Here is a 288358-nt window from a genome sequence, read left to right as displayed (position 1 = left end):
AAGACTTCTCCCATGTCCTCAGGAACAAACGTAACTACTCACAAAGCATATTCATGTTCATAATCAGAGGAGTATTAATATGCATAAAGGATCTGAACATATGATCTTCCACCAAATAAACCAACTAGCATCAACTACAAGGAGTAATCAACACTACTAGCAATCTACAAGTACCAATCCCGGACTTGGAGACAAGAATTGGATACAAGAGATGAACTAGGGTTTGAGAGGAGATGGTGCTGGTGAAGATGTTGATGGAGATTGCCCTCTCCCGATGAGAGGAGCATTGGTGATGACGATGGCGATGATTTCCCCCTCCCGGAGGGAAGTGTCCCCGGCAGAACAGCTCTCCCAGAGCCCTAGATTGGTTCCACCAAGGTTCCGCCTCGTGGCGGCGGAGTCTCATCCCGAAAGCTTGCTTCTGATTTTTCTTCGGATGAAAGACTTCATATAGTAGAAGATGGCCACCGAAGAGCCAACAGGGGGCCCACGAGGCAGGGGGGCACGCCCAGGGGGGTAGGACGCGCCCCCCACCCTCGTGGATAGGTGGTGGCCCCCTTGACGTAGATTCTTCTTCTAGTATTTTTTATTATTTCCAAAAATAACTTTCGTGGAGTTTCAGGACTTTTGGAGTTGTGCAGAATAGGTCTCTAATATTTGCTCCTTTTCCAGCCCAGAATTCCAGCTGCCGGCATTCTCCCTCCTTATGTAAACCTTGTAAAATAAGAGAGAATAGGCATAAGTATTGTGACATAATGTGTAATATCAGCCCATAATGCAATAAATATTGATATAAAAGCATGACGCAAAATGGACGTATCAACTCCCCCAAGCTTAGACCTCGCTTGTCCTCAAGCGGAAGCTGATAACGATAAATGTGTCCACATGTTTAGAGGTAGAGGTGTCGATAAAATAAAATACGGACATGAGGGCATCATGATTTTCTCATAACAGCAACATATATGGATAATGTCATATGATTTCTTATGCTCAAGTAATAATCTATTCACAATGCAAAGTATGAATCAGAAACTTTATTGAGAACTAACAAACTATAATCTCAGTCATTGAAGCAATTGCAATTTATCAGAACATCAGAAAGAGTCTATGTCAGAGCTTTCTAGCAAGTCCACATACTCAACTATCATTTAGTCTTTCATAATTGCTAACACTCACGCAATACTTGTGGTTACGGAGTTTTAGTCGGACACAAAGAAAGATATGGGCTTGTAGTTTCGCCTCCCAACCTTTTACCTCAAGGGTAATGTCAACAGTAATAACTCATGGTACCCTACATCCAATTAGATATATCTATCAGGATCTTTCCAACATCATGTGCTTGCCAAAGGATAAAATGTAAAAACGAAAGGTGAAGATCACCATGACTCTTGCATAAGGTAGAAGATAATAATAAAAGATAGGCCCTTCGCAGAGGGAAGCAGAGGTTGCCATGCACTTTCAGGGTTGGATGCACAAAATCTTAATGCGAAAGAACGTCACTTTATATTGCCACTTGTGATATGAACGTTTATTATGCAGTCCGTCACTTTTATTTCTTCCACATCACAAGATTGTATAAAGCTTATTTCCTCCACACCAATCAATCATACATATTTAGAGAGCAATTTTTATTGCTTGCACCGATGACAACTTACTTGAAGGATCTTACTCAATCCATAGGTAGATATGGTGGACTCTCATGGCAAAACTGGTTTAAGGGTTTTTGGAAGCACAAGTAGTATCTCTACTTGGTACAAAGAATTCGGCTAGAATGAGGGGGAAAGGCAAGCTCCACATGTTGGATGATCCATGACAATATACTTTATCTCAGATATAACAAAACATAACCCATTACGTTGTCTTCCTTGTCCAACATCAACTCTTTAGCATGTCATATTTTAATGAGTGCTCCCAATCATAAAAGATGTCCAAGATAGTATATTTATATGTGAAACCCCTCTTTATTTATTACTTCCTATTAATTGCGACAATGACCAAAGCTATGTTTGCCAAGTCTCAACAATTTATAATCATCATACTCTTTCTATGTGAAGTCATTACTCTCAATAAGATCAATATGATCTCTTTGTTCCTTTTATTCTTTTCTCTTTTCTTTTATTCACTCAAGATCATGGCAAAATAATCAAGCCCTTGACTCAACACTAATCTTTATTATATAGCTCTCGGACTCGATTTTCATAGAGAGATCATAAAGCAAATCTCAAAACTAGATCATGCCAAAACGTTATTCTACTAGATCAAGATACTACTAGCAGGATCGAACTAAGAAAAACGGTAAAGATAGAGATGTGATGGTGATACGATACCGGGGCATCTCCCCCAAGCTTGGCAGTTGCCAAGGGGAGTGCCCATACCTATGTGATTATGTCTCCTTCTTCGGGGATGGTGATGTGATATTCTTGGCGATAATGCCCCTCAGGATACGATTCTCTTCCTCGAGATTGTTGAGTTGCCGCTTGAGATCCATTATCTCCTTACGAAGCTTTCCTGTAATGGCTAAAGCTCCTTGCACCCAAGGGTGTTGCATAGCTGCGGGAGAACAAGTGACACTCTTCTTCATATTTTCATAAGAAAGAAATCTAACATTGGAAGGGATAACCGAGTTTGGAATGGCTGAGCTCTGTAGTTCTCCCATCGTGAACCCAGCTCGAAATGAGATGTGACTTCTTGATCCTCCATGGCATCTATCCTCATCAAATCAGCCTCCATCTCTTCCTCTGTTGCTGGCCCAAAGTGGTCAGCATCGCTGTTTGTCCTTGGTTCCGATGCCGGATGAGACACCTGGCTCTCCCCGACTGACTCTTGAGAAGACATCTTGCTCTAATCTGCAGCAGCAACAGCTCGAAACAAGAACATAGAATATTTGCGTGATACAGGAGTCAAAACCTTCGGGAGATTATATAATGAATTTTTACCGACCAAAATACGTAACGTGCAAGAAAACGGAGTCCAGAGAGCACACGAGGTGCCCACGAGGTAGGGGGCGCGCCCAGGGGGTAGGGCGTGCCCTCCACCCTCGTGGAGCCCTCGTGTCCTTCCCGGACTTCTTCTTATTTTTCTATTTTTCTAAATTCCAAAACGGAGAAATATTGCTATTAGAACTATTTTGGAGTCGGTTTACTTACCGTACCACGTACCTATTCCTTTTCGGAGTCTGAAACATTCCGGAAAGTGTCCCTTATGTATTCCTCCGGGGTTACGGTTTCAATAACATTGTTTTCAACATTTATAGGATTACCTGAGATATAATGTTTGATTCTTTGACCGTTCACCACCTTCGGATTTGTGCCTTCGAAGTTGTTGATTTTTATGGCACCGGAACGATAGACCTCCTCGATAACGTAAGGGCCTTCCCATTTAGAGAGAAGTTTTCCTGCAAAAAGTCTTAAACAAGAGTTGTATAGCAATACATAATCACCTACATTAAACTCATGCTTTTGTATCCTTTTGTCATGCCATCTTTTAACTTTTTCTTTAAACAACTTGGCATTTTCGTAGGCTTGGGTTCTCCCTTCATCAAGTGAGCTAATGTCAAATAACCTCTTCTCACCGGCAAGTTTCAAATCATAGTTGACCTCTTTAATAGCCCAATATGCCTTATGTTCTAGTTCGAGAGGTAAGTGACATGCTTTTCCATAAACCATTTTATACGGAGACATACCCATAGGATTTTTATATGCAGTTCTATAGGCCCATAATGCATCATCAAGTTTCTTGGACCAATTCTTTCTAGATCTATTAACAGTCTTTTGCAAAATTAATTTGAGCTCTCTATTACTCAATTCTACTTGACCACTAGACTACGGGTGATAAGGAGATGCAATTCTATGATTAACATCATATTTAGCAAGCATTTTACGAAAAGCACCATGAATAAAATGTGAACCACCATCAGTCATTAAATATCTAGGGACTCCAAACCTCGGAAAAATAACTTCTTTAAGCATTTTAATAGAAGTGTTATGATCAGCACTACGTTGGAATAGCTTCTACCCACTTAGTAACGTAATCAACAGCAACTAAAATATGTGTGTATCCATTAGAGGCAGGAAAAGGTCCCATATAATCAAAGCCCCAAACCTCAAATGGTTCAATAACAAGTGAATAGTTCATAGGCATTTCTTGACGTCTACTAATATTACCAATTCTTTGACATTCATCACAAGATAAGACAAACTTACGGGCATCCTTGAAGAGAGTAGGCCAATAAAAACCGGATTGCAATACCTTATGTGCAGTTCTATCTCCAGCGTGGTGTCCTCCATAAGCTTCAGAGTGACACTTGCGTAGGATTTGTTCCTGTTCATGCTCAGGTACACAAAGTCTAATAACACCATCTACTCCTTCTTTATAAAGATGTGGGTCATCCCAAAAGTAATGTGTCAAATCATAGAAAAACTTTTTCTTTTGCTGGTATGTGAAACTATGTGGTATAAATTTAGCAACGATATAATTAGCATAATCAGCATACCAAGGAGTAGTACGAGAAGCATGTATGACATTTAATTTTTCATCTGGAAAGCTATCATCAATAGGTAGTGGGTCATCAAGAACATTTTCTAACCTAGACAAGTTGTCTGCAACGGAGTTCTTAGCTCCCTTTTTATCAACAATATGCAAATCAAATTCTTGTAGCAAGAGAACCCATCTAATAAGTCTAGGTTTAGCATCTTTATTTTCCATAAGATATTTAATAGCAGCATGATCCGTGTGAATAGTTACTTTAGAATCAACAATATAAGGTCTGAACTTATCACAAGCAAATACGACTGCTAAGAATTCCTTTTCAGTAGTAGCATAATTTCTCTGAGCATTATCTAGAGTCTTACTAGCATATTGAATAACATTTAATTTCTTATCAACTCTTTGCCCTAGAACAGCACGTACAGCATAATCACTAGCATCACACATAATTTCAAAGGGTAAATTCCAATAAGGTGGCTGAACAATAGGTGCAGAGATCAATGCTTTCTTAAGTATTTCAAATGCTTCTACACAATCATCATCAAAGACAAATGGTATATCTTTTTGTAATAAATTAGTCAGAGGCCGAGAAATTTTTGAGAAGTCCTTAATGAACCTCCTATAAAAACCGGCGTGACCAAGGAAACTTCTTATACCTTTGATGTCCTTGGGACATGGCATCTTTTCAATGGCATGAACTTTCGCTTTATCAACCTCAATACCTCTTTCAGAAACTTTATGCCCCAAGAGAATACCTTTATTAACCATAAAGTGGCACTTTTCCCAATTCAAGACAAGATTAATTTCTTCACATCTCTGCAAAACTCGATCAAGGTTGCTCAAGCAATCATCAAAAGAGGATCCATAGACGGAAAAGTCGTCCATGAAAACCTCTCAAATCTTTTCACAAAAGTCAGAGAATATAGCCATCATGCATCTTTGAAAGGTAGCAGGTGCGTTACATAAACCAAAAGGCATACGTCTATAAGCAAAAGTACCAAAAGGGCAAGTAATAGTAGTCTTTGATTGATCATTGGCTGACACAGGTATTTGAGAGAAACCAGAATAACCATCTAGAAAGCAAAAATGTGTATGTTTAGATAATCTTTCTAGCATTTGATCGATAAAAGGTAAGTGGTAATGATCTTTTTTAGTAGCTTTATTTAATTTGCGGAAATCAATTACCATCCTATAACCTGTAATAATTCTTTGCGGAATCAATTCATCTTTATCATTAGGAACGATGGTAATACCTCCCTTCTTAGGGACACAATGGACAGGACTTACCCACTGACTATCAGCAACGGGATAAATTATACCTGCCTCAAGGAGCTTTAATATTTCCTTTCTTACCACTTCCTTCATCTTAGGATTCAGCCGTCGTGGATGATCACGAACTGGTTTGGCATCTTCTTCCAAATTTATTTTATGTTGACATAGAGTGGGACTAATGCCCTTAAGATCATCAAGAGTATATCCAATAGCAGCGCGGTGCTTCTTCAGAGTTTTCAATAATCTCTCTTCTTCAAGCTCTGAAAGGTTAGCACTAATAATAATAGGATATATCTTTTTCTCATCAAGATAAGCATATTTAAGAGTATTAGGTAATGGTTTGAGCTCAAACACGGGATCACCCTTGGGTGGAGGAGGATCCCCTAGGATTTCAACAGGCAAATTGTGTTTCAGGATAGGTTCCTGTTTAAAGAACACTTCATCTATTTCCCTTCTTTCATTCATAAACATATCATTTCCATGGTCTAGGAAATATTGTTCTAAAGGATCACTAGGAGGCACGGAAATAGAAGCAATACCAATAATTTCATCCTTACTAGGTAATTCCTCTTCACGGTGTTGTCTACGAAATTTAGAGAAATTAAACTCATGAGACCTATCACCCAAACCAATAGTAACAACATCCTTTTCGCAATCTATCTTAGCATTAACGGTGTTCAAGAAGGGTCTACCAAATATGACGGGACAAAAGCTATCTTGTGGGGAACCAAGAACAAGAAAATCAGCAGGATATTTAGTTTTCCCACACAAGACTTCAACATCTCTAACAATTCCCATTGGTGAAATAGTATCTCTATTGGCAAGTTTAATTGTGACATCAATACCTTCTATCTCAGCAGGTGCAATTTCATGCATAATTTCTTTATATAAGTCATGAGGTATAGCACTAGCACTAGCACCCATATCACATAAGCCATGATAACAATGATCTCCTATTTTAACAGAAATAACAGGCATGCCTACCACAGGTCTATGTTTATCTTTAGCACAAGGTTTGGCAATTCTAGCAGTTTCCTCACAGAAATAAATAACATGCCCATCAATATTATCATACAAGAGATCTTTAACAATAGCAATATTAGGTTCAACTTTAATTTGCTCAGGAGGTGTATAAGTTCTAATATTGCTTTTACGAACCACAGTTGAAGCTTTAGCATGATCCTTTGTCCTAACAGGGAAAGGTGGTTTCTCAACATAAGAAGTAGGAACAATAGGATCATTATAAGTGATAGTCTGTTCTTCAACTTTAATAGGTGCAGCTACTTTTACTTCTATGGGAGGATGATATTTAAACCACTTCTCCTTGGGGAGATCAACATAAGTAGCAAAAGATTCACAGAAAGAAGCTACTATCTTAGAGTCAAGTCCATATTTAGTGCTAAATTTACGGAAAACATCGGTATCCATGAAAGATTTAACACAATCATACTTTGGTGTCATACCTGACTCCTTACATTCGTCGAGATCCCAATCTCCAGAGTTGTGTTTAATTCTATCCAATAAATCTCATTTGAATTCAATAGTCTTCATCATAAAAGAGCCAACAAGAAGTATCGAGCATGGTGCGATTGTTATCAGAAAGCCGAGCATAAAAACTTTGACTAATTATTTCTCTTGGGAGCTCATGATTGGGGCATGAATATAACATTGATTTAAGCCTCCCCAAAGTTTGAGCGATGCTTTCTCCTTCGCGAGGCCAAAAATTATATATATAATTGCGATCACAATGAACAAGATGCATAGGATAAAATTTCTGATGAAATTCCAATTTCAATCGTTTGTAGTTCCATGATCCCGTATATTCACATAGCCTATACCATGTCGATGCATCTCCCTTCAAAGATAAAGGGAAAACCTTCTTCTTAATAAAATCACCGGGTATACCTGCAAGCTTAAATAATCCACAAACTTCATCCACATATATTAGGTGCTCATCTGGATGTTTTGTTCCATCTCCTGCAAAGGGATTAGCTAGCAGTTTTTCTAACATACCCGAATGAATCTCAAAGTGAATATTTTCATTTTCAGTAGGTTCAGTAGGTTGAGGAGCAACTCTTTGCTCTACTGGTTGGGGTGAAGATACCCCGAACAAGCCCCTCAGAGGATTACTTTCCATAGTAACAAGTGACAGTAAATTTCAGCACACTATATAAATTTTTCCTTACCAAATTCCACCTACCAAAGGCGCTTCACTCCCCGGCAACGGCACCAGAAAAGAGTCTTGATGACCCACAAGTATAGGGGATCTATCGTAGTCCTTTCGATAAGTAAGAGTGTCGAACCCAACGAGGAGCAGAAGGAAATGATAAGTGGTCTTCAGCAAGGTATTCTCTGCAAGCACTGAAATAATAGGTAACAGATAGTTTTGTGATAGGATAATTTGTAACGAGCAACAAGTAACAAACGTAAATAAAGTGCAGCAAGGTGGCCCAATCCTTTTTGTAGCAAAGGACAAGCCTGGACAAGCTCTTATATAGAGAAAAGCGCTCTCGAGGACATATGGGAATTATCGTCAAGCTAGTTTTCATCACGTTCATATGATTCGCGTTCGGTACTTTGATAATTTGATATGTGGGTGGACCGGTGCTTGGGTGCTGTTCTTACTTGAACAAGCATCCCACTTATGATTAACCTCTATTGCAAGCATCCGCAACTACAACAAAAGTATTAAGGTAAACCTAACCATAGCATGAAACATGTGGATCCAAATCAGCCCCTTACGAAGCAACGCATAAACTAGGGTTTAAGCTTCTGTCACTCTAGCAACCCATCATCTACTTATTACTTCCCAATGCCTTCCTCTAGGCCCAAATAATGGTGAAGTGTCATGTAGTCGACGTTCACATAACACCACTAGAGGATAGACAACATACATCTCATCAAAATATCGAACGAATACCAAATTCACATGACTACTAATAGCAAGACTTCTCCCATGTCATCAGGAACAAACGTAACTACTCACAAAGCATATTCATGTTCATAATCAGAGGAGTATTAATATGCATAAAGGATCTGAACATATGATTTTCCACCAAATAAACCAACTAGCATCAACTACAAGAAGTAATCAACACTACTAGCAACCTACAGGTACCAATCCCGGACTTGGAGACAAGAATTGGATACAAGAGATGAACTAGGGTTTGAGAGCACATGGTGCTGGTGAAGATGTTGATGGAGATCGCCCTCTCCCGATGAGAGGAGCGTTGGTGATGATGATGGCGATGATTTCCCCCTCCCGGAGGGAAGTGTCCCTAGCAGAACAGCTCTGCCGGAGCCCTAGATTGGTTCCGCCAAGGTTCTGCCTCGTGGCGGCGGAGTCTCGTCCCGAAAGCTTGCTTCTGATTTTTCTTCGGACAAAAGACTTAATATAGAAGAATATGGCCACCGGAGAGCCAACAGGGGGCCCACGAGGCAGGGGCGCGACCAGGGGGTAGGGCGCGCCCCCCACCCTCGTGGAAAGGTGGTGGCCCCCCTGACGTAGATTCTTCTTCCAATATTTTTTATTATTTCCAAAAATAAATTTCGTGGAGTTTCAGGACTTTTGGAGTTGTGTAGAATAGGTCTCTAATATTTGCTCCTTTTCCAGCCCAGAATTCCAGCTGCCGGCATTCTCCCTCCTTATGTAAACCTTGTAAAATAAGAGAGTATAGGCATAAGTATTGTGACATAATGTGTAATATCATCCCATAATGCAATAAATATTGATATAAAAGCATGATGCAAAATGGACGTATCACACTCCATCCATGCAAGCTTCTGTGAAGTAAATGAAATCTGCAAAATGGGAAACAAGAAAGTTAGAAGAAGAAGAAGACTAGAAGAAGAAGAAGAAGAAGAAAATGAAGAAGAAGAAGAAGACTAGAAGAAGAAGTAAGCATACTTAGGTAAAATGGAGCTAACCTAGCTAATTATGCCATTTTTGATATAAAGCCGCTAAGTATAGGTCTTTATTGAGCTAACCTAGGTAACTAAAGCATATTAGAGCTAACTTAGGTCATTTTGGAGAAGAAGAAGACTAGAAGAAGAAGAAGGTTTTTACCCTTTTCCTTCTCATTCTTCTTGTTTTATTCTTTCTTTTTCTTCTCTTTCTTCTTCTATTCTTTCTTTTTATCCTCTTCCTTGTTTTTCTTCTTCTTATTCCTTATTTGTGTCATTTTAGAGCTTACATAGGTAATTATGCCATTTTTAGCTAACTAAGCCTATTATGTCAATTTGGAGGAAAATAAGGTAAGTATAGGTCATTTTTGTACTAACATGAGTGATTATGCCATTTTTGAGCTACGTAGGTAAAATGGATAATTTTGGAGCTAACCTAGCTAAAATGGATCATATTGGAGCTAACCTAGCTAAACTTGGTCATTTTGGAGCTAACCTAGGTAAAATGGATCATATTGGAGCTAACCTAGGTTAAATGGGTCATTTTGGAGCTAACTTAACTAATTATGCCATTTTTGAGTTAACTAAGCATAATTATGCCATTTTTTACACAAGTAAGCCAAGTCTATGTCATTATTGAGCAAACCTAGGTAACTAAGCATATTAGAGATAACTTAGCATATTAGAGCTAACTTAGGTCATTTCGGAGGAAACAAAGCTAAGTATAAATCATTTTGGAGATCTGACATACCTGACATAGTTCACTCCTCCTTCTTCTCCTTCTCCTTCATCATCCTGATGCGCTTAGAGCGGCGAGGCAGTGGGGATGTAGTATTCTACCACAATTGGCATGGTTATGTCGCCCGGCTGTGGGATCGCCGGCGCCACCACCATTGCGAGGTCATTGTCAGGCACCACCACCATCGCGAGGCCATCTTCAGGAAGCACCATCGCTAGGTCATCCTCAGCCACCACCATCTCTTGCCCATCATCAGCCACCACCATCCCTTGCCCATCGTCAGCCACCACCATCTCTTGCCCATCCTGTTGAACACCTTCACGATGAGCATGGCGTCGCCGTCGTACCTGAAGACAAGGAAGTACACGTGCCTCAGGTCGTAGGCATGGACGAACTGCTCCCAGCCACGACACAATTACATGTGGTCCTTCCTGATCACCACCTCCACATCCCAATGCTTGCGAAGCCCACTGCCGGCATGTCGCAGCGTCACATTCTTTGGCCGATGACCGTCCAACATCTCCATAAAAGTGTTAGGCAGCCTCTGCAACGTGATTCAAGGAGTTATGTAGCAAACAACAGAGTTATGATAAAGAGATGGGCGAAGGGGAGAGACGCCTTGTTCAAATCCGTGTAATCCACACACATCCGCCAGGTGCCGTTCTTCTTAAGTACAAGCACCGGGTTAGCCAACCACTCTGGGTGAAAAACCTCAGCAATGAACCCGGCCGCCAAGAGCCGGGCCACTTCTTCACCAATGGCTTTTCGCCTCTCTTCATTAAACCGCCGAAGGAACTGTCTGACCGGCTTAAATTTTGGATCAACATTGAGAGTGTGCTCAGCGAGTTCTCTAGGTACACCTGGCATGTCAGAAGGTTTCCATGCGAAGATGTCTCTATTCTCACGGATGAACTCGATGAGCGCGCTTTCCTATTTCGGGTCCAGATGTGCACTGATGCTAAACTGCTGAGACGAGTCACCCGGAACAAAATCAACAAGCTTAGTCTCGTCAGGTGACTTAAATTTCATTGCTGGTTCATTTTCCGTGGTTGGCTTTTTCAGAGAGGTCATATCTGTTGGGTCAACATTGTCTTTATAAAACTTCAACTCCTCTGTGGCCCAAACAGACTCTGCATAAGCCGCGTCACCTTCCTCACACTCCAGAGCCACTTTCCGGCTGCCATGAACCGTAATGGTCCCATTGTGACCCGGCATCTTGAGCTGTAAGTACACATAACACGGCCGTGCCATGAACTTGGCGTAAGCCGGCCGTCCGAATATAGCATGGTATGGACTTCTTATCTTGACCACCTCAAAGGTCAACTTCTCCACCCTGTAGTTGTTTTCATCACCAAAAGCCACTTCCAATTCGATCTTGCTGACTGGATAAGCCGACTTACCGGGTACCACCCCGTGGAAGATAGTGTTTGACTGGCTGAGGTTCTTATCAACCAACCCCATACGGCGAAAAGTCTCATAATAGAGGATGTTGATGCTGCTGCCTCCATCCATGAGTACCTTTGTGAATTTATAGCCTCCCACCTGAGGAGCCACCACCAAGGCCAAGTGGCCCGGGTTATCCACCCGGGGAGGGTGATCCTCCCTACTCCACACTATGGGCTGCTCAGACCACCGTAAGTAGCGTGGAACCGCCGGCTCAACAGCATTAACAGCCCTCTTGTGAAGCTTCTCGTCTCGTTTGCACAAACTAGTGGTGAACACATGATACTGTCCACCGCTAAGCTGCTTTGGGTTGGTCTGATAGCCCCCCTGTTGCTGTTGATGACCCTGACCAGACTGTTGATTGAAGCCCCCTTGACCGTTCTGAGGACCGGAATTTGAGCCGCCTCCCGGGCCATGAAAGCCGCCAGCGCCGGAGCCGCCGGCGCCTGAGCCGCCTCCCGGGCCATGAAAGCCGCCAGCGCCGGAGCCGCCGGCGCCTGAGCCGCCGCCCGGGCCATTGTAGTTTTTAAAGGCCTTCATGATAGCACAATCCTTCCACAGATGAGTCGCTGGCTTCTCTCTAGAGCCGTGTCTCAGACAAGGTTCATTCAACAGCTGCTCCAGAGAAGGTCCTGACCCGCCGCCTCGGGGAGGGGGCCTCCCCTTGCGTCGCTGGTTGTTACCTTGGGTGTTGGCTACGAACTCCAGGCTGCCATCGGCCTTGCGCTTGCCTCCTCCTTGATTCCCCGGGTTAAACTGAGGACCCTTGCCATTGCCGTTCTTCTTTCCCTTCCCTGTCCTTTCATCATCTGAAGGGGGATCCTTGGTACCATCAGAATCAGCGTACTTGACAAGAGCCGCCATTAGTGTACCCATATCCGTGCAGTCACGTTTAAGCCGCCCAAGTTTCATCTTTAGGGGCACAAAGCGACAGTTCTGTTCCAACATCAAGACTGCAGAGCCGGCATCCATCTTATCTGATGAATGTATGATCTCCTTGACCCGGCGAACCCAATGGGTCGTGGATTCACCCTCCTGCTGCTTACAGTTAGTCAAGTCCACAATTGACATAGACTGCCTACAGGTATCCTTGAAGTTTTGAATGAACCGGGCTTTCAGCTCAGTCCAAGACCCAATGGAGTTCGGTGGTAGCCCTTTTAACCACGTGCGGGCAGTTCCATCTAACATCATGGTGAAATACTTGGCCATGGCCGCCTCGCTGACCTCTAGCAGTTCCATAGCCATCTCATAACTCTCAATCCAGGAAGCAGGCTGTAAGTCAGCTGTATAGTTAGGCACCTTCCTAGGGCCCTTGAAATCCTTAGGTGACGTTCGTTACGGATGGCCGGCACCAAACAAGGGACACCCCCGGTCCTGGTAGAAATACCCACATCAACGGACGCCGTCGGATAAGCCGGGGGGGGGTCTGATAAGCCGTCAATTGCGGCACCTGCTCCGCCTCTTGCCGTGCTTGGTCTGCTGCGTAGAAGGCTCCAACATGAGCCGGACCATGGCCAGGGGGTGGGTCATGGCGCCGGACATTACTTGAGCCGGTTGCTGAGACCATGTGCCGGCTGTAACTCGGGCTCTGGCCTGGGCGAGGAGTTGAGTGGATCCTGTCCCGGCTGTAGGAGTACGCCTCTTGCTGTGCTAGAGCTGTCTGCAGGAGTTCCCTGACCCGGCGGGTTTCGACGGCTGCCAGAGAATTGCTGTCAACGGGAAGAGCCGCCAGTCGTGCTGCCGCAGCTACCATGTTCTCCAGCGGGTTATCGTAATGACCCGGGGGTATTGGCACATACTGAGGCAGGGCAGGGTGCGCCTGGGGAGGCCCCATTACTCGTGGCTGAATAAGGGGTCCCGACCCGGGCGCAATGACCCCTGGTGGGTTACTGGATCCCGCACCCGGCGTGTTGAAGAGATTGCGCGGATCGTAAACCGGCGGGAGTCGAGACTGGGCCTTCTGATGCCTTCTTCTCATGACCTCGTTGGCCGCGTTCTGATCCATCGTGAGTTGGAAGGACTGCGCCTGAATCAACTGAGTCCGAGCGTCGAGAGCCGCCCGCTCCGCCGCCAGCCTGATCCCTTCTGCTGCAAGATCCTCTTTAGCTTTCATCAGATCCAATTTTAACTGTGCCACCTCCGCATCATGCTGGGATTGATCTGCCGGGTCAACCGTGGCAGTTAATAGGGCCGTCATCTTATCTGTGAGATCCATCAGCACCTGAGCCGGAGAAGGCTCCGGGTTTTCCGATCCGGTAGCGGGGTTCTGAACAGGCTGCGCACCAGCCATAAAAACTCCGACCTGACTTGGCGGCTCAAAAAGGTACGGAATACTGTTACCATCGGAATAACTCATGAGCCTGCCATCTTGAAGTTGGTACAACGAGTTTGACTCATCAGCGGCCGACTCGCCGTCAGAGCCGGCGGCCGCCTCATCCCCAGACCCAGATGGATCAGAGGGCCTTCCATGGATGCATCCCACAAATGCGCGCTTTAAGGCAGGCCGGGCCCGGGCGGGTCGTGCGCGCTGAGCCATTTCGATGAGATCGGCGCAGAGATCCGGCTCGGGGCCCGGCTCACCAACCTTGCCTATGAAGACATGAATTCCGCCAAAGGGGACCCGGTACCCGTACTCTACTGAGCCGGCGTCGGGGCCCCAGTCCGCATCGTCGATGTAGAGCTTGCCGCGACGACTCTTGGTCATCCGGCCCACAGCGTATCCCTTGAGCCCTTCGAAGCTGCCCTTCAAGAACTCAAATCCACCGTGCGCGAGCCCCACGGTGGGCGCCAACTGTCGTGGAATTGTCACGGCAGATGTCCTTGAGCTAGGACTTAGTCGTGGAGCCATCGCAACTAGGAAGCTTGAAGGGGTTATGCGGGTCAAGGAACACGAGGGTTTATACTGGTTCGGCCCCTTACGGTGAAGGTAAAAGCCTACGTCCAGTTCGAGGTGTTATTGATTAGGGTTACGATCGCCAGGGAGCTAAACAGCTATGCCCGGCTCTCGATGAGATTGCTGTCGCCCCTCAACCGCTGCCGGGTCGTCCCTTTATATATGGAGGCTGACGCCCAGCAGCCCTTAGAGTCCCGGCCGGCTCATAAGAGTGTCCGGCTCGGACTCTAAACAATACTTGCCTTACACTACAAGTCTACTATAACAAAGATGATAACTATGAGTAATAAGCCCTCGCCGGGTCTCAGCCCATCTCTGGCCCATTATCTTGAAACTTAACTCCGGGCTTCTGGCAATGACCCTTAGAGTAACCCGGCCCTCCTGGCGGGTGACTCCCAGGTCTATATCCTCAACAGAAACCTTTGCGCCCAGTAAAATAATTTTCATTTTTTACAAAAGCGCGATAAAATACTGATTCTTTTATCACAAGAATGATGACAAATTGCCTCTGTTGTCCTAAGTTTTCAGAAGTTTTGGAGTTCTAGAAGTATTCAAAGTTTACAGATTGCTACGGACTGTTCTGTTTTTGCCAGATTCTGTTTTCTATGTGTTGTTAGCTTATATTAATGAATCTATGGGTGGGTAGTATCGGGGGGGGGTATGAACCATGGAGAAGTTGGAATTTTACAGTAGATATTAGACCAATATAAATAAAGAATGAGTTCACAACAGTACCAAAAGTGGTGATTTATTTTCTTATACTAACGGATCTCATGAGTTTTCTATTGAGTTTTGTGTTGTGAAGTTTTCAAGTTTTGGGTAAAGATTTGACGAGCTATGGAATATGGAGTGGCAAGAGCCTAAGCTTGGGGATGCCCAAGGCACCCCAAGGTAATATTCAAGGACAACCAAGCATGTAAGCCTGGGGATGCCCCGGATGGCATCCCCTCTTTCGTCTTTGTCTATCGGTAAATTTACTTGAGGCTATATTTTTATTCACCACATGATATGTATTTTGCTTGGAGCGTCTTGTATGATATGAGTCTTTTCTTTTTAGTTTGCCACAATCATCCTTGTTGTACACAACTTTTGAGAGGGACACGCATAAATCATGATTTATTAGAATACTCTATGTGCTTCACTTATATCTTTTGAGCCAGGCAATTTTGCTGTGGTACTTCACTTATATCTTTTTAGAGCACAACAGTAGTTTTATTTTATAGAAATTGTTGAACTCTCATGATTCACTTATATTATTTTGAGAGTATCTCTAAATAGCATGGTAATTTGCTTTGGTTATGAATTTACTCCTAATATGATGGGCATCCAAGAGGGATATAATAAAACTTTCATATAAAGTGCATTGAATACTATGAGAAGTTTGATTCCTTATGATTGTTTTGAGATATAAATATGGTGATATTAGATTCATGCTAGTGAGTAATTGTGGATTGGTAGAGATACTTGTGTTAAAGTTTGTGATTCCCGTAACATGCACGTATGGTGAACCGTTATGTGATGAAGTCGGAGCATGATTTATTTATTGACTGTCTTCCTTATGAGTGGCGGTCGGGGATGAGCGATGGTCTTTTCCTACCAATCTATCCCCCTAGGAGCATGTGTCTAGTACTTTTTCGATAACTAATAAATTTTTGCAATAAGTATGTGAGTTATTTATGACTAACATTGAGTTCACGGATTATACGCACTCTCACCCTTCCACCATTGCTAGCCTCTCTAGTACTGCGCAACTTTCGCCGGTACATTAAACCCACCATTTACCCTTCCTCAAAACAGCAACCATACCTACCTATTATGTCATTTCCATAGCCATTCCGAGATATATTGCCATGCAACTTCCACCGTTCTGTTTATTATGACACGCACCATCATTGTCATATTGCTTTGCATGATCGTAAGACAGCTAGCATGATGTTTTCATGGCTTGTCTGTTTTTTGATGTCATTTTCTATGCTAGATCATTGCACATCACGGTACACCACCGGAGGCATTCATATAGAGTGATATTTTGTTCTAAGTATCGAGTTGTAATTCTTGAGTTGTAAGTAAATAAAAGTGTGATGATCATCATTATTAGAGCATTGTCCCATGTGAGGAAAGGATGAAAGAAGCTATGATTCCCTCACAAGTTGGGATGAGTCCTCGGACTTTACAAAAAAACAAAAGATGCCAAAGAAGCCCACCAAAAAAATGAGAGAAAAGAGAGAAGGGGCAATGCTACTATCCTTTTTCCACACTTGTGCTTCAAAGTAGCACCATGATCTTCATGATAGAGAGTCTCCTATGTTGTCGCTTTCATATACTAGTGGGAATTTTTCATTATAGAACTTGGCTTGTATATTCCAATGATGGGTTCCTCAAATTGCCCTAGGTCTTTGTGAGCAAGCGAGTTGGATGCACACCCGCTTAGTTTCCATTTGAGATTTCATAAACTTATAGCTCTAGTGCATCCGTTGCATCGCAATCCCTACTCACTCACATTGATTTCTATTGATGGGCATCTCCATAGCTCATTGATATGCCTAGTTGATGTGAGACTATCTCCTTCTTCATTGTCTTCTCCACAACCACCATATTCTATTCCACCCATAGTGCTATATCCATGGCTCATGCTCATGTATTGCGTGAAAGTTGAAAAGGTTTGAGAACATCAAAAGTATGAAACAATGGCTTGGCTTGTCATCGGGGTTGTGCATGATTTAATACTTTGTGTGATGAAGATGGAGCATAGCCAGACTATATGATTTTGCGGGGATAACTTTCTTTGGCCATGTTATTTTGAGAAGACATGAATGCTTTATTAGTATCCTTAAAGTATTATTGTTTTTATGTCCATATTAAACTTTTGTTTTGAATCTGAATATTCATGCCACAATAAAGAAATTACATTGATAAATATGTTAGGTAGCATTCCACATCGAAATTCCGTTTTTATCATTTACCTACTCGAGGACGAGCAGGAATTAAGCTTAGGGATGCTTGATACGTCTCCAACGTATGTTAATTTTTGATTATTCCATGCTATTATATTATCTGCTTTGGATGTTTTATTTGCATTAATATGCTATTTTATATTATTTTTTGGGACTAACTTACTAACCCAGAGCCTAGTGCCAGTTTCTGTTTTTTTCCTTGTTTTTGAGTTTTACAGAAAAGAAATATCAAATGGAGTCCAAATGGAATAAAACATTCGCGATGATTTTTCTTGGACCATAAGACACCCACGGAACTTGGAGATGAAGTCAGAAGAGTCCCGAGGGCACCACAAGCCCTCAGGGCGCACCCTAGGGGGTCGCGCCCCCTGGCTTGTGGGCCCCTTGGGAGTTGATGTCGCTTGAAGCTACGTCCGTTTTTCCACAAAGAGGAAGGGATGATGCAGCACAGCGGCGGTAGGTATTTCATTCAGATATGAAACCAAGGTTATCGAATCAGTAGGAGAACCAAGCAACACAACGTAAACATGCCCTGCACACAGATAACAAATCCTCGCAACCCGACGTGTTAAAGGGGTTGTCAATCCCTTCCGGGGTACGGCGCCTCAAGTAGGCAAACGTACATGAGATAAATTTGTAGTAAATTGATAGATCGAACGCCAAATAAAAAAATAAGGAAAAATTGCAGCAAGGTATTTTTGGTTTAATAGATCTGCAAATAAATGCAAGGAAAAAGTTGATAGCAAAGGCAAATATATGAGAAAGAGACCCGGGGGCCGTAGGTTTCACTAGTGGCTTCTCTCGAGAAAAATAGCAAACGGTGGGTGAAAAAATTACTGTTGGGCAATTGACAAAAATTCAAATACTCATGACGATATCCACACAATGATCATTATATAGGCATCACATCGAAGATTAGTAGACCGACTACTGCCTGCATCTACTTCTATTACTCCACACATCGACCGCTATCCAACATGCTTCTAGTGTATTAAGTTCATGGAGAAACGGAGTAATGCAATAAGAACGATGACATGATGTAGACAAGATCTATCTATGTAGAGATAGACCCCATCGTTTTATCCTTAGTAGCAACGATACATCGTGTTGGTTCTGTTTCTGTCACTGGGATCAAGCACCGTAAGATCGAACCCACTATAAAGCACCTCTTCCCATTGCAAGATCAATAGATCAATTTAGCCAAACAAAACCCAAATATCGGAGAAGAAAAACGAGGCTATAAGAGATCATGCATAAAAGAGATCAAAGAAACTCAAATACTTTCATGGATATAAAAAGATAGATCTGATCATAAACTCAAAGTTCATCGATCCAAGAGACCATTGTATTAAGAATTCAGGGAGAGAGAGAGAGAGAGATGAATCCATCTAGCTACTAACTACGGACCTAAAGGTCTACAAATAACTACTCACGCATCATCTGAGAGGCACCAATGGAGGTGGTGAACCCCATCCAAGATGGTGTCTAGATTGGATCTTGGCGTGGAATTGTCACAACAGATGTCCTTAGTGTGAGGACTTAGTCGTGAGGCCAACGCATCTAGGTGGTAGCTTGAGAGGGGTAGATCGGAATCGAGAGACGCAACACAAGACAAGGGTTTAGACAGCTTCGGGCCTCGGGAAACATCATCCGGTAACGACCCTACATGCTGTTTGTGGCTAGGTCTCATTATCATCACGAGGGAGTCGTCGTATCAATCGGCTCTCCTAGTTGTGTCTAGCCTTAAAGATTATTCAGCCTCTCCCTCTTGGGGCGCCCTGCCCCTCCTTATATAAGTTGAAGGGGCGGGTTACATATAGAGTCCAACTCGTATTGGGACTTAACCTATTCTGACGTCTCACCGTGGGCTTCTTTAACGTCTCAGGCTTATTAACCCCAGGCGACTCGGTCTGCCTGGTCATAACTGTCTGCCGGGTTATAACTGTCTGTCGGGTGATAACTGTCTGCCGGCTTACCATCTGCCGGCTTATAACTGTCTGCCGGCTTACCATCTGCCGGCTTACTAACCCCAGGCTTACCACCTGCCGGCTTACCATCTGCCAGCTTATAATCTGTCGGGTCACCATCTGCCGGCTTTGCCGGGTCACCAATGAAACACCAAGTCCCAGCCGGGTCATATCTCCGGCCTGGTCATACCGCGGGGTATATCCCTGACAATAGCCCCCAGTTTAATTTGGATTTATCCATGTTAAACTGATCCTGCGAAATAAACACAAGAACAAATTTGACAGATTGTGCTCCAGGTTAAAAATTCTCGTAAGCCGGCACCTGATCATCCTTAGTTCCAATTGTCATTTCCTTCTTCTAGAAAAATTCGGGTCAATAGGCCAGCTTCATACTCAATTTGCCGACGTTGGTTTCTCAGAGAGAGATATTGGGAAGAATAATTCATTTGACTCAGGTCCCAATGCTTAACAAAAATATTAATCTTTGAAATATTCATCTGATATTCAGCTGGCTTGAAGATGCAGAACTTGTCGCTTTATCATTGCCAAAATTATCGGTTTGTGAATATTGATGGCACCGGGTCATAATTGTTGCTAACATCAAGATTGAAAGCGTACCTCCCTTATATGCATATCACTTGTAGCCCCCAAGTCTTAAGAAGAGAGCGTAGTAACAACTTAAGACTTGCTTCAATATAAATGTTGTAACCTTGAAGAAATCCAGGTTGTTCATCTCAACCACTAATCAAAACTGAATATTCCACATATGTAGCCCCCAAGTGTCGGGTTGTCATGCTTGCAGCAACCTGGGACTTGTAATTGCCTTATGCTCATAAAAACTTCAACCAGTGTAGCCCCCAAGGCCTGGGTCATTATGCAATAATGAGAAGGGACTTTGTAAATATGATCATGTAGACTTGAGCAGCGATGTGTACCCCCAAGGGCCGGGTCATTAAGATAATACTGAGGTGGGACTTTATATATACTTCATTGAAAATAACATCATATGATGTAACCCCCACCATGAGGCTCGAACCCATGTCCATAAGGTTTAAGAGATTTGTACTCTACCAACTGGGCAGTGGACCCTTCAATATAATGGATTAAGGCTTCTGTACCTAGAATTTTTGATAGGAGCAATTGGTAGCCCCCAAGGGCCGGCTCATTACAATGTGATGAGTCAGATTTTCGATAAGGCAAGTAAAAAGTAACCTTGCATTAGCCCCCAAGTGCCATGGTGCATGCTGGCAGTGACATGGGACTTGCATATTTGATGTAATCTCAACTTGAATAATGTAGCCCCCAAGTGCCGGGTCGTAAGCCCGCAGTGACTCAGGACTATTCCTTCCATTGTAGAATAAATCATCTCCATTGATAAAATAATAGTCATTGTGGTGAAGCGACTTTGAAAACCTCAATCATTCAATATCATCATGGCAATCCAGCCAAGTTTGGCTATCAAAGATTTGAATACCTTATCGGTTGAAAAGTAAATCCGGAGTTTAAATACTCAGTGGCTCTTGGCCGATGGCGACTTAATGTGCATACATTGTAATCTGGGATTTTTGTAACCCGACGGCTTATAGCCTTTTGTGAAAATCAATAATTGATAACCCTTTTGAAACACCAATTTCAATTTTTTATGATGGGCTTGAACTTAATCATTTATGTAAGTCATAGCTCTGCAAATCCTGCACAGAGTTTAAACAACATATGTCCTGGCAACTTAACGTCAAAAGCCAGGGCTGGTAACAACATAATATAGTCTTATGCAATTATGGAAAAGACTAGCCTTAAGGCCATTCAAGCCTAAACATACTGGTGACTTAAAGTCAAAAGCCAGGGCGGTTTGCGAAGCCCAAAATATACATACCATTATTGAAAGACATACCTATAGATTAATACCATGGTGATGCCTTGATAATTATAATCCGGAACCAGTATCAACCCGGAGTCATGAAATATCATCATTTTGATTGCTCAAGACAAAATATCCTAGCGACTTAAAGTTTGCTATCAGGGCGGGTTATCAAACCCAAAGATGCCCAATGATGAGTCATATAATCAAGGCTACATGGCCTATGAAATTGGTTCACGCTGCCGGCTTATCATGCCAGACGCAGCAAAGGGTAACAACCCCAAAAAGGCCTCAGAGCCTAAACTCCAAGTGCACAATCATATCATACTGCCGACTTATTGTCCAAAGCCAGGCCGGGTTATCAAAACCCCCCAGATATGCTCAAATATGAGCCATGAGGATTAAGGCTACATGGCCTGAATCGTTTCAAACCATATGTCAATATGGTACAAAGATATGAATCCAAAAAATGTTCAAAGAAAATAACAAATCAGAAAAAACAAGGCTTTCACAGGCCGCCAAGCCTAAATCTCAAGTGCTTTCATGGGCCGCCAAGCCACTGAGTTAACCTTTTACACCTTGTAAGCCGGGCCTCACATGACCAATCATCGTTTTAACTTTGACAAGTTCAAGGTCTGTAAGATTGACTTGTCAAAAGTTCGGCGGGTCCTTCCAGGATTACCTGGGCGGAGTGGCAGACTCTACAAAGCAGGATAACCCGGAAATTTTGGTGAATACACCTGGCATTCCAAGCCAATTAAAAGGTTATGTCCTCTTTGGTGAATACACCTATGTTTGAAAAGGATAACCCAGAAACTTTGGTGAATACACCTGGTGTTCCAAGCCAGTCAAGAGGGTAGTAACACTATGTTCTCTTTGGTGAATACACCTGATGTTCCAAGCCAGTCAAGAGGGTAGTAACGCTATGTTCTCTTTGGTGAATACACCTATGTTTGAACAGGAAGCCCCCAAGTGATTTTTATAGCCCAGCCTATAAGCCGGATCAAAGGGTAGTCATAGCTATGCTCAGTGAGGAGGAAGCCCCCAAGTATTTTGTAATCATGGCGTATAAGACGGATCAATAGGGTAGTCATAGCTATGCTCGATGAGTAGGAAGCCCCCAAGTGTCCATATAAGATAAGCCATAAGGCAGGATTCCCATGTTTGAACCGCTCATCATGGAAGCAAGTTCTCTTTGGCAACCTTTAATTTTTCTGAGAACTCGAACTTGCGAGAGATGAATTCTTTTTGAACCGGAATTTCAAACCGGATATTGAGAGCTTTAAAGCTTGTGAGAAACAGTTTTCCCTTGAGCCGGATTTTAAACCGAAATCCTCAATCTTAAGCCGGAAATTTTCTGACGGCCTTTAAATTGTCACCAATATGGTAGTAGCCTCCGGGGCCGGGTTATTTTTCCCTCCAATGATCCGAAGTTCTTGAATCTGCTTTAAACTGGCAATCATTCACTGAGTCATGTCATTGTAGCCCCCGAGTCTTAAGATGACTCGAGGAAGTTTCTTGAGATTCTCCATACTTGATCGTGATATAAACCGGCATATAGTTGAACAGCGGAACACTGTAATTTGTTGAAGCTGGAGGCAAGGTAGTGAGTTGATGATCTTCGCAGCACTCATTGTATATCCTTGGCGTTGATAATGCGATGTGAATCCACAGAAGGTTGAGGTCGACCATGGCGGGTTATAAATGATCCCGTAAGGTTTGTGTCAGTAATCCTACCAATGGTTCATCCCAGCTGGTTGTTGAAATTACCCAAACCGCAATAGCGGTGACTTATGCGCCTGTCCATTGATCCATCCGGTGTAGGCAAGGGCCATAGCTTGATGGTCTCTTTTGTAATGATGAACTGTTCTGCATAAGAAATTGCACAAAGGAGAGTAATTGTTCTTGAAAAAATGTATCAATAGAAACTTGACAGGATGAATTTCACCTGATATGTTTTACCAAAATTTATCAGCCGTGGGGTTGCAGCAACGACATCAGAGGTGGCGGCTTATAGCACGACCGTAGCAAAAACAGGCACCGGGCGGCTCAAAAAGGGATTCTCTGGGTCATTTTTTTTGACTTTTCCTCCAACTAGTCTCCTCTTATCTTTTCCTTCAACCAGCAGGCGAGCGTGCAGGAGCAGAGACAAGGCCAGCCAACCATGGGGAAGCTCAAAGCAGGCGGCTTAGCGCAGCACGATAGCTCGGCAGAGAGCGAGGCGCGGTGAAGCGGCGCTCGGCGGGCGACAACTTGGCGCAGAAAGCCGGGGCGCTCGGCAATGGAGGCGAGGGCCGTGACCATGGCGGGTCGAAACCGCGGTCTAGGGGCGAGGTGGACCGGCGGGTCGACGGAGGCAGCGCAGAGGAGTGCTAAAGCGGGGCGACTCATGGAGCGGCGAGGCGGGTTACACCGCAGTGGCGGTTTGAAGACGAACTCGGCGGCTCGGGTTGCGGCCATTGACCCGACAGCGGAGGCGGGCATGCAACACAACACAATGGCGTGATGACAGAGGGGCGCAAGAGCTGGCGGAGACAACGCCAGCGCGAGGCAAACCGGCAACGGCCTCGGTGTGGAGGAACAGAGCAGCCAGACCTCGAAGGCGGCTTAGTGCGAGGTGGAGGCGGGTCGAGGCCAGTGATGCGGCCATGGCAGCAGCTGACGGCGGGTTGTTCAAGGCCAGGCCCGGGCCACTTTGGCGAGGACACGGAAGTAGAACACCGACGGCGGCGGCTTAAGGCCGCGTGGCCGAGGCGACAAACCACGGCGACGGCTTAGCGACAGCAGGCGTGGAAGCGGCCGGCAAAAGCGGCGATGTGAGTCAGCGGTGGCGAGGCACACGCGGAGGCGGCGGCTCAATGTTGCAGAGGCCGGCGACTCACATCGTGCTCGCAAGTGGCGGAGCTCAGGCGCGGCGACGTGTTGCAGAGACGGGCGCTCACAGCCCCTTGGCGAGGTGAAGCGAGGCAAGGCCGACTTGGAGGTGGTGGCCCCGGTCTACGGCAACGCGCAGCAGCAGTGGACGCCATCGAGCAGAACCGCAGAGAGGCTTGTGGCGGGTCAACGAACGCCTCAATGAGGAACCAAACCGGAGATGAGTCAGCAGTGAGTTTGGCAGGCCATGGTAGCTGGTTCAATGAGGCGGCCAGCTTTGGAGAGTCACAACGGCCGACTTGAGGTAGAGGACGCCGGTGACGGCCACACGTGCCACCGGGCAATTTTAGAGGCGGCCGGCGATTCACCGTGATGGCGGCTCACAGGCGAGCGGAGGTGGCTGATCGGGTTGACGAGGCGGTGACTCGCTGGTGATGGCGACTGATACGTCTCCAACGTATCTATAATTTTTTATTGTTCCATGCTATATTATATTCTGTTTTGGATGATTAATGGGCTTTATTATACACTTCTATATTATTTTGGGACTAACCTATTGACCGGAGGCCCAGCCCAAATTGTTGTTTTTTGCCTATTTCAGTGTTTCGAAGGAAAAGGATATCAAACGGAGTCGAAACGGAATGAAACCTTCGGGAACGTGATTTTCGTAACAAACGTGATCCAGAGGACTTGGAGTGGACGTCAAGCAACAGACGAGGAAGCCACGAGGTAGGGGGGCGCGCCTACCCCCCTGGGCGCGCCCTCCACCCTCGTGGGCCCCTCGTGGCTCCACCGACCTACTTCTTCCTCCTATATATACCTACGTACCCCCAAACCATCAGAACAACCCATGAAAACCTAATTCCACCACCGCAACCTTCTGTACCCGTGAGATCCCATCTTGGGGCCTTTTCCGGCGTCCTGCCGGAGGAGGCATTGATCACGGAGGGCTTCTACATCAAAACCATAACCTCTCTGATGATGTGTGAGTAGTTTACCTCAGACCTTCGGGTCCATAGTTATTAGCTAGATGGCTTCTTCTCTCTCTTTGGATCTCAATACAAAGTTCTCCACGATTCTCTCGGAGGTCTATTTGATGTAACTCTTCTTTTGCGGTGTGTTTGTCAAGATCCGATGAATTGTTGGTTTATGATCAAGTTTATCTATGAACAATATTTGAATTTCCTCTGAATTCTTTTATGTATGATTGGTTATCTTTGCAAGTCTCTTCGAATTATCAGCTTGGTTTGGCCTACTAGATTGATCTTTCTTGCAATGGGAGAAGTGCTTAGCTTTGGGTTCAATCTTGCGGTGTCCTTTCCCAGTGACAGCAGGGGCAGCAAGGCACGTATTGTATTGTTGCCATCGAGGATAAAAAGATGGGGTTTATATCATATTGCATGAGTTTATCCCTCTACATCATGTCATCTTGTTTAAAGCATTACTCTGTTCTTATGAACTTAATACTCTAGATGCATGCTGGATAGCGGTCGATGTGTGGAGTAATAGTAGTCGATGCAGAATCGTTTCGGTCAACTTGTCGCAGACGTGATGCCTATATACATGATCATACCTAGATATTCTCATAACTATGCTCAATTCTATCAATTGCTCGACAGTAATTCGTTTACCCACCGTAATACTTATGCTATCTTGAGAGAAGCCACTAGTGAAACCTATGGCCCCCGGGTCTATTTTCCATCACATTAATCTTCCAACACTTAGCTATTTCTATTGCCGTTTATTTTACTTTGCATCTTTATTTCTCTTTATCATAAAAATACCAAAAATATTATATTATCATATCTATCGGATCTCACTCTCGTAAGTGACCGTGAAGGGATTGACAACCCCTTTATCGTGTTGGTTGTGAGGTTCTTATTTGTTTGTGTAGGTGCGTGGGACTCGAGCGTGGTCTCCTAGAGGATTGATACCTTGGTTATCAAAAACTGAGGGAAATACTTACGCTACTTTACTGCATCACCATTTCCTCTTCAAGGGAAAACCAACGCAATGCTCAAGAGGTAGCAAGAAGGATTTCGGGCGCCGTTGCCGGGGAGTCTATGCACAAGTCAAGACATACCAAGTACCCATCACAAACTCTTATCCCTCACATTACATTATTTGCCATTTGCCTCTAGTTTTCCTCTCCACCACTTCACCCTTGCCGTTTTATTCGCCCTCTCTTTTCCGTTCGCCTCTTTTTCGCTTGCTTCTTGTTTGCTTGTGTGCTGGATTGCTTGCTTGTCACGATGGCTCAAGATAATACTAAATTGTGTGACTTTACCAATGCACTCTGATTGCTCCTCTTACTGATGCCGAGTCTTGTGAAATTAATGCTGCTTTATTGAATCTTGTCATGAAAGATCAATTCACCGGCCTTCCTAGTGAAGATGCCGCTACCCATCTAAATAGCTTCGTTGATTTGTGTGATATGCAAAAGAAGAAAGATGTGGACAATGATACTGTTAAATTCAAGCTATTTCCTTTTTCGCTTAGAGATTGTGCTAAAGCTTGGTTTTTGTCTTTGCCTAAAAATAGTATTGATTCATGGAATAAGTGCAAAGATGCTTTTATCTCTAAGTATTTTCCTCCCGCTAAAATCATCTCTCTTAGAAACGATTTCATGAATTTTAAGCAACTTGATCATGAACATGTTGCACAAGCTTGGGAGAGAATGAAATTAATGATACGTAATTGCCCTACACATGGTTTGAATCTTTAGATGATTATACAAAAAATTTATCCCGGATTGAATTTTGCTTCTAGAAATCTTTTAGATTCGGCCGCGGGAGGCACTTTTATGGAAATCACTTTAGGAGAAGCTACTAAACTCCTAGATAATATTATGGTTAATTATTCTCAATGGCACCCCGAAAGATCTACTAATAAAAAAGTGCATGCGATAGAAGAAATTAATGTTTTGAGTGGAAAGATGGATGAACTTATGAAATTATTTGCTACTAAAAGTGTTTCTTCTGATCCTAATGATATGCCTTTGTCTACCTTGATTGAGAAGAATAATCAATCTATGGATGTGAATTTTGTTGGTAGGAATAATTTTGGTAACAACGCGTATAGAGGAAACTTTAATCCTAGGCCGTACCCTAGTAATTCCTCTAATAATTATGGTAATTCCTACAACAACTCTTATGGAAATTTTAATAAGATTCCCTTTGAATTTGAGACTAGTGTTAAAGAATTTATGATTTCTCAAAAGAATTTCAATGCTTTGCTTGAAGAAAAATTGCTTAAAGTTGACGAATTGGCTAGGAACGTTGATAGAATTTCTCTTGATGTTGATTCTTTGAAACTTAGATCTATTCCACCCAAGCATCATATCAATGAGTCTCTCAAAGCCATGAGAATTTCCATTGATGAGTGCAAAGAAAGAACCGCTAGGATGCGTGCTAAGAAAGATTGCTTTGTGAAAGCGCGTTCTTCTAATTTTTATGAGAATAAAGATGAATATCTAAAAGTTATTGATGTGTCCCATATTAAATCTTTGTTTTGCAATATGAATGTTGATAATGATGGGACTGGAGATGGGTCAAATTTAGTTAGAAGGCGTCCCAAAAATTCGGAGTTTTTAGATCTTGATGCAAAAATTGGTAAAAGTGGGATTGAAGAGGTCAAAACTTTAGATATCAATGAACCCGCTATTTTGGATTTCAAGGAATTTAAATATGATAATTGCTCTTTGATAGATTGTATTTCCTTGTTGCAATCCGTGCTAAATTCTCCTCATGCTTATAGTCAAAATAAAGCTTTTACTAAACATATCGTTGATGCTTTAATGCAATCTTATGAAGAAAAACTTGAGTTGGAAGTTTCTATCCCTAGAAAACTTTATGATGAGTGGGAACCTACTATTAAAATTAAAATTAAAGATCATGAATGCTATGCTTTGTGTGATTTGGGTGCTAGTGTTTCCATGATTCCAAAAACTTTGTGTGATTTGTTAGGTTTCCGCGAATTTGATGATTGCTCTTTAAACTTACACCATGCGGATTCCACTATTAAGAAACATATGGGAAGAATTAATGATGTTCTTATTGTTGCAAATAGGAACTATGCGCCCGTAGATTTTATTGTTCCTGATATAGATTGCAATCCTTCATGTCCTATTATTCTTGGTAGACCTTTCCTTAGAATGATTGGTGCAATTATTGATATGAAGGAAGGGAATATTATTTTCCAATTTCCGTTAAGGAAAGGCATGGAAAACTTCCCTAGAAAGTAAATTAAATTACCTTATGAATCTGTTACGAGAGCCACTTATGGATTGCCTACCAAAGATGGCAATACCTAGATCTATCCTTGCTATTATGCCTAGCTAGGGCCGTTAAACGATAGCGCTTGTTGGGAGGCAACCCAATTTTATTTTAGTTTTTTTACCTTTTGCTTCTGTTTAGGAATAAATATTTGATCCAGCCTCTGGTTAGATTTGTTTTTATGTTTTAATTAGTGTTTGTGCCAAGTTAAACCTATATGATCTTCTTGGATGATAGTTATTTGATCTTGCTGAAAGTTCCAGAAACTTTATGTTCACGAAAACAATTGTTGAAAATCACCAGAACGTTGTAAAATATTGATTCCAATTGCAGAAGATCAATAAATTTTTTATCTAGGTCGTTCTATTCTGGTAGAATTGTTTGAGTTCCAGAAGTTTGCGTTAGTTACAGATTACTACAGACTGTTCTGTTTTTGACAGAATCTGTTTTTCATGTGTTCTTTGCTTATTTTGATGAACCTATGGCTAGTAAAATAGTTTATAAACCATAGAGAAGTTGGAATACAGTAGGTTTAACACCAATATAAATAAAGAATGAGTTCAATACAGTACCTTGAAGTGGTGTTTTGTTTTCCTTCGCTAACGGAGCTCACGAGATTTTCTGTTGAGTTTTGTGTTGTGAAGTTTTCAAGTTTTGGGTAAAGATTTGATGGATTATGGAACAAGGAGTGGCAAGAGCCTAATCTTGGGGATGCCCATGGCACCCCAAGGTAATCTAAGGACACCAAATAGCCAAAGCTTGGGGATGCCCCGGAAGGCATCCCCTCTTTCGTCTTCATCCATCGGTAACTTTACTTGGAGCTATATTTTTATTCACCACATGATATGTGTTTTGCTTGGAGCATCTTGTATGATTTGAGTCTTTGATTTTTAGTTTACCACAATCATCCTTGTTGTACACACCTTTTGAGAGAGACACACATGATTCGGAATTTATTAGAATACTCTATGTGCTTCACTTATATCTTTTGAGCTATATAGTTTTTGCTCTAGTGCTTCACTTATATCTTTTAGAGCACGGTGGTGGTTTTGTTTTATACAAACTATTGTTCTCTCATGCTTCACTTATATCATTTTGAGAGTCCTACAAAACAGCATGGTAATTTGCTTAAATTGAGAAGGTAGTCCTAATATGCTAAGTATTCAAGATTAGTAAAAACTGTCTTATGAGTGTGTTGAATACTAAGAGAAGTTTGATGCTTGATGATTGTTTTGAGATATGGAGGTAGTGATTAAAGTTATGCTAGTTGAGTAGTTGTGAATTTGAGAAATACTTGCATTGAAGGTTGCAAGTCCCGTAGCATGCACGTATGATAAACGTTGTGTTACAAATTTGAAACATGAGGTGTTCTTTGATTGTCCTCCTTATGAGTGGCGGTCGGGGATGAGTGATGGTCTTTTCCTACCAATCAATCCCCTAGGAGCATGCGCGTAGTGCTTGGTTTTTGATGACTTGTAGATTTTTGCAATAAGTATGTGAGTTCTTTATGACTAATGTTGAGTCCATGGATTATACGCACTCTTACCCTTCCATCATTGCTAGCCTCTTCGGTACCGTGCATTGCCCTTTCTCACCTTGAGAGTTGGTGCAAACTTCGCCGGTGCATCCAAAACCCGTGATACGATACGCTCTATCACACATAAACCTCCTTATATCTTCCTCAAAACAGCCACCATACCTACCTATTATGGCATTTCCATAGCCATTCCGAGATATATTGCCATGCAACTTTCCACCGTTCCGATTATCATGACATGTTTCATCATTGTCATATTGCCTTGCATGATCATGTAGTTGACATCGTATTTGTGGCAAAGCCACCATGCATATTATTTCATACATGTCACTCTTGATTCATTGCCCTTCCCGGTACACCGCCGGAGGCATTCATATAGAGTCATAATTTGTTCTAGTATCGAGTTGTAATCATTGAGTTGTAAATAAATATAAGTGTGATGATCATCATTCATAGAGCATTGTCCCAATAAAAAAAGGCCAAAAGAAAAAAGAAAGGCCCAAAAAAATAAAATAAAAAGGGGCAATGCTACTATCTTTTTTTCCATACTTGTGCTTCAAAGTAGCACCATGATCATTTTCTTAGATAGTCTCCTGTTTTTTCACTTTCATATACTAGTGGGAATTTTTCGTTATAGAACTTTGCTTGTATATTCCAACAATGGGCTTCCTCAAATGCCCTAGGTCTTCGTGAGCAAGCAAGTTGGATGCACACCCACTTAGTTTCTTTTGTTGAGCTTTCATACATTTATAGCTCTAGTGCATCCGTTGCATGGCAATCCCTACTCCTCACATTAACATCAATTGATGTGCATCTCCATAGCCCGTTGATTAGCCGTGTTGATGTGAGACTTTCTCCTTTTTTGTCTTCTCCACATAACCCCCATCATTATATTCTATTCCACCCATAGTGCTATATCCATGGCTCACGCTCATGTATTGCGTTAAAGTTGAAAAAAGTTTGAGATTACTAAAGTATGAAACAATTGCTTGGCTTGTCATCGGGGTTGTGCATGATGAGAGCTTTCTTGTGTGACGAAAATGGAGCATGACCAAACTATATGATTTTGTAGGGATGAACTTTCTTTGGCCATGTTATTTTGAGAAGACATAATTGCATAGTTAGTATGCTTGAAGTATTATTACTTTTATGTCAATATTAAACTTTTATCTTGAATCTTTCGGATCTGAATATTCATACCACAATTAAGAGGGTTACATTGAAAATTATGCTAAGTAGCATTCCACATCAAAAATTCTGTTTTTATCATTTACCTACTCGAGGATGAGCAGGAATTAAGCTTGGGGATGCTTGATACGTCTCCAACGTATCTATAATTTTTTATTGTTCCATGCTATATTATATTCTGTTTTGGAGATTAATGGGCTTTATTATACACTTTTATATTATTTTTGGGACTAACCTATTGACCGGAGGCCCAACCCAAATTGCTGTTTTTGGCCTATTTTAGTGTTTCGAAGGAAAAGGATATCAAACGGAGTCCAAATGGAATGAAACCTTCGGGAACGTGATTTTCGGAACAAACGTGATCCAGAGGACTTGGAGTGGACGTCAAGCAATAGATGAGGAAGCCACGTGGTAGGGGGGCGCGCCTTCCCCCCTGGACGCGCCCTCCACCCTCGTGGGCCCCTCGTGGCTCCACCGACCTACTTCTTCCTCCTATATATACATACGTACCCCCAAACCATCAGAAGAATCCACGAAAACCTAATTCCACCGCCGCAACCTTCTGTACCCCGTGAGATCCCAACTTGGGGCCTTTTCCGGCGTCCTGCCGGAGGGGGCATTGATCACGGAGGGCTTCTACATCAACACCATAGCCTCTCCGATGATGTGTGAGTAGTTTACCTCAGACCTTCGGGTCCATAGTTATTAGCTAGATGGCTTCTTCTCTCTCTTTGGATCTCAATACAAAGTTCTCCTCGATTCTCTTGGAGATCTATTTGATGTAACTCTTCTTTTGTGGTGTGTTTGTCGAGATCCGATGAATTGTGGGTTTATGATCAAGTTTATCTATGAACAATATTTGAATCTCCTCTGAATTCTTTTATGTATGATTGGTTATCTTTGCAAGTCTCTTCGAATTATTAGTTTGGTTTGGTCTACTAGATTGATCTTTCTTGCAATGGGAGAAGTGCTTAGCTTTGGGTTCAATCTTGCGGTGTCCTTTCCTAGTGACAGCAGGGGCAGCAAGGCACGTATTGTATTGTTGCCATCGAGGATAAAAAGATGGGGTTTATATCATATTGCATGAGTTTATCCCTCTACATCATGTCATCTTGTTTAAAGCATTACTCTGTTCTTATGAACTTAATGCTCTAGATGCATGCTGGATAGCGGTCGATGTGTGGAGTAATAGTAGTAGTTGCAAAATCGTTTCGGTCTACTTGTCACGGACGTGATGCCTATATACATGATCATAGCTAGATATTCTCATAACTATGCTCAATTCTATCAATTGCTCGACAGTAATTCGTTTACCCACCGTAATACTTATGCTATCTTGAGAGAAGCCACTAGTGAAACCTATGGCCCCGGGGTCTATTTTCCATCATATTAATCCTCCAACATTTAGCTATTTCTATTGCCGTTTATTTTACTTTGCATCTTTATTTCTCTTTATCATAAAAATACCAAAAATATTATATTATCATATCTATCGGATCTCACTCTCGTAAGTGACCGTGAAGGGATTGACAACCCCTTTATCGTGTTGGTTGTGAGGTTCTTATTTGTTTGTGTAGGTGCGTGGGACTCGAGCGTGGTCTCCTAGAGGATTGATACCTTGGTTATCAAAAAATGAGGGAAATACTTACGCTACTTTACTGCATCACCATTTCCTCTTCAAGGGAAAACCAACGCAATGCTCAAGAGGTAGCAAGAAGGATTTCTGGCGCCGTTGCCGGGGAGTCTATGCACAAGTCAAGACATACCAAGTACCCATCACAAACTCTTATCCCTCACATTACATTATTTGCCATTTGCCTCTAGTTTTTCTCTCCACCACTTCACCCTTGCCGTTTTATTCGCCCTCTCTTTTCCGTTCGCCTCTTTTTCGCTTGCTTCTTGTTTGCTTGTGTGCTGGATTGCTTGCTTGTCATGATGGCTCAAGATAATACTAAATTGTGTGACTTTACCAATGCACTCTGATTGCTCCTCTTACTGATGCCGAGTCTTGTGAAATTAATGCTGCTTTATTGAATCTTGTCATGAAAGATCAATTCACCGGCCTTCCTAGTGAAGATGCCACTACCCATCTAAATAGCTTCGTTGATTTGTGTGATATGCAAAAGAAGAAAGATGTGGACAATGATACTGTTAAATTCAAGCTATTTCCTTTTTCGCTTAGAGATCGTGCTAAAGCTTGGTTTTCGTCTTTGCCTAAAAATAGTATTGATTCATGGAATAAGTGCAAAGATGCTTTTATCTCTAAGTATTTTCCTCCCGCTAAAATCATCTCTCTTAGAAACGATTTCATGAATTTTAAGCAACTTGATCATGAACATGTTGCACAAGCTTGGGAGAGAATGAAATTAATGATACGTAATTGCCCTACACATGGTTTGAAACTTTAGATGATTATACAAATTTTTTATCCCGGATTGAATTTTGCTTCTAGAAATCTTTTAGATTCGGCCGCGGGAGGCACTTTTATGGAAATCACTTTAGGATAAGCTACTAAACTCCTAGATAATATTATGGTTAATTATTCTCAATGGCACCCCGAAAGATCTACTAATAAAAAAGTGCATGCGATAGAAGAAATTAATGTTTTGAGTGGAAAGATGGATGAACTTATGAAATTATTTGCTACTAAAAGTGTTTCTTCTGATCCTAATGATATGCCTTTGTCTACCTTTATTGAGAAGAATAATCAATCTATGGATGTGAATTTTGTTGGTAGGAATAATTTTGGTAACAACGCGTATAGAGGAAACTTTAATCCTAGGCCGTACCCTAGTAATTCCTCTAATAATTATGGTAATTCCTACAACAACTCTTATGGAAATTTTAATAAGATGCCCTTTGAATTTGAGACTAGTGTTAAAGAATTTATGATTTCTCAAAAGAATTTCAATGCTTTGCTTGAAGAAAAATTGCTTAAAGTTGACGAATTGGCTAGGAACGTTGATATAATTTCTCTTGATGTTGATTCTTTGAAACTTAGATCTATTCCACCTAAGCATCATATCAATGAGTCTCTCAAAGCCATGAGAATTTCCATTGATGAGTGCAAAGAAAGAACCGCTAGGATGCGTGCTAAGAAAGATTGCTTTGTGAAAGCGCGTTCTTCTATGAGAATAAAGATGAAGATCTAAAAGTTATTGATGTGTCCCCTATTAAATCTTTTTTTTGCAATATGAATCTTGATAATGATGGGACTGGAGATGAGTCAACTTTAGTTAGAAGGCGTACCAAAAATTCGGAGTTTTTAGATCTTGATGCAAAAATTGGTAAAAGTGGGATTGAAGAGGTCAAAACTTTAGATATCAATGAACCCGCTATTTTGTATTTCAAGGAATTTAATTATGATAATTGCTCTTTGATAGATTGTATTTCCTTGTTGCAATCCGTGCTAAATTCTCCTCATGCTTATAGTCAAAATAAAGCTTTTACTAAACATATCGTTGATGCTTTAATGCAATCTTATGAAGAAAAACTTGAGTTGGAAGTTTATCCTTAGAAAACTTTATGATGAGTGGGAACCTACTATTAAAATTAAAATTAAAGATCATGAATGCTATGCTTTGTGTGATTTGGGTGTTAGTGTTTCCACGATTCCAAAAACTTTGTGTGATTTGTTAGGTTTCTGCGAATTTGATGATTGCTCTTTAAACTTACACCTTGTGGATTCCACTATTCAGAAACCTATGGGAAGAATTAATGATGTTCTTATTGTTGCAAATAGGAACTATGTGCCCGTAGATTTTATTGTTCTTGATATAGATTGCAATCCTTCATGTCCTATTATTCTTGGTAGACCTTTCCTTAGAACGATTGGTGCAATTATTGATATGAAGGAAGGGAATATTAGATTCCAATTTCCGTTAAGAAAAGGCATGGAACACTTCCCTAGAAAGAAAATTAAATTACCTTATGAATCTGTTATGAGAGCCACTTATGGATTGCCTACCAAAGATGGCAATACCTAGATCTATCATTGCTTTTATGCCTAGCTAGGGGCGTTAAACGATAGCGCTTGTTGGGAGGCAACCCAATTTTATTTTAGTTTTTTGATTTTTGTTTATGTTTAGGATTAAATATTTGATCTAGCCTCTGGTTATATTTGTTTTTATGTTTTAATTAGTGTTTGTGCCAAGTTAAACCTATAGGATCTTCTTGGATCATAGTTATTTGATCTTGCTGAAAATTCCAGAAACTTTATGTTCACGAAAACAATTGTTAAAAATCACCAGAAAGTGATAAAATATTGATTCCAATTGCAGAAGATCAATAAAGTTTTTATCTAGGTCGTTCTATTCTGGTAGAATTGTTTGAGTTCCAGAAGTTTGCGTTAGTTACAGATTACTACACACTGTTCTGTTTTTGACAGATTCTGTTTTTCATGTGTTCTTTGCTTATTTTGATGAATCTATGGCTAGTAAAATAGTTTATAAACCATAGAGAAGTTGGAATACAGTAGGTTTAACACCAATATAAACAATGAATGAGTTCAATACAGTACTTTGAAGTGGTGTTTTGTTTTCCTTCGCTAACGGAGCTCACGAGATTTTCTGTTGAGTTTTGTGTTGTGAAGTTTTCAAGTTTTGGGTAAAGATTTGATGGATTATGGAACAAGGAGTGGAAAGAGCCTAATCTTGGGGATGCCCATGGAACCCCAAGGTAATATAAGGACACCAAAAATCCAAAGCTTGGGGATGCCCCGGAAGGCATCCCCTCTTTCGTCTTCGTCCATCGGTAACTTTACTTGGAGCTATATTTTTATTCACCACATGATATGTGTTTTGCTTGGAGCGTCTTGTATGATTTGAGTCTTTGATTTTTAGTTTACCACAATCATCCTTTCTGTACACACCTTTTGAGAGAGACACACATGATTCGGAATTTATTAGAATACTCTATGTGCTTCACTTATATCTTTTGAGCTATATAGTTTTTGCTCTAGTGCTTCACTTATATCTTTTAGAGCACGGCGGGGGTTTTGTTTTATACAAACTATTGTTCTCTCATGCTTCACTTATATCATTTTGAGAGTCCTAAAAAACAGCATGGTAATTTTCTTAAATTGAGAAGCTAGTCCTAATATGCTAAGTATTCAAGATTAGTAAAAACTTTCTTATGAGTGTGTTGAATACTAAGAGAAGTTTGATGCTTGATGATTGTTTTGAGATATGGAGGTAGTGATATTAAAGTTATGCTAGTTGAGTAGTTGTGAATTTGAGAAATACTTGCGTTGAAGGTTGCAAGTCCCGTAGCATGCACGTATGATAAATGTTGTGTAACAAATTTGAAACATGAGGTGTTCTTTGATTGTCCTCCTTATGAGTGGCGGTCGGGGACGAGTGATGGTCTTTTCCTACCAATCTATCCCCCAAGGAGCATGCGCGTAGTGCTTGGTTTTTGATGACTTGTATATTTTTGTAATAAGTATGTGAGTTAGTTATGACTAATGTTGTGTCCATGGATTATACGCACTCTTACCCTTCCATCATTGCTAGCCTCTTCGGTACCGTGCATTGCCCTTTCTCACCTTGAGAGTTGGTGCAAACTTCGCCGGTGCATCCAAACCCCGTGATATGATACGCTCTATCACACATAAACCTCCTTATATGTTCCTCAAAACAGCCACCATACCTACCTATTATGGCATTTCCATAGCCATTCCGAGATATATTGCCATGCAACTTTCCACCGTTCCGATTATCATGACACGTTTCATCATTCTCATATTGCCTTGCATGATCATGTAGTTGACATCGTATTTGTGGCAAAGCCACCATGCATATTATTTCATACATGTCACTCTTGATTCATTGCCCTTCCCGGTACACCGCCGGAGGCATTCATATAGAGTCATAATTTGTTCTAGTATCGAGTTGTAATCATTGAGTTGTAAATAAATATAAGTGTGATGATCATCATTCATAGAGCATTGTCCCAATAAAAAAAGGCCAAAAGAAAAAAGAAAGGCCCAAAAAATAAAATAAAAAGGGGCAATGCTACTATCTTTTTTTCCATACTTGTGCTTCAAAGTAGCACCATGATCATTTTCATAGATAGTCTCTTGTTTTGTCACTTTCATATACTTGTGGGAATTTTTCGTTATAGAACTTGGATTGTATATTCCAACAATGGGCTTCCTCAAATGCCCTAGGTCTTCGTGAGCAAGCAAGTTGGATGCACACCCACTTAGTTTCTTTTGTTGAGCTTTCATACATTTATAGCTCTAGTGCATCCGTTGCATGGCAATCCCTACTCCTCACATTAACATCAATTGATGTGCATCTCCATAGCCCGTTGATTAGCCGCGTTGATGTGAGACTTTCTCCTTTTTTGTCTTCTCCACATAACCCCCATCATTATATTCTATTCCACCCATAGTGCTATATCCATGGCTCACGCTCATGTATTGCGTGAAAGTTGAAAAAAGTTTGAGATTACTAAAGTATGAAACAATTGCTTGGCTTGTCATCGGGGTTGTGCATGATGAGAGCATTCTTGTGTGACGAAAATGGAGCATGACCAAACTATATGATTTTGTAGGGATGAACTTTCTTTGGCCATGTTATTTTGAGAAGACATAATTGCTTAGTTAGTATGCTTGAAGTATTATTACTTTTATGTCAATATTAAACTTTGAGAATATTCATACCACAATTAAGAGGGTTACATTGAAAATTATGGTAAGTAGCATTCCACATCAAAAATTCTGTTTTTATCATTTACCTACTCGAGGACGAGCAGGAATTAAGCTTGGGGATGCTTGATACGTCTCCAACGTATCTATAATTTTTGATTGTTCCATGCTATATTATATTCTATTTTCGATGATTAATATGCTTTATTATACACTTTTATATTATTTTTGGGACTAACCTATTGACCGGAGGCCCAGCCCAAATTGCTGTATTTTTGCCTATTTCAGTGTTTCGAAGGAAAAGGATATCAAACGGAGTCCAAACGGAATGAAACCTTCGGGAACGTGATTTTCGGAACAAACATGATCCAGAGGACTTGGAGTGGACGTCAAGCAACAGACGAGGAAGCCACGAGGTAGGGGCGCGCCTACCCCCTTGGGCGCGCCCTCCACCCTCGTGGGCCCCTCGTGGCTCCACCGACCTACTTCTTCCTCCTATATATACCTACGTACCCCCAAACCATCAGAAGCATCCACGAAAACCTAATTCCACCGCCGCAACCTTCTGTACCCGTGAGATCCCATCTTGGGGCCTTTTCCGGCGTCCTGCCGGAGGGGGCATTGATCTCGGAGGGCTTCTACATCAACACCATAGCCTCTCCGAGGATGTGTGGGTTGTTTACCTCAGACCTTCGGCTCCATAGTTGTTAGCTAGATGGCTTCTTCTCTCTCTTTGGATCTCAATACAAAGTTCTCCTCGATTCTCTTGGAGATCTATTTGATGTAACTCTTCTTTTGCGGTGTGTTTGTCGAGATCCGATGAATTGTGGGTTTATGATCAAGTTTATCTATGAACAATATTTGAATCTCCTCTGAATTCTTTTATGTATGATTGGTTATCTTTGCAAGTCTCTTCAAATTATCAGTTTGGTTTGGCCTACTAGATTGATCTTTCTTGCAATGCGAGAAGTGCTTAGCTTTGGGTTCAATCTTGCGGTGTCCTTTTCCAGTGACAGTAGGGGCAGCAAGGCACGTATTGTATTGTTGCCATCGAGGATAAAAAGATGGGGTTTATACCATATTGCATGAGTTTATCCCTCTACATCATGTCATCTTGGTTAAAGCATTACTCTGTTCTTATGAACTTAATACTCTAGATGCATGCTGGATAGCGGTCGATGTGTGGAGTAATAGTAGTAGATGCAGAGTTGTTTCGGTCTACTTGTCGAGGGTTGGGTGCGACATATGCCAATGGATGGCTTATCATGGTGGGAGCGAGTAGAACGTCGCCGATGCCTAGAAGCGGGATAAGGCGTAGACACGAACGACGGCGCACTTTACCCAGGTTCGGGGCTCTCCTAGGAGATAACACCCCTAGTCCTGCTCTGCTGGGTCTCCGCATGATCACTAAGGCACAAGTGGTACAATGGTGCTCCTTGAGCTGTTTGCTAGAGGTGGAAGAGAGCAAGGCTAGCTCTCTCCTTTCTCTATGGGTCGGTCTAGTTCTAACAGGTTGGGAACCCTTTGCATGGGTGCCCTGGGGGGCTTATATAGGCCTACCCCCAGGGGTACAATGGTAATCCAGCCGGGTGTAGGACCCGGCTGTCAGTCTCTCTGGTCGCCGGCTTCTTCGCCGACTGCTGGGGCCCACCGCCTGGTGGGCCCCGCCGACTGGTCGGGATGGAGCCGACAGGCCGCGTCCGCCGCTCACGGGTCTTGTCGGCTGCTGATCACTGTAGCCGTGATGCTAATGACGCTGGCTCGGTCAGGGGAGCGTGGCTACAGCTCCACCGCATGGCGGGCGATTACTGTAGCCACTCTGCGTCTCGTCTGGTTAATGGCGAGTGGGCCCCGAGGAAGGGGCGGGCCGACTGCTGGGGGCCGACCTCCCTCGGTTCCGACTGGTGGGACTCTAGCCGCCTTCTGGGCTCTCGCTGATCGGTGGGGCCCGTCGTCCTTGGGCCGTACCGACAGGCCGTCGTGGGAGCAGGGCTCCGCCTGCTTGTGGTGATGTCTGGGGTGGTGTGGCAACAGTGCTGCGCCGGGCGGAGATCTCCGCGGGTACGGTGCACTGTGGCCACGCCCATCCCTGGATCGGGGGGGGGGGGGGGATGGGCTACGTTGTAGCCATTCCTTGTCTTGTCTTTCTTGATGAGGGCGCAGGCTTCATGGCGCCTCGGGCCGACTGCTGGAAGCCGACTTCCCTGGAAGCCGCCCACTAGGAGTCGGCTTGACTAGAACTCGGCCGTCTACGGGCAGCCGGCCACCAGAAGGCGGCGCTTCGTCTTGGTGTCTTGAGGGGCGCAGCTAGCCCCGATGTCTTGAAAGGCTCTGGGTCTCGGGTTAGCCTACCCGTGGCCCATTACCCTGAAAGTAGTCCCCAAAGCTGGTGAGGTGCCGCGGCTGAGCAGCCGAGGAGCCTCAGCAGTTTCTTTCTCCGAGTGCTTAAGGTGGAGCTTCATCCGACTTCTGTCGGGCCGACTGGTGGGAGTCGGCCTCGCCAAGTCTGACTCTTCCAAACTTCGAATGCGTCGGCGGGAACCAAGTGGCGTGCTAGCTAAGCCTCCAGGCTGCCGCCCGTTGTGGGCATGTCATGTGGCGCCGAGCGGCCGGGCCAGTCTGCCAACCCACGCCGCGATAGGACACGCCTGCCGGCGGGGCCCGCCACTACCACGCCTCGGCACGCGAGCGGATCCGCTGCGGCCGAGGTGGGCGGTTGAGTTTCCCGCGGAGTTACTACGCGCAGTAACTCGCGCGATAAACGTCGGGGCGTGGGGTCATGGGCGCAGTAAATCCCACGATCGCCCCCTCGGGTTCGTAGCCCGTAGGCCTATAAGTAGGGGGAGGAGTGTAAGTGCATCTAGTGCCCCTTAGTGATTTTGGTGTATTGAAGACATATAGGTTAAGGGACTAATGTGTTTATGAGTGTACACAGGTCTATAAGTCTATGAGGAGTTTGATATTTACAGAGAAAGTCGACCCCTAAAAATGAAGTTCTTCGACTAAAGACTTTGGATTTCTGAAGACTTTCTGAAGACTTTGAAAGTGAAGAAATTGGTGTGACCTTGAAGACTTGCTATTCATTTGAGGAACATGAAGCGTGAAGACTTTTGTTTTCGTAGTTTCATTTTCTCTTTCTTGAGTCATAGGAAACACCGTACTGTTAAAGGGGGTCGAGGAAATACTAAGGAAAAATTTCCAAGTGATGCTCAACTCAAAATCCTACACCTACCAATCCCTTCGAGTGAAGCCATTGGAAATCTCATATAGTTTAGTCATATTCTTCAGTGACAGAGACGAAGTTCTTCTGGTCTCTGAGGAATTTGTTCTGACTGAGGAGTTAGGAATTCGCCAGTGCGGATTGCCTACACAGTGAGGAACATGATAGCCCTGAGGAATTTGATACTCAAATTTCCGACTGTTGTTGTGCTATGCGCCAGCTGTCCCAAAATATCTACCCACCTAACGGTCGTATCATTGAAGGGCATTTATGTCTTATCATGTCGGGCTGCTCCCTAGGATATAAATAGCCGCCCCCTACAACCACTAGCTGGTTGGCTGCTCCGAGAGAAACTGACACTTGTCATTTGAGAGCATCCCATATTCCGAGGACTTTGAGCAAAAATCATCAAGTGAGGAAAACCCAAACCCAAACACCTACAAACCCAAAGTGATTGAGCATCACTGAAGAGATTGATCCTGCGTGGATCCGATGCTTGTTACCTTTGAAGACTGTGCTTCTTCCAGACGGTTAGGCGTCAAGGTCTAGAGCATCCAAGAGCAAATTGTTGATCGCCGAGTGACCGAGTTTGTGAAGGTTTGGAAGTCACCTGAAGACTTACCACGAGTGATTGGGCGAGGTCTGTGTGACCTTAGCTCAAGGGGATTACAGTGAGGACTAAGTGTCCTGGACCGCGTGTTCAGGACTGGGTGTCCGAGACTGTGTGTCCTCAGGTTTGAATACCTAGCCGCCCTAACCAGACATACAACTGTCACAGCAGTTGGAACTGGTCTACCAAATCATTGTCTTCACCAAGCCAACTGGTTCTATTTCCTCAACCCTTTCATTTCCTCATAACTGTGTTATGCACTTGTTCATATCTATGTTTGAAGACTTTGGCTGAAGACTTTCTCAATTTCCTCAGTTCAATTTCTTCAGTTTGTTTGTGTTCATCCTGTGTTATCCTGTGATTACGCTTTCTGTACTCTGTGCGTGTCTTCATTTCATCATGATGACCATGCTTGTATCCTGTTATGTTTACTTCTGAGTACTTATTCCGCTGCAAGTAGTTCTTCGCTAAGGAATTTCCTCACCCGGAAATTCCTCTGTGAAGAATTCATAAAAATCGCCTATTCACCCCCCTCTAGTCGATATAACGCACTTTCAATTGGTATCAGAGCAAGGTACTCCCTTGTTCTGTGTGATTTTGGTTTAACCGCCTGGAGTTTTAGTTATGTCGACAGCAGGTATGAAGAAAGTGACATGCCCGATCTTTGACGGTCATGATTATCCCAAGTGGAAAGCCATGATGAGGAAGCGCCTCATGGCAATGAACAGCGAGCTGTGGACCGTCAGTGAGATTGGTCTTACCGATCTATGCAAGATGGCGGACACTGATGATATTCGCAAGTACACTCGACTTGACATCGTGGCGAAGGATATCATCTGTTCCTGCCTATCCAGAGATGAATTCAGGCGCATTATGCATCTTTGCAATGCGAAGCTTATCTGGGACCGAATCTCTGACGTCTATGAAGGTCATCGAACTTGTCATGGTCCCTGGTTTGAGGATTTCAAGGAATCACCCAAAACGACGACTTTCGAACCTGAACCATTATCTTCTGCACCATGCCTCATGGCAAAAGGTGCCAAGGTAACCGAATGTTCCTCATCCGAGTCTAGTGATGATGAATCTGATGATGATTTTGGACCTAGCTATACCAAGCTTGTTTGTATTGCCACTAAACAACAAAAGGCCTTGGAAAAGGTTCAATACATGCTAGACAAGAGCGATGATATGTTGGGAGAAGAAATGGATCGCACTAAAACCTTTCAGAGACTTCAGTCTAACTTTGCCAACCTTCAAAGTCATCATAACACTCTTTTATCTGACCACAAGAAGCTTTCTTATGAATTTCTTCAAAGAAAGCAAGATCTTGAGAAGCTAAGGGTGAGTTATGAAGATCTTCAGAAGGAGTGCGATTCATTACTTGCTCAACAAATCAGCGCTGCACAGGAAGAATTTGTTCCTCCATGTTTGAAATGCATTGAACGTGAATCTGCTAATTCTTCACCTGAATGTACAAATGCTTCTAACGCTACAAATTCTTCAACTATCTCTGCTATCACTAATTCCTCATCTGAGGACATTGCTAGTATCACTGACGATGCAGGGCTGAAGGAATTGTACATGACAGGTGTCACGACCGGTTTTTCAATAAAATATTTATTGAGAGACCAATCCCTTTTACGGACCAGTAAAGAAGAATTCCTTCTCACTGGTAGACAATATCTTGGTCACAGAAGAAAAATACCAGGAGTACTGAATATAATACAAGGTTGAGCGGGGACTGCTCAACAATTTATTACATGCACGCCGATAAAACATGACGGAGGATAGGGTGGCATGACTACTAACTCACGATAACAACGGTGGTGGAAAAAATCACAGTGGAGCGGGTGATATGACTCCTGCAAACTACAGCTCTTCGAGCGTCGGGGTGAAGCTCGAGGAGGTTTATTGCGGGTGGCGGAAGCGTATATAATACAAGTGACCAATATCCAGGATCGCACGGGACTGACTGGGATTCCTCTAGGCATCGGACTCACTATCAAACTCTTCATCCATGAGATCGCCTTCGTCAACATCTGGCCAAATCAACAAGCCAGGTGAGTACTATGAAAGTACTCGCAAGACAGTTCGGACATAAGATATAACAAATGAAAACATCAAGCATATGAACAGATTAACAAGTGCGTTCAGACATAGAGACAAAAATGCATGGGAAAATAACAGAGAAGTCGGGCGGTAGTCCTCCCGAAATCCCAAAATAAATACTGGGTGCCAAGCGAGGGTCTGAATGACTCCTCGAGAGGAAACTGCAAGAATAATAATGCCGCAGTCGGGCGTCGGGGCGACACCACATAAAGGGCTTATAACAGAAAATAAAAGACAGTGCGTGCCACAGTCGGACGTCTGAGCGACATCACATAAAGGGCTTATATTGAAAGAATAAACAACAGTGCATGCCACAGTCGGACGTCTGAGCGACATCACATAAAGGGCTTATATCAAAAGTAAATAACAAGAGTGCCACAGTCGGACGTCTGAAGCGACATCACATAAAGGGCTTATATCTTAACTCAATAATTCAGTAGCTCAAGAATATAAATCATTACAAGTACGAGGTAAATAAAAGGTTAGTCCATCCACAGGAATAACGTTTAGCCAAGTTTACTACTCAAGCTCACTTACCGGAAAGAAGAATATACCACGAGGTTATGACATAGACATGGATACGCTGATCACGTTACTTGACCATGTGTACGATGACTCGGAAGGATTTGACTCTCCAGAGTTTGTACTTTAACCACAGCCAACGGATTTCAGTAGTCACGGGGACTAGTTCCATTTACGGTGTTTTGGAAGAAACACATCTAACCAGTACACACGCATTCAACATTCCGAAGCCAGGGATCACCCTCGGCAACGTTCAAGAAAAACCTTGAGACGGGGAGGCTACAACCTCGCGTAGCATGGGATCAAATTTCTATACGCGCGCTCTAAGGGGTGCCCCCCTCTCGGTCCCAACCGGAAACACCCATGCCCCCTGACCGGATGACTGGCTTTAATCCAGGGCCATGGAACCATCATCCTGGCCCCTCTGTTTGGTGTGTACACGGAAAGAGGTTACCAACTTACTAAACCGCATTCTGGCAGAAAACAAGTGGTAGCACGGAAGGGGGAAGAACGATAACGTGACTCCGTCCATGTTAACGTCGGAATTTATCGGATGACGCAAGGCTGGCATGCTACAACAGTACCACCTTACTACCCTTCATGTCACCACATGACTAGGCTATCTCTCATCAGAGATCACAGTAACTTTGGAACACACGGGTAGTTGCCTCACAAGCAACGGGATACTCACCGATACTCATATGCCACGCACAACCTTTCACGCAAACATGCAAAACACCTATCATATCAAAGGTTCAAACATGCTTGCCTGGTTCGGAGAAGTCGGAGTCTAGCTCGGCGAAGTTCGCGGCTCCTTCACCTCTTCCGGAACCTACGGTATAGCGAAAAGGCATACTAACGTGAAAACCAACGCGTGCATAAAACTTGTTCCAAATTTTTTCCAAATAAATCCCATAAAAAACTAGACAAAATTATAAGACTGTCAGAAAAAGAATCACTCAAAAATCACTTTTTATTAAAAAGTTATAAGGGTTTCTCTCCAGGGACTCATCTGTAATGAAACAGAAAAGTTCCAGGGGCTAAACTGAGAAAACAGAAAACGGTTCAAATAGAAACGCGCCAGCCCACAGAGAAAACGTACTCTGCCCGAAGGTGCCAACAGAAAACGCTTCGGGGGTGAAAGAAGAGAGGCTGACGTGGGGGTCCACATGTCAGGTTTGAAAAAGTTCGCCGGCGCCCGAAGACTGCGGTGGTCGCCGGCGTCGAACCACGGCGAGTCAGGGAGATCGGAGTGTACCAAGAGTATCAGCGTGTCCTTCCGCGTCGGTGGGTGGTGGACTCGAGCGTCGGGGAGCACCACGTCGACGGCGACACTTTCTTCGGCGGACGGCGGCTCGGGCGATGGTGGGGAACTCCGGTGGTGTGCTGCAAACTTCGAATTGAAGCGCGGGTCAGAAGGAGGGATGTACTAGAGAGCTACTGGCAAGAGATGGGAGGCAGAGGTGCACGCACGGGAGCGAATCGAGCTGGATCTCGTGGCAGGTCGCGGCGGCCGGAGTTGAGGAAGAAGACTCCCTCGGGGCTCTTCCAGTGGCTAGGTGGGGTCTTGGTGGAGTGCAGTGGTGGTGTGGGTACTAGCTGGAGCTCGGGGCCTCTATTTATAGGCGGCTCGAGGGGGTGGCCGTGAACGGGGTTGCTCCGGCGAGCAATTACGGCGAGGCAGTGGCTTGGCAAGGAGTTTAGGTGGCCAGGCAGCATCAGTGAGGTGTACTGGTGTCGTTCCCCCGCTAATCCTGGTCGGTCTTGGCGTAATGGCGCCGGTCCACGGTGGGGTGGCCGTACGGGCACGACGGCGGCAGAGAGCGCGCTCCGCGCCCAGCGGTTCACGACGAGGGTGGCAGCGCGCACTGGGGAGTGGAAGACCACGCGGCGAGCTCCGGTGGCTTGGGCGGCGCTGGGTGGCGCTGTCTGCGCTGCGCCTCTCTCTGGCGGCCGCAAAGCCGCCGCTGGCGTCGGTCACGGGGCGGCGCACCTCCTCCAGCTCGTCGCCGACGCTCGCAAGCATCCAGGCGCTCGTGCGGTGCAGAGGACAAGGGGGAGGGGACAGGAAACACGGCGACGCCGGGCACTGGCGAGATCGACTACGGACACTGAAGAAACGACAGCAACACTGAACTGTTCTCTGAATTTGACTGAACCTGATTTTGACAATGCTCTGCAGGTGTACGACAGAATGATTTGGCAAGGAGAAAAATTTTCCTGGGGCTGGGACTTGGTGAGGTGACCTCTCAATGCACCCAGGGGCTGCCTGATTTTTCTCAGAATTTTTGGAGAGGGATTTGAATGAATTTCATCAAATTTGGCAAATCTGGTCCAAACTTGCAGCAAGTATAGTTTGAAAAATTTGAACTGAAGACCAATGGATCTTCATGGATCTTGGCTGAGGGTTCAAAGGACTAGGAAGGGAAATTGGTTTGGAGGCAAAATTCAAAGCAGAAAGGGTAGCTCCTTTGAAAACCTCCAAGGATCAAGATAGAAGGCAGAAATTGTTTTTGATAAGAAAATAAATGGGAAAATTTTTATGGAGAGGTCCAACTTGCTGTATTTGAGGTTGATCATGATCCAAAGGTGGGTAAAGGTTTATGGGAGTGGATTTCCACTTGGGTCATGGCATGAGGGATTTTTGAAAAGGGGGAAAGATCACTCAAAAATACCATAGTGCCATTTAAAAGATTTCAAAAGAAATTTTCCTAAGTGAAAAGCATTTGGTTTTGAGTCCAAATAAAAAGGGCAAACCTCCAAGACCAAAAATCAAGTCTTGGGTGAATCCAAATAAAACACTTGCCATAAAAGAAAGTTTTTTGAGAGGGTGGGTCCTTTAAAAGAAAAAATTTCAAGTACCCTCCTCAAATAGAAATAAAAGTTTGAAAATTCCAAATTAAAATTTTGGGTGTCACAACAGGCATGTACAAAAGCCTCAAAGGGCATCAGACTCTTTGTGATGTGCTTAAAAAGCAGATCCTCAACAGGAACCCTAGGAAAGAGGGTGTTGCCTTTGAGAGGAAACTCAATGCTGATGGTACATATTGGAAGCCTGAGCAGTACCCCAAAACCTCATGGGTTGCTGCAAAGGGACCTCCAATTGATCCATCTAATTTATCTGGCTTTACATGTGAATCTTCTCATTCTTCTGATGAGTCATTTGACTCCAACTATAAACTGTTTAAAAATCAGAATGGTGAAGTATTTGCTAGATATGTTGGCACTAACTGCAGGAACGGTTCTCCTATGAAGAAAATCTGGGTTCCCAAAAGGTGCCTTGAAAGTCTTCAGGTGAATGTCCTCATGACACCACCTGTGAAGAATAGGAACCCCAGATCAAATTCTTCATATGGATCCAAGTCCTCATACGGATCGAATTCCTCACGTGGATCATATTCCTCAAAAGGATCAAAGTCCTCATATGAACATCATCGTGCTAACAACTCTGTTTCGCAGGGAAGAGCTAAGGGCTATGAATATGAGCATTAATCTTCAAATCATTATGTTCATAAGTCCTCGAAGAATTTCTCTGCTTATTCATATGCTTACCCTAACTCTCTTATGTGAAACGAAATGGATTGGCTTCTATGCCACCTTTCTCGTATGGAGCTCACAGAGTGATGAACTCTTTGCCACCCCTTCAGTTGTGGGTGGTGAAGAAAAAGGACTAATCTCTTATGCAGGGTCAAGTCTCTAGACGTGCTCAAACGTCTGAAGAATTTGCTGGAGACCTGAAAAGTGCCTGAAAGGATGCAGGCTAATCATGAAGAAATGAACTTTCATTTCTCACGTCCTCATACTGTTTTAACTGTTGCATTGCTTGATGAAATTGGTCTGATGAATTGTGATGTCATATTCTTCACTGATGAAGTATATGAAGTTCGTAAGCTGCACTAATTCATCTGCAGGATGATCAAACCAAAGCCACTGAGTGGGTCCTCGATAGTGGATGTACAAATCATATGACTGGTGACAAGAACCTATTGATGGAGGCTCCCTTATCACCATCGCATCTGAAGCATATCATGTTCGCTGACAAAGGCAAAAGTCAGGTATTGGGTCTAGGTAAGGTTGCGATCACAAAGGATCGACACATGGACAAAGTCATGCTTGTCGAGTCCTTAGGATACAACCTCATGTCTGTCTTAATGCTTTGTGATCTTGATATGGTTGTTGTCTTTGGCAAGTATCGTTGTGTTGTGGTTATGGAAGCTGACAATTCCAAAGTCTTCGAAGGCTTTAGGAGAGGAGACTTGTATATTGTTGATTTCTCTACAGGACCGCAACCAGCCGTGTGCCTACTTGCAAAAGCTTCAGAAGGCTGGCTATGGCATAGACGACTTGGTCATGCAGGCATGAGGAATTTGCACACGCTTGTGAAGAAGAAGCATGTCATTGGCATTGAGAATGTCAAATTCCTCAAGGATCACTTGTGTGGAGCTTGCGAAGCTGGAAAGATGACCAAGGCTAAGCATCCAGCGAAGACTATCATGACCACTACTCGACCATTCGAATTGCTTCACATGGACCTCTTTGGTCCTAATCATTACTCAGCTGTCACAAATGATGCATCTCTCTATGGCTTTGTTATTGTTGATGATTACTCTCGATACACATGGGTACACATTGTTACTTACAAACATGAAGTGCAGGAAGTCTTCAAACGATTTTCCTCGAGGGCTTCAACCAACTTTGGTGTGAAGATCAAGCACATCAGAAGTGACAATGGAACTAAGTTCAAGAATTCTGGTCTTGATGACTATCTTGATGAACTTGGTATTACTCATGAGTTATCTGCTCCTTACACTCCTCAGCAGAATGGCGTCGTGGAGCGCAAGAACAGAACTCTTGTTGAGATGGCTCGCACTATGCTTGATGAGTACAAGACGCCTCGTCACTTCTGGATTGAGGCAATTTATACTGCGTGCCACATCATCAACAGGGTATATCTTCACAAATTCTTCAAGAGGACTGCCTATGGACTCCTCACTGACAAGAAACCCAATGTGAGTTATTTCAAAGTCTTCAGTGCTAAATGTTGGATTAGAGATCCTCATCACAATGCTAAATTTGCACCGAAAGCACATGAAGGTTTTATGCTTGGTTACGGAAAGGACTCGCACACCTACAGAGTCTTCAACAACGTTCTTCACAAGGTTGTTGAAACTGTAGATGTGCGGTTCGATAAAACTAATGGCTCGCAAAGAGAGCACCTACCCTCTGTGATAGATGAACCAGCACCTGAGGAAACTATCAAGTTCAAGGCTACTAAGGATGTCATTCCTACCGAAGAATCTGCTGAAGAATTCATTCCAGAACGTGAAAAACGTCGAGCTGATGCACCTGAAGAAAATGCTGAAGAACATGGTGCTGAAGAAAATGCTGATCAAATTCCTCGACGACAACCAACTCATCCTCGCGTTGCAAAAGAAGTGCAAGTTGAAAAGATCATCGATGACATTGAAGCACCAGGTCCTCTCACACGCTCAAAAGCTTCACGTTTATCTAACTTTTGTGGGCACTATGCTTTTGTCTCTATCACATAGCCCACTAAGGTAGATGAAACATTTCTGGAGCCTGAGTGGATTCAGGCCATGCAAGAAGAATTACATCAATTCGAACTCAACAACGTCTGGGAACTGGTTAAACGTCCAGATCCTCGCAAGCACAATATCATTGGCACAAAGTGGATCTACCGCAACAAGCAAGATGAAAATGGCCTTGTGGTGAGGAATAAGGCACGACTAGTAGCTCAAGGCTACACACAGGTTGAAGGAATTGATTTCGATGAAACTTTTGCACCTGTAGCTAGACTTGAGGCTATTCGCATATTACTTGCTTATGCTAACCATCATGATATCACTTTATATCAAATGGATGTGAAAAGTGCATTCCTCAATGGTAAGCTTAAGGAAGAAGTATATGTTGCTCAACCCCCAGGTTTTGAAGATCCAAAGCATCCTGACAAAGTCTTCAGACTCAATAAGGCCCTCTATGGCCTCAAGTAGGCCCCTCGGGCATGGTATGATACTTTGAAGGAATTCCTCATGAAGAAAGGCTTCAAACCCGGTTCACTCGACCCTACTCTTTTCACTAAATCTTATGAAGGTGAATTGTTTGTGTGCCAAATATATGTTGATGATATTATCTTTGGCTGTACTGACCAACGTTATAGTAATGAATTTGCCTATATGATGAGTGAAGAATATCAAATGTCTATGATGGGAGAGTTGAAATTCTTCTTAGGTCTTCAGATTCATCAACAGCGCAATGGCATATTCATATCTCAGGAGAAATACCTCAAGGATGTACTGAGGAAATTCGGCATGCAAGATTGCAAAGGCGTCAAAATTCCGATGCCCACAAATGGCCATCTGTGCACTGATGAAAATGGTATTGACTTCGATCAAAAGGTATACTGCTCCATGATTGGTTCTTTATTGTATTTAGGTGCATCTAGGCCAGATATTATGCTTAGTGTTTGCATGTGTGCCCGATTTCAAGCTACACCGAAGGAATCACACCATAAGGCTGTGAAACATATTCTTCGATATCTAGCTCACACACCAACACTTGGATTATGGTACCCCAAGGGCTCGGCTTTTGATCTCATTGGATATTCTGACTCTGACTATGCTGGTGATCGTGTGGACCGCAAGTCAACATCTGGTACATGTCATTTCCTTGGATGATCTTTGGTCTATTGGTCCACGAAGAAACAGAACTGCGTATCACTGTCTACTGCTGAAGCTGAGTACATTGCTGCTGGTTCTTGCTGTGCTCAATTGTTGTGGATGAAGCAAACTCTCAAGGAGAACGGCGTCAACGTGAAGAATGTGCCTCTCTTCTGTGACAATGAGAGTGCCATCAAGATTGCTCACAACCCAGTTCAGCACTCGAAGACAAAGCACATTCAGATTCGTCATCATTTTCTTCGCGATCATGTGTTGAAGGGCGACATTTCTATTGAGCATGTGAAGACTGAAGAACATTTAGCCGATATCTTCACAAAGCCCTTGGATGAGAAGAGATTTAGCAAGTTGCGGTGTGAGCTAAATATCCTAGAATCTTCGAATGTTCTTTGAAAAGGACACTCATCCTAACACTTATGCAAAATTGATGACTTAGATGTGCAACACATGAAGAAAGTTTTTCTTCAATCAATGAAGAATAACACTCTAAGTGTGAAGAAATTAATGAATAATTTGATTCTCAGAGCCCTACGAAAATTGTACGCGGTGTCTGAAATCATCATTCTTATACGGTGGGTCACGCCACCACAAAAGTTGAAAATCTTCAATTTGAGTTTTCCCTCAGTTTTTGAAATTCCTCAGTTGTTCATTTTATTCAACTTTGCATTGTCTTCACCTTCTCCGCCGTTTTTCTTCATTGGCTATATATATATATATATATATATATATATATATATATATATATATATATATATATATATATATATATATATATATATATATATATATATATATATATATATATATATATATATATATATATATATATGAGTTTATGTCCTCTACAGCATTCACTTATGGCTAATTCTTCAAGTTGGTTTTTCTGCTAAGTGAATGTGATCGGACCCTTCCCCCTCTATGCTATACTCAACCCAATCTATTCACAAATTCTTCATGTGCGTTCTATTTGAAACTCGTTCAAAATCTTCACTGTGTCCTTGTCAGCTGAAGAATTTGCGAACGGACCTTTTAACTTATCTTATCCAAATTTTCGGCTTTGCCGCTCAAACCATTCCGCATCCCATGAAATACTTATCTATTCACCCACGATCTAACACGATCTCCACTTCTCAGTACGTGAGTGACACATGTCAAGCGAATGAGAAGGGTCAGGGGCACGTTCGTCTAATTTCTTCGGGCGAACAGTTTTTCACCGTGGCCATAAATACCTCCTCTCCCCTTCCTCACTTCCTTTACTCCGCTCGACCTCTCTCCAGCTCGAGCTTCTCAAACCCTAGCGCCGCCGCTACTTCATCATCGCCGGTGAGGAAGAGCTTCACTGCCTCGATCTCGTCGCCGCCGTACTCGCGCCGGCCGCAGATTTCTTCCCTCCGCCGCCGCCTTAGCCGTCTTCCTTCGCCGAGTTAGGGCATGGAAGATCTGCACAGACGAACTTCTCATCTCTACCTCACAGTTCGTCGTGTTCTTCGTTCAGGGTAATTAAAAGTTACTTTTACTGCCCTCTTTGATTCAAATGATTTCTACAAAATCTTCAAAGGTGTTTATTCTTCAAATTCTTCACACACTAAGCACCTCACATCTCATCTGTTCTTGATTCATTTCTCTAAGCAATGATTTCTCTTCAAGATTCCTCAATTGTGTGGATCTTCGATCTATACAACTCTGGAACCTAAGACAAGGAACGCTTAGTGAAATTCTTCAAGACTCATCTGGTCAAATTTGTCAAACTTGTTCTTTTTACAAAACCTTCTGAGAACGCATATGACCTCTCCAAATTCCTCGCAACTATACTCTGTTCACAGGTACTCATGTCCGCTGCTGAATCACTAGGTTCTCATCAACTTAACTCACTTGCAGCGTTCCTCGAAGAAAAGTTGCATACTTCTTCAGAGAATTCAATTGTTCAAATTCCTCATCTGAAGAATATGGCAGATGGAAAGAAGCCAAAGAAAGGAGGAAAGAGGCCTGAGATCAACACTGCATTTGAAATCCCTGAGGACATCTATGCTGGGTACTGCACTCCCCCTGAGGAAGATAAAAATCAGCGCAAGGTGCGCATTCAGAAGATAGAGAGGAGATGGGCAGGAGAATGGAGGGAGTACAGGTATGTGACTCCCAAGTACATGAAGAAATTCGCACTCAATCCTCCATGCTCAAGACCTCCGTTGGCACCTGGCCAAGAAGCTGATCTCACCAGCCTCAAGCATGGTGAAGATTATCCTGAAGAATGGGCCAAGCGCCTGGCCAAAGTGGCCAAACAAGCAAAAGATGCAGTGAGGAAATTCAACGAGGACTCTGCTGCTGCTGCTGCCTCTGCTGAGGCCTCTACTGTCAAGCCGAAGAAATCCATGGCAAAGAAGCCTGCACGTAAGCCAAGTGCTTCACCGTCAATGTCCTCACGGCCAATTCCTCACGCTGCTCCTTCCCCTCCAAAGTCCTCAGCTGCTCCGACCAAGTCCTCCGCACCTGTGCATCTTGCCACATGCCAAAGGACTACAGACATCTCTATTGCCTCAGGAGCTTCAGCTAGTTCCTCAACTGCACCAAATTCTTCAACAGGACCCTCTCTGCTGAAGACAAAGACCACTGCTGGACGAGGCTCTCGCCCAAGTCCTCACAAGAAGCAGGTCGCCTTCCAAGTGCCGTCTGAAGAAGACGAAGCTGATGATGAAGAACTTGCTGAAATCATCAGAGATAGGCAAGTCAGGGCCGCTAGAGCCAAGGGCACAAATGTGCCTCTGCTTTTGGTTCCAAAGTTGATCCTCGATTACATTGATCTCTGGCACAAGGACCCAAACACTCCTATGCCTGACTTCAAGCTGACTCCTGGCCAAAGTCATATGCTGACTGCCTTCATCCAAGAAGAGAAATGGAAATTTGAGAAGGCCAGGCAGCTCAAGAAAGCGCAGTACAGGAAGGAGAAATTCCTGAAGAACAACGTTGTCTCTATGACAACTGATGAACTTGTGAAGATCCAGTCTGAAATCAAAGTCCTCAGCGATGATTTCAATTCTTACTATGCTGATTGGAAAGGAGCCAAGGTCGAGGTCAGGGCAACTGCATCAGTTGTTCCTGAAGAAAATCAACCACATTCCTCTGCTCCTCCTGCACCTACCCCAACTCAAATTCTTCCATCTGCATCAGATGTGAAGAAGACCAAGGCTGCAGACCGTGCAGCAGTGAAGAAAAGGAAAGCATCAGCTCCTTCAGATTATTCAGGACCGAAGAAGATGAAGAAATTGACAAGCTCATTTGCTAATCCAATTGATGTTGTTCCTGTTTCCTCCATGCCATTAAAGGAAATCATCCCTTTTGATGAAGAATATGTGATCCCTAGCGGATCTGATGAAGAAAATCCTTCTGCTGCTTCGTCAGAGCAGCTGGATGAAGAAATTGAAGTGGATAAAATCCCTTCAACCCCTACAGTTTCCTCGCCTATGCCTCAGTTTACTGCTGAAGAGGTCGGCGTTGAAGAAATGGCAGATGAAGATGTGGACATTGGCTGTACCACACCAGTGATGAATGATGACTTTTGGGAAAGTCAGCACCCCAACTCTCCACTCTTCACACCATTGCAACAAATCCCTCAGTCCCCAGTAACTACAGTTCAAATGGGATCTGATGAAGCTCATGAAGAAATTCCAGCCACTAGTGCTGAAGAAAATGAAAATGAAGAATTGAAGACCCAGGCTGCCACTGAAGAGGAACCAGAAATTCCTCAGCCCGAAGAACCTGAGATTGCGATTCCTGAAGTTGTAATGCAACTGACTGACACTCCTCTGCCCAAGCCAAAGGATCCATTCTCAAGGAAGCGAAAATTCAAGGCTAATGATTTGTTCGGCGAGCACGTATTCTTCACAGATTACAACCCTTATGACTCTACTCGCATTAGGAAGAGGCGGTTTTGGACTGCCAGCCAGGCAAATTTTTATTCCTCAATGCTGTTCAACAAAGATAAAGTCTTCGATCATGAGCACATTCCTCACGTGGATATGGAATCTCTGCCATGCTTCGTGCCAGTCCTCAGTGTTCTTTACGACGCTGGACTGTTAAATTTCTGCACTGATATATGTGATTGGAATGAAGAGCTCATTCTTCAATTTTATGCAACTCTGCACATCACCGGAGACTCTGAAGATGTGAATTCATGGGTGCTGGACTGGATGTCTGAAAATACTCACTACAAGTCACCAGCTACTAAATTGCTTCGTGCTTTGCCTCTCAGTCCTCCCCTTGAAGCTGCTCGTTGCGTCTACAGTGAACCTGAGCTTACAGATCACTATATGCAAGTGCTGATGAAGCCATTGAAGCCAGGTCAGGCCCCAAGAACAAAATTCCTTGTGAAGGAATTGTTATATGTGCCTCAGACTGTCTATCGCATTCTGACGAAGACATTGAGTCCTATCAAGGGCCATGACTCGAATGAAGAAGAAGTCGTTGGCATCATGAAGAATCTGCTTTTCAATATCATTCATGGCGTTCCCGTCAACTTCCATGATTTCTTCATGAGGACTCTGGCAAATGTCGAAATGTCACCGTTTGAGTTGAAGCCTTATGCTCCGTGGATTATGAGATTCATCAGAACAAGGTCTTCACTCAACTACAAAGCTGATACACTAAACCATTGCAGCTACTTGCCCCCGATTGAAGTCCTCAAACGGACATTTTCCTCAGCTGATGAAAAGGACAAGGCTACTGCTATTATTGATGAAGGCATTCGTCCATTGGATGGTCAATTCCGCAAGGCTGCATCCTACTCCACCAATGATGACTCTGCCACCCATGACTCTGCCGCCAATCCAACCAAGCCAAATCCTCAAGGCATAGCTCCCAGGGTGATGACTGACCGTGAGCTTCTCCTCAGTCTTCACCAGAAGGATGATCGCAATCACAAATGGGTCAAGCGTCAGTTTGGTTCAATTCTTCACAACATGACTGCTACCCACAATGCAGTGAAGAAAAACCATTACTACCTTCATGAAACCCTCAACCGCACCTGGGTTGTTCTGTCGCACATTTATTGCGCAGAAGATCTGAAGAAAATGGCTCTCAAGGAGGACTTTGACTGGTCTGCTCCTCCACCGAAGAAATACAAGAAGGTCAAGGTTCCTTCCTTGGTGGCCAGCTCCTATTCTTCATCGCATGGCACCGATGAGCATGAAGACTTGGACGACACTGCGGCAGGCCCTACATCAACAAACGGCCCCAACAACGCTGGCGCTCCTTCATCAACTTGATATTCTTCAGGGGCGTTAGTCCTCATTTTCGAACCTTTTGGTCATTCGATGACAAAAGGGGAGAAATTTGAGTTAGTCTTCAAGCGGGTCTATCTTATATGGGCGTTTTTTTCCTAAGTTACAACTCTCATTCTTCTGATGACTTTGTTGGATCGAGTTGTAAACTTAAAACTCTATGGTGGCCTGATACTTTTGTTGTTTCTTCTGCACGCTTATTCCTCGTTAATGTTATTGCACGCATGCTGAATTACATCAGTCACCATAGAGTTTGAAATGCATGAATAATTTGAAATGCATGATGAAATATGGTGACTGATGTAATTCAGCATGCGTGCAATAACATTAACGAGGAATAAGCATGCAGAAGAAACAACAAAAGTATGAGGCCACCATAGAGTTTTAAGTTTATAACTCGATCCAACAAAGTCATCAGAAGAATGAGAGTTGTAACTTAGAAAAAAACACACATATAAGATGGCACTCGATCCATGATTTTAATCTTGAAGTGTGCATTGCTTCAAAAGCAAATTCCTCACTATGCACATCTTCAGGGGGAGTTCTTCTATATCTTGCAATCAAATTCCTCAATATCAGTATTTACACTTCATATGTTTATCCCCGTTGAAAACTTAACCTATATTGTCATCAATCACCAAAAAGGGGGAGATTGTAAGGGCATCTAGTGCCCCTTAGTGATTTTGGTGTATTGAAGACTTATAGGTTAAGGGACTAATGTGTTTATGAGTGTACACAGGTCTATAAGTGTATGAGGAGTTTTATATTTACAGAGAAAGTCGACCCCTAAAAATGAAGTTCTTCGACTGAAGGCTTTGGATTTCTGAAGACTTTCTGAAGACTTTGAAAGTGAAGAAATTGGTGTGACCTTGAAGACTTGGTATTCATTTGAGGAACATGAAGCGTGAAGACTTCCATTTTCGTAGTTTCATTTTCTCTTTCTTGAGTCATAGGAAACACCGTACTGTTAAAGGGGGTCGAGGAAATACTAAGGAAAAATTTCCATGTGATGCTCAACTCAAAATCCTACACCTACCAATCCCTTCGAGTGAAGCCATTGGAAATCTCATATAGTTCAGTCATATTCTTCAGTGACAGAGAGGAAGTTCTTTTGGTGTCTGAGGAATTTGTTCTGACTGAGGAGTTAGGAATTCGCCAGTGCGGATTGCCTACACAGTGAGGAACATGATAGCCCTGAGGAATTTGATACTCAAATTTCCGACCGTTGCTGTGCTATGCGCCTGCTGTCCCAAAATATCTACCCACCTAACGGTCATATCATTGAAGGGAATTTATGTCTTATCATGTCGGGCTGCTCCCTAGGCTATAATTAGCCGCCCCCTACAACCACTAGCTGGTTGGCTGCTCCGAGAGAAACTGACACTTGTCATTTGAGAGCATCCCATCCTCCGAGGACTTTGAGCGAAAATCATCAAGTGAGGAAAACCCAAACCCAAACACCTACAAACCCAAAGTGATTGAGCATCACTGAAGAGATTGATCCTGCGTGGATCCGACGCTTGTTACCTTTGAAGACTGTGCTTCTACCAGACGGTTAGGCGTCATGGTCTAGAGCATCCAAGAGGAAATTGTGGATCGCCGAGTGACCGAGTTTGTGAAGGTTTGGAAGTCACCTGAAGACTTACCACGAGTGATTGGGCGAGGTCTGTGTGACCTTAGCTCAAGGGGAATACGGTGAGGACTAAGTGTCCTGGACTGCGTGTTCAGGACTGGGTGTCCGGGACTGTGTGTCCTCAGGTTTGAATACCTAGCCGCCCTAACCAGACGTACAACTGTCACAACAGTTGGAACTGGTCTACCAAATCATTGTCTTCACCAAGCCAACTGGTTCTATTTCCTCAACCCTTCCATTTCCTCATAACTGTGTTGTGCACTTGTTCATATCTGTGTTTGAAGACTTTGGCTGAAGACTTTCTCAATTTCCTCAGTTCAATTTCTTCAGTCTGTTTGTCTTCATCCTGTGTTATCCTGTGATTACGCTTTCTGTACTCTGTGCCTGTCTTCATTTCATCGTGCTGACCATGCTTGTATCCTGTTATGTTTACTTCTGAGTACTTATTCCGCTGCAAGTAGTTCTTCGCTAAGGAATTTCCTCACCCGCAAATTCCTCAGTGAAGAACTCATAAAAATCGCCTATTCACCCCCCTCTAGTCGATATAACGCACTTTCAAGGAGGGGGAGTGGCGGATCACGCGCGTCCCTTCTCCCCACTCTTTCTTCCTTCTTCTTCCTCTTGCCGCAGCAGCTCCAAGCCACACTGAGCACTGCGGTGGTTCGTCTCCGATGAGCTCATTGTCCAATCCCATGCCCCCCATGGTGCGCTCCGGAGCATGGGACGGCTCCGAAGTTCACGACGACCATATCGACTTCCTCCGCCAGACGCGGCGATTGCCCGGCAAAGATTACATGAAGGTCCGCCTCGCGCCGAAGAGGGAGATCTCGCCGGCGCCGGAGGAGGGCGAGTGGGTCGTCTTCCGCTCGCACTGCCTGCGCGGCCTCGGCCTGCCGGCGAGCAGCTTCTTCCGATCCTTCCTCGAGTTTTACGGTCTCCAGCCGCACCACCTCACCCCGAACACGGTAGTGCTGCTGTCCGCCTTCGTTACTTTGTGCGAGGGCTTCCTCGGCGTCCTCCCCACCATCGAGCTTTGGGGGGAGTTCTTCTACATCAAGCTCGGCACCCTCGTCGTGGGTGTGCCGGCCCAATGCGGCCCGTTTATCGCGGTGCGGAGGCCGGCGGCCGAAAATCCGTTTCCTCCCATCCCGCTGATCAAGTCGGTGAAGATGTGGCTGCGGTCGTACTTCCACGTGAAGAGCGTCTTCGCGGAGGGCGACTGGGTCAACTTGCCGGCTTATGAAGCCGGCCCGCCGGCTGGGAGGTGGCCCAACTGGTCGTACCGGGCCAAGACGCTGTCGCCCTCTAGGGCCGCCGCCATTGCGCGGCTCCGAGTGCTAACACAATCGGAGGGCCTGACCGGGCCCGACTTGCTATCCGCCTTCGTGGTGCGCCGAGTGCTCCCGGTCCAGAGCCGCCCTCACATGATCTGCCAGATGAGCGTGCATCGGGACCCAAGCGGGCTTTGCACCAAGGAGATGCGTCACGCAGAGGTAGCTCACATGGTGAACTACCTTGCGAACTGCGAGCTCACGGAGAGTGGCGGTTTGGCAAGGAGCCGTATTCACGCGCCGACCCCCCGCCTATGGTATGTCGTTTTTCTTTTTCTCTATCCTCTTTGTTTCCGAGTTCGGCCTGTCCGACCTGACCAATCGGCCTTTGAACAGAGCCCCCTCCTCCAGCCGGCAGCCGGCGCCGCGGGGCCAGAGCGCCAGTTCCTCCCCAACCGAGCGGAGAGCGACGTCGACGTCCCCGACTTGGGGGCGGCGGCTTTGGAGGACGACGCCGAGGGAGGAGGCGGCGAAGCAGGCGGCTCGAGGCTCGGAGCCAGCCTCGAGGATTGGCCTGACGACGACGCGGGGGAGGTCGCCCCGTCCCACCAGCCAGGAGCCGGCCAACCGGGCGCGAGCTCGTCTGCCGCGCCGGATGCCCAAGGCGGCGCGAAGAAACGTAGGGCCGCGCTGAGCTTGTTCGGCAGCCGGCCGAAGAAGCCTAAGGGCTCGTCCGCGGCAACCCAGCGGGATGAAGCGGCCGCGAAGGCCATTCGCTTCCGCAAGACGGTGAAGGAGCCGTAGCTAGTTTCTGCGTAAGTGATGCCTCCCTCTTGCGCCTTTATTTTTCCTTGTTGATTTTGTCTGAGTTTCTTTACTTTGTTTCCCTTGGTCCAGGGCTCCGCTCTCTCTTGAGAAATCGGCCGCCGCCTCCATTGTGGGGTCGGTGGAGACCTCCACGACCACTCGGCGGATTGATCCGGCCGCCGACCTCCGGGAGGTGAGGCAGCGGAATGCGCAAGAAGCTCGCGAGGAGCAGGAAGCTGCCCGCGTGGAGAAGGCGGAGGCAGAGAAGGCGGAGGCCACCGCCCTGAAGAAACTGGTGAAGGCCGAGGCAGCCGACGCGGCGAAGAAGCAGGCTGAAGAAGCCGCGCACCGCCAGTCGGCGATTTTTATCACTCCTCTGAACTCCGCGCCACCACCTCCGAAGTTCGTGGCGCAGACTGGGGAGGCCGGTGATGAGCACCCGGTCTAGGAGAGGGATGGCGGCGATGTCGCCATGCCGGACGTGATTGTGCCTCCGTCGCCGCCATCCGGGAGCATGCAAGACGAGCAGCCGGTGGACCCGCCGGTGCCGCCAACTGAAAACGAGGTGGCGATGGGCCTGACTCTTGAGGTCAGCACACCGATGCGCCGCCGTCTTGCAAAGGCGGCTTCGGCACCACGCCCGCTGGAGACCGGCGCCGCAAGCTCATCGATCCCGGACACCGAGGCAACCAGCGCCGCGCCCATTGGGTGGGTGCGGGTTGGCGGAACGGGCCCTCTGAACAAGGGGGTCTTGGATGTTCAAGCCAAACTCCGCGCCGAAGCCGACGCCATCAAGCACTACAACAAGGCGTATCTGGAGTCGCGAGAGGCCATCCGGGTACGCTTCTTGTTTCTTCGTTTTGAGTTCTTGTATTGCTTCATGGGGGCGCGTCAGCGCACCCACTGGGTGTAGTCCCCGAGTTCCGGGCCGGCTGCTGAGCAGGCAGCTCGAAACCTTAATTAGCAGGCTCTGAGTGTTGATATCCTTGCTGTAGGATTATCATAACCTTCGTGCTGCCGCCTTCAACTCCAAGGTCCAGGAGCTGGATCAACGCGCTGCCGACTTGTCGAAGAGCCGAAGTAAATCTTCTTCTTTCTCCGCGGGGGCACGCTGGCGCACCCGCGGGCTATAGTCCTCGAGATTTGGGCCGACTGCTTAGCAGTCGGGCCGGATCTCTCCAGCAACTGTTCTTCTTTCTGTTGATTTTGATGACTCCTTTCTCCGCGGGGGCGCGCTGGCGCACCCGCGGGCTGTAGTCCCCGAGATTCGGGCTGACTGCTGAGCAGTTGGGCCGGATCTCCCCGGCGACTCTGGCTCTTCTCTATTGGCAACTGATGCCTTTCCCTTCTTCTTTTCTTCTGCAGAGGCCAACGCCACCTTGCAGCAGTAGCTGGGCGAAGCCAACACTGCGCTGCGCGCTAAGGAGGAGGAGCGCAGCAAGCTGGCTGAAGAGCGCGACCGGCTTGTCGCGCAACTGGCGGAACAGGCGGAGCTTCTCAAGAAGGCCCAGAAGGAGGCGGAGGACAAGGACCTCCTTGCTGAGTTCGCGACCGAACGCTCCGCCTGGACCGACAAGGAGGCGATGCTGACTTCTGGCTTTCATGAGATCGAGGACATAGTCGATGGTGAGCTTCCCTCTTTTTCCTTCTTTGAGCTGCCGACTGTTGGTCGAGCCGGCTTCTCGTCTCTAACTTTGGCTTTTTGCTTTCTGTCTTGGCAGACTTCTTCCCTGGTCACTCGGACGCTGCCAATCAGGCCATTGAAACTGATCGTGAAGGACGGAGGGCGGACGGCACACAGATCGCTGCCGACGCGCCCCGAACCTTAGCGGGCAGATCCTGAGCATCGAGGCTCGTCTTCGGCCGGCTCACCGGATGCTGCGCCGTCTTCAGCGTGCCGGCGCCCAGACAATCGCCGCCCTGTGGCCGGACATGCCGGCACCGCGCACTCCCAGTCGGACTGCCAACTGGCTGGAGGTGGCGACCGGCCGTCTTGAGGCCTGGAAGGGCTCCTCGGCTCGGGCTAGAGCGCGACGGGCCTTGGAATTCGTCAAGGCATGGTACCCTGGGCTAAGTCTAGCCCAGCTGGCCACGTTCCGGCTGGAAGCTCAGGCGGAGTTTGCGGTCGTGGAAGATGACCTCGTCAAGCGCGCGCCGGCAATCGCCGAGTACACTGACACCAGTGTCTTCGTCCCGGAGCGGGTTGAGAACGGCGCTGAGGCGCCACCAGAATGGTTCGGGCTGAACCCGGAGGACGGCAAGGACTCGACCGAGGTGATCGACTCCAGCGGCAAGGAAGAAGGCGAGGCGGAGGAGGGAGGCGAAGAGGAGGCGCCAGAGGTCGGAGCGGACGGCCAGCCTCAGCTCGACCGCGCCTCCAGCAACGAGCCAAGCCTAAGCGAGCCGGCTACCACTGGATGCGACCAAGGGGAGACTGACCAGCCGGCCGCTCCACCAACCGGCGCCACCGACTCCTCCGATCCACAGAACCCATCTGCCGCCCCCTAGGCCGCTAGTTTATCTTTGCTTTACCTGCCTATCAGTCTCGACGAACTTGTTAATTTTGCACAATTCCACCCGCGGGGTGTATCTTATACTTTTGTTGAATGTCGGCCAAGGGCCTTTTGCTATGTAAAGTATTTTTCTGAGTTGTATCTTTCCTTGCTTGCTGCTCTTTGGCTTTTTTCCTTTGCCGCCTTCCCTTGGTTGCCGTCTTGCCAGCCGAATAGCCGCTCTGCGGTCTGTGGCTGGGTCAAGTACTTAGCTACTTCCGGGGAGACAAGTACTTAGCCATTTTAGAGTTCTTTAGCAAGTTAAGTAGAAACCGGCCGGCCGACTGCTCAATAGCCAGTCGTAGAAGGCAGGAAGCCGACTTAAACTATGCACATGCTTTGGGTCCTTAGCCATTTTTCATGTGGGCACCCTTTCTACCTTACTCCTGCCCACCAGACAGTCGCTCTGCGAGCTGCGGCTTCTGGCAGGAGACGGCTTAAGTGCCAACACATTACTTGTCCGGCTGCAGGAAGCATTTCATAGTACAAGGCGGCAAGTCCCCGGGCCGACTAGTCGGACCCGGTGCCAAGCGGCATAAATAAAATGACACATTCATAGGCATAGTTCTTATCATATAGATAAAAGAGGGCAGTCCCCGAGCTCTTCTCGGGGGACCCGGAGTCTTCGTACTTTAATACAAAAGGTAGCGTGGTACATACTGCATCAACTGTAAAATCTTCGGAGGAGATTTGCATTCCATGGTCGCTCTGTCTCCTTGCCGGAATCGTCCCTCTTGCGCGCTCGAGGTTCTGGGCATCGATCAAGTAGTAGGAATCGTTGCCCAACACTTTGCTGATGATGAAGGGGCCTTCCCAAGGCGCTGAGAGCTTGTGCTGGCCGGCTGTTTGCTGGATCAGCCGGAGCACAAGGTCTCCCTCTTGGAAAGATCTCGGCTTGACCTTCCGGTTGTAGTATCGGCGCAGGCTCTACTGGTAGATGCTGGACCAGCTGAGTGCCAACAGTCGGTCCTCTTCCAGCAGATCGATGCCGTCTTGGCGCACTTCTTCTGCCTCCTCTTCGGTGTACATGGTGAATCGAGGTGAGTCAAATTCTATGTCCGTTGGGATGACGGCTTCGGCACCGTAGACGAGGAAGAAAGGCATGAAGCCGGTTGATTTGTTTGGGGTTGTGTGCAGGCTCCAGAGGACGGTTGGCAGCTCATCGAGCCAACAGTCGGCCGAGCGCTCCAGGGGCTCGACCAGTCGGGGCTTGATGCCGGACAATATGAGGCCAGTTGCTCGCTCTACTTGGCCGTTTGATTGCGGATGGGCAACGGACGCTAAGTCCAGTCGGATGCCCAGTGTTGCGCAGAAACGGGCCAAGGCACCCTTGGCAAAGTTCGTGCTTTTGGTAGTGATGATGTTGTGTGGTATGCCATACCGGATGGTGATGTCGGAGATGAAAGTCACAGCAGTCGGACCATTCAATTTCTTGATTGGTTTTGCTTCTATCCACTTGGTGAACTTGTCCACTGCGACAAGCAGATGAGTCATGCCACCTCGTGCTGTTTTGAATGGTCCCACCATGTCCAGGCCCCAGACAGCAAAGGGCCAGGCAATGGGGATAGTCTTGAGTGCAGAAGCCGGCTGATGTGGCTTGGAGCGAAACTTCTGGCACCCTTTGCATTTATGGACCAAGTCTTTGGCGTCTTCTAGAGCAGTCGGCCAGAAAAAACCATGGCGGAAAGCTTTGGCGACAAGTGCTCTTGAAGCCGCGTGGTGACCACACTCGCCTTGATGGATGTCTTTGAGGGTTGCTTGGCCTTGCTCCGGCTCCACGCAGCGCTAGTAGACACCAGTGACACTGCGCCTTACAAGCTCTCTGTTGACTATGGTGTATGCTGCTGCCCGGCATTGCACTTGCCGGGCCGAGATCTCATCAGTCGGCAGCTCTTTGTTTACCATGAAGTTGAGGATGGGCTGCGCCCATGAAGGTGCTGCAATTTCTTTGACTCCTAGGACTGTAACTTGCACAAGGGCAGTTGGGCCGGGAGGCGGCGGGTTGGAGTCGGCTGCCGCTTGCTGGGTCAATGAAGTCCCCGGGCCGGGCTCTGAAGTTCCCGGGCTGGCCGCTGCAGTCCCCGGGCCGGGTTCTGAAGTTCCCGGGCCGGGTGCGACTGCTGCGGCCCCCGGGCCGCCTGCCGGAGTTCCCGTGCCGGGGGCTAGAGCTCTCAAGTCGGATCCGACTGCTTCAGGAGGGGCCGGCACGAACATGGAATCCGACTCTGGCGATGGCTTGACAGAGGGCTTGAGGAGGCGTTGTAGGGCGATGCCGGTTGGTATTGCTTGACGGGTGGAGCCGATTCGTGCCAAGGCATCTGCTTGCTCATTGTCATTCCTTGGCACATGGAGAAATTCGCACCCTTCAAAATATCCACTGAGTTGCTGTACGAGGAAGCGGTAGCTCGCCATGTTTGCATCTTTGGCGTCCCAGTCACCCGACGACTGCTGGACCACCAAGTCAGTGTCACCATAGCACAGGATCCGGCGAATGCCGAGTTCCTTGGCAAGCCAGAGCCCGTGAATGAGTGCCTCGTATTCGGCGACGTTGTTGGAGGCGGCAAAGCGAATTTGCAGCACATATCTGAGCTTATCGCCTTTGGGAGAGGTGAGGACGATGCCGGCTCCTAAACCGGTGCGCATCTTGGAACCATCGAAGTGCATCCGCCAATGGGTGGAGTCTGGCGCTGGAGGCAGGTACTGGGTCTCGGCCCAGTCGACGAGGAAGTCGGCCAGTGCTTGCGACTTGATGGCGGTGCGAGGCTGGTAGTAGACGGTGTAGGGGGCCAAATCTATGGCCAATTTGGCCACTCGGCCCGAAGCATCTCGGCTTCCAATGATCTCAGCCAGTGGAGCTGTGCAGACCACAGTGATTGGGTGCTCTTGAAAGTATGGCTTCAATTTCTTAGCGGCAAAGTGCACGCCGTAGCACATCTTCTGGTAGTGGGGGTAGTTTTGCTTGGAGGCTGACATCACTTCACTCAGGTAATACACCGGTCTCTGTACTGGTAGTGCCTTGCCTTCCTCCTTGCGCTCTACCACTATGACTATGCTGACCACTCGGCTGGTGGCGGCGATGTAGAGGAGCATGGGCTCCTTAGGAGTCGGAGCCGCCAGAACAGGTGGAGTAGTCAACATCTTCTTGAGCCGGAGAAAAGCTTCATCTGCCTTGTCGTTCCACTCGAAAAAGTGGTCTTCTTCATGAGCTGGTATAGGGGAAGAGCCTTCTCGCCCAGCCGACTGATGAAGCGGCTGATGGACGCCAAGCAGCCGGTGAACTTTTGCACGTCGAGCAGTCGGGTGGGCACTTCTATCCTCTCGATGGCCTTAATCTTCACAGGGTTGCACTCTATGCCGCGTTCTGAGACCAGGAAGCCAAGAAGCTGGCCGACTGGTACTCCAAAGACGCATTTCTCTGGGTTGAGCTTGATTTGAAATCGGCGCAAGTTCTCAAAGGTCTCTTTGAGGTCTTCTAGCAGTGTTCCACGCTTCTCCGTCTTTACCACAACATCGTCCATATAAACGTGGGCATTCCTGCCGAGTTGCTTGAGGAGGCACTTCTGCATGCAACGTTGAAACGTGGCGCCAGCATTCGTCAAGCCGAACGTCATGGTCAAGTAGCAGAAGGCTCCAAATGGTGTGATGAAGGCGGTCTTCAGCCTGTCGGCCGGGTTCAGCTTGATCTGGTGATACCCTGAGTATGCGTCCAAAAAACTCAATAGCTCGCATCCGGCTGTGGAGTCTATCACTTGATCAATTCTTGGCAAAGCAAATGGGTCTTTGGGGCAGGCTTTGTTGAGGCTGGAGTAATCAATACACATGCGCCACTGCTTGTTTTTCTTCAGCACAAGGACTGGATTGGCCAGCCACTCTGGAAAGAACACCGATGAAGCCGGCTGCCAGCAGCCGGCTATCTCTTCTCCAACAACTCTTCTCTTCTCTTCAGACAGGCGGCGCAAGGGCTGCCTGACTGGCTTGGCATCGGACCGGACATGTAACTTGTGCTCGGCGAATTCCGTCGGAACACCCGGCATGTCTTTAGGTGACCATGCAAAGATGTCCCGATTCTCATGGAGGAAATCGACGAGCTCGCCTTCCTATTTGCTGTCGAGGTTTGCACCTATGACAGCGTACCTCTCCGGGTGCTCTGGGTCCAAGGGTATCTTCTTTGTCTCTTTGGCCGGCTTGAACGAGCCCTCGGCTTCCGACTCCTTGGGGTTGGGAGACATTTCCGGCTGCTTGCCTGCCAGCGCCACAACTCGGTCAAGGAGCCGCTTTTCGGCCGCGATCACAAGGGACTCGGCCAGCCGGCTGCTATCTGTTGCGCAAGCGGACGACTTCTTGTAATCCCCTACTATGGTCAGAATTCCCTTGGAACTCGGCATCTTCATCTTGAGGTAAGCATAGTGGGGGACCGCCATGAACTTGGCCAGAGAAGGCCGGCCAAGCAGTGCATGGTAGGGGCTCTCAAGGTCCACCACCTCAAACCAGACTGGCTCTCGGCGGAAGTGATCTTTATCTCCAAAGAGGACATCTATTTGGATCTTGACGATTGGTGAGCAGGAAAGGCCAGGAACTATGCCGTGGAATACGGTCCGACTGGGCTGAAGCTTCCTTTGTTTGATTCCTAACTTCTCCATGGTACCCTTGTACAGGATGTTGATGCTGCTGCCGCCATCTATCAAAACTCGGGAAAAGCGAGCAGCTCGCCTGTCTGTGGTGAATGTGGCATCCAGAACTAGGGCGTAAGAGCCGGGATTGGGCATTACTTCCGGGTGGTCGGCTCTGCTCCAGCTGATGGGCTTCTCAGACCAGTGCAAGAACTCAGGGGTCTCTGATGCCACCGCATTCACTTCTTGCTGTCGCTGCCATCTGCTGTGCTTGTCGTCGGCCATGCTGGTGAACATGACATAAGCTCCGTGCTCTTCAGGATACTCCTCTTGTATGGCTCCGACTGGTCGAACCGCCGGCTGCTGGGGGGGGGGGAGGAGGAGGCGGCTGCCCAGCAGGCGGAGGAGGCAGAAGGTCGTCTCCCTTGGCAATCCTGGTGAGTCCAATGGCACTTCCGAGTGGTATGGTTGGACGGCTTCGCGCTACTGTGGAACTTGCAGGGCGCGTCAAGAGTCTGCTCATACGAGAAAGCAGGCTGCCCCTCCGGCTACTGGTCTTCGACTGTCGCCACCTGCCGGCTTGTGGAAGCCGGCTGCATGGCTTTGTGCTTGTTGTCGCTTGGTTGCTGGCACCGACTGGTGTCACCAGCCGGGGTCCGAGGGGCCTGAGGGGCCACTTTGCCAGATGCATCAACTTGGATCTCTGCCTTCATGGAGGAGTCGGCCGTGGCATATTTATCTGCTATGATCACCAGCTCATCGAGGGTCGTCGGCTCGTCGCAGAGAAGTCGGTGCTTGAGGAGGGTGCCCTCTCGGCACCCAGCGGTGAAGTACTCGATGGGCTGCACCTCGTGCACGCCTTCGCAAGAGTTGCGGAGCTCGGCCCAGCGCGTGAGGTAGTCGCGAGTCGACCCGTTGGGGCCTTGCACGCACAAGGAGAGCTGGCGAGGTTTGGGCGGCCGCTTGTACGTGTTGGTGAAGTTGCGGATGAAGGCTTCGGTGAAGTCAACCCAGCTGTTGATGCTGCGGGGCTGCGGGCTGTTCAGCCATGTCCGGGCCGTGCCCTGGAGCATGAGCAGAACGTACTTCACAGCAACGCGCTTGTTGCCGTTTGCGATGCTGACGGCTGTGGAGTAGTCGACCAGCCAGTCCTCCGGCTTCACGGAGCCGGTGTACTTGGGCGTATCTCTTGGGAGCGTGAACCCTTTGGGGAAGGGCTCGTCTCAAATGCGGGGGCCAAAACACGGCGGACCCAGCTCATCTTCTTCTTCTAGCGCTAGGGATTGGTGGAGAAGGTCAATCCGGTGGCGGGCATCGTTCTCTCCGACCCCTTCTCGGCGGCCAAGGCGGTCGCCGAGTGTTGGGTGTTCAACAGGCGGCGGGGAGACGCGCCTTTCCCTGCGAGGGGGAGGAGGCGGACAGTCATCCCGTCGTTCCACTGCTCTCGGGCGGCCGTCTTGGTCGCGCTCAATGGTGATGCGAGTCCGGCTGTGGCTGGCAGCCGACTCCTTTTCTCTTCTTCCGCGGACGCCACCAGTCGGCATCCGAGATGTCGCGCCTTGATCTCGACAGGGAGGCAGATCGTCATTTTGCCGGTGAGGTGCCTCAGTGCGGCAGCCGGCCTCGTGCTGCTTAGTAGCCGCGTCGAGGAGTCGCTGGACACGCTCCGCCATCTGGCGACGCTCTTTGCCCTCGAACTTGTCCAGCTCTTCTGCTGCCGCCTGGGCAGCTCGGATATTTTCTGTAGGCATGGCATAGACGGGGCGATCTGCCCCGAACGGGTTGGCGATGGCCACACCGCGCTGCCGTACCGTGCCAAGGCGGCTAGGCCCACCGGGAACCGGCGTGCCGCCCACAGCGCGGTCCATCTCGCGCTGGTAGGCCTCCGATAGGCGTCTCATGCTTGCCATCTTCTTGGCGCCTCGACGAGCTAGGCGCGGCGTACTTCCAGCGTCTCGGCATCGGCGTCTTCTGGAATGGGCGCCGTCAGGTCTTGCAGTCCCGCATCGAGCGGGTCATGAGCGCCTCCGCTGGAGTGCTCGCTGTGTCCGATGACTAGCACCTCCGTGACAGCGCTTTCGTAGCTCTCCGCGAGGAAGCGGCTCGTCATAGACCACCACGTTGGTGGGGAACGCGTCAAGCGACGCAGTGTCGGAATCGACAAGCATCGGATCGGTGGAGCCAACAGACTCCAAGTCTATAGCAGGCTCGTTGGCGACGTGGAGCTGATCGAGGAGGCTAACGAGGCGGCTCTCAGGGCCATCATTGCCCACATCGGACGCTGGCTCGTCGGAGAGGCGAACCTCGCCAACAAGGTCGGCAAGGCAGCTCACCACGCAGGCAACCTCCGCGCCATGCAGCGCATCGGCGTAGACTCCGTCTGGCGTGCCGGGCTGGCTGCGCTCGCCAGGAAGGAACAAGGTTCCCGTCCAGAACAGGTCTCCGGGAGACGTTGATGTCTACTACGCAACCTTCTTCTTGTAGACGTTGTTGGGCCTCCAAGTGCAGAGGTTTGTAGGACAGTAGCAAATTTCCCTCAAGTGGATGACCTAAGGTTTATCAATCCGTGGGAGGCGTAGGATGAAGATGGTCTCTCTCAAGCAACCCTGCAACCAAATAACAAAGAGTCTCTTGTGTCCCCAACACACCCAATACAATGGTAAATGGTATAGGTGCACTAGTTCGGCGAAGAGATGGTGATACAAGTGCAATATGGATGGTAGATATAGGTTTTTGTAATCTGAAAATATAAAATCAGCAAGGTAACTAATGATAAAAGTGAGCACAAACGGTATTGCAATGCTAGGAAACAAGGCCTAAGGTTCATACTTTCACTAGTGCAAGTTCTCTCAACAATAATAACATAATTGGATCATATAACTATCCCTCAACATGCAACAAAGAGTCACTCCAAAGTCACTAATAGCGGAGAACGAACGAAGAGATTATGGTAGGGTACGAAACCACCTCAAAGTTATTCTTTCCAATCAATCCGTTGGGCTATTCCTATAAGTTTCACAAACAGCCCTAGAGTTCGTACTAGAATAACACCTTAAGAAACACATCAACCAAAACCCTAATGTCACCTAGATACTCCAATGTCACCTCAAGTATCCGTGGGTATGATTATACGATATGCATCACACAATCTCAGATTCATCTATTCAACCAACACATAGAACCTCAAAGAGTGCCCCAAAGTTTCTACCGGAGAATCAAGACGAAAACGTGTGCCAACCCCTATGCATAGGTTCATGGGCGGAACCCGCAAGTTGATCACCAAAACATACATCAAGTGAATCACGTGATATCCCATTGTCACCACGGATACGCACGACAAGACATACATCAAGTGTTCTCAAGTCATTAAAGACTCAGTCCGATAAGATTACTTCAAGGGAAAAACTCAATCCATTACAAGAGAGTAGAGGGGGAGAAGAAACATAAGATCCAAATATAATAGCAAAGCTCGCGATACATCAAGATCGTGCCAAATCAAGAACATGAGAGAGAGAGAGAGATCAAACACATAGCTACTGGTACATACCCTCAGCCCCGAGGGTGAACTACTCCCTCCTCGTCATGGAGAGCGCCGGGATGATGAAGATGGCCACCGGTGAGGGTTCCTCCCTCCGGCAGGGTGCCGGAACAGGGTCCCGATTGGTTTTTGGTGGCTACAGAGGCTTGCAGCGGCGGAACTCCTGATCTATTGTGTTCCCCGAAGGTTTTAGGGTATATGGATATATATAGGCGGAAGAAATACGTCAGGGGAGCCACGAGGGGCCCATGAGGGTGGAGGGCGCGCCCCCTGCCTCGTGCCTTCCTTGTTGCTTCCTTGACGTGGACTCCAAGTCCCCCGGATTGCTTTCTTTCCAAAAGTAACTTCTCCAAAAGGTTTCATTCTGTTTCGACTCCGTTTGATATTCCTTTTCTTCAAAACACTGAAACAAGGGAAAAAACAGGAACTGGCACTGGGCTCTGGGTCAATAGGTTAGTCCCAAAAATAATATAAAAGTGTTTAATAAGGACCATAAACATCCAAAACAGATAATATAATAGCATGGAACAATCAAAAATTATAGATACGTTGGAGACGTATCAACGGTGCACCTCGCCCCATGGTGGGCGCCAAATGTCGGGGGTGGGTGCGACATATGCCAATGGATAGCTTATCATGGTGGGAGCGAGTAGAACGTCGCCGGTGCCTGGAAGCGGGATAAGGCATAGACACGAACGCCAACGCACTTTACCTAGGTTCGGGGCTCTCCTAGGAGATAACACCCCTAGTCCTACTCTGCGGGGTCTCCGCATGATCACTAAAGCACAAGTGGTACAATGGTGCTCCTTGAGCTATTTGCTAGAGGTGGAAGAGAGAAAGGCTAGCTCTCTCCTTTCTCAATGGGTCGGTCTAGTTCTAACAGGTTGGGAACCCTTTGCATGGGTGCCCTGGGGGGCTTATATAGGCCTACCCCCAGGGGTACAATGGTAATCCAGCCGGGTGTAGGACCCGGCTGTCAGTCTCTCTGGTCGCCGGCTTCTTCACCGACTGCTGGGCCCGCCGCCTAGTGGGCCCCGCCGACTGGTCGGGTACGGAGCCGACAGGCCGCCTCCGCTGCTCAGGGGTCTTGTCGGCTGCTGATCACTGTAGCCGTGATGCTAATGAAGCAGGCTCGGTCAGGGGAGCGTGGCTACAGCTCCGCCGCATGGCGGGCGATTACTGTAGCCACTCTGCGTCTCGTCTGGTTAATGGCGAGTGGGCCCCGAGGAATGAGCGGGCCGACTGCTGGGGGCCGACCTCCCTCGGGTCCGACTGGTGGGACTCTAGCCGCCTTCCGGGCTCTCGCTGATTGGTGGGGCCCGTCGTCCTTGGTCCGTACCGACAGGCCGTCGTGGGAGCAGGGCTCCGCCTGCTTGTGGGGACGTCAGGGGTGGTGTGGCAACAGTGCCGCACCGGGCGGAGATCTCCGCGGGTACGGTGCACTGTGGCCACGCCCATCCCTAGATCGTGGGGGGGGGGGGATGGGCTACGCTGTAGCCATTTCCTGTCTTGTCTTTCTCTATGAGGGGGCAGGCTTCATGGCGCCTCGGGCCAACTGCTGGGAGCCGGCTTCCCTGGAAGCCGCCCACTAGGAGTCGACTTGTCTGGAACTCGGCCGTCTACGGGCAGCCGGCTATTCCTCCAGCCGGCCACCACAAGGTGGCGCTTCGTCTTGGTGTCTTGAGGGGCGCAGCTAGCCCCGAGGTCTTGAAAGGCTCTGGCTCTCGGGTTAGCCTACCCGTGGCCCATTACTCCGACACTACTTGTCGCGGATGTGATGCCTATATACATGATCATACCTAGATATTCTCATAACTATGCTCAATTCTATCAATTGCCCGACAGTAATTCGTTTACCCACCGTAATACTTAAGCTATCTGGAGAGAAGCCACTAGTGAAATCTATGGCCCCCGGGTCTATTTTCCATCATATTAATCTTCCAACACTTAGCTATTTCTATTTCCGTTTATTTTACTTTGCATCTTTATTTCTCTTTATCATAAAAATACCAAAAATATTATCTTATCATATCTATCAGATCTCACTCTCGTAAGTGACCGTGAAGGGATTGACAACCCCTTTATCGCGTTGGTTGCGAGGTTCTTATTTGTTGGTGTAGGTGCATGGGACTCGAGCGTGTTTTCCTACTGGATTGATACCTTGGTTCTCAAAAACTGAGGGAAATACTTACGCTACTTTACTGCATCACCCTTTCCTCTTCAAGGGAAAACCAACGCAGTGCTCAAGAGGTAGCAGTGACTCTGTAGTAGAGGCAGGCGGGTCGTGGCGCTCGGCGGTGAATTGCTCGTGGCACGGTCGGAGAGCCGCCGTCGAGTTGAATGACGAGGGCGCGGCGGCGATGGCCGGCCCAGAGGCGATGGGAGGCCGTAGCGCTCCACAGAGGCGGGCGCCTCGAGGCAAAGACGCGGGCGCAGACAATGGACAAGTCCGGGTCATGGCCGGCTCTGTTTCCGGGTCGTACAGGTTTTAAGGGCACAAGCATCAAGGGACAGAGCGCATGCAGCCCAAGTTTCTTGTATAGCTCATCTGACCTCAGATGAAGTTACTATGCGGTCTTGGTCAGTAGTAGCATTGGGGAATCGACCAAAGTAGCATGCTGATATGATTTGCCTGGTTCATGAATACAGACATAGCTATCCTCCCAGATGTCTTATTTTTTCTTCAATCTTTGTATGCGAGGAGTACTAGTTGAGATACTAATTGGAGTACTTGTTTGACTCGGTCTTGAGTTTTTAGCAGGTCAGCTCGGGACGTGAGGCAGCCGCGGGGATCAAAGACTACTTGGCCGCGGGGATCGAGAATTCAAGGTGGAGACCCGTAGAGGCGGAGGCGGTAACAGCGACTTGACGACGCAGGGCCACGGGGGCGAGCTCCGGCCGTGGCGGCTCAGAGGCGATGCTGGTCAACAGGGGCAGTCCGACGAGGCCGAGCCAGCGTTGCACCGCCTCCAGGTCGTGGTAAACCGGACAAGAACCAGAGGTAGCTAGCCAACTCAGATTTGATGCGTTTTCTTCAGAAGTCTGTCCATCTTGGTGACCCAAGAAACAATCGTTGTTGGTCTTGGCGATTTGAAAACAATCACGGCGGCTCACAAAAAACTGCAACCCTAAACCTTCCTGATCTCACTGATTTTTAATCTGGATAGATGAAATTTGAAGTTGACGTAAATCCTTTCAAACCGGCTTATCCGGAAAATTGCGAACTTCTCAACACCCTGGGAAGATCCCTCCAAGAACTCAACACCACCGTGCGCGATCCCCACGGTGGGCGCCAACTGTCATGGAATTGTGACGGCAGATGTCCTTAGTGTGAGGACTTAGTCGTGAGGCCAACGCATCCATGTGGTAGCTTGAGAGGAGTTGATCGGAATAGAGAGACGCAACACAAGACAAGGGTTTAGACAGCTTCGAGCCCCGGGAATCATCATTCGTTAACAACCCTACATGCTGTTTGTGGCTAGGTCTCATTATCATCATGAGGGAGTCAGTGTATCAACCGGCTCTCCTAGTTGTGTCTAGCCTTAAAGATTATTCAGCCTCTCCCTCTTGGGACGCCCTGCCCCTCCTAATATAAGTTGAATGGGCGGGTTACATATAGAGTCCAACTCGGATTGGGACTTAACCTATTCTGACGTCTCACCATGGGCTTCTTAACGTCTTGGGCTTCTTTAACGTCTCAGGCTTATTTACCCCGGGCAACTCTGTCTGCCGGGTCATAACTGTCTGGCGGGTTATAACTGTCTGCTGGGTGATAACTATGTGTCGGCTTACCATCTGCCGGCTTATAACTGCCTGCCGGCTTACCATCTGCCGGCTTATATATAACTGTCTACCGGCTTACCATCTGCCAGCTTATTAACCCCAGGCTTACCACCTGCCGGCTTACCATCTGCCACCTTATAATCTGCCGCGTCACCATGTGCCGGCTTATAATCTGCCGGGTCACCAATGAAACACCAAGTCCCAGTCGGGTCATATCTCCGGCGAGTCATACCGCAGGGTATATCCCTGACAGATCGGGTGGTTCTGGACTCTGCGGCGGCTGGATGAATATTTCGTCGACTCCCCTAGGGTTTCTGGAATATTGGTGTATTTATAGAGCAAAGAAGCGGTCCGAGGGCACTCGAGGTGGGCACAACCCACCAGGGCGCGCCTGGGCCTCCTGGCGTGCCCTGGTGGGTTGTGTCTCCCTAGGGGCACCCCCCAGGCGCAGCCGGGGCCCATTACGTTTCTTTTGGTCCAAAAAAATCTCCGTAAAGTTTCGTTGCGTTTGGACTCCGTCTGATATTGATTTCCTGCGATGTAAAAAACATGCAGAAAACAACAACTGGCACTTGGCACTATGTCAATAGGTTAGTACCAAAAAATGATATAATATGATTATAAAACATCCAAGATTGAAAATATAACAGCATGGAACAAGCAAAAATTATAGATACGTTGGAGACGTATCAGCATCCCCAAGCTTAACTCCTACTCATCCTTAAGTAGGGAAGTGATAAAAACAGATTTTTTGATGTGGAATGCTGCCTATCATGTCATATCATATTTTTTTATTGCATGGACATTTGGATTTTTATATTGTTCAAAGCAATAGTCTAGTTTTGACATGATAATTTAAATACTGAAGCATATCAACAAGCAACCATGTCTTTCAAAATATCAACGCTAAAATAAGTTATCCCTAGCCCATCATGGTCAACCATTGATCCATTCATGAAACACACTCGCATATTAGTTACACCCAATACTTAAGTATGATCATATTGCCTACTAGTTGGTGCTTTTGTAAGAGAAGATGGAGATTCAAATTCAAAATAAAAATTGCATAAAGTAAAAGAAAGGCCCTTCGCGGAGGGAAGTAGGGATTTGTAGAGGTGCCAGAGCTCAAAGCGAAAAACTTAGATATTAAAACATTTTGGGAGGTGTATCCATCCCACCAACGAAAACGACTTAGAGTTCACAACACTTTCCATGCTAGATATATCATAGGTGGTTTCCCAAACAGAAAATAAAGTTTATTCCTTTTTCAACCATACTTTCACTTTCCATGGCTAGCCGTATCCACGGTTGCCCTCCATACCAACACTTTCCAAGGAATTTATTATTTGACAACAGAAAGTAAATTCATTTTTCATTTCGGGACTGGGCATCCCTAATACCTTTGCCTTACTCTCGTGCAATGACAAGTGAATAAACACTCATCTTGAGAATAACACATCTAGCATGGAAAATATTAGCCACCCCTCACCGCTCCGCGAGCGAAACAAACACACAAAAGTGAAGTTTATTTTGAAAATTAGAGATGGCACATGCAAATTTGCTTAGAACGGCAAAAGAATACCACATATAGGTAGATGTAGTATGTGGCAAAACTAGTTTAAAGGTTTTTGGATGCACAAGTAGAGATCATACTTAGACAAAATGAAGGCTAGCAAAAGATTGAGAAGCGACCAACCAAGAAACAGATAATCTCATAAGCAAGCATTAAGCATAAATAACACTAAATAATGCACCACAAGTAGGATATAAATTCATTGCATAATTATTGACTTTCGTACTCGCATAGGGAATCACAAACCTTAACACCAATATTCTTACTAAAGCATAATTACTCATCAAGACGACTCACGTCTCACATCATCATATCTCAAAACTATTCCTAAGAATCAAGTTTATTTTGTCCAATGATCTTCATGAAAGTTTTTATTATATCCTTCTTGGATATCTATCACTTTGGGACTAATTTTCTTGTGTTGCTTTTCATAAGCTCAAATAAATATAAGTGAAGATCATGAGCGTAATTTTTCTTTCTTTCTCTCAAATTAATTTAAGTGAAGCAAGAGAGAATTTCTTGAAAATTTTACTAACTCTCAAATAAATCTAAGTGAACCAAGAGAGTATTTCTTCAAAAATACTAAAGCACACCATGCTCAAAAAGATATAAGTGAAGCACTAGAGCAAGTCCATTGCTCATAAAAATTTAAGTGAAGCATAGAGAGCAATTATAACAAGTCGTGACATAATTTTGGCTCTCTCAAATAGGTGTGTCCAGCAAGGGATCAAGACTTAAAACACAAAATAAAACAAGCAAAGACTCATATCATACAAGACGCTCCAAGCACATATCATGTGACGAATAAAAATATAGCTTCGAGTAAAATACCGATGGTTGTTAGAAGAAAGAGGGGATGCCACTCGGGGGCATCCCCAAGCTTAGTTGGTTGCTCATTTTTGGATAATAGGTTGGGATGCCGGGGCATCCCCAAGCTTAGGCTCTTCTATCCTTTATTCCTTCATCCATCGTAAGATGACCCAAAACTTGAAAACTTCAATCACACAAAACTCAACAAAACCTTTGTGAGATCTATTAGTAAAAGAAAGCAAATCACTACTATAAGTACTGTACCAAACAAATTCATATTTTGTTTTTGCATTATATCTACTGTATTCCAACTTTTGAATGGCAAAAACTCATCAAAGAAAACCATAGAGCCATCAAAATGAGCACACAACGCAAATAAAAGAGAATCTGTCAAAACAGAACAGTCTGTAGCAATCTGACTATTTTGAAAACTTCTGGACTCCAAAAATTCTGAAAAAATAGGACGACCTGAGTAATTTGTATATTAGTCTTCTGCAAAAATAATTGGCATTTTATCATGCTCTGGTAAAAAATAGGAATTGTTTTCGTGAGCGTAAATGTTTATGTTTTCAGCAAGATCAAACAACTATCACCCAAGAAGATCGTATCGGTTCTACTTGGCACAAACACTAACTAAAACACAAAAACACAATAATATTAGTAGCATAATTGTGTTAACACTCAAGAACATAAAGCAAAAAGCAAAAATACATTGTATTCATTGGGTTGCCTCCCAACAAGCGCTATAGTTTTACGCCCTAGCTAGGCATAAAGCAAGGATCTAAGTTTTGACATCCTTGTTTCGAGATCCATAAGATGCCCTTAGAATTGATTCATATGGTGGTCTAATTCTTGTTCTAGGAAAGTGTTCCATACCCATCCAAAAAGGAAATTGGAACTTAAAATTGCCTTCTTTCATATCAATCACGGCACCGATAGTGCGTAAAAACGGTCTAGCAAGAATAATTGGACAAGACGGATTGCAATCAATATCAAGAACAATAAAATCTACGGGCACATAATTCCTATTTTCAAGAATAAGAACATCATTAATTCTTCCCATAGGCTTTTTAATAGTAAAATCCACAAAGTGCAAATTTAAAGAACATTCTTCAAGATCCGTAAGACCAAGCACATCACATAAAGATTTCGGAATTGTCGAAACACTAGCACCCAAGTCACACAAAGCAAAACATTCATAATTTTTAATCTTGACTTTGATAGTAGGTTCCCACTCATCATGCAATTTTCTAGGAATTGAAACTTCTAATTCCAATTTTTCTTCAAAATCTTTCATCATAGCATCAACAATATGTTTAGTAAAAGCTTTATTTTGTTCATAAGCATGGGGTGAATTTATCATGGATTGCAACAAAGAAATACAATCAATCAAAGAGCAACTATCATAATTAAAGTCTTTCTAATCCAAAAGAGTGGGCACATCACTAGGTAAAGTTTTGACCTCTTCAAACCCACTTTCATCAATTTTCTCAACAAGATTTTCACCCTCCAAAATATTGGGACGCCTTCTACCTAAAGTTGACTCTTCTCCAGTCCCTTTTTCATCAATCTTAACTTTACTAAACAAGGAATAAATAGAAGAAACATCAATCATTTTAAGATCTTCATCACTTTTGCGAAAGAAATCACAAGAAAACGCTTTTTCTAAAAATTCTCTTTTACTTCTAAGCATAGCGGTTCTTTTATTACTTTCATTCATAGAAACATAAAGAGCTTTAGTTGATTCATCTACTTTAGGCAAAAAAAATTTCATCCGAGATTTTCCACATCATGAGCAATTCTGTCAACACTTCTAGACAAAGCATCAATCTTACTCAACTTTTCTTCTATGGAAGTGTTAAAAAAGTTTTTGCATGTTAATAAATTCTTTAATATTGTTCTCAAGATCAGAGGTGTTCCTATTATTATTATTATTATTATTATAAGATTGATTTCCATAGGAATTACCATAATTATTAGAGGAATTACTAGGAAAAGGCCTTGGATTAAAATTACCTCTATAAGCATTGTTGTTCAAATTATTTTGAGAGATAAAATTCACATCTATGGCATCACTATTTTGCTCAATCAAAGTAGACAAAGGCATATCATTAAAATTAATAGGAGCACTTTTACTAGCAACCAATTTCATAAGAGCATCAACTTTTTCACTCAAGGAAGAAATTTCTACAACCGAATTAATTTTTTTACTATTAGGAGCCCTTTCGGTATGCCACTGCGAATAATTTGCTATGATATTATCAAGCAATTTGGTGGCTTCACCCAAAGTAATTTCCATAAAAGTACCACCCGCGGCGGATTCTAAAAGATTACGAGAAACAAAATTCAATCCCGCATAAAAAATTTGTATGATCATCCAAAGATTTAACCCATGAGTTGGGCAATTGCTTAGCATCATTTTCATCCTTTCCCAAGATTGTCCAACATGCTCATGTTCAAGTTGCTTGAAATTCATGATCCGGGTTCTAAGGGAAATAATTTTTGCGGCAGAAAATACTTAGTGATAAAAGCATCTTTGCACTTATTCCAAGAATCAATACTATTGCGAGGCAAAGAAGAGAACCAAATTTTTGCAGAGTCACGCAAGGAAAACGTAAAATAATTTCATCTTCACAACATCATTGTCCACATCTTTTTTCTTCTACATATCGCAAAATTCCACGAAGGTATTAAGATGGGATGCGGCATCCTCATTAGGACTACCAGAAAATTGTTCTTTCATAACAAGATTCAGCAAAGCAGGATTAATGTCACAAGACTACGCACTAGTGGCGGGAGGAGCATTCGGAGTGCCGATAAAATCATTGTTGTTGGTATTTGAGAAATCACATAACTTGGTGTTCTCTTGAGTCATGATGACCACACAACAAGATTGCACTCAAAAACAGATCCGGCAAGAAAACGGCGAACGAAAAAGAGGCGAATAAAATGGCAAATTTTTGTGAAGTGGGGGAGAGGAAAACGAGAGGCAAATGGCAAATAATTTAAATTGCGAGGAGATGAGATTTGTGATTAGGAACCTAGTATATGTTGAAGATCCTCCCCGACAACGGCGCCAGAAATTCCTTTTGATGTCGCTTGAAGCTACGTCGGGTTTTCCCCAAAGAGGAAGGGATGATGCAGCACAGCGGCGGTAGGTATTTCCCTCAGATATGAAACCAAGGTTATCGAACCAGTAGGAGAACCAAGCAACACAACGTAAACAGCCCCTGCACACAGATAACAAATCCTCGCAACCCGATGTGTTAAAGGGGTTGTCAATCCCTTCCGGGGTACGGCGCCTCAAGTAGGCAAACGGACGTGAGATAAATTTGTAGTAAATTGATAGATCAAACGCCAAATAAAATAAATAAGGAAAAAATTCAGCAAGGTATTTTTGTATTTTTGGTTTAATAGATCTGAAAATAAATGCAATGAAAAAGTAGATTGCAAAGGCAAATATATGAGAAAGAGACCCGGGGGTCGTAGGTTTCACTAGTGGCTTCTCTCGAGAAAAATAACAAACGGTGGGTGAACAAATTACCGTTGGGCAATTGAGAAAACTTCAAATACTCGTGACAATATCCAGACAATGATCATTATATAGGCATCACGTCCAAGATTAGTAGACCGACTACTGCCTGCATCTACTACTATTACACCACACATCGACCACTATCCAACATGCATCTAGTGTATTAAGTTCATGGAGAAACGGAGTAATGCAATAAGAACGATGACATGATGTAGACAAGATATATCTATGTCAAGATAGACCCCATCGTTTTTTATCCTTAGTAGCAACAATACATACGTGTCGGTTCCCTTTCTGTCACTAGGATCAAGCACCGTAAGATCAAACCCACTAAAAAGAACCTCTTCCCACTGCAAGATAAATAGATCAAGTTGGCCAAACAAAACCCAAATATCGGAGAAGAAATACGAGGCTATAAGCGATCATGCATAAAAGAGATCAAAGAAACTCAAATACTTTCATGGATATAAAAAGATAGATTTGATCATAAACTCAAAGTTCATCGATCCCAACAAACACATGTAAAAGAGTTACATCATATGGATCTCCAAGAGACCATTGTATTGAGAATTCAGAGAGAAAGATGAAGCCATCTAGCTACTAACTACAAACCCGATGGTCTACAAAGAACTACTCACGCATCTTCTGAGAGGCACCAATGGAGGTGGTGAACCCCATCCGAGATGGTGTCTAGATTGGATCTGGTGGTTGTGGACTCTGCGCAACTGGATGAATATTTCGCCGACTCCCCTAGGGTTTCTCGAATATTGGGGTATTTATAGAGCAAAGAGGCAGTCCGGGGGGCACCCGAGGTAGGCACAACCCACCAGGGCGTGCCTGGGCCTCCTGGTGCACCCTGGTGGGTTGTGCCTCCCTCGGGGCAGCCCCCAGGTGCAGCCAGGGCCCATTATGTTCCTCCTGGTCCAAAAAAATCTCCGTAAAGTTTCGTTGCGTTTGGACTCCGTCTGATATTGATTTCCTGCGATGTAAAAAACATGCAGAAAACAGCAACTGGCACTTGGCACTATGTCAATAGGTTAGTACCAAAAAATGATATGAAATGACTATAAAATGATTATAAAACATCCTACATTGATAATATAACAGCATGGAACAAGAAAAAATTATAGATACGTTGGAGACGTATCAGGAGTCCACTGACCTCCCTCTCTGCTCTATAAATTCACAAATATTTCAATATCAACAAAAGCGTCCACCAAAATAAATTTCCGCCGCCGTAACCTTCTGTACCCGTGAGATCCCATCTTGGGACTTTTTTTGGCACCCTGCCGGAGGGGGGTTCGATCACGGAGGGCCTCTACATCAACTCTATTGCCCTTCCAATGAAGTGTGAGTAGTTTACCACAGACCTACGGGTCCGTAGCAAGTAGCTAGATGCCTTCTTCTCTCTCTTTGATCCTCAATAACATGTTCTCCTCGATGTTCTTGGAGATCTATCCGATGTAATCTTCTTTTGCGGTGTGTTTGTCAAGATCCGATGAATTTTGGATTTATGATCTGATTATCTATGAATATTATTTGAATCTTCTCTGAATTCTTATATTGATGGTGTGATATCTTTGTATTTCTCTTCGAATTATCGGTTTGGTTTGGCCAAAGATTGGTTTTTCTTGCAATGGGAGAGGTGCTTAATTTTGGGTTCAATCTTGCGGTGTCCTTCACCCAGTGACAAAGTAGGGGTAGCGAGGCACATATTTGTATTGTTGCCATCAAGGGTAAAAAGATGGGGTTTTCATCATATTGCTAGAGTTTATCCCTCTACATCATGTCATCTTACTTAAGGCGTTACTCCGTTCTTATCAACTTAATACTCTAGATGCATGCTGGATAGCGGTCGATGTGTGGAGTAATAGTAGTAGATGCAGAATCGTTTCGGTCTACTTGACACGGACGTGATGCCTATATGCATAATAATTGCCTTGGACATCGTCATAACTTTGCGCTTTTCTACCAATTGCTCGACAGTAATTTGTTCACCCATCGTATTATTTGCCTTCAAGAGAGAAGCCTCTAGTGGAACCTATAGCCCCCGGGTCTATTTTCCATCTTATATTTTTAGATGTATAAACCCAAAAAACCAAAAATATCTTTCTGTAATTTATTTAGTTTTATTTTGTTTTACGTTTTAGTAATCTTTTATATCTATATCTATCAGATCTCACCTTTGCAAGTGACCATGAAGGGACTGACAACCCCTTTATCGCGTTGGGTGCAAGTGTTTGATTGTTTGTGTACGTGCATATATTGGGGACTTGCTTGTATCTCCTACTGGATTGATACCTTGGTTCTTAACTGAGGGATATACTTATCTCTACTTTGCTGCATCACCCTTTCCTCTTTAAGGTAAAAACCAATGCAAGCTCAAGAAGTAGCAGGAAGAATTTCTGGTGCAGTTGTCTCGCTTTCTTCGTCCTCCACGCCTCCAAGCTTCCCCATTAGCCATGGCCAACACCCTCAAATGGCACTGGGTGGCTCCATCGTGACCGAGGCCACTATCGCGGAGCTGCGCAGTGCGGGATACATCTCTGCCAATGTCGCCGCTCATGCTCCCAACGCCAACCAGCAAGTGCGCGCTCATAACAAAGGGGAGCGGCTAGTCTTCGTTCCTCACCTTGTTAGAGGTTTAGGGTTCCCGCTGCACCCATTCGTGCGCAGGGTAATGTTCTACTATGGGCTCGACTTCCACCACATGGCCCCCAAATCCATCTTACACCTCGCCTCCTTCATCACAGTCTGTGAGGCCTTCCTCTCAGTCGAACTGCACTTCAGCCTGTGGCTGAAGATCTTCGGCGTCAAGCCGAAGTCTAATAGCTCCGATCTAGCGGAGTGCGGAGGGTCCATGGTTAGCAAGAACTAGAAGGTTGACTGGTTCGAGGGCACCTTCATAGAAATAGTCAAAGAATGGCAGCATGAGTGGTTTTACATCACCGAGCCGCTCGCCACCGGCCGGGCCGAAGTTCCAGCCTATTCGGCCGAGCCCCCGAAGACGCTCAGGTCCTAGAAGGAGAAGGGCATCGCGTGGGGGAACCCAGAAGAGGTGGAGACACTGATCAAGAAGATCAAGTGGTGGTCTACCAAGAAGAACCTCTAGCTAGCCGATGTAGTCAACATCATGCTCCATCGCCGCATCCTCCTGCTCCAACTTCCGGCCACCCTGATGTGGGAGCCCAAATGCAAGGAAGCGGGGCCCGTCCTCACCTTCTTCCGCTCTACCTTGGCAAGCTTGTGGATGCGGCTCTTTAAGCTCTCCAAGGAGAAGATCCCTAAGGAAGGGGGGGACCTTGGCTTCGAGGTCGGCTACGATGCCCCACAGGTAAGTGTCTAACACACACGTTCATATTCGTCTTCTCTTGTTAAGTGAGACAGATTTTGACGAATCGTCTCGTTTCATGTTCGCAGAACTGGGCATCCAAGATGCAACAGATGTTGTGCCTGGCCCCACAGCTAAGGGAGGAGAGAACCCCTCTACTCATGGTGCTCCTAGTCTAGGAGCCGCGCGTGGTGGCCCCCAAGGGGCCAAAGTCCCAAAAGGGCAGGGCGGGTCTTCGGAATTGGGAGACCTCGGTCACCTTGTCTGAGGACACCCACGGCTCCTCCTCCCACAAGGACGATGTGGGGGAGGATGAGGAAGAGGAGAACCCTCCCCTCAAAGGGAAGAGGGCAACGTCGGAGTACGCCGAAGCCGGAACGAGCTCCAAAGGCCAAAAGAGGTTGAAGAGAACCTCGGTCAGGGCCGCCAGCAAGCCCATGGCGTCTGAGAAGATCACACTCTCCGACGAGTCAGAAGACGATCCCCTCGCGATGTGGAGGAAGAAACTGGCACCCCGGGTACGTCCCTATTTTTTATGTTTGTGTTGCACCAAGTCCTTTCAGCAAGGTTAAACTTACACAAGTATCTTTCTATAGTCCTCCCAAGGTGCGCCCAAGCGACTCCTCAAGCGGGTTGCCATCCACCAGCGGGACGCCAGATCCCGCAACTTCTCCCCTATCTCGAGATGTGCTGGGGGAAGCAATGATGTGGAGCATCCTATGGCCATCTCCATGTACACCTTCATAGAACCTCAAGTCCCAAGTGGACCAATCGGACTTATGGTGAACCCACACCTCTTCGAGATTGACATGAATATCCATTGGACTTGGTTGCTACCTCACCATGGAACATTGTGCATCATTAGGGACGAGGACGACCACCACCAAGTAGCTAGGGAGCATCCCGGAGGCCAAGGATAAGGGCCCCAAGTTCACAAGGAAGAAGGAGGAGTTCACCAAGATCAATTCAGCACCTCCCAGGTGACCCCGCGCCCATGGGCCTCCAAGACCTCATGCACACGGGCCTCCCAGAAAGCTACTGGAAGTGAAGACGCGCACCCCCACTACAAAAAATACACTTCCGTGATGATACGTGTTTGTCACAGTAGGTCGCGTTTTCTGTCATGCATGTACATCCATGACGATTTTATGACAGAATCAAGATAGTCATACCTATGCTGTCGTAGAAGTGTTCCATGACATTACCAAAATTATCATCACGGAAGTGTCCACTTCCATGACGATAAATCACGCGTCACGGAAGTGCTTTCGTCAAGGGCAACCAACACGTGGCATCCACCGTAACTGAACTCCGTTAAGCTATCGGGTCTGGTTTTGGATCCGATAACCCGTTAACAGCCCGGACCAATGGGGATTTTCCATGTGTAAAATCATCATTGGCTGGAGGAAACACGTGTCAGCTCCGCGTTGGCACAGGTGTCACTCATCCAATGGGCGAGATGCGCCTATGATATGTTGACACGTGGACCGGCCCAAAAGTGGCCCATAAAGTTTAAATGCGCCGGCCCAACTAAAGGCCCATAAGATTTTGCGGACCATAATGGGCCGGCCCAGCTAAAGGCCCACGAGATTTTGTGGACCATAATGGGCTGGCCCAGCTAAAGGCCCACAAGATTTTGAGGGCCATAATGGGCCGGCCCGGGTAAAGGCCCACAAGATTTTTGCGGGCCATAATGGGCCGGCCCAGGTGAAGGCCCACAAGATTTTTGTGGACCATAATGGGCCAGCCCAGCTAAAGGCCCATGATATTTCATTGACATTAATGGGCCGGCCCAGCTGTAGGCCCACAAGATTTTGAGGATCCTAGTAGGCCGGCCCATTAACTGGCTGCCATGTTTTGGGCCAAATGCCGGCCCATATTTGACCCGGTCCATTAATGGCCTGCCACGTTCCGGGCCTAATAATGGCCCATATGAGATCCGGCCCGTTAAAAGCCTACCAAGATCTGGGCCAAATTACGGCCCAGATCAGGTCTGGCCCTTTAAGAGGCTTTGGGCTAAATTATGGCCCATATCAGATTCAGCCCGTCAACTGGACGCTATGCTTTTGGGCCCACTTGCTAAAGGCCCATTTAGTAATTCGGCCTGATATTAGTTTCGGCCTGTTAAGGGCCCGTTTAACATTTTGGCCCTATATTAATTTCGGCCTGTTAAAAGCCCATCATATAGTTGGGCCTAACTACGGCCCGGTTTGCATCCGGCCTGCTCGCAGCCGATAATCTGATTGGGCCAAACAAGGACCGAGACAATTTTGGCCTGTTAAAGGCCCGTGATTTGATTGGCACAATCATGGGCCGGGGTCCATTTCGGGCTCCTGCCGGCCCATGAGCTGTTCAGCACGTTTCAGGCCCAACCTACTTCTCAACCTCCTAAAAGCCCATTGAGTTTTCTTGCGAAAAGAGGGCCGGCGGTTTACTCGGCCTATTAAAGGCCCGAATCTACTAGTCGGCCAGTTTACATTTAGGCATTTTAACAGACCAAGATGACGGGGCCCATGATGCGGATCATACATTGTGATTGCATGACGGCCCGATTATGTACCGTAATTTTATGGTTTGGCTGGTTTACTGTGAAGACAGGATATATATATATATACAGTAAAATAACTGCAGCATCGTGAATAAGAAAAAAACCTAGACTATACAATAAAGAAATTATGGCATATTACATCCACCTGGCATCAAAGTTCGCCACTATGATAATAAAGCACAAGCAGACTGCAGATTACATACACTTGGCATGAAAGATCGCCACCGGTGCAAATAAACACGCCGACAAAATAATATACAAAACTGACAGCACTTCAATAGAGTTCAAGAAAGGTTAGCCCTGCTGGGGAGCTGCAGGGCAAGCAGCTGAGCAAGCTGATGAGACTGCGCTTGTTTAACAGTTATATCCTCCTCACTCTGAAAGATAAAAGAGCAGACAGATGACAGGTTTTGCACATAAAAGTATCAGTGCTGACAATTCAGCACATTTCTTACTGACGAATAAAGTGACACAGTTTAAAATTGCATTAACACAATATGGTATTGGTCAGGTCAAGACATGGCAGGAAATGACATTGTGAAGGAGTTGGCAGCTTCACGACACCACTGGATTACATATCAAGAACTCATAAGTATCAATGGTTAGCGTGCTGTCAATTTATCCCATTTCATATTGGCAAATAAATAATAGTAGAATGATATGACATTGTTCATAGTTAAGACATGGCAGAATATGACATTGTGCTGTAGTGGGTAGGTTCACCACACCACTGGATTACGGATCAAGAACAGAAGCATACATGCAGTGCAAAAGAAGATCACTTGCTCTGTATTGTTTAATTTACATGGTATGACGAAGGAACTTGGTTGTACAACTGAAAACTTAAATTGAGAAGGACAAACTTTTGTTTATGAACTACATAATAAACTTTAAACATGCAATTTGATGCAAACACCAAAAATAAACAGCTGTTGAAGTCATGCCTAACCAAATATACACAACAAATTTTGAAGGCTTGAGAAGGACAAACTTACATTATTGGTGAAGACAGGCTCTATAAAGCCCTTCTCCATGCTGATGGGGGGGGGGGCAATTCAAGAAGTTTACCACAGAATCTTCTTCATAAGCATTGCCTTTATTCTACATTTTGTTAAGAGTAAATATAGATGTGATAATACAAGAAAAAATGGAGAATATTTAAGATAAGATGAAGAGTGATGCTACATAACCAAGTAGCTATAAATGTAAGTACAGCGATACAGGCAACAGGTACAGCCAAGAGCAATGCACAGCTAAACTTCTTCAGTACCATCGGTGTTATCCAACCTTATGGTAAGAGTAAAGGTAGATCTGATGTGTAGAAAATTGAGGGCAAAGGAAAATAAGCTGCAGAGTGATGGTACATGAACAACTACCTGTCAATATAAGTCTGATAAAGGACAGCAAGTACTTCCAAGAACAATGCAGAGCTAAAAAAATTCATTGGCATTGGATATATTCTACACTAATGTAACCATTTATATAGATTAGATAATTTGGAGCGAACAATTGATAAGCAAGCTATCATGCATACTGCTGTCACATAATCAACCAGGTATGTATGCAAGTACAGTGATACAGGACAATAGGTACTAACAAGAGCAAAGCAGTGGGCATCATATTTGCGATATCCTGTCGTTCTTTTCAAACCGGAATTCTTCTTCGAGCAGATTTCCTGCAAAAAAGATCCGTAAGGCACATGCGGAAAAGTAGAAGTTCAAATTGTCATGTGATTTCATAGACAGTACCTCATCCTAGGAACGAGGCTAGTGCATAACAAGGTTTTTCCATTCAATGTCTTCTAAATTTAGCACAGGAGACTTCACCGGAAATTCGTTTATAGACTTGCCATCAAAGTGTGATTTCCTCAGGTAACACCGATACTGCTGCAATGCTTCCTTGAAAAGCACAAGCAAGCTTTGCTCGTCATGACTATCCAGATTGACCCTCACCCACATACAACAATGTAATGTAAATCATTGATGTGTTCAATCAGCAGAAAACAGGAAAATAATCACCATGAATAATAGCACTTACACGTAAGTGGGACAGGAAGATGTGAAAATGGTGTTTGTCTTCACTATAATCTTCCCATGATGGGAATATATGCACGTAGTCCCTAACAACATTGAAAGCATTGTCTTTTAAACTGGGAATAACTGGAATGGGGTTCCAATCTGCAGGAATTGGCCGTCTCTGCAGTTGGGATAGGTCTTCGGCCGGTGGACTTGCTGTACTTTTTGGTGGAGTGGGATTTTTCTGTGGTACCGCTGGTGCTATGGCAACTGAAATCGGCATACCTTTTGCTAGAGTGCAGGTCCTGTGTGGTGGGGCTAGTGGTGTGGCCAGTGAAGTATGGGTACAGTCTGCTGGAGTCGGTCCTATGTTTTGTGTCACTGGTTGTACAGCCAATATAAGTGGGGTGCTGTCTGATTTCTCCAGCACAACCACGTTTTTCAAGGACTTTGCCGGTGCTCCTTCAGGTTCGGCAATCACCCTCTTCCTTTTTGATGTCTGATGCACAAGAACAACATTTGAGTGGAAAAACATGGTATGATGATAGATCGAATATGTATTGATAAAGGATGGGCATGGCATCTCGACATATATGATGAGTAAACTAAGCAGATGGCGGTGCAACAAAGTAGAAGAAATGCAAGACAACATATGCAAGATACGCGCAATCAATAAAACTTGCCAAATTAAAACAGGCACCTTGATGGGTGAACAGGACAGGTCATCTGCCTTTGACTCCTCGAGGTTAGAATAGTCATTAGGATCATATTCTGAACAAGAATCAACAGGTGGGGAGCGTATGAGTTTCATTGCATCCAGAATGGCACTCAATGCCTTGGTGCCAATTTTGTAAGTCATTGCAGTGTTTAGCTTCAAGAGTGGATTACTGCTAGTGCGACACAAAGCAGCTACACAAATCATAGTGTAGATATAACGGGAAAACCGTAAGCATTAGAGTAAAATCAGCAAAGTGGAACTTGTTGGAATATATGTGCTAGTATTTCCGGTACGGCTAGAAAGGCTTCGGATACCAGCTCTCTTCAACTGAAGGTGCGGCACTGTTAATACAAGTGTAACTCTCAAAGGCGACACAGCTCCCCGCATTTCCTTGCTATTCTTATAGGATTCAAGTGGGCAGGCCACTACAAATCCTATTCCCATGTTTACAAAATCCTACGAATCAAAGAGGCCCGAAGAGTTCAAAGTGTCCATCACAACCGGCTGTATAGACCTCTACACTGCAAATGTCCCTGCTCATCTTCACTACAAGGAACATACTGTACTACTATCATACTCCCTCCGTTCCAAAATATAAGTCTTGGTAGAGATTTCCATTATGGATCACATACAGATGTATCCAGATACATTTTAGAGTGTAGATTCACTCATTTTGCTCCATATGTAGTCCATGGTGGAATCTATACAAAGACTTGTATTTAGGAACGGAGAGAGTACTTATTACAGAAGAACGGAAGAGGAACATGCTAAAGAAGAGCAAGCAGATTTTGGATAATAAAATGTTCGTTGCACAGTGCCCACACATGATGAACCAGAGCGCATTGAGAAAGCAACTCCCTGCCGTCTCTCTATATGTGGTGCACGTGCTTTTCGAAAGTAAAGTAGGAACATTAGCTGACCAATTAAATGTTATCTGTTTTAGTAATATCAGCATCATATCAGATTCGTACTTGTGCAACAAGTTTGGAATTATGAGTGGCACGTTGTTTAGCTTGATGGATTCAGGAGCAGTGCTAAGCAGGTACGATGATGGTACTTAATATAAAGGCATGTCTGCATGCAAGTCGCGTGACTTTTGTCATTTGGATCAGTCGACCATTTCAGGGGGTTGGATGAAGATCCTACGTCTCCTAACCCTTATTCTTCCTCGTCTCTGATTCTTCCCATATAGAACACCGCACGGGCCGCCGGCCGGACCACCGGCCCCCACCGCCTGTGTTCCTCTGCCACCCCCACCCCCACCCCCGCCCCCACCCGCATCGAGTTTTCTTCGTTGGGCGAGGCCCCACAACCGCCCCCCACAACCACCGTCCCCACCCGAGCCCCTTCGTTCACACCGGCGAACTCCGGCGAGCTCTGAAAAATCGACTGACCCAATTTTAAAATTTAGTCTACTGTGATTTAACTAGTGTGGAATATAAAAGGGGAAAACCATAAGCATTGGGAGTATAGTGTTGAGCGTGCCATCACGGATCTGAAGGTGCAAACCGGACAAAGGCAACTTCGCAACCAATGTTTGCTTTCAACTAGCAAGTAAGTGATGGACAAGAAATCAGAGTAAAGCAGTGGCGATCTATTTTCTTGCTGTGATAAATAAGTTGAGCAGATACGAAAGAGTACCGCCTCTGGTGCGGCGCCGTGTATGCATCTGCTGAGAATTTGATGGTGCTGCAGTAGCGATGGCTGTCGGCGGCATGGAAGCAGATCTAGGAGGGTAGACGGTGGCGGCGGGGCGCGGTGGACGAGACGGTCGTAGGAGTGGCGCCGACAAGGTGGACGACGGCGGGGATGAAGCGAGAGGACGGGATGCAAGGAACCCAGTCCGAAGCCGTGGATGAGAGAGGTCGATCTCTTGTAATGGACGGCGGCGTTGGGGTATCAACTCCGGCATGGTGGAGGAGGACGGCGGTGGATGGGGTGGCGGACGGAGGAGGCTGGGTGGAGAGGGTGTTTTGGCGCCCATAGAGTACAAATGGGGAAATGGAGGTAGAGAGGAAGGGGGAACCATGTCTTAAGGGCGCGCTTGTCTCAAATGCGAGGAAATTTACAAACTTAGCCCCGTTTCAAATTTCCTACATCACAGCAATATTAGCCGGTTGAAATTTACCGAATATTTGCCGACGAGAGTTTGTTTTTGGCGCCCACCGTGTATGAATCAGGGAGGGAGTCGATTCCGGCCGAGGACACACTGTGTTTTGGCGCCCACCGTGTATGAATCCGGGTGAGAGGCGGTTATGTCACGTTTGAGTGAAATTAAAACCTACCCCTATCGAAACCTATAGAAATCGAGCAGATAGGCTTTGCGTGGCAGGGATAGGCAGTAGTAATTTCCATCTCACAGATTTTGGTTTCGGGCGGTTACTGCGACTTTCCCCGCTTCGTTCAAATTTTCCAGAGTGCACGTTTACCGTGCCAACTCAATTCGAATCCCATTTGTATTCTATTTTTTTCTGGGCGGCATCCATTTTCGATTGGAATAAAATTCTATATACATCATTTTTTATATATACTTTCAAAAGCACAACAAAGAATTCTGCTCCTTTATATGTATAATATGATTTACAAATACAATGATCTCAAAATCATAAGGTTGAATTCAAAAAAATTAAACCAAATTATGTTCTACTAAAATGTATGGATCACTAATATCTACATATTAAATAACATAGATGCGCGTGAATTCATAGGAGTATGCATGTTTGATAGATCAATTTTGGTTCGAGTATGGATTACATGTATCATCATCTCGAATACAAATTTTTGAATCCCTTTTATGTTCACTCCTTTCACGCCCATCTCTCTCGCATGCATGCTCCTTCATGTAGCTATCACTCTCTTTTCTCCAGCTCACCCGCACGCTCACTTCATGTTTCTCCTATCCTCGCAAACATGGTGTCTCGACGTCTCCCTTGAGAAGTGTCACACTCTCCCTATCATTATACATTACACGGTTTTCATTATCTCTCACGTCTCTACCATTCTCTCGTATCACTAGGTACCTAAGCTTTCTTTTTCACCGCCACACACACAGTCTCCACTCGTCTTTCACTTTGTCTTTCTCTCTATGGGATTCTCTCACACACCCTATATGTCTCTAGATATGACTCATACCACTAAAATTACTCTCTCTCCTGTAGACACAACATTTGTTGCGGTCTCCTTTTCGTCTCCATCCCAGACTGACATTATTCATTTGTTTACCGATCAGACAAACTCCCCCCCTCTCTCCCTCTCTCTCTCTCACACACACAACTCTTGCTTCCACTCCCCTTCCCGACTACCGTCTCTCACACACAGACACACAAAACTCTCGCTTTCGCACCCCGACTCGTATTTCTCTCACAAACATTTATCGACTAGCCTCTAGATAGGTTTATACACCCGCACACTCGTGCTTCCACTATCGCATATATGTCTCTCTCCCGCTCCTTGTATCTATGTAGATTTTTCTTCCCTTCTTGAGACACGCCCTCTCAGTCGTGCACACACACACACTATCGCCTCATTTTAAGCTGATATCTCTCGCACACACACTCTTTGTGTCTTTGTCACACATGCACTCCGTCCTCCTCCTCTCTCCCTCTCTCTCTCTCTCACACACACATGGGCTTTTTGCAACAACTAGCAAGATGCCATTGCGTTGTACGGAACATCAAGATGCATTTGTATGAGTAGTTTATCTTGTGGAAGAAAAGGATGAACGAGGGAAGGCCTTATTTGCAAGTGTGGAGAGGGGTGTGGGTATCTTTTTGCAAAATTGCCATAGTTTCCTTCATATCCGTCAGATATAGATCGGACGGCCTATATTGCAGGATGGCAGGCACATGGTCATCACCGACTATGCTTTTTATAAGAGTAGGGATAAAAAACAGAGTTGGTGATGATGGTGGGCCTACCATCCTGCAATATAGGCCGTCCGATTTATATCTGACGGATAGGAAGGAAACTATGGCAATTTACCCGCACTCCTCTCCACATTTCCAGATAAGGCCTTCCCTCGTTCATCCTTTTCTCCCACAAGATCTTGATGTTCCATGCAACGCACGGGCATCTTGCTAGTAAGAGTAGAAATTAGACATATACCACTTCTCTAATCTTGAAACCAACGACATTCCTCCCTTATCTCATCAAAACCGCCAAAGGAATATATTTTGAGTGAAACATAACATATTTTTAGTGATATACGTATTTCAAAACTAGACTTTTTTTCTATCAAATCAGTGAATATGTATTAATCTACTCTGATCGTGTGGCAACGCATTGGCACATTGCTAGTAGTTATTATAATTTTTTGGACACCAGACAAACGGTGGAGTACATATACGAAGAGAAGAGGCGCACGCACGCAGTCGGTCTCTCGCTATCTCGCACACATGAGTGTTACGTAAAGGCAACATGAACAAATAAACCCTAAAACCCTAGGTGCACGATTGCTGCATTCACGGGTACCGGGTACATGGTGGAGCGCACCTTTGTAGGAATAGTCACTCGCGTGATAATTTGATCCGTAGGAGTTGATGGTCGGGACCACAGGTGAACGACTTGGAGGCGGTGGCTCGCCAGTTGCCACAGATCGAGTAGCCACGTTTAAAATATCATTTTTTAGTGGGGTTAAGAGTTGCGATTTTCAATGGCGTGTTATAAGTACTAATTAGTTTTTAGAACGATTGGTATGGAGCGAAAATGGAATTCATAGTACTACGTACCTCCTTGGCGTATGCTTGTATGGGTTTATGTTGCGAGATGTTGAACCTGGTAGTTCTAGGGCTAATACTATGGTTTAGATTTAGATGTTGGTTTTCAGTAATGAAAATCGGAAGGGGGGAAACCCTTCTTTGATTAAAAAACTACTACCTCCGTTCTGGTTTACTAGTCCCCATCGTATTTTGGGTCAAAGTTTGTCCATGAATTTTACTTGTAAAATGTGAATGGAAAACGAGATTTTGTTATACCCAAACAAAAAAGGACTGGAGGGAGTGATTGCTCTAACACGGGTGCAACCTCTCATAGCGCAGGCATTGAACCGGCGCGCCGGCCAAGAGGGCCCCACTCGCTGCAGGCCTGGCTGAACATGCCTCCTCGCCGCATGCAACCGGCTTCAGACTTCCCCGCCTGCCTTCATTGAATCACTGCGTGTGCCGGCAACACGTCCTTCCGCGAGCCGGCCAGCATTTTAGAACACAAAAAATGACCAAAATATAATTAATTACGCATGGTCTTGACTTGTTGTGCTCGCACTAGTAGCAGGAACTAGACGCTTTTCTTTATTTATAACTCTCCTCAATTTTTTTGGCTTTGAAGTGAATCATGGTTGTGGACATTATGTATGAATGTGCAGATATCTGTGAACATGAATTTGATGTGGAAGTTGAACTTGGAATGTCGGGCTTGCGCGTGAACTATACCGCGTCCAATGCTTCGTCTGTTATTGTTTGGAAAGTAATTGTTGTTATTACATGACCCGAAAAAAATATTTTCTGCCACATCAGTAGATGCACGGACATCACAACAGGCATGCTGACTGGATAAACATTTGAACCTAGCTATTATGAAGGAAATTTTGTATTGACAACAGTTTTAGATAACAGGAGACGCCTAGCCTGCTCTGCCTCTGCTAGCTTATTTCTGGCTTCTTCCAGCTCTTCTTTGGCATGGGTGAAAAGAGCATCTGATTGCTCTTTTCGCTTCTTCAGGAACTCAGCTACATTCTCAAGGGCTGCTGCACGCTTTATTTTAGCCTTTACTAGAGCCAATAGGACACGAACAGCTGACGTCTCCACCTGGCTTGTGTGGAATCCAACATCATCTGGGAATTTGCACCTTGTGTCTAATCCAGCATCATTAGGGAACTGGCACCTTGTGTCTAATCCAGCATCATTAGGGAACTGGCACCTTGTGTGTAATCCAGCCTCATTTTGGAAACATGATCTCGAGGTTGACCATACTTCCCTCCTCGCAGGAACTGCATCCTGACATGAAGTTACTTCTCTTTTAGATCAATACTCAGAGCAACCCAGATCCATTTAGTAGAAGCCAGATAAACAGAACTGGGAGAAGTGAATTCAAAAGGAAAAAATAATATAAAAACAGACTACAAGGTGAGAACACCCACTTCCTACATCAAGCTAAAAACGAAAGCATTAGGACGATTAAGACTCTTCTTATTACACATCAAAGAACACGAGGCTTAAGAGAAATAGAAACTACAACATATACACATCGAAGAACACGAGGCTAAACGAAAGTAATTGAAAGGGTATTACTTACCAAAGCTCGTTTTACAGGTTCGGTGCAGCTCCTCTTTAACTTGCCACGCTCCTTGAAGATGTCCCCAATATCCCGTGTTTGGTCTTCATTGCTCCTCTGCGTGTTCGCACTCATGGTTTTAACATCTCAACATGGCAAGAAAAATATACTACTAGTAATACTCGCGCATCTTGTGGGCAACATTAAAGCACTCGTCTGCCATGTTAGAGCATCTCCAACAGAATCGCAACGCGCGGCGCTTTAAAAAAGCGTTTATAGTGCTAAGATCGAGAAGTAGAGATAGAGTAGAGACTAGAGAGTAGAGGATAGTTCTCAGCATAGATAGATAAAAAAATAGATTATTCAACTACTCATCGTTGTCCGACTCCTCCTCGGTGATGTCCTCCTCCGACGTCTGACTGTAGGCGTGAAGATACCGACATCGTCGAATTCCCAGGGCGACGCTGCTCGTAGCCATGTTGAATTGAGCGTCCGCTTTTCGCCTACGCTTGTCCTCGCGATAGGTGACTCACTCCGCCCTCCTCTTATCCCTCTCCGCCCTCCTATGCGAGTAGAACTTGCGCTCGTTGATGATGTCCTGCGGGAAGCGTTGGCGCCACACCGCCATGGCTTCCTCGTCCATCTCGGCGATGCCGAGACGGTGCTCCCGCCTCCAGTTGTCGTGACGATCCTCGTCGGTGATAAGCCGCGGCAGAGGCGCGAGCTCCTGTGCCCGCTCCCGCGTCGGCATGTTGGGGAAGTTCAATGTTCTATGAGGCCATCGGAGGCGCCACGCCGCCACGTCGTATGCGCGGGCGGCCTCGTTGGCGGTGTCGACATTGCCGATGCCGAGGCGCATCCCGCGGAGCCGGATCTCGGCGGAGAAGCCGCCGGAGGGGCGCGCGCGGATGCCGCGGTATCCCCAAGTTTCCCGGCGACACGGCGGCATGGTGGTGCAGCGGCGCGAGGCGAGAAAGAGCGGGGACAGAGCGGTGGCAAGGCACAGAGCGGTGGGATGGCGTTGGATTTTATAAAGAGCGCCGGACGCCGCGCGCCAAAACTAGCGCACGCCCGGCCGCTTTTTCCCTCGCGCGCGCAATCCTTTCCCGACGTCTCTGCTATCTCTACTCTCTTCTCTACTGTTATATTTATTTTATATTTAATATTTATCTCTACTTCTCTACTCTCTACTTTTTTTCTTATAAAAACAGAGTTGGTGATGATGGTGTGCCTGCCATCCTGCAATATAGGCCGTCCGATTTATATCTGACAGATAGGAAGGAAACAATGGCAATTTTGCAAAAAGATACCCATACCTTTCTCCAGATTTGCAAATAAGGCCTTCCCTCGTTCATCCTTTTCTCCCACAAGATAAACTACTCATACAAATGCATCTTGATGCGTTCAACGCATGGGCATCTTGCTAGTTCTAAAAAACTTTCCATCATTTGCCACACTACTGGTTGCAGATGAAAAACCTACCCAAGCACAGCGCGATACAGGAGCGACGCACAATTACAAGCTGGTATTCTGTTGGACAATGGAGGCTATAACCAGTTACTTTTACGGGAACAATAGCACCCAGGAAATTTGAAGGGTAGGTATGAATAAAATTGGAACTGCACCTCTGAGAGTGGACGGTGATAAGGAGCATTGGACTTTGGAGCTTGATTCTGAGACTTGTTCTGATAGCCAGAGTTGGAAGAGTTGGAAGAACCATGGCCACCTTTGTTCTTCTGCTGGTAAGGCTGATGAAACGGAGGAGGAGGAGGCAACCAGAACTTCTGTTGCTTAGCTGTCACAAGTGAGGAAGAAGAAGATTGAACTGCGTCTCTGACTCTCTTCTTAGAAGCCTCACACTTGAGCTGAGCAGCCTCTTGCTTCAGTGCCATATTGTAGAATTGATCAAAGTGAGTAGGCTCAACAAGAACGAGAGCTAACTGCAGATCCTCTTTAAGGCCACCTCTGAAGTGATAGATCATGCTCTTCTCATCAGGAACGTCTTGTTTAGCGAAGCGAGCAAGTTTCTGAAACTGAATGTTGTATTGATACACAGACATGTTGCCTTGCTTGAGATTGCGGAACTCCTCACGCTTGCTCTCAACAACACTTTGTGGAATGTGGTGCGCTTTGAAGTCCCGACAGAAGTCAGTCCAAGTGATCACACGACCTCCTCTGGAATCTTTGTATTGTTGATACCAATCAGCAGCTTGGTCCTTGAGCTGGAAAGAAGCGAACTTGACATAGTCCTCAGGCCTGACATTGCTACATTCAAAATGCTTGTTGATGTCCACGAGCCAATCAGCGGGATCCGTGCCTCGGCACAGTAGCTGAAAGACTTGGGCTGATTTGCGAGAAACTGGTTGAGAGTGGCAAAGTGAAACTGATTGTTGCCTTGACCTTGATTGCCTTGATTGCCTTGCCCTTGAGTACGTTCTTGCAAGAGTTGCAGAATCATCTGAGCATTGGCGTTGGTGGCTGCCATGATTGCTTGCCATGCCTCCGGAGGTGGAGGTGGTGGCGGAGGGTTCGCTTGACTCCCTTCATTGCGATCCGGATTCTGACGCGTTGGCGGAGCCATCCTGAAGAGGGTGACATCCGTTAGCATCTTGATAGACAAATAGATAAGTAGAATCAACGGATAGAAATTGCAACATATAGTCTTCACAATAAACATTCGAACGAAGATGAACGAATGAATTCCCTAGTAAATCATCACACTTCCATAAGTTGAGAAGCCACTTGAAAAGATATGGAATCAACATAAGAATTCGAAGCAACTCGAGTACCACAATACAAAATAAAACAAAGTATTGGCTTGCAGAATAAGCCGGAACAAACATATGATAGATATTTCGTCCGAAGTTTTCATGGTGGGGCCCACACGGGCTCAATCGTACATCACCATCATGTACAAGGCTATGCACATGACATACGAAGCGTCCCCGAGTCGGCAAAGCCATGGACTCTTTAAGACACTACGAGACCACTGTAAAATCAACCGTGGAAAGGCGGACCACTAGACGTCGAACCCCAATCTCATATCATGCGTCTGTCGGAAAGATATCCTAAGGCTACTTGAATTCCCACTTATAAACTCCCGAAACTTTCTGGTTATGCAATCTGGTGTAGGGGATACAGGGGACACAAAATATATCACCCAAACTAACAATCCCTAGATCCAGCTGTATCCATCCGTCAACACATAACCAAGAAACCTTCGGAAATCGTTTACCTCAACCTTCGAAAAACATCCGTTATACAAGTTATGGCAATACTCCCGAACTCCCGCCCCAGTACTGGGTGGCGTCGAGGTGATCTCACCAACAACTGCATAAAAGAGATTTCGATGTCGGCGAAACTCAGGTATTCCAGAATTGCAACGATAGAATTGTGATGACAACACCTCGGAGCTCAACTCCCCGGGACACTGCCACAACCCCTAAATGACAGGAGGCACCAAGAACAATGTTCTCGTCACAAAACCATCGAAACGATTCCAAGATACCCGCTTGATCCTAATTTTTTTTTAGTGAAATTTGAGGAGAGAGTAGTCAAAACTTCTACGTCAGGAGACCTCACCAGAGCGACGAAGGGACTGAGGAGTAAAAAGAATCCTACTCTCCGATATATATAATCTTAAGACTCAAAACATTTTTTGTTCTAGACTCAACAACGCCAGCGATTCGATCAAGCAGGGGGCTCCTAATTCGGGGATGGCTCTGATTACCAACTTGTAACGCCCACGATGCGGCTATATCTCCCACGTGTCGAGGCACGACTTAGAGGCATAACCGCATAGTGGTTTTGTCGCAAGAAGGGTCATCTTCACACAATCCCATGTAATGAACAAGAATGGGATAAAGAGTTGGCTTACAATCGCCACTTCACACAATACATAAATATTATTCATACATCATCCAAAATACAAACATATAGACCGACTACGTTCAAAATCCAGATGAAGATAAGACAACCCCAAATGCTAGATCCCCGATCGTCCCAACTGGGCTCCACTACTGATCATCAGGAAAAGACACATAGTAACGACCACGTTCCTCGTCGAACTCCCACCTGAGATCGACGCCATCAACTGCACTGGCATCGTCGGCACCTGCAACTGTTTTGGTAGAATCTGTGAGTCACGGGGACTCAGCAATCTCACACCCGCGAGATCAAGACTATTTAAGCTTATAGGTAAGGATGGTGCAATGAGGTGGAGCTGCAGCGGCAAAAGCATATATGGTGGCTAACTTGCGCGAATGAGAGCGAGAAGAGAAGCAACGGAACGGACGTCATCTAGCAATGACCAAGAAGTGATCCTGAACACCTACTTACGTCATACATAACTCAGACCGTGTTCACTTCCCGGACTCCACCGAGAAGAGACCATCACGGCTACACACGCAGTTGATGTATTTTAAATTGGGTCAAGTGACAAGTTATCTACAACCAGACATTAACAAATTCCCATCTGCCTCATAACCGCGGGCACGGCTTTCGAAAGATAATACCCTGCAGGGGTGTCCCAACTTAGCCCATCATAAGCTCTCACGGTCAACGAAGGATAAACCTTCTCCCTGAAAGACCCGATCAGTCTCGGAATCCCGGTTTACAAGACATCTCGACAATGGTAAAACAAGACCAGCAAAGCCGCCCGAATGTGCCGACAAATCCCGATAGGAGCTGCACATATCTCATTCTCAGGGCACACCGGATAAGTCAAGCTACGAGTAAAACCAGACCTCGAGTTTCCCCGAGGTGGCCCCGCAGGCTGCTCGGTTCGGACCAACACTCGAAGGAGCACTGGCCCAGGGGGGTTAAAATAAGATGACCCTCGGGCTCGCGAAAACCCGGGGGAAAAGGCTTAGGCGGCAAATGGTAAAACCAAAGTTGGGCCTTGCTGGAGGAGTTTTAATCAAGGCGAACTGTCAAGGGGGTCCCATATATCACCCGACCGCGTAAGGAACGCAAAATCAAGGAACATAATCCCGGTATAACAGTAACTAGGGCGGCAAGAGTGGAACAAAACACCAGGCATAAGGCCGAGCCTTCCACCCTTTACCATAATATAAAGATGCATTAATTAAATAAGAGATATTGTGATATCCCAACATATCCATGTTCCGACATGGAACAAACTTCAACTTCACCTGCAACTAGCAACGCTATAAGAGGGGCTGAGCAAAAGCGGTAACTTAGCCAAACAATGGTTTGCTAGGAAAGGATGGTTAGGGCTGACATGGCTAAAATGGGAGACATGATATAGCAAGTGATAGGTAGCGGAGCATGGCAATAGAGCGAACAACTAGCAAAGCAAAGATAGAAGTGATTTCGAGGGGTGGTCATCTTGCCTGCAAGATTCTCAGAGTTGTCGAAAGCTTGATCCTCGTAAGCGTACTCGACAGGTTCCTCGTTCACGAACTCGTCTCCCAGCTCTACCCAAGACAAGAACACAAACAAACGGAACCACAATCAACAACGAGAAATGCACAAGCAACATGATGCAAAACATGTAAGATATGCAAGATATGATATGCGATGCATATGCGTGCTCCGGAAGGAAAATGATGAACATGGTAGTAACTTGTCAAACCAAGCATGACACTAGAAAGATGAGATGATTTCGGTTGAAATCGATATAAAGATCACCGGAATCGGATGCACGGTTTGCAAATGGCAAGCAAAACAAGAATGACACGAATCTGCGATAAACAGCAAGATATCACTTAAAATGCAACAAGTAACAATGCTACAGCACCCCAACATAGCAACAAAGCACATGGCAGTAATCTACAGGAGATGCTTGACAAAAGATGAACACTGAGCTACGGCTAGTTCACAACATATGAAGCTCAAACAAGCATGGCAAAAGTGCAAAAGATTACAGGTTCACAGACTTGGTGAAAAACTGGACATGGCAGAAAACAGCATCAGGTAGCAATGTTCGGAGCATGAAATCAACATGCTACAGAAACTTAACATAGCAAACCAAGGCATGGCAGTGTTCTACTAAATGCACATGACAAAAGTCCCTTACTGACCATAAGCCAAAAAGGACCACAAGATATGGTGGCAAGCATGTAAACATAGCAAGTTTCGTTATCAGGTTCCAGACTTAGCAGAAAACAGAGCATGGCAGAACTATCATTATGTAGGCCTCTTTGTGAGCTTGATGCACTCACTACAGAGCAATGCACTACAAACCAAGCACACCTACAGCAAGATGACATGTTCATGAAGCTATCCATGGCAAGAACAATAGCATAGCATGTATGGATCAACTACAATAAGCTTGGCAAAATTGCATATCCTGTTAAGAATCTGCCAGAAATATTTTATAGCAAAAGTAGAGCAAGATTGAGTCATGCTATGGCACTCCATAATTTCAAAAAATTGCAGGAATGGATCAATTACAACTATATATACAAAACATCCTTACTGAGCATCTCCAAAATATGCATGGATATCTCTGTAACATCAAGTTTACATGGCAACAAAATTACAGCAGACAAGGACTTAGAGAAATCACTAAGTCCCTGAAATCAGAAATATTACGGGGCCTATTTTGCATGCTTGTGATAGTCACCACAGAGACTACAAAAATACATGGACTACACCAGTGGAAAGATGGAATGGCATACTTCAAAACACATGTAGAGCTCATGCTCAAAAGATGCACAGATTAAATGATACAAAAATGACAAATCTCCAAGTTCTGATAAGAACCAGAGAATAACAGCAACTAGCCCTCTTCCAACAGAGATTTTGGCATCAAGATGACCTCTAATGAACATGGTGCAATTGAACAAAATGAAGAGCATGACGAGTCGAACAATTTGACATATTACACGCGCGAATCGGAGCTACATGCACGGAGTTATGGCATCACGAACAGAGGCATATAATATCAAAATGCGAAAAACTTCGAAAAAAATCACAGGGCTCGGGAAGTCAACGGGAACAGTAACTACCAGATCGGATCGAGGGCTGGCTCGAGCTCGACGATGGCGCTCGCCGGCGGGAGGAAGAGGAGGCGGCGAGGCGGCGGCCGTGTGGAGGAGGTGAAGCCGGAGGGAGGCGGTGGAGAAGAGGAGCGGCGCAGGAGGCGCGGCGGCGGCGATGGCCGGCGGGACCGCGGCGGCGAACGGCGGTGCCGGCCGGCAGGGAGGCCGCGACGGCGCGGGCCAGGTGCGGCGGCGCGCACGGGATCCGGCGGCGGAGTTGCGGGCTCGGGCGGCGACGGAGTTCGGGCCGCGGGGGCCGGGGACGGGCTCCGGCGGGCCGCGCGGTGGAGGAGAGAGAGAGAGGGTGACGTGGCGCGCTGCGATTCGCCAGGGCGCGGCGGCGGACGTGTCCGGCGGGGTACGGACGCGTCCGGCGGCGCGGAGGGATTTTTCTAGGGTTTGGACTGCGGTTGTATTTCGGGATGCCCACATATTTATAGGTAGAGGGAGCTAGGAGACTCCAAATGAGGTGCGGTTTTCGCCCACACGATCGTGATCGAACGACCTAGAGCATGGAAGAGAGTTTGGTGGGTTTTGGGCTGGTTTTAGAGGGGGTTTTTGCTGGACACTCAAATGGACTTTGCGGATTCCCGGTTAACCGTTGGAGTACCAAACGACCTCCGAATGGTACGAAACTTGACCGGTAGTCTCCGGGTGGTGTAATAAGGCCACTTGGCAAGCCTCGGTCCATTCCGAGAAAGTTTGACACACGCACACGAAAGAAAACAAGAGGGGTGCACCGGAGGAGATAGGAGCGCCGGATTGCAAAACGGACAACGGGGAAAATGCTCGGATGCATGAGACGAACACGTATGCGAATGCAATGCACATGATGACATGATATGAAAATGCATGACATGACAAAATACAAAACGAAAGACAAAACCCGACAACGGAGGGAAAATCATAACACATAGCCGGAAATGGCAAGAGTCGGAGTTACAAATATGGCAAGTTACATGCGGGGTGTTACACTGCGGTGCCGTGGAGAAGTCTATTTCGCGGTGGGGATAGAAAATGGGGAGTATTCAGGCGTACTACTCTGGGTGTCGGGGTGGGGTTGGCTGGCTAGGGTGAACCTGAAGTTACGAAAGCAGCCCCCTACCAACTGTCATCCGTAGGCCTGTTCCGAAGGCTATGATGGTAACTTCCCACTGCTCGAATCAGGGTCGCGGGAGATTTTCCCGCCGACCTCAAAATCATGTGACACTGAACTCCCTGTGTGGCGTGTTGGGTGATTCGGCTAAGCAACTAGCGAGTAGTACTAGTAAACTCTGCATATTAGGTTTGACCGAAGTCAAACTTCCTAAAGTTTGACCAAGATTATAGAAAAATATAAACATTTACCATAACAAATATGTATGATGTGAAAGTACATTCAATAATGAATCTAATGGTATTTATTTGTTATTGTATATGTTAATATTTTTTTAAACTTTCTGAGAGTTTACAAAACTTGACTTTGACCAATGCTAATACGCGGACTTAAATAAAAATAGAGGGAGTACACATTTGTTTTCTTAGTATGTAGTGAATTAATCATTTGTTGAAATTGTGAAATAAATATATTAGGCTACTAACTTCGAATGTAATGGTCTATACAATTCAATAGTTACAATCATTGTCGAATTCCAAGATGTATACGAGTCTATAGTACTTCACAACATGCTCAAACTCACATAATCCCAGTCAAATGACAATCAAAATGCATTTCATAGTTATTACTTTGTAGGATGCAACAAAACCAACAATAACTCTACATCAGCCATTATAAAAGCAACATTTTGAACATATCCCAATGTGGGAATGGAACGTGCAGAGAGAGCTTGTGAAGATGGAGCAGATAGGCCGGGAAAGATTGTATGTATGTGGACGAGAGAGTAGGAGACAAACCTAATGAAACAGAGAGAGAGATAGGGAGAGAAAGAGAGAGGAAGAAGTTAGGTCTGTGAGAAAGATGGAGACATGTAATATACGTGAGATGCATGTGCATCCGGATTCTGTACACGTGGAAGGAGAAGAGACAACAGGTTTGATGAGAGAGCTGGAAAAACATGAACGAGAGGGGAAGGATCTCGTGGGTTGAGGGATTGATATTTTTGTGCGGGGGAGAGAGGGATTGGTAATTTTGTGCAAGAGGGAGAGAGAGGGTGGGGGAGGAGTCAGTCAGCCGTCGTCACATCATCCTGCTTCCAAATGGCCCCGCATTCTCTAGCGCAGTGTGGTCGCCGTCTTCGATCTCCTCGATGCCCTCTTTGAAGATTGAGGTGTTGTGCATGTTGGGGTGCAGAGAAGCACAAGCGAGAGTGGTTGCCATATAACCTTGGATGGGGATGAATTGTGTGCTCGGGGGAGGGGGTGTGTGTGCTGTGTGTGTGTGTGTCAGATATTGAGAGAAAACAAACCTAAGAAGAGAAATGTGTGTGTATGTGACGGAAAGCTACATGCTAAACAGGGTATTCATGGAGAGATTGTGCGTGCGAGATAGAGAGCGATGTGCGGGCCTTGAGGTGGGCAGGGGCCGGGTGAGGGTGTCAAAATGTGCGCGTTGATGCATGTGCTACATGCGATCATGCGAGGGACTAACGAGTCGAGGGAGATGGTTGTTGTGTTACGGATGCTCCTCTCTCTCTCAGACACACACACACAAGTAAAATAGAAGACCGTTCTCTCATGCATACACAATGTATCGGCATCTGTCTATGTCTCACTCATGCATGATCATTTGCACATTCACACCTCTCTATGTCTCTATCACACACACACCGTCTCCACATTGCCCTTCCACCACAACACACATATGGACACATACACATGTTCTCTCTCAGTCACACACACAAAATCAGTATTAAAAAAACTAGGGCGCACCTAAAACGTCCAAATCCAAATAATCACGAACTGGAGCTAAATTCAAATATATGGAAATATTGTAGCGTCAAGAACTTTTCCAGGAAAAAAAGTTGAGTAATATTCGGGGATTGTTTTCACACACACAAAAAGGTTCGGTGGATGTCCTTCGAGCGCGACACGGTGATGCACCGTTCGATCGACCGCGCGGCCGCGGTTCATGCGCTTGCACAGGATTCCGTATCGTGGCTGTGGTAACTAATAAAAGCGTTGCCTAAGTGTAATGTTTACATGTACTAGTACGGTTTTCTTTTAAGTTTGACCAACCCTATATAAAACTAAACTAAGCTCCCATACACGCACTCATCAACATGCCGCCGCCGTTGCACATGTCGGCGCCCGCCTGCTCCGGCCAACAGTTTCTCGCCCATCACCGCCGTGTCGCTGACATCCCTGTGCCATGAAGCCGAAGGCTCGCCCGCTCACGTCGTCTGCAGTCCCTCCTCGCGATGCCGCCGCGCTGCCAAGCACGCGAGCAACTGGTGGAGCCGCGTCTACGCACGCAGCGTACAAAGAGGAGGACGAGCGCATGCTCCAGCACGCCGACGAGGAGGAACTAGTGTGTCATTGTCGTCTCCGCCCGCATGAAGGAGGCACGCATGGTGGCTGTCGCGGCGGAAGCCGGTCGCGCGCGCGTCGAGCCCGCAAACCGAGTGCGGACGCGGAATCTACCTTCGAGACCTTGAATGCCACGTTGATCCTACAATCTGAAGGAGCAATTTGGGTCAGTCGGCTCTTGTGAGCCGTTTGATGCAACATGGATGGCTAGAAGGGCTTCTTCAACCTCCGAAATTGATGCCCAGTTCATCTTCTCAGCCCGCCACACGCCTAACCGCCTACCGCCGCTGCCGCGCCCTCCCCTAAACCGCCTGCCACCGCCATGCTCCCCCACCCCCGCCATCCGTTTACCCCCGGGCCCGATCCATTTTTTCTGGCGAACTGCATTCCACACCCAACACTCATAAGATTGATCATGGGCACCCTGCCACCCTAATATAGATACTAGGGTAGCTTCTTTGTCGTCTTCTTCCTTTGCTCCATCGAACTTCTTTCACAAATCGAATGACCAAATTATACTACTAGTACGAACGTATTAAGTACAGTAGGAACACAAAGATACGAGCAGTAGTACCAACTGCAAGAAGAATAGTAGTAAGACATAGTACTAGTACTACTGTACGTACTAAAGAGTTTAAATAATGAGAAAGAACATAAACATAGTTCTGCTGGGGCCTCAGCACAACACACCCTCGAAAATAAAATAAGCAACTAGTCCGCTTCACCCTATAGTAGAACCAGCATGAGCGACGGCACTGCCACCTACTCGGAGTCCGAGTCCACGTCCTCGACTTCGTCGGCGTCACTCTTCCTCTTCGCCGATGCTTCTTTGCTTGAACCGGACACTGGGCTCTGCTTCTTCATCCAACCCTTGTAGATATTTAAACAAAGGTAGGCATCCATTGCTGCGTATAGGATGTGATCTTCATCTAATGTCTTCGACTCGCATGCATGATGAAACTCGTGGTGAGGTTTCTTCAGTTTAGCGTACGAAGGATCAATCATGGCTGCTGCCAGGGTCAGCATTGAAGGCTGAGAGGAGGACACGAGGCTTGCCATCTGGAGATCGAAGGGCTGGCTTACAACGAGGCCTATCCGACCCAGGACATCCCTGTCGTTCCTAAAGTCTACAGTAACGAATTTCACTCTTTCGTCCTTGAGGAAGTTCTTAAAATCCTGGAACTCAATGTCGGCATGGCATATGTGGTAGACCAAGCACACGTTATGTACACAAGCCTGGATCACGGCGGGCTTCTTCTTCTCTGCCTCATTTAGAATCTTCTCTCTTTGCAGGACTGTGGTGTACTCAACATCTAGCCCAGCGACCCACTCATCCATTGAACTGTTGAACATGCATAGGAAGCGAGCAAGGCATGCTTTCACCGTCGCGGATCCACGTGTGTAGATGACGATGAACTCATCGCCGGTGATGGCTCTAACCTGGTACTCAGCGGCGACCATGGAGATTTGGGAGGCCATGGATTTTGGAGGAGGGTTAGGAGAAGTTGAACTGGTGTAATGTGAAAGGACGGAACGACTGGGAGCGAACTATTGTAAGGTACTGTACTAGTAGAAGACGGGGACGAGTAGGGCGTGCGAACGGCGTGGGGTTGCTGGCTTGCCCGGATGGATAAATGGCTGCAAGCCCCCAAAGAGTTCTCGAGAACTATGCGGGACCCACTAGATGTCATGTCTACTAGACCCATATCATAGGCCTGACGGTATAGCTTCTGCCTGTTTGCATGCTATGCCTGCGCGTGGGTAACTTCACTTAATTCCGTGAACCATCGTGCCTCCCATGACCTTCGCCTCCCTCGCGCGGTCACGCCCTTTGAGACTTCAACCGGCTATAAATGAGCAATTTTTTTGCCTACTCCGCATGCATGATACTCCCACTGGTCCTTTTTACTTCCGTCAACCATTTGCAAAGTGTTTGACCAAATTTATACTAAAAATATAAATATCTACAATACTGATTATAATGAATATAAGAACTATGTTTTATAATGAGTATAAAAATATTGATTTGACATTGTGAATGTTGATACATTTTTCTGTAAGTTTGGTCAAAGTACAGGTACATTGACTTCAGACAAAACTTAAATGCACAATGCAGACTAGTTCCTCCGTCCAGGTGCGTGCCATGTCCTATCTTGTCATCACAACAAGGGCCCTGTTTGGATACTCTAACTCAGTTAAAGGTTAGAGTTAGATTCTAATCCTGAACTAACCCTGAAGTAACTCTAGTGAAAGAGGTGTTTGGATGACAGGGTTAGATGGAGCGTGGATACGGCGAGGTGCCTTCATGGGCGGTGCGAGAGGGAGGGAGAGGACGAGAAGCTTCGAGGAAGTGGGGAGGGATCTGCTGCGGGGAGAGCGAGAGAAAAATGTGTTTTTAGTGTACTGAGAAGAACTAACCCAAATAAGCACCTCTTGGGTGGGTTAGATTTTTTGAATGGGTTAGATGCATCTAACCCAAATGAACCCTCCTGTTTGGATATTTTTGGGTTAGTTGAGTTCAAATTAACCCAAACTAACTCTAACACATGGATCCAAACAGGGCCAAGGTTAGCTATTAGAGTACTACTACCTCCCTTGTAGTTTAAAGGGCTCGATTCAAAAATTTGACCTACTCTTAGCAAGATAGAGGCGGTGGAATAGTTTTTGTAGTTCTTCACAAAAAAACGTGTTTTCCAATGCATGCATGAACACTAGTTACTCTAACCCCCCTCTCTTCTTTAATTCTTTGCCACATCAGCATGTTTGCTATTCCCGTGTGCATGATACCAGCTAAGATACCACCATTATGGCCAACCTTAATCATCGCATGCAATAATTTAGTGCACCTTGAAATATGAACATGTGTGGGGCGTGTATGTTTTTAATGACTTGAGACTATACCTAGCCCGACATGCAAGATGACTTATTATGCACCGTTCCTCATACCTGCAGGAAGCCCGTTCGTCACCAAATCTTTTCCTCGCCGTGTGTGGAAACAATATGCCTGCCAGACTCTCCTTCTCCCTCTGGCGGTCCCACCACTCCACCCCGTGTGGAAAAAAATCTGCATGCATGACTCTCCTCCCCCTGCACTCGTCCAATCCGTTGTGACCAGCAATATTTCCACCCCTTCCCTCCCGCATAATTTACTCCAACAAATATGCCCACGTAGTTGTTACGTTAATCATGCAACATATCTTCCGGGACGCTGCTTCAGTTACTTAACTGCAGGTGAATTGGGTCACTGACATATGGGCCCAACAGGGGTCTGGCCCACATGTCAGTGACGCAACTGGACCTGCAGTTAAGTAAGTGCAGCTCAGTCCATATCTTACGTAGGTGTGCCATTGCTCGCTATAAATACTGCGCCTCCCACGGCATTCGGAAGAACGCTCACGTTCATCGCTATCTCCTCCCCCTCCCTCTCACGTCGACCACCATGGCATCGCCCCTCCCAAGCCCTAGGCTCCCCTCGCTGCACCACCTGGACGGTCACGCGTTGCCTTTCCGTTCCTCGCCGCCACTAGTCGAGGAGGACGCGTCGGCGTTCCACTCGTCGATGCGGCGCGTCGGCGTTCGCAATCTCGCCAGCACGCGCGTCGGAGGACGCGTCGGGTCCCGGCTACGAGGAGAACGCCGCGCCGCCCGCCGAGCCCCCCAGCCTTGAGGAGCTTTGGAAAGAAATGGGATGTCGCCATGTGGGAGGCTTTGCTGCCGGCAGAGCACGCCAAAATAGAGGCAGAGAAGAAGGCCGAGGAAGAGAAGCGCGCCGCGGGGCAAGCTGCCTGGCAGGTCTATGTCGCGTCCGAGAGAGTCAGGCAATTGGCTCTTTGGCAGAAGGCTCGTGCAAGGGTCGTGAGGGTGGCAGAGGACGCCCGTGCCAAAGCCCAGAGTGCAGTCGGGCCCACGCGCCTCATCTACGCTTGGCGGTACGTGGACCGGGTGCACGCTTCCAGCGAGGAGGAGTACCTGTTGGCGCCGGATCACCACACCGGTGAGATCGCGCTCGCCCGCCGGCAAGCCGCCAATCAGCACCTCGCGAGTTGCGAGGCTGAGGAAGAGGCGTTGTGTCGGCGTGTTGGGAAACGGCCGCGCACCAGGGCACTCGTGGCGCACCGCAAGCGCTCCTGCGAGCGCCGTGGCTTTTTATTAGGAGTATAATTTAGTTTCGTAAGGTGATCTCATTAGTTTTAGGACGCAAATGATAAATCCAGAACGTTCGGGAATTATTAGCGTCCTTAATTAAGTATGTAAGAGGGAAAGTTTGAAAACCTTGTGTATCCGTATGCATTTTGTAAGTAGGTGCATATAGCACAAATTTACTATATACTATCGCACTACACGTCTCTCTCTATATATGCTTGCAGACTATGCTACTCCCTCCGTCCAGGTGAATAAGTCATCTTTGGTTGTGCACCGTGACCAAGAAGGAGGGATGACTTTATACACCTAGACGGAGGGAGTACTACTATTACTTATTTACGTGCAAATGCACGTTTTAACATTACGATGCGGTTTTTGTAAAAGTAGAAAAACATCACTAGTCAAGCTTGTGAAACGATTCAATGCAAAAATGCTCGATTGATTGTTTACTTTTAGCTTCCTTCTCTGTGGTTATTTGTCTGTCGTACTTAGTACAGAGTATCTCACTGGTCGGAAAGGCATGCAAATTCCCAAACCGCTTCCTACACCCTGTATTGAATTTTTTGCCTAACAAGTTGTGCCATGCAATTGGAATTCCAGCTTGAGTACTTGTACTACTAGTAGGAGTACCAGGGTCCAGTTTGTTTAGGCTTCTAGATTAGTAGTAATCCCATTACTACTAGCTCCGTCCTGGTTTATTGGTCCCCATTGTAATCTGTGTCAAATTTTGATCATAAATTTAACTACTGAAATGTTTCTGCATGTCACATGCACTAACATATTATCAGTTAAATCTTTGATCAAAATTTACCAGAAATTACAATGGTGAGGAATAAACCAGGATGGAGGTACTAGTAGTACTCCCTCCGTCTAGGTGTGTATGTCATCTTACGTTTTGCACCGCGACCAAGGCAGAGAGGAAAACGAGAAAACTTAATGTCTTTTTGCTAATTAATAGCATTGCGTGCAATGAACTAACCACTGCATGTCATGTTTGGTAGTCTCAAGTCATTGAAAGCATGCACGGCCCACATCTTTTATTGGTTGATATGTCACAAAACAAGAAACGAGGAGAGAGTTAATGTACCGTGCCTAAGTGTTTTGGGATTATTTGGTTTTCGTAAGGTGACTTACACACCTAGACGGAGGGAGTAGTTTAGAGGCCCAAATAAATGAGTGAGGCGCCTTAATGTTACTCTCCACTGTGACTAGTCTTATGGGAAAAGCTGGGGAAGAGACGACTTATTTTCTAAGCCACCAAAAGAACTGGCCCTAGGAGTAGTAGCTAGGGATACTAGGAGTAGTAGCTAGGGATTGAGTGCGCGAGATGAACAGGCGAAAGTAAATGTAGAGAGATCAAATGCAAAAAAGACAAAGGGATGTAATGGTTGCTTGTCCGTTTATTTTACCAGGCCACTTATTACTGGGAGTGGTTGGGTTTTGTGATATGACGGCTTTACTGCCGCGCCACGAGCGGGTTGAGAGTGAGACTCCAGTGCAGCGCCGCCCTCTACACTTGTACTACATCGGTCGTGGTTTATTAGTCCCCCATTGAATTTGACAGAAGATTTAACTGAAAAAATGTTAGTGCATGTCAACAAAAACTATATCGTTGGATTCGTATTTGAACATAGTTTTCAATGATATAATTTTAGGTGACATGCATCAGCATTTATCGTACTATATATAATGTTAGTTCAATTTTTGGTCGTACTAATCTATAGTAGTAAGGTGCCCATGCGTTGCACGGAAGAGTGAAATGCATTGACCGGGGAGTTGTTTATTTTGACAAAGGATGTGGGGGTCATCTCTAGAGCTCACAAACATCCGGGTGAAATAGATAAAAAGGTATCTTTTGCAAACAAAAGCGTTCAACTGTTCAACCTGCATCCAAAACTTGTGAAGAAATAAAACTTATTGTGCTTTCCAAGAAATGATCTTTAAGAATTAGTTTTTGAGTATCAATTGTTATACATGTTGGCTACAGATGACATGTCACTTTCTTATAGTCAACAGTTGGCTATACTATTAAGTATTAACCATGCCCTTATACACCTAGACGGAGGGATTAAAGCAGGATGACTTGGAAGGGGCAGAGGAGATGTAAGAAATGGTTCATAGTAAGTCTTTCACCAGTACTGTAGTAAAAATTCATACAAGGAAGATTCTAGACTAAACTATAAATGGATACACTTTTATTCATGCGCGATACTCCAATAGAGCAAGATCATGCATGGAAGTCTCCACATGCTTAGACAGCGGATTACACTGAGCGAAGACTAATGATCAACATTTAACTTGATAATGCGTATGTCCAGGTGAACGTCCTTGGAGTCCCCGTGCACCGCGTTGGGGGGTAAATCATACCATGCGTCTTCCATGTCCACATCGGCAGGAAGGTCCCAGCTCTGCACAGTCCTAGTCAGCATGATGGAGCCGGTGTCGCCGCCCATTTACCTCGGAGGGGTAGTAACAGTGAGCACGCACTCGTACATCGGCATCGTGTCAGTGTCAGCGTCAGCGGCGTCGCCCCTGACGCACACTACAGAGACGGGGCGGCGGCCTGCGCGGGCCTCGCCGGTGCCCACGATCAAGAGAGGAGACCCTGCCGTCCTCCTCTGAGACTAGCAAGCGACGGTGATCCTCCAGCGACTCCGGTATGGTGAACGGGTAGCACGTCTCGTACTTGATGTTCTCCGCCAAGGGCCAATAGTGACCGCTGCACGCATCCGTGAGGTGATGCAAGATGGCCGCCGGCGACCCCCAAAACGGCATCGGGCACTCATAGCAGTAGACGAAGGGCTCCTTGGAGGCATCGACCAGGCCGTCCGTGAAACGGGAGTGGCTGTAGGGGACGTTGCGCCAGTTGAATATATGAGCAAGTTACTACGAGATTTAATCCGAATAAGCACAAAATAAATCATGACGGCTATAACAGAGATTAAACTAACCATGTGGACTAGCATAGTAGATGAACAGATAGAATCTAGTAGGATACAGAATAGAAACATGAATTCTACCATGATTTCGAACAAGAAGGACAGAAACACATACGGTGCAACGGGAGCAGCACCGTTGGCGCTGAGGTTGTCGCCCATGTCGTTGAGGAAGAGGTTGCCGAGGTCGGGGAAGAAGTCATCGTCGGTGAAGTCGTGGCTGCTAGCAGTCGCGAGAGTGCGCTCCCCAAATTTCAACAGCACCCGCCGAATGGAGCGCAGGAGGGAGTGGCTGTAGGGGACGTTGCGGCCGCCGAATGGAGCGCAGGAGTAGCACACGAAGCAGTAGATGGTGCTCCGGTGCCCAGAAATTTTTGTTTGGCATCGCTTGGGCAATGTAGGGCATCGGTGCCAAATACCCAAAAAGCAAATTAATGCAAAAGCACCCAATTAATGCTCTTGTTTTCCTCAAAAAAGTATGTTTACCAATGCATTAATTGCAATGCATGCATGCATAAATTACATGCATTGGTTAATTTTTCTTAATACTTGCATGCAATGATTTAATGCACCTTGGAATCTGAACATGTGATGGGAAACAATCAAATTGAGCCTTATAAAATGGAAAAACTAAAATTTTGAGATAAGCCCTATAAACCGGAAAGGAGGGAGTAGGGCATAGTAGTAGGTACTGTAGGGAGTACCAGTACTGTGATCACTCAAGGAAGTTATCTGACTTCGATATGACCCTACGCTGCTGGTATGTGTCTCGTAGTCAAGCGACGTGCTATAGTCATCATCACCTATCCACTTCCCGCAGCACATATTCGCTTCTCCATCTTTGTCCGCTCTTCCATCCCCACTAAGGCGCCTCCCCCCCTCGTCCAATCTTCCATCCCCGCTAAGGCGCCTCGCCCCCTCGTCCGAAACCGAAGCACTAACAATGGCAGAACCGAGCAGCATCCGCCGAAAGAGTGGCTGGAATTCGCTCCCCATAGAGGTAATCAAGCTCATTGTTTCGCGTGTGGACAATCTCAGTACCATGCCGCTCGCCGCATGCTCGTCGGGGTTGTACCGTTTACTCAAAGCTCTCAGGCCGGAGCTTTTTATGCCAGCTCCTTGCTTGCTAATGCTGCTTGATCTTCAGAAACAGCGTGTCATGCAGCATAACGATCGTAGGGTGGCGAGCATCAACCCCCTTGACTGCGATCCGATCCCCGTCACCCTCAACTACATTAATGGTATGTACTGGGTCGGCATCGACACGTCTTGGATGGTGCTCGTTAACGGTCGCGGCAGCTGGATGCCCGTGGAGGTCTGCACCCGGCGATTGATCCCCCTTCCTTCGATTAACACTGCACTGCTTTGGCACGGCGGCCCAGAATACTCGTAATCTTACAGTAGCCAACATGATACCAAGTTTGATTTGCTCATGGTTGTAATCTACCAAGTGCCCACAAGATCTGCGAATTATAAAGACTTCAGGCTAATTGCGTTCTTCAACCGCGGTCTCGCTTATCTGACAGGTCACTGCGGTAAGTGGATAAATATGCACGTCCATCGCAGGATCATACATCCTCCATGGTTCTCTGATGCCATTGAACACAAGGGCTTCATTTACGCTGTCGACTCCTTCTATGGCTGGACGTATTGCTGGCCTACTCCAGTCATCGCTACAAACGGCTGTTACAGCAGTATGTTACTTTCCTATGATATCATGATGGCTTGCTTATATTACTGTCAACATTTACTAAAAAATATTGATGCTCATAACATGTTGTTCTTAAGATTGACTACATCAAGAGCCCTTTTTTATTTGACTCCAATTTGATATGCTGTTGTAGGCCGCCTGGTGTCCCTACCCTTCCTAATCCCAGAACCTTTCAAAGAAAAGCGGCATGGCAGTTGCAGGTGGTTCCTAGCTCGACCAGACGACGGTGAACGATTGATGATCGTTCGCACGTACCGGACATGTTGTTTCGTGGAATACAATCACAGTCACTGCAAGGTCTTTGAGCAGGATCCCAGCTTCTCTGGGCCTTCAGGAATTTTTCACTGGAGGTTGGTAAGTAGCCTTGGTACACGCTCTCTGTTTGCCGGACTGAATTATCCGATTAACCAGGAGATAACCGACGGCAAAGATGATGATGGCAGCACGTTTCGTTCATCAGGAAAAACTGTGTGTACACAACGTACCATGCGTCTCTGCATGCACCATACCCTGATATGTGCCGCCACGCTCTGCAGCCGAAAGTAGGAGAGAGGGTCGCAAGTATCAGACTTCGACCTACTGGCTGGAGTTTCCCCTGTCAGGCACCCATCTGGTTCAAGCCGTCAGCCAATCTCCACAGCTTAATAAATAGTAACGTCTAACTGAGCCAGTTAGTTAGATGCGTACACTTGGTGTAGTAGGATCTTTATTTAGTTTGATGCATATACTTGTTCTTTTTTGGTAGCCTTTTGTAATGATGGCTGATGTTTGGTTTGGAAGAGAGAGTTGCATCTTCACTTTTCTGGCCTGCTTACTACTTCTGTTGCACCCCCAGCCCTGGTTGCTGCTGCTGCTGTTTTCAATGTACAATCAGTAGTATATTTCGTTTGTTGGTTGAATAAATGTGTTGTTAGAACGACAAACACAATGTTTTGGAAGTCGTTGCACGGTTCGATCCTTTAGTGCCCCGTACCGTACGTAGCGCATACTATTTTTCGTACGGAACACATTTTCCACTTGTTGATAACAAGCAGACCACTGATGAAGGCCCGATAGAGGAGCCCATATTTAACAGGAAGGGAGGCTCTCACATGAATCCGTCCCAGGTACATGCTCATGGTCCCCTAAACATAAATAAGTAAATAAATAAAGCTAAATGCTAATGCACCAGTTCTTTAAATTCACGATTTAACAGGAGGATATTATTTCCTATGATAGTGTCATTACATTCAGTCGATATTATTCTGAGGCAAAGATAGCGACCAGTTGTCAGGGTAAATGGCCATGGGTAGCCTAACCGACTCCCCCTGGCTCTTCAAAAAATTATCAGGCCATTCAAGCCTTCAAGCACACAAAGCATAGGGCCGCCTTCCTCCGGCCCGCTATCCCCAGGGCCGACTCCCAGAAGGCGACCCAGTCCCAGAAAACCTCCCCCAAGAAAGATACGAGATAGCCGACTCCAGGAAGCCGGCCCCAAGAGGACCGACTCCCAGAAGCCGGCCATGAAGAAGGCCGACTCCCAGAAGCCGGCCAAGACTGCACCCACTAAGACTGTACCCACATAACGGTGATAGGATGGGGCGTGGCCGCAGTACAGCCCACTACCCCCGAATCCCGGAACGGGCATGGCCACAAGGCGCCGTACGGGCCAGCCATCCCCCGTCCGGCGCGGAACTGTAGCCATGCTGGCCCCGACGTCACCCACGACAGATGCCAGAACGGCCCGCGGGCGGCGGGCCCCTTTACCAGGGAGACATCTGGAGACGGCCCTGCCTCCTCTAGTCGGCCAGGGATGTGGCCGGCTCCCAACAACCGGCTACCTCCCTCCCTCGAAGCAAGCGCCCCATTAAGGAGACAAGACGAGGTAAGGCTACAGTGAGAGCTTGCAAGGCGGCGACACTGTAGCCATGCTTACCTCGACAAAGCCCTCGTCATCAGAGGCGAGGCAACAGTAGCCAGCCGCCGACAAAGCCCCCATGCGGTGGGGCCGGCGTGCCGGCTAAGAAGCCGGCAGCCGGCAGGACCCACCAGTCGGCGGGCCCCAATGACCGGCGGAGAAGCCGGCAAGCATAGACACTGATGGCTGGGACCCGCGCCCAGCCAGATTACCATTGTACCCCTGGGGGGTAGGCCTATATAAACCCCCCGGGGCACCCATGCAAAGGGTTGGTCTCATAGAATTACACACACCACCTAGAGAGAAAAGGAGAGCGAGCCTTGCCCTTCTTCTCCCTCTAACCCGACAGCTCAAGGAGCACTTGTAGCTACTTGTTTTGATCTAGTGATCATGCGGAGACCCCGCAGAGCAGGACTAGGGGTGTTATCTCCACGGAGAGCCCCGAACCTGGGTAAGATTCGCCGGCGTGCATGTCTTCGCCTCATCCTGTTTCCAGGCACCGGCGACGTCTTACTGGCTCCCACAATGATAAGCCACCCGTTGGCATATGTCGCACCTACCACCCGACATTTCGCGCCCACCATGGGGCCAGGTGCACCGTCGTCCGGAGACCTGTTCTGGACGGGAACCCTTTTCCTCCCCCGTGAGTGTAGCCAGCCCGCTACGCCCGACGGCGCTTGCCCTGACACGCTGCAAGGCGTCGACGACGCCTGCGCGGCGAGCTGCCTCGCCGATCTTCTTGGCGAGGCTCGCATCTCCGACGAGCCCGCGTCCGACGCAGGCACGGACTACCCCGAGAGCCGCCTCGTCAGCCTCCTCAACCAACTTCACGTCTCCAGCGAGCCTGCTGTAGACTTGGAGTCGGTCGGCTCCACCGACCTGATGCTTGTCGACTCCGACACGGCATCGTTCGACGCCTACCCCTCCGATGTGGTAGTCTTCGACGACCCTCTCCCTCGAGCCGACAGTGGCAGCAGCGCTGTCACTGAGGTGCTGGTCATCAGCCACATCGCCAACTCGGGCGAGAACGCCCACGACGCCGTGCAAGCGACGATGCATGACTTATCCGTCCCCATCCCGGCCGACGCCGACGCCGAGACCCTGGAAGCACGCCGCCTCGCCCTCATCACTGAAGGCCAGAAGATAGCCTCCACGAGACGCCTCACCGAAGCTCACCAGCGCGAAGTCGACCGCGCCACCTTTGGCACGCCCCCTCATGGCGGGCCGAGCCGAGCCGGCCTCGTCAAGAAGCGCGGCGCGGCCATCGCCAGCATGCTGGGGGCAGACCGCCCCGTCTACGCCACCCCGCTCAAGAATCTGCGAGCCGCTCAGGCGGCCGTTGAAGAGCTAAATGGGCTGGGAGCCGATGAGCTCCCCTACGTGACAAGGCGAATCCAGCAGCTGATCGACGCGGCCGCAGAACGGCACGAAGCCGGCGCCCGCGCTGAGAGTCCTCCCCCGCGCCGAGAGCAGGCCGCGACATCCCGGTCGTCGACTGCGAGCGGCGCCCGCGCAAGGAAAGACAAGGAGCCGGCTGCTAGCCGCAGCCGGACTCGGATCACCATCGAGCGCGACGCGGAAGGCTGCCCTCGAGCAGTGGAGCGCCAAGGAAATCAGCCTCCTCCCCTGCCTCGAGGGGAGAGATATCCCACCCCGCCACCTGTCACGCATCCGACTCTTGGTGGCCTACTAGGCCACCGTGAAGGAGTCGGCGAGAACGACGCCCGCCACCGGATCGACCGCCTAGCTCGATCCCTGGCGCTAGAAGAAGAAGACGATGTCGGCCCGCCATGCTTTGGCCCCCGCCTCCGCGACGAGCCCTTCCCCAAAGGGTTCTCGCTCCCTAGAGACACGCCCAAGTACAACGGCTCTGTGAAGCCGGAAGATTGGCTCATCGACTACTCTACTGCTGTCAGCATAGCGAACGGCAACAGGCGCGTAGCCGTGAAGTACGTCCCCCTCATGCTGCATGGCACGGCACGCACCTGGCTCAACAGCCTCAAGCCGTACAGCGTCAACAGCTGGCTGGACTTCACGGAAGTCTTCGTCCGCAACTTCACCAGCACATACAAGCGGCCTCCCAAGCCCCACCAGCTCTCCGTATGCATCCAAGGGCCCAACGAGTCGACCCGCGACTACCTCACGCGGTGGGCCGAGCTCCACAACTCCTGCGAGGGGGTGCACGAGGTTCAGGCCATCGAATACTTCACCGCCGGGTGCCGAGAGGGCACCCTCCTCAAGCACCGACTCCTCTACGACGAGCCGGCTACCCTCGACGAGCTGCTGATCATCGCGGACAGGTACAACACGGCCGACTCCTTGATGAAGACCGAGCTCCGAGTGGACGCCTCTGGGAAGGTGCCCGCTCCGGCTCCCAAGACAACGGCTGGCGACTCCAATCGGCGCCCCTACCAGAACGACCACAAGCGCAAGGCCCCTATGCCGCCTTCCACCAGTCAGCAGGTGGTCACAGTCGAAGATGAGCAGACCGAAGAACGGCCCGCTCCCAAGAAGAAGGGCGGCAGGCCGGCTTGGCAGCCGGCCTTCTCCTACGAGCAGACTCTCTATGCCCCCAGCAAGTTCCACAACGACGCGAAGCCGTCCAACCACACGACCCGAAAGTGCCATTGGCTCACACGGATCTCCAAGGGCGAGGGGCTGGTGCCGCCTCCGCCTCCCGGCCCGCTGCCTCCAGCCCCCCAGCAGCCGGCTGCTCGCCCAACAGTCGGAGCCATTCAAGATGAGTTCCCTGAAGAGCACGCTGCCTATGTCGTCTTCACGAGCCAGGTTGAAGACAAGCGCAGCCGGCGCCGACAGCACCAAGAGGTCAACGCAGTCGCCTCCAGCAATCCCGAGTTCATGCATTGGTCCGAGAAGCCTATCAACTAGAGCAGGGCCGACCACCCAGAGGTGATGTCGTCCCCTGGCTCCTACGCATTAGTATTGGATGTCACCCTCGCAATGGAGAGGCGAGCTGCCCGATTCTCCCGCGTTCTGATTGATGGCGGAAGCAGTATCAACATACTGTACCGCGATACCATGGAGAAGCTGAACCTCAAGGCAAAGCAGCTCATGCCAAGCTGGACCGTGTTCCATGGCATCGTACCCGGCCTGTCCTGCTCCCCGATCGGCAAGATCAAGATGGATGTTCTCTTCGGAGACAAGGATCACTTTCACCGAGAAGCAATCTGGTTCGAGGTAGTAGATCTGGAGAGCCCTTACCACGCCTTGCTTGGCCGACCTGCTCTGGCCAAGTTCATGGCTATGCCCCACTACGCCTACCTGAAGATGAAGATGCCGAGCTCGAAGGGGATCATCACTGTAGCCAGCGACTACAAGAAGTCCATCGAGTGTGCCGCAGCCAGCAGTCAGCTGGCCGAGTCCCTCGTAGTGGCAGAAGAGAAGAAGATGCTGGAGCGAGTTGTGGCCATGGCCGGCAAGCAGCCGACCTTGTCTCCCAACCCCAAGGATTGTGATGCGCAGGGCTCCTTCCAGCCGGCCAAGGAGACGAAGAAGATACCTCTGGACCCGGAGAACCCGGAAAGGTTTGCAGTCATTGGTGCAAACCTGGATAGTAAATAGGAAGGCGAGCTCGTCGACTTCCTCCGTGAGAATCGAGACATCTTTGCATGGTCCCCAAAGGACATGTCGGGTGTTCCGAAGGATTTCGCCGAGCACAAATTGCACGTCGAGCCGACGCGAAGCCGGTCAAGCAGCCCCTCCACAGACTGTCAGAAGAGAAGCGAAGAATCGTAGGAGAAGAGATAGCCCGGCTCCTCGCCATCGGCTTTATTATGGAAGTATTTTTCCGAGAGTGGCTTGCCAACCCAGTCTTGGTGTTGAAGAAGAACAACAAATGGCGTATGTGTATAGACTACACCAGCCTCAACAAGGCTTGCCCCAAAGATCCGTTTGCTTTGCCACGGATTGATCAAGTGATAGACTCCACGGCCGGATGCGAGCTGTTGAGTTTTTTGGATGCCTACTCAGGATACCACCAGATCAAGTTGGACCCAGCAGACCGCCTGAAGATTGCCTTCATCACACCATTCGGAGCTTTCTGTTACCTGACTATGACATTCGGCTTGAGGATGCCGGTGCCACTTTTCAGCGTTGCATGCAGAAATGCCTCCTCAAGCAACTCGGCAGAAATGCCCACGTCTACGTAGACGATATTGTGGTGAAGACAGAGAAGCGCGGCACCTTGCTGGAGGACCTCAAAGAAACATTTGCCAACTTGCACCGATTCCAGATCAAGCTCAACCCCGAGAAATGCGTGTTCGGAGTACCAGCCGGCCAACTTCTATGTTTTCTGGTCTCCGAACGCGGCATTGAGTGCAACCCTGTGAAGATCAAGGCCATTGAGAGAATGGAGATTCCCACCAAGTTGCGGGACGTGCAGAAGTTCACTGGGTGCCTGGCCTCCTTAAACCGCTTTATCAGCCGGCTAGGAGAGAAGGCTCTCCCCCTGTACCTACTCATGAAGAAATCCACTCATTTCGAGTGGAATGACCAAGCAGACCAAGCCTTCCATGAGTTGAAGAAGATGCTGACTACTCCACCTGTCCTGGCGGCGCCGACTGAGAAGGAGCCCATGCTCCTTTACATTGCCGCGACTAGCCGAGTGGTCAGTACATTCATCGTGGTCCAGCGCCCAGAAGAAGGCCGAGCCTAGCTAGTCCAGAGGCCGGTATATTATTTAAGCGAAGTACTATCCAGCTCAAAGCAAAACTACCCGCACTACCAGAAGATGTGCTATGGAGTGTACTTCGCCGCCAAGAAGCTGAAGCCCTACTTTCAAGAGCATCCCATCACTGTCGTGTGCACCGCCCCGCTTGCCGAGATCATAGGCAGCCGAGATGCATCCGGCCGGGTGGCTAAATGGGCCATTGCGCTGGCACCTTACACAATCTTCTACCAGCCCCGCACCGCCATCAAGTCCCAAGCATTGGCCGACTTCCTCGTCGACTGGGCCGAGACCCAGTACCTACCGCTGGCTCCCGACTCTACCCATTGGCGGATGCACTTCGACGGGTCCAAGATGCGCACCGGCTTGGGAGCCGGCATCGTCCTCACCTCTCCCAAAGGCGACAAACTCAGATACATGCTCCAAATCCACTTCGCCGCCTCCAACAACGTGGCCGAGTACAAGGCACTCATACACGGGCTCTGGCTAGCCAAAGAGCTCGGCATACGCCGGATCCTGTGTTATGGCGACTCAGACTTGGTGGTCCAGCAGTCATCTGGCGACTGGGATGCCAAGGATGGAAACATGGCGAGCTATCGATTCCTCGTCCAGCAGATCAGTGGGTACTTCGAAGGGTGCGAGTTCCTTCACGTGCCACGGGCCGACAACGACCAAGCAGATGCCCTGGCGCAGATCGGCTCTACCCGACAGGCTATACCGACCGGTGTCTCTCTCCAGCGCCTCCTCAAACCGTCCATCAAGCCGTCTCCAGAGTCGGACTCTATCTTCGTACCGCCTGCCACCGATGCAGCCGGATCCGACTGGAGGAACCCAGTAGGTGGCTCGGGGACTTCGACAACCGGCCCGGGGACTGCCATAGTCGCACCCGGCTCGGGGACTTCATAACCTGGCCCGGGGACTGCAGCAGTCGGCCCGGGGACTGCAGCGACACAAGAAACGGTGGCCGACCCCAACTCCTCGCCACCCAACCTGCCCACCCGAGTCACAGTGGCCGTACTGACAGTAGAAGAAGTCACAGCTCCATCATGGGCCCTACCCATCCTCAACTTCCTAGTCAATAGAGAGCTGCCGGCTGATGAGATCTCGGCAAGACTAGTGCAACGTCGAGCCGGAGCATATGCAATAATAAACAGAGAACTTGTCAAGCGCAGCGTCACTGGAGTCTTCCAGTGCTGCGTCGAGCCAGAGAAAGGTGTGGCAATCCTCAAGGATATCCATCAAGGCGAATGCGGCCACCACGCAGCCTCAAGATCACTTGTGGCCAAAGCTTTCCGCCATGGTTTCTTTTGGCCGACTGCTTTGGAAGATGCCAAAGAGATAGTCAAAAGCTGCAAAGGATGCCAAGTCTTCAGTTCCAAGCAACACCTGCCGGCTTCTGCACTCAAGACCATCCCCCTCACCTGGCCCTTTGCCGTCTTGGGGCTGGACATGGTGGGCCCATTCAAGACAGCCCGCGGCGGCCTGACACATCTGCTTGTCGCCGTGGACAAATTTACCAAGTGGATCGAAGCAAAGCCGATCAAGAAGCTGAACGGGCCGACCGCCGTGACGTTCATTGCCGACATCACTACTCGGTACGGCGTGCCGCACAGCATCATCACCGACAACGGCACAAACTTTGCCAAAGGAGCACTGGCACGTTTCTGCGCGACGCAGGGTATCCGACTGGACTTAGCGTCCGTTCACCACCCGCAGTCAAACGGCCAGGTCGAGCGAGCAAATGGACTCATCCTCTCCGGCATCAAGCCCCGATTGGTCGTACCACTGGACCGATCGGTCGGCTGCTGGCTCGATGAGCTGCCGGCTGTCCTCTGGAGTCTGCGTACTACCCCTAACAAGTCAACCGGCTTCACTCGGTTCTTCCTTGTATATGGTGCCGAGGCCGTCATCCCAACCGAAATCGAGTTCGACTCGCCTCGGGTCACCATGTATACGGAGGCGGAGGCCAAGGAAGCGCGAGAAGATGACGTCGACCTGCTGGAAGAAGGCGGCTGTTAGCACTCAGCTGGTCCGCCATCTACCAGCAGGGTTTGCGCCGTTACCACAACCGCAAGATCAAGCCAAGAACTTTCCAAGAGGGCGACCTTGTGCTTTGGCTGATCCAGCGAACAGCCGGCCAGCACAAGCTCCCCCTTGGGAAGGCCCTTTCGTCATCAGCAAGGCGCTAGGCAACGACTCCTACTACCTGATCGACGCACAAAAACCAAGAGCACGCAAGAGGGATGATTCCGGCAAGGAGTCGGAGCGACCATGGAACGCGAACCTCCTGAGAAGATTTTACAGTTGAAAGCAGTATGTATCATGCTACCTTTTGTATTAAGTACGAAACAACGGGGCCCCCGAGGAGCACTCGGGGACTGCCCTCCTTTATCTATGAATGACGAGTGTCATATTCATGAATGTACTATTACATTTGATTTTCTGTCTGGCACCGGGTTCGACTAGTCAGCCCGGGGACTGGCCGCCTTAAGTTATATTAAAGTTCTACCTGAAGTCAGACAAGTAGTGTGCCGGCACCCGAGCCCTCTCTTGTTGAAAGTTGCAGCTCGAAGAACCGACTGTCCGACTAGCTAGAGCCAAAGGCAGAAAGGATGCCCACATGAAAAACAGCTACGGACTAACGAACTTGTATAACGAAAAGACGGCCTCCAACCACGCTTGCCGGCTGTCAAAACAGCCGGCTGGCTGGCCTCCAATCACTTCGCTATAATCCAACAAAGCTAGAGTACTTGCCCTCCCAACTGGCCAAGCACTCCTCCAGCCACAGATTGCAGAGCAACTGTCCGACTGGGGAGGCGGCAACCAAGGGAGGGCGGCAAAGGAAACAGCAGAAGGATGAAAAGCAAAGAACAAGGGAAAGCCAAACGCATGCATAATCATATTTACACATAAGGCCCCCAACAGGCCGGTAATCAATATAGTTCGAATACACCCCCAGTGGGTGGAATTGTGCAAACCTAACAAAATACTGTTCCAAGAGTGGTAAAACAGGAAAATAGAGGCAGCAGACTAGACTAAGGGCGCAGTGTGGGAGCCGGGTTGGTCGGTGGAGACGGCGCCACCGGCTGGAGGAGTGGCCGGCTGGCGGGTCTCGGCCTGATCATCGCCGGCTGCAGGCGGTGCACCCGCGCGTGCCTTGTTGCTGGAGGCACGGTCAAGCTGAGGCTGACCGGCCGCTCCACCATCTAGCCCGGCGTCTTCACCCTCCTCCTCCTCCTCCTCGCCCTCATCGCTGGAGTCAATCTCCTCAGCCGAGTCCTCGCCGTCTGCCGGGTTCAGCCCGAACCACTCCTCCGGCTGGGCAACACCGTTGTCGTCCACCTTAGGAGTGAAGGCGCTGGTGTCGATGTAGTCGGGGATCGCCGAAGCCCGCTGGATGATAGCCGGCCGCGCCGGCTCCAGCTCCGTGTCGGCCTCCTACCGCCAGGTGGCCAGCTGGTCCAGACTCTGCTCGGGATACCAGGCCTTGGCGAACTCCAGCGCCCGCCTGGCGCCGGACCGAGCCGCCGAAGCTTTCCAGGCCTCGAAGCGGCCGACCGCCACCTCCAGCCAGTCGGCAGTCTGACTGGGGGTGCGGGGAATCACTTCACCAGGCCAGAGAGCGGCCAACACCTGCGCCCCAACACGCTGAAGCCGGTGGAGCAGGCGATGAGCCGGCTGGAGGCGGGCCTGGATCGCCAAGAGCTGCTCCTCCAGCGACCGGCGAGCGTTTGGTGCGATTTCGGCGCCAGCCTGCCTTTGTGCCTCTCAGTGGGCCTCGACGACCTGGTTGGCGGCGGTACAGTAGCCAGGGAAGTACTCTGTGCAAAGAAGAAAGAGAAAGAAGAGAAAACACAAAGTCAGAAAACGAGCTAAAACGGCAAGCGGCAAGCAAGGACGAAGAGGAAGGCGACCTACCGTCAACCAAGTCTTCAATCTGGCCATAGCCGTTGATCAGCGTCTACTTCGCTTCGGCCCAGCTGGCCGCCTCTGTCTCATACTCGGCTTGGAGGGCGGCCTCGCTGTCCTGCACCGCCTTCAGGGCCGCCTTGTGCCTCTCCTCCTGGTCGGCCAGCCTCTTGGCCAGGCGGTCACGCTCCTGTGCCAAGGCGGCAAACTCGGCCTCCTTAGCGCGGAGGGCGGCCTGAGTCCCGCCCAGCTGCTCCCTTAGACCGGCTTTGGCCGCTGCAGGGATGGCAGAGAAGAAAGAAGCAATAAGGAAGAAGTCGTCAAGGAAGATCCGACCCGACTGCCCAGCAGTCGGCCCGAATCTCGGGGACTACACCCAGTGGGTGCGCTGACGCGCCCCCACGTGAGATAAAAGACGAAGCACTTACCCTGGCTCTCAGATAGGTCAGCAGTCTTCTGGGTCAGCTCCCGAGCCTGGGAGTTGAAGGCGGCCGCGCGGAGGTTGTGATAGTCCTGCAAGTCAGGCAGAGGAGCGAACGAGAACAAGAATAGCAAAACAAGGCCCGCCAGGAAGTTCCAAGCCGCCTGCTCAGCAGCCGACTCGGAACTCGGGGACTACACCCAGTGGGTGCGCTCACGCGCCCCCACGGAAGAAACCAAGATCAAAAAAAGCTAAAACAAGAAGACTAACACGAATGGCCGCCCGCGTCGCAAGGAACTCGTCATTATATTTCCTCAGCGCCGCAGCCTGGGCTTGAAGCCGGTTCCGGACGTCCTGCGCGGCCACGTTCACCACAGCCGTCCCTCCACCCGGCGTTCACCCCAAGCTGGCGCTGGCCGCCTCCATGTCCTGGGCCGACGAGCTGGAGCCCGCGGCCGTCTGCGGCTCCGATGCAGCCTTCCCCGCGCGCTGGCGCGATGGCGTCTGGACCACTAGATCAGTCCTCGCGGCCGGCTCGCCCCCGGCCGATTGTGCAGGCGGCAAATTAGGCCGGCCGCCTTGGGTCGCCCTAGTCGGCGCGGCCGGTGCTGCCTCTCTCTCCAGGACGACGACGTCGTCCTCCCTCTCCAGTCCCGGTTGGTCACCGCCGGCTTCTTCGGGCGGGGGCTCTGGGGCCTCAGGTGCCGCGACGCGCAGAGGGGTGACTAGCAAGGCCCCCTCCGCCATCTCCACAGCCACAGCCTCCGCTTGGGCCTCGGCCGCTGCATCGACGCGCGCCTTCGCCGCCTCCTCCTCCTGCGCCGCCTTGGCGGCGGCCGCCCTCAACTCCTCCGCCTCCCGCTCCTCCTGCGCCTCCCGCGCGTTTCACTCCGTCGCCGCCTGGAGCTCGGCACGGGGGTCCACGCGGCGAGTGGTGCTCCCGGATCCTCCCGGTGATCCAACGACGGAGGCGGCAGCAACCCGCTCGAGCGACAGTGGAGCCCTGATTTTTTGAGAAAGGACAAGGATTCAGGAACTACCAGAGAAAAGAAGAAAGAACAGACGAAGAAGTATACACTTATGCCGACACCGTCTGCGGCTGCTTCACCGCCTTGCGGAAGCGGGCTGCCTTCGCGGCCGCCTCTTCCCGCCTGGTCGCCGCTGCCCCGCCCTTGGGCTTCTTCGGCCGACTGCCGAACAAGCCTGACGCGGCACGACGCTTCTGCCCGCCGCCCCGAGCAGGCGGCGCGGCGGAGGAACCCGTGCCGTGACCAGACGCCGGCTGGCGGCGTGGGACGACTTCCGCCTCGTCGTCATCCGGCCAGTCGTCAAAGCTGACTCCAAGCCCGGAGCCGCCTGCCTCGCCGCCGGCTTGGCCGCCACCCGCCTCGGTGTTGTCATCTATGGCGGCCGCCCCCAAGTCGGGGTCCTGCAGGTCGTGCTCCATCCGGTCGGGGAGGAATCGGCGCTCCGCCCCCGACCCGCCTGCAGGCCGAAGGAGAGGGCTCTGCCGAGACGTGCCGACTAGTCAGAGTCGGCCAAAAGGAACTCGGCGACAAAATTAAGAGAAGAAAGGGAAAAAGAGAACATACCGTGGGCGGCAGATGTGGTCAGGAATATGGCTCCTTGCCAAACTGCCACTCTGCGGAGAGCTTGCAGTTCGCAAGGTAGTTCACCATATGGGCCACCTCGTCGTGCGGCATGTCCTTGGTGCACATCCGACTCGGATCGAGCTGGCCCAGTCAGGCCCTCCGACTAGATCATCACCCGCAGTCGGGCGACGGCCGCGGCTCCAGCCGGCGTTAGCGTCACGGTCCGATAGGACCACTGGGGCCGCCTCCCCGCTGGCGGGCCGGCTACATAAGCCGACAAATTGACGTAGTCGCCTTGCGGGGTGACGTTCTTCACGTAGAAGTATGACTTCTGCCAGAGCTTCACCGACTGGATTAGCGTGATGATGGGGAAGGGGTTGTCGGCTGCCACCCTCCGCATCGCGGTGAAGGCGCCACTCTGAGCCGGCACGCCCTGCATACGCGTGCCCAGCTTGGACAGGAAGAACTCCCCCCCAGAGCTCGAGGGTGGGGAGAACGCCAAGATAGCCTTCGCACAAGGTGACGAAGGCGGACAGCAGCACCACCGTGTTCGGGGTGAGGTGGTGCGGCTGGAGTTGATAGAATTTAAGAAAGGAACGGAAGAAAGCACTCGCTGGCAAGCCGATGACGTGCAAGAAATGCGAGCGGAAGACCACCCGCTCGCCTTCCTCCGGCTCCGGTGTGATCTCCTTCTCAGGCGCGAGACGGACCCGCACCTTATCCGCGTCGGGCAGCCGCCGCGTCTTGCGGAGGAACTCGACGTGGTCCTCATGGACGTTGGAGCCGTCCCAGTCCCCGCCGTACTGCATGGCGGCGTGAGGCCGGCAAGAATTAGCACGACGGCGGTGAAAAGAATGGCGGGACGGCGCAGCGGCGAGGCGTTGCTGTGAGGGGAAGCAGGAGGAAGAAGATGGCGGAGAGGAGAGGAGCGTGCGAGCGTCTACCGCTTCCCCTCCTCCCCCTACTTATAGCCTCGTGCGGCGAAGCCGAGGAGGCGAGGCGTGGGGTGGGACGTGGGATTAACTGCACCCACTCCCCCATGGCCCGTGATTACTGCGCCCTAAAAACGTGCCGAAACCGCCGCAGGAAGACGTGCGGACGGCTATGGTCCGCAGAAAATCCACGCCTGGGCCTGGGCGTAGGAGTGGTGGGCCCCCGACCTGCGGCGATGTCTTGTCGCGCGCGTGGGCTGGCAGGCCCTTTTCAGACAAGGGATGCCACGTGGTTCGCAGGTAGCGAGCGGTCGACCCGCAGCCCGGCGCGCGCGCCAACAGACTCCCGCCCTCCGACTTCAAAAAAATTTTGCCATGACGGCAAGCCCAACCGAAGCCGGCTCCCAGCTGCCGGCTCGACAAGATAAGAAGCTGACCGAGCTTCTCGACCTCCACTCAACCTCGAAGCCCAATCAGCTTCGGGGACTATTGTCGGGGTAAATGGCCACGGGTGGCCTAACCAACTCCCCCTGGCTCTTCAAAAAATTATCAGGCCATTCAAGCCTTCAAGCACACAAAGCATAGGGCCGCCTTCCTCTGGCCCGCTATCCCCAGGGCCGACTCCCAGAAGGCGACCCAGTCCCAGAAAACCTCCCCCAAAAAAGAAACGAGATAGCCGACTCCAGGAAGCCGGCCCCAAGAGGACCGACTCCCAAAAGCCGGCCATGAATAAGGCCGACTCCTAGAAGCCAGCCAAGACTGCACCCACTAAGACTGTACCCACATAATGGTGATAGGATGGGGCGTGGCCGCAGTACAGCCCACTACCCCCGAATCCCGGAACGGGCATGGCCACAGGGCGCCGTACGGGCCAGCCATCCCCCGTCCGGCGCGGCACTGTAGCCATGCTGGCCCCGACGTCACCCACGACAGATGCTAGAACGGCCCGCGGGCAGCGGGCCCCTTTGCCAGGGAGACATCTGGAGACAGCCCTGCCTCCTCTAGTCGGCCAGGGATGTGGCCGGCTCCCAACAGCCGGCTACCTCCCTCCCTCGAAGCAAGCGCCCCATTAAGGAGACAAGACGAGGTAAGGCTACAGTGAGAGCTTTCAAGGCGGCGACACTGTAGCCATGCTTAGCTCGACAAAGCCCTCGTCATCAGAGGCGATGCAACAGTAGCCAGCCACCGACAAAGCCCCCATGCGGTGGGGCCGGCGTGCCGGCCAAGAAGCCGGCAGCCGGCGGGACCCACCAGTCGGCGGGCCCCAATGACCGGCGGAGAAGCCGGCAAGCATAGACACTGATGGCTGGGACCCGCGCCCAGCCGGATTACCATTGTACCCCTGGGGGTAGGCCTATATAAACCCCCCGGGGCACCCATGCAAAGGGTTGGTCTCATAGAATTACACCCACCACCTAGAGAGAAAAGGAGAGCTAGCCTTGCCCTTCTTCTCCCTCTAACCCGTCAGCTCAAGGAGCACTTGTAGCTACTTGTTTTGATCTAGTGATCATGCGGAGACCCCGCAGAGCAGGACTAGGGGTGTTATCTCCACGGAGAGCCCCAAACCTGGGTAAGATTCGCTGGCGTGCATGTCTTCGCCACATCCCGTTTCCAGGCACCGGCGACGTCTTACTAGCTCCCACAATGATAAGCCACCCGTTGGCATATGTCGCACCTACCACCCGACACCAGTATTCTTTCTCCCAGCATTTTCTTCCTGCAACCAGCGGACCCATGCAAATCCTAGTCAACGTCATAAATAGTTCCGGTCCATTTTTATTTCTCAATAAGAATGTCCAACCCAGCCCAGCACATTGGCGACAGCACTTTATCCTCCACCTTGGTGCGCTCGCCGCGGCGCCGCCGTTCGGCCCTGTCAACATAGTTTTTTAGAAACGGTCCCTGTCAACATAGTGAATCGGGAGAGGACTGTAGTTGTGAGTATGACAGTACGGACCCACCAGGTCCACTCCCGAACACAAGCAAGCGCCTCTTTTACTACTCAGATGAACCCCTCATTTTTTTACTCTAATCCACCCTGCTGATATCTGGGACCCACATCATTTTCAACGTATAGTAATTAGCGACATAATTGCACAACTTTTTTTTGAGTAGTAATTCGAAGGAGCAGGCTATAAACTGGGTTGTGCGGTCTCTGTGGCCCGTCTAACAACATGACCAGCCCATCAGTTTTTTCTTTGGGAAAATAGGTAGCCCAATTTTTCTTTTTGAAGAATACCCAAGCTAGGCCTATTTGTTTACTCCGACTTACTGGGCTGCAAATCTTTCAAGACGAGGAGGGATGCATTCCGGCCTGGACAAAGAGTATGGTCAGTGTCTGTTAAAAGTAATATCGAAAGGGGTTGAAAATTCCAAAAAAATTATAGCAAATGGGATATTAGTTTCTTTTTTTGTTTTTGTTCTTCACTGATATCTTATACTCCGTATTTCATTGGATTTAACATGACATAGTACTAATTTATTTTTAAATTTGTTTTTGTATGGCTACTAATTTTTGGATTAAGAAAATTTTGTTCCCCAACAAAAATTTGTGAATTTTCAAATTTTCGCATATATTTAGTTATTTTTAACCCTGGTACTGACTAGAAAATGGCAGCAAGTCTAAAAATGGAAAACGGGCTGCAATAAATTCCATATGAACTAGAAAATGAGTAAAAATTATAAAAATAATAGCAAATGTGCCGTACACGCCACAGATTTTGAGGCTGACTTGTTTACGCAAGGCTTTGTCAGTCAACACACGATTCTAGCAGCAGTGACTGTTGGATGTCCATCCAACGGCCAACGTGCTTCTTCAATCTCTGATCTGCCTGCTCCAGCCGCCTAAACTAGAGCCAGCGGGACTGCATGCCCCCTCCTCTTGTGGCCTGCTATGATGCCGTGCAGGCTTCCCCGGCCCACCCTACTCCCTCCGCTGGCCTGGCCGCACGCAATCAACTGCCTCCTTATTACGTGAAAAAATGATTCCTCCCACTGACATCTGGGGTGCACCGGTTGGGAGGCTGACCTGTGGGCCTACTAAGTTGACGCGTACGCAGGGCTTGTCAAGTTAGTCAACAAACGATTCTTGCAGCAGTAACCGTTGGATTTGAATCAAACGGTCCTGTTGCTTCTTCAATCGCTGCTCTTCTTGCACTAGCCGCCCAAACCAGCGCTGACGAGACTGCCTGCTCCTGCCTCAAGTGGCCGGCTGTGCTGCCGTTGAGGCCTCACCGCCCCTACTACTACCACCGCTAGCCAGGCCCTGCGGCGACGGCAGCCTCACACCGCAGCCGAACCAGTGAACCCTCGTACTCCTCTCCGCGTGGGCATCCACTGCCGCGTCTTCCCCGGCTCCGCGTCGTCCCCTTCCTAGGCCTCGCCATCGTCCACCACCTTGGATGCGCTCGGCGTGGAGTGGTCAACGTGGTCAACGAACGACACCATCGAAAGTAGACTGTGCGTGGAGAGGCTGACAGCTGGGTCCATAGCTGCACGCAAGGAAATTCCTCCTTATTATGCGCAAAATAATGATTCCTCCACCTGATAGCTGGGACCCACCGGAAGGGCCTCTGTATTTCACGAAAAAAATGTTCCCATGGCTGACAGGTCGGACCCACCAGCTATATCTTCGCACGCAAGGAAGTGCGTCCTTATTACGCACAAAAAAATGAATACCCCCTGCTAGCTGGGGCCCACAATAGTGGGAGGCTGACTTGTGGGCCAACTAAGTTGATGGGGGAGGAGGGCTTTGTCAACTTAGTCAATATGAACGATTCTAGCTCCAGTGACTGTACGATGTCCATCCAACGGCCGTAGTGCTTCTTCAACCTCTGGTCTTCTTGCTCCAGCTGCCCCAACCAGCGCCGGTCGTGCCTCGTGCTCCTGCCTCCCGTGGCCGGCTGCGATGCCGCAGAGGCCTCACCGCCCCCCTACTACTCCCACCGCTAGGCAGGCCATCCCTCTACTCACCCACACCCCCTGTTATTCTGCGGCGACGACAGCCTCACACCGCAGCCGAACCAGTGAACCCTCGTACTCCTCTCCGCGTGGGCATCCACTGCCGCGTCTTCCCCGGCTCCACGTCGTCCCCTTCCTAGGCCTCACCGTCATCCACCGCCTTGGTGCTCTCGATGCGGCGTGGTCAATGTGGTCAACGACCGACTTCCATCGGAAGAGTACTGTACATGGAGAGGCTAACAGCTGGGTCCACGACAGCCGCAAGGAAGTGCCTCCTTATTACGCGCAAAATAGTTATTCCTGCACCTGACAGCGGGGACCCACTGGATGGGCCACCGTATTTCGCGAAAAAAACGTTTCGCCCCGGACTGCTGGGACCCACCAGCTACATCTTCCCACGCAAGGAAGTGCGTCTAGGCAAAAAGAAACGATTCGCCCCCTGACTGTTGGGACCCACCAGCTATATCTTCGCAGGCAAGGAAGTGCCTGACAATCGGGACCCACCTGGTTGAAGCGTACGTAGCGTTGTCATTCTGGTCGCAAACGTGTACGTACATACTGGTCGATGTAGAGCGCGCACGTGTCGTAGTAGAGGCGCGCATGTAGCATGTACACATACGTACAGCGGCCAGTGTGCAAGAAAGAAAATACGTCCACGTACGTACATACGGGCGGGGTCTCGAACGCCTACTCATGCATACGTACGGCCAGGGCTCGTGTACATGGCTGGGTCGAAACAGAGAAACAACGTCGTCGTCGTGTTAATGGGGAGCCAACCGGCTGGGTCGGAACGGAATGCGTCGTCGTGTTCATCGGGAGGGCTTGGACGGAACAGCCGATGGAAACGAGGCCTGGCGTACCGCAGAACGGAGGAAACGGCCTTGTGTTCGACCGGCCACGTTCGAAACAGGATCCTGTTCATCGGGAGGGGTCTAGCGTACCGCAAAACGGAGGAAACAGACCTCCTACTGTCGAAACGGGGTCCTGTTGGTCGGGAGGGGTGTGGCGTACCGCAAAACGGAGGAAACGGACTTGTGGTGGAGCTCTATGGTCGAAACGGGGGTCCTGTTCATTGGGAGGGGTGTGGCATACCGCAAAACGGGACTCCACGGGATACTGTTCATCTCCACCATCAACCCCCTCCAGCCTCCACGGGCTACTGTTCATCCACCGTCGACCTCCTCCAGCCTCCACCTGCGACTGTTCATCCACGGGCTCATGTTCATCCAGCCTCCACCACGCGCTACTCCACCGACTACTGTTCAACCAGCCCTCTCCACGGGCTCCTGTTCAACCACCCCTCCACGGTCTACTGTTCATCCAGCCCTCCACCATCTACCATTCATCCAGCCCTCCATGGGGTGGTCCTATTCATCCAGCCCTCCACGGGGTCCTGTTCATCCAGCCCCAACCGGCTCAATCGATCGGGGTCCTGTTCATCCAGAGGCAACACCACGGGGTCCTTTTCATCCACCACCACCGGGAACTGTTCATCCAAACCCCCCAGCAACGCTCACTGTCCATCCAGAGGCAACATCGATCGGCTTCAGTTAGCAGCAGTAGTGAAGGAATCGCTCGATCGGGTTCAGTTAACAGCCATCGATCGATCGCTCGGGTTCAGTAATGCGTAGCCTGTAGTTCAATCGCTCGGGTTCAGTAGGCAAAAGCCTCGCTTGGGTTCAGTTAGAGCCCAACGCCTCGCGCCCACGCGCGTGCATGTACGTACAAGAGAAACGCGCAAACCTCTGTGCATCGCTCGCCCCGACCACCCACAGTAACCGGGAACACCCCGATATTTTCCTCGCCCTCGCTTCTACCATGGTTTTTTCCGTCATGGACGGCCCAAAGAATGTTATGCAGCTGCGTCTCCGGCCTGCCCAGGATGAAAAGCCCATTTTCTGTCATGATTTTTTGTCATAGAAGTAGGAGACCACAACATTTATGATGATACCGGGTTTTGTCACAATTATCGTCATAGAAGTGTCATAAGTATGACAGATTTTTTTTGTTCGGCCCAAAATGTCATGGATGTGTCTTTTTTTGTAGTGCCCCGTGCGCATGACCTCTAGACCCCATGCACACGGGCCCTCGCCGCTGTAGCACCCTGTGCGGACGGGCGTGTACCGTGCCCATGGGACCCCCGTGTGCACGGGCCCAACTTACCCCGTACACACAGGCCTATCAGGATTCCGGCCGAGAGCTCCTGTTTGGGCCTCCACTTCATCCCTCTCCTCCACCTACCTATATATTTTGTACCTAGACCATTTGTTAGGGTTAGCAAAGTACATGGTATGATCTCGAGAGCTTTGGTCCTATATACCCTCTCATGGAGATCAAGACCTCCTAGGAGAAGATCCCTAGTGGATTCACGACCCCATCTATGGAAGGATCTCCATCATAGGATGATCAAGACCTCATCTCCCCTTGGAATTTGGGATGAACTTTACCTTGTGATATTTTCCCTTTGTTGTTCATGTATCTTGTGGATCCATGTGTAACTAGTCTAGTGGATGTGTAATTAGGCTTTTTCTTGAGTTTTCCTCTTGTGATTTCCCCTCTTGCTCTTTGTGTTCTTCGCATTCTTCATGGACCCCCCTCCATTTCATGAAATATCTCCACTTAGGGTCTCCACCCTACAACAAGCAATGTCTACTCCGGTCCCCCATGTTGACATGATGGGGGCTGTAGAGACGACTGTCATGGCCAAGGTTGAGACCTCGGTCCCACAACGCCAAGGGGACGAGATCCTCAAGGTCGTCAAAGAGGGGTTGGGCCAATCATCGGCCAGCCGAAGTCTGCTCCAGCTCCACCGCCGCAGCTGGAGACCCACGTGCCTAGCATTCTGGTGTCGGGCTCTGAGGTTTTACCCCCACATTGCACCCAAGGATGGGCTAGCATCGGGTGGACTAAAGAAATGGAGGCAGCCATAACGGACTTCTCCCTTAAGGAAGGGCACCGCACGCTAATTGACGTGGCGCTGCAGGGCTTCCGGTCTGCCGAGGCCGGAACGCGTGAGGCCTTCAAGGGCCTCATCATGAGCTTCGAGGTATTCTTTTTCCCTTGAAAAAAAATCTCCATTTAGGTTTACTTGCAAATCTGTATATCTGTCTGAAGATGTTTTCTCGCAGCATTTTAGTCGCCGTAGCCAGTAAGTAGCCCCCGAACCCAAGGCTAGTTTTAAGAAACTGGCGTTGGGATCGATGTTTAGGAGGAGCAGATAGAGTAGCCCCCAGGACCCTGGCCAAAGTATAAATGGATTGATCACGGTGCTTATGACAAAGTGGTTGTGTGCCGGTTTCGACCGCGGCTCCGAGCTCCGCCTCCGAGGAGATGAACCAGAAGCTTGAGAGGTCCGAGAAGGACCTAGACCTGATGAACAAGCATGTCACGCAGTCTCAAGGTAACCAACCGGTGCTTCATGTTTATTTGAACATGGATAGTGTATGTGTGTGTGTGTGTGTTTATTTTGAAGTAGAAGCTGATTCTGAACTGTTTGAATGACATCGGCTTTAACCGATCTTGAGGAGCTCAAGGCCGAGCTTTTGAAGGCTCGGTACGAGGCCAAGCAGTAGAAGGTTGCTGGGGCCAAGGCGGAGAAAGACCTAGCTACCGAAAAGGTGGCTAGGGGGAAAGATTAGGCACGGGTCATGGAGGTCGAGGAGACCCTGAAGTGCGTTCGGAGCATGCGATACCCTTCAGGCTGAGAAGTAGAAGGCAAAGGAAGAGCTCAAGAAGCTCCATCTTGCACACTCCGAGCTCCAGACCAAGGCCCGAGCTGACCGCGAGGTGCTCCAACAAGTGGAGCAGATAGCCGTGATGTCTACTACACAACCTTCTTCTTGTAGACGTTGTTGGGCCTCCAAGTGTAGAGGTTTGTAGGACAGTAGCAAATTTCCCTCAAGTGGATGACCTAAGGTTTATCAATCCGTGGGAGGCGTAGGATGAAGATGGTCTCTCTCAAGCAACCCTGCAACCAAATAACAAAGAGTCTCTTGTGTCCCCAACACACGCAATATAATGGTAAATTGTATAGGTGCACTAGTTCGGCGAAGAGATGGTGATACAAGTGCAATATGGATGGTGGATAAAGGTTTTTGTAATCTAAAATTATAAAAACAGCAAGGCAACTAATGATAAAAGTGAGAGAAAACGGTATTGCAATGCTAGGAAACAAGGCCTAGGGTTCATACTTTCACTAGTGCAAGTTCTCTCAACAATAATAACATAATTGGATCATATAACTATCCCTCAACATGCAACAAAGAGTCACTCCAAAGACACTAATAGAGGAGAACAAACGAAGAGATTATGGTAGGGTACGAAACCACCTCAAAGTTATCCTTTCTGATCGATCTATTCAAGAGTCCGTAGTAAAATAACATGAAGCTATTCTTTCCGTTCGGTCTATCATAGAGTTCATACTAGAATAACACCTTAAGACACAAATCAACCAAAAACCTAATGTCACCTAGATACTCCAATGTCACCTCAAGTATCCGTGGGTATGATTATGCTATATGCATCACACAATCTCAGATTCATCTATTCAAACCAACACAAAGTACTTCAAAGAGTGCCCGAAAGTTTCTATTGGAGAGTCAAGACGAAAATGTGTGCCAACCCGTGTGCATAAGTTCACAAGGTCACTGAACCCGCAAGTTGATCACCAAAACATACATCAACTGGATCACGTGATATCCCATTGTCACCACAGATAAGCACATGCAAGACATACATCAAGTGTTCTCAAATCCTTAAAGACTCAATCCGATAAGATAACTTCAAAGGGAAAACTCAATCCGATAAGATAACTTCAAAGGGAAAACTCAATCCATTACAAGAGACTAGAGGGGGAGAAACATCATAAGATCCAACTATAATGGCAAAGCTCGCGATACATCAAGATCGTACCACCTCAAGAACACGAGAGAGAGAGAGAGAGAGAGAGAGAGATCAAACACATAGCTACTAGTACATACCCTCAGCCCCGAGGGTGAACTACTCCCTCCTCGTTATGGAGAGCACCAGAATGATGAAGATGGCCACCGGTGAGGGATCCCCCCTCCGGCAGGGTGCCGGAACAGGGTCCCGATTGGTTTTTGGTGGCTACAGAGGCTTGCGGCAACAGAACTCCCGATCTATTCTGTTCCTCGATGTTTTTACGGTATATGGATATATATAGGCGAAAGAAGTCGGTCAAGGGAGCCACGAGGGGCCCACGAGGGTGGGGGGCGCGCCCAAGGGGGCAGGCGCGCCTCCCTGTCTTGTGGCCACCTCGAAGCTTCCTTGACTTCAACTCCAAGTATCCTGGATCACGTTCGTTCCAAAAATCACGCTCCCGAAGGTTTCATTCTCTTTGTACTACATTTGATATTCCTGTTCTGCGAAACACTGAAACCAGGGAAAAACAGAAACTGGCACTGGGCTCTGGGTTATGTAGCGACCCGACCTCAGACGGTCAAGCCTCTGTGTATCTATGCCATCCCTGGATCAGTATGCTGGCACACACAGTACATCAATGTATATATCAAAGTGCATTCACATGTATAAATAACGTAAAACTGATATATACCTTATAAGTCTCAGCGGAAACAATCAATCGGGTGTGAAGTCCCATCAACACCATCGGCAAGTTGAGTGTAGACCGTAACCCTACAACGAAACTCACTCATCGTAGAAATAATCCTGCAACATGATACGTTGCAGCCGTGTAGGTCAGTACATTGAATGTCCGGTGCTCATCCAATCCTACCGTAGTTCTACATCTGCTAGCACCGTCCCAGCCAGAGTCACAACTAAGGTCAACCAAGCCAGAGCCCATAGTGACTTGCAGTTGCACAAGTAAGCTTCCGGGCATGAAGTATTCTTCCGTCTCTTTGAGTCTGGGTGAAGCTTTCCGCAAGATATCATGGTGCTTCTCCATGCATCCCGGCCATCCACTGGTTTCTCCACGGTGCCCGTCAACCGTCCTTCACCCAGTAGTGTGTATTGAATTCTTGTCTCGAGTCTCGAAATCTTGAGGTCTTGGAGTCTTGAAGATGCTGTCCTTGCCGATGCCATCATGAAGTTGTCGCCATTGACGTAGAGTCCTCCTTCTTCACACCACTCTTGTGCACTCATACCAAACCCCGTCTACTATAGCGTAGCATTAAAACTATATAACGTCCCGGGCTTGGTAATCAGGGAGATGGGTTCCTACCTCATGCATTCTACTCAACTACAAGATTCAATAACACTACTGGAGGGATTGTTGAAAGGGTGCTACTACATGCAAATAAAACATAGGTATGAAAAACATGGTCAAAGTGAACTTGCCTGGTATGTCGATGAAGATAATCGCACTCAAATAAAGACTTGGTAGAACTATTCGTCACTTCGTTGAAAATCTCTATAGTCAAACATAGCATTCATATAAGCAAACATACTAGCAAGAAATTCTAACACTCATAATAAAACCAACAAATAAATTGCAAAACAACAAGGGACACCAAATAAGAACAAAGGAAAACTACACAACAAAACTACTAAAGAAAACTCTAAACATAACACAAAACAATTTTGTCCTAAGTAAAAACTTAACAACAATTAAAACACTAAACTAATAAATTAACAGAAAATAAAATGTAAAACAACCAAGTTAACAGAAAGTATTTTTCATAAAGTTTTACTAGCAAAAGGAAACACATAAAAAGCTAAATTAAAACTCTAATTATGCTTAAAACAAAACTAGTAAGAAAAAGAAATAAAACATTTTATTTTTCTGTAAATAAAAGCTCACCCTCTATAACTACAGAAACAAATCTGAAATAAAATATAACAGAGGTGAAAATAAATTTTAAAATAATTAAAACAACAGAAAACAGCAGCAAGTTAAAAATAACTAGTGCAGTGTTGTTTTCGTGAAAAACTAATTTTAATAAAATCTATAAATACCCAAATTAATCTTACTGCTAGGCAAGGTCAAAACAAAGCAGTGGCAAAAAGAATCACCTAAAAATATTAATACTAGCTCATATTATAGCAGAAATACTAATATGACTAAAACCCATATAAAACAATTTTTAAAAACTAAAACATGGCCGAAACTATTTTATACAGAAACTTTAGGAAATTTGCAGACTAGATCAAAAAGAATCAATCAAAAACTCTAAATAACCTACGGGATTTAGAATTTACGAAACTGAAACTTTTCTGTTTTAAAAACAGAAAAGAAAATACAGAAAAAACAAACGGGCGCTATTGGGCCTACGGGGGTGCGATCTGTAGCTACCAAACGCTCGGGTGAAACTTAACAATACGTGCACGTGCGTTTAATAAAAAGAAACTGGCGAGACAGTTCGATCTAAACAGATAATAAACCGTACTAAACCGATCTATAAAAAACCATACTATTCGATAGATTTAATCTAGAGCGTTGAAATAAGATCAAACGGAGGTGGGGAGTTGGCCGGCTTACAGTGGGGTGGTCGTCGGCGGCGGCGTCGCTCCGGTCGTCGGCGGGGTCGGCGGAGGAGACAATGGGATGCAGCGGTCGAAGGCAGTTCCAACGATGGTCGCCAGTGCGCTCGGGGACGACGGAGACGGGCGGCGGTGAGCTCGTGGCGGCGAGGGCGTACGGTGGTCGTCGGCTGGCGGTGCTCTAGTGGGTTTAGGGCTCGGGCGAGGGCATGGGAAGTGCGGACGAGCGAGGGGAGTGCAGAGATGGTCTCGGGAGGCGGCGAGGGGGTCGGAGTAGCTCGGTGGGGCGGCAATGGCGTGGCGGCAGCTTCGGCTCCGGCGAGAAGTTGAGGAGCAGCCGGCGGTTATTGGTGCGAGGAAAGGAGGGGAACGGGTCGAGGGGGAGATTATATATAGGGGGAGCAATTCTTGGAGGAGGGGGTGAGTCGGGGAGAGGATCCCAAGGATCACGGGATTCGGCGGCGCGGCCGGTGCGATCTGGCTCGAGCGGGGCTTGCGGAGGAAGAAGACGACGCGGGCCCCGCTGTCAGCGAGTGCGGGAACAGGGAGAGGTGTGGGCGACCGGTGGGGAGGGGTTTCGGGCGCGTGTGCGGGCTAGACCGCTGTGGGCCGCGGCGGAGGGAGAGAGAGATGGGCCTCGGGCTGGGCACTGCTGGCTTCGGCCGTTTTTTTTTTAAATAAGCACAGACAAGAAAATAAAGGGAAAACAATAAGACTTTTGTATAGACATATTATATACCAAAATTTTCATAAAAATAAATCCTAAAACATGAACATATTTTCATGTACAAATAAAATACACAAAAATTAACAAAAGTCAAACAATGCCGTTGTTGAAAGAAAACCCAATAAAAATAATTTGAATAAAACCCAAATAACTCCTAAATGGTTTTGAATTTGAATTTCAAACCACTTCCAACTCTATTTCATATAATTAGAAGAAGTCATTTTATCTTCTCTCATGAAAATCATTGATTTGCATAAAGCTTCGGAATTTGAAATATGTCCAAATGGAATTCAAGTCTTTTCAAAACCCTTTTCATTTTTTTAAATGAAAGAAGTCATATTATCCTCACTCTATGGTTTTGTGATGAAATGAATTTGAATTCATGAAGATCATAATGCAAAGATGAAAGTTTTGGGAAAGTCCTTTTATTCCCTCTCGTTCAACTTTCAAAAGGTTTCAAATTTCACTCACTTTCAGTCAATCAATCAACCATTCAATCAAACAAAGAAACACAAATATTTATTTAATATAACATTCCGAATTTTAGAATTTTGGGATGTTACAAACCTACCACACTTAAAATGAATCTCGTCCTTGAGATTCGAAGAGGCTAGCAAGAAAGGTTGGGGTTTGGGGGTCTTCTAGCAAATCCATTGACCAGAGAGGTCTGGAGTGCTACCGCACTTAAAAAGCAAGGCTATGGTTCCGACAAAATTCATGTACTCTTCCTTTGGGTTGACAATGTCGGTCTTCTCATATCTTGTGAGTAGCTCCCATACTGAGATTCTTCCGGCAGGGGTATAACCTTTTCCTCAATTTCTTGTGTCCTTCCATCATGGTAAGGTTCGTTCGAGGCTGAGTCTTCATATCTGACAGGTCTGTCGCCAATAATAAACGACTATCGAAACCTCCTGGTGGTCAACAATTTCTGGTTTCTGCAGGAAATTGGTCTGGGTTGAATCTCACCGTATATCCTACGGTTGGCAACGGTTGCCTGTAAAGGGTTCCATCGTCCTACCATTCTATGGTTTTAAACAAGGTTTGATATCGTCGTCTCTCTACGATGGGTAAGTCACTCAGATTTACCATTCCAAATAACAAGAGCGAATGATACGAGTAAGTCGATATGGTGATCAATCCATTCCGCACCCAAATCATTACCTTGTATAAGGTTTAGCGAATCTCGCGTTTCTAACACTCGGTCATTCTCACAAGCATTGCAGAATTTTTCTTGTCCACGAACTGGGTTCGGGTAACTCCATTGATTCTGCAAGCTGAATGAAACATCTATCGTTACTTCACAACTCTCGGGGTTTCGTAGCCTCCTAAGGAACATCTGCTCATCAAATCACATCTTCTTCCAAAATTTCTTCTTGCAGGGAGTACTTGATCTTTATTAATTCCTGGGCCTGTGGGTTGTGGGCCCACTTCAATACTTGCATAGCTTTAACTCATCCTATTGGGTTATATGGTTCCATATTCCAACATTATACCCCCTTTAAATCCAATATTACTACATTCCTTCATACTCTTGGGGTAGCCTTCATATCAAAACAAAATTCCAGTTTATTTGGTCCAAACTCCACTCCGTGAAATATCATTATCCTTTCCATGGGTCAAGTGTCCTCACCGGGTACTACCACCCTTAAAATAAAATGCACAATTTCATCCATAGACCATATTTCTCATATCCTCGAAAATGGTCCAAATTTGCGTTCATAGAGTAACAACTCATACAATTCAACATATGAAAACATGTCACATTAACTTTATTGATTCATGAATTCATTACGACTCTGAGACTTTCATTACATAATTCAACTCGTCGAACTCATGAAAATTAACATTGCTTTCTACTACTCTTATTGTCCATATCAAAATATTGACTACTCAGCCCCAGCTTTCTTCCGATCTGAACATCCCCTAGCAAAATGTCATGCTTCCTTGCAGCGAAAACAAATGACTTCCGACATGTCTCGGGGCTTCTTTGTGATTATGTAGGCTCCTTGGATTTTTAGCTTCTTTTTTGGACATTTACCATCGTAATGACCTAAATCCTTGCACCTGTAACAAGTGATATGACTCAGGTCCTTCTTTGCAGAAGTTGGGTTGTTCTAGGGTTGCCTTCGTTTTCTCTTCATGGATTTCTCTGTAATGAGCAGAGCTTCTATTTCCCGAGGTTCAAACTTCACTTCTGTTGTCGGGAAGTCTCTGAGATACTCTTGGCTTTCCTTCGTGCAATACTCTGAAAAATGTCCTTCTTCTCCACATGAATAGCAAGCTTGGGCGAATAATCTGTTTAGGCCTTCACCATTAGGGTCTTCAATAACTTCCTTCATCGCAGGTTCTTCTGAATTTTCCCTGAGGGCTTCTTTCATGGCTTCCTTACGCTGCTTAGTAATTTCTTGTACCTTGGGGTAAATCTGACATTGAGCAGGGTAGTGCGTAGTTCCTTCACACAGGAAACAAGTAACCTGCCCAGTCAAGCATTCTTCAGCTGGGCGATTTCCTTCACAATGAGAGCAGTCATCCTTGTGTTCTTCATTGGTGTGTCCTATTTCTCCACAAATCTTGCAAGCACAAGGTTTCTTCTTCGGGTTATCATAGTTCTTCCGAATAAGACGAGATCTCAACAGAGTCTTCTTGAATTCCTCCCAAGTTTTTGCTCCGTTGCATCCTTGTATGGCTTGATGCATTTTCCACCAGGTTTCAGCACTCTCGGTAAAATACTGAATAGAATCTTGAACCTCACTTCCTTGAAATCATTTTTTCCCCGAAGTGATCCTCCATGTTTTTAATCCATAGCTCTGCCTTCGGCTGAGTCATCGGTCCAGAGAATACTAGTCCTTCTTCATTCATCATCTATTGGGTCCAAGGGTTTTAGGGTGAGATAAGAGAGAAGAATATAGCGATATACACATGATACAAAAAAAATAGTTTTGAAAATAGGTTTTATTTGCAGCTGTCGAAAAAACATCATACAAATGACAGCTCACAAATCGTCGTATTTAACGTAAGTATATATAACATGGGCTTGGTCTTCTAAAGATCAAATCAATCTTCAGAGGCTCTGAATTCTTCAAGACTTTAGAGTCTTCATCTGTTGTAGCTTCTTTCCTCCGAAATATATAGTGCAATCCTCTTTTCTCTGAATTGGTCATCATTTGTCCGGTGTTCTTATCCTTCTTGGAGCGGCTTCAGTACATCAACGTATATATCAAAGTGCAATCACATGTATAAATAACGTAAAACTGATATATACCTTATAAGTCTCAGCGGAAACAAACAGTCAGGTGTGGAGTCCCATCAACGCCATCGACAAGTTTAGTGTAGACCGTAACCCTACAACGAAACTCACTCGTCGTAGAAATAATCCTGCAACATGATACATTGCAGCCGTGTAGGTCAGTACATTGAATGTACCGGCAAGATCATTGTAAGAAAAACAGATGATAAAACTATACTATATGCAATATGACTTTGTGGCTCTGGGTCTGAGGTTTTTGCGTAAAAGCTAATTTTATTTTCCCTACAACAAAGGAATATCAGGAGTCCGTACTACGGAGTTTTCTATCATGACATGGTTCCGCCAACCGATGTCTCATAGCCCAAAATCATCATAACTTGCCCACAATTATGTTATCAGTCCGGTGTTGAGAGTTCCGAGATAGATCCAAGTCCAGAGGCTCAAATTGTCCATAACCGGGGACACGGCTAATCGATTAGGTTTTAACCCTCTGCAGAGGTTTGTACACTTTACCCGCAAGATTCGATTCCTCCCTTTTCATCCTCGTACTTCATGATGTTTGAGAACAGGATGATCGAAACATGGTCTTCCGAAGAGTTCCCCTGACCACTGTCCGGTGCTCATCCAATCCTACCGTAGTTCTACATCTGCTAGCACCGTCCCAGCCAGAGTCACAACTAAGGTCAACCAAGCCAGAGCCCATAGTGACTTGCGGTTGCACAAGTAAGCTTCCGGGCATGAAGTATTCTTCCGTCTCTTTGAGTCTGGGTGAAGCTTTCCGCAAGATGTCATGGTGCTTCTCCATGCATCCCGGCCATCCACTGGTTTCTCCACGGTGCCCGTCAACCGTCCTTCACCCAGTAGTGTGTATTGAATTCTTGTCTCGAGTCTCGAAATCTTGAGGTCTTGGAGTCTTGAAGATGCTGTCCTTGCCGATGCCATCATGAAGTTGTCGCCATTGACGTAGAGTCCTCCTTCTTCACACCACTCTCGTGCACTCATACCAAACCCCGTCTACTATAGCGTAGCATTAAAACTATATAACGTCCCGGGCTTGGTAATCAGGGAGATGGGTTCCTACCTCATGCATTCTACTCAACTACAAGATTCAATAACACTACTGGAAGGATTGTTGAAAGGGTGCTACTACATGTAAATAAAATATAGGTATGAAAAACATGGTCAAAATGAATTTGCCTGGTATGTCGATGAAGATAATCGCACTCAAATAAAGACTTGGTAGAACTATTCGTCACTCCGTTGAAAATCTCTATAGTCAAACATAGCATTCATATAAGCAAACATACTAGCAAGCAATTCTAACACTCATAATAAAACCAACAAATAAATTGCAAAACAACAAGGGACACCAAATAAGAACAAAGGAAAACTACACAACAAAACTACTAAAGAAAACTCTACACATAACACAAAACAGTTTTGTCCTAAGTAAAAACTTAACAACAATTAAAACACTAAACTAATAAAGTAACAGAAAATAAAATGTAAAACAACCAAGTTAACAGAAAGTATTTTTCATAAAGTTTTACTAGCAAAAGGAAACACATAAAAAGCTAAATTAAAACTCTAATTATGCTTAAAACAAAACTAGTATGAAAAAGAAATAAAACATTTTATTTTTCTGTAAATAAAAGCTCACCCTCTATAACTACAGAAACAAATCTGAAATAAAATATAACAGAGGTGAAAATAAATTTTAAAATAATTAAAACAACAGAAAACAGCAGCAAGTTAAAAATAACTAGTGCAGTGTTGTTTTCGTGAAAAACTAATTTTAATAAAATCTATAAATACCCAAATTAATCTTACTGCTAGGCAAGGTCAAAACAAAGCAGTGGCAAAAAGAATCACCTAAAAATATTAATACTAGCTCATATTATAGCAGAAATACTAATATGACTAAAACCCATATAAAACAATTTTTAAAAACTAAAACATGGCCGAAACTATTTTATACAGAAACTTTAGGAAATTTGCAGACTAGATCAAAAAGAATCAATCAAAAACTCTAAATAACCTACGGGATTTAGAATTTACGAAACTGAAACTTTTCTGTTTTAAAAACAGAAAAGAAAATACAGAAAAAACAAACGGGCGCTATTGGGCCTACGGGGGTGCGATCTGTAGCTACCAAACGCTCGGGTGAAACTTAACAATACGTGCACGTGCGTTTAATAAAAAGAAACTGGCGAGACAGTTCGATCTAAACAGATAATAAACCGTACTAAACCGATCTATAAAAAATCATACTATTCGATAGATTTAATCTAGAGCGTTGAAATAAGATCAAACGGAGGTGGGGAGTTGGCCGGCTTACAGTGGGGTGGTCGTCGGCGATGCGGCTCGGACGTCGGTGGCGGCGTCGCTCCGGTCGTCGGCGGGGTCGGCGGTGGAGACAATGGGATGCAGCGGTCGAAGGCAGTTCCAACGATGGTCGCCAGTGCGCTCGGGGACGACGGAGACGGGCGGCGGTGAGCTCGTGGCGGCGAGGGCGTACGGTGGTCGTCGGCTGGCGGTGCTCTAGTGGGTTTAGGGCTCGGGCAAGGGCATGGGAAGTGCGGACGAGCGAGGGGAGTGCAGAGATGGTCTCGGGAGGCGGCGAGGGGGTCGGAGTAGCTTGATGGGGCGGCAATGGCGTGGCGGCGGCTTCGGCTCCGGCGAGAAGTTGAGGAGCAGCCGGCGGTTATTGGTGCGAGGAAAGGAGGGGAACGGGTCGAGGGGGAGATTATATATAGGGGAACAATTCTTGGAGGAGGGGGTGAGTCGGGGAGAGGATCCCAAGGATCACGGGATTCGGCGGCGCGGCCGGTGCGATCTGGCTCGAGCGGGGCTTGCGGAGGAAGAAGACGACGCGGGCCCCGCTGTCAGCGAGTGCGGGAACAGGGAGAGGTGTGGGCGACCGGTGGGGAGGGGTTTCGGGCGCGTGTGCGGGCTAGACCGCTGTGGGCCGCGGCAGAGGGAGAGAGAGATGGGCCTCGGGCTGGGCACTGCTGGCTTCGGCCGTTTTTTTTTTTTGAAATAAGCACAGACAAGAAAATAAAGGGAAAACAGTAAGACTTTTGTATAGACATATTATATACCAAAATTTTCATAAAAATAAATCCTAAAACATGAACATATTTTCATGTACAAATAAAATACACAAAAATTAACAAAAGTCAAACAATGCCGTTGTTGAAAGAAAACCCAATAAAAATAATTTGAATAAAACCCAAATAACTCCTAAATGGTTTTGAATTTGAATTTCAAACCACTTCCAACTCTTTTTCATATAATTAGAAGAAGTCATTTTATCTTCTCTCATGAAAATCATTGATTTGCATAAAGCTTCGGAATTTGAAATATGTCCAAATGGAATTCAAGTCTTTTCAAAACCCTTTTCATTTTTTTAAATGAAAGAAGTCATATTATCCTCACTCTATGGTTTTGTGATGAAATGAATTTGAATTCATGAAGATCATAATGCAAAGATGAAAGTTTTGGGAAAGTCCTTTTATTCCCTCTCGTTCAACTTTCAAAAGGTTTCAAATTTCACTCACTTTCAGTCAATCAATCAACCATTCAATCAAACAAAGAAACACAAATATTTATTTAATATAACATTCCGAATTTTAGAATTTTGGGATGTTACAAACCTACCACACTTAAAATGAATCTCGTCCTTGAGATTCGAAGAGGCTAGCAAGAAAGGTTGGGGTTTGGGGGTCTTCTAGCAAATCCATTGACCAGAGAGGTCTGGAGTGCTACCGCACTTAAAAAGCAAGGCTATGGTTCCGACAAAATTCATGTACTCTTCCTTTGGGTTGACAATGTCGGTCTTCTCATATCTTGTGAGTAGCTCCCATACTGAGATTCTTCCGGCAGGGGTATAACCTTTTCCTCAATTTCTTGTGTCCTTCCATCATGGTAAGGTTCGTTCGAGGCTGAGTCTTCATATCTGACAGGTCTGTCGCCAATAATAAACGACTATCGAAACCTCCTGGTGGTCAACAATTTCTGGTTTCTGCAGGAAATTGGTCTGGGTTGAATCTCACCGTATATCCTACGGTTGGCAACGGTTGCCTGTAAAGGGTTCCATCGTCCTACCATTCTATGGTTTTAAACAAGGTTTGATATCGTCGTCTCTCTACGATGGGTAAGTCACTCAGATTTACCATTCCAAATAACAAGAGCGAATGATACGAGTAAGTCGATATGGTGATCAATCCATTCCGCACCCAAATCATTACCTTGTATAAGGTTTAGCGAATCTCGCGTTTCTAACACTCGGTCATTCTCACAAGCATTGCAGAATTTTTCTTGTCCACGAACTGGGTTCGGGTAACTCCATTGATTCTGCAAGCTGAATGAAACATCTATCGTTACTTCACAACTCTCGGGGTTTCGTAGCCTCCTAAGGAACATCTGCTCATCAAATCACATCTTCTTCCAAAATTTCTTCTTGCAGGGAGTACTTGATCTTTATTAATTCCTGGGCCTGTGGGTTGTGGGCCCACTTCAATACTTGCATAGCTTTAACTCATCCTATTGGGTTATATGGTTCCATATTCCAACATTATACCCCCTTTAAATCCAATATTACTACATTCCTTCATACTCTTGGGGTAGCCTTCATATCAAAACAAAATTCCAGTTTATTTGGTCCAAACTCCACTCCGTGAAATATCATTATCCTTTCCATGGGTCAAGTGTCCTCACCGGGTACTACCACCCTTAAAATAAAATGCACAATTTCATCCATAGACCATATTTCTCATATCCTCGAAAATGGTCCAAATTTGCGTTCATAGAGTAACAACTCATACAATTCAACATATGAAAACATGTCACATTAACTTTATTGATTCATGAATTCATTACGACTCTGAGACTTTCATTACATAATTCAACTCGTCGAACTCATGAAAATTAACATTGCTTTCTACTACTCTTATTGTCCATATCAAAATATTGACTACTCAGCCCCAGCTTTCTTCCGATCTGAACATCCCCTAGCAAAATGTCATGCTTCCTTGCAGCGAAAACAAATGACTTCCAACATGTCTCGGGGCTTCTTTGTGATTATGTAGGCTCCTTGGATTTTTAGCTTCTTTTTTGGACATTTACCATCGTAATGACCTAAATCCTTGCACCTGTAACAAGTGATATGACTCAGGTCCTTCTTTGCAGAAGTTGGGTTGTTCTAGGGTTGCCTTCGTTTTCTCTTCATGGATTTCTCTGTAATGATCAGAGCTTCTATTTCCCGAGGTTCAAACTTCACTTCTGTTGTCGGGAAGTCTCTGAGATACTCTTGGCTTTCCTTCGTGCAATACTCTGAAAAATGTCCTTCTTCTCCACATGAATAGCAAGCTTGGGCGAATAATCTGTTTAGGCCTTCACCATTAGGGTCTTCAATAACTTCCTTCATCGCAGGTTCTTCTGAATTTTCCCTGAGGGCTTCTTTCATGGCTTCCTTACGCTGCTTAGTAATTTCTTGTACCTTGGGGTAAATCTGACATTGAGTACGGTAGTGCGTAGTTCCTTCACACAGGAAACAAGTATCCTGCCCAGTCAAGCATTCTTCAGCTGGGCGATTTCCTTCACAATGAGGGCATCCATCCTTGTGTTCTTCATTGGTGTGTCCTATTTCTCCACAAATCTTGCAAGCACAAGGTTTCTTCTTCGGGTTATCATAGTTCTTCCGAATAAGACGAGATCTCAACAGAGTCTTCTTGAATTCCTCCCAAGATTTTGCTCCGTTGCATCCTTGTATGGCTTGATGCATTTTCCACCAGGTTTCAGCACTCTCGGTAAAATACTGAACAGCATCTTGAACCTCACTTCCTTGAAATCATTTTTTCCCCGAAGTGATCCTCCATGTTTTTAATCCATAGCTCTGCCTTCGGCTGAGTCATCGGTCCAGAGAATACTAGTCCTTCTTCATTCATCATCTATTGGGTCCAAGGGTTTTAGGGTGAGATAAGAGAGAAGAATATAGCGATATACACATGATACAAAAAAAATAGTTTTGAAAATAGGTTTTATTTGCAGCTGTCGAAAAAACATCATACAAATGACAGCTCACAAATCGTCGTATCTAACGTAAGTATATATAACACGGGCTTGGTCTTCTAAAGATCAAATCAATCTTCAGAGGCTCTGAATTCTTCAAGACTTTAGAGTCTTCATCTGTTGTAGCTTCTTTCCTCCGAAATATATAGTGCAATCCTCTTTTCTCTGAATTGGTCATCATTTGTCCGGTGTTCTTATCCTTCTTGGAGCGGCTTCAGTACATCAACGTATATATCAAAGTGCAATCACATGTATAAATAACGTAAAACTGATATATACCTTATAAGTCTCAGCGGAAACAAACAGTCAGGTGTGAAGTCCCATCAACGCCATCGACAAGTTTAGTGTAGACCGTAACCCTACAACGAAACTCACTCATCGTAGAAATAATCCTGCAACATGATACATTGCAGCCGTGTAGGTCAGTACATTGAATGTACCGGCAAGATCATTGTAAGAAAAACAGATGATAAAACTATACTATATGCAATATGACTTTGTGGCTCTGGGTCTGAGGTTTTTGCGTAAAAGCTAATTTTATTTTCCCTACAACAAAGGAATATCAGGAGTCCGTACTACGGAGTTTTCTATCATGACATGGTTCCGCCAACCGATGTCTCATAGCCCAAAATCATCATAACTTGCCCACAAGTATGTTATCAGTCCGGTGTTGAGAGTTCCGAGATAGATCCAAGTCCAGAGGCTCAAATTGTCCATAACCGGGGACACGGCTAATCGATTAGGTTTTAACCCTCTGCAGAGGTTTGTACACTTTACCCGCAAGATTCGATTCCTCCCTTTTCATCCTCGTACTTCATGATGTTTGAGAACAGGATGATCGAAACATGGTCTTCCGAAGAGTTCCCCTGACCACTGTCCGGTGCTCATCCAATCCTACCGTAGTTCTACATCTGCTAGCACCGTCCCAGCCAGAGTCACAACTAAGGTCAACCAAGCCAGAGCCCATAGTGACTTGCGGTTGCACAAGTAAGCTTCCGGGCATGAAGTATTCTTCCGTCTCTTTGAGTCTGGGTGAAGCTTTCCGCAAGATGTCATGGTGCTTCTCCATGCATCCCGGCCATCCACTGGTTTCTCCACGGTGCCCGTCAACCGTCCTTCACCCAGTAGTGTGTATTGAATTCTTGTCTCGAGTCTCGAAATCTTGAGGTCTTGGAGTCTTGAAGATGCTGTCCTTGCCGATGCCATCATGAAGTTGTCGCCATTGACGTAGAGTCCTCCTTCTTCACACCACTCTCGTGCACTCATACCAAACCCCGTCTACTATAGCGTAGCATTAAAACTATATAACGTCCCGGGCTTGGTAATCAGGGAGATGGGTTCCTACCTCATGCATTCTACTCAACTACAAGATTCAATAACACTACTGGAAGGATTGTTGAAAGGGTGCTACTACATGTAAATAAAACATAGGTATGAAAAACATGGTCAAAATGAATTTGCCTGGTATGTCGATGAAGATAATCGCACTCAAATAAAGACTTGGTAGAACTATTCGTCACTCCGTTGAAAATCTCTATAGTCAAACATAGCATTCATATAAGCAAACATACTAGCAAGCAATTCTAACACTCATAATAAAACCAACAAATAAATTGCAAAACAACAAGGGACACCAAATAAGAACAAAGGAAAACTACACAACAAAACTACTAAAGAAAACTCTACACATAACACAAAACAGTTTTGTCCTAAGTAAAAACTTAACAACAATTAAAACACTAAACTAATAAAGTAACAGAAAATAAAATGTAAAACAACCAAGTTAACAGAAAGTATTTTTCATAAAGTTTTGCTAGCAAAAGGAAACACATAAAAAGCTAAATTAAAACTCTAATTATGCTTAAAACAAAACTAGTAAGAAAAAGAAATAAAACATTTTATTTTTCTGTAAATAAAAGCTCACCCTCTATAACTACAGAAACAAATCTGAAATAAAATATAACAGAGGTGAAAATAAATTTTAAAATAATTAAAACAACAGAAAACAGCAGCAAGTTAAAAATAACTAGTGCACTGTTGTTTTCGTGAAAAACTAATTTTAATAAAATCTATAAATACCCAAATTAATCTTACTGCTAGGCAAGGTCAAAACAAAGTAGTGGCAAAAAGAATCACCTAAAAATATTAATACTAGCTCATATTATAGCAGAAATACTAATCTGACTAAAACCCATATAAAACAATTTTTAAAAACTAAAACATGGCCGAAACTATTTTATACAGAAACTTTAGGAAATTTGCAGACTAGATCAAAAATAATCAATGAAAAACTCTAAATAACCTAAGGGATTTAGAATTTACGAAACTGAAACTTTTCTGTTTTAAAAACAGAAAAGAAAATACAGAAAAAACAAACGGGCGCTATTGGGCCTACGGGGGTGCGATCTGTAGCTACCAAACGCTCGGGTGAAACTTAACAATACGTGCACGTGCGTTTAATAAAAAGAAACCGGCGAGACAGTTCGATCTAAATAGATAATAAACCGTACTAAACCGATCTATAAAAAAAACATACTATTCGATAGATTTAATCTAGAGCGTTGAAATAAGATCAAACGGAGGTGGGGAGTTGGCCGGCTAACAGTGGGGTGGTCGTCGGCGATGCGGCTCGGACGTCGGCGGCGGCGTCGCTCCGGTCGTCGGCGGGGTTTGCGGAGGAGACAAAGGGATGCAGCGGTCGAAGGCAGTTCCAACGATGGTCGCAAGTGCGCTCGGGGACGACGGAGACGGGCGGCGGTGAGCTCGTGGAGGCGAGGCGTACGGTGGTCGTCGGCTGGCGGTGCTCTAGTGGGTTTAGGGCTCGGGCGAGGGCACGGGAAGTGCGGACGAGCGAGGGGAGTGCAGAGATGGTCTCGGGAGGCGGCGAGGGGGTCGGAGTAGCTCGGTGGGGCGGCAATGGCGCGGCGGCGGCTTCGGCTCCGGCGAGAAGTTGAGGAGCAGCCGGCGGTTATTGGTGCGAGGAAAGGAGGGGAACGGGTCGAGGGGGAGATTATATATAGGGGGGAGCAATTCTTGGAGGAGGGGGTGAGTCGGGGAGAGGATCCCGAGGATCACGGGATTCGGCGGCGTGGCCGGTGCGATCTGGCTCGAGCGGGGCTTGCGGAGGAAGAAGACGACGCGGGCCCCGCTGTCAGCGAGTGCGGGAACAGGGAGAGGTGTGGGCGACCGGTGGGGAGTGGTTTCGGGCGCGTGCGCGGGCTAGACCGCTGTGGGCCGCGGCAGAGGGAGAGAGAGATGGGCCTCGGGCTGGGCACTGCTGGCTTCGGCCGTTTTTTTGAAATAAGCACAGACAAGAAAATAAAGGGAAAACAATAAGACTTTTATATAGACATATTATATACCAAAATTTTCATAAAAAGAAATCCTAAAACATGAACATATTTTCATGTACAAATAAAATACACAAAAATTAACAAAAGTCAAACAATGATGTTGTTGAAAGAAAACCCAATAAAAATCATTTTTAAAACACCAGAATGATTTAAATTTTACTTTCCTCCAATTTTATATTGTAGGGAATCATTTTACCCTAATTTCCAAATAATTTATTTTTGGAGAAAAATAATTTGAATAAAACCCAAATAACTCCTAAATGGTTTTGAATTTGAATTTCAAACCACTTCCAACTCTATTTCATATAATTATAAGAAGTCATTTTATCTTCTCTCATGAAAATCATTGAGTTGCATAAAGCTTCGGAATTTGAAATATGTCCAAATGGAATTCAAGTCTTTTCAAAACCCTTTTCATTTTTTTAAATGAAAGAAGTCATATTATCCTCACTCTATGGTTTTGTGATGAAATGAATTTGAATTCATGAAGATCATAATGCAAAGATGAAAGTTTTGGGAAAGTCCTTTTATTCCCTCTCGTTCAACTTTCAAAAGGTTTCAAATTTCACTCACTTTCAGTCAATCAATCAACCATTCAATCAAACAAACAAACACAAATATTTATTTAATATAACATTCCGAATTTTAGAATTTTGGGATGTTACAAACCTACCACACTTAAAATGAATCTCGTCCTTGAGATTCGAAGAGGCTAGCAAGAAAGGTTGGGGTTTGGGGGTCTTCTAGCAAATGCATTGACCGGAGAGGTCTGGAGTGCTACCGCACTTAAAAAGCAAGGCTATGGTTCCGACAAAATTCATGTACTCTTCCTTTGGGTTGACAATGTCGGTCTTCTCATATCTTGTGAGTAGCTCCCATACTGAGATTCTTCCGGCAGGGGTATAACCTTTTCCTCAATTTCTTGTGTCCTTCCATCATGGTAAGGTTCGTTCGAGGCTGAGTCTTCATATCTAACAGGTCTGTCGCTAATAATAAACGACTATCGAAACCTCCTGGTGGTCAACAATTTCTGGTTTCTGCAGGAAATTGGTCTGGGTTGAATCTCACCGTATATCCTACGGTTGGCAACGGTTGCCTGTAAAGGGTTCCATCGTCCTACCATTCTATGGTTTTAAACAAGGTTTGATATCGTCGTCTCTCTACGATGGGTAAGTCACTCAGATTTACCATTCCAAATAACAAGAGCGAATGATACGAGTAAGTTGATATGGTGATCAATCCATTCCGCACCCAAATCATTACCTTGTATAAGGTTTAGCGAATCTCGCGTTTCTAACACTCGGTCATTCTCACAAGCATTGCAGAATTTTTCTTGTCCACGAACTGGGTTCGGGTAACTCCATTGATTCTGCAAGCTGAATGAAACATCTATCGTTACTTCACAACTCTCGGGGTTTCGTAGCCTCCTAAGGAACATCTGCTCATCAAATCACATCTTCTTCCAAAATTTCTTCTTGCAGGGAGTACTTGATCTTTATTAATTCCTGGGCCTATGGGTTGTGGGCCCACTTCAATACTTGCATAGCTTTAACTCATCCTATTGGGTTATATGGTTCCATATTCCAACATTATACCCCCTTTAAATCCAATATTACTACATTCCTTCATACTCTTGGGGTAGCCTTCATATCAAAACAAAATTCCAGTTTATTTGGTCCAAACTCCACTCCGTGAAATATCATTATCCTTTCCATGGGTCAAGTGTCCTCACCGGGTACTACCACCCTTAAAATAAAATGCACAATTTCATCCATAGACCATATTTCTCATATCCTCGAAAATGGTCCAAATTTGCGTTCATAGAGTAACAACTCATACAATTCAACATATGAAAACATGTCACATTAACTTTATTGATTCATGAATTCATTACGACTCTGAGACTTTCATTACATAATTCAACTCGTCGAACTCATGAAAATTAACATTGCTTTCTACTACTCTTATTGTCCATATCAAAATATTGACTACTCAGCCCCAGCTTTCTTCCGATCTGAACATCCCCTAGCAAAATGTCATGCTTCCTTGCAGCGAAAACAAATGACTTCCGACATGTCTCGGGGCTTCTTTGTGATTATGTAGGCTCCTTGGATTTTTAGCTTCTTTTTTGGACATTTACCATCGTAATGACCTAAATCCTTGCACCTGTAACAAGTGATATGACTCAGGTCCTTCTTTGCAGAAGTTGGGTTGTTCTAGGGTTGCCTTCGTTTTCTCTTCATGGATTTCTCTGTAATGAGCAGAGCTTCTATTTCCCGAGGTTCAAACTTCACTTCTGTTGTCGGGAAGTCTCTGAGATACTCTTGGCTTTCCTTCGTGCAATACTCTGAAAAATGTCCTTCTTCTCCACATGAATAGCAAGCTTGGGCGAATAATCTGTTTAGGCCTTCACCATTAGGGTCTTCAATAACTTCCTTCATCGCAGGTTCTTCTGAATTTTCCCTGAGGGCTTCTTTCATGGCTTCCTTACGCTGCTTAGTAATTTCATGTACCTTGGGGTAAATCTGACATTGAGCAGGGTAGTGCGTAGTTCCTTCACACAGGAAACAAGTAACCTGCCCAGTCAAGCATTCTTCAGCTGGGCGATTTCCTTCACAATGAGGGCAGTCATCCTTGTGTTCTTCATTGGTGTGTCCTATTTCTCCACAAATCTTGCAAGCACAAGGTTTCTTCTTCGGGTTATCATAGTTCTTCCGAATAAGACGAGATCTCAACAGATTCTTCTTGAATTCCTCCCAAGTTTTTGCTCCGTTGCATCCTTGTATGGCTTGATGCATTTTCCACCAGGTTGCAGCACTCTCGGTAAAATACTGAATAGCATCTTGAACCTCACTTCCTTGAAATCATTTTTTCCCCGAAGTGATCCTCCATGTTTTTAATCCATAGCTCTGCCTTCGGCTGAGTCATCGGTCCAGAGAATACTAGTCCTTCTTCATTCATCATCTATTGGGTCCAAGGGTTTTAGGGTGAGATAAGAGAGAAGAATATAGCGATATAAACATGATACAAAAAAAAAGTTTTGAAAATAGGTTTTATTTGCAGCTGTCGAAAAAACATCATACAAATGACAGCTCACTAATTATTGTATCTAACGTAAGTATATATAACAGGGGCTTGGTCTTCTAAAGATCAAATCAATCTTCAGAAGCTCTGAATTCTTCAAGCCTTTAGAGTCTTCATCTGTTGTAGCTTCTTTCCTCCGAAATATATAGTGTAATCCTCTTTTCTCTGAATTGGTCATCATTTGTCCGGTGTTCTTATCCTTCTTGAAGCGGCTTCAGTACATCAACGTATATATCAAAGTGCAATCACATGTATAAATAACGTAAAACTGATATATACCTTATAAGTCTTAGCGGAAACAAACAGTCGGGTGTGGAGTCCCATCAACGCCATCGGCAAGTTTAGTGTAGACCGTAACCCTACAACGAAACTCACTCGTCGTAGAAATAATCCTGCAACATGATACGTTGCAGCCGTGTAGGTCAATACATTGAATGTACCGGCAAGATCATTGTAAGAAAAACAGATGATAAAACTATACTATATGCAATATGACTTTGTGGCTCTGGGTCTGAGGTTTTTGCGTAAAAGCTAATTTTATTTTCCCTACAACAAAGGAATATCAGGAGTCTGTACTACGGAGTTTTCTATCATGACATGGTTCCGCCAACCGATGTCTCATAGCCCAAAATCATCATAACTTGCCCACAATTATGTTATCAGTCCGGTGTTGAGAGTGCTGAGATAGATCCAAGTCCACAGGCTCAAATTGTCCATAACCGGGGACACGGCTAATCGATCAGGTTTTAACCCTCTGCAGAGGTTTGTACACTTTACCTGCAAGATTCGATTCCTCCCTTTTCATCCTCGTACTTCATGATGTTTGAGAACAGGATGATCGAAACATGGTCTTCCGAAGAGTTCCCCTGACCACTGTCCGGTGCTCATCCAATCCTACCGTAGTTCTACATCTGCTAGCACCGTCCCAGCCAGAGTCACAACTAAGGTCAACCAAGCCAGAGCCCATAGTGACTTGCGGTTGCACAGGTAAGCTTCCGGGCATGAAGTATTCTTTCGTGTCTTTGAGTCTGGGTGAAGCTTTCCGCAAGATGTCATGGCGCTTCTCCATGCATCCCGGCCATCCACTGGTTTCTCCAGGGTGCCCGTCAACCGTCCTTCACCCAGTAGTGTGTATTGAATTCTTGTCTCGAGTCTCGAAATCTTGAGGTCTTGAGTCCTGAAGATGCAGTCCTTGCCGATGCCATCATGAAGTTGTCGCCATTAACGTAGAGTCCTCCTTCTTCACACCACTCTCGTGCACTCATACCAAACCCCGTCTACTATAGCGTAGCATTAAAACTATATAACGTCCTGGGCTTGGTAATCAGGGAGATGGGTTCCTACCTCATGCATTCTACTCAACTACAAGATTCAATAACACTACTGGAGGGATTGTTGAAAGGGTGCTACTACATGCAAATAAAACATAGGTATGAAAAACATGGTCAAAGTGAACTTGCCTGGTATGTCGATGAAGATAATCGCACTCAAATAAAGACTTGGTAGAACTATTCGTCACTCCGTTGAAAATCTATATAGTCAAACATAGCATTCATATAAGGAAACATACTAGCAAGCAATTCTAACACTCATAATAAAACCAACAAATAAATTGCAAAACAACAAGGGACACCAAATAAGAACAAAGGAAAACTACACAACAAAACTACTAAAGAAAACTCTAAACATAACACAAAACAGTTTTGTCCTAAGTAAAAAACTTAACAACAATTAAAACACTAAACTAATAAATTAACAGAAAATAATGTAAAACAACCAAGTTAACAGAAAGTATTTTTGATAAAGTTTTACTAGCAAAAGGAAACACATAAAAAGCTAAATTAAAACTCTAATTATGCTTAAAACAAAACTAGTAAGAAAAAGAAATAAAACATTTTATTTATTTGTAAATCAAATCTCACCCTCTATAACTACAGAAACGAATCTAAAATAAAATATAACAGAGGTGAAAATAAATTTTAAAATAATTAAAACAACAGAAAACAGCAGCAAGTTAAAAATAACTAGCGCAGTGTTGTTTTCGTGAAAAACTAATTTTAATAAAATCTATAGATACCCAAATTAATCTTACTGCTAGGCAAGGTCAAAACAAAGCAGTGGCAAAAAGAATCGCCTAAAAATATTAATTCTAGCTCATATTATAGCAGAAATACTAATCTGATTAAAACCCATATAAAACAATTTTTAAAAACGAAAACATGGCCGAAACTATTTTATACAGAAACTTTAGGAAATTTGCACACTAGATCAAAAAGAATCAATCAAAAACTCTAAATAACCTAAGAGATTTAGAATTTACGAAACTGAAACTTTTCTGTTTTAAAAACAGAAACGAAAATACAGAAAAAAAACAAACGGGCGCTATTGGGCCTACGGGGGTGCGATCTATAGCTACCAAACGCTCAGGCGAAACTTAAAAATACGTGCACGTGCGTTATAAAAAGAAACCGGCGAGACGGTTCGATCTCAACAGATAATAAACCGTACTAAACCGATCTATAAAAAAACCATACTATTCGATAGATCTAATCTAGAGCGTTGAAATAAGATCAAACGGAGGTGGGGAGTTGGCCGGCTTACAGTGGGCTGGTCGCTGGCGATGCGGCTCGGACGTCGTCGGCGGCGTCGCTCCGGTCGTCGGTGGGGTCGGCGGAGGAGACAAGGGGATGTAGCGGTCGAAGGCAGTTCCAACGATGGTCGCCAGTGCGCTCGGGGACGACGGAGACGGGCGGCGGTGAGCTCGTGGCGGCGAGGGTGTACGGTGGTCGTCGGCTGCCGGCGCTCTAGTGGGTTTAGGGCTCGGGCAAGGGCACGGGAAGTGCGGACGAGCGAGGGGAGTGCAGAAATGGTCTCGGGAGGCGGCGAGGGGGTCGGAGTAGCTCGGTGGGGCGGCAATGACGCGGCGGTGGCTTCGGCTCCGGCGAGAAGTTGAGGAGCAGGTGGCGGTTATTGGTGCGAGGAAAGGAGGGGAACGGGTCGAGGGGGAGAGTATATATACGGGGGGAGCAATTCTTGGAGGAGGGGCTGAGTCGGGGAGAGGATCCCGAGGATCACGGGATTCGGCGGAGGAGCAGGGGCTGGACCGCTGTGGGCCGCGGCGGAGGGAGAGAGAGATGGGCCTCGGGCTGGGCACCGCTGGCTTCGGCCGCTTTTTTTTTGAAATAAGCAGAGACAAGAAAATAAAGGGAAAACAATAAGACTTTTATATAGACATATTATATACAAAAAATTTCATAAAAATAAATCCTAAAACATGAACATATTTTCATGTACAAATAAAGTACACAAAAATTCACAAAAGTCAAACAATGCTGTTGTTGAAAGAAAACCCAATAAAAATCATTTTTAAAACACCAGAATGATTTCAAATTTACTTTCCTCCAATTTTATATTGTAGGGAATCATTTTACCTTAATTTCCAAATAATTTATTTTTGGAGAAAAATAATTTGAATAAAACCCAAATAACTCCTAAATGCTTTTGAATTTGAATTTCAAACCACTTCCAACTCTATTTCATATAATTTGAAGAAGTCATTTTATCTTCTCTCATGAAAATCATTGAGTTGCATAAAGCTTCGGAATTTGAAATATGTCCAAATGGAATTCAAGTCTTTTCAAAACCCTTTTCATTTTTTTAAATGAAAGAAGTCATATTATCCTCACTCTAGGGTTTTGTGATGAAATGAATTTGAATTCATGAAGACCATAATGCAAAGATGAAAGTTTTGGGAAGTCCTTTTATTCCCTCTCGTTCAACTTTCAAAAGGTTTCAAATTTCACTCACTTTCAGTCAATCAATCAACCATTCAATCAAACAAACAAACATAAATATTTATTTAATATAACATTCCAAATTTTAGAATTTTGGGATGTTACAGGTTAATAGGTTAGTCCCAAAAATAATATAAAAAGTGTTTAATAAAGCCCATAAACATCCAAAACAGATAATAGAATAGCATGAATACTTCATAAATTATAGATACGTTGGAGACGTATCAGCATCCCAAGCTTAATTCCTGCTCGTCCTCAAGTAGGTAATTGATAAAAGAAATAATTTATGAAGTGTGAATGCTAGCAGGTGCACAAGTTTGATCAATGATAATTTCAATCACCTTTTCTAGCATCCTTATATATCATAAAAGTAGCTCATCTCATAAAGCTTCTCATGATCAAGTAACAAGCTATTCACATGTTAAAGTATAGATCATAAACTTTCTTGAAAACTAACAAACCGTGTTATCAGTCATCAAATAATTACAATTCATCTTATTTTCAGGAAGAGTCTATGTCAGAGCTTTGATTTAGCAAACTCCACATACTCAACTATCATTTAGTCTTTCACAATTGCTAACACTCACGCGATATTTATGGGTTCAAAGTTTTAATCAGACACAGAGAAAGATAGGGGCTTATAGATTCGCCTCCCAACCTTTTACCTCAAGGGTAATGTCAACAATAATAGTTCATGATGCCTTACATCCAATTGGATATATATATCAGAATCTTTCCAACACAATGTGCTTGCCAAAGGAGAAAATGTAAAAAGGAAAGGTGAAGATCACCATGACTCTTGCACAAGAATAAAAGATAGGCCCTTTGCAGAGGGAAGCAGAGGTTGCCATGCGCTTTTATAGTTGGATGCACAAAATCTTAATGCGAGGGAATGTCACTTTATATTGCCACTTGTGATAGGGACCTTTATTATGCAGTCCATCGCTTTTATTGCATCCATATCACAAGATCGTATAAAGCTTATTTTCTCCACACTAAAAGATCATACATATTTAGAGAGCAATTTTATTGCATGCACCGATGACAACTTACTTGAAGGATCTTACTCAATCCATAGGTAGGTATGGTGGACTCTCATGGCAATACTGGTTTAAGGGATGTTTGGAAGCACAAGTAGTATCTCTACTTGGTGCAAAGAATTTGGCTAGCATGAGGGCGAAAGGCAAGCTCAACGTGTTGGGCGATCCATGACAATATACTTTATTTCGGATATAAGAAAACATAACCCATTACGTTGTCTTCCTTGTCCAACATCAACCTTTTAGCATGTCATATTTTAATGAGTGCTCACAATTACAAAAGATGTTCAAGATAGTATATTTATATGTGAAATCTCTCTTCCTTCAATATTCTTTCATGAATTGTTCAAGTGACCAATACAATGTTTGCTAACCTTCTATAAATTTACCACCTCTAATTCTTATATGTAAAGTCATTAATCCCCATGGGATAAGCATATGAAACATATATAATTTCAGATTTATGATATTCAATTCATTCAACCATTTACTCATAGGATATAAGTGAAGCACACTAGTAAATGACAAACTACTCCAAAAAGATATAAGTAATTAAATAATTATGTAGCTATGTGAAGACTCTCTATCAATTAAGAATTTCAGATCTTTGTATTTTATTCAAACAGCAAGCAAAACAAAAGAAAATAAAATGACGCTCCAAGCAAAACACATATCATGTGGTGACTAAAAATATAGCTCCAAGTAAAGTTACCAATGAACGAAGACGAAAGAGGGGATGCCATCCGGGGCATCCCCAAGCTTAGGCTCTTGGTTGTCCTTAAATATTACCTTGGGGTGCCTTGGGCATCCCCAAGCTTGGGCTCTTTCCACTCCTTATTCCATAGTCCATCGAATCTTTACCCAAAACTTGAAAACTTCACAACACAAAACTTAACAGAAAACTCGTAAGCTCCGTTAGTATAAGAAAATAAAACCACTTTTGGTACTGTTATGAACTCATTTTAAATTCATATTAGTGTAATATATACTGTATTCCAACTTATCTATGGTTCATACCCTCCGATACTACTCATAGATTCATCAAAATAAGAAAACAACACATAGAAAACAGAAGCTGTCAAAAACAAAACAGTCTGTAGTAATCTGCATCGAACGCAAACTTCTGGATCTCCTAAAAATATGCCAAAATAGGAAGACCTAGATAATTTTATTATTGATCTACTGCAATTGGAATCAGTATTTTATCACTTGCTGGTGATTTTTAACAATTTTTTCATGAGCAGAAAGTTTCTGTCTTTTTCAGCAAGATCAAATAATTATCATCCAAGAAGATCCTATAGGTCTTACTTGGCACAAACACTAATTAAAACATAAAACCACACCTAGACAGAGGCTTGATGATTTATTTATTACTAAACAGGAACAAAAAGCAAGGAACAAAAATAAAATTGGGTTGCCTCCCAACAAGCGCTAACGTTTAATGCCCTAGCTAGGCATGATGATTTCAATGATGCTCACATAAAAGATAAGAATTGAAACATAAAGAGAGCATCATGAAGAATATGACTAGAACATTTAAGTCTAACCCACTTCCTATGCATAGGTATTCTGTGAGCAAACAACTTATGGGAACATGAAACAACTAGCATAGGAAGGTAAAACAAGCAAATCTTCAAGATTTTCAACACATAGGGAGGAAACTTGATATTATTGCAATATGTAGAAGCATACGATCCTCTCTCATAATAATTTTCATTAGCATCATGAATAAATTCAACAATATAACCATCACATAAAGCATTCTTTTCATGATCTACAAGCATAGAAAATTTATTACTCTCCACATAAGCAAATTTCTTCTCATGAATAGTAGTGGGAGCAAACTCAACAAAATAACTATCATGTGAAGCATAATCCACTTGAAAATTAAAATCATGATGACAAGTTTCATGGTTATGTTTGTTCTTTATAGCATATGTGTCATCACAATAATCATCATAAATAGGAGGCATGCTTTCATCATAATAAATTTGCTCATCAAAACTTGGGGGACTAAACATATCATCTTCATCAAACATAGCATCCCCAAGCTTGTGGCTTTGCATATCATTAGCATCATGGGTATTCAAAGAATTCATACTAACAACATTGCAATCATGCTCATCATTCACATATTTATGCCAGGCATTCTATGTAATTCTTCTTCTAGTACATGAGCACAATTTTCCTTCCCATCATTTTCACGAAAGATATTAAAAAGATGAAGCATATGAGGCACCCTTAATTCCATTTTTTTGTAGTTTTCTTTTATAGACTAAACTAGTGACCGGCAACGGCGCCAGAAAAGAGCTTGATGTCTAATACACAACCTTTTTCTTGTACACGTTGTTGGGCCTCCAAGTGCAGAGGTTTGTAGGACAGTACCAAATTTCCCTCAAGTGGATGACCTAAGGTTTATCAATCCGTGGGAGGCATAGGATGAAGAAGGTCTCTCTCAAGCAACCCTGCAACCAAATAAGAAAGAGTCTCTTGTGTCCCCAACACACGCAATCCAATGGTAAATTGTATAGGTGGACTAGTTAGGCGAAGAGATGGTGATACAAGTGCAATATGGATGGTGGATAAAGGTTTTTGTAATCTAAAATTATAAAAACAGCAAGGTAACTAATCATAAAAGTGAGCGAAAACGGTATTGCAATGCTAGGAAACAAGGCCTAGGGTTCATACCTTCACTAGTGCAAGTTCTCTCAACAATAATAACATAATTGGATCATCTAACTATCCCTCAACATGCAACAAAGAGTCACTCCAAAGACACTAATAGAGGAGAACAAACGAAGAGATTATGGTAGGGTACGAAACCACCTCAAAGTTATCATTTCTGATCGATCTATTCAAGAGTCCGTAGTAAAATAACATGAAGCTATTCTTTCCGTTCGATCTATCATAGAGTTCGTACTAGAATAACACCTTAAGACACAAATCAACCAAAACCCTAATGTCACCTAGATACTCCAATGTCACCTCAAGTATCCATGGGTATGATTATATGATATGCATCACACAATCTCAGATTCATCTATTCAAACCAACACAAAGTACTTCAAAGAGTGCCCCAAAGTTTCTATCGGAGAGTCAAGACGAAAACGTGTGCCAACCCCTGTGCATAAGTTCACAAGGTCACTGAACCCGCAAGCTGATCACCAAAACATACATCAAGTGGATCACGTGATATCCCATTGTCACCACAGATAAGCACATGCAAGACATACATCAAGTGTTCTCAAATCCTTAAAGACTCAATCCGATAAGATAACTTCAAAGGAAAAACTCAATCCATTACAAGAGAGTAGAGGGTGAGAAACATCATAAAATCCAACTATAATGGCAAAGCTCCCGATACATGAAGATCGTACCACCTCAAGAACACGAGAGAGAGAGAGAGAGAGAGAGAGAGAGATCAAACACATAGCTACTGGTACATACCCTCAGCCCCGAGGGTGAACTACTCCCTCCTCGTCATGGAGAGCGCCGGGATGATGAAGATGGCCACCGGTGAGGGATCCCCCCTCCGGCAGGGTGCCGGAACATGGTCCCGATTGGTTTTTGGTGGCTACAGAGGCTTGCGGCAGCAGAACTCCCGATCTATTCTGTCCCACGATGTTTTTAGGGTATATGGATATATATAGGCGAAAGAAGTCGGTCAGGGGAGCCACGAGGGGCCCATGAGGGTGGGGGTGCGCCTGGGGGCAGGCGCGCCTCCCTGCCTCATGGCCACCTCAAAGCTTCCTTGACTTCAACTCCAAGTCTCCTGGATCACGTTCGTTCCAAAAATCACGCTCCCGAAGGTTTCATTCCGTTTGGACTCCGTTTAATATTCCTTTTCTGCGAAACACTGAAACAAGGGAAAAAACAGAAACTGGCACTGGGCTATGGGTTAATAGGTTAGTCCCAAAAATAATATAAAAGTGTTTAATAAAGCCCATAAACATCCAAAACAGATAATATAATAGCATGAATACTTCATAAATTATAGATACGTTGGAGACGTATCAAGCCACGGGTAAGCCATATTTAGTTCAATGTGTGTTTTGCAGCAAAGAGTTTGTCGAGCTCACCTAGCTATGGTGCTCCGCAGAGGTCTTTGTGGATCTTTCGAAGAGTGCGGCGGACGCCGGCCATCACTTTGAGCAATTGGAGGGTCATGAGGCGGAGAAGGAATTCTAGCTGCAGTTCCAGGAGTCACCGCAGTCACAACTTCTGAATCATCGAATGAAGCAGCTGGCAGAGCTATTCCGCATGGCAAGGCCAGTGCTCCAGGACATCTGCATCAAACTGTGGCCCATCGAAGCACTGCCGACTAGCTTCTTCGGCCTTCTAGCTTGGCTGTGGGGGGACGGCCTGCAAGTGGATAGCTGGAGGAAATCTGATGCTCGGTGGGAGCACGGCGAGTGTATGCCTGTGTGAAGACGCACTTCCGGAAGGTCGACGCGGCGGTCTTTACTGCGGGACCCCCCGAAGGGAAGGTGCGCATGGGGAGCAGTTCTTCACCGAAGTGGAAGAGGGCCCCCGGATTACCGAGGCCATGTGTCCAAAGGACACTTTTTATTTTTAGATACTACATAGGAATGTCGAAGTATGTGGGATGTATAAAAACTATCTTTTGTTTTAATGAGTATGGCTTTAAGATTCCCTCATATGGTTGTGTTTTTTATTACTTGATATTCCTCCTGTTTGACCGTATTTGAACTAAAAGTGACCAGTCGTCGGCTTCTACCCCGATGAAAGAGGGTGTTCCTTGAGGCAGTTACGACCCTTAGCCGACGTCTCAATACCCGGAGGTGGTCTGTGCTCATAGGAACTAGGCAATCAGACTATAACGGCTTTATAACTTTCACATAGTCGCAGGAATTTGATAGTCGGGGCTAATGACGAGCCCCCGGTGTGTGTAGTGGTTGGTTTAAGTAGCCAAGGTCTAAGCCACTGCCCACTTCGGCTAATGCTACGAAGAAGCCCTTCGTTTAACACGGGTGATCACTAACGACACGTCACTTAATACGGTCTTCGGATTGCCAACCAGTTTTTGATTATCTAGATAGTCAGTTTTCGGCTTTCTCCACTAAGGCACTCCGCCAATTAAACCGGCAGTGCTATGGCAGTGGTTCTCCCGTTACACTCTTAGCCGAATATGTTGGTGAAAGCACAAGTGCTCCCTAGGTGATTTTGGTAATTAATGTCAACATATCTCTTGTTGGACTAATGTTTTCACCTAGTATATTTCAGACAAGTTCAACAGATGGAGTGGTATGGACTAGAGGATGTGGAACCCCTTCAAGATGACAAGGACAAAGGATTGGCTCAAGATCAAAGCTTAGGACTCTACATTTTCTATTTTAGTGATCCAAGATCACATTGAGTCCATAGGAAAGCCAATACTATTAAAAGGAGATGAGGTGTTGCTTAATGGCTTGCTTGCTCAAAGTGCTTAGTGATATGCTCCAAATCCCTCAACTACTTTCTCACATCCACATATGTCCCAAACCAACAGTCAAACTCGGCCCCACCGACACTTCCTATCCAGCGCCACCGAGTTCTCTTGACATAGCCACAGCCAGAAACCCTAATCAATTCGGTCTCACTGATGGGATCTCGGCCTCACCGAGATGGTCTTGCAAACTCTCTGTTGCTTACTGCAATAATTTCGGTGTCACCAAGATATGCAATCGGTCTCACCGAGTTTGCTTTGCCAACTCTCTGTTTCGCTTATTACCCAAATCGGTCCCACTGAGTCTGTGTAATCAGTCAAACCGAGATGAGGCTTTACCCTAACCCTAGCCCATCGGTCCTACAGAGTTGATCATATCGGTCCCACCGAAAATCCTAACGTTCACATTTTGAACTAAATCGGTCTGACCGATTTTTCTGATTCGGTCCCACCGAGTTTGGTAAATTGTGTAACGGTTAGATATTGTGTGGAGGCTATATATACCCGTTCATCCACTCTTTATTCATGGAGAGAGCCATCAGAACATGCCTACACTTCCAACATACATTTTCTAAGAGAGAACCACCTACACTTGTCTTGAGTTCAAGATATTCCATTCCAACCACATAAATATTGAAATCTAGCCTTCCCCAAGTTGCTTTCCACTCAAATCATCTTTCCACCAAATCCAATCCTATGAGAGAGAGTTGAGTGTTGGGGAGACTATCATTCGAAGCACAAGAGCAAGGAGTTCATCATCAACACACCGTCTATTACCTTTTGGAGAGTGGTGTCTCCTGGATTGGTTAGGTGTCACTTGAGAGCCTCCATCAAGATTGCGGAGTTGAACCAATGAGTTTGTACGGGCAAGGAGAATCGCCTACTTCATGAAGATCTACCCTAGTGAGGCAAGTCCTTCGTGGGCGATGGCCATGGTGGGATAGACAAGGTTGCTTCTTCGTGGACTCTTCGTGGGTAGAGCCCTCCGTGGACTCGCACAACTGTTACCCTTCGTGGGTTGAAGTCTCCATCAATGTGGATGTACGATAGCACCACCTATCGGAACCACGCCAAAAATCTCCGTGTCTCCAATTGCGTTTGCACACTCCAATCCCATCCCTTTACATTCTTGCAAAATTGCATGCTTTACTTTCCGCTGCCCATATACTCTTGTCATGCTTGCTTGATATGTATTGTGAATGTTTAAACATGTGCTAAAACTCCACCTCAACTTGAAGAAATTAAAAACTGCCACTTTTCTTGCTAAGAGTCTATTCACCCCCTCTAGACACCTCTTCTCGATCCTTTCAATTGGTATCAGAGCTTTGGTCTCCATTGCTCTGGTTTAATCACCATTGGAGGAAGATGGATGAGTCTACGTTGGGGATTCTTAGACATAGAGTGCCTATACTTGATGGAGAGTACTTTCATGAGTGGAAAAATGATATGCTTGAAATTTTCAATGAATATCACTTGAACAAGTACATTACTAGTCCTGGCATTTCCCCTAGTGATCCTTTGCATCCCACTCCCGATGAGGATCTTGACATGATTCACAATCTTAGAACTATCAATCTTATTGTTAGAGGATTGCCCAAAAATTTCATTGCTAGCTTACCTACTCTTGATTGTGCCTACACTATATGGAGATTTCTTGAGGAATGCTTTCCAAACTATTCCTTGAAAAATCTAGATGAGATTCTCCATAAGTCTATTTCCTTGAATAGGATGAGTACTAGTGATCCTAAGTTTGATGATTGTCTATTTGAGCTTCGTGATCTCATGCGTGCCAAAGGAGATGTTGGAATTATTAGCAATACCATTTCCGAAGTCATTTGAATCCATAGAGATGAACATTGTTACGGTCATACTTCTAATGAATCACCTTTTCTAGGAAACGATCAATCACAAGACGATGTTGAACATGGATACTATGATGAGGATGATGATAGTGACTATGATATTGATGATGCGATGAGACACTTTGGTCTTATGGCTAATCTTCGCGGCTACATGGCTGGAGGAAAGGAATGGGTCCTTGATAGTGGATGTACCGATCATATGACCGGAGACAAGGACATGTTTCGTGAGCTTGCTAAAAACGACGGCCCTCGAAAGTATGTCACTTTTGGTGATAACTCAAAGGGTAAGGTGGTTGGCCTCGGTAAGGTGGCCATCTCACATGATAGCTCCATACAAAATGTCATGCTCGTTGAATCTCTTGGGTAAAATTTACTTTCCGTATCTAGACTTGCTGACTTTGGTTTCAATGTCCTATTCACTGAAGTAGATTGCCAATTGTTTCGTAGAGATAATCATAAAATGGTCTTTACCGGTATTCGTAGAGGTGATCTTCACATTGTTGATTTCACCAAAAAGGCTCAACCTAGAACTTGCTTAATTGCTGCATACTCCAAAGGCTGGTTGTGGCATAGAAGGTTAGGTCATGTGGGCATGTGAAATCTTGATAAGCTTATTAAAGGTGATCATATCCTTGGAGTGAAAGATGTTATATTTGACAAGGATAGACTTTGTAGTGCTTGTCAAGCAGGAAAACAAGTTGGAGGGAGTCACCCCGTGAAGAACATCATGACCACGAGAAGACCACTCGAGCTATTTCATATGGATCTCTTTGGTCCTAATGCCTACAAAAGTCTCGGTGGAAACTCATTTGGTCTAGTTATAGTTGATGATTTTTCAAGATTTACGTGGGTATTATTTCTTGATGATAAATCGCAGGTCCAAAAGATCTTAAAGAACTTCGCTAGGAAGGCCCAAAATCAATTTGAAGTGAAGATCAAGAAGGTTCGCAGCAACAACAGAATGGAGTTCAAGAACGCAAATGTGGATACCTTTCTTGACAAAGAAGGGATTTCACATGAGTTATCGGCTACATACACGCCTCAAAAAAATGGAGTTGTTGAGAGGAAGAACCGGACTCTTATCGAGATGGCAAGAACGATGCTTGATGAGTACAAGACTCCAAAACACTTTTGGGCAGAAGCGGTTGAGACAGCTTGTCATGCAACAAATCGCTTGTATCTTCACAAGCTACTCGGCAAGATGACATACGAGCTTCTCACCGGTAATAAACTCCAAGTTGGATACTTTCGAGTATTCGGCTCAAAGTGCTACATTCTTGATAAGCACCGTCATTCTAAATTTGCTCCTAAATCTCATGAAGGTTTCCTACTTGGTTATGGCTCAAACTCTCACACTTACCGTGTCTACAACAATTTCACCCGAAAGGTTGAAGAGATGGTAGATTTGAAGTTTGATGAATCTAACGGCTTGCAAGTAGAGCAATTGCCAATTGATGTAGGAGATAAAGATCCTTCGGAAGCAATCCAAGACTTGTCTATTGGCAAGATCCGTCCAACGGAGGTGAAGGAGAGTACTTCATCCATCCATGTGGAAGCTTCTACCTCACGACAAGGTGAACCAAGACTTGACACGAAAGCATCCATAAGTGGGACACACCAAGATGAAGAAAACAAGGAAGTACACCACGAAGAACCTTATCAACCTCCTTATCCACCACGACAAGAGAACGACAACGTCAACAATGAAGAAGGCCAAGAAGAAGAACAAGAGGATGAAGAAGATGTTCCACCCTGAACCAAGCAAAAGCTCTCATGAGTTCGAGCAAGAGTCGCCAGAGACCATCCCATCGAGCAAATCTACAATGATATCCAAACTAGGAGAATCACTCTCTCTAAATCTCGTTTGGCTAATTTTTGTGAACACTATTCATTCATCTCTAGCATTGAACCTATGAAGGTTGAAGAAGCATTGGAAGATCCGGATTGGATAAATGCCATGCACGAAGAGCTACACAACTTTGAGAGAAATCAAGTGTGGACAATGGTCGAGAAGCCCGACAACAACCACAACATCATTGGTACCAAATGGGTGTTTCGCAACAAGCAAGACGAAGATGGTCAAGTCGTCCGCAACAAAGCACGTCTCGTCGCCCGAGGCTACACTCAAGTCGAAGGTATGGACTACGGTGAGACATAGGCCTCCGTTGCTAGACTTGAGTCCATTCACATCTTACTTGCTTATGCTAATCACCATGATATCACCTTGTACCAAATGGACATTAAAAGTGCTTTTCTAAATGGTGAAATTGAGGAGGAAGTTTATGTTAAACAACCTCCCGGCTTTGTCAATCCTAAGAAACCCGATCATGTTTACAAACTTCACAAAGCTCTTTATGGTCTTAAACAAGCTCCTAGAGCGTGGTATAAATGCTTGACCAAGTTCCTTATTGAAAAAGGCTTTGAGATTGGAAAAATAGATTCTACTCTTTTTACTAAAAGGGTTAATGGAGAATTATTCGTGTGCCATATTTATGTTGATGATATCATATTTGGTTCGACTAACCCTCATTTTAGTGAAAAGTTTGGGAAGCTAATGTCGAAGAAGTTTGAGATGTCTATGATGAGTGAACTCAAGTTCTTTCTTGGTTTGCAAATCAAGCAAACTAAGGAAGGCACCTTTGTTTCTCAAACAAAGTACACCGAGGACTTATTCAAGAAGTTCAATATGCAAGAATGCAAAGGTATGAATACACCCATGCCTACTAGTGGACATCTTGATTTGACTAAGGACGGTGAACCGGTTGATCAAAAGGTTTACCGCTCTATGATTGGTTCATTACTATATCTATGTGCATCCCGTCCCGATATTATGCTAAGTGTGTGCATGTGTGCACGATATCAAGCGGCCCCTAAAGAATGTCATCTTAAGGCTGTGAAAAGGATAGTGAGATACTTAATACATACACCAAATTTTGGCATTTGGTATCCTAAGAGGTCCTCTTTTGATCTTGTTGGCTACTCCGATTCGGACTATGCCGGAGACAAGGTTGATAGAAAGTCCACTTCGGGTACGTGTCAATTTCTTGGTAGATCTCTTGTGTCTTGGTCCTCAAAGAAACAAAACTCCGTATCCTTATCTACCGCCGAAGCGGAAAACATTGCCGCTGGATCATGTTGTGCTCAATTACTTTGGATGACCCAAACTCTTAAATATTATGGGATATATGTGAAACATGTTCCATTGCTTTGTGACAATGAAAGTGCTATTAAGATTGCTCACAATCCCGTGCAACATTCTCGAACTAAGCATACTGAAGTTCGTTGTAGCGATCCGACCTCAGACGGTCAAATCTCTGTGCATAAGTGTTATCCCTGGATCGGTAATGCTGACACACACAGTACTTGAAGGATTTATAAAAGAGTGCAATCACACACTTATTACATAGAATGTGTCAAAACAGAACTTATTACAATAATATGGCTTAAGGCCATCTAAATAAGATAACTGCAGAAGCATCAAAGGTAAATGAGTCCATCAACTCCAACGGCATAGCTGAGTGCACGACAACGACCTAGCGCACCTTACTCTTCATCTGAAAAGTATGCAACATGATATGTTGCAGCCTGAAATGGGTCAGCACATGGAATATGCTGGCAATATAACACAGTAGAGCAATGAACATGTAAATGCTATCACTACATGCAAATACGGCTGGTGGAGGCTCTATGATTACAATGTTTTTGCGAAAAGCCAAATTTTCCCTACAATAAAGGATTATATTTTATTTAACTATCATGGTAGTTGTTAAACATTGAGAAGGTTCCTCCAACTCAATCCCAATTAAACAGTATTAATAACCCAACAAATTAATTTAGAGTGATGAGATCAACATGATAATCCAAGAACCAAATACTCAAGATGTCCATAACCGGGAACACGGCTAACCATGATTAGTTTGTACACTCTGCAGACGTTTGCGCACTTTTCCCCATAAGACTCGATCTCCTCCGTAGGATTTCTTGCACTACATGGTGTTTGAGAAACGGATACCCAAGACACAGTCTTTCAGAAACATTAACTCTATACTCTGGGTAGACAGATACACCTACTTTCCCCTACATCTGCTAGCCTATCACTGAAAGAGGTCATGCAACATACTCAACTATGCTAGAGCCCATAATAGCTTGTGGCTGCACACAGAAGTTTCTAGCATGAATAATCTTATGATCCCTTTGGGCCTGGGTGGCGAACCGTAGGATGATCACATGGGTACTCCGGGATATCCTAGGACAACACCGGATTCTCCAGGTGCCCACAACCAATCCACCCAGATGTGTATTTAAGTAGCCACCTTAAGTTAACCATTAAATTAACAATCTCACATCTGTCAAGGATACACTCAAACCCAAATCCACGTCTACGAGCATGGCATAGCAACATAAGCATAACGTAGAAGTAACTCCCAAGGGTTTGATAATAAAAGGGCAATAGGTTCTATCTCATCATCTACTTCCTAATACCCACAAGTTAATCACATCCTAATTGTGCAGTGTTTGAGGATTGTAACTAATGCATAAAAACTAGGTAATAAAGAAGTATGATCAATGTGTTACTTGCCTTGCTGACGGTCCGCAAACCCTAGAGACTCGTAGTAGCACGCTTCACACTCCGGGAATTCTATCGCAAACAAACAATGGCATACATAAGCACTCCAACATAGATGCAAGGGTAAAACTCAGATGAGAAAGTCCAATCTGAAAGTTCAACTAAAGAGCTTCGATTTGCAAAAAGAATCAATCAAATCAGAGCTACGAAACTCAAACTACGATCAAAAGAAGTTCGAACTCAAATCTGTTTGAAACATATTCAAAAAAATTTCAAAAACATGTTCAAGTTGGTTTACTGTGTAGAGGGGCTCGAGACGAAGATTTTGGCATTGGTTTCACTGGATTTGGACGAACGGTTGAAAAGTTACGAGGGTTTGAAGATCACGGGCTAATGTGCTATAAAAATAATCGCGGACAGGTCCCTGGCCGAAAATAAAATAAAAATAAAAAGACTGCGGCGCGAACGTCCGCTAACAGATACAAACGAACAAATTCGTTCATTATAAGAACTAAACGAACGAACGTTCACGGAATAGATCTAAATCGGGAAAAAATAAAAAACCGATCTAAACCGGCGAAACCGAGAAAAACCGAACCGATCTACTAAAAAAACCGGATCTAGGATTTACCGGAAAACCAGAAAAAAAAAAAAGGCGGCGGCGCGACGTTTCCGGCGAACTCCGGCGGACGGGCGGTGGCGCCGGGAGCGGCGGCGGTCGGCAGCTGCGGCGTCAGCGGAGCGGCGGCGGCTCGGGGCGGCGGCGCTAGGGTTCGGAGGCGCGGGCTGAGGCGGCTTGGGGCTGAGGCGGCCTCGGGCCTCGCCTTTTAAAGAGGCCGGGCGGGACGTGTCTGCGGGCACAGCCCAGAGTCGGTTCATGTTTTATTTAACGGACAGAGAAGAAAAATAGAAAGAAATATCAAACGGAGTCCACAAATTCCGAAATAAATTTTCACGGTCCTCTAATAAAATGCAATTTTCCCGGACCAAAAGCAATTTTTTAAAATGCAATTTTTTCCTAATTTAATTAAAATAACTCCGAATAAAAATCCAAATAAAAAACCAATAAAATATATTTGACTCCAAATTACATTTCCAATATTTCTCAAGTATTTTTGAAGAAGTCATATTATCTTCCCTCTTTATTTTATTTTAAGAAATATTCGGAAATAATTTATTAGAGCCAAATTTGATCCAGTTTCATATTTGAATTAAATTCAAAAATGAATTTTTATAAAACCCCAACTCTCTCATGTTGGTCCTTGAGTTGCTTAGGTTTTTCTGGATCACAAGCAAAATGCAAATTAAAATATGACATGCATATGATGACCTATGTATAACATCCAAATTGAAAATTGGGATGTTACAAACCTACCCCCCTTAAGATGAATCTCGCCCTCGAGATTCGGGATGGCTAGAAAATAGGTGTGGGTGGTCTTTCCGTAAGTCTTACTCTCGTTCCCAGGTGGCTTCATCCTCGGTATGGTTGCTCCACTGAACCTTGCAAAACTTGATAACCTTGCTGCGCATAACTCGGCTGGCAAACTTGAGAATCTTGACAGGTTTCTCATCGTAGGTCAGATCACTATCCAACTGAATTGCTTCCAAGGGCATTGTATCTCTCAGAGGAATATCGGCCATCTCAGCATGGCACTTCTTCAACTGAGAAACGTGAAACACATCATGAACTCCTGACAGTCCTTCGGGTAACTCCAACTTGTAGGCCACTTCTCCCATACGCTCCAAAACTCGGTATGGTCCTACAAATTTCGGGGCTAACTTTCCCTTAACTCCAAAATGTTTAACTCCTCGCAGAGGTGACACTCGTAGATACGCTCTGTCTCTGATTTCATAGACTACCTCCTTGCGTTTTGAGTCGGCATAACTCTTCTGCCTGGACTGAGCTACCTTCAGTCTGTCGCGAATCAACTTAACCTTCTCTTCTGACTCTTTGATCAAATCTGGTCCAAACAACTGACGGTCTCCGACTTCATCCCAAATCAACGGTGTCCTGCACCTTCTCCCATACAAGGCTTCGAAAGGTGCCATCTTCAAACTGGCTTGGTAGCTGTTGTTGTATGAGAACTCCGCGTAAGGCAAATTATCATCCCAACTAGATCCATAATCTAGCCCACAAGCTCTCAACATGTCCTCTAGAATCTGATTGACTCTCTTAGTCTGTCCATCTGTCTGCGGATGAAAGGTCGTACTGAACTCTAGCCTGGTACCCAAATTCTGGTGCAACTGATGCCAAAACTTCGAAGTAAACTGTGTTCCTCTATCAGATACGATGGTCCTCGGAACTCCATGCAGACATATGATCCTGGTCATATATATCTTGGCCAACTTCGCACTTGTATAGGTGGTTTTCATTGGGATAAAGTGAGCCACTTTGGTCAAACGATCCACTACTACCCAGATAGAATCATATCCTGATCGGGTCCTGGGTAATCCGGTGATAAAATCCATGCCAAGCTTGTCCCACTTCCATTCGGTTATCGACATAGGCTGCAGTAATCCCGCTGGCTTCTAATGTTCTGCCTTCACTCTGTGACATACATCACATATAGCTACATACTCGGCAATATCCTTCTTCATACCGGTCCACAAGAAACGCTCCTTTAAATCCAAATACATCTTGGTGTTTCCGGGGTGTACCGAGTATGGCGAGTCATGGGCCTCCTGAAGTATTAACTTGCTGATCTCTGCATTTTTGGGTACATAAACACGGTCCTCAAACCACAAAGTGCCGTGTTCATCCTCACAAAAACCTTTGGCTTTTCCTTTGCTCATCTTCTCCTTTATCTCAGCAATTTCCTTGTCATCCTTCTGAGCTTCTCGAATCTTTCCCAATAATGTTGACTGAACCTCCATTGCTGCAACAAAACCTCTAGGGACTATCTCCAAGCGAAGCTCCCTGAGATCTTTGACTAACTCCTTTGTTAATCCTCCGCTTATCAGGGTATTGACATAACTCTTTCGGCTCAAAGCGTCTGCTACGACATTGGCCTTTCCTGGTTGATAATGCAACTTCATATCATAATCCTTTATAAGCTCCAACCATATCCTTTGCCTGAGATTTAGCTCCTTCTGTGTGAAAATGTACTTCAAACTCTTGTCATCCGTGTACACATCACAACGGTTTCCAATAAGAAAATGTCTGCAGGTCCTGAGTGCATGAACTACAGCTACTAACTCCAAATCGTGCGTGGCATAATTCAACTCATGCGGTCGAAGCTGACATGAGGCGTATGAAACAACTCTTCCGTCTTGCATAAGTACACCTCCAAGTCCTAAGCGAGAAGCGTCGCAATACACTTGGAAATCCTTGTGTATATCCGGCAAAATGAGCACTGGGGCTGTAACCAAACGTTTCTTCAGCTCCTGAAAACTTGCCTCACATTCATCTGTCCATTTAAACCTAGTGTCCTTCTTCAACAACTCTATCATAGGCTTCGCAATCTTGGAAAAATTCTCAATGAATCTCTGATAATATCCCGCGAGTCCAAGAAAACTGCAGATCTCTCCAACTGAGGTGGGTGCCAACCACTCAGTGACAGACTGAACTTTGGTAGGGTCTACTGCTATACCTTCTCCTGATATAACATGTCCAAGGAATCCAACTTCTTTCAACCAAAACTCACATTTGCTGAACTTGGCATATAGCTGATGTTCCCTGAGCTTCTCGAGAACTAAACGCAAATGCTCCTAGTGCTCCTGTTCATTCTTCGAGTATACTAAAATATCATCAATGAACACCACGACAAACTTGTCCAAGAATGCCATGAATACCTTGTTCATCATACTCATGAAATAGGCAGGGGCATTTGTCAATCCAAATGACATGACCGTGTACTCATATAGCCCGTACCTTGTAGTAAAGGCTATCTTAGGTATATCCTGTTCTCGGATCTTCAGCTGGTGGTATCCCGATCGCAGATCGATCTTGGAAAATACTTTAGCTCCTTGCAGCTGGTCAAACAAATCGTTGACCATCGGTAGTGGGTACTTGTTCTTGATCGTCACTTCATTCAACGCACGATAATCAACAACCATTCTCAAAGATCGATCCTTCTTCTCAACCAAGAGAACTGGGGCTCCCCACGGTGACGAGTTTCGTCGAATGTATCCTTTCTCCAATAACTCCTTAATCTGCTTCTTAATCTCCTCCAGATCATTTGCGGGCATCCGGTATGGTCTCTTCGATATAGGTTCGGTGCCTGGCAACAGCTCTATCAAAAACTCAATGTCGTGATCCGGCGGCATGCCTGGTAGTTCCTCTGGAAATACATCTGGGTAATCCTTCACTACAGGCACTTCCTCCTGAACAACTCCTGAGAGGGAATTTACTTGGGTCCTCCTTGGCGCATGCCTGGATACATACTTAATCCTTTTTCCCTCTGGGGTGGTGAGCAGAATTGACTTACTCGCGCAGTCGACGTTTCCTCCATACATCGATAGCGAATCCATGCCTAGTATCACATCCAATCATTGTGACTCCAGAATTATCAGGTCTGAGGGGAAAACATGCCTACCTATGGTCAATGGCATCTAAAAACATCCTTGGCTTGCCATATACTTCGCTCCTGGTGATCTTACTAACATAGGTGTCCTAAGAACTTTAGTGGGCAACTTATACTTATCCAGAAATCCCCTTGATATGTATGAATGCGATGCACCAGTATCAAAAAGAACGATTGCAGTAAATGACTTAACCAAAAACTTACCTATAACTGCATCTGGCTGCTCTTCAACCTCCTCCACGTTAACGTGGTTCACTTGTCCCCTGTTGAAAGGGTTGGGCTTCTTCCCAGAGCTTCCATTGCCATTTCCATTCTTTGCTTCAGAACACTCGGTGGCGTAGTGTCTAGTCTTCCCGCACTTGAAACAAGTAATGTGACTTAGATCCTTCTTGGCGGGCGTAGAGGGGTTGGAACGGTTCTGGTTACTGCTTGCTCCATTCCCAGGCCACTGTGGTTATGGGAACTTCCTCCATTGTGGGTATGGCCTCCATGATTATGAGTATATCCTCCTATGCTCGGGGTAAAACGAGGCTTCTGTTGAGCTCGTGAATTGTACTTCCCTTGTCCATACTTCCTTTTGCGGCTCTCTATCTGCTGCTGCTTGCCTTCTATCATAAGAGCCTTGTCTACCAACTCCTGGTAGTTATTAAATGTTACCACCATCAACTGCATACTCATCTCATCATTCAGCCCTTCCATAAACTTCTCCTGCTTCGCGGCGTCTGTGGCCACATCATCCGGGGCATAGCGAGCTGACTTACTGAACTCATCTACGGACTGCCCCACAGTACGGTTTCCCTGGGGTAAGTTGCGAAACTCACGCTTCTTCATGATCATAACTCTAGTTGAGACATGTGCTGTGTGGAACGCTTGCTGAAACTGCTCCCAAGTGACATTGGCTATGGGGAAAGTGGCCGTGTAATTCTCCCACCATGAGGCTGCGGGTCCATCCAATTGGTGTGAGGCAAAACGCACCTTCTCAGCATTTGTGCAACCTACCGTGGTCAACTCCCTTCCAATCCTGCGTAGCCAGTCATCAGCTAGAATCAGCTCGGTGGTACTAGAAAACACCAGCGGTTGCAACCTCAGAAAATGGGCTAAGTTGTCAACTGGAGGTGGTGGCGGTGGGTTGTTGTTGTTGTTGCCCTGGTTCTGTACTAGTAGCTGCATCAAGGCATTCTGCTGTTGGATCAACTGGGTGAGCTCCGGTGGAAAGACAGATCCGGGGTCACGTCTCGGAGGCATCTGATGTGTTTAGAGGGAAGAGATTAGAATAGAGTGAGGTCTAGTGAGACAAACACAATCATATCACACCACTCAATTCAAACAAGGGCATACAAATGATCTAACTATCGTTACAAAGGTGCTCAGACTACTACTATATACATGGGGGAAATACTACTGATAATATGGTGGTCATCTAGAAATTTGATCGGTGGAAGACTCCATGATATCCGCTCCAGCTTCGTCTTCGTAATCATCATCACCACTATCGGGGTCGGAGTTGGTGTCGTCGATGATGATGTAGTCCTTTGGGATGGTCGTCATCTCCTCCTGGCGCGGGGTCTCCCATGAATACTCCTAGCTTCCTTGCCAGGTCGTCATTCTTCTCCACTAGTATTGCAATTTCCTCCTCGTAGCCGTCGCCTGTAGACTTGAGTTCCTCTTCTAGCTCCATGTTCCTGGTCATCACCTTCTTCAGATCTATCATGCTTGTGCACATTTGGTTCTCCTGGCGACGAATGTGCTAGTTTAACTCCTGGATGAAAGCTGCAATGGACCTGTCCCTCCTAGTGTTGATCATCTCCCATTGCTCGTCTCGGCGCCCACATATCTGGTAGATAGTGTCCTTAAGATCCTTGTGATAAACTTCGCCGATGCGTCCCATGGTGATGTGGGCTGCCATGCTCTTTCCTAGACTCCAGGTTGGTGCATCAAAGGAAAACTCTATGGGCTCAGTAACTGGCGTGAATGTCCTTCCTGGAACTTGAACTCGAATCATCCAACGCGCCTCTTCTGGTAAACTGGCGGTGTAGGTCCCGGTGAAGCTTGGTATTCCGATGTTCAGATACCTAGTGACTTCCTTCAAGTGTCGTCCAAAAGGTGTGTCTTCATCTGGTTGTGCAAACTTGTTCCTTGAGTCTGCCATCCTATAGTGTGGAAAATGGAGAGGAGTCAGAAATGAGTAGAGAGAGTGACCTCTGGCTTATCTTAGTGGTCGTGTCCTACAACCAGCGTGTGCTCTGATACCATCTTGTAGCGATCCGACCTTAGACAGTCAAATCTCTGTGCATAAGTGTCATCCCTGGATCAGTAATGCTGACACACATAGTACTTGAAGGATTTATAACAGAGTGCAATGACACACTTATTACATCGAATGTCTCAAAAGAGAACTTATTACAATAATATGGCTTAAGGCCATCTAAATAAGATAACTGCGGAAGCATCGAAGCTAAATGAGTCCATCAACTCCAACGGCATAGCTGAGTGCACGACAACGACCTAGTGCACCTTACTCTTCGTCTGAAAAGTCTGCAACATGATATGTTGCAGCCCAAAATGGGTCAGCACATGGAATATGCTGGCAATATAACACAGTAGAGCAATGAACACGTAAATGCTATCACTACATGCAAATATGGCTGGTGGAGGCTCTATGATTACAATGTTTTTGCGAAAAGCCAATTTTTTCCTACAACAAAGGATTATATTTTATTTAACTATCATGGTAGTTGTTAAACATTGAGAAGGTTCCTCGAACTCAATCCCAATTAAACAGTATTAATAACCCAACAAATTAATTTAGAGTAATGAGATCAACATAATAATCCAAGAACCAGATACTCAAGATGTCCATAACCGGGGACACGGCTAACCATGATTATTTTGTACACACTGCAGAGGTTTGAGCACTTTTCCCCACAAGACTCGATCTCCTCCGTTGGATTTCTCGCACTACATGGTGTTTGAGAAACGGATGACCGAGACACAGTCTTTCAGAAACATTAACTAGCCTACCACTGAAAGAGGTCATGATACATACTCAACTATGCTAGAGTGCATAGTAGCTTGTGGTTGCACACATAAGTTTCTAGGATGAATAATCTTATGATCCCTTTGAGCCTGGGTGGCGAATCGTAGGATGATCACATGGGTACTCCGGGATATCCTAGGACAACATCGGATTCTCCAGGTGCTCGCAACTAATCCACCCATATGTGTATTTAAGTAGCCACCTTAAGTTAACCATTAATTTAACAATCTCACATCTGTCAGGGATACACTCAAACCCAAATCCACGTCTACGAGCATGGCATAGCAACATAAGCATAACGTAGAAGTAACTCCCAAGGGTTTGATAATAAAAGGGGAATAGGTTCTACCTCATCATCTACTTCCTAATACCCACAAGTTAATCACATCCTAATTGTGCAGTGTTTGAGGATTGTAACTAATGCATAAAATTGGGTAATAAAGAAGTATGATCAATGTGTTACTTGCCTTGCTGACGATCCGCAAACCATGGAGACTCGTAGTAGCACGCTTCGCACTCCGAGAATTCTATCGCAAACGAAAAATGGCATACATAAGCACTCCAGCATTGATGCACGGGTAAAACTCAGATGAGAAAGTCCAATCTCAAAGTTCAACTGAGGAGCTTCGATTTGCAAAAAGAATCAATCAAATCAGAGCTACGAAACTCAAACTACGATCAAAAGAAGTTCAAACTCAAATCTATTTGAAACAGATTCAAAAAATTTCAAAAACATGTTCAAGTTGGTTTACTATGTAGAGGGGCTCGAGACGAAGATTTTTGCATTGGTTTCACTGGATTTGGACGAACGGTTAAAAAGTTACGAGGGTTTGAAGATCATGGGCTAATGTGCGATAAAAATAATCGCGGATAGGTCCCTGGCCGAAAATAAAATAAAAAGAAAAAGACTACAGCGCAAACGTCCGCTAACAGAGACAAATGAACGAATTCGTTCATTATAAGAACTAAACGAACAAACGTTCGCGGAATAGATCTAAACCGGGAAAAAACGAAAAACTGATCTAAACCAGCGAAACCGAGAAAAACCGAACCGATCTACTCGAAAAAACCCGGATCTAGGGTTAACCAGAAAATTGAAAAAAAACCCGTCGGCGGCGCGACATTTCCGGCGAGCTCCGGCGGAGGGGCGGTGGCGGCGGTCGGTGGCGGAGCGGCGGCGTCGGCGGAGCGGCGGCGGTGCGTGGCTCGAGGCGGCGGCGCTAGGGTTCGGTGGGGCGGGCTGAGGTGGCTTGGGGCTGAGGCGGCCTCGGGCCTCGCTTTTTAAAGAGGCCGGGAGGGACGTGTCCGGCTCGGGCACGGCTGCCGGTGTCTAAACCGGCGGATCTCGAGTAGGGGGTCTCGAACTGTGCGTCTAAGGTGGATGGTAACAGGAGGCGGGGGACACGATGTTACCCAGGTTCGGGCCCTCTCGATGGAGGTAATACCCTACTTCCTGCTTGATTGATCTTGATGATATGAGTATTACAAGAGTTGATCTACCACGAGATCGTAGAGGCTAAACCCTAGAAGCTAGCCTATGGTATGATTGTTGTTGTCCTACGGACTAAACCCTCCGGTTTATATAGACACCGGAGGGGGCTAGGGTTACACAGAGTCGGTTAGAAGGGAGGAGATCTACATATCCATTTTGCCAAGCTTGCCTTCCACGCCAAGGAGAGTCCCATCCAGACAGGGGACGGAGTCTTCAGTCTTGTGTCTTCATAGTCCAATAGTCTGGCTAAAGTATATAGTCCGGCTATCCGCGGACCCCCTAATCCAGGACTCCCTCAGTAGCCCCTGAACCAGGCTTCAATGACGATGAGTCCGGCGTGCAGATCGTCTTCGGCATTGCAAGGCGGGTTCCTCCTCCGAATATTCCATAGAAGATTTTGAACACAAGGATAGTGTCCGGCCCTGCAAAACAAATTCCACATACCACCGTAGAGAGAATAATATTTCCACAAATCTAATCTGCTGAAACATTCTGCAGCATGACATCACACCATGGCCCGGTCATTATTCGAACCATTTTTCTCAACCAGCCACTGCACATATTGCGAGGCGGTTTTCTTGGCACGTCTTGTCGAAGCAGAGATCGTGTCCCCTTATCACGGGATTCTCATCAATACGGGTGTGGGTAACCTAACCGCGCCATCAATTACGGCGCTTGGGGAATAAGCAAGTTTACCAGGCAGGTGGGGAGGCGCATAGTTCCTTCCGCCCTTATAAAGAGACAAGGATTCATCTTTTTCACCCACGCCCTCTTCCTCCTTGCTCATCCATTCTTGCGCACTTGAGCTCCAGCACCCAAGTTCGCATTTTCACCTCAAACCACTCCAAGCATGTCCGGAGCGGGAGGCAAGTGGATGGTCTCCTCCGTTACGGAGGAGGACATCACAAAGCTACAGGGAGCCGGATACTTTGCCGCAGATATCGCGCACCGGCTACCAGATGCGGGGCAGATCGTCCCTACTCCAGAACCCCATGAGAGGGTGGTATTTCTTACCCACTTCGTCCGCGGAGTGGGATTTCCCCTCCACCCTTTTGTCCGCGGACTCATGTTCTACTACGGGCTGGACTTTCACGATCTGGCCCCCAATTTCATCCTCAACATCTCGGCGTTTATCGCCATGTGCGAGGCCTTCCTCCGCATCAAGCCCCACTTCGGCCTGTGGCTGAAGACCTTCAAAGTTAAACCGAAGGTGGTGGTCGGCCAGCAAGCGGAGTGCGGAGGCACCATGGTAGGCAAAATTCCTAACGTCACCTGGCTCGAAGGCTACTATATGAAGACCGTAAAGGGGTGGCAATCGGGGTGGTTCTACATCACCGAGCCGCGCGACACCAACTGGGTGGCTGCCCCCGAATTTCGATCCGGAATCCCTTTGCGGCTCACGTCCTGGAAAGAGAAGGGCCTATCCTGGGGTTCCTCGGTAGAGCTGACCGGACTCCAGACCTGCGTCAAAAACATGATGAGCAAGATAATCAAGCTTGTCAACGTGGTCCAAGTCATGATCTTCCGCCGGATCCTCCCGTGTCAAAGACGGGCATTCAATTTGTGGGAGTTCGACCCGGCCGAGCACCATACGCTGCGAGAGCTCTTCGACATGACGCACAAGGACGTCTGGAAGGTGCTGTTCAAGGGCGCCGAGGTACCTCCTCCCCTTACCGAGGACCGCGGACTCAGCGCAAAGTGTCCTGCCAATCCGGTAACTCTTTTATATCTCATAAGATGTTCTTTTCCCTAGTATAACCACGCGCGGGATCTAAGCCTCCACACCATTTAACAGGATTGGGTAGCGACAGCGGAGCAGATCGATTATCCAGCCCCCCTGCCCGAAGATCCAGCGGATGCTCTCCTAACGGAGATGCTGGTTCCGGCGCCTTATGAGGTGCCGGAGAAGAAGGCCAAGAAGAAGGACACGGGGACCAGGAAGGGTCTCCGGCACAAGGTTATATCGGACTCATCGTCCGAAAACACCGAGGCGCACTCCTCCCACGAAAACAAGGAGGAGGAAGAGGAAAGTTCTCCCCCCAGCCGGGGGGGGGGGACAGGAAAAGGAAGGCCGCCCCATCAGGGGAGGCCGAAGGGTCCAAGAAGGGAAGGACCCTCCTCCCGGACTGCTCCACGACGGCCGCTTTCAGCGACGAGGAGTGGTTACCCAGGGACAAGCCCCTGGAAAAGTCGTGAGTATCCGGATACCGTAAGAATTCTTGGTACGTCTTATTGTACTGTTTCTTATCATGCCGCGCATGATTATGCAGTCCGTCCCGAGCCCATATCGACGTATCTTCGTCGGATGATTCTTTGGGCCCGTCAGATATGAACAGCGATTCACTCCCGACCGCCTCCTCCCCCCGCCCTACGGACGACGCCGAGGTGTTGTCTCAAAGGGAACTGAACCAAGGGGAGACAGTTCCGGAGGCGCCCCAAGGCGACATTCCAGGTGCTGGGCGCACGAGGGGCAAGACTCCCCTGGGCCCTAACGCCGGGGGCAGCAAGTCTAGCCCCAAGCCGAATACGGTGCCGGAACCTCCAGTGGTTCCGGATTCTGTTAGGCAACCCCTCGCTAAGGGGGGCAAGCCGTCTGTGCTGATGGCCTCTGTCCATCCAAAGGCATCGGGCAACTTGCTGGAAGTGCTTCGTGGCGCTTCCATTGACGAAGAGCACCGCACTATTATGAGTGCGGTAGTCAAGAAGGTTCAGTCTGCTAAGAGCGGACTGACTGAAGCTTGCGCCAGCCTCCTAACCGGCTTTTAGGTAAGTAATCAAATTGTAAGAAAATGTTACAGCATAGACAGTAGCCCCTGATGCTCTGTTTGGCGTTCGTGAAGAAAGGCCGAATAGATGATCAAATAATAATCGCAGGAGTCTAATCAGAATGTGTCTATGTGAATAAGCAGGCTTCACTGCTGGCCGCCGCCGCTCGTACTGCGAAGGTCGCCGCACTGAAGCGGGACCTTGAGCGGTCCAAGGAAGAGCTCAGCCTTACCAAGAGGCAGCTCGAAGAGAACAAAGGTAAGTGACACCCCGTCTGAATATTGATAAAGAAAAATTTGGTTTTGGAATAATAGGATCGTCATGAATTTTGCTAGGGGCCACGACCGAAGTGGCGGCCCTGCAGAAGGCGCTATCCGAGGCCGAAGACAAAGCGGCCAAGGAGTGCATCGAGCGAGAGAAGCAAGAGGCCCGATTAGGCGAGGTGCAGCAAGAGCTCCAGGCTCTCGTCAAGAAACACGAGTCCTTGGAGCTTGACTCTAAGACGCAAGGGTCCGAGCTTGCGATGGCCCTCGAAAGTGCACAACATGCCAAGGCCGAAGCCCACAAGGCCCTCCAGGAAATTGAGGCGGTTAAGAAGATAGCGGCAGGTAAGGCATTCATTATGCAAAGCAAGCATGTGAAGGAAACTTTGTTTTTACTTACCTGTATTCGGAGCTCTCCAGGAGCGTTCGCAAATCTACCCCGCAGTGTGTCGGATGCCGCGGAGTTCTACCAGGCCGAGGAGGGGAGCTCGACGGAGAAGTTGTTCTGGTCTCAGTATACTGGGACCGAACACCCAATGCCCTTGAGAGGCCAGTTGAAGCAACTGGTCGACCTTCAGAAGGCGGCCGAACAGGCCATGAAGGGTCTTATAGTCCGGATGTGGCCTGGCGAGCCCCTGCCTGGTAGCTACTTCGGTCTAGTGAGGCGGCTTGTGAATGCCTGCCCACGGTTTGAAGTCATAAATCGGTCCGTCTGCATTGAGGGTGCGCGGAGGGCTTTTGCCCGGGCAAAGTTGCACTCGGCGAAGCTGGACGCCGAAAAGCTGGTGAAGGAGGGGCCGCCGAAGGGCAAGGAGCGTCGCCACCCCGAAAAGTATTATGACAGTGTCCTGAAGGGTGCTCGCCTTATGGCGGAGGAATGTGCTAAGGATGTAGTATTTCAATGAATGTACTCATGTGATCCTGTAATATGAAACAAGTTCATATGCGCTATGCAACACTTGTTAATTTAAAATATTACCTTCTGTGCGGCCGTTTATAAAATCTGAGAGTTGGCCAGTCGTTGGCTTCTGCCCCCATGTAACTAGTACTGAGGTGTTCGGGATAAACCTGAGCACTCTTTATCCCAATTTTGGGTCCTTCGAAGGAGGTGTTCAGCACAACGAACCAGGCAATCAGACTATAAAGCTTTATCACTCTCACTTACCCATAGAAGTCTACAATTTTAAATTTTGGCGAAGCCCCTAGTATTTGGAAGGCCGAATTTGGGGCGCTCTATATGTCTAAGTCGGGCAAGGCCGACTCCTCGCCCGAAGCAGAAAAAGTATTTAAGGACTTGAGACCTCTCGAACAGCGACCAGCTCTTGCCTCATCATGACAGTCAGTTTTCGGCTTTCTCTACTGAGGTGCTCGTCCGGAAGAACCGGGACACAATCGCAGTAGTTCTCCCAGTGCTACCTTAGCCGATATTGCGGAACATAAGGTACCAAAACATGGGAGCCGGGCAAACCCAACTATTGACCCAACACATGATTCGGAGCTGATGCATATAATGCTATAAGTTCGGGGTGCCGCACAGTCAAAAGTGTTCGGACTTCTCACGCCGTATTATGGGGTGTACTGAAGCCCCTGGCGCACTGGTCGTACTAGAATGTACGGGTGCAATTTGTCGTAAATAAGCAGACCAGGAAAAAAGAAAGGGGAATGCAATAATAGACTAACGCTATGCATTGTTATTAAATAATACGTCAAAGCGTACGGATACAAGTAGTGCAATAAGCAAAAAATATGACTATTTGACATGTCCTATCCAAGGGCAAGCTGCGTATGGGTATGTAAAACAGGTATATCGATCGTTATCAGAGACCACCTGGGGATTCCCTTGTACGTCAGAGTGTCTTGCTTCCTTGGTATTTCCTTACCGCGATGGGTCCAACAATGAGACTGCCGGAAAGGGCTTCCAGAGAGTAAGGTCCTGATAGAGAGAAAATGATAAAGGTATACGGCCCCTGGGGCGGTTGAGCCGCATTGTGGGACGTGTCGTAGCGGTGCCTCCGCCTATGCCCTTGGTACCTTGAGTGCGTAGTTATGTACGCGCGGCGCAAATTTCGTCACTTGACTGGGACTAGGACGGAGGCCGGATTGCTAGGAGAGCTCAAAACGTGCCTGGCGATCCTCCCGCGGGGTACTCCGGACTCACTTGAAGGTGTCCAGGGTCTTTTTCGCTGAATTGGTGGTTTGCCTAATAAGGCTGCTTTGCGCTTCTGCTGCGAGGGCCGCAGTGTGCTCCTCCGTGCGGAGCGAGCGCTCTGTGTTTTCATTAACTGTTATAACCCCGCGTGGTCCTGGCATTTTGAGTTTGAGGTATGCATAATGCGGTACCGCGTTGAATCTGGCAAATGCGCTTCGTCCGAGCAGTGCGTGATAGCCGCTGCGAAAGGGGACGGTATCGAAGATTAACTCCTCGCTTCGAAAGTTGTCCGGAGATCCGAAGACCACTTCCAGTGTGATTGAGCCTGTGCAACAGGCCTCTACACCTGAGATTACACCTTTAAAGGTGGTTTTGGTGGGTTTGATCCTCGATGGGTCTATGCCCATTTTGCGCACTGTATCCTGATAGAGCAGGTTTAGGCTGCTGCCACCGTCCATAAGGACTCGAGTGAGGTGAAATCCGTCAATGATGGGGTCGAGGACCAATGTGGCAGATCCACCATGACGGATACTAGTGGGGTGGTCCCTACGATCGAAGGTGATCGGACAAGAGGACCATGGGCTGAACTTTGGGGCGACTTGCTCCATCGCGTAGACGTCCCTTAGTGCACGCCTCCGTTCCCTCTTGGGAATATGGGTTGCGTATATCATGTTCATCGTTTTCACTTGTGGAGGGAACCTCTTCTGTCCTCCTGTGTTCGGCGGCCGAGGCTCCTCCTTGTCGTCGCTATGCAGCCCCTTGTCCTTGTTTTCGGCATTCAACTTGCTGGCCTGCTTGAACACCCAACATTCTCTGTTGGTGTGATTGGCTGGCTTATCGGGGGTGCCGTGAATTTGACACGAGCGATCGAGTATGCGGTCCAAACTGGACGGGCCCGGATTGCTTCTTTTGAACGGCTTTTTCCGCTGACCGGATTTAGAGCCACTGAATCCGGCATTGACTGCCGTGTCTTCGGCGTTGTTGCCATTGTTGCGACGCTTGTGTCTGTTGCGACGTGGTCTGCCGTTAGTATCTTTGGCATCTGAATTGCTAGGATTTCTTGACGTGTTGTTGCTGCGAGCCAGCTAGCTGTCCTCGCCCGCGCAAAAGCGGGTCATGAGTGTCGTGAGGGATGCCATGGACTTCGGCTTCTCTTGGCCGAGGTGTCGGGCAAGCCACTCATCCCGGATGTTATGTTTAAATGCCGCTAAGGCCTCGGCATCCGGACAATCGACAATTTGGTTCTTTCTAGTTAGGAACCGAGTCCAGAATTTCCTGGCCGATTCCCCTGGCTGTTGGGTTATGTGGCTCAAGTCATCAGCATCTGGTGGTTGCACATAAGTGCCCTGGAAGTTGTCAAGGAATGCATCTTCCAAATTCTCCCAACTGCCAATGGAGTTTGCTGGCAGGCTATTCAGCCAATGCCAAGCTGGTCCTTCGAGTTTTAGTGGGAGGCACTTGATGGCATGTAGATCGTCACAGCGGGCCATGTGGATGTGGAGGAGGAAATCCTCGATCTATACCGCGGGGTCTGTCGTGCCATCGTATGACTCAATGTTCACGGGTTTGAATCCTTCTGGGAATTCATGATCCATTACTTCATCGGTGAAGCATAGGGGGTGTGCGGCGCCTCTGTGCCAGGCTATGTCACGACGCAGTTCATACGAGTCTTGTCTGCTGTATTCGGCCCGGCCGGATTTGCTTTTAGTGTATCCGGCGTGACGGTCATCGTCATGAGTTGGGGCGCGACCCCGTGATCCGTAGATCGATCTTGTATGTCCTGCTTTGTTTTCCAATATGTCTCGCAGGTCCCGCGTGTTGCCCCGGGCCTTGGTATTTTTGTTTGAATGGCGGCGGGGTGCGGGCTGGACTTCAGGCTGATATGCCCCTCTGTCTCGGCCACGAGGTGGCCGATCAGCCGCATCATACACTAGTGATGTAGGTTTTAATGCTTCCTCCTCGATTTGGGGTAGCAACCTGCGCTTTGGGTAACTCTTGGTTGGGCGCTCGAGTTCGTATTCCTCGGCCACCAGGACTTCAGTCCATCTATCCGCTAGCAGATCTTGATCACCTCGAAGCTGTTGTTGCTTTTTCTTCAGGCTGTTTGTTGTGGCTATAAGCCGGCGCTTGAAGCGCTCCTGCTCGACGGGATCCTCAGGCACGATAAATTCGTCGTCGCCGAGGCTCTCCTCATCTTCGGAGAGAGGCATGTAATTGTCATCCTTTGATTCTCCGTCTGCTGCCTGTTCCGGAGGGCTAGCTTGTTCATCCTCCCGCTCGAGGTCTGGCTGGAGGGGATTGTCGTCGTCTTCGGCACTATCTGGAGTGTTATTGTCTCTTGTGCCGGTATCGCTGCTTTTCCTATGGCTGGACTTAGAGCGGCGCCGCTGACGTCGGTGCTTGGATTGCTTCTTGGAGGGATTATCCTCCGTTGTCTTATCGCCATCGCCTTCTTTGGGGGTGTCCACCATGTATATATCATATGATGAGGTGGCAGTCCAGCGCCCTGTGGGCGGTGGTTCCTGTTCGTCTCCTGCATCGTCGTCCATACCGTCGATGTCTTCGGAGCCGAAATCAAGCATGTCGGTTAAATCGTCGACAGTGGCTACTAAGTGGGTGGTGGGTGGGGAGCGAATTTCTTCGTCGTCCGCATCCCATTCTAGCCGTACATAGTTCGGCCAAAGGTCTCCTGACAAGGAGAGAGAGACCTCAATGAGTTTAGCACATCGCCCAGTGGTGAGTGCTGAAAGATATCCGCGGAGGAAAACTCCATAATCGGTGCCCAATCGAATTCGATAGGCACGGACGCAGGCGGCTCGGAGCCCGTGGCCGGGGACGAATCCAAGTGTCCGGCAACACGGGTCTCATCGGAAGTAAAGTCAGCATTCGGCTCTATCGCTGCTGAGTGTGCGGTCTTTGTGGCGGGGTCCATCCACCCGTCCTCGGACGACGCAATCTTTTCTGGATTGAGGGCCGGAGTAGTTACAGGTGTGATCTCCCGAACACTGCCCGACGACAGAGCTAAGTCATGCCCGTCGTGACTGTGCGGCGCACCTGACATGGGCTCGAATCCATCGAAGATCAAGTCTCCGCGGATGTCGGCAGTATAGTTCAAGTTTCCAAACCTGCCCTGATGGCCAGGGGCGTAGCTTTCGATCTGCTCCAGATGGCCAAGCGAGGTGGCCCGCAGTACGAAGCCGCCGAATACGAAGATCTGTCCGGGGAGGAAAACCTCACCCTGGATCGCATCGTTGCCGATGATCGAAGGAGCCATCAAGCCTTTATCACGACGGCATAGTGGAACTCTCAATGAAAGCACCAATGTCAGTGTCAAAACCGGCGGATCTCGGGTAGGGGGTCCCGAACTGTGCGTCTATGGCGGATGGTAACATGAGGCGGGGGACACGATGTTTACCCAGGTTCGGGCCCTCTCGATGGAGGTAATACCCTACTTCCTGCTTGATTGATCTTGATGATATGAGTATTACAAGAGTTGATCTACCACGAGATCGTAGAGGCTAAACCATGGAAGCTAGCCTATGGTATGATTGTTGTTGTCCTACGGACTAAACCCTCCCGTTTATATAGACACCGGAGGGGGCTAGGGTTACACAGAGTCGGTTACAAGGGAGGAGATCTACATATCCGTTTTGCCAAGCTTGCCTTCCACGCCAAGGAGAGTCCCATCCGGACATGTGACGGAGTCTTCAGTCTTGTGTCTTCATAGTCCAACAGTCCGGCTAAAGTATATAGTCTGGCTGTCCGAGGACCCCCTAATCCAGGACTCCCTCAAGGGCCCAGAGTAGGTTTGTGTTTTTTTAAAACGGACAGAGAAGAAAAATAAAAAGAAATATCAAACGGAGTCCAAAAATTCCAAAATAAATTTTCACGGTCCTCTAATAAAATTTAGGACAAAGTGAACAATTTTCCTGGACCTAAAGCAAATTTTTGAAATGCAATTTTTTTCCTAATTTAATTAAAATAACCCCGAATAAAAATCCAAATAAAAATCCAATAAAATATATTTGACTCCAAATTACATTTCCAATATTTCTCAAGTATTTTTGAAGAAGTCATATTATCTTCCCTCTTTATTTTATTTTAAGAAATATTCGGAAATAATTTATTAGAGCCAAATTTGATCAAGTTTCATATTTGAATTACATCAACCTTGAGCTACAAGTGGTGCTCCCAACTCTTGATGAGCTACATCAACCTTGAGCAACCCACACAAGTTCAACTATATGATCAAGATCAACACCACCACCCAAGGTATGTTATTCCATCTTAGAGAAGCTTTACCCCAATATATGGGTCAAAGCAGCTCAACAAGATGTGAATACTCAAATGCTTAAACGAAAAATGGTAACCCCATTTTGAGCTTAAACGATGAGTATGACTTATGATCAAGTGTTCTCACTTGCCTCCTTAGTCAATATACTCTAACATAGGTGACTTTGTCACCGCCCATTTCTAGATGAAGTTCTCCAGTGTTTCTCTGAGTTTTTTGCATTTGTCCTTTACATATTTATTCCCCTTCTTCTATCGCACAAAAAAACTTCATCTACAGTTTCTTTTATCTGTTCTGTTCTACATTTTCTGCATCCAATTCATTGCAAATCCTTCAGTTAATTCCCTGCAAATCCTTGTGAGATCTTATTTGCCTTGTGAGCTGAGGTGACAAGTGTTCTCTCTGTGTTGAACTCGATCACACCGGTCTGTTGTTTTCGGTCAAACCGAACCAATTCGGTACCACCGAAGACTACAACTCGGTGTCACCGATTTCACTGCAAAGAAAACAATTTGCCACTTGTTCTTGTTTTTTGTTCCAGCTCCACTCAATGATTCTTGTCCTCTACCAGCATCACATTTTACATGCTACTTTGTTCTGTGACTCAAGGACCAAACCTATTTTGACTCACACTCCAGAAGATCCCTTCTTGGAAATTGATGTCAAAGGGGGTGAGAGAGATCACATCAAAGCTTAATCACTTCAACAGGGGGAAAGAGGACTCACATCAAAGGCCACAGATGCTTGGTATTCAAAGAGGAGAGAAGTCACATGTCTTTAGAGGGGAAACGACATGTTCATGTTTGTTTTGTTGTTTGCATTTGCTCTGATTTTCTTTGCTCTGAAGGAAATCTTTGAATTCATTGCATATCGTCTTTACCTTTTGGGGACATGTCTATATCCAATAGAGTACCCAGTACTCACAGTCTACATGTCATCCCAATCTTGGTACTCTTGTGGTTTGCTGTTCTTGCTCTGCTTATTAGATGTTTCTGTGTTATCTAACCTTGTTTACTCAGGTTCATCTCTTCCAAAGCTAGCTCAAGACCACAAGGTAAGTATATGCATCACACTCATGTGCATGAGGATATCTTGCTGATGTACATATTGTTTGCAAGAAGGACTCATGAGCATGAAGATACATTTCCTATACTCACACCATTTGCTCTGATGCATATAGCCAAGATACATGTAACCCATGGCTTGCTCTGTCATGCTTATGCATTCACATGCTCCTATATTCCATATTTACATGATTGCATACATGTAGGGGGATCCTATGCATGTTACATGTCCTTCCAAAGCTTTACTTTTTATTCTTCATATCTTTATCTAAAGCTTTGATGTATGTCGTCATCAATTACCAAAAAGGGGGAGATTGAAAGCACAAGTGCTCCCTGGGTAATTTTGGTAATTAATGTCAACATATCTCTTGTTGGACTAATGTTTTCACCTAGTATATTTCAGACAAGTTCAATAGATGGAGTAGCATGGACTAGAGGACGTGGAACCCCTTCAAGATGATAAGGACAAAGAATTGGCTCAAGCTCAAAGCTCAGGACTCTACATTTTCTATTTTAGTGATCCAAGATCACATTGAGTCCATAGGAAAGCCAATACTATTAAAAGGGGATGAGGTGTTGCTTAATGGCTTGCTTGCTCAAAGTGCTTAGCGATATGCTCCAAAGGCCTCAACTACTTTCTCGCATCCACATATGTCCCAAACCAAAAGTCAAACTCGGCCCCATCGAAACTTTCTATCTGGCGCCACCGAGTTCTCTTAACATAGCCACAACCAGAAACCCTAACAATTTGGTCTCACCGATGGGATCTCGGTCTCACCGAGATGTGCTTGCAAACTCTCTATTGCCTACTGCAATAATTTCGGTCTCACCGAGATATGCAATCGGTCTCACCGAGTTTGCTTGGCCAACTCTCTGTTTCGCTTATTACCCAAATTGGTCCCACCAAGTCTGTGTAATCAGTCAAACCGAGATGAGGCTTTACCCTAACCCTAGCACATAGGTCCTACCGAGTTGATCATATTGGTCCCACCGAAAATCCTAACGTTCACATTTTGAACTAAATCGGTCTGACCGAGTTTTCTGATTCAGTCCCACCGAGTTTGGTAAATTGTGTGTAATAGTTAGATTTTGTGTGGAGGTTATATATACCCTTTCACCCACTATTCATACGTGGAGATAGCCATCAGAACATGCCTACACTTCCAACATACATTTTCTGAGAGAGAATCACCTACACTTGTGTTGAGGTCAAGATATTCCATTCCAACCACATAAATCTTGATCTCTAGCCTTCCCCAAGTTGCTTTCCACTCAAATCATCTTTCCACCAAATCCAATCCTATGAGAGAGAGTTGAGTGTTGGGGAGACTATCATTCGAAGCACACGAGCAAGGAGTTCATCATCAACACACCGTCTATTACCTTTTGGAGAGTGGTGTCTCCTAGATTGGTTAGGTGTCACTTGGGAGCCTCCGTCAAGATTGTGGAGTTGAACCAAGGAGTTTGTACGGGCAAGGAGATCGCCTACTTCGTGAAGATCTACCCTAGTGAGGCAAGTCCTTCGTGGGCAATGGCCATGGTGGGATAGACAAGGTTGCTTCTTCGTGGACCCTTCGTGGGTGGAGACTTCCGTGGACTTGTGCAACTGTTACCCTTCGTGGGTTGAAGTCTCCATCAACGTGGATGTATGATAGCACCGCCTATCGGAACCACGCCAAAAATCTTTGTGTCTCCAATTGCGTTTCCACACTCCAATCCCATCCCTTTACATTCTTGCAAAATTGCATGCTTTACTTTCCGCTGTCCATATACTCTTGTCATGCTTGCTTGATATGTATTCTGAATGTTTAAACTTGTGCTAAAACTCCACCTCAACTTGAAGAAATTAAAAACTGCCACTTTTCTTGCTAAGAGTCTATTCACCCCCCTCTAGACACCTCTTCTCGATCCTTTCAGTCGAGAACGTATGTGGTACACATAGGAGCTGGGCAACCCAACTATTGACGAAAATCTAGGTTCGAAACTGATGTATATAATGCAACATCCGAGACGCGGAGTATTTCAGATTGTATTTCAGGTAGGGAAACAAAGCCCTTTAGCAGTTGTATCTTAAAGACGTTCTTGTAGCTCACAGGCAGTGCTTTTATAGAAATTCACCTTAAAGGGTACAATTTGTTTATTTTATAAGTTCAACCTTGACATGCCAAGCTGTAATGAGAGAAACTAAAAAGATACAATGCGATTAAAGGTAATAAAGGAGAAAAATAGAAAAACAGGCAGATCTTGTCATCTGGTTTATGGGCCCGGGCCGCTTCCCGCTGCACGTCTACGTCTCCATGCTGTTACCCAGCTCGTCCCTGTTGATAGCGAAGATTGATATAGGCAGCATGCAACCTCGGACATGTAAGTGTTTGATGTGTTTGTTGGTCGAGTCATTTGAAGAGGTCTCCAATTGTTGACTGTGTGGTTGAAGCCACGTGAATATACTTTTACTGGCTGGCTCTTTGACAGAACCTTGCCGATGTGAAAGCTCAAGGCTCCATCACTCGTCGGTCTAGCCGATCCGATGTTTCCATTATTGTGGCTCCTCAGTCGCCCAGGGAATCTTTAGTGTGAAATTGTGCACCCTAGGGATGTAGTGCCCTTCCAAGGGGAACACATGAATAGCCCGTACCCCTATTTAGGGTGTGGGGGTGCCTGTCCGAGGTCGATTGGCGTAGCCCGCGTGCGCTTTGACGAGTCGCGGTTGCGTTCACCGCATCGGGCTGCCTCTTCGGATGCCTGCACCTCGGCTACGAAAGCCGTGGTTGATACGTCCATTTCGCATCATGTTTTCTTATTGTTATTTATAATGTTTTCATCCATAATAATGCTTTTTGGAGTAATTCTAATGCCTTTTCTCTTATAATTTACAAGGTACACACCAAGAGGGAGAATTCCGGCAACTGGAAATCTGGACCTGAAAAAGCTACGTCATGCTACCTATTCTGCACAACTCCAAATGAGCTGAAACTTCACGGGGATTTTTATGGAATATATAAGAATTACTGGAGCAAATAACTACCAGAGGGGGGCCACCAGGTGGGCACTACCCACCTGGGCGTGCTAAGGCCCCCAGGCGCGCCCTGGTGGGTTGTGGCCTCCTCGGCCCACCTCCGGTGCCCATCTTCTAGTATATAGGTCATTTTGACCTAGAAAAAATAGGAGGAGGACTTTCAGGACAAAGCGCTGCCGCCTCGAGGCAGAACTTGGGCAAGAGCACTTTTTCCCTCCAGCGGAGCGATTCCGCCGGGGGAACTTCCCTCCCGGAAGGGGAAATCATCATCATCTTCATCACCAACAACTCTCCCATCTTGGGGAGGGCAATCTCCATCAACATCTTCAACAGCACCATCTCATCTCAAACCCTAGTTCATCTCTTGTGTTCAATCTTGTTACCGGAGTTATAGATTGGTGCTTGTGGGTGACTAGTAGTGTTGATTACATCTTGTAGTTGATTACTATATGGTTTATTCGGTGGAAGATTATATGTTCAGATCCATTATGCTATTTAATACCCCTCTGATCTTGAGCATGACTATCATTTGTGAGTAGTTACTTTTGTTCTTGAGGTCACGGGAGAAATCATGTTGCAAGTAATCATGTGAACTTTATATGTGTTCGATATTTTGATAGTATGTATGTTGTGATTCCCTTAGTGGTGTCACGTGAACGTCGACTACATGACACTTCACCATATTTGGGCCTAAGGGAATGGATTGTGGAGTAGCAATTAGATGGTGGGTTGCGAGAGTGACAGGAACTTAAAACTCAGTTTATGCGCTATTCCGTAAGGGACCGATTTGATCCAAAAGTTTAATGCTATGGTTAGAATTTATTCTTAATACTTTCTCCTAGTTGCAGATGTTTGCGGGAGGGTTAATCATAGGTAGGAGGTTTGTTCAAGTAAGAACAGCACCTAAGCACCGGTCCACCCACATATCAAATTATCAAAGTAGCGAACACAAATCGAACAAACATGATGATAGTGACTAGGTGAAATTCCCGTGTACCTTCAACAACGCTTTGCTTATCATAAGAGACCGTTTTGGCCTGTCCTTTGCCTAAAAAGGATTGGGCTACCTTGATGCACTTTTATTACTACTATTTTTACTTGCTCGTTACAAAATATCTTGCTATCAAACTACTCCGCTACTTACAATTTCAGCACTTGCAGACATTACCTTACTGAAAACTACTTGTCATTTCCTTCTGCCTCTCGTTGGGTTTGACACTCTTACTTATCGAAAAGAGATACAATTGATCCCCTAAACTTGTGGGTCATCAAGGCTATTTTCTGGCGCCATTGCCGGGGAGTGAAGTTTGGTAAGTGGAATTTGGTAAGGAAACATTTATATAGTGTGCTGAAATTTATTGTCGCTTGTTACTATGGAAAACAATCCTTTGAGGGGTTTGTTCGGGGTATCTTCACCTCGTCCGGAACCACAATTAGCTACCCCTCAACCTACTGCACCTACTGAAAATATTGAATATGAAATTCCTTCGGGTATGATAGAACAACTGCTAGCTAATCCTAATGCAGGAGATGGAACCGAACATCCTGATATGCACTTGATACATGTAGAACAAATTTGTGGATTGTTTAAGCTTGCAGGTTTACCCAAGGATCAAGTTATGAAAAATGTTTTCCATTTATCTTTGAAGGGAAAAGCATTAGCATGGTATAGGCTATGCGATGATATTGGATCATGGAACCGGAATCGTTTGAAATTGGAGTTCCACCAAAAAAATTATCCTATGCATCTAGTTCATCGTGATCGGAATTATATATATAATTTTTGGCCTCGTGAAGGAGAAAGTATCGCTCTAGCATGGGGGAGGATTAAGTCAATGTTATATTCATGCCCTAATCATGAGCTCTCAAGAGAAATTATTATCCAGAATTTTTATGCTCGGCTTTCTCGTAATGATCAAACCATGCTTGACACATCTTGTGCTGGTTCTTTTATGAAGAAGACTATTGAATTCCGGTATGATATTTTGGAAAGAATTAAACGCAACTCTGAAGATTGGGAACTTGACAAAGGTAAAGAGTCAGGTATTAAAATAAAATATTATTGTGTTAAATCTTTTATGGATACCGATGCTTTTCAAAAGTTTAGCACTAAATATGGACTTGACTCTGAGATAGTAGCCTCCTTTTGTGAATCATTTGCTACTCATGTTGATCTCCCTTAAGAGAAGTGGTTTAAATATCACCCACCTATTAAAGAAGAAATTAAAGAACCGGTACCATTTAAAGAGGAAACTATACTTTACAATGTTGATCCAGCTGTTCCTTGTGCTTACATTGAGAAACCACCTTTCCCTGTTAGGATAAAGGAACATGCTAAAGTTTCAACTGTGGTTAACAAAAGTTATATTAGAACACATAAACCTGATGAACAAATTAAAGTTGAACGTAGTATTGCTATGGTTAAATATCTCCTAGAAGAAGATATAGACAGGCATGTTATTTACTTCCGTGAAGAAGCTGCTAGAATTGCCAAACCTGATAAAAAGGATAAACATAGACCTGTTGTTGGCATGCCAGTTGTCTCAGTTAAAATAGGAGATCACTGTTATCATTGTTTATGTGACATGGGTGCTAGTGTGAGTGCTATTCCTTACACCTTATATCAACAAATTATGAAAGACATAGCACCTGCAGAAATAGAAGACATAGATGTTACTATTAAACTTGCTAATGGAGAGACCATATCACCAATTGGGATTGTTAGAGATATTGAAGTCTTGTGTGGGAAAATAAAATACTCTACTAATTTTCTTGTTCTTGGTTCCCACAAGATGACTTTTTCCCATTATCTTTGGTAGACCTTTCTTGAATACAATCAATGCTAAGATAGACTGTAAGAAACAAACTGTTGGTGTTAGCTTTGGTGATGAGGCTCATGAGTTTAATTTTTCCATGTTTAGTAGAAATATTCATGAAAAAGAATTGCCTAGTAAGGATGAATTAATTGGTCTTGCTTCTATTGCTGTACCACCTACTGATCCTTTAGAACAATATTTGCTAGACCATGAAATGATTTACATGTGCATAAAAGAAATGAAATAGATAAAATTTTCTTTGAACAACGTCCTCTGCTTAAACACAATTTGCCTATTGAAACTCTAGGAGGTCCTCCTCCACCTAAAGGTGATCCTGTGTTTGAATTAAAGCAATTGCTAGACACTCTGAAATATGCTTATCTTGATGAAAAGAAGATATATCCTGTTATTACCAGTGCTAACCTTTCAAAACATGAAGAAGAAAGATTATTGAAAGTTCTAAGGAAGCACCGAGCTGCTATTGGATATACTCTTGATGATTTAAATGGCCTTAGTCCCACTCTATGTCAGCACAAAATTAATATGGAACCTGATGCTAAAACCGTTGTTGATCACCAACGTCGGTTAAATCCGAAGATGAAGGAAGTGGTAAGAATGGAAATATTAAAACTTCTGGAAGCAGGTATAATCTATCCTATAGCTGATAGTATGTGGGTAAGTCATGTTCATTGTGTCCCTAAGAAAGGAGGTATAACTGTTGTTCCTAATGATAAGAACGAACTTATTCCACAAAGAACTGTTACAGGGTATAGAATGGTAATTGATTTTAGAAAATTATATAAAGCAACTAGAAAAGATCATTACCCTCTGCCTTTTATTGATCAAATGCTTGAAAGATTATCTAAGCACACACACTTTTGCTTCCTTGATGGATATTCTGGCTTTTCACAAATACCTGTTTCTCAACTTGATCAAGAAAAGACCACCTTTACTTGTCCCTTTGGAACATATGCTTATAGGCGTATGCCTTTTGGTTTATGTAATGCACCTGCTACCTTTCAAAGATGTATGACTGCAATATTCTTTGACTTTTGTGAAAAGATTGTTGAGGTTTTCATGGATGACTTTTCTGTTTATGGCAAGTCTTTTGATGATTGTTTAAGCAATCTTGAGCGAGTTTTGCAGAGATGTGAACAAACAAATCTTGTCTTGAATTGGGAGAAGTGCCACTTTATGGTTAATCAAGGAATTGTCTTGGGTCATAAGATTTCTGAAAGAGGTATTGAAGTGGACCAAGCTAAGGATGATGCAATTGAGAAAATGCCATGTCCTAAAGTTATAAAAGGTATTCAAAGTTTCCTAGGTCATGCTGGTTTCTATAGGAGATTTATCAAAGACTTTTCTAAAATTTCTAGGCCTCTCACTAGTCTCTTGCAAAAGGATATTCCTTTCGTTTTTTATGATGATTGTTTAGAAGCCTTTGAAACACTCAAGAAAGCCTTAATTTCTGCACCTATTGTTCAACCACCTGATTGGAACTTGCCTTTTGAAATTATGTGTGATGCTAGTGATTATGCTGTTGGTGTTGTTCTAGGACAAAGAGTTGATAAGAAACTGTTATTCATTATGCTAGTAAAACTCTACATAGTGCTCAAAGAAACTATGCTACTACAAAAAAGGAATTATTAGCAGTGGTGTTTGCTTGTGATAAGTTTAGACCTTATATTGTTGATTCAAAAGTAATTGTTCACACAGACCATGCTGCTATTAAATATCTTATGGAAAAGAAAGATGCTAAACCTAGACTTATTCCATGGGTTCTCTTGTTACAAGAATTTGATTTACATATTATTGATAGAAAAGGAGCTGAGAACCCAGTAGCTGATAATTTGTCTAGGCTTGAAAATGTGCTTGATGACCCACTACCTATTGATGATAGTTTTCCTGATGAGCAGTTAGCTGCAATAAATGTTTCTCATAGTACTCCTTGGTATGCTGATTATGCTAATTACATTATTGCTAAATATTTACCACCTAGCTTTGCATACCAACAAAAGAAAAAATTCTTCTATGATTTAAGACATTACTTTTGGGATGACCCACATCTTTATAAACAAGGAGTAGATGGTATTATTAGATGTCGTGTACCTGAGGATGAACAGGGACAAATCCTACGGAAATGTCACTCCGAAGCTTATGGAGGGCATCATGCAGGAGATAGAACCGCTCATAAGGTATTGCAGTCTGGATCATATTGGCCTACTCTCTTCAAGGATGCCCATAAGTTTGTTTCATCTTGTGATGAATGTTAAAGAATAGGTAATATCGGTAAGCGTCAAGAAATGCCTATGAATTATTCACTTGCTGTTGAACCATTTGATGTTTGGGGATTTGATTACACGGGACCTTTTCCTTCCTCTAATGGGTATACACATATTTTGGTTGCTGTTGATTATGTTACTAAATGGGTAGAAGCTATTCCAACTAGTAGTGTTGATCACAAGACCTCTATTAAAATGCTTAAGGAAGTTATTTTCCCAAGGTTTGGAGTCCCTAGATATTTAATGACTGATGGTGGTTCACACTTTATTCATGGTGCTTTCCGTAAAATGCTTGCCATGTATGATGTTAACCATAGAATTGCATCACCTTATCATCCTCAGTCTAGTGGTCAAGTTGAAGTTAGCAAAAGACTATTAATAGGTCCAGGAAGAACTGGTCTAAGAAATTAGATGATGCACTTTGGGCTTATAGAACAGCATATAAAAATCCATTGGGTATGTCTCCATATAAAATGGTTTATGGAAAAGCTTGTCATTTGCCTCTTGAGTTAGAACATAAAGCATATTAGGCCGTCAAAGAGCTCAATTATGATTTCAAACTTGCTAGTGAAAAGAGGTTATTTGATATTAGCTCTCTAGATGAGTGGAGAACCCAAGCTTATGAAAATGCAAAATTATTTAAAGAAAAAGTTAAAAGATGGCATGACAAAAGAATCCAAAAGCACGAGTTTAAAGTCGGAGTTATATTCTTTTGTACAACTCTCGTTTCAGATTCTTTGCAGGAAAACTCCTCTCAAAATGGGAAGGCCCATATGTCACCGAGGAGGTTTACCGATCTGGAGCCATCAAAATAAATAATCCCGAAGGTTGTCAATGGGCAGCGAATAAAGAATTATATCTCAGGTACGCCCATTAACGTTGAAAGTAATATTATTCAAACTTTGACACCGGAATAACACATAAGAGAGTCCTTCCGGAACACTCCTGAATCATGAAAATAAGGAGCTACGTGATACCGTAAGTAAACAGACTCCAAAAAATCCTCAAAAATATTATTTATCAGTTTTGGAATATTTAAGAATTTTGGGAATAAAGAAACTTCCAGGAAGCGTCCCCTGGTGGGCACAATACACCAGGGCGCGTCAGGCACTGCCAGGTGGGTTGTGCCCACCTGGGACACCTTCCGTACTCCGTTTTTCTCCCGTATGCTTGTCCTCCAAGATAAAAAACCTATATATACTTCCAGAACCTGTTAGTCACCGTATCGCGAAGAAATCCCGTGTCCTCTTTTCTTGTTGTTTCCGGTTAGATTTATCAAGCCAGGTATCATGTCTTCTTGCTCCTCCAACAACATAGAACAAGATGCTTGGTTGATGAAGATCGAGATGAAGCAGGACGAGCCTACGGACGCCATCAAGGGAGACAAGGGCAAGGAAGCTACCTTAGATCCATCCCCGGTGGCAGCACAAGCACTGCTGGCCGAGGAGGAGGAAGAGGATATCCTTAATCCCTATCTTACTCATCTTACTCCTGCTGGGATTGAAGCTTTTCGCGTCATTGAAATAGTTTGCATACAGAATAAGTATCTCACTCGCGAAAATATTCTACATCAAGAGCATATCATCCATCTCCGGAGCGTCATCCGTCGGCTGGAGAATCTCTTGATCCTTAAGGATAGGATCGCTTCATCACCACCATCATCTTCTTCACCACCCAAGGAGATCTGAGTATCGGGTATGGGCACTCCCCTTGGCTTCCGCCAAGCATGGGGGAGGTGCCCCGGTATCGTATCACCCCACTATCTTTTTGCTTTACTTACTTTAGTTTGATCTTTTTGCTTTAGATGAAAAAGGTTTAGTTCGATCCTTTCTTCTTTGAGAGTTTTCTTAGTGATCTATCCTTGTAACCGTGTGCAAGTTATATAATAAAGTTTAGTTTGAGTTTTGCTTTCTTTATTTCCATGTTGCAAATAAAAGAAAATAAATAAAGAAAGAAAAAGAGAAAGTAAATAAATGAAAGGAAAGAAAGAAATCAATAATATTATTTACTAATCCTATGGTATGTGATGGCACCACATAAGGAAAAGTATAAGTAGAAAATTTTATTAGAGATTGACAAACATAGCACTAGTCAATGATGCAACTCATGAAAGAATTAATAAGGGAAGAGAAGATTCACATATAAATATACTATCCTAGAAATCTTTTGTGATTGTGAGCCCTCATCAAAATATTATATGCCAAAATTGTTGACGTTGGACAAGGAAGACAACATAATGATTTATGTTTGTTTATATTCACATAGAAGTCATATTGTCATAGATCCGCAACATGTGATGCTAGCCCCCTATCTTTGCTAGCCAAAAATTCCGCACTACTGGTACAGCGACGTCCTAAACAAACGGTTTAAAACCCCTTTCCGCGACGGCATTTGGAACCGTCGCCAAGTGAATGTGTGCGAAAGGGTGTCCTTCCCACACGACCCAGAAATCATCGGGGATAGGCCCTCCTGGGACCCAGGCTGGGGCCGTGTGCGATCGGGCGAGGCATCGAAACCCAATCATTTCCGTAGGTATGTACATCCCACACGGTGAATCCCAGAAATCATTTCCATAGGTATGTACATCCCACACGGTGAATCCTAGAAATCATTTCCATAGGTATGTACATCCCACACGGTGAATCCCAGAAATCATTTCCGTAGGTATGTACATCCCACACGGTGAATTCCAGAAATCATTTCCGTAGGTATGTACATCTCACACGGTGAATCCCAGAAAATCATTTCCGTAGGTATGTACATCCCACAGAGTTCTTTCTGTGGAAACGTTTGTGCAAGGTGGCCTAACGCAAACAGTTCGCTGCCAGAAGCCGTGTGTGATTGTTAGTTGATCGAACATGCCTACTTTCTAGAAACCGTGCGGGTTGCTTGAGTTCATCGCCCACGGTGCTATCTGAGTAACCGTTTGCAATAGAAAACCCCAATAAGCTGGGTAATTAGCCTATTATTGATAATCCATGTACTAATCAAACAGATATTTCTTATAAAACACGCCAGATATTTCATATCCGTATAAAAGCAACCAGGATTTCATAATCAAATTACATCAGATAGCTTCAGCACTCAGTTACGCCCACATAAGCACCGAGTTTCACATGCAGCATCAAAAACCTTTGGAAAGTAGCATCATACACGGTAAATAGACAGATGAATCTCATTTGGGAAACTGCAGAAGCGGAAGGCAAATATTGAGCCTTCAGTGATGTTGAATGTCGTTGCAACTTTAGGCCAGTGGCTATGGATAATTGCCCGCCCAACCTTCGTCCTCTTCAGCAAGACTTCAATATTGTACCGTGGGTGTTGAATGAATACCTTCCTCGCCTCTTAACCATGCAGGTGGTTTGAGAGGTAATCATCGGTGAACTGCTTTGAAAAGTATTGAAAACAAAGCTATGCATAAATCGCTGTTGTAAATTTTGAAATGGCGCAAGGAGTAAAAACAAGGTAAAAGAGTTGGTACCATCCTATAGTTGACTGATGTCTTCTTCATTGTGCAAACAAAGATCTTGCTGTTATTCGTCGCACGTTTCTTCATCATAACAATCTTTCTGAGTTTCTTGACTTGACTGATATTCATGGACATCTCATTTCCCCATATGCAAAATGGGTCGAACAACGGGTCTAAGCCTCTGACAGCAGGACCTACATGTGCAAGACCAAATTGTAAGAAACCTAAATATTAGAATGATTCCTGCAACTGCACAATAATGTGATATTACACTACAAAAAAATACACTTTCGTGATGATACGTGTTTGTCACAGTAGGTCACGTTTTCTGTCATGCATGTACATCCATGAAAAATTTATGACAGAATCAAGATAGTCATACCTGTGCTGTCGTAGAAGTGTTCCATGACATTACCAAAATTATCATCACGGAAGTGTCCACTTCCATGACGATAAATCGCGCGTAATAGAAGTGCTTTCGTCAAGGGTGACCGACACGTGGCATCCACCATAACGGAACGCCGTTAAGCTATCGGGTCCGGTTTTGGATCCGATAACCCATTAACAGCCCCGACCAATGGGGATTTTCCACGTGTAAAATCATGATTGGCTGGAGGAAATACGTGTCAGCTCCGTGTTGGCACTGGTGTCATTCATCCAATGGGCGAGATGCGCCTATGATATGTTAACACGTGGACTGGCCCAAAAGTGGCCCATAAAGTTTAAATGGGCCGGCCCAACTAAAGGCCCATAAGATTTTTGCGGACCATAATGGGACGGCCTAGCTAAAGGCCCACAAGATTTTGCGGGTCATAATGGGTCGGCCCAGGTAAAGGCCCACAAGATTTTTGCGGGCCATAATGGGCCGACCTAGGTGAAGGCCCACAAGATTTTTGTGGACCATAATGGGCCGGCCCAGCTAAAGGCCCACGAGATTTCGCCGACATTAATGGGCCAGCCTAGCTGTAGGCCCACAAGATTTTGAGGACCCTAGTAGGCCGGCCCATTAACTGGCTGCCATGTTTTGGGCCAAATGTCGGCCTATATTTGATCTGGTCCATTAATGGCCTGCCACGTTCCGGGCCTAATAATGGCCCATATGAGATCCGGCCCGTTAAAATCCTACCACGTTCTGGGCCAAATTACGGCCCAGATCAGGTCCGGCCCTTTAAGGGGCTTTGGGCTAAATTATGGCCCATATCAGATTCGGCCCGTCAACTGGACGCTACGCTTTTGGGCCCATTTGCTAAAGGCCCATTTAGTAATTCGGCCTGATATTAGTTTCGGGCTGTTAAGGGCCCGTTTAACATTTCGGCCCTATATTAATTTCGGTCTGTTAAAAGCCCGTCATATAGTTTGGCCTAACTACGGCCCGGTTTGCATGCTCGCAACCGATAATATGATTGGGCCAAACAAGGACCGAGACAATTTTGGCCTGTTATAAGCCCATGATTTGATTGGCACATTCATGGGCCGGGGTCTATTTCGGCCTGCTGCCGGCCCGTGAGCTCTTCGGCACGTTTCAGGCCCAACCTAGTTTCCAGCCTCCTAAAGGCCCATTGAGTTTTCTTGGGAAAATAGGGCCGGCGATTTACTCGGCCTATTAAAGGCCTGAATCTACTAGTGGTCCAGTTTACATTTAGGCCTGTTAGCGGACCAAGATGTCGGGGCCCATGATGCGGATCATACATGATGATTTGCATGACGGCCCGATTATGTACCGTAATTTTATGGTTTGGCTGGTTTACTGCGAAGATAGGAAAAAATATACTGTAAAATAACTGCAGCATCATGAATAAGAAAAAAAACCTAGACTATACAATAAAGAAATTACGGCATATTACATCCACTGGGCATCAAAGTTCACCACTATGATAATAAAGCACAAGCTGACAACAGATTACATACACTGGGCATCAAAGATTGCCACCAGTGCAACTAAACACGCCGACAAAATAATATACAAAACCGACAGCACTTCAATAGAGTTCAAGAAAGGTTAGCCCTGCTAGGGAGCTGCAGCTCAAGCAGCTGAGCAAGCTGGTGAGACTACACTTGTTTGACACTTATATCCTCCTCACTCTGAAAGATAAACAAGCAGACAGATGATAGGTTTTGCACATATAAGTATCAGTGCTGACAATTCATCACATTTCTTACTGACGAATAAAGTGACACAGTTTAAAATAGCATTAACACAATATGGTATTGTTCAGGTCAAGACATGCTAGGAAATGACATTGTGAAGGAGTTGGCAGCTTCACGACACCACTGGATTACAGATCAAGAACTCATAAGTATCAATGGTTAGTGTGATGTCAATTTATCCCATTTCAGATTGGCAAAATAAGATCACTTGCTCTGTATAGTTTAATTTACATGGTATGAAGAAGGAACTTGGTTGTACAACTAAAAACTTAAATTGAGAAGGACAAACTTTTGTTTATGAACTGGAGTACATAATAAACTTTAAACATGCAGTTTGATGCAAACACCAAAAATAAACAACTGTTGCAGTCATGCCTAACCAAATATACACAACAAAGTTTGAAGGCTTGAGAAGGACAAACTTACATTAGTGGTGAAGGCAGGCTCTATAAAGCCCTTGTCCATGCTGATGGGGGGGGCAATTCAAGAAGTTTACCACAGAATCTTCTTCATAAGCATTGCCTTTATTCTACATTTTGTTAAGAGTAAATATAGATGTGACAATATAAGAAAAAATGGAGAATATTTAAGATAAGATGAAGAGTGATGCTACATAACCAAGTAGCTATAAATGTAAGTACAACGATACAGGCAAAAGGTACAACCAAGAGCAATGCAGAGCTAAACTTCTTCAGTACCATCGGTGTTATCCAACCTTATGGTAAGAGTAAATATAGATCTTATGTGTAGAAAATGGAGGGCAAAGGAAAATAAGCTGCAGAGTGATGGTACATGAACAACTACATGTCAATATATGTACACTCATAAACGACAACTAGTACTTACAAGAACAATGCAGAGCTAAAAAAATTCATTGGCATTGGATATATTCTACACTAATGTAACCATTCATATAGATCAGATAATTTGGAGCGAACAATTGATAAGCAAGCTATCATGCATACTGCTGTCACATAATGAACCAGGTTTGTATGCAAGTACAGTGATACAAGACAACAGGTACTAACAAGAGCAAAGCAGCAGGCAGCATATTTGCGATATCCTATCGTTCTTTTCAAACCGGAATTCTTTTTCGAGTAGATTTCCTGCAAAAAGGATCCGTAAGGCACATGCGGAAAAGTAGAAGTTCAAATTGTCAAGCGATATCATAGACAGTACCTCATCCTCGGAACGAGACCAGTGCATAACAAGGTTTTTCCATTCAATGTCTTCTAAATTTAGCATAGGAGACTTCACCAGAAATTCGTTTATAGACTTGCCATCAAAGTGTGATTTCCTCAGGTAACACCGATACTGCTGCAATGCTTCCTTGAAAAGCGCAAGCAAGCTTTGCTCGTCATGACTATCCAGATTGACCCTCGCCTACTTACAACAATGTAATGTAAATCATTGATGTGCTCTATCAGCAGAAAACAGGAAAATAATCACCATGAATAATAGCACTTACACGTAAGTGGGACAGGAAGATGTGAAAATGGTGTTTGTCTTCAGTATAATCTTCCCATGATGGATATATATGCACGTAGACCCTAACAACATTGAAAACATTGTCTTTTAAACTGGGAATAACTAGAATGGGGTTCCAATCTGCAGGAATTGGCCATCTCTGCAGTTGGGATAGCTCTTCGGCCGGTGGACTTGCTGTACTTTTTGCTGGAGTGAGATTTTTCTATGGTACGGCTAGTGCTATGGCAATTGAAATTGGCATACCTTTTGCTGGAGTGCAGGTCCTGTGCGGTGCGGTTAGTGGTGTGGCCAGTGAAGTATGGGTACATTCTGCTGGAGTCGGTCCTACATTTTGTGTCACTGGTTGTACAGCCAATATAAGTGGGGTGCTGTCTGATTTCTCCGGCACAACCACGTTTTTCAAGGACTTTGCTGGTGCTCCTTCAGGTTCGGCAATCACCCTCTTCCTTTTTGATGTCTGATGCACAAGAACAACATTTGAGTGGAAAAACATGGTATGATGATAGATGGAATATGTATTGATAATGGATGGGCATGGCATCTCGACATATATGATGAGTAAACTAAGCAGATGGCGGTGCAACAAAGTAGAAGAAATGCAAGACAACATATGCAAGATACGCGCAATCAATAAAACCTTGCGAAATTAGAACAGGCACCTTGATGGGTGAACAGGACATGCCATCTACCTTTGACTCCTCGAGGTTAGAATAGTCATTAGGATCATATTCTGAACAAGAATCAACAGGTGGTGAGCGTATGAGTTTCATTGCATCCAGAATGGCACTCAATGCCATGGTGCCAATTTTGTAAGTCATTGTAGTGTTTAGCCTCAAGAGTGGACTACTGCTAGTGCGACACAAAGCAGCTACACAGATCATAGTGTAGATATAACCGGAAAACCGTAAGCATCAGAGTAAAATCAGCAAAGTGGAACTTGCTGGAATATATGTGCTAGTATTGTCGGTACGGCTAGAAAGCCTTCGGATACCAGCTCTCTTCAACTGAAGGTGCGGTACTGTCAATATCAGTGTAAATCTCAAAGGCGACACAACTCCCCTCATTTCCTTGCTATTCTTATAGGATTCAAGTGGGCAGGCCACTACAAATCATATTCCCATGTTTACAAAATCCTACGAATCAAAGAGGCCCGACGAGTTCAAAGTGTCCATACCAACCGACCGTATAGACCTCTACACTGCAAATGTCCCTGCTCATATTCACTACAAGGAACATACTGTACTACTATCATACTCCCTCCATTCCAAAATATAAGTCTTGGTAGAGATTTCCACTATGGATCACATACAGATGTATCCAGATACATTTTAGAGTGTAGATTTACTAATTTTGCTCCATATGTAGTCCATGGTGGAATCTATACAAAGACTTGTATGTAGGAACGGAGAGAGTACTTATTAAAGAAGAACGGAAGAGGAACATGCTAAAGAAGAGCAAGCAGATTTTGGATAATAAAATGTTCGTTGCGCAGTGCCCATACATGATCAACCAGAGCGCATTAAGAAAGCAACTCTCTGCTGTCTCTCTATATGTGGTGCACGTGCTTTTTCGAAAGTAAAGTAGGAACATTAGCTGACCAATTAAATGTTATCTGTTTTAGTAATATCAGCATCATATCAGATTCGTACTTGAGCAACAAGTTTGGAATTATGAGTGGCACGTTGTTTAGCTTCATTGATTCAGGAGCAGTGCTAAGCAGGTACGATGATGGTACTGAATATAAAGGCATGTCTGCATTTGGGTCAGTCGACCATTTCTGGCGGTTGGATGAAGATCCTACGTCTCCTAACCCTTCTTCTTCCTCGTCTCTGATTCTTCCCATACAGAACACCGCATGGGCCGCAAGCCGGACCATCGTCCCCCACCGCCTGTGTTCCTCCGCCACCCCCACCCCCCACCCCCGCCCCCACCCGCGTCGAGTTTTCTTCGTTCGGCGAGGCCCCACCACCGCCCCCCAACCAAAGTCCCCACCCGAGCCCCTTCGTTCGCACCGGCGAACTCCGGCGAGCTCTGAAAAATCGACTGACCCAATTTTGAAATTTAGTCTACTGTGATTTAACTAGTGTGGAATATAAAAGGGAAAAACCATAAGCATTGGGAGTATAGTGTTGAGCGTGCCATGGCGGATTTGAAGGTCAAACCGGACAAAGGAAACTTCGCAACCAATGTTTGCTCTCAACTCGCAAGTAAGTGATGGATAAGAAATCAGAGTAAAGAAGTGAAGATCTATTTTCTTGCTGCGATAAATATGTTGAGCAGATACGAAAGAGTACCGCCTCTGGTGCAGCGCCGTGTATGCATCTGCTGAAAATTTGACGGTGCTGTGGTAGCGATGGCTGTCGGCGGCGTGGAAGCAGATCTAGGAGGGTAGATGGTGGCGGCGAGGCGCGGTGGACGAGACGGTCGTAGGAGCGGCGCCGGAAAGGTGGACGACGGCGGGGATGAAGCAAGAGGACGGGATGCAAGGATCCTGGTCCGAAGCCGTGGATGAGAGAGGTCGATCTCTTGTAATGGACGGCGGCATCGGGGTATCAGCTCCGGCATGGTGGAGGAGGACGGCGGTGGATGGGGTGGCAGACGGAGGAGGCTGGGGTGGAGAGGGTATTTTGGCGCCCACGGAGTACGAATGGGGAAATGGAGGTGGAGAGGAAGGGGGGAACCATGTCTTCAGGGCGCGCTTGTCTCAAATGCGAGGAAATTTACAAACTTAGCCCCTATTTCAAATTTCCTACATCACAGCAATATTAGTTGGTTGGGGATAGGACGGTAATCTCGCATAAACCGAATATTTGCCGACGAGAGTTTGTTTTTGGCGCCCACCGTGTATGAATCGGGGAGGGAGTCGATTTCGGCCGAGGACACACTATGTTTTGGCACCCACCGTGTATGAATCCGGGTGAGAGGCGGTTATGTCACGTTTGAGTGAAATTACAAACCTACCCCTATCGAAACCTATAGAAATCGAGCAGATAGGCTTTGCGTGGTAGGGATAGGCAGTAGTAATTTCCATCTCGCAAATTTTGGTTTCGGGCGGTTACTGTGACTTTCCCCGCTTTGTTCAAATTTTGCAGAGTGCATGTTTACCGTTTACCATGCCAACTCAATTCGAATCCCGTTTGTATTCTATTTTTTCGGGCGGGATCCATTTTCGATTGGAATAAAATTCTATATACATCATTTTTTTAATATATACTTTCAAAAGCAAAACAAAGATTTCTGCTCCTTTATATGTATAATATGATTTACAAATACAATGATCTCAAAATCATAAGGTTGAATTCAAAAAATTAAACCAAATTATGTTCTACTCAAATGTATGCATCAGTAATATCTACATATTAAATGACATAGATGCGCGTGAATTCATATGAGTATGCATGTTTGATAGATCAATTTTGGTTCGAGTATGGATTACATGTATCATCATCTCGAATTCAAATATTGGAATCCCTTTTATGTTCACTCCTTTCATGCCCATCTCTCTCGCATGCATGCTCCTTCATGTAGCTATCACTCTCTTTTCTCCAGCTCACCTGCACGCTCACTTCATGTTTCTCCTATCCTCGCAAACATGGTCTCTCGACGTTTCCCTTGAGAAGTGTCACACTCTCCCTATCATTATACATTACCTGGTTTTCATTATCTCTCACGTCTATGTCGTTCTCTTGTATCACTAGGTACCTAAGCTTTCGTTTTCACCGCCACACACACAGTCTCCACTCGTCTTTCACTTTCTCTTTCTCTCTATGGGATTCTCTCACACACCCTATATATCTCTAGATATGAATCATACCACTAAAATTACTCTCTCTCTCTCTCTCTCTCTCTCCTGTAGACACAACATTTGTTGCGGCCTCCTTTTCGTCTCCATCCCAGACTGACATTATTCATTTGTTTACCGATCATACAAACTCCCCCCTCTCTCTCACACACACACACAACTCCTGCTTCCACTCCCCTTCCCGATTACCGTCTCTCTCTCTCACACACAAAACTCTCGCTTTCGCACCCCCGTCTCGTATTTCTCTCACAAACATTTATCGACTAGCCTCTAGATAGGTTTATACACCCGCACACTCGTGCTTCCACTATCGCATACATGTCTCTCTCCCGCTCCTTGTATCTATTTAGATTTTTCTTCCCTTCTTGAGACACGCCCTATCGATCGTGCACACACACACTATCGCCTCATTTTAAGCTGATACCTCTCGCACACACATTCTTAGTGTCTTTGTCACACATGCACTCCGTCCTCCTCCTCTCTCCCTCTCTCTCTCACACACACATGGGCTTTTTGCAACAACTAGCAAGATGCCCATGCGTTGCATGGAACATGAAGATGCATTTGTATGAGTAGTTTATCTTGTGGGAGAAAAGGATGAACAAGGGAAGGCCTTATTTGCAAGTGTGGAGAGGGGTGTGGGTATCTTTTTGCAAAATTGCCATAGTTTCCTTCCTACCCGTCAGATATAGATCGGACGGCCTATATTGCAGGATGGCAGGCACACGATCATCACCGACTATGCTTTTTATAAGAGTAGGGATAAAAAACAGAGTTGGTGATGATGGTGGGCCTGCCATCCTGCAATATAGGCCGTCCGATTTATATCTGACGGATAGGAACGAAACTATGGCAATTTACCCGCACTCCTCTCCACATTTGCAGATAAGGCCTTCCCTCGTTCATCCTTTTCTCCCACAAGATATTGATGTTCCGTGCAACGCACGGGCATCTTGCTAGTAAGAGTAGAAATTAGACATATACCACTTCTCGAATCTTGAAACCAACAACATTTTTTGAGTGAAACATAACATTTTTTAGTGATATACGTATTTCAAAACTAGACTTTTTTTCTATCAAATCGGTGAATATGTATTAATCTACTCAGATCGTGTGGCAACGCATTGGCACATTGCTAATAGTTATTATAATTTTGTGGACACTAGACAAACGGTGGAGTACATATACGAAGAGAAGAGGCGCACGCACACAGTCGATCTCTCGCTGTCTCGCACACATGAGTGTTACGTAAAGGCAATGTTAACAAATAAACCCTAAAACCCTAGGTGCACAATTGCTGCATTCGCGGGTACCGGGTACGTGGTGGAGCACACCTTTGTAGGAATAGTCAGCTCGCGTGATAATTTGATCTGTAGGAGTTGATGGTCGGGACCACATGTGAACGACTTGGAGGCGGTGGCTCGCCAGTTGCCACAGATCGAGTAGCCACATTTAAAATATCATTTTTTAGCGGGGGTTAAGAGTTCCGATTTTCAATGGCGCGTTATAAGTACTAAGTAGTTTTTAGAATGATTGGTATGGAGCGAAAATGGAATTCATAGTACTACCTACTACGTACCTCCTTGGTTTATGGTTGTATAGGTTTATGTTGCCAGATGTTGAACCTGGTAGTTCTAGGGCAAATACTATGTTTAGATTTAGATGTTTGTTTTCAGTAATGAAAATCGGAAGGGGGAAACCCTTCTTTGATTAAAAAACTACTACCTCCGTTCTGGTTTACTAGTCCCCATCGTTTTTTGGGTCAAAGTTTGTCCACGAATTTTACTTGTAAAATGTGAATGGAAAACGAGATTTTGTTATACGCAAACAAAAAAGGACTGGAGGGAGTGATTGCTCTGACACGGACGCGACCTCTCATAGCGCAGGCATTGAACCGGCGCGCCGGCCAAGAGGGCCCTGCTTGCTGCAGGCCTGGCTAAACACGCCTCCTTGCCCCATGCAACCGGCTTCAGACTGCCCCGCCTGCCTTCATTGAATCCGCGCGTGTGCCGGCAATACGTCCTTTCGCGAGCCGGCCGGCATTTTAGAACAAAAAAAGTGACCAAAATATAATTAATTACGCATGGTCTTGACTTGTTGTGCTCGCACTGGTAGTAGGAACTAGAGGTTTTTCTTTATTCATAACTCTCCTCAATTTTTTTGGCTTTGAAGTGAATCATGGTTGTGGACATTATGTATGAATGTGGAGATATCTGTGAACATGAGTTTGATGTGGAAGTTGAACTTGGAATGTCGGGCTTGCACGTGAACTATACCATGTTCAATGCTTCGTTTGTTATTGTTTGGAAAGTAATTGCTATTATTACATGACCCGAAAAAATTATTTTGTGCCACATCAGTAGATGCACGGACATCACAACAGGCATGCTGACTGGATAAACATTTGAACCTAGCTACTATGAAGGAAATTTTGTATTGACAACAGTTTTAGATAGCAGGAGACGCCTAGCCTGCTCTGCCTCTGCTAGCTTATTTCTGGCTTCTTCCATCTCTTCTTTGGCATGGGTGAAGAGAGCATCTGATTGCTCTTTTCGCTTTTTCAGGAACTCAGCTACATTCTCAAGGGCTGCTGCACGCTTTCTTTCAGCCTTTACTAGAGCCACGAGGACACGAACAGCTGACGACTCCACCTGGCTTGTGTGTAATCCAGCATCATCTGGGAAGTTGCACCTTGTGTCTTATGCAGCATCATTAGGGAACTGGCACCTTGTGTGTAATCCAGCCTCATTCTAGAAACATGATCTCGAGGTTGACCATAGTTCCCTCCTCGCAGGAACTGCATCCTGGCATGAAGTTACTTCTTTTTTAGATAATTACTCAGAGCAACCCAGATCCATTTAGTAGAAGCCAGATAAACAGAACTGGGAGAAGTGAATTCAAAAGGAAAAAATATAAAAACAGACTACAAGGTGAGAACACCCACTTCCTACATCAAGCTAAAAACGAAAGCATTAGGACGATTAAGACTCTTCTTATGACACATAGAAGAACACGAGGCTTAAGAGAAACAGAAACTACAACATATACACATCGAAGAACACGAGGCTAAACGAAAGTAATTGAAAGGGTGTTACTTACCAAAGCTCGTTTTACAGGTTCGGTGCAGCTCCTCTTTAACTTGCCACACTCCTTGAAGATGTCCCCAATATCCCGTGTTTGGTCTTCATTGCTCCTCTGCATGTTCGCACTCGTGGTTTCAAAATCTCAACATGGCAAGAAAAATATACTACTAGTAATACTCGCGCATCTTGTGGGCAACATTAAAGCACTCGTCTGCCATGTTAGAGCATCTCCAAGAGAATCGCAACGCGCGGCGCTTTAAAAAAGCATTTACAGTGCTGAGATCGAGAAGTAGAGATAGAGAGTAGAGGATAGTTCTCAGCATAGATAGATAAAAAATAGATTATTCAACCACTCCTCGTCGTCCGACTCCTCCTCGGTGATGTCCTCCTCCGATGTCTAACTGTAGGCGTGAAGATACCGATCGTCGTCGGATTCCCAGGGCGACGCTGCTCCTAGCCTCATGTTGAATTGAGCGTCCACTTTTCGCCTATGCTTGTCCTCGCGATAGGCGGCTCGCTCCGCCCTCCTCTTATCCCTCTCCGCCCTCCTTTGCTCGTAGAACTCGCGCTTGTTGATGATGTCCTGTGGGAAGCATTGGCTCCATAGCGCCATGGCTTCCTCGTCCATCTCGGCAATGCCGAGACGGTGCTCCCGCCTCTGGTTGTCGCGACGATCCTCGTCGGTGATAAGCTGCGGCAGAGACGCGAGCTCCTATGCCCGCTCCCGCGTCGGCATGTTGGGGAAGTTCAATGTTCTATGAGGGCACCGGATGCGCCACGCCGCCACGTCATACGCGCGGGCGGCCTCGTTGGCGGTGTCGAAATTGCCGAGGCCGAGGCGCATCTCACGGAACCGGATCTCGGTGGAGAAACCGCCGGAGGGGCGCGCGCGGATGCCGCGGTATCCCCAAGTTTCTCGGCGACGCGGCGGCATGGTGGCGCGGCGGCGGCATGGTCGCGCGGCAGCGACGAGGCGAGAAAGAGCGGGGAGGGAGCGGTGGCGAGGCACAGAGCGGGGAGAGAGCGGAGGCAAGGCACAGAGCGGTGGGAGGGCGTTGGATTTTATAAAGCGCGCCGGACACCGCGCACCAAAACTAGCGCATGCCCGGCCGCTTTTTCCCGCGCGCACGCAATCCTTTCCCGACGTCTCTACTATCTCTACTCTGTTCTATAGTGTTATATTTATTTTATATTTAATATTTATCTCTATTTCTTTACTCTCTATTTTTTTGTCTACTTTTTCCCTACTCTTATAAAAAACAGAGTTGGTGATGGTGGTGTTCCTGCCATCCTGCAATATAGGCCATCCGATTTATATCCGACGGATAGGAAGGAAATTGTGGCAATTTTGCAAAAAGATACCCACACCCCTCTCCACATTTGCAAATAAGGCATTCCCTCGTTCATCCTTTTCTCTCACAAGATAAACTACTCATACAAATGCATCTTGATGCATGCAACGCATGGGCATCTTGCTAGTTCTAAAAAACTATCCATCATTTGCCACACTACTGGTTGCAGATGAAATACCTACCCAAGCACAACGCGATACAGGAGCGACGCACAATTACAAGCTGATATTCTGTTGGACAATGGAGGCTATAACCAATTACTTTTACGGGAACAATAGCACCCAGGAATTTGAAGGGTAGGTATGAACAAAATTGGAACTGCACATGTACTTCTAAGTGATTCAATACACACATTACCAATCGAGGAGGAGAACGATCGTTGCGGCGGCCTCTGTGAGTCATGGTTGGCAATGGGAGTCAGTTCATTGTCCATGACGGTGGTGCTTCTGCGCTTGGCGTCGGCTTCCGGGAAGCAGATCCGAGACCATGGAAGACGGTGCCGGGGAAGAGGCTCCGTGTACGACGACGACGGTGGACCGGCTCCAGTGCGGCGTACGAGGTCGTCGATGAGGCAGATGCGCTGCGGTGGACGAGTGCGCCAATGTAGAAGGGGAGGAGCACAAAGGCTGCGGTGCCGTGGAGAAGTCTATTTTGCGGTGGGGATAGAAAATGGGGAGTATTCAGGTGTACTACTCTGGGTGCCAGGGTGGGGTTGGCTGGTTAGGGTGAACCTAAAGTTACAAAAACAGCCCCCTACAAACCGTCATCCGTAGGCCTGTTCCGAAGGCTATGATGGTAACTTCCCACTGCTCGAATCAGGGTCGCGGGAGATTTTCCCGCCGACTCAAAATTTTGTGACACTGAACTCCCCGTGTGGCGTGTTGGGTGATACGGCTAAGCAACTAGCGAATAGTACTAGTAAACTCTGCATATTAGGTTTGACCGAAGTCAAACTTCCTAAAGTTTGACCAAGTTTATAGAAAAATATAAACATTTACCATAACAGATATGTATGATGTGAAAGTACATTCAATAATGAATCTAATGGTATTAATTTGTTATTGTATATGTTAATATTTTTTGTTATAAACTTTTTGAGAGTTTACAAAACTTGACTTTGACCAATGCTAATACGCAGACTTAAATAAAAACGGAGGGTGTACACATTTGTTTTCTTAGTATGTAGTGAATTAATCATTTGTTGAAATTGTGAAACAAATATATTAGGCTACTGACTTCGAATGTAATGGTCTATACAATTCAATAGTTACAATCATTTTCGAATTCCAAGATGTATATGAGGTCTATAGTACTTCACACCATGCTCAAACTCGCATAATCCCAGTCAAATGACAATCAAAATGCATTTCATAGTTATTACTTTGTATGATGCAACAAAACCAACAATAACTCTACATCAGCCATTATAAAAGCAACATTTTGAACATATCCCAATGTGTGAATGAAACGTGAAGAGAGAGCTTGCGAAGATGGAGCAGATAGGGCGGGAAAGATTGTATGTATGTGGACGAGAGAGTAGGAGACAAACCTAACGAAACAAAAAGAGGGAGATAGAGAGAGAAAGAGAGAGGAAGAAGTTAGGTCTGTGAGAAAGATGGAGACATGTAATATACGTGAGATGCGTGTTCATCCGGATTCTGTACACGTGGAAGGAGAAGAGACAACAGGTTTGATGAGAGAGCTAGAAAAACATGGACGAGAGGGGAAGGATCTCGTGGGTTGAGGGATTGATAAATTTGTGCGGGGGAGAGAGGGATTGGTAATTTTGTGCGAGAGAGAGAGGGTGGGGGGAGGAGTCAGTCAGCTGTCGTCACATCATCCTGCTTCCAAATGGCCCCGCATTCTCTAGCGCAGTGTGGTCGCCGTCTTCGATCTCCACGATGCCCTCTTTGAAGATTGAGGTGTTGTGCATGCTGGGGTGCGAAGAAGCACAAGCGAGAGTGGTCGCCATATAACCTTGGATGGGGATGAATTGTGTGCTCGGGGGAGGGGGTGTGTGTGTGATGTGTGCTGTCTGTGTGTGTGTCAGATATTGAGAGAAAACAAACCTAAGGAGAGAAATGTGTGTGTATGTGACGGAAAGCTACTTGCTCAACAGGGTATTCATGAAGAGATTGTGCGTGCGAGATAGAGAGCAATGTGCGGGCCTTGAGGTGGGCAGGGGCCGGGTGAGGGTGTCAAAATGTGCGCGTTGATGCATGTGTTACATGCGATCGTGCGAGGGACGGACGAATCGAGAGAGATGGTTGTTGTGTTACGGATGCTCCTCTCTCTCTCACACACACACACAAGTAAAATAGAAGACCGTTCTCTCATGTATACTCAACGTATCGGCATCTGTCTATGTCTCACTCATGCATGATCATTTGCACATCCACACCTCTCTATGTCTCTATCACACGCACACCGTCTCCACATTGCCCTTCCGCCACAACACACATATGGACACATACACACGTTCTCTCTCAGTCACACACACAGGGGCTGTTTGGTTTGAGACTAAGGTTGCCTAAGGTTGCCACACCTAAGGTTAGGAAAGTTTGACCAACTTAGGTGGGTGTTTGGTTCAAGCCACACCTTAGGCAAGTCACATTAGGGTCCCACATTACATACACTCAAAAAGTGTGGCAAGATTCCCTTAGGCTTGCCAACTTGTGGCTCTCATTTTGAAGAACTAACCTTAGGCAAGTGTGGCAACATTGTCTCTATGACAAGTGGGCCATAGGGGCAATAAAGTGTGGCAACCCAAAGTGTGGCAAAAACCAAACACATGCCAACTAAACTGTGGCTGCCAAATTTTGGCTTGGCAAACGGTGGCTGGGAACCAAACAGCCCCAAAATCAGTATTAAAAAAACTAGGGCGCACCTGAAACGTCCAAATCCAAATAAACACGAACTGGAGCTAAATTCAAATATATGGAAATATTGTAGCGTCAAGAACTTTTCCCGGAAAAAAAGTTGAGTAATATTCGGGGATTGTTTTCACACACACAAAAAGGTTCGGTGGATGTCCTTCGAGCGCGACACGGTGACACACCATTCGATCGACCGCACGGCCGCAGTTCACGCGCTTGCACAGGATTCCGTATCGTGGCTATGGTAACTAATAAAAGCGCTGCCTAAGTTTAATGTTTACGTGTACTAGTACGGTTTTCTTTTAAGTTTGACCAACCCTATATAAAACTAAACTAAGCTCCCATACGCACACTCATCAATATGCCGCCGCCGCCGTTGCACATGCCGGCGCCCGCCTGCTCCGGCCAACAATTCCTCGCCCATCACCGCCGTGTCGCCGCCAAGCCGAATGCTCGCCCGCCCACATCGTTTGCAGTCCCTCCTCGCGATGCTGCCGCTGCCAAGCACGCGAGCAGCTGGAGGAGCCGCGTCTATGCACGCAGCATACAAAGAGGAGGACGAGCACGTGCTCCAGCACGCCGGCGAGGAGGAACTAGCGTGTCATTGTCGTCTCCGCCCGCACTGAGGAGGCGCGCATGGTGGCTGTCGCGGCGGAAGCCGGTCGCGCGCACGTCGAGCCCGCAAACCGGGTGCGGAGCGGAATCTACCTTCGAGACCTTGAATGCCACGTGGATCCTGCAATCTGGTGGAGCAATTTGGGTCAGTCAACTCTTGTGAGCCGTTTGATGCAACATGGATGGCTAGAAGGGCTTCTTCACCCTCCGAAATAGATGCACGGTTCATCTTCTCAGCCCGCCACACGCCTAACCGCCTGGCGCCGCCGCCGCGCCCTCCCCTGAACCGCCTGCCACCACCATGCTCCCCCCACCCCCGCCATCCGTTTAACCCCGGGCATGATCCATTTTTTTCGGCGAACTGCATTCCACACCCAACACTCATAAGATAGATCATGGGCACCCTGCCATCTTCTTCCTTCACTCCGTCGAACTTCTTTCACAAATCGACTTGCCCAAATTATACTACTAGTACGAACGTATTAACTACAGTAGGAACACGAAGATACGAGCAGTAGTACCAACTGCAAGAAGAACAGTAGTAAGACATAGTACTAGTACTACTGTACGTACTAAAGAGTTCAAATAACAAGAAAGAACATAAACATAGTTCTGCTAGGGCCTCAGCACAACACACCCTTGAAAAAAAACTAAGCAACTAGTCCGCTTGACACTGCAGTAGAACCAGCATGAGCGACGACACTGCCATCTACTCGGAGTCCGAGTCCACGTCCTCGACTATGTCCTCATCCCTCTTCCTCTTCGTTGACGCTTCTTTGCTTGAACCGGACACTGGGCTCTGCTTCTTCATCCAACCCTTGTAGATATTTAAACAAAAGTAGGCATCCATTGCTGCGTACAGGATGTGATCTACATCTAATGTCTTCGACTCCCATGCATGATGAAACATGTGATGAGGTCTCTTCAGTTTAGCGTACGAACGATCAATCATGGCTGCTGCTAGGGTCAGCGTTGAAGGCTGAGAGGAGGACACCAGCCCTTCCTTCTGGAGGTCGAAGGGTCGCCTACAACGAGGCCTATCCGACCCAGGATTTCCTTGTCGTTCCTAAAGTCTACAGTAATGAATTTGACTCGGCCGCCCTTGAGGAACTTCTTAAATTCCTCGCACTCAACGTCGGCATGGCATATGTGGTAGACCAAGCATAAGTCATGCATGCAAACCTGGATCATGGCGGGCTTCTTCTTCTCTGCCTCCTTTAGTTTCTTCTCGCTTCCCAGGACTGTGGTGTACTCAACATCTAGCCCAGCGACCCACTCATCATTTGAGTTTTCGAACATGCGTTTGAAGCGAGCAAGGCATTCTTTCACCATTGCGGAAGAACGGGTGTAGATGACGTCGAACTCATCGCCGGTGATGGTTCTAACATTGTACTCACCGCCGATCATGGAGATTTGGGACGCCATGGATTTGGGAGGAGGGTTAGGATTAGTGGAACTGCCATAATGTGAAAGGACGGGACGACTGGGAGCGAACTGTTGTAAGGTACTGTACTAGTAGAAGACGGGGATGAGTAGGGCGTGCGAACGGCGTGGGGCTGCTGGCTTGCCCGGTGGATAAACGGCTGCAAGCCCCCAAAGAGTTCTCGAGAACTATGCGGGACCCACTAGATGTCATGTCTACTAGACCCATATCGTAGGCCTGACGGTATAGCTTCTGCCTGTTCGCACGCCATGCCGGCTTGTGCGTAACTTCAATTAATTCCGTCAACTGTCGCGCCTCCCACGACCTTCGCCTCCCTCGCGCGGTCGCGCCCTTTGAGACTTCGACCAGCTATAAATGAGCAATTTTTTTGCCTACTCCACATGCATGATACACCCTCTGGTCCTTTTTACTTCCGTCAACCGTTTATACTAAAAATATCAATATCTACAATACTGATTATAATGAGTATAAAGCACCTCTTGGGTGGGTTAGATTTTTTTGGGTTAGTTGAGTTCAAACTAACCCAAACTAACTCTAACACATGGATCCAAACAGGGCCAAGGTTAGCTATTAGAGTACTACTACCTCCCTTCTAGTTTAAAGGGCTCGATTCAAAATTTTGACCTACTCTTAGCAAGATAGAGGCGGTGGAATAGTTTTTGTAGTTCTTCACAAAATAATGTGTTTACCAATGCATGCATGAACACTAGTTACTCTAACCCCCTCTCTTCTTTAATTCTTTGCCACATCAGCATGTTTGCTATTCCTGTGTGCATGATACCAGCTAAGATACCACCATTATGGCCAGCCTTAATCATCGCATGCAATAATTTAGTGCACCTTGAAGTATGAACATGTGTGGGGCCTGTATGTTTTTAATGACTTGAGACTATACCTAGCCCAGCATGCAAGATGAGACTTATTATGCACCGTTCCCCATACCTGCAGGAAGCCCGTTCGTCTCCAAATCTTTTCCTCTCCATGTGTGGAAACAATATGCCTGCCAGACTCTCCTTCTCCCTCCGGCGGTCCCACCACTCCACCCCGTGTGGAAAAAATCTGAATGCATGACTCTCCTCCCCCCGCGCTCGTCCAATCCGTTGTGACCAGCAATATTTCCACCCCTTCCCTCCCCCGTAATTTACTCCAACAAATATGCCCATGTAGCTGTTACTTAACTGCAGGTGCATTGGGTCACTGACATATGGGTCCAACAGGGGTCTGGCCCACATGTCAGTGACGCAACTATACCTGCAGTTAAGTCAGTGCAGCTCAGTCCATATCTTACGTAGGTGTGTCATTGCTCGCTATAAATACTACGCCTCCCACGACATCGCTATCTCCTCCCCCTCACGTTCACGTTCATCGCTATCTCCTCCCCTTCCCTGGCTCCCTCTCACATCGACCACCATGGCATCGCCCCTCCCAAGCCCTAGGCGCCCCTCGCTGCACCGCGCGGACGGTCACACGTCACCGTTCCGTTCCTCGCCGCCACTAGTCAAGGAGGACGCGTCGGCATTCCGCTCCTCGCCGCGACGCGTCGAGGTGGACGCGTCGGTGTTCCCAATCTCGCCAGCACGTGCGTCGGAGGACGCGTCGGCTCCCCGCTACGAGGAGAACGCCGCGCCGCCCGCCGAGCCCCCCAGCCTTGAGAAGCTTTGGAAAGAAATGGATGTCGCCTTGTGGGAGGCTTTGCCTCCAGCAGAGCGCGCCAATATAGAGGCGGAGAAGAAGGCCGAGGAAGAGAAGCGCACCGCGGAACAAGCTGTCTGGGAGGCCTATGTCGCGTCCGAGAGATTCAGGCAATTAGCTCTTTGACAGAAGGCTCGTGCGAGGGCCGTGAGGGTGGCGGAGGACGCCCGTGCCGACGCCCTGAGTGCAGTTGGGCCCAAGCGCCTCATCTACGCTTGGCGGTACGTGGACTGGGTGCACGCTTCCAGCGGGGAGGAGTACCTGTTGGCGCCGGATCACCACGCCGGTGAGATCGCGCTCGCCCGCCAGCAAGCCGCCAATCAGCACCTCGCGAGTTGCGAGGCTGAGGAAGAGGCGTTGTGTCGGTGCGCTGGGAAACGGCCGCGCACCAGGGCACTCGTGGCGCGCCGCAAGCGCTCCTGCGAGCGTCGTGGCTTTTAGGAGGAGTATAATTTTTGTTTCGTAAGGCGATCTCATTAGTTTTGGGACGCAAATGATAAATCCTGAACGTTCAGGAATTATTAGCGTCCTTAATTAAGTATGTAAAAGGGAAAGTTTGGAAACCTTGTGTATTCGTACGCATTTTGCAAGTACGTGCATATAGCACAAACTTTACTTTATACTATCGCACTACATGTCTCTCTCGATATATGCTTGCAGAATGTGCTACTCCCTCCGTCCAGGTCAATAAGTCATCTTTGGTTGTGCACCATGACCAAGAAGGAGGGAAGACTTACACACCTAGACGGAGGGAGTACTACTATTACTTATGTACGTGCAAATGCACATTTTAACATTACGATGCGGTTTTTGTAAAAGTAGAAAAACAGCACTAGTCAAGCTTGTGAAATGATTCAATGCAAAACAAATGCAAAAATGCTCATTTGATTGTTTACTTTTAGCTTCCTTCTCCGTGGTTATTTCTCTGTCGTACTTTGTATGTAGTATCTCACTAGTTGGAAAGGCATGCAAATTCCCAAACCGCTTCCTACACCCTGTATCGAATTTTTTGCCTAACAAGTTGTGCCGTGCAATTGGAATTCCAACTTGAGTACTACTACTAGTAGGAGTACCAGGGGCCAGTTCTTTTAGGCTTCTAGATTAGTAATCCCATAACTACTACCTCCGTCCTAGTTTATTGGTCCCCATTGTAATCTGTGTCAAATTTTGATCATAAATTTAACTAATGAAATGTTAGTGCATGTCACATGCACTAACATTTTATCAGTTAAATCTTTGGTCAAAATTTAGCACAAATTACAACGGTGAGGAATAAACCAGGACGGAGGTACTACTAGTAGTAGTTTAGAAGCCCAAATAAATGAGTGAGGCGCCTTAATGTTACTCTCCACTGTGACTAGTCTTGTGGGAAAAGCTGGGGAAGCCGCCAAAAGAACTGGCCCTAGGAGTAGTAGCTAGGGATAATAGGAGTAGTAGCTAGGGATCGAGTGTGCGAGATGAACCGGAGAAACTAAATGCAAAGAGATGAAATGCAAAAAAGACGGAGGGATGTGATGGTTGCTTGTCCGTTTATTTTACCAGGCCACTTATTACTAGGAGTGGTTGGGTTTTGTGATACGAAGGCTTTACTACCGCGCCACGAGCGGGGTGAGACTCCCGTGCAGCGCTGCCCTCTACACCAGTACTACTACATCGGTTGTGGTTTTACCCCCCATTGAATTTGACTGAAGATTTAACTAACGAAATGTTAGTGCATGTCAAGAAAAACAATATCGTTGGATTCGTATTTGAACATAGTTTTCAATGATATAATTTTAGGTGACATGCATCATCATTTACCGTACTATATATATTGTTAGTTCAATTTTTGGTCGTACTAATCTATAGTAAGGTGCCCGTGCGTTGCACAGAAGAGTGAAATGCATTGATCGGGGAGTTGTTTATTTTGACAAAGGATGTGGGGGTCATCTCATGTGTAACGGGTATCGATAGGTTTGTTCGGATATTATTTCATCTCTAGAGCTCACAAACATCCAGGTGAAATAGATAAAAAAAGTATCTTTTGCAAACAAAAGCGTTCAACTGTTCAACCTGCACCCAAAACTTGTGAAGAAATAACTCTTATTGTGCTTTGCAGGAAATGATCTTCAAGAATTAGTTTTTGAGTATCCATTGTTATACATGTTGGCTACAGATGACATGGCACTTTCTTATAGTCAACAGTTGGCTATACTATTTAAGTATTAACCATGCCCTTATACACCTAGACAGAGGGATTAAATCAGGATGACTTGGAAGGGGGCAGAGGATATGTAAGAAATGGTTCATCATAAGTCTTTCACCAGTACTGTAGTAAAAATTCATACATGGAAGATTCTAGACTAAACCATAAATGGATACACTTTTATTCATGCGCGATACTCCAATAGAGCAAGATCATGCATGGAAGTCTCCACATGCTTAGACAGTGGATTACATTGAGCGAAGACTAATGATCAACATTTAACTTGATAATGCAGATGTCCAGGTGAACCTCCTTGGAGTCCCCGTACACATTGTTGGGGGTCAAATAATACCGTGCGTCTTCCATGTCCACATCGGCGGGAAAGTCCCAGCTCAGCAGAGTCCAAGTCAGCTTGGCGTAGCCAGTGTCGCCGCCCACGTACCTCCGAGGGGTAGTAATAGTGAGCACGCACCCATACATCGGCCTCGTGTCAGTGTCAGCGTCAGCGGCGTCGCCCCTGACGCACACTACAGAGATGTGGCGGCGGCCTGCGCGGGCCTCTCTCCTGGCCACGATCAAGAGGAAGACGCTGCCGTCCTCCTCCGAGACTAGCAGGCGGCGCTGATCCTCCAGCGACTCCGGCACGGTGAACGGGTAGCACGTCTCATACTTGATGTTCTTCGCCAAGGGCCAGTAGTGATTGCCGCACGCCTGCTTCAGGTGATGCACGATGTCCGCCGGCGAGCCCCAAAACGGCACCGGGCACTCATAGCAGTAGACGAAGGGCTCCTTGGAGGCATCAACCAGGACGTCCATGAAACGGGAGTGGCTATAGGGGACGTTTTGCCAGTTGAATATATGAGCAAGTTACTACGAGATTTAGTCCGAATAAGCACAAAATAAATCATGACGGCCATAACAGAGATTAAACTAATCATGCGGACTAGCATAGTAGATGAACAGATCGAATCTAGGACACAGACTAGAAACATGAATTCTACCACGATTTCGAACAGGAAGGACAGAAACACATACGGTGCAACGGGAGCTGCACCATTGGCGTTGAGGTTGTCGCCCATGTCATTGAGGAAGAGGCTGCCGAGGTCGGGGAAGAAGTCGTCATCGGTGAAGTCTTCGCTCCTAGTAGTCGCGAGAGTGCGCTCCCCAAATTTCGACAACGCCCGCCGAATGGAGCGCAGGAGGGAGTGGCTGTAGGGGACGTTGCGGCCACCGAATGGAGCGCAGGAGTAGCCCATGAAGCAGTAGATGGTGCTCCTCCCTAGTCTCTATTCTTATATCTATCTCTACTACTCTTCTTTGTTTTTTTATAATATACTAGTTGTAGTTGTCAAATCAAATAGCACTGCGCCGTCCACTGCACGCCCGGCTGAACACGCCTCCTCGCCGCCATCAGACCCCTCCGTTAAACCCGCATGCAAACCGAGAAACCTACTCCGGCCCGCGGGAGGAAATTTGCCGGTTGCCGTTGGAGAATAATAGAGTCATGTCCAATCCATTTGAGTTAATTGCATGTATGATTCTCCCTCTATAAAAAGTTAAATGCATCCTTAATCTTGTATTCTAAGTACTCTGTGGGTTCCACTGTCAGTACAGTGTACATGACTTGCAGGCTGGCTACAGATTCGTACAGAAAGTTAAAAAGAAACAAATCCATGACTTGAAGGATTGGAGTTAGCACCGATGGCGGTTCGTAGTCGTTCCACGCTCGGGCATTGAAGTTTGTAACTATTTTAAATTAGAACATACTACTCCTCCGGTGCTAGTAGTAGAGCAGAGTCCTACTCCACTACTACTCTACTCAAGCAAGTTAGGGCATAGTAGCAGGTACTGTAGGGAGTACCAGTACTGTGATCACTCAAGCAAGTTGTCTGACTTCGATATGACCCTACGCTGCTGGTATGTGTCTCGTAAGTCAAGCGGTGTGCTGTAGTCATCATCACCTGTCCACTTCCCGCAGCACATATTCGCTTCTCCATCTTTGTGCGCTCTTCCATCCCCGCTAAGGCGCCTCCCCCCTCGTCCAATCTTCCGTCCCCGCTAAGGCGCCTCCCCCCTCATCCGAAACCCAAGCACTAACAATGGCAGAACCGAGCAGCATCCGCCGAAAGAGTGGCTGGAATTCGCTCCCCACAGATGTAATCAAGCTCATTGTTTCGCGTGTGGACAATCTCCGTACCATGCCGCTCACCGCGTGCTCGTCAGGACTGTACCGTTTACTCAAAGCCCTCAGGCCGGAGCTTTTTAAGTCAGCTCCTTGCTTGCCGATGCCGCCTGATCTTCAGAAACGGCGTGTCACGCAGCATAACGATCGTAGGGTGGCGAGCATCAACCCCCTTGACTGCGATCCGATCCCCTTCACCCTCAACTACATTAACGGTATGTACTGGGTCGGCATGAACACGTCTTGGATGGTGCTCGTCGACGGTCGCGGTAGCTGGATGCTCGTGGCGGTCTACAGCCGGCGATTGATCCCCCTTCCTTCGATTAACACTGCACTACTTTGGTACCGCGGCCCAGAATACTCGGAATCTTACAGTAGCCAACATGATACCAAGTTTGATTTGCTCAAGGTTGAAATTTGCCAAGTGCCCACAAGAACTGTGAATTATAAAGACTTCAGGCTAATTGCGGTCTACAACCGTGGTCTCGCCTATCTGACAAGTCACTGTGGTAAGTGGATAAATCTGCACGTCCATCGCAGGATCATACATCCTCCATGGTTCTCTGATGCCATTGAAAAGAAGGGCTTCATTTACGCTGTCGACTCCTATGGCTGGACGTATTGCTGGCCTACTCCAGTCATCGCTACAAACGGCTGTTACAGCAGTATGTTTCTTTCCTATGATATCATGATGGCTTGCTTATATTACTGTCAACATTTACTGAAAAAATATTCATGCTCATAACATGTTGTTCTTAAGATTGACTACATCAAGAGCCCTTTTTTATTTGACTCCAACTTTTTTTTAGGGTTATTTGACTCCAACCTTATATGATGTTGTAGGCCGCCTGGTGTCCCTACCCTTCCTAATCCTAAAACCTTTCAAAGAAAAGCGGCATGGTAGTTGCAGGTGGTTCCTGGCTCGATCAGACGAGGCGAACGATTGATGATCGTTCGCACGTACCGGACGTGTTGTTTCGCAGAATACAATCACAGTCACTGCAAGGTCTTTGAGCAGGATCCCAGCTTCTCTGGGCCTTCAGGAATTTTTGACTGGAGGTTGGTAAGTAGCCTTGGTACACGCTCTCTGTTTGTCGGACTGAATTATCCGATTAACCAGGAGATAACCGACGGCAAGGATCATGATGGCAGCGCGGTTTCGTTCATCAGGCAAAACTGTGTGTACACAGCATACCATGCGTCTCTGCATGCACCATTCCTTGTATGTCCCGCCACGCTCTGCAACCCAAGTAGGAGAGAGGGTCGCAAGTATCAGACTTCGACCTGCTGGCTGGAGTTTCCCCCGTCAGGCACCCATCGGGTTCAAGCCGTCAGCCAATCTCCACAGCTTAATAAATAGTAACGTCTAACTGAGCCAGTTAGTTAGATGCGTACACTTGGTGTAGTAGGATCTTTATTTAGTTTGATGCATACACTTGTTCTTTTTTGGTAGCCCTTTTGTAATGATGGCTGATGTTTGGTTTGGAAGAGAGAGTTGCGTCTTCACTCTTCTAGCCTGCTCACTGCTTCTGTTGCACCCCCAGACCTGGTTACTGCTGCTGCTGTTTTCAATGTACAATCAGTAATATATTTCGTCTGTTGGTTGAATAAATGTGTTGTTAGAACGACAAACACAATGTTTTGGAAGTCGTTGCACGGTTCGATCCTTTAGTGCCCCGTACCGTACGTAGCGCATACAATTTTTCGTACGGAACACATTTTCCACTTGTTGATAACATGCAGCCCACTGATGAAGGCCCAATACAGAAGCCCATAATTAACTGGAAGGGAGGCTCTCACATGAATCCGGCCCAGGTACATGCTCACGGTCCCCTAAACATAAATAAGTAAATAAATAAATAAAGCTAAATGCTCATGCACCAGTTCTTTAAATTCATGATTTAACAGGAGGATATTATTTCCTATGATAGTGTCGTTACATTCAGTCAATATTATTCTTCGGCAAAGATAGCGACCAGTCTTCTTTCTCCAAGCATTTTCTTCCTGCAACCAGCGGACCCATGCAAACCGTAGTCAACGTCGTAAATAGATCCGGTCCATTTTTATTTTTCAATAAGAATGTCCAACCCAGCCCAGCACATTGGCGACAGCACTTTATCCTCCGCCTTGGTGCGCTCGCCGCGGCGCCGCCGTCCGGCCCAGTCAACATATTTTTTTCGAAACGGTCCCTGTCAACATAGTGGATCGGGAGATGACTGTAGTTGTGAGTATGACAGTACGGACCCACTGGGTCCACTCCCGAACACAAGCAAGCGCCTCTTTTACTACTCAGATGAACCCCTCATTTTTACTCTAATCCACCCTGCTGATATCTGGGACCCACATCATTTTCAACGTATAGTCAATTAACGACAGAATTGCACAACTTTTTTTAGTAGTAATTCGGAGGAGCAGGCTATAAACTGGGTTGTGCGGTCTCTGTGGCCCGTCTAACAACATGACCAGCCCAGCAGTTATTTCTTTGGGAAAATAGGTAGCCCAATATTTCTTTTTAAAGAATACCCAAGCTAGGCCTATTTGTTTTATCCGACTTACTGGGCTGCAAATCTTTCAAGACGAGGAGGGATGTATTCCGGCCTGGCCAAAGAGTATGGTCAATGTCTGTTAAAAGTAATATCAAATTCCAAAAAAATTATAGCAAATGGGATATTAGTTTTTTTTTTTGTTTTTGTTCTTCACTGGTATCTTATACGTATTTCATTGGATTTAACATGACATAGTACTAATTTATTTTTAAATTTGTTTTAGTATGGCTACTAATTTTTGGATTAAGAATATTTTGTTCCCTAGCAAAAATTTGCGAATTTTCAAAATTTCCCACATATTTAGTTAATTTTTTAACCATGGTACTGACTAGAAAATGGGCAACAATTCTAAAAATGGAAAACGGTCTGCAATAAATTCCATATGAATTAGAAAATGAGTAAAAATTATAAAAATAATAGCATGTGGGTTGTACACGCCACAGATTTCGAGGCTGACTTGTTTACGCAAGGCTTTCTCAGTCAACACACGATTCTAGCAGCAGTGACTAGTGGATGTCCATCCAACGGCCGACGTGCTTCTTCAATCTCTGATCTTCCTGCTCTAGCCGCCTAAACTAGCGCCGGCGGGACTGCCTGCTCCCTCCTCTTGTGGCCCGCTGTGATGCCGCGCAGGCTTCCCCAGCCCACCCTACTCCCTCCGCTGGCCTGGCTGCACGCAATCAACTGCCTCCTTATTACGCGAAAAAAATGATTCCTCCCACTGACATCTGGGGCGCACCGGTTGGGAGGCTGACCTGTGGGCCTACTAAGTTGACGCGTATGCAAGGCTTGTCAACTTAGTCAACAAACAATTCTAGCAGCAGTAACCGTTGGATTTGAATCGAACGGTCCTGCTGCTTCTTCAATCGCTGCTCTTCTTGCACCAGCCGCCCAAACCAGCGCCGGCGAGACCGCCTGCACCTGCCTCCAGTGGCCGGCCGTGCTGCCGTTGAGGCCTCATCGCCCCCTACTACTCCCACCGCTAGCCAGGCCCTGCGGCGACGGGAGCCTCACACCGCAGCTGAACCAGTGAACCCTCGTACTCCTCTCCGCGTGGGCATCCACTAGCGCGTCTTCCCCGGCTCCGTGTCGTCCCCTTCCTAGGCCTCGCCGTCATCCATCGCCTTGGTGCTCTCGGCGTGGCGTGGTCAATGTGGTCAACGACCGACTTCCATCAGAAGAGTACTGTATGTGGAGAGGCTGACAGCTGGGTCCACGGCCACAACCCAGTTATTTTGTGATTTGCCAAGTCACTTTGTCATGCCTGTTGGGCTGCAAATCTTTCAAGACGAGGAGAGCTTTCATTCGGCTGGCCGAGAAAATGGCCTATCAGTAATGAGAAATGGGCTGTACATTTTTAAAACAGATCTAACCGGCAATTAGTTACAAATTTCTTTTTTTTCATTTTGAGATTTTAAATTACATTAATTTTTATGCATGGACAATTTGTTGGATTTTATATTGATATACATTTATTTTTAAAATCAGTTTGAATGTGACTCGAAATTTCAGGATTAAAAACAGTTCGGACCACACCGAAATATGCAAAATTTTGTATAATTTTTTAACCGTGGCCACAATATGGGCTGTAATGCTAACAAAAAGAATATGGGCTCCAAAAAAAACCTTAAGAATTAGCAAATAGGCTGTAAATTATTAGAAAAAATGGCAGATGGGTTGTATGCTGTTTTCCACAGATTTGAGGCTTTCCTAAGAAAAAGGTTGACGCACAAGCAGTGACTGTTGGATGTCCATCCAACGGCCGTCGAGCTTCTTCAATCTCTGCTCTCCTGCTCCAGCCGCTCAAACAAGCGCCGGCGGGACTGCCTGCTCCCTCCTCCCCGCGGCCGGCTGTGCTGCCGCGCAGGCCTCACCGCCCCACCATACTCCCATCGCTAGCCTAGCCATCCCTCTACTCACCCACACCTGTTGTTATTCTCCAGCGACGGCAGACGAACCAGTAAACCCTCGTACAGTCGTACTCCCCTCCGCGTGGGAAACAACTGTCGAGTCTTCCCAGCCTCCGTGTCGTTCCCTTCCTAGGCCTCGCCGTCGTCCACCGCCCTGGTGCTCTCGGCGCGGCCTGGTCAATGTGGTGAACGACCGACATGCATCTGAAGTGGACTGTACGTGGAGAGGCTGACAGCTGGGTCCACGGCCGCACGCAAGGAAATGCCTCCTTATTACGCGCAAAATAATGATTCCTCCACCTGACATCAGGGACCCACCGAAAGGGCCTCTGTATTTCGTGAAAAAAACCTTACCGCCGCTGACAGCTCGGACCCACCAGCTATATCTTCGCACGCAAGGAAGTGACTCCTTATTACGCACAAAAAAATGAATACTCCCCCTGTTAGCTGGGACCCAGTATAGTGGCAGGCTGACTTGTGGGCCTACTAAGTTGACGGGGACGGAGGGCTTTGTCAACTTAGTCAATATGCACGATTCTAGCTCCAGTGACCGTACGATGTCCATCCAACGGCCGTAGTGCTTCTTCAACCTCTGGTCTTCTTGCTCCAGCCGCCCAAACTAGCGCCGATCGTGCCTCGTGCTCCTGCCTCCCGTGGCCGGCTGCGATGCGCCGGAGGCCTCACCGCCCCCTTCTACTCCCACCGCTGGCCAGGCCATCCCTCTACTCACCCACACCCCCTGTTATTCTGCGGCGACGGCAGCCTCACACCGCAGCGAACCAGTGAACCCTCGTACTCCTCTACGCGTGGGCATCCACTGCCGCGTCTTCCCCGGCTCCGCGTCGTCCACTTCCTAGGCCTCGCCGTCGTCCACCGCCCTGGTGCTCTCGGCGCGGCGTGGTCAACGTGGTCAAGGAACGGCTTCCATCGGACGTGGACTGTACGTGGAGAGGCTGACAGCTGGGTCCACGGCCGCAGCAAGGAAGTGCCTCCTTATTACGCGCAAAATAATTATTCCTCCACCTGACAGCGGGGACCCACCGGACGGGCCACTGTATTTCATGAAAAAAACATTCCCCCCTGACAGCTGGGACCCACCAGCTACATCTTCGCATGCAAGGAAGTGCGCCCGGGCAATAAAAATGATTCGCCCCCCTGACTGGTGGGACCCACCAGCTACATCTTCGCAGGCAAGGAAGTGCCTGATATTCGGGACCTACCTGGTCGAAGCGTACGTAGCGTTGTCATTCTGGTCGCGAACGTGTACGTACATACTGGTCGATGTAGAGCCGCGCACGTGTCTTAGTAGAGGCGCGCACGTAGCATGTACACGTACGTACAGCGGCCAGTGTGCAAAAAAGAAAATACGGCCACATACGTACATACGGGCAGGGTCTCGAATGCCTACTTGCGCATACGTACGGCCAGGGCTCGTGTATATGGCTGGGTCGGAACGGAGAAACAACGTCGTCGTTGTGTTCATGGGGAGACAACCGGCTAGGTCGGAACAGAATGTGTCATCGTGTTCATCGGGAGGGCTTGGACGGAACAGCCGATGGAAACGAGGCCTGGCGTACCGCATAACGGAGGAAATGGCCTTGTGTTCAACCGACCACGTTCGAAATAGGATCCTGTTCATCAGGAGGGGTCTGGCGTACCGCAAAACGGAGGAAACGGACCTCCTATGGTCGAAACGGGGGTCCTGATGATCGGGAGGGGTGTGGCGTACTGCAAAACGGAGGAAACGGACGGGGGTCCTGTTCATCGGGAGGGGTGTGGCGTACCGCAAAACGGGACTCCACGGGATACTGTTCATCTCCACCGTCGACCCCCTCCAGCCTCCACGGGCTACTGTTCATCCACCGTCGACCTCCTCCAGCCTCCACCTGCGACTGTTCATCCACGGGCTCCTGTTCATCCAGCCTCCACCGCGCGCTACTCCACCGACTACTATTCAACCAACCCTCTCCACGGGCTCCTCTTCAACCACCCCTCCACGGGCTACTATTCATCCAGCCCTCCACCATCTATTGTTCATCCTTCTCTCCACGGGGTGGTCCTGTTCATCCTACCCTCCACGGGGTCCTGTTCATCCAGCCCCAACCGGCTCGATCGATCGGGGTCCGGTTCATCCGGAGGCAACACCACGGGGTCCTGTTCATGCACCCCCACCGGGAACTGTTCATCCAACCCCCCCAGCAATGCTCACTGTTCATCTAGAGGCAGCATCGATCGGCTTCAGTTAGCAGCAGTAGCGAAGGAATCACTTGATCGGTTTTAGTTAACAGCCATCGATCGATCGCTCGGGTTCAGTTAGAGCCCAACGCCTCGCTCGGGTTCAGTTAGAGCCCAACGCCTCGCACCCACGCGCGTGCGTGTACGAGAGAAACGCGCATCGCTCGGCCCCGACCACCCACCGTAACCGAGAGCACCCCGATATTTTCCTCGCCCTCGCTTCTACCACGGTTTTTTGCATCATGGACGGCCCAAAGAATGTCATGCAGCTACGTCTCCGGCCCGTCCAGGACGAAAAGCCCATTTTCTGTCATGATTTTTTTCATAGAAGTAGGACGCCACCACATCTATGATGATACCGGGTTTTGTCACAATTATTGTCATAGAAGTGCCATAAGTATGACAGAAGTTTTTTCATTCGGCCCAAAATGTCACGGATGTGTCTTTTTTTTGTAGTGTTAGCCAAAGGACCCTGCTTGAACAAAGCTCGATGGTAAACTGCAGTGTCTCCCATTGTTTCCCTGCAACACACATAAGGAAGATCTTGATCGGGTTAACTGAGAGTTGCCATACTATCAGTAGAATATGTATTGAGTACAACCAAATTCAATTGGTGTCACATGCATAACAATACAAAATTGTACTCACAGAAAATGAAAATCAAATTGTAGAACTGAACCAAACAGTTAAATGGACAGCAGACCAAATGAAACAAAATAGTTAACTGAGCACGACATTGCAGAATAGAAACATGTACTAGAAGATAAGACAGTTAACAAAACAAAGAATGCTTGAGAACAGTACTACGAAATGTAGCAATTGTTGGACCAAAGTGTTAACTGAACATTACATTTCAGAGGACCAAACTGTTTACTAAACATCAGATTGCATATTAACATTACAGAGGACAAATCACTAGAAGGCACTGGCGGTGGCCTCGAGAAAACATCACGAGCTGTATTTTAAAGTAGACAACAACGCGGCGGTGTCGAAGGTGGCCTCGAAGGTGAGGTGCTCCTCCAAGATCTGGCGGTCGACATGCATGTCAGCCATAGCGACCTCGTTCGCGCGTGCGGCTGCATGCTACTCAGCTCCATGTTATACTGCATGTAAAATGGCTCTGGGCGGTGCTTAATTGGACGAGGGGGCAGTGATTTCGGTGGAAGGTGTTGCTCCGTCAGTCGGGGCATTTGGGATAGGAAAGGAGGAGGATGGTGTGGGTGGGATGTGGATTACCTGACCATATCGACGAGGCCGCGCAGTAAGAAGAAGGGTCGGTGGCAAGGAGGCCACGCAGCAAGAAGAAGGGTCGCCGGCGAGGAGGCGGCCCTGCAAGAAGAAGGGTCGACGGCGAGGAGGCGGCGCTGATGTCTACTACACAACCTTCTTCTTGTAGACGTTGTTGGGCCTCCAAGTGCAGAGGTATGTAGGACAGTAGCAAATTTCCCTCAAGTGGATGACCTAAGGTTTATCAATCCATGGGAGGCGTAGGATGAAGATGGTCTCTCTCAAACAACCCTGCAACCAAATAACAAAGAGTCTCTTGTGTCCCCAACACACCCAATACAATGGTAAATTGTATAGGTGCACTAGTTCGGCAAAGAGATGGTGATACAAGTGCAATATGGATAATAGATATAGGTTTTTGTAATATGAAAATATAAAAACAGCAAGGTAACTAATGATAAAAGTGAGCGTAAACGGTATTGCAATGCTAGGAAACAAGGCCTAGGGTTCATACTTTCACTAGTGCAAATTCTCTCAACAATAATAACATAATTAGATCATATAACAATCCCTCAACATGCAACAAAGATTCACTCCATAGTCACTAATAGAGGAGAACAAACGAAGAGATTATGGTAGGGTACGAAACCACCTCAAAGTTATTCTTTCTGATCAATCTATTCAAGAGTTCGTACTAGAATAACACCTTAAGACACAAATCAACCAAACCCTAATGTCACCTAGATACTCCAATGTCACCTCAAGTATCCGTGGGTATGATTATACGATATGCATCACACAATCTCAGATTCATCTATTCAACCAACACAAAGAACTTCAAAGAGTGCCCCAAAGTTTCTACCGAAGAGTCAAGACGAAAACGTGTGCCAACCCCTATGCATAAGTTCACAATGTTACGGAACCCGCAAGTTGATCACCAAAACATACATCAAGTAGATCACGTGAATATCCCATTGTCACCACAGATAAGCACATGCAAGACATACATCAAGTGTTCTCAAATCCTTAAAGACTCAATCCGATAAGATAACTTCAAAGGGAAAACTCAATCCATCACAAGAGAGTAGAGGGGGAGAAACATCATAAGATCCAACTATAATAGCAAAGCTCGCGATAGATCAAGATCGTGCCGAATCAAGAACACAAGAGAGAGAGATCAAACACATAGCTACTGGTACATACCCTCAGCCTCGAGGGTGAACTACTCCCTCCTCGTCATGGAGAGCGCCAGGATGATGAAGATGGCCACCGGTGATGGATCCCCCCTCCGACAAGGTGCCGGAATAGGGTCCCGATTGGTTTTTGGTGGCTACAGAGGCTTGTGGCGGCGGAACTCCCGATCTAGGTTATGTTCTGGAAGTTTGGGTATATATAAGAGGTTTTGGCGTCGGGAACAAGTCAGGGGGGTCTCCGAGGCGGCCACGAGGTAGGGGGGCGCACCCCCCACCCTCATGTGCCTTGGGACTCTTCTGGCCCATCTTCGGAGCTCCGTGGGCTTTTTCTGGTCCAAAAATGATCTCCGTTAAATTTCAGGTCAATTGGACTCCGTTTGGTTTTCCTTTTCTGCGATACTCAAAAACAAGGAAAAAACAGAAACTAGCACTGGGCGCTAGATTAATAGGTTAGTCCCAAAAATCATATAAATGCATATAAAACATCCTAGATGGATAATATAATAGCATGGAGCAATCAAAAATTATAGATATGTTGGAGACGTATCAAGCATCCCCAAGCTTAATTCCTGCTCGTCCTCGAGTAGGTAAATGATAAAAACAGAATTTTTGATGTGCAATGCTACCTAACATAATTATCAATGTAATCTTCTTTATTGTGGCAAGAATATTCAGATCCATAAGATTCAAGACAAAATTTAATATTGACATAAAAATAATAATACTTCAAGCATACTAACCAAGCAATTATGTCTTATCAAAATAACATAGCCAAAGAAAGCTCATCCCTACAACATCATATAGTTTGGCCATGCTTCATTTTCGTCACACAAAATGCTCTCATCATGCACAACCCCGATGACAAGCCAAGCAATTGTTTCATACTTTAGTATTCTCAAACCTTTTCAACTTTCACGTAATACATGAGCGTGAACCATGGACATAGCACTATGGGTGGAATAGAATATAATGATGGGGGTTGTGTGGAGAAGACAAAAAGGAGAAAGTCTCGCATTGACGCGGCTAATCAACGGGCTAGGGAGATGCCCATCAATTGATGTCAATGCGGGGAGTAGGGATTGCCATGCAACGGATGCACTAGAGCTATAAATGTATGAAAGCTCAACAAAAGAAACTAAGTGGGTGTGCATCCAACTTGCTTGCTCACGAAGACCTAGGGCATTTTGAGGAAGCCCATCGTTGGAATATACAAGCCAAGTTCTATAATGAAAAATTCCCACTAGTATATGAAAGTGACAAAATAGGAGACTCAGTATCATAAGGATCATGGTGCTACTTTGAAGCACAAGTGTGGAAAAAGGATAGTAGCATTGCCCCTCCTTTTTATTATTATTGTTTTTTCTTTTTTTCCTTTTTTGGGGCCTTCCTTTTTTTATTTGGCCTTTCTTTTTATTTTTTTATTTGTCCTTTTTGGCCTTTTTTCATGGGACAATGCTCTATTAATGATGATCATCACACTTTTATTTATTTACAACTCAATGATTACAACTCGATACTAGAACAAAATATGACTCTATATGAATGCCTCCGGCGGTGTACCGCGATGGGCAATGAAACTAGAGTGCCATGTATGAAATTATGCATGGTGGCTTTGCCACAAATACGATGTCAACTACATGATCATGCAAGGCAATATGACAATGATGAAGCGTGTCATAACAAATAGAACAGTGGAAAGTTGCATGGAAATATATCTCGGAATGGCTATGGAAATGCCATAATAGGTAGGTATGGTGGCCGTTTTGAGGAAGATATAAGGAGGTTTATGTGTGATAAAGCGTATCATATCACGGGGTTTGGATGTACCGGCGAAGTTTGCACCAACTCTCAAGGTGAGAAAGGGCAATGCACGGTACCGAAGAGGCTAGCAATGATGGAAGGTGAGAGTGCGTATTATCCATGGACTCAACATTAGTCATAAAGAACTCACATAATTATTGGAAAAATCTACAAGTCACCAAAAACCAAGCACTACGCGCATGCTCCTAGGGGGATAGATTGCTTGGAAAAAACCATCGCTCGTCCCCGACCGCCACTCATAAGGAAAGCAATCAAAGAACACCTCATGCTTCAAATTTGTCACACAACGTTTACCATACGTGCATGCTACGGGACTTGCAAACCTCAACATAAGTATTTCTCAATTTCACAATTACTCAACTAGCACGACTCTAATATTACCATCTTCATATCTCAAAACAATCATCAAGTATCAAACTTCTCATAGTATTCAATGCACTCTATATGAAAGTTTTTATTATACCCATCTTGGATGCCCATCATATTAGGACTAATTTCATAACCAAAGCAAATTACCATTCTGTTTAGGACTCTCAAAATAATATAAGTGAAGCATGAGAGTTCATCTATTTCTTAAAAATAAAACCACCACCGTGCTCTAAAAAGATATAAGTGAAGCACTAGAGCAAACGACAAACTACTCCGAAAGATATAAGTGAAGATCAATGAGTAGTTGAATAATTATGTAACCATGTGAAGATTCTCTAACATTTAAGAATTTCAGATCTTGGTATTTTATTCAAACAGTAATCAAAACAAAAGAAAATAAAATGACGCTCCAAGCAAAACACATATCATGTGGTGAATAAAAATATAGCTCCAAGTAAAGTTACCGATGAACGAAGACGAAAGAGGGGATGCCATCCGGGGCATCCCCAAGCTTAGGCTCTTGGTTGTCCTTTGAATATTACCTTGGGGTGCCTTGGGCATCCCCAAGCTTAGGCTCTTGCCACTCCTTATTCCATAGTCCATCAAATCTTTACCCAAAACTTGAAAACTTCACAACACAAAACTCAAGAGAAAACTCGTAAGCTCTGTTAGTATAAGAAAATAAATCACCACTTAGGTACTGTTTTGAACTCATTCTAAATTAATATTGGTGTAATATATACTGTATTCCAACTTCTCTATGGTTCATACCCTCCGATACTACTCACAGATTCATCAAAATAAGCAAACAACACAATGAAAACAGAATCTGTCAAAAACAGAACAGTCTGTAGTAATCTGTATCAAACGTATACTTATGAAACTCCAAAAATTCTGAAATAAACTGTTGGACCTGAGAAATTTGTCTATTAATCATCTGCAAAAACAATCAACCTAAAAGGACTCTCCAGTAAAAAATGGCAGCTAATCTTGTGAGCGCTAAAGTTTCTGTTTTTTACAGCAAGATCGCATAGACTTCACCCAAGTCTTCCCAAAGGTTCTACTTGGCACAAACACTAATTAAAATATAAAACCACATCTAGAAAGAGGCTATATGAATTATTTATTACTAAACAGGAGCAAAAAGGCAAAGAACAAAAATAAAATTGGGTTGCCTCCCAACAAGCGCTATCGTTTAATGCCCCTAGCTAGGCATGATGATTTCAACGATGCTCACATAAAAGATAAGAATTAAAACATAAAAAGAGCATCATGAAGAATATGACTAGCACATTTAAGTCTAACCCACATACTATGCATATGTATTTTGTGAGCAAACAACTTATGTGAACAATAATCAACTAGCATAGGAAGGCAAAACAAGCATAGAGGGAACTTGATATTATTGCAATTCCTACAAGCATATGGTCCTCCCTCATAATAATTTTCAGTAGCATCATGAATGAAACAACAATATAACCGTCACATAAAGCATTCTTTTCATCATCTACAGGCATAGAAATTTTACTACTCTCCACATAAGCAAAATTCTTCTCATTCGGAATAGTGGGAGTATCATAAGAAACTCGAATACTATAAATTGTTTCCACATTAAAAGAGTAATGTTCAGAAAAAGGGTAATCATAATCATGACAAGTTTTATAAATATAATCATCACTACTTTTTATAGCATAAGTGTCATCACAATAATCATCATAAGTAGCAACCTTGTTCTTATCATAATCAATTGAAACCTCTTCCAAGATAGTGGAATCATTACTTAATAAAGTCATGACCTCTCCAAATCCACTTACATAATTGTCACAATAAGATTCAACACCCTCCAAAATAGTGGGATCATTACTTCCTAAAGTTCACACTCTTCCAAACCCACTCTCATCAATATAATCATCATAAATAGGAGGCATGCTATCATCATAATAAACTTGCATATCAAAACTTGGGCGGTTAAAAATATCATCTTCAAACAACATAGCATCCCCAAGCTTGGGACAAACATTAATTGCAGCAAATAAATTCTCAAACATGTCATTCTCATCAAACATATCATCCCCAAGCTGGGGCCTTTTCATATCACAAGCATAATCACTCTCATCATTAATAGTATGGATAACACCAATAGCATAGCAATTATCATCATCACAATGAGTAATAGGAGCAACATCATTTGGGATGGATACCTTTTTACCTTTGCTTCTCCGTCTTTTGTTTTTCTTCTTCACTTCATGTGTGGGTTTAACCCTCTTTTTTAGCTCCTTATTAATGAGATTGGTTGAATAGAAAGCTCCTCCTCGTTACCTGATTCATCATAAGAAATAATAGGACGATATTGGGAAGTCTCTTCCCTTTCATTAGTATTCTCTTCATCTTCTATTTGTTTTCTTTTCTTTATGTAATTGGCAATATAAGGATTTTCAATGCAATTCACCGCACAATACATAAAAATTTCTTCTAGATCAAAATCAAGAACTTTATCAAGGACAAATTCTGGCATATCCTTAGTTATACGTTTCATTTCTTCATAACCCAAAATAAAACTAAGTTAATTATGATGTACAAGGGAAATAAAGTCATCACAATTTTTGGACACGATGCGATCATGAAACAATTTTCATTGGGGATTTAAATGATCACGTTCATTGCAAAGAAATTTTAAATTTTCAGCACAAGCATCTAGCCTCTCTTGCAACCATTTAGTTTCTAAATACTTATGCCTCTTGCAAAATCTATCTTCCCTATTTGGTGTGTACTTGCAAACTCTATGCACTTCACAAAAATTGACATGCTTATAAGAGACATTTTCATCATGACTAGTGCAATCATCATTAGTACTATGGATATTCAAAGAGTTCATACTAACAACATTGCAATCATGCTCATCATTCAAAGATTTAGTGCCAAACGTTCTAATGCATTCTTCCTCTAGCAATTGAGCACAATTATCGGAATCCTTATTTTCATGAAAGATATTAAAAAGATGAAGCATATGAGGCACCCTTAATTCCATTTTTTTGTAGTTTTCTTTTATAGACTAAACTAGTGATAAAATAAGAAACAAAAAGATTCAATTGCAAGATCTAAAGATATACCTTCAAGCACTCACCTCCCCGGCAACGACGCTAGAAACTGCTTGATGTCTACTACACAACCTTCTTCTTGTAGATGTTGTTGGGCCTCCAAGTGCAGAGGTTTGTAGGACAGTAGCAAATTTCCCTCAAGTGGATGACCTAAGATTTATCAATCCGTGGGAGGCGTAGGATGAAGATGGTTTCTCTCAAACAACCCTGCAACCATATAACAAAGAGTCTCTTGTGTCCCCAACACACCCAATACAATGGTAATTTGTATAGGTGCACTAGTTCGGCGAAGAGATGGTGATACAAGTGCAATATGGATGATAGATATAGGTTTTTGTAATCTGAAAATATAAAAACAGCAAGGTAACTAATGATAAAAGTGAGTGTAAACGGTATTGCAATGTTAGGAAACAAGGCCTAGGGTTCATACTTTCACTAGTGCAAGTTCTCTCAACAATAATAACATAATTAGATCATATAACAATCCCTCAACATGCAACAAAGAGTCACTCCAAAGTCACTAATAGAGGAGAAAAAACGAAGAAATTATGGTAGGGTACGAAACCACCTCAAAGTTATTCTTTCTGATCAATCTATTCAAGAGTTTGTACTAGAATAACACCTTAAGACACAAATCAACCAAAACCCTAATGTCACCTATATACTCCAATGTCACCTCAAGTATCTGTGGGTATGATTATACGATATGCATCACACAATCTCAGATTCATCTATTCAACGAACACAAAGAACTTGAAAGAGTGCCCCAAAGATTCTACCGGAGAGTCAAGATGAAAAAATGTGTGCCAACCCCTATGCATAAGTTCACAATGTTACGGAACCCACAAGTTGATCACCAAAACATACATCAAGTGGATCACGTGAATATCCCATTGTCACCACAGATAAGCACATGCAAGACATACATCAAGTGTTCTCAAATCCTTAAAGACTCAATCCGATAAGATAACTTCAAAGGGAAAACTCAATCCATTACAAGAGAGTAGAGGGGGAGAAACATCATAAGATCCAACTATAATAGCAAAGCTCGCGATACATCAAGATCGTGCTGAATCAAGAACACGAGAGAGATAGAGAGAGATCAAACACATAGCTACTGGTACATACCCTCAGCCCCGAGGGTGAACTACTCCCTCCTCGTCATGGAAAGCGCTAGGATGATGAAATGGCCACCAGTGATGGACCCCCCTCCAGCAGGGTGCCGGAACAGGGTCCCGATTGGTTTTTGGTGGCTATAGAGGCTTCCAGCGACGGAACTCCCGATCTAGGTTATGTTCTGGAAGTTTGGGTATATATAAGAGGTTTTGGCATCGGGAACAAGTCAGGGGGGTCTCCGAGGCGGCCACGAGGTAGGGGGGCGCACCCAGGGGGTAGGGCACGCTCCCCACCCTCGTGGGTGCCTCGGGACTCTTCTGGCACATCTCCGGTGCTCCGTGGGCTTCTTCTGGTCAAAAAAGATCTCCGTTAAATTTCAGGTCAACTGGACTCTGTTTGGTTTTCCTTTTCTGCGATACTCAAAAACAAGGTAAAAACAGAAACTGGCACTGGGCTCTATGTTAATAGGTTAGTCCCAAAAATCATATAAAATAGCATATAAATGCATATAAAACATCCTAGATGGATAATATAATAGCATGGAACAATAAAAAATTATAGATACGTTCGAGACATATCAGGCGCTGTATGAAGAAGGGTAGCCGGCGAGGAGGCGGCGCTGCAAGAAGAATGGTCGCCGACGAGGAGGCTGAGCTGCCAGTAAGCAGCAGTGAAGGTTTCAACTTGGAAAGCAAGGAGGAACAGTGGAAATGTGGCTTTTGGTAGGAGGGAGGGGGCGGGGAGATAGATATTTCCGCGGTGGCCAAATAATTTACCTCGGTGCCGCGAGAAACTACCGCGCAAGTGTGGTTCAAGCGGGGGCGGTGGACTGTAGACGACGAAGCTTCCTGCGTAAGCCACACAAGACGGTGCGCCAAGATATTTTATATCGCATCCCACACGATTCTTTCTAGTAAATTGTTTGTGGTATACCTGATTTTTTCATTATGTTTTAGAAAGAAAAAATGGTGTTACGGAGGGAAATGATGGTGTTTGAATTGCTAGAACATTTACGTACAGTGAACATACAACTAGTATATGAGTGTCATGTTTAAATTTGGAATTATTCCGGCTTCGGTTGGCATTTTTATGCATTAATTGAGTTTCTGGGCATTTAATGTGCATAATTCAAATTTGAACTACAAGCACATGCTCCAATGCACCAAAGTTTGCTAAAAAATCACATGTGTATGTTTGGGTGAATTTATAGGTCCCATGCAAGAAATGGGAATAAAATTCAAACATCTGGGTGTCGTGGCTCGGCCGGAATGATTGAGAAACTTGGTTTTTTAATTCCTGTAAATCCAAAAGACGGCTGAAAATCATGAAACTTGGCATGGGGTCATGACAAGGCACCAACATGCGGTAGTAATTTTTTTGGCCGAATTGGGACAAGCTTTGGCGTAAGCTTCTTGCAAACCGGAGCTTCCCTCAAGAAGGCCCCTGGTTCTGAGAGGGAACGTGTCACCTCCGTGTGTGAAACGATATACGTACACTGCCTTCTCCCGCCTTAATTTTCATGCAGATTAGACCAAATAGAAGTATCGTGCTAAATTTTGGAATTATTCCGTGTTCATTTGGCCTTTTTTATAGATTAATTGAGTTTCTAGGCATTTAGTGTGCATAATTCAAATTTGAACTACAAGCACGTGCTTCAGTGCACCAAAGTTGATTGAAAAATCACATGTGTGTCCTTGGGTGAATTTCTAGGTCCCATGCAAGAGATGCGAGCGAAATTCAAACATCTGGGCGTCGTGGCTCGACCGGAAAGATTGAGAAACTTGGTTTTTTAATTCTTGTAATTCCAAAACACGGCTGAAAATCATGAAACTCGGCATGGTATCATGACATGGCACGAACATGCTGCGGTAATTCTTTTGGCCGAATTGGCACAAGCTTTGGTGTAGGATTCTTGCAAACCGGAGCTTCCCTCAAGAAGGCTCCTGGTTCCGAGAGAGAACGCATGTCACCTCCGTGTGCGAAACGACATACGTACACTGCCTTCTCCCGCCTTAATTTTTTTACAAATGCAGATTAGACCAAATAGAAGTATCGTGCTAAATTTTGGAATTATTCTGTGTTCGTTTGGCCATTTTTATACATTAATTGAGTTTCTGGGCATTTAGTGTGCATAATTCAAATTTGAACTACAAGCACGTGCTCCAGTGCACCAAAGTTGTTTGAAAAATCACATGCGTGTCCTTGGGTGAATTTCTAGGTCCCATGCAAGAGATGGGAGTGAAATTCAAACAACTGGGCGTCGTGGCTCGGCCAGAAAGATTGAGAAACTTGGTTTTTTAATTCCTGTAATTCCAAAACACGGCTGAAAATCATGAAACTCGGCATGGTGTCATGACATCGCACGAACATGCTGCGGTAATTTTTTTGGCCGAATTGGGACAAGCTTTGGTGTAGGTTTCTTGCAAACCGGAGCTTCCCTCAAGAAGGCTCCTGGTTCCGAGAGGGAACGCGTGACACCTCCGTGTGCGAAACGGCATACGTACACTGCCTTCTCCCGCCTTAATTTTTTTACACATGCAGATTAGACGAAATAGAAGTATCATGCTAAATTTTGGAATTATTCCGTGTTCGTTTGGCCTTTTTGATACATTAATTGAGTTTCTGGGCATTTAATGTGCATAATTCAAATTTGAACTACAAGCACGTGCTCCAGTGCACCAAAGTTGTTTGAAAAATCACATGTGTATCCTTGGGTGAATTTATAGGTCCCATGCAAGAGATGGGAGTGAAATTCAAACATCTGGGCGTCTTGGCTCGGCCGGAAAGATTGAGAAACTTGGTTTTTTAATTCCTATAAATCCAAAAGACGGCTGAAAATCATGAAACTTGGCATGGTGTCATGACATGGCACGAACATGCTGCGGTAATTTTTTTGGCCGAATTGGGACAAGCTTTGGTGTAGGCATCTTGCAAACCGGAGCTTCCCTCAAGAAGGCTCCTGGTTCCGAGAGGGAACGCATGTCACCTCCGTGTGCGAAATGACATACGTAGACTGCCTTCTCCCGCCTTAATTTTTTTACACAGGCAGATTAGACCAAATAGAAGTATCGTGCTAAATTTTGGAATTATTCCGTGTTCGTTTGGCCTTTCTTATACATTAATTGAGTTTCTGGGCATTTAGTGTGCATAATTTAAATTTGAACTACAAGCACGTGCTCTAGTGCACCAAAGTTGTTTGAAAAATCACATGTGTGTCCTTGGGTGAATTTCTAGGTCCCATGCAAGAGATGGGAGTGAAATTCAAACATCTGGGCATCGTGGCTCGGCCGGGAAGATAGAGAAACTTGGTTTTTTAATTCTTGTTATTCCAAAACACGCCTGAAAATCATGAAACTCAGCATGGTGTCACGACATGGCACGAACATGCTGCGGTATTTTTGTTTGGCCGAATTGGGACAAGCTTTGGTGTAGGCTTCTTGCAAACCGGAGCTTCCCTCAAGAAGGATCCTGGTTCCGAGAGGGAGCGTGTGTCACCTCCGTGTGCGAAACGACATACGTACACTGCCTTCTCCCACCTTAATTTTTTTACACATGCAGATTAGACCAAATAGAAGTATCGTGCTAAATTTTGGAATTATTCCGTGTTCGTTTCGCCTTTTTTATACATTAATTGAGTTTCTGGGCATTTAATTTGAACTATAAGCACATGCTCCCGTGCACCAAAGTTGTTTGAAAAATCACATGTGTTTCCTTGGGTGAATTTCTAGGTCCCATGCAAGAGATGGGAGTGAAATTCAAACATCTGGGCGTCGTGGCTCGGCCGGAAAGATTGAGAAACTTGGTTTTTCATTCCTGTAATTCCAAAACACGCCTGAAAATCATGAAACTTGGCATGGTCTCATGACATGGTACAAACATGCTGCGGTAATTTTTTGGCCGAATTGGGACAAGCTTTGGTGTAGGCTTCATGGAAACCGGAGCTTCCCTCAAGAAGGCTCGTGGTTCCGAGCAGAAACGTGTCACCTCCGTGTGCGAAACGACATACGTACACTGCCTTCTCCTGCCTTAATAGTTTTACACATAGAAGTACCGTGCTAAATTTTTGAATTATTCCGGACTCGTTTCGCCTTTTTTATTAATGAATTGAGTTTCTGGGCACTTAGTGTGCATAATTCAAATTTGAACTACAAGCACGTGCTCCAGTGCACCAAAGTTGTTTGAAAAATCACATGTGTGTCCTTGGATGAATTTCTAGGTCCCATGCAAAAGATGGGAGTGAAATTCAAACATCTCGGCGTCGTGGCTCGGCCGGAAAGATTGAGAAACTTGGTTTTTTAATTCCTGTAATTCCAAAACACGCCTGAAAATCATGAAACTTGGCATGGTCTCATGACATGGTACGAACATGCTGCGGTAATTTTTTGGCCGAATTGGGACAAGCTTTGGTGTAGGCTTCTTGCAAACCGGAGCTTCCCTCAAGAAGGCTCGTGGTTCCAAGCGGAAACGTGTCACCTCCGTGTGCGATACGACCTACGTACACTGCCTTCTCCTGCCTTAATTTTTTTACACATAGAAGTACCGTGCTAAATTTTTGAATTATTCCGGGCTCGTTTCGCCTTTTTTATTAATGAATTGAGTTTCTGGGCACTTAGTGTGCATAATTCGAATTTGAACTACAAGCACGTGCTCCAGTGCACGGAAGTTGTTTGAAAAATCACATGTGTGTCCTTGGGTGAATTTCTAGGTCCCATGCAAAAGATGGGAGTGAAATTCAAACATCTCGGCGTCGTGGCTCGGCCGGAAAGATTGAGAAACTTGGTTTTTTAATTCCTGTATTTCCAAAACACGATTGAAAATCATGAAACTCGGCATGGTGTCATGACATGGCACGAACATGCTGCGGTAATTCTTTTGGCCGAATTGGGACAAGCTTTGGTGTAGGCTTCTTGCAAACCGGAGCTTCCCTCAAGAAGGCTCCTGGTTCCGAGAGGGAACGCATGTCACCTCCGTGTGCGAAACGACATACGTAGACTGCCTTCTCCCGCCTTAATTCTTTTACACAGGCAGATTAGACCAAATAGAAGTATCGTGCTAAATTTTGGAATTATTCCGTGTTCGTTTGGCCTTTCTTATACATTAATTGAGTTTCTGGGCATTTAGTGTGCATAATTGAAATTTGAAATACAAGCACGTGCTCTAGTGCACCAAAGTTGTTTGAAAAATCACATGTGTGTCCTTGGGTGAATTTCTAGGTCCCATGCAAGAGATGGGAGTGAAATTCAAACATCTGGGCATCGTGGCTCGGCCGGGAAGATTGAGAAACTTGGTTTTTTAATTCTTGTTATTCCAAAACACGCCTGAAAATCATGAAACTCAGCATGGTGTCATGACATGGCACGAACATGCTGCGGTATTTTTGTTTGGCCGAATTGGGACAAGCTTTGGTGTAGGCTTCTTGCAAACCGGAGCTTCCCTCAAGAAGGATCCTGGTTCCGAGAGGGAGCGTGTGTCACCTCCGTGTGCGAAACGACATACGTACACTGCCTTCTCCCACCTTAATTTTTTTACACATGCAGATTAGACCAAATAGAAGTATCGTGCTAAATTTTGGAATTATTCCGTGTTCGTTTCGCCTTTTTTATACATTAATTGAGTTTCTGGGCATTTAATTTGAACTATAAGCACATGCTCCCGTGCAACAAAGTTGTTTGAAAAATCACATGTGTTTCCTTGGGTGAATTTCTAGGTCCCATGCAAGAGATGGGAGTGAAATTTAAACATCTGGGCGTCGTGGCTCGGCCGGAAAGATTGAGAAACTTGGTTTTTAATTCCTGTAATTCCAAAACACGCCTGAAAATCATGAAACTTGGCATGGTCTCATGACATGGTACAAACATGCTGCGGTAATTTTTTGGCCGAATTGGGACAAGCTTTGGTGTAGGCTTCTTGCAAACCGGAGCTTCCCTCAAGAAGGCTCGTGGTTCCGAGCGGAAACGTGTCACCTCCGTGTGCGAAACGACATACGTACACTGCCTTCTCCTGCCTTAATTGTTTTACACATAGAAGTACCGTGCTAAATTTTTGAATTATTCCGGGCTCGTTTCGCCTTTTTTATTAATGAATTGAGTTTCTGGGCACTTAGTGTGCATAATTCAAATTTGAACAACAAGCACGTGCTCCAGTGCACCAAAGTTGTTTGAAAAATCACATGTGTGTCCTTGGATGAATTTCTAGGTCCCATGCAAAAGATGGGAGTGAAATTCAAACATCTGGGCGTCGTGGCTCGGCCGGAAAGATTGAGAAACTTGGTTTTTTAATTCCTGTAATTCCAAAACACGCCTGAAAATCATGAAACTTGGCATGGTCTCATGACATGGTACGAACATGCTGCGGTAATTTTTTGGCCGAATTGGGACAAGCTTTGGTGTAGGCTTCTTGCAAACCGGAGCTTCCCTCAAGAAGGCTCGTGGTTCCAAGCGGAAACGTGTCACCTCCATGTGCGATACGACCTACGTACACTGCCTTCTCCTGCCTTAATTGTTTTACACATAGAAGTACCGTGCTAAATTTTTGAATTATTCCGGGCTCGTTTCGCCTTTTTTATTAATGAATTGAGTTTCTGGGCACTTAGTGTGCATAATTCGAAGTTGAACTACAAGCACGTGCTCCAGTGCACCGAAGTTGTTTGAAAAATCACATGTGTGTCCTTGGGTGAATTTCTAGGTCCCATGCAAAAGATGGGAGTGAAATTCAAACATCTCGGCGTCGTGGCTCGGCCGGAAAGATTGAGAAACTTGGTTTTTTAATTCCTGTAATTCCAAAACACGCCTGAAAATCATGAAACTTGGCATGGTCTCATGACATGGTACGAACATGCTGCGGTAATTTTTTGGCCGAATTGGGACAAGCTTTGGTGTAGGCTTCTTGCAAACCGGAGCTTCCCTCAAGAAGGCTCGTGGTTCCGAGCGGAAACGTGTCACCTCCGTGTGCGAAACGACATACGTACACTGCCTTCTCCTGCCTTAATTGTTTTACACATAGAAGTACCGTGCTAAATTTTTGAATTATTCCGGGCTCGTTTTGCCTTTTTTATTAATGAATTTAGTTTCTGGGCACTTAGTGTGCATAATTCAAATTTGAACAACAAGCACGTGCTCCAGTGCACCAAAGTTGTTTGAAAAATAACATGTGTGTCCTTGGATGAATTTCTAGGTCCCATGCAAAAGATGGGAGTGAAATTCAAACATCTGGGCGTCGTGGCTCGGCCGGAAAGATTGAGAAACTTGGTTTTTTAATTCCTGTAATTCCAAAACACGCCTGAAAATCATGAAACTTGGCATGGTCTCATGACATGGTACGAACATGCTGCGGTAATTTTTTGGCCGAATTGGGACAAGCTTTGGTGTAGGCTTCTTGCAAACCGGAGCTTCCCTCAAGAAGGCTCGTGGTTCCAAGCGGAAACGTGTCACCTCCGTGTGCGATACGACCTACGTACACTGCCTTCTCCTGCCTTAATTGTTTTACACATAGAAGTACCGTGCTAAATTTTTGAATTATTCCGGGCTCGTTTCGCCTTTTTTATTAATGAATTGAGTTTCTGGGCACTTAGTGTGCATAATTCGAAGTTGAACTACAAGCACGTGCTCCAGTGCACCGAAGTTGTTTGAAAAATCACATGTGTGTCCTTGGGTGAATTTCTAGGTCCCATGCAAAAGATGGGAGTGAAATTCAAACGTCTCGGCGTCGTGGCTCGGCCGGAAAGATTGAGAAACTTGGTTTTTTAATTCCTGTATTTCCAAAACACGACTGAAAATCATGAAACTCGGCATGGTGTCATGACATGGCACGAACATGCTGCGGTAATTTTTTTGGCCGAATTGGGACAAGCTTTGGTGTAGGCTTCTTGCAAACCGGAGCTTCCCACAAGAATGCTCCTGGTTCCGAGAGGAAATGCGTTTCACCTCCGTGTGCGAAACGACCTACGGACACTGCCTTCTCCCGCCTTAATTTTTGGACACATGCAGATTAGGCCAAATAGAAGTATCGTGCTAAATTTTGGAATTATTCCGTGTTCGTTTGGCCTTTTGATACATTAATTGAGTTTCCGGGCATTTAATGTGCATAATTCAAATTTGAACTACAAGCACGTGCTCCAGTGCACCAAAGTTGTTTTAAAAATCACATGTGTGTCCTTGGGTGAATTTCTAGGTCCCATGCAAGAGATGGAGTGAAATTCAAACATCTGGGCGTCGTGGCTCGGCCGGAAAGATTGCGAAACTTGGTTTTTTAATTCCTGTCATTCCAAAACACGCCTGAAAATCATGAAACTTGGCATGGTGTCATGACATGGCACGAACATGCTACGGTAATTTTTTTGGCCGAATTGGGACAAGCTTTGGTGTAGGCTTCGTGCAAACCGGAGCTTCCCTCAAGAAGGCTCGTGGTTCCGAGAGGCAACGTGTCACCTCCGTGTGCGAAACGACATATGTACACTCCCTTCTCCCGCCTTATTTTTTTACATAGCCAGATTAGACCAAATAGAAGTACCGTGCTAAATTTTGGAATTATTCCAGGCTCCTTTCGCCTTTTTTATACATTAATTGAGTTTCTGGGCATTTAATTTGAACTATAAGCACATGCTCCAGTGCACCAAAATTGTTTGAAAAATCACATGTGTGTCCTTGGGTGAATTTCTAGATCCCATGCAAGAGATGGAGTGAAATTCAAACATCTGGGCGTCGTGGCTCGGCCGGAAAGATTGAGAAACTTAGTTTTTTAATTCCTATAATTCCAAAACACGCCTGAGTATCATGAAACTTGGCATGGTCTCATGACATGGCACGAACATGCTGCGGTAACTTTTTTGGCCGAATTGGGACAAGCTTTGGTGTAGGCTTCTTGCAAACCGTAGCTTCCCTCAAGAAGGCTCGTGGTTCCGAGAGGGAACGTGTCACCTCCGTGTGCGAAACGACATCCGTACACTGTCTTCTCCTGCCTTCATTTTTTACACGCCAGATTAGACCAAATAGAAGTATCGTGCTAAATTTTGGAATTATTCTGGGCTCATTTCGCCTTTTTAATACATTAATTGAGTTTCTGGGCACTTAGTGTGCATAATTCAAATTTGAACTACAAGCACATGCTCCAGTGCACCAAAGCTGTTTGAAAAATCACATGTGTGTCTTTGGGTGAATTTCTAGGTCCCATGCAAGAGATGGAGTGAAATTCAAACATCTGGGCGTCGTGGCTCGGCCGGAAAGATTGCGAAACTTGGTTTTTTAATTCCTGTCATTCCAAAACACGGCTGAAAATCATGAAACTCGCCATGATTTCATGACATGGCACGAACATGCTGCGGTAATTTTTTTGGCCGAATTGGGACAAGCTTTGGTGTAGGCTTCTTGCAAACCGGAGCTTCCCTCAAGAAGGCTCCTGGTTCTGAGAGGGAACGCGTGTCACCTCGGTGTGCGAAACGACAGACGTACACTGCCTTCTCCCGCCTTAATGTTTTTACACATGCACATTAGACCAAATAGAAGTATCGTGCTAAATTTTGGAATTATTCCTTGTTCGTTAGGCCTTTTTGATACATTAATTGAGTTTCTGGGCATTTAATGTGCATAATTCAAATTTGAACTACAAGCACGTGCTCCAGTGCACCAAAATTGTTTGAAAAATCACATGTGTGTCCTTGGGTGAATTTCTAGGTCCCATGCAAGACATGGGAGTGAAATTCAAACATCTGGGCGTCGTGGCTCGGCCGGAAAGATTGAGAAACTTGGTTTTTTAATTCTTGTTATTCCAAAACACGCCTGAAAATCATGAAACTTGGCATGGTGTCATGACATGGCACGAACATGCTACGGTAATTTTTTTGGCCGAATTGGGACAAGCTTTGGTGTAGGCTTCGTGCAAACCGGAGCTTCCCTCAAGAAGGCTCGTGGTTCCGAGAGGCAACGTGTCACCTCCGTGTGCGAAACGACATATGTACACTCCCTTCTCCCGCCTTATTTTTTTACATAGCCAGATTAGACCAAATAGAAGTACCGTGCTAAATTTTGGAATTATTCCAGGCTCCTTTCGCCTTTTTTATACATTAATTGAGTTTCTGGGCATTTAATTTGAACTATAAGCACATGCTCCAGTGCACCAAAATTGTTTGAAAAATCACATGTGTGTCCTTGGGTGAATTTCTAGATCCCATGCAAGAGATGGAGTGAAATTCAAACATCTGGGCGTCGTGGCTCGGCCGGAAAGATTGAGAAACTTAGTTTTTTAATTCCTATAATTCCAAAACACGCCTGAATATCATGAAACTTGGCATGGTCTCATGACATGGCACGAACATGCTGCGGTAACTTTTTTGGCCGAATTGGGACAAGCTTTGGTGTAGGCTTCTTGCAAACCGTAGCTTCCCTCAAGAAGGCTCGTGGTTCCGAGAGGGAACGTGTCACCTCCGTGTGCGAAACGACATCCGTACACTGTCTTCTCCTGCCTTCATTTTTTACACGCCAGATTAGACCAAATAGAAGTATCGTGCTAAATTTTGGAATTATTCTGGGCTCATTTCGCCTTTTTAATACATTAATTGAGTTTCTAGGCACTTAGTGTGCATAATTCAAATTTGAACTACAAGCACATGCTCCAGTGCACCAAAGCTGTTTGAAAAATCACATGTGTGTCTTTGGGTGAATTTCTAGGTCCCATGCAAGAGATGGAGTGAAATTCAAACATCTGGGCGTCGTGGCTCGGCCGGAAAGATTGCGAAACTTGGTTTTTTAATTCCTGTCATTCCAAAACACGGCTGAAAATCATGAAACTCGCCATGGTGTCATGACATGGCACGAACATGCTGCGGTAATTTTTTTGGCCGAATTGGGACAAGCTTTGGTGTAGGCTTCTTGCAAACCGGAGCTTCCCTCAAGAAGGCTCCTGGTTCTGAGAGGGAACGCGTGTCACCTCGGTGTGCGAAACGACAGACGTACACTGCCTTCTCCCGCCTTAATGTTTTTACACATGCACATTAGACCAAATAGAAGTATCGTGCTAAATTTTGGAATTATTCCTTGTTCGTTAGGCCTTTTTGATACATTAATTGAGTTTCTGGGCATTTAATGTGCATAATTCAAATTTGAACTACAAGCACGTGCTCCAGTGCACCAAAATTGTTTGAAAAATCACATGTGTGTCCTTGGGTGAATTTCTAGGTCCCATGCAAGACATGGGAGTGAAATTCAAACATCTGGGCGTCGTGGCTCGGCCGGAAAGATTGAGAAACTTGGTTTTTTAATTCTTGTTATTCCAAAACACGCCTGAAAATCATGAAACTTGGCATGGTGTCATGACATGGCACGAACATGCTACGGTAATTTTTTTGGCCGAATTGGGACAAGCTTTGGTGTAGGCTTCGTGCAAACCGGAGCTTCCCTCAAGAAGGCTCGTGGTTCCGAGAGGCAACGTGTCACCTCCGTGTGCGAAACGACATATGTACACTCCCTTCTCCCGCCTTATTTTTTTACATAGCCAGATTAGACCAAATAGAAGTACCGTGCTAAATTTTGGAATTATTCCAGGCTCCTTTCGCCTTTTTTATACATTAATTGAGTTTCTGGGCATTTAATTTGAACTATAAGCACATGCTCCAGTGCACCAAAATTGTTTGAAAAATCACATGTGTGTCCTTGGGTGAATTTCTAGATCCCATGCAAGAGATGGAGTGAAATTCAAACATCTGGGCGTCGTGGCTCGGCCGGAAAGATTGAGAAACTTAGTTTTTTAATTCCTATAATTCCAAAACACGCCTGAATATCATGAAACTTGGCATGGTCTCATGACATGGCACGAACATGCTGCGGTAACTTTTTTGGCCGAATTGGGACAAGCTTTGGTGTAGGCTTCTTGCAAACCGTAGCTTCCCTCAAGAAGGCTCGTGGTTCCGAGAGGGAACGTGTCACCTCCGTGTGCGAAACGACATCCGTACACTGTCTTCTCCTGCCTTCATTTTTTACACGCCAGATTAGACCAAATAGAAGCATCGTGCTAAATTTTGGAATTATTCTGGGCTCATTTCGCCTTTTTAATACATTAATTGAGTTTCTGGGCACTTAGTGTGCATAATTCAAATTTGAACTACAAGCACATGCTCCAGTGCACCAAAGCTGTTTGAAAAATCACATGTGTGTCTTTGGGTGAATTTCTAGGTCCCATGCAAGAGATGGAGTGAAATTCAAACATCTGGGCGTCGTGGCTCGGCCGGAAAGATTGCGAAACTTGGTTTTTTAATTCCTGTCATTCCAAAACACGGCTGAAAATCATGAAACTCGCCATGGTGTCATGACATGGCACGAACATGCTGCGGTAATTTTTTTGGCCGAATTGGGACAAGCTTTGGTGTAGGCTTCTTGCAAACCGGAGCTTCCCTCAAGAAGGCTCCTGGTTCTGAGAGGGAACGCGTGTCACCTCGGTGTGCGAAACGACAGACGTACACTGCCTTCTCCCGCCTTAATGTTTTTACACATGCACATTAGACCAAATAGAAGTATCATGCTAAATTTTGGAATTATTCCTTGTTCGTTAGGCCTTTTTGATACATTAATTGAGTTTCTGGGCATTTAATGTGCATAATTCAAATTTGAACTACAAGCACGTGCTCCAGTGCACCAAAATTGTTTGAAAAATCACATGTGTGTCCTTGGGTGAATTTCTAGGTCCCATGCAAGACATGGGAGTGAAATTCAAACATCTGGGCGTCGTGGCTCGGCCGGAAAGATTGAGAAACTTGGTTTTTTAATTCTTGTTATTCCAAAACACGCCTGAAAATCATGAAACTTGGCATGGTGTCATGACATGGCACGAACATGCTACGGTAATTTTTTTGGCCGAATTGGGACAAGCTTTGGTGTAGGCTTCGTGCAAACCGGAGCTTCCCTCAAGAAGGCTCGTGGTTCCGAGAGGCAACGTGTCACCTCCGTGTGCGAAACGACATATGTACACTCCCTTCTCCCGCCTTATTTTTTTACATAGCCAGATTAGACCAAATAGAAGTACCGTGCTAAATTTTGGAATTATTCCAGGCTCCTTTAGCCTTTTTTATACATTAATTGAGTTTCTGGGCATTTAATTTGAACTATAAGCACATGCTCCAGTGCACCAAAATTGTTTGAAAAATCACATGTGTGTCCTTGGGTGAATTTCTAGATCCCATGCAAGAGATGGAGTGAAATTCAAACATCTGGGCGTCGTGGCTCGGCCGGAAAGATTGAGAAACTTAGTTTTTTAATTCCTATAATTCCAAAACACGCCTGAATATCATGAAACTTGGCATGGTCTCATGACATGGCACGAACATGCTGCGGTAACTTTTTTGGCCGAATTGGGACAAGCTTTGGTGTAGGCTTCTTGCAAACCGTAGCTTCCCTCAAGAAGGCTCGTGGTTCCGAGAGGGAACGTGTCACCTCCGTGTGCGAAACGACATCCGTACACTGTCTTCTCCTGCCTTCATTTTTTACACGCCAGATTAGACCAAATAGAAGTATCGTGCTAAATTTTGGAATTATTCTGGGCTCATTTCGCCTTTTTAATACATTAATTGAGTTTCTGGGCACTTAGTGTGCATAATTCAAATTTGAACTACAAGCACATGCTCCAGTGCACCAAAGCTGTTTGAAAAATCACATGTGTGTCTTTGGGTGAATTTCTAGGTCCCATGCAAGAGATGGAGTGAAATTCAAACATCTGGGCGTCGTGGCTCGGCCGGAAAGATTGCGAAACTTGGTTTTTTAATTCCTGTCATTCCAAAACACGGCTGAAAATCATGAAACTCGCCATGGTGTCATGACATGGCACGAACATGCTGCGGTAATTTTTTTGGCCGAATTGGGACAAGCTTTGGTGTAGGCTTCTTGCAAACCGGAGCTTCCCTCAAGAAGGCTCCTGGTTCTGAGAGGGAACGCGTGTCACCTCGGTGTGCGAAACGACAGACGTACACTGCCTTCTCCCGCCTTAATGTTTTTACACATGCACATTAGACCAAATAGAAGTATCGTGCTAAATTTTGGAATTATTCCTTGTTCGTTAGGCCTTTTTGATACATTAATTGAGTTTCTGGGCATTTAATGTGCATAATTCAAATTTGAACTACAAGCACGTGCTCCAGTGCACCAAAATTGTTTGAAAAATCACATGTGTGTCCTTGGGTGAATTTCTAGGTCCCATGCAAGACATGGGAGTGAAATTCAAACATCTGGGCGTCGTGGCTCGGCCGGAAAGATTGAGAAACTTGGTTTTTTAATTCCTGTTATTCCAAAACACGCCTGAAAATCATGAAACTTGGCATGGTGTCATGACATGGCACGAACATGCTACGGTAATTTTTTTGGCCGAATTGGGACAAGCTTTGGTGTAGGCTTCGTGCAAACCGGAGCTTCCCTCAAGAAGGCTCGTGGTTCCGAGAGGCAACGTGTCACCTCCGTGTGCGAAACGACATATGTACACTCCCTTCTCCCGCCTTATTTTTTTACATAGCCAGATTAGACCAAATAGAAGTACCGTGCTAAATTTTGGAATTATTCCAGGCTCCTTTCGCCTTTTTTATACATTAATTGAGTTTCTGGGCATTTAATTTGAACTATAAGCACATGCTCCAGTGCACCAAAATTGTTTGAAAAATCACATGTGTGTCCTTGGGTGAATTTCTAGATCCCATGCAAGAGATGGAGTGAAATTCAAACATCTGGGCGTCGTGGCTCGGCCGGAAAGATTGAGAAACTTAGTTTTTTAATTCCTATAATTCCAAAACACGCCTGAATATCATGAAACTTGGCATGGTCTCATGACATGGCACGAACATGCTGCGGTAACTTTTTTGGCCGAATTGGGACAAGCTTTGGTGTAGGCTTCTTGCAAACCGTAGCTTCCCTCAAGAAGGCTCGTGGTTCCGAGAGGGAACGTGTCACCTCCGTGTGCGAAACAACATCCGTACACTGTCTTCTCCTGCCTTCATTTTTTACACGCCAGATTAGACCAAATAGAAGTATCGTGCTAAATTTTGGAATTATTCTGGGCTCATTTCGCCTTTTTAATACATTAATTGAGTTTCTGGGCACTTAGTGTGCATAATTCAAATTTGAACTACAAGCACATGCTCCAGTGCACCAAAGCTGTTTGAAAAATCACATGTGTGTCTTTGGGTGAATTTCTAGGTCCCATGCAAGAGATGGAGTGAAATTCAAACATCTGGGCGTCGTGGCTCGGCCGGAAAGATTGCGAAACTTGGTTTTTTAATTCCTGTCATTCCAAAACACGGCTGAAAATCATGAAACTCGCCATGGTGTCATGACATGGCACGAACATGCTGCGGTAATTGTTTTGGCCGAATTGGGACAAGCTTTGGTGTAGGCTTCTTGCAAACCGGAGCTTCCCTCAAGAAGGCTCCTGGTTCTGAGAGGGAACGCGTGTCACCTCGGTGTGCGAAACGACAGACGTACACTGCCTTCTCCCGCCTTAATGTCTTTACACATGCACATTAGACCAAATAGAAGTATCGTGCTAAATTTTGGAATTATTCCTTGTTCGTTAGGCCTTTTTGATACATTAATTGAGTTTCTGGGCATTTAATGTGCATAATTCAAATTTGAACTACAAGCACGTGCTCCAGTGCACCAAAATTGTTTGAAAAATCACATGTGTGTCCTTGGGTGAATTTCTAGGTCCCATGCAAGACATGGGAGTGAAATTCAAACATCTGGGCGTCGTGGCTCGCCCGGAAAGATTGAGAAACTTGGTTTTTTAATTCCTGTTATTCCAAAACACGCCTGAAAATCATGAAACTTGGCATGGTGTCATGACATGGCACGAACATGCTACGGTAATTTTTTTGGCCGAATTGGGACAAGCTTTGGTGTAGGCTTCGTGCAAACCGGAGCTTCCCTCAAGAAGGCTCGTGGTTCCGAGAGGCAACGTGTCACCTCCGTGTGCGAAATGACATATGTACACTCCCTTCTCCCGCCTTATTTTTTTACATAGCCAGATTAGACCAAATAGAAGTACCGTGCTAAATTTTGGAATTATTCCAGGCTCCTTTCGCCTTTTTTATACATTAATTGAGTTTCTGGGCATTTAATTTGAACTATAAGCACATGCTCCAGTGCACCAAAATTGTTTGAAAAATCACATGTGTGTCCTTGGGTGAATTTCTAGATCCCATGCAAGAGATGGAGTGAAATTCAAATATCTGGGCGTCGTGGCTCGGCCGGAAAGATCGAGAAACTTAGTTTTTTAATTCCTATAATTCCAAAACACGCCTGAATATCATGAAACTTGGCATGGTCTCATGACATGGCACGAACATGCTGCGGTAACTTTTTTGGCCGAATTGGGACAAGCTTTGGTGTAGGCTTCTTGCAAACCGTAGCTTCCCTCAAGAAGGCTCGTGGTTCCGAGAGGGAACGTGTCACCTCCGTGTGCGAAACGACATACGTACACTGGCTTCTCCTGCCTTCATTTTTTACACGCCAGATTAGACCAAATATAAGTATCGTGCTAAATTTTGGAATTATTCAGGGCTCATTTCGCCTTTTTAATACATTAATTGAGTTTCTGGGCACTTAGTGTGCATAATTCAAATTTGAACTACAAGCACATGCTCCAGTGCACCAAAGTTGTGTGAAAAATCACATGTGTGTCCTTGGGTGAATTTCTAGGTCCCATGCAAGAGATGGAGTGAAATTCAAACATCTGGGCGTCGTGGCTCGGCCGGAAAGATTGAGAAACTTGGTTTTTTAATTCCTATAATTCCAAAACACGCCTGAATATCATGAAACTTGGCATGGTCTCATGACATGGCACGAACATGCTGCGGTAACTTTTTTGGCCGAATTGGGACAAGCTTTGGTGTAGGCTTCTTGCAAACCGTAGCTTCCCTCAAGAAGGCTCGTGGTTCCGAGAGGGAACGTGTCACCTCCGTGTGCGAAACGACATACGTACACTGGCTTCTCCTGCCTTCATTTTTTACACGCCAGATTAGACCAAATATAAGTATCGTGCTAAATTTTGGAATTATTCAGGGCTCATTTCGCCTTTTTAATACATTAATTGAGTTTCTGGGCACTTAGTGTGCATAATTCAAATTTGAACTACAAGCACATGCTCCAGTGCACCAAAGTTGTGTGAAAAATCACATGTGTGTCCTTGGGTGAATTTCTAGGTCCCATGCAAGAGATGGAGTGAAATTCAAACATCTGGGCGTCGTGGCTCGGCCGGAAAGATTGAGAAACTTGGTTTTTTAATTCCTATAATTCCAAAACACGGCTGAAAATCATGAAACTCGCCATGGTGTCATGACATGGCACGAACATGCTGCGGTAATTTTTTTGGCTGAATTGGGACAAGCTTTGGTGTAGGCTTCTTGCAAACCGGAGCTTCCCTCAAGAAGGCTCCTGGTTCTGAGAGGGAACGCGTGTCACCTCGGTGTGCGAAACGACAGACGTACACTGCCTTCTCCCGCCTTAATTTTTTTACACATGCAGATTAGACCAAATAGAAGTATCGTGCTAAATTTTGGAATTATTCCTTGTTGTTAGGCCTTTTTGATACATTAATTGAGTTTCTGGGCATTTAATGTGTATAATTCAAATTTGAACTACAAGCACGTGCTCCAGTGCACCAAAGTTGTTTGAAAAATCACATGTGTGTCCTTGGGTGAATTTCTAGGTCCCATGCAAGAGACGGGAGTGAAATTCAAACATCTGGGCGTCGTGGCTCAGCCGGAAAGACTGGGAAACTTGGTTTTTTAATTCTTGTTATTCCAAAACACGCCTGAAAATCATGAAACTTGGCATGGTCTCATGACATGGCACGAACATGCTGCGGTAATTTTTTTGGCCCAATTGGGACAAGCTTTGGTGTAGGCTTCTTGCAAACTGGGGCTTCCCTCAAGAAGGCTCGTGGTTCCGAGAGGGAACGTGTCACCTCAGTGTGCGAAACGACATACGTACACTCCCTTCTCCCGCCTTATTTTTTTACATAGCCAGATTAGACCAAATAGAAGTACCGTGCTAAATTTTGGAATTATTCCGGGCTCGTTACGCCTTTTTATACATTAATTGAGTTTCTGGGCATTTAATTTGAACTATAAGCACATGCTCCAGTGCACCAAAGTTGTTTGAAAAATCACATGTGTGTCCTTGGGTGAATTTCTAGGTCCCATGCAAGAGATGGGAGTGAAATTCAAACATCTGGGCGTCGTGGCTCGGCCGGAAAGATTGAGAAACTTGGTTTTTTAATTCCTGTAATTCCAAAACACGCCTGAAAATCATGAAACTTGGCATGGTCTCATGACATGGCACGAACATGCTGCGGTAATTTTTTTGGCCGAATTTGGACAAGCTTTGGTGTAGGCTTCTTGCAAACCGGAGCTTCCCTCAAGAAGGCTCGTGGTTCCGAGAGGGAACGTGTCACCTCCATGTGCGAAACGACATACGTACACTGCCTTCTCCCGCCTTAATTTTTTTACACAGCCAGATTAGACCAAATAGAAGTACCGTGCTAAATTTTGGAATTATTCCGGACTCGTTGCACCTTTTTTATACATTAATTGACTTTATGGGCATTTAATGTGCATAATTCAAATTTGAACTACAAGCACATGCTCCAGTGCACCAAAGTTGTTTGAAAAATTACATGTGTGTCCTTGGGTGAATTTCTAGGTCCCATGCAAGAGATGGGAGTGAAATTCAAACATCTGGGCGTCGTGGCTCGACCGGAAAGATTGAGAAACTTGGTTTTTTAATTCCTGTAATTCCAAAACACGCCTGAAAATCATGAAACTTGGCATGGTCTCATGACATGGCACCAACATGCTGTGGTAATTTTTCTGTCAGATTTGCGAAGGCCCACACATTAACAATCAACAAAGTCATTTTGGAACAAGTGATGTCATGTTAAAAGTCAGAAATACAAGTATTAATGAAAATATGGGCGTTCGACTTACCTATTACGTGCGGCCACGCGGCTAGGAGGTGCCGTGCCGGGTAGCTATTTGAGTACGGGAGGCGTGCGACCAGACCCCTGCGCGTGCTCATCAGGAGGAGAGCCCTTTGACCGCTACCCACCGCGCACCTCTCTCCCAACGTCTTCATTAATGGCACCCGAGCACCTGTTCTACGGCGTGGCTATAAGTCTCACTGGACTGAGATTTAAGTGAGAAAAATGAAAATCTGAAAAGAAAGTTTTGCACGGATCTTGATGTAAGATCCGACGGACCTATATAGCATCGACTGCGACTTATAGCAAGCATGATGAATATAATGACGATGACAGTGGATAATAATTGTCTTATATATTTAGAAACATAATTTAAAAAAGCCACATGCGGCAACGCCCGAAATACACCAGGGCAAAAGAAGAAGGAAGACAACGATCTGGCTCGCTGATCTCTACTTTCTTGATGCGTTACTGCAGGCCGCGGGAACTAGTCTCCACGGCGAGCGGCAACGAGATCTTTCTTGTCCTCAAGATGCTGGTTGAGATCATCCACGGATTCCTCCACCAGCCTTCTGCGCTCGTTGCGCAGCATGGCATTCTCGTCTATAAGTTTCTCGACGATGACGCCGGTCCTCTTCAACAAGGCAGTGGTTTGCTCTTGCTGCTCCGCACTTCCGATGATCTTCGCCCTCAGCAGGTCGCGCTCGGCCAAGAGCTTCGCATTGCTCTCATTTAGTTGCCATATGACGTCGGTAGACTGTTCAAACGAGGCTTGCAGGTCATCCTGCAACCTCGCCCACCTAGAGATCTGATCCATCTGCCTAAGGACGAGGGCACATGCGCCTGTAAGAGTCCTCGCCTGCCCGCGAGGCATTTTCCCAGGCTGCCGCAGCAAGGGAGGACATCTCTGCTGCATTTGCAGCGCGGTGGGACATCTCTTCTGCTTCCGCGGCGCGGCCGAACCAGTCTGCTGCATCGACGGCGCGGCGGGTCCTCCGTGCAGCTTGGGCGGCATGACGGGACCTCTCTGCTGCTACGGCTGTGCGTCGGGACATGTTGGCTGCTATCGCGGCGAGGCGGGACATCTCTCGTGCTCCCGCTTCTTGGCTCGCCTCTCCCTGGTGGCAATCTCTCGACCCAGAACTCACGCTGGCCATGGCGGACGCAAGGGAACGATGATGAATGACTTGTTTGTTTTTGACTTTTTGTAGATGAGGAGTTGAGGAGGAATGTGCAGTCTTCTTGGAGTTGTAGTATTTATAACCGTGTAGTAATACACTCCTAAGTGGGAAACCATTTAAGTTTTGATCGGTGTGAAGAGGTTTGCAATTTGGAATGTGACGGGACGCATGCTCAAAATTTACTGACGGTTATAAGTGCGGCACTATTCCCGGAAGGCGTAACGTGGGCACGTACGCCTTCTCGGCCGCATACGTGGCATTTGCACCATAGGGTGCACCGCAATAGGCAATGTCAGCACACGTCTTTTAATTAGAATGGGTGTGCCCGTCTAGCGCACACACGTTGATCTATCTAACTATTTCAGTTTGTTGTGGCTAATCGCAAACAGTTCATCCATGTGAAGTGTATGCCATCAATCGCAGACACTTTGATCTGGCTTACCCGTTTCTGTTCTGTTGCCTAATCGCAAACAGATAATCCTTCTGAAGCGTATGCCCTCAATCACACACACCTTGATCTGGCTGACAGTTTCATTTGTGTTGCCTAATCACAAACAGTTCACCCGAGTGAACGATATGTTGTATACCGCACACACCTTCATCTGGCTGCCCTTTTTTGTGTGTTGCCTAATCACAAACAGTTCATCCGAGTGAACCATCTGCTCTATATCGCACACGCCTTCATCAGGCTGCCCATTTCTTTTGTTCCGCCTCATCACAAACAGTTCATTGGACTGAACCGTATGCCCTGGATCGCACACGCAACTAAAATCTGAACTGTGTTTGATGCATCCTCCATTGCAAACATTTTGCACCTTTTTTGACGGTTTTTTACATCCCCGTTTGTGATTGATGCATCGCACCCGGTTTTGTGAAAGGGTCTCTGATCGTAGTGTCGCGTTAGCAGCATCCTGCAATAGTGCAGAGATACTACTTGTGCATCCCAAAACCCTTAAACCCAAATCTTATTTTCAAGTGTCCACCATACCTACCTAGGGATTGAGCAAGATCCCTCAAGTAAGTTGTCATCGGTGCAAAAGGGCAATAAAAATTGCTTCTAAAAGTGTGAGATCATTTAGTGTAAGAGAAAATTGAGCGTTGCGCGAACTTGTGATGGTGAAGAATAAAAGCGACAGACTGCATAATAAAGGTCGCTATCACAAGGGGCAATGTAACGTGACGTTCTTTTACACTAAGGGGTTGAACATACAAACAAATAAGCGCATGGCAACCTCTTTTTCCCTCTGTGAAGGGCCTATCTTTTACTTTTATGACATTATCTTTTACTTTCATGGGTACAAGGTGAGTGTTAGCAATCATAGAAGACTATATGATGGTTGAGTATGTGGACTTGCCTAAAGGCTCCGACACGTGACCCTTCCTGAAAAGATGATGAATTGTAGTTGCAAAGTTGACTGGGAACATAGTTTGTTGGTTTCTAATAGTGTTTTTGCTTTATACTTCGATTGTGTGATGAACTATTACTTATTCATGAGAAGTATATGATAAATTTTTTATGATAAAGAGTCCTATGTTTAATTTTGTTGCTGCTATAATAATCAACATGATGCTTCTATGTCCGTATTTCGTTATCGACACCTCTCTCTCAAAGCATGTGGACATGTTTCTCGATTTCGGTTTTCGCTTGAGGACAAGCGAGGTCTAAGCTTGGGGGACTTGATACGTCCATTTTGCATGAAGTTTTCTTACTGTTATTTATAATGTTTTTATCCATAATAATGCTTTTTGGAGTAACTCTAATGCCTTTTCTCTCATAATTTACAAGGTACACACCAAGAGGGAGAATTCCGGCAGCTAGAAATCTGGACCTGAAAAAACTACGTTAGGCTACCTATTCTATACAACTCCAAATGAGCTGAAACTTCACGGGGATTTTTTATGGAATATATAAGAATTACTGGAGCAAATAACTACCAGAGGGGGGCCACTAGGTGGGCACAACCCACCAGGGCGCGCCAAGGCCCCCAGGCGCGCCCTGGTGGGTTGTGGCCTCCTCGGCCCACCTCCGGTGCCCATCTTCTGGTATATAGGTCATTTTGACCTAGAAAAAATAGGAGGAGGACAGTCGGGACGAAGCGCCGCCGCCTCGAGGCGGAACTTGGGCAGGAGCACTTTTGCCCTCTGACGGAGCGATTCCGCTAGGGGAACTTCCCTCCCGGAGGGGGAAATAATCGTCATCATCATCACCAACAACTCTCCCATCTTGGGGAGGGCAATCTCCATCAACATCTTCAACAGCACCATCTCATCTCAAACCCTAGTTCATCTCTTGTGTTCAATCTTGTTATCGGAACTATAGATTGGTGCTTGTGGGTAACTAGTAGTGTTGATTACATCTTGTAGTTGATTACATCTTGTAGTTGATTACATCTTGTAGTTGATTACTATATGGTTTATTTGGTGGAAGATCATATGTTCAGATCCATTATGCTATTTAATATCCCTCTGATCTTGAGCATGACTATCATTTGTGAGTAGTTACTTTTGTTCTTGAAATCACGGGAGAAATCATGTTGCAAGTAATCATGTGAACTTGATATGTGTTCGATATTTTGATAATATGTATGTTGTGATTCCCTTAGTGGTGTCATGTGAACGTAGACTACATGACACTTCACCAAATTTGGGCCTAAGGGAATGCATTGTGGAGTAGCAATTAGATGGTGGGTTGCGAGAGTGACAGAAACTTAAACCCCAGTTTATGCGCTATTCCGTAAGGGACCGATTGGATCCAAAAGTTTAATGCTATGGTTAGAATTTATTCTTAATACTTTTCTCGTTGTTGCAGATGCTTGTGGGAGGGTTAATCATAAGTAGGAGGTTTGTTCAAGTAAGAACAACACCTAAGCACCGGTCCGCCCACATGTCAAATTATCAAAGTAGCGAACACAAATCGAACCAACATGATGAAAGTGACTAGATGAGATTCCCGTATACCCTCAAGAATGCTTTGCTTATCATAAGAGACCATTTTGGCCTGTCCTTTGCCTCAAAAGGATTGGGCTACCTTGCTGCACTTTTATTACTACTATTGTTACTTGCTCGTTACAAAATATCTTGTTATCAAACTACTCCGCTACTTACAATTTCAGCTCTTGCAGACATTACCTTACTGAAAACTACTTGTCATTTCCTTCTGCTCCTCGTTGGGTTCAACACTCTTAATGATCGAAAAGAGGTATAATCGATCCCCTATACCTGTGGGTCATCAGCGGTCTGCTACTCAGTCCCGAGGGAGCGTGATATGTCTCCAACGTATCTATAATTTTTGATTGTTCCATGCTATTATATTATCTATTTTGGATGTTTTATATGCATTATTAATATGCTATTTTATATTATTTTTGGGACTAACCTATTATCCTAGAGCCCATTGCTAGCTTCTGTTTTATCCTAGTTTTTGAGTTTCGCAGAAAAGGAATACCAAACGGAGTCCAAACGGAATAAAACCTTCATGATGATTTTTCTTGGACCAGAAGACACCCGAGAGACTTGGAGATCAAGTTGGAGGAGCCACAAGGCGGCCACAAGGGTGGAGGGTGCACCCAGGGGGGTAGGGCGCGCCCCCTGTCTTGTGGGCCCCCCGTGACTCCCCTGACCTAATTCCTTTGCCTATATATTCACATATATTCCCAAACCATCAGAAGTATCCACGAAAACACTTTTCCATCGCCGCAACCTTCTGTACCCGTGAGTTCCCATCTAGGGGCCTTTTCTGGCATCCTGCCAGAGGGGGATTCGATCACGGAGGACTTCTACATCAACTCTATTGCCCTTCCGATGAAGCGTGAGTAGTTTGCCTCAGACCTACGGGTCCATATCTAGTAGCTAGATGTCTTCTTCTCTCTCTTTGATTCTCAATACCATGTTCTCCCCGATGTTCTTGGAGATCTATCCGATGTAATCTTCTTTTGCAGTGTGTTTGTCGAGATTCGATGAATTGTGGATTTATGATCAGCTTATCTATGAATATTATTTTAATCTTCTCTGAATTCTTTTATGCATGATTTGATATCTTTGTAATTCTCTTCGAACTATCGGTTTGGTTTGGCCAACTAGATTGGTTTTTCTTGCAATGGGAGAAGTGCTTAGCTTTGGGTTCAATATTGCGGTGTCCTTTCCAAGTGACAGTAGGGGCAGCAAGGCACGCATTGTATTGTTGCCATCGGGGATAAAAAGATAGGGTTTACATCATATTGCTTGATTTTTTTCGTCTGCATCATGTCATCTTACTTAATGCGTTACTCTGTTCTTCATTAACTTAATACTCTAGATGCAGGCAGGAGTCGGTCGATGTGTGGAGTAATAGTAGTAGATGCAGAATCGTTTCGGTCTACTTGACACGAATGTGATGCCTATATTCATGGTCATTGCCTTAGATATCGTCATAACTTTGTGCTTTTCTATCAATTGCTCCACAGTAATTTGTTCACCCACCGTATTATTTGCTATAATGAGAGAAGCCTCTAGTGAAACCTATGGCCCCCGGGTCTATTTTCCATCATATAAATTTCCAATCTACTATTTTCCATCTTATTAGTTTCCGATCTACTATTTTGCAATCTTTTACTTTCCAATCTATAAACCAAAAATACCGAAAATATTTACTTTACCTTTTGTTTAGTTTCATTTATCTCCATCAGATCTCACTTTTGCAAGTAATCATGAAGGGATTGACAACCCCTTTATCGCGTTGGGTGCAAGTTGTTTGATTGTTTGTGCATGTATTAGGTGATTTGTGCATTGTCTCCTACTGGATTGACACCTTGGTTCTCAAACTGAGGGAAATACTTATCTCTACTTTGTTGCATCACCCTTTCCTCTTCAAGGGAAAAAACAACGCAAGCTCAAGAAGTAGCAGAGCGGTTGGTGTTACCATTGATTATAATAACACCACTCGGTCCTGGCATTTTGAGCTTGAGGTAAGCATAATGCGGGACTGCATTGAAGCAGGCGAATGCGGTGCGCCCTAGGAGTGCATGGTATATGCTGCGGAAAGGTACAATGTCGAAGATTAACACCTCGCTCCTGAAGTTCTCGGGTGATCCGAAGACCACTTCCAGCATGATGGCTCATGTACAATAGGCCTCGACACCCGGGATGACACCCTTAGAGGTGGTGCTGCTGGGTTTGATGCGAGATGTGTCAATCTCTATTTTCCTTACTGTGTCCTCGTAGATCAAGTTGAGGCTGCTTTCTCCGTCCATAAGGACGCGCACCATCGACAATCGGGTATAGGACGCGTGTGGCCGATCCACCATGCCTGATGCTGGTCGGATGGTCATACTTGTCGAATGTGATCAGGTAAGCCGACCACGGGCTCTAACGCATAGACATCCGGAAATACACGCTTCCTCTCCCTTTTAGGGATGTGGGTAACGTAAATCATGTTTACTTCTGTTACCTCATTGGGAAACTTCTTTTGGCCTCCATTGTTGGGCCTTCGAGGTTCATCCTCGTCTTCGCTGTGATTTTGGATTTTTACCTTGACCCTCTGTCGCCACCTTGCCAACCTGTTTAAAGACCCAGCAGTTCCTATTAGTGCGGGTTGTTGGTTTGTCTCGAGTGCCATGGATTTGGCACGGTTGATCCCAGATCTTGTCTAGCTGGCTAGGTCCATCCTTATTCCCTTTAAAGGGATTTATTTTCTTTCCGGATCTAGGTCCGGTGAACCCTGCATTGACTGTTGCGTCCATTCTATCGCTCCCGCCTTTTTTATGCGTGCGTTTGTTTTAATTACGTCGAGGCTTTCCATTGGCGTCACACGTCTCCGAGGTGCTTGCTTCACCATTATGGGAACTACAGGCAAGCCAACAGTCCTCTCCTACACAAAAGCAGGTCATTAGCGAGGTAAGGGCTGCCATGGTCCTTGGCTTATCCTGGCCAAACTGGCGGGCAAGGCATTTATCTCGGATGTTATTCTTGAATGCAGCAATGGCCTCAATGTCGGAGCAATCTATGATTTGGTTCCTTTTAGTAAGGAACCTTGATGTCTACTATGCAACTTTATTCTTGTAGAAACGTGTTGGGCCTCCAAGCACAGAGTTTTTTTAGGACAGTAGCAATTTTCCCTCAAGTGGATGACCTAAGGTTTATCAATCCGTGAGAGGTGTAGGATGAAGATGGTCTCTCTCAAATGACCCTGCAACCAAATACAAGAAATCTCTTGTGTCCCCAACACACCGAATACAATGGAAAATTGTATAGGTGCACTAGTTCGGCGAAGAGATGGTGATAAAAGTGTAATATGGATGGTAGAAATATATTTTTATAATCTGAATAAATAAAAACAGCAACATAGCGAATATTAAACGGGCACAAAAACGGTATCGCAATGCTTGAAAATGAGGCCTAGGGTCCATACTTTCGCTAGTGCAATCTCCCAACAATGCTAATATAATTTGATCATATAACCACCCCTCAAAGTGCAATGAAGAATCACTCCAAAGTTCCTATCTAGTGGAGAACATAAGAATAAATTGTTTTTGTAGGGTACGAAACCACCTCAAAGCTATTCTTTCCGTTCGATCTATTCAAGAGTTTGTACTAAAATAACACAAAGCTATTCTTTCCGTTCGATCTATCCTAGAGTTTGTACTAAAATAACACCAAAGCAAATTCATATTCATAACACTCAATCCAACACAAAGAACTTCAAAGAGTGCCCCAAGATTTCTACCAGAGAAGCAAAGACAAGAACGTGAATCAACCCCTATGCATAGATTACCCCAATGTCACCTCGGGAAACCGCGAGTTGAGTGCCAGAACATATATCAAGTGAATCAATACGATACCCCATTGTCACCACGAGTATTCAATTGCAAGACATATATCAAGTGTTCTCAAATCCATAAAAGTATTCAATCCAATAACAACGAAATCTCAAAGGGAAAAACTCAATTAATCACAACAAGATAGAGAGGAGGAAACACCATATGATCCGACTATATTAACAAAGCATGTGATACATCAAGATAGTGACATCTCAAGAACACGAGAGAGAGAGAGAGAGAGAGAGAGAGAGAGAGAGATTAAACACATAGCTACTAGTACAAACCACTACAAAAAAAATACACTTCCGTGATGATACGTGTTTGTCACAGTAGGTCGCGTTTTCTGTCATGCATGTACATCCATGACAAATTTATGACAGAATCAAGATAGTCATACCTGTGCTGTCGTAGAAGTGTTCCATGACATTGCCAAAATTATCATCACGGAAGTGTCCACTTCCATGATGATAAATCGCGCGTCACAGAAGTGCTTTTGTCAAGGGTGACCGACACGTGGCATCCACCGTAACGGAACGCCGTTAAGCTATCGGGTCGGAATTTGGATCCGATAACCCGTTAACAGCCACGACCAATGCCGATTTTCCCCGTGTAAAATTCTCATTGGCTGACGGATCCACGCGTCAGCTCCGCGTTGGCACTGGTGTCACTCATCCAATGGTCGAGATGGGCCTATGATATGTTGACACGTGGACCGGCCCAAAAGTGGCCCACAAAGTTTAAATGGGCCGGCCCAACCGAAGGCCCATAAGATTTAGTGGACCATAATGGGCCGGCCCAGCTAAAGGCCCACAAAATTTAGCGGACCATAATGGGTCGGCCCAGCAAAAGGCCCACACGATTTTGCAGACCATAATGGGCCGGCCCAGCTAAAGGCCCACAAGATTCTGCAGACCACAATGGGCCGGCCCAGCTAAAGGCCCACAAGATTCTGCAGACCATAATGGGCCGACCCAGCTAAAGGCCCAACATTCTCTGTCAAATCAGCCCGTCAACGGCCTGTCCTAAACTTGTCATCAACGCGGCCCATGGTCACTTCTGGCCTGTTAACAGTCCGCTAAGTAATTGGGCCGAATTACAGCCCGATGTATTTCCGGCCTATTAAAGGTCCGGCTTCATTTGGGCCCATTTACAGGCCATCAAAACTTTCAGCCCATAAACGACCGTGAAGGATTTGGGTCATATTCGGCCATGTCTGACATTCGCCCTGTTAGACCCCCACTATAGCTTTGGGCCACTTTCGGCCTGTTGTCATTTTCGGCCTGTTAACTCCGGGCGTATACCATGGGCCATATGTGGCCCAACGTCATATCGGGCCCATTAATGGCCCATATAAAAATGACGATAATCTAGCCCGACCGAAGTTCCGGCCTGTTAAAGGCCCGTGTATTAGGTCGGCGCATTTACGGCCCGTCCGAATTTCGGCCTGTCAAAGATCCGCATCGTAAATGGGCCACCATTTCGGCCTACTAAGTCCAGTGGGTTATTTGGCACAATCAGGGCCCAATCTCACTTTCGGTCTATTAAAGGCCCATGTTTTTTATGGGCTCGAGATATTTACACCTGTAAGCAGCCTATTTTTACTGAGGGCCCAAATTTTGTTTAGGCCTGTTAAAGGCCCACTATGGGCATAGGCCTACCAGAAAAATATGAAAGCTTATGCTGATTTAGGCCCAGATATTTTTAGTGGGCTACATGCCAATTTCGGCCCGTAATCGTTTTTAGCCCAATTGGAATGGGCCCGACGAATGTTGGCATGTTGGGCTCCTACGAAGCTTTCGGCCGAATACATTACTAAGATAAACCTACACTATACAAAAATAGCGTCGTAATTACTGTAGCCTGAGGCAGCATCATAAATGTTGTATCACAACAAAATAAATTCCAACCATACACCAAAAGGCCTGTTGGCATAAAGTTTACAGTCCTTCCAGATAAAAGCACCATCAGATGTATAGAAGCACAGATCATTTGACCTGAGTGCTAATGTTTCAGGCTGTAGAATCTGATGGAGCAGCACGATCTCCACCTTTTTTCCGCCATTGCTCTTGAACAACGAAGCGAATGTCTGATAGTCTGGTTTCAAAACCATTCATATCTTGACGACATTTCTCAACCACTATTCTTGTTTCCGAAACAACGTCCATTAGGGATTGGACTTGTGTCTGGAGCACAGATATATCACTCTGTCTAGCAGGAAGATTTTGTTCAGTAGGCGATTTGGACGAGGTTACCTTGACAACCAACCCAGAATTACGCAGGAAGGTGCTTTTTGCACTGTTAGTGGAGAGATACTGACACACTGCAGCAAGAGGTGACATTGTGCATGTAGTAGCCTCGTCACCTTCAGGTGGTTGTGGCTATTCAATCATTTGTTCCATAGCTTCTTGAAAGTTTGAACTTGTAGATTAGTGTACCAGATAAGTTACTAATGAGACAAAAACAAACAAACTAGGTTAAACGTTTATACATAACTTATTTTGGTGAACTACTGTAATACATTAGCATGTATTGTAGTGCCAACTACATAATAAAATCACTTTCGGAACATCTGTCCATGTAGCATGCCTACTGTATTGTCTATTTCCTCACATTCGTTGACATCTAAGGATAAAGAGACATGGTTTAAAGTAGGATGAACATAGTATGACATCATTCATATCATGGGCAAACAGATATAAAACAAACATGCTATTTTATCATTGTGTGCGCACGTGAACATAACAACTAGATTACAGATCAAGACCAAAAGAATATCCTTCATCTCTTTTAAACCATGTAAGGTGAAATGATACGTTAAGACAACTGTGAATAAAAGTGAACAGAGTAACTGACATTGGCTGCAAACCAAGTAGTTAAATGAACACATCACAGTACCAATCAGTTCAAGGCAGGAGGAGTAAGGACTTACAACAGCGGCTTGAACTGGTGTGCTCATGCCCTTCATCTTGCTAGTCTGGCAATCCTTGAAGATTTGCACTGCATTCGGTTCAGGTTCTTTTTGGTCCGCACGGGCTTTCCTCTGTATTTGGAACAAGTCAATATAGATACGATAATATGGCACAAAAAAAAGAAGGAAGTAGCAGCTATTTACAAGAGCCTCGCAGTGTGCAATATAGCTACGAGATCCTGTTGTCTGTTGGAATTTCACTTTAGAACGGTTGGTTTTGTTCTTCAAACAGTTGGCCTAGAAGAAGATACACTTGTAAGGCACATACATAAATACAAGTTCAATATGTGGTCTGATCAAATACATATAGCCTACCTGATACTTTGGATCAGACCAGTGTTTAACGAGGGCTGTCCAGTCTTCATCTGTAATATATTCCACTGGAGATGTTTGGGCGATTTCATTGTTAGCCTTGCCTTCAAAGTGAGATTTTTAAGGTGGTACCAATACTGTCGCAGAGCAGACTGAAAAACATGAGTGCATGCTTGTTTAGTTGCATCATCTTTCGGATCCAACTTGAACCTCATCTATTGAAAAAAGAATGTGAGTCTTATTAGGAGGAAGCTAGAAAGTATGGGACAGAGCAAGACAATATTACTAATTGCGATGAATAACATTACTTACGGATTAATGGTCAAGGAAGGTGTTAAACTGGGTATTGTCTTTCTCATTCCTGTACTGGATCCACGTTGGGAGGATACGTGCATGACACCTAACGGCAACGGCTGCCTCTGATACTAACTTGGCTGATTCTGTAGCATCACGTGGCCTTTTTAAACCTGCCTCAAAATGGATCTCCATTCTTCCTCCTTTAGATTTTGTTAATCTGTCAAGCATTATCCCTGATGTCTGTTTCCGCTTGCGCCGTGGTGCTAGTTCAACAATGAATATGGAAAGTGTTAGTGTACATCAAACTGTGAGAGTACATATAAAGGAGCATGCAACTGCAACTTGACTCGGTCAGGTACCGTCTTGGTGTTGATGCTCATGAGGTTCATCTGATCTTGCCAAGTCTTGTTGTGTCAGCAGTGCTTCGGAAGTAGTGTTAGGTGTGAAGGCAGCTTGGGAACTGGCCAGTTCCGGAGCAAACAAACGAGTAACTGGTTGAGATGCTGGTACAGTTGAAGCGGATGTTGTAGCTGGTGGAGCAGGTGATACTGTGTTTGTAGATTTAGCTGGTGGACTTGGACCTTCTACTGCACTATAAGTACCAGCAGAATCTCGACGGCAGAACCTTTTCCGTTTCACCCGACGAGTAACAACACTCCCTACTATATTATTTTCCTTGCTCTTTTTTGACTTTGCCATGTCAAGCTGTACCCACAACACAAAAGAATAAAATCACTGTTCAGAACTCATTGATGCATGATACAGACAAGCAATACTTTGATGTAAGACAACCGTATGAGGATGGAATATGTAAGAAAACAGGACGGCATGACATATTCACACCTACAATGTGCAAACTAAGCAGAAGGATTTTCAAGAAAATAGAAGTAATGCAAGCTAGACACCATATGAAAGATGCAACCAATATTACTCTGCCAAGTTAAAAGTGTCTTGTCATAAGTGGCAATTCGAAAAATTAGAAGCAGTACAACGTAGGAATCAATGCAAGATGCAACCACTATCAAACTGCCATGTTAAAAGCGTCCAATCATGAGTGACTGATGCGGGCTACACAACAGTAGTACTTTGATGTAAGAACATGGTATGATAGATAGATGCAGTGTATTCTAGACACAGAAAGCCATGTCATATGCACATGTATAACGTATGAACTCAGCACGTGCAACTTAGTCAAAATAGAAGAAATACAGGCCAGACAACATATGCAACATGAAACCAATTATCACACTGTCAACTTAGAGCAAGCACCTGCGATGGTGGAGTATGGGAGATGAACTCATCATGTAGACTTGGGACTTCAACTTCATTAGCAGTAGCAGTGGCAAATCTAGAGAGTCTCTGTTTGCGTCGGTCCGGAGGACCACCAACATCCCCTAACTTACTCTTTTCCTTCCTATTTTCTGATATTGCCTTATGAAGTCAAAACCACAAGAAGATGAATAAAATAGCTCTGCATAACTGGTTGACGCATGATACAGACGAACACTACTTTGATGTAAGGCAAGCGCAGGATAGGAGGATGGAATATATACAAAAGACAGCGTTTCATATTCACACGTACGATAGGAGGATGGAATATGTATGAAAAAACAGTAAGCGGAAGGCATTTCAACAAAATTAGAAGAAATGAAAGCTAGGCACCATATGAACATGCAACCAATATCACTCTATCAGGTAAAAAGTGTCTCGTCATAAGTGCCATTTCAAGAAATTAGAAGCAGTACAAGCTAGAAGACAATGCAAGATGCAACCTACATCACAGTCCCAAGTTAAATGTGTCTTATGGGTAAGTGATCGTTGCAGGTATAAGTTGTAAGCTACACAGATGAAATTCAACATAATCAGAAGCAATACAAACTAGACATCATACGAAAAACGCAACCACGTATAACAGCTCCAAGTAAGAGCAAGCACCTGTGATGGTGGAGTAGGGGAGATGTGCTCATCATGTACACGTATGTTCTAGAAACAGGAACACGTGTCATATTCACAGGCATTATGTGTAAAGTAAGCAGATGCAATTCAAGTTAGAAGCAATACAAGCTAGACATCATACGCAACATGCAACCACATATAATAGTGTCAAGTTAGAGCAAGCACCTGTGATGGTGGAGTAGGGGAGATGTGCTCATCAGCTACACAGCTACGTTGACTGTCCAGCCTTATGTTGTCTTGCGAATCTTGTTGGGAGGATGGCGGAGTAGAATCTATAGATACCCCCTGTTTGAGTTGCTCCGAAGGACCACCATCATCCACTGCCGAACTAATTTCCTTCAGCTGTAATGATTTTGCATTGTGAAGTCAAACCGATAAGAAAAAGGAATAAAATTCGCTCTTCAGAACTCATTCATGCATGATACTGACGAACACTACTCGGATGAAAGGCAAACACATGATGCAAGGATGGAATATGTATGAAAAACAGGATGGTGTGACATATTCACACATATGATGTGGTAACTAAGCAGAAGGCATTTCAACAAATTAGAAGCACTACAAGCTAGACACCATATGAAAGATGCAACCAATATCACTCTGCCAAGTTCAAACTGTATGGCGTTTCAACAAATTAGAAGCAGTACATGCTAGAAATCATATGCAAGACACAACCAATATCACAGTGGCGACTTAAAGGTGCCTTATCATAAGTGACTGATACGGGATAAGCAAGAATAGTAGTCTGATGTAGAAACAGGAACACATGTCATATTCACAGGCATTATGTGTAAAGTAAGCAGATGCAATTCAACAAAGTTAGAAGAAATACAAGCTAGACATCATACGCAACATGCAACCACATATAATAGTGCCAAGTTAGAGCAAGCACCTGTGATGGTGGAGTAGGGGAGATGTGCTCATCATCTACACAGCTACGTTGACTGTCTAGCCTTGCGTTGTCTTGCGAATCTTGTTGGGAGGATGGCGGAGTAGAATCTGTAGAGAACCTCCGTTTCAGTTGCTCAGAAGGACCACCATCATCCAATGCCTTGCCAATTTCCTTCAGCTTTATTGATTTTGCATTGTGAGGTCATACCGACAAGAAAAAGGAATATCATTCACTCTTCAGAACTCATTCATGCATGATACTGACGAACACTGCTCTGATGAAAGGCAAAGTCATGATACAAGGATGGAATATGTACGAAAAAATGGACGGCTTGACATATTCACACCTATGATGTGGTAACTAAGCAGAAGGCACTTCAACAAATTAGAAACACTGCAAGACACCATATGGAAGGTGCAATCAATATCACTCTGCCAAGTTAAAACTGTCTCGTCATAGGCGGCGTTCATCAAACTAGAAGCAATACATGCTAGAAATCATATTCAAGACGCAAACCAATATCACACTGCCAACTTAAAGGTGTCCCACCATAAGTGACTAATGCAGGATACACAAGAAGAGTAGTTTCATGTAAGAACATGGTGTGATAGACAGATATAGTATGTACCAAAAACAGGAAAGCGTGTCATATTCACATGTATCATGTGTAAGCTAAGCAGATGCAGTTTACACTAATTAGGAGCAATACGAGCTAGACACCATATGCAACATGCAACCAGATATCACACTGCCAAGTTAGAGCAAGCACCTTGGATGGTGGAGTAGGGGAGCGGAGACTTGGACCTTGTAATGCACTATCAGTACAAGGAGAATTGGTACAGATGCTCCGTTTACGTTGCTGCAAAGGACCACCATAATCGCCTTCCTTACTCTTTTCCTTCCTCTTTCTTGATTTTGCCTTGTCAAGTCAAACCCACAAGAAAAAGGAATAAAATTTGCTCTTCAGAACTCACTGATGCATGATACTGACGAACACTACTTTCATATAAGGCAGCCGCATGATAGGAGGATGGAATATGTATGAAAAACAGGACGGCGTGACATATTGACATGTATGATGTATAAAGTGTAAACTAAGCACAAGGTGCTTGAACTTGTTAGAATCGATGCAAGCTAGAAACCATATGAAAGATGAAACCAATATCACTCTGCCAAATTAAAAGGGTGCCCTAACAAATGTATTTGACCAAATTAGAAGCAATACATGGCAACATGCTAGAAATAATATGCAATATGCAACGAATAAAGGTGACTCATCGTAAGTGATTGATGCAGGATACAGAAGAGAGGTAATTTCATGTAAGAACAAGGTTCACACATAGATGTAGTGTGTACCAAAAATAGGAAGGCATGTCATATTCACAGGTATAATGTGTAAACTAAGCAGATGCAATTTACCCTAATTAGAAGCATTACAAGCTAGACACCGTAGGCAACATGCAACCACATATCACACTGCGAAGTTAGAGCAAGCACCTGTGATGGTGGTGTAGGGGAAGTGCGGTCTTCAGGTACAGAGCTACGTTCAATATCTTCATTTAGGCTTGCTGTTTCTTGAGAATCATGTGGAGAGGATGAAATTGCATTCTTTATAAGAGTATTGCGTCTCATATTAACCCACGCGCGTGACTGTCTCATCATAAGCGATAGACGCAGGATACACAAGAACAGTAGTTTGATGTAAGAACATGGTGTGATAGGCAGATGTAGTATGTACCAAAAACAGGAAGGCGTGTCATATTCACATGTATAATGTGTAAGCTAAGGAGATGCAATTTAACAAATTAGGAGCATTGATTAGGGATACACAAGAAAAGTAGTTTGATGTAAGAACATGGTTACTAGAAAGACATAGTATGTACCAAAAACAGGAAGGCATGTCATATTCACAGGTATAATGTGTTAACTAAGCAGATGCAATTTACCCTAATTAGAAGCATTACAAGGTAGACACCATATGCAACATGCAACCACATATCACACTGCCAAGTAAGAGCAAGCACCTGCGATGGTGGTGTGGGGGAATTGCGGTGATCAACTAGAAAGCTACGTTGACTATCTTCATTTAGCCTTGCTGTTTCTTGAGAATCATGTGGGGAGGATGACACTTCACTCTTTAAACGAGTAGGGCAACTCACAGTAACCCACTCGGGTGACTGTCTCATCATAAGTGATTGACGAGGGATACAAAAGAGCATTAGTTTGATGTACGAACATGGTTAATAGACATATGTAGTATGTATCAAAAACAGGAAGGCATGTCATTATCAAAGGTATAATGTGTAAACTAAGCAGATGCAATTTAACCAAATTGGAAGCAATACAAGCTAGACACCATATGCAACATGCAACCACATTTGACAGCGCGAAGTTAAAGCAAGCACCTGGGATGGTTGTGTGTGGAAATTGAGATCATCAACTATAGAGCTACGCTTACTATCTCCAACTGCTGACACTTCACCCATTAGAGCGCTGAAACGCTTAGTGCTTATCTTCGAATTACACTGGAGCGACTTCTGTCTTTTCTGCATTCATCAACACCGCGTCAGAGTCTGAAATACCCATGCATAAAAAAACAATAGTGTGAGTATGGGTGAAGTGTGTACACAATTAGTACAGTGTTAAGGTAGCAGATAGCAGGTCGGTGAGAAATAAATGACGGGACACATAAGATAGCTCTACAACATGCATGGCACGCTAAATTACTACAGGATTCTATGAAAATAATAGTCGACTGAAAGCAAATAGGTTAGTCCATTTTTTCTGCACCGTCCGATGTACAAAGAACGGGCAGATCGCCTTCATCTACCTCCAGCCAGTCAGTGTTGACGATCTTCCTCGAAACGCCAGCGACCACCGGCCCAGTATTCCTCCCCTGCCTGCGCCCTCCCCTCGACCTCACTGCACCGCCGTTCTTGGCACCGCCCCCCCGGCCATCCATTCAAGCCCCGCCGACCTCCAGATCAGGCGCAAGCAGCTCCTGCACCCCACACCTCTATGATAGACACCGATGCGCCGCTTCCCCGGCGAACAGGCGGACTAGGTGCTCCGCGCGCCTAAGCGGGTGCTGCTTCTTTTAATTGCGGTTCGACTGACCCTGAATTGAAATCCAGGCGGGCTACTGACCTCTAGCAAAGGTGAAATAGTAAAAGGGAGGAAACCTTGTGCATTTAGTATCACGAAGAAGATGCAGTAAGAAGCGCTCAACTAGTTTCTTTCGTGGGATGAATACGGTGTGAGCGGATACGTAAGATTTGCACGAATAAGGGAAGAGGAGTACCTCTTTCTGCTGGCAGTGCTGTGTCCTCCTTCTGTTTTTCCGACGATCTTCTTGTTGTTCACCGGAAACCAGAAGTTGTGGAGGACGGTGCAGCCTTGGACGAACCCATGGCCAAGTTGTTGAGTGTGGTGCGGTGGCCGTCTGTCGGCGGCGGGGAAGCAGATCCGAGGCGGTGAACGACGGCGTAGCAGGAACAGCTCCGGTGCGGTGGACGGTTGCGACAGTGGAGCCGCAGTAGTGAGGCGCAGGACGGCGTGGTCGGAGTGGTTCTGGTACGGCGCACGTCGGCGTCGGCGTCGTGGAGGCAACTCTGCCTCGGCTTCAGCTGCTAAGTCCTTGAGGGCGTTGCGGTTGCAGTTGCGTTGGACAACGACGTCGGGGTACCGGCTCCAGCGTGATGGAGGAGGGCGGCGGTGGATTGGCCGCTATGGGGTGGAGGACGGAGGACGCTGGGGTTTCGCGGCTGGTAGAGAGGGCGTTTTCGCGCCCACGGAGTATGAATGGGGAAACGGAGGGAGGCGGGGAACTAAGGGGGAACAATGTTTTGGTTTGAGACGCGCTTGTTTGAAATTTGGGGAAAGTTACAAACTTGCCCCCATCTAAAATTTCAGACATATTGCGGGTTGGGGGTAGGACAGTCATGTCAGGTGTCCCAAATGTGGGCGGGATTGATTTCGGCCGAGCGCATGGGTAGGCGCCCACGGCGTATGAATGCTTCTCGGAGGCGGTTGAGACTGGCGTCTTGGTGAAGTTACAAACCTACCCCAGTTTAGACCTTTGGACATCGGGCCGATAGGCTACACGGGCCAGAGTCAGGATAGTAATTTCCGACCATCAAAACATTAGTCTCGCGCGGTTTCGAGTGACCAGAGGCCTATTTGGCGCTTCGTTCAATATTTGGGAGCAGAAGCATTAACGTTTTCGGTTCTCTTGAATTGAACTTTCAGGATTTGTCAAACTTCACAAGTCTTTACTCTTGAAAATCCTAAAGCTACGATTATTTTGGAATGGAGGGGGTACATTTGAATATACATCGTACACGAGTATATATTAAAAAATATGCAACTTACCTCGGTTCATGCATGGTTCCAGATATAATCTCCTTGGTTGCAAAAAAAAGTTAGATATGCGTATGAATATATATAGCACGTTCAAACTCACAACAAAGATTGATGCCCCCTTTTACATCTGATTTACAAATGCCATTATCTCGGGTTCAAATAGATGAATGCACTTCCTATGAATTTGAATCTTCGAAACCCCCTTTATGTTGAATTCGACATGTATTCTATTTCGTAGCTAGCAATTTGGATTGTATCCATGCAAGTGACAAATGTATAAAGTGCTTCACACTAACAACATGGAGTGCACTAATTAATGTTTATATATGAATTGCAAAAGCATCCATTGCTTGTATTTCAAACCGCTCTCACTCTATGGATTGATAATATGAAATAAACACATGCACATGCTAGAATTCAATATAGTATGGGTGTCTGATAGACCAATTTTCGTCCATACACAATTTGCAAAATTCATGATCTCATCCAAAAATAATAATACCATTTATATTTTAATTTAATGCGTAGAACCGCCTTTTACACGTAGATGCACTATGCCTCGCCCTGTTCTCACAAACGTGTTATATATCTCTCTATCTAACGCATAAGTGCACACACTTTATATGCATCGGCATTTCTTTCACACATGCTCACAATCTCTCTCAGGGTGTCGGGGTGTCTCACGCACATGCTCTCTCTGTTTCTCTCTCTCTCTTTCTGACTACTATGTACCACTCTTTTCACTAATCTCAGTTGGAAAACACTATTTCTCTCACATGCATATATACACATGCACGGTCTCTACTAGCCCTCTATACGCACATATATGTGCCTACGTGTCTCCCACACGCACATTATCTTTAGGCCTCTCTTGCACACATTGCCCCCCGCCCCCGACACACCTCTCTCTTAGTAGTTGGCAGATATGATTTCATCATATCATTCGGTAGGATACCCCTGGCTGTTAGGCTGGATGGTAATACGAGGCAAAGTTTTACCCTAGTTCGGATCGGACCCTTGCAGTTGAAGAAAGAGCCTACTCCTGGTACTGTATATTAGTGATAGGGGTGTGTACAAAGTACACGTGCATACCAGGCATTGTGCGTGTGTGTATACTATCGACGAACTAGCCCCCAAGCTTGTATAACATACTAAGGGCCTAGGGTTACAAATCATATATAGTCGGCTTATCACCAGTGGGGATAGAGTCCTCCGCGACTCTGGTAGCTTCGTGTTGTACGCCGAGTCCTCCACATGGGTCTTCGTATAACACGTCTCGGTCCAACCTATATGTGGCGCAGGATGGAACCGACCCATGAGTCTTCATGTTGACCTACCACAACTAGAAATGATGTGCCCACCACACCACACACGCAATCGGCCACTAAGAAAATAAGCATATACAATAGTACAACGGTATCTAGCTCACGATACGTCTCCATATTTTGTTGATGACACTGACGGACTTTGCATTTGATGCGTGCTCCGTATTTTGTTGAAGACACTTACGGTCATTGTATTTGAAGCGAAAGCACGATATGGTCACTGGACTTCAGAATAAGCTCATCACGGTCACCACATACATTTTGTCGTGCTAGCCAACATGTGGTTGGATGGTTAGAGGACAGTGGTTTCTCGAGCCCACCAAGGTTAAAGACCCGGTGCTCGCATTTATCTTGTGTTAATTTCAGTATTTTCCGGCGATGTACGTTTAGTGGGAGGAGACGTTCCACTCGACTATGAGGCACCTATGGTGACTTCGTAAAATCTCAAGATCATATATGCTGGCCCACACTCTCGAAGGTGCTCATAGGGGTAGGGTTCGCGTGTGTGCGCTTATAGCGGTGAGTGCTTGCGCGTATATATGAGCCCTTGCGTCTGTACCGTGTTAAACAAATACATATCGTGATTATACGGTCACTGGCTCACCCGTACAACTCCGTATTTTGTTGATGACGCAATCAATTGACCAGTTAAACGTTCCACGCGGCGCAGCTAGTGTTGCACCATCGGTGCGCGTAACCGTGGGGCCCACCTGTCAGCCCGTATATGAAAGAAAGAAATGGTAGTTTGAGTCTATACTGTGTTAATAAAATAGGAGTACATTTTAGGGTGATCATACGGTCACTGGCTCACCATACAGCTCCGTAATTTGTTGATAACACGATCAATTGACCAGTCAAACGGTCCACATTCAGCAGCGCACATTACCATAGGGCCCACCTGTCAACGCGTATATGAAGGACGGAAATGGTAATAAATTAGTGGTCGGTGGGTATTCAAAGTCGTGAGACCTCTAGTTGGCAGTCACCGGCGGTTGGGGGGGCGTTCATTGGGCGGTGGGGTTGGGATTCCCAGAGAAAAAGCTCGGCGGGGGGGGGGGGCTAGAGGGATGGCCGGTGCGGCGGCGGACCGGCGGTGGGGAGTGGTTTCGGGGAGGGCGGGCCGGCCGCGGGCGGCGGGGGTTGGCGGTTCGGCCGGTGGTGGCTGGCGGCTCAGGGGGGGTGGAGTTTGATGATAAACTGGAGGCCCTTCATTTCATATCCAACGGCTGGAAAATCTAATGACCAGAGATGAAAAAGTCAGTCGACTGACGTGTAGCCTCACCCCGCACGTACACATGCACGCACGCAAGACACACACGCATGTAGGCGTGCAACACTGACACATACACACGCACGCATGCTGGCGTGCAACACTGACACGTACACATGCACTCACGAACACACGCACGTACGCACCCATGCTTGCAACACTGAAACGTACCCTTGCACGCACGCAACACTCGCACGCCTGCATGCACACAGCGCACGACGCAAGACACACGCTCAACCTATACGTTCATGCACCCTTTGTTAAGGACATGGATTGTTACGGGTATTAATCAATCTTATGTGTGATAAGCAGAACATTGATGTTTGCAGCTGTCTTTATGAATCACAACGTATCGAACGGGCTATCAACATAGTAGGCTTATCTACATGAAAAAGACGACGTCACACTCAATGAACAATCATCGGTTTATGAAATGCCCGCTTCTGACCGCCCTGGCCCACCAAAGGTTCCTCTGCTGTGCGCTGCCTGCGTTGGGTCACTGACATGCAGGCCATGCACCCAAAGAGCCCACACGTCAGTGGAAGAACGGCGCGGTGTCCTAGGTCAGAGTCGAGGGCTCCACTCGCGGCACGCCCGGCTGAACAAGCCTCCATGCCGCATTCAAACGCCTCCATGAAACCCGCCCGTGTGGAAGCCGAGAAACCCACTCTGGACACACGTCCGTTCATGACCGGGCCGGCGTTAAACGCAACGCCGGCTGAGCTCCTCCCGTCCGCCGTCTATTTAATCTCCTATTTAAACAAGGCCAAACGCCGGCCAAGAATCGCACACCTCCGCCGCTCCCCTATCTCCTCCACCATTTTGTCCACTCTTACAATGGCTTACGAAGAGTAGTTATTCCGCATCCAAGCCGGCTGGGTAGCCCGCCGGATACGAGCTATGTAGCTCGCTGATCCACCTCCCTCCCCTCGCCCGATGGAGCCAGTTGCCGCCCCAAGCCGGCGCGCGGTTCAGCAACTTGCCGCTCCAGGCCAGATCGACGAGGAGCGGCGCACGGGCGGTGTTGCTGCCGTCCACGCCGCCGCCTCGTACCGCGTCTCCCGTTTCTGTGGATGAGACTCCCATGCCGGCGGCCGCGCCATGCAAGCAGCGATAGATGTCGGGTGCGCGGAGAGCGACGAGTCGGTGGCCAGTGCCTCCGCGTCCGCCGCCATCATCGAGGAGAAGTAGAACACGGGAGGCCGCCGCCGCTTGGGTCCCATGAAGGCCACCGCGGAGGCGACGCCGGCGTACACAGCAGGTGTCTTGCCGGATCCTTTTGTTGCGAGGACCTTCGTCGACCCCGCATGGGCTCCACGGAAGAGGGGAATGTTAGGATGAACTCGAGCCGGTGCCGGCCATGGCGAAGTAGTGGCCGGTGATGAACTCGAACCGGTGCCGGCCACCATCATATTCGGCACCAGCCAATGATATCAGTTGGGCAGTGGGGAAGCGAGCCGTCCTTTGCGCTGAAGCATATACCTTCGGGGCTCCCGGCAGTCCGGTGATCGTGCTGCCGGACATGAGGAACACAAATCGATCGGCGGGCGACCATTTAGGCCAGGTATTATATACCTGTGCTGTCCAGAATTAGCACCGCGTAGTTCATTTGATTGTAATGAAATCCGTCATGTTTGTATGAAAATCCGGTATTTTATATGATTTCTGTCGTTGTTTATATGAAATATCAGTTTGTCTATGTGTTTGCATGAATTTCGTCCGGTTGGTTGAGTTGTTGTCATAATGTGTGCGGCTACGGTTGGATGGCGTAATTTGCGGGTCGCCGGTCGGTCTGCGGGCGGCTCGGGCGGCGTTGTGGGACAAAAAAACACAGCTCGTGCGAGCTCGTCTCCAACGTGCGCGCTGGAGGATGCATGACAGCATGAGCACCCGAGCCATTCCTCGTTCGGCAAAGGCATCGGTGGACAAAAGGGTCGCCAATATTTTGGCTACCCCGGGCAAGATCCAAACAGCCCCTCCCAACAGATTCAAATCCCTCGTTCGCCATGATATTTTGCCATGTGTTGTTTCCATGGACTAGCAAGATGCCCGTGCATTGCACGGAACATCAAGATGCATTTTTTTACAAACTCCCGCATGCATGCAAGGGATAATTAATGTCCTCCTTTGCTAGTACCACGAGGCAAACACCATTAATATTGCATCGATTAGTGTTAGTGGCCTTGTATATCTGCAAATTGTAATTTTGATAGTGTCCCCTTGTATATAAAAATGGAGGGAGAAAGATGAGAGATAAGGTGAGGAGGAGTGGGGTGTGGTGGTGACTGGTGGTCGGACTGGGCGGAGGCATGGGGATGGATGACGCATTATGTCTAGGTTTGTATCTCTCTCACACACACGCACGTAGGTGGGGGACGTGCACGAAGAGAAGAGGTGCACGCACGGCGCACGTACTCCCGTCTCTTTCCCAACCACACCCGCGCGGGTACACGGTGGAGCTCATTTTTGTACGAAAAAGGCAGCCCATGTGGTAATTTGGCACGTGTACTGTTTGTCCACTTGGTGGAGGGAGGATCGTCTACCACGGGTGAACAAACAAATTGCGACTTGATGCGTTATGTTAAATTAAAAAAAGAGGCAAACCATGTGGGGCCTACCTTAGAGGCAAGGCTCTATACACTGGAGTACTTTTGATGTGTCCCGTCAACTCGCAGAACGAGGAGAAGCTTGCTTAGTACGCCGTCTCCCCCGCCCACGGGCGCGGTGGCTTGCAGGATGAGGTGAAGCTTGCTTACGAGTAGTAGTAGTACTACTACTAGTGTACGCCTTTACGCCCGCTCCCTCGCCCACGCGCGCGGTGGCTCGCAGCACGAGGAGAAAATTTTACTACTCCCTCCGTTTACTCCTCGTCCCTACTACGTACTTTGGTTAGTACTCCCTCCATTTACTTATACAAGGCCAATATAAAAAATACAATTTGCATCTATACAAGGCCACAAATAGTAATCGAGACAAAAGTTACTACTCCCTCCTTTCCATTTTATGGCTCAATTTCAAAATCTCTCCAACCAAGGTAGACGGTGAGTGGTCGAATTAATTTCGTAGTTTGCACAAGTAATTAGTACGCTCGTTTTTCTCAAAAAGTTCTGTTTACCGAGGCATTAATTAGAACGAATGCATGAATGACCACTAAATTTCCATGAACTTGTACATGCATTGGTTAGTTTCCTCTTGACACTGCTTGCGTCGGGTGATCTAACGCACCTCGAAATCCAACATGTAATGGTACTACTACTAGTATAGTAGAATTGAGACTTATCAAACGGAAAAACGAACGTTTTTTAGATGAGCCCTATAAACCCTAGTGGGTATGTAACGCCCCGAGACCGACGCTTCAGAAGACTTCCTTATTTTCGTGATCGCCGCGTGTTTCTTTGGGTGCTTGCTCTTTTATTTGTGCATTGCATCATGTCATCATGCCATCATGTCATTTATCTTTGCATCAAAACTCAACTAAATAAATTGCATGGATCTTCGATCCATTTAAATCGAGGGAATTCGCATGGTGATTTCTCTTTATAACATATCCTCCTAATATTTATGGAGCTATTATAAATATTCCATTAATTGGAGTTCACCTTAACACACGTGCAAAATTAATCCTATGCCTTTTCTGCTTTGAGTCGATCTCTCTAACTTTGCCAACAATTCTTTCTCCATTTACTGTGGCTCCTCTAAAATTCTCAACATTTTTGGGCCTTCCAAACCTCCTCTTCCTATTCACCCATTTGAATTAAATTTCAAATGTTTTTGAATCTAAACTTTGCATCCATGCCCACTCCTATTTTCTTGGATTAAACTCATTTTTCTGAGTCTGAGAAAATTAACCCCGTGCCAATTCTTTCTCTAACCTTCTCTTTTCTCTCTATTCTTTCTTTCTATTTTTTGTAAATCAAGAGGAGAGAGAGGGGAGCAGTGCATAGACGAAGCCCGCTTAAGGCCCACCTGCGGCCTGACCTAGCCGGCCCAAGAGGCCTGCCCGATCTCCCCCCTTATCCCCCTGCTCGCTGGCCTCCTCTCCCGATCGATCCCCATCTCTCCCTGTGCGCCGCCACACAGAGCCAACGCCAGGAGGAGCGCCCGCGCTCGATCCCCATGGCGTGCCTCCCTTGCCAGCACCACCGCATCCCCCACTCGCCGCCTCGATCCGCTACATCGCCCGACCTCCCTTCCTCTTCTCCGTTCGCAGCTCCAGCCGCCTCCCATGGCGCCCTCACCCGCGCCGCGAGACCTCCCCATCGCCAGCACCGCTGCCCTGCAGCCGCCGCCGTCCTGTCGCCGTGCTGCGCCCCACCTCCATGGTCGTCGCGCCCCGCCTCGCCGCCTTGGCCTCGCCAAGCTCGCCTGTCCCTGCCATCCTTCTCTGTTGCGCGCCTCCGGCTGCTCGCTAGCTCCAAGGCGCTCCTTTCCTCCGCGTCTAACCCCGCCAGCAGACCCCGCGCGCCCCTGCACCCCAAGACCGCCGCCTCCGCGCCTTCTTGCCTCCTCCGCGCCCATCTCCTGATGCATCTCCGTCGGCCTCATCGCTGTGCTATGGAGCTCCTGCCCGAGCCGTCCCCTTCGGCCAACCCTGTTGCTGCTGCCACTTCTTTGATCTTCCCTGGTGTAGCTCGTTTCCAACAAACGGCAGCCCGATGGTTACCTCCATGCCAAGTACCACGACCCGCAAGACAGAGGACGCCAAGCACCCCTTCGAGCTGTCAAGACCGCAAGCGCCAAGTACCACGACGGCCCTCGAAGAGTTCGGATTCGACAAGTCCGATGATACTCTTGTACAACTAGGTTGCCGAGACCGGGACCGGCAAGACCGACTACACGGAAACGCCAAGTACCCCTACGCGCGAAGACGCCAAGACCGTTTCGGGATTCACCAAGTACCGCTACCGTTGACTCGAATATCTACGAAAACGTGTACCACTACCGCCGTCAAGTTCGACTACCTTCGTGTACCACTACTTCCCTCGGCGACCTGTGGACAACTACTTCCACTACCGTCGAATCCGACCCACTCCGTAAATGCATACTTCGAAGGTATAACCCCGAGACGATGACCCGTGGACGAGCGCTTGTGATGTGTTGTATGAGATGCCCGTGTTTGCACCATGTCCAAATTGGTCCTTGCACGTTCCTCGTTTGCCATGCCGCCGTTCCGTGGGAACCCGGTAACCGGGAGCACCCCACCATTCTCTTGCGTGTTTCACACATCCGCACAATTCTCCTTGTGCCGGTATCTCCGTGAGCTACCGGAACCGATATGTTGCCGTGGCACCATTTTCGGATTCGTTGCCGTGGCACCCCTTCCTTCCGCCATGGTGACCAAATGCTTCATAACATGCTCTTGTCCATGTTTTATAAAATTGATTAAAACTTGCATTGTCATCCGCATCATGATAACAACATTTAAAATGTCTACAATTGATGTTTGCATTAAAATTGCTAAATGTCATGAGGATTTTCTGGAAATTGTTGTTTGTTGTTCCGGCCTCATTTAAAATTGCTTAAATAGGTAGTTTCCTCATGCTTTACCTCTTGCCATGTTAATCAACATTTAATATTGTTGGGTACATAAATGAGAGAGAACTAAATAATTAAATGTGGTGTTTCGTCAATATGCAACTCGTTGCATATTGAGCTCCACTTAATTTGTAGTGTTGTTTGTTGCACTTTGCCATGCCATGCCTCATTAAACCGGACATGCATCATATTTGTTTTTGCATCA

Source organism: Aegilops tauschii, chromosome 1 (assembly GCF_002575655.3).
Source record: "Aegilops tauschii subsp. strangulata cultivar AL8/78 chromosome 1, Aet v6.0, whole genome shotgun sequence".
Lineage (NCBI taxonomy): Eukaryota > Viridiplantae > Streptophyta > Magnoliopsida > Poales > Poaceae > Aegilops > Aegilops tauschii.
This window is presented reverse-complemented; position numbering follows the sequence as displayed.